The sequence below is a fragment of the Clarias gariepinus genome, chromosome 2 (genome assembly GCF_024256425.1).
Source record: "Clarias gariepinus isolate MV-2021 ecotype Netherlands chromosome 2, CGAR_prim_01v2, whole genome shotgun sequence".
NCBI lineage: Eukaryota > Metazoa > Chordata > Actinopteri > Siluriformes > Clariidae > Clarias > Clarias gariepinus.
Window position 1 is genome coordinate 13,479,374 of NC_071101.1, and position 284,802 is coordinate 13,764,175.

Below are 284,802 nucleotides of genomic sequence, written 5' to 3' on the forward strand. Positions count from 1 at the left end.
TATTTAACTGAATAGTTCATGATAAATAACTTTAGAGTGATGTAATGTGGTCTATACCACAGTGCTACTGATTTCTCAATTCTAATAGGCAAATCACAAATTTATATAAATGTTTATGCTTATTTTAGTGACAGAATGAGAAATCTTACATATTCTGCATATTTAAGGCTGAAAAGCACTGGAGATATACCTAAAACTTTAGCAAATACCATCAGCTAAGTTGTATGTAAATAAACTGATTTGATCTTTTAAAATCTACCCTTAGTTTAATTTTCTCTAATGTGCCTTAAATCAGGTGTGTGTCTTATAGCCATAACATTGCCGAGTCTCATTTTACACAACGAATCATTTCATTGGCTAATTGCAATTTTAAAAGGCGTTTCCTTTTTTAAATATCCGCATACAATACATGCACTGTCCACTTTAATAGGAACACCTGTTCAACAGCAATCGGAGCAGCGGCACGAAGCATACAGTAATATCATGTCAAGACATCATGTTCTCATCATCTATACCGCCTTATCCAAGGAAGCTTAATGCACAAGGCAGGATACACCCTGGGTGAGGTGCCAACCCAACTCAGGACGCTCATACATTACCGGCGATTTGGAAACACTAATCAGTCTACAATGTATGTCCTTGGGCCGTGGGAGGAAACCGGAGTACTCAGAGGAAACCCAGCAAGCTCAGCGAGAACATGGGAAGAGATTTGACGCACTCGACTCTGGAGTTGTGAGATGACAATGCTAACCACTAAGCCACTGGCTGCCTCACATGAACATTTCAACATGGAAAACATTGTGTGATCTTTTTCCAGTCATCAGTTATCAGGTTTCGGTGAGCATGCGCATGCTGTAGCCACAAATTCTTGGTTTTGGTTCTAAAACGTATGAATTTTCTGCTCACCATGGTTCTAAAGAGTGAGTTTTTAAGTTACTGTAGCTTTTCTGATGCCACGTTTACTGGAGTTCACAATTTCATAAAGCTGAAGCACATTTTCACGTTTTTAAACATGCACATATATATATATATATATATATATATATATATATATATATATATATATATTCCCATAATCAATCATGTTAACAGCTTGAATTACAATAATTGTAAAATGATGACATGAAATACAATACTGTGCAAAAGTCTTGACCCCCCCCTTATTTCTTCATATTAAATTTAATGAAATTATGTAGACTAAATTAAAAAACAGAAAGGTATTCTACTTTAAAAGGCTGAAAAGTGTCTAAAGAAACAGTTACAAAATTTATGGAGCAGCCTCAGCAATCTCCTTTCCCCTCTCGTCTGTTCCAACCACTCAGCATTCAGCAACACCAGTATACCAATCACCGGCCTGAACATCTGTCATCATCTGCACCAGTTTCTCACTGGTTCATGCCTTAAGTTAGATTTTTTTTCATGCTTAAATGATTCACAGGTCCCTTTTTGGCTTAACAAACAAAAACCTTTCTGCTGAAACTGGTCAGATACAGGGACTGGACTAAAACATTGAAAGGTAAAAACTTGGAGAACTATTCCTCAAGAAAAAGTAAAAAAAAAAAAAAATTTGGACTCTTTGGTAGCGAAAAATGAAGAAATAAAGGGTGGCTCAAGACTTTTGCACAGTACTGTTAATGCAAAGACTGTGCTCTTACCCAGTAAGAACTCTGAAGGGTCCCTCTGTTGGGCCATTTGGAAAGGAACATAATTTTCTAAAAAAAAAAAAAAAAAGAAAAGAAAAATGAACAGTGTTTTATTATTGCACAACCATTGATAATTATGTAAACAAGAAACAATAATGAGCAGATGGTCCCAGCAACAAAAACCTTCCCATAGTGTGACCAGTTATATTTAGGAGCTGCTGATATATCTGAACAAATATTAAATTCCATTCCATGTGTATTTTTGCAGCACTTCTAAAACAGTGGACGTCGTCCAGGGCGGTTTTACAGAAATCAGGAGCCCTAATGAGCGAGCTAGAGGGGACCCTCATCAGGAAAATCTCTCTGAGACGACACGGGGGTGGGAAAAATCATTTAGAGCAATCAGACTCAATTGAAAGCAATGATTTTTTATAAGACATCATGTAGCATAATTATTATATTGTTGAGGTGCAGAAGAGTAATGATAGACAGTATGAAGTGTGTTCATGAGTATGAGTTTGGAAATGAGTGCAGGACAGAGTTTAGTGTTTATAACTACAGCAGCAGCTCTTAGGATGAAATCCATAGCATGTCAGAGACCTGAGCATGAACTATACCAACATAGGATCTGTTTATGTTACAGCATAATATCACTGAATGTCACGTCTTATCCTTGGCAGGCTCACTGTTGCTTCAGTTGGTTGCTCTTTTTATTCCCCCTCATCCCTTCAGTTCTGTAATAGATGCGTCCTCGCTTTTAAGTCCCCATCAGGATGGACAGCAGTTTAAATGAAAGCCAACTGAACACATTTAACACATGCCTGACATCTTGTGGTGGACAGTAGAACAATTCACATCAGTGTCCAGTCTTATACTGTAGCTCCTGAGCCTCCTTTTAATTGTAAACTAATTTCCACAGTCTTCCTGAGTACAGATTTAGCTCACATTCATTCATGCACCTGAATCTGATTTAAATGCCTGACCTGATTACGGCACAATAAACACTTTACTCATTTATCATATTTATTTGTATTATGCTGATACTGTAGTTTTTGGGATAAAATGTTACTCAGCACACGCTATCCTAGTGACAGAGTTGGTGTTTACTGTATGCATGACCATAACTGATTATGAAGGATGTCAATAGCTTTTCAAGAGTATTGTCATCATCAGGTTAAATATTGTGGCGCTATTTGTGAAAGTGTTTATTTATTTTTAGGGATAAACTTATTTACATTTTTACTGGTATTTTGGATATACTGTATGGCATTTATATACAGAACATGGATGGACCACTTATTAAAATAAAAATCTAAATGTATGGCATGCACCAATTTTGAGTTTACGGGTACATACAATTTTGAGTAATAAAACTGCATAATCTGTCATATATGTATTTATGCATGCAAAAGAGAGAGTGAGAGAGAAAGAGAGAGAGAGAGAGAAAAATGAACACATTTTAGCTACTAGTTTAATTTTTGCACTCTTGTATTATAATCTGTCAGAAAGTACAGCTGTTTATACATTAGGTATTAGATCACCTCCAAAGCATTTCATTTTTATTTACACCATGATTTTTAATAGTTTTTATTATTCTATTCTATTATTATTCTATTCTATTCTATTAGTTTTTATTAGTTTATTAAGTGCTCTTCCCAATCCAATATGGCTGTCAGTGAAAAATGTGGCATGTCTTGGACAATTCTGTCTAAATTTTCTACCCTAAATGATCTAATTAAAAATATGCAAAATAAATCAATAAACCAAAATAAATAAATACTTGGCAGATGCTAATTTTATATATGTTATGCTTTTTATTTTATATATGAGACGTCTTACAAACCAAGATATTTAATCTAATGAAATTAAACAAAAAACATTAAATAGGACTAACTAATTAACTATGCATTCAGCATTAATATATTAACTATCATTTACATTTACATATCTCATACATTTCTGCATCTTCATTATGAGTGTAATTATATATCCATCATGTCCCACACTGTTGTGTTGTGCTTTATGTACTGTGTTATATTTATTGTACAGGGGCTATTTGCTCAGCATGTATTCATTGTCTTGTACCATGTTGTCTATTTGCAGTACAACTTTTCTAATTTGTGCTACATGTTGTCCTGTGATTATGTTGCACCGCACTGATGTTTTTTTTTTAATTCTATTATGTATGGCACGAGGGCTTTGCAGAATGTGATTTCATTCCATTGTGTACTTGTTTAAGTCTAGAATGGCAAAAAAAGAGAGAGAAAGAAGTCTGTCTACACTACTCTTTTATAAACTGTAAGCTAAAAATGAAATATGGGTGAAGCAACAAGAGAACAATCAACCAGAAATAAATAAATAAACAAACAAACAATCTATAGAAACAGCTGTGTTGGCATGAATAAAAAAGGAACAAATAACAATGGTGATAAGCACACATATATTTATTCATGCATATACAAACATACACACAGGCAATATGATAAATATTTTGTATATTTAGCAGCTCGAAGAAAAATTATATCATGAAAAAGTTCATTTTCTTTCTTATATTCTTGATTCATTTCATGTAAAGCGAAATACATGTCAATTATTTTTGGTTTTGATTTCTATGATTATGGCTTTTATATGTTATATTGAAAATCTCAAAATATTTCCTAAGATCTTTCAAAAAAGAAACACATGAATTTACAATACAGAACTAATTTAAAAAATATTAGTATTTATTCACTCAATATTTGGTCATGGCTCTTTTAGCATGAATTCCTCTATTAAAGTGGCATGACATGGAGGTAATCAGCCAGTGGCACTGCTGTAGCACTATTGGACCAGGTTGGTTTTATAGCAGCCCTCAGCTCATCTGTATTATGGTGTTCTGTGTTTCTTATTTTCATCTTGACAATAGCTGATAGATTCTCTATGGGGTTCAAGTCAGGTGAGTTGGGCTGGCCAGTCAAGCACATGGTCAGCAAACCAGTTAATGGAAGTTTTGGCACTGTGGCAGGTGCTATGTCCAGGGAAATCAGCATCTCCATATATCTCCTGGTGGACAGCTGTGTTGACTTGATAAAACACAGTGGACCAACACAACAGAGTACATGGCACAGCAAATCATCACCAACTGTGGATTTTGTGCCTTTCCACTTTTTCTCCAGACATATTTTATACTTCCTCCAGAAATATTTTAAGCCTTTTTTTTTTTGCCATAATTTTGATGATTGTGGTTTACAGCTCATGAAAATCAAAAATAATTTCATGCTTCCATCTGCTAACAAGTTTTAAGGAGATGCTGATTTCCTTTTCCAACAGGAATTAGCTCCTGCAAAAAGTATTAAAACTACTACTAACAGGTTTGCTGACCATGTGCTTGGTACTGTAAGTAATGAGTCGAGAAACATCTGACCGCAAAATACAGACAAGCTGAAGTCCTAAGAAAAGATGTTATCAACACAACCTGGTCTTTAATACTGCCTCAGTAGTGACACAGGCTGATCTCCTCCGTCATGCCACATTCATACAGTAGTTCACGCTTTAACACCTTTTGTTTCCATGAGCTGTAAGCCATAATCGGAAAAAAATAATAATAAATAAAGTCTTTAAATATTTCATGTTACTTTTTTACTGTTTGCTTGATTGAATATACACAACTGTACCATTTATTGTACATATAATGAATACAAATCTATAAAGCCTTAATATCTTTTTGGCTAGAATAAACTTCCATCTTGTTTTTTTTTTGACAATATCCTGAAGGTATGCAAACTTTTGCAATCAATGCCGCAGCCGCATGCACCAGCAACTATTGGGATGTTATTTGACTAAAGTAATGTTTCCTGCTCCTACTCTGCCCTAGCCTACATTTTTTGTGTTTCAAATAAATTGACTCAGTGCAAAAACAGGTTAAACATCTATATATTCACTGTTTTGCAGAAGTAAGGATTTTAATTAACGGTAAACTATTTTTAGTGCTCAAATTTATAGTTTTTTTTTTCAAGTATGAACTGAATGGGTTCATATTTAACTTACAATATGGATAAAACATTTGTGTGAAAATACAATTTTAATAAAATTACTGAAAGTTTAAATACTTTGATGCTAATTGTGTAAGCGGAGCCAGTATTGCTATACTGTATTCTGTATACTGTAGGTAAGAAGTTTAAGAAAAGAAAGGTTTAATTAATACAAATGAATATATCTCTATAATAATGATAAATATATCAATTTTTTTTAGCTTTTCACTCTCTAGAAAGGCACAATGACTAATCTGAGGTCTCCAATTGAAAATGAACATTTCCGTCAAAGCGAAGATGCGTTGTTCCCTCCACCATTCGCAGTTCCCCTTTGAACTGAGCAGTTTCACTTCCGGAGGCTTGGAGTTGCGCATGGCTGAACACCCTGTGCAATATACTTTACCAGGTATTTTAAGCCGATCGGAGAGTACTACAGTATGTCTTCAGACTGTGGGAGGAAACCGGAGTATCTGGAGAAAACCCACCAAGCACGTGTACAACATGCAGACATCAAACACACACAGGCCTGAAGTGGGACTTGAACCCAGACCCTGAAGGTGTGAGCGCACATTGCTAACCATTAAGTCACCATGCACTTGGGGTAAGGCTTAAAAAAATAAAATATTCATATTAGATGATGCTTTAAAAACAGAGATTTTTATGTGCAGTTTTGGTCATTGAAAGCAAAGCTTTTGGAAAGATTTTCCTAAATTCTGTTTTCAGTGGTGTTGTGTGACAGGGAAAACAGAGATTTTGGCTTGTTGTAACCTCATCTTGTGCGCCAATCATGTCATTGTCCGTGTGCCTTGATTTGAAGTCAGCTTTGTTTATGAGGAAAGGTGCCTGAATGTACTACAAAGCACACTGCTGCTACATAAAAAACTCAGAAGACACGCAGACCCCGTAGACATCAAAGGCGGGTTTTGGACGAGACCCGTCGAACTTCTACAAAGCGCAACCGGTACTGACGTTTCTGGCTTCTGATTGGCCCTCTGTTGATTAGGGATGCGCCTAACAGAACTCTTTCTGCGTTTTCATGTGGACAAAGATATTTGTGATGGGTCGTTCATGAACTATTCGTTCTTTTTGAACAAATCTTTAACATGACTTAGAAGAACGAGTAGTCTCGGAGAGTGATCTGTTCATTTTCTACTGGCCACCGCAAAACCTCCGTAGGTTATGTACAGGAAACAGAATTGAGTGATTCTTTCTCAATGACTCTTCTACTCCGAGCCGCTCGTTCTTTTGTCACATGACTGCTACAGACGCTATGCAGTACAATAGATTCAAAAGAACGAACGACCCAGACTAGAAGATAAGAGAGGTGAGCTATTTATCCTGTATATTATCATATGTCCTTAGCTACATTGTAATATTTTTATTACTGGAACTATAGCCAAAATTTGTGTATGTAGACGCATTGGGGGCCTTTTTTTAATTAAAAAAATTCAACATTTTATTTTATTTCTGATCAAAAGAACAAAATTGACTGAATGACTCAAAAAAAGATTCGTTCATTTTGATGAACGAGATTCAAAGAACCGAGTCACAAATGATTCAAACTTTACATTAATCATTTTTACACAAATCTAGTTGTGTGGACAGATTTATTTAAAAAAATATATATTTAAAAATACCCGGCTACATGAGGACATGGCCTTGGATACCCCATGTATTCACGAGGGTTTGTTCAAGTCGAACTAGAACTGCATTCGCCCTTAATTTTTTAGCAGTATATTTACAACAAATAGTTTGTAAAAATAAATAAAATACACTAAGTGTCTTAAAATTTATTTTAACCCATTACATTTTGTTTGTCAAGAAACATTATTAAAAAAATGGTGTGTTTTGTGTGATACAGCACTGATGTGTGTGTGTGTGTGTGTGTGTGCAGGTAATAATGATTAAAATGAATGGTCAACACTAATTATTTTGGTTTGCCAACTCAAGACACGCTCCCCAGGGGAGTTAAAGTTCACCAGAAACTTCAGGATTAAATTTATTGTAGCTGAGAGTTGCGTTACCTCACTAACCCATAACCCCAGCTCCTCAGACTGGCCGCTTCTCATTTGTGTGCGAAATTTGAGCTTTCCATCAAGCCACGCCCACTTTCCTTAGCCGAGTCAGTTTGCTTGGAGAAAAGCGCAAAAACAATAAACCTTTAATCCCGCTCGAGACGATGGAACAAGACATGTTTCAGGTAATTACCGTTAGAGCTTTGTTTACTCCAAAGTGCGTCAGTAAAGTATTTGTTTGTTAAAATATAACAATGTTGTGGAAATATTATTAAAAACTTGTACTCGGACGCGTTTTAATTGCAAAGTTCTCCTAGCAGAGTGCTATTATTAATAATATTATTGTTATTTAAATACAAATAAATTCGTTTGTCTCCAAAGCATTACGCATGCGTAAACGCGCGCGCTCGATTAACTGATGCGCGATAAAAATTTAACTAAAGAAAACTGTAACTTCTTTACAGGTGTTGAACCCGGAGAAACTCAAGTCTCTGGAGAAGTGGCTTCAAGAAACCAACACCACTATAAAGCAGATTAACGGCCAGCGCAAATATGGTGGTCCTCCTCCGGGTATGTGTGTGTGTGTGCCAGAACATAAATGCGCATTGGAATAAAACTTTTTTTTTTCTTAACACCTTTTATGTGGAACTAAAAGAGTTTTCTCTTTTTTCCCTTAACCATTAATAATTCTTTATTCATCTCTTAATTAACTAGAAAGTTCCTTCTCTGACGCACGCGCCATCAAACCTGCATGCAATTAGCTGTTATAAAACCTCGCACTCCCATTGGCTGACCAATTAACCCCAGGGGAACCATTTTCTCACATAGTTCTCACTCATTGCACTTTTTTCTACTTGATTAACACAACCGACCAATGTAATATAATAGTGAGAGCATAATATTAAGTACATTTATACGTACAATAAAGTCTGCCTATATATTTGATGTCTGATATCTAGCCATTATATATCAGCCAGAACATTATGACCACCTGCCTAATATTGATGGTATAGTTGGTCCACCTTTTCCCACGATAACACTGATGCACTGTGTCTTCTGACACTTTTCTATCACCACCAGCATTAACCTTTTTATCAATTTAATCTTCACAGGCGCTCCTATTAGATCAGACTAGGCTAGACTTCGCTTCCCGTGTGCATCAGTGAGCCTTGGCCACCCATGACGCTGACACCGGTTTACTTTTTTTTTTTCTTCCTTGGATCGATTTTGGTCAGCCAAAACACAGTATTGATGCTGATTTTGTTTCTTTTTTTATGTTGTACATGTAATACAGAAAATGTGTGGGCCAAAGAAAGCTACTTCTGAAGTTTATGCAAAATAAAAGTGACAGATCTTGCTTCCCTAAAATGTAAAAAAAATTGCTAACTTTAGCCGTTTTGGACAGATAATTTCTTTATTTGTCCCCCAAAAATGTCAAATTTTCAGCATCATGCTGTCTTGCTTTAAACAGCAAGTTGAAATGCGAATATTCAAACTTCTTTGAGTATTGATATTAAAATTGGTGTAAAGACCTGTAAAATTGTTGCTTAAATTAGTTTTTGGTAAAAGATTAAAAAGCAAAAAAAATCTGTAGTGTCTGTACCATGTCAAATTCATGTTGCAATATCTTATAAATTCATATCTTATAAATTAGTTTTATCTGAACGATGATTAAGATCATTGACAGATCTGAATTTTAAAAAAGTTGCAGACACCACATAAATGGGCATGAAATTGTATTTAGCAAATGTGTTTCTTTTTATTTGATTAAATTAGAACTGTGTATGCATATATACAAAAATAAAATGAAATGGCGATATATGATCCTAACTAAAAAAAAAATATTTTGGTGAAACACTTTTTAGCACCAGTACTATATTTTGACCAGGTATGTCCTGACCACTGTAGAAACAGAACATCCCACCAGAGCTGCAGTTTTGACCCAGCCCTCTATCCATGAAAATTTAAAGTCAAAGGCACTGAAATCATTATACTTGCCCATTTTTTTTTCTGCTTCCCACACATCAAATGGCTAGACAGCCGAGTCAGAGCACCTCCAAAACTGCAGCTCTTGTGGGGTGTTCCCAGGCTCCAGCGGTCAGGACATACCAGAAGTGATCAAAGGAAGGAAAACCAGTGACCTGGCCATTAGGTCATTACTGTTATTCAAGATTTAAGATTCAAAGAACTTTATTAATCCCAGAGGGAAATTGCTCAATGTGCAATGTGGCAAAAGGGGAACCTACTCAATATTAGGCAGGTAGTCATAATATTATGGCTGATCAGTGTATTAAATCTTGTAATCATGGCCCTGGCTTTAGGGTTAAAGGAACCCTTTTTATTAATTTTGGACCAAATGCAACCTTTCTGTGTCATTTTCATGGAAGTGTAAACAGCAATATTTTTTACTTTGCTATTATTTTTACAGAACGTAAACATCACGAGTATACAGTATCACTGCAGTTAGAAGGTATAGTTGTGGTGATAACTGTGTAGGTAATGCATTAGTGCTGACCTGGTAGTTGCATGAAAGCCGAAATCACAGTATGGACATGCGCAAATTATTTACTTTTAAAAGGTTGGAATTTATTACAGGAAATGTCCACATGGTCTTTAATTTATGTAGAGTTTGTCATTAATTCAAGGATTTCTTTATTAAAAAAAAAATTGTTGTCATTTTGAGGTGGGATAAAATATAAATATTGGCAACTATCATCCTAAAATAATTTGTGCCATTATTTGAAAAGAAGATGGTACCTTTAAGGCTGAGACTTTTCACATTTTAAGATTTTTTTACATCTACGAAGTCATTCATGTTTACATGATATTCTTGCAAGATTTCAATATATTGAGTGTTATTGAGTCATATGGCTGTTACCATAGAAACAATCTCTCTACTAGTCGTATTTTAAGAACTCAGCATTATCACGCCTCTAAACTTGGGGTTTGATTAATGACTGGAAATTTCTCTGCTAAAAGGCATCTAATCTATGATAAGGCTTGGAGCAACCTTGCGTGTTTACTTTAGTGCTATGGATATTTATCATGCTACTTAGCAAAGAGCTTGTCGTGAAAATATGGAATATGACTGTCTCGTTACAGTTTCTCTCAATTGCTTGTACACATTTGTGAAAAGAAAAAAAAGTCTCAGTGTCTCGAATGCACTAACAAATTTCCATAATCTGTTTTTCACACTGCATGAAAAGGTCTGGTGTCATGGTTACATATCATCTAGGAAATATTACATGGAAATACAGTGAATTTGGTACTGATTTATTTATTTAATTTGTACTGTTTAATGTTTGCAAGTGGGGGAAAAAAATGCTAAGATTAACATGATGATGCAGCCTTTTGGAGTGTTGCCCATGTCCACTGACCCTCTCCTGTCCACTGACCCTGTCCTGTCCACACTGACCTGGATAATTGCTTATAAAAACCATTTATCTACTTTTCCCATTTACTTGTCTTCTAATGTCTGTCTAGTTCTCTTCAACCCATTTTCTTTTCCTAATCCTCTCTTCTTTCTTATTTACCAGGATGGAAAGGGCCTACACCAGGTCTAGGCTGTGAGGTGTTTATAAGTCAGATCCCACGGGACGTCTATGAGGACAGCCTGATCCCGCTGTTCCAGAGCGTGGCTCCGCTGTACGAGTTCCGCCTCATGATGAATTTCAGCGGGCAGAACCGAGGCTTTGCCTACGCCAAGTATGGGGACGCAGCTAGCGCGGCCGCGGCAATCCAGGCTCTACACCTGTACCCGCTTCAGAGTGGCGTCAAGCTGGCTGTCAGGAGGAGCACGGAGAAAAGGCAGCTGTGCCTCAGCAGTCTGCCTCCCACTATGGAACGCAACGAGCTGCAGATGATGCTGCAGCAAATTGCTGACGGAGTGGAGGGCGTCACCATAAGAACCGCCAGGCCTAACGAGAAGGACGTCAGTGCTCTGGTGTACTACTCCTCCCACTATGCCGCCTCCATGGCCAAGAAGGTGTTGGTGCAAGGTATGCTGGGTTACAGGGGCTAGAATATGGAAAGCATCTAAGTGCACTAATTGATTCCTCTTTTCTGCCTGAGTTGTGTTTCACCTTTATGCTTTCTTACCAGTGAGTCCTCAATAAGTCAGTTTTCTTACTGATAAAGTTCTCCATTTACACATTACGTTGTGACGTTAAAGCATTATTTTATGATCAAATATTAATGTTTTAGCCTAAACAGTATTCTTCAGTTCACCTGTTCTACATGCATGGCTCATAAAGAAAGGCTCCCACATTTACACGATATCCAGTATAAAAAAAAGCAAATACGCTTCAGTTCATTAATGATTTGACATGGTTCAAGGCACCGAAGAATATAATTCGGTTCAGCACCGATATGTCGTTATATTTCAGATATGATTCACTTCAAGACCAATATGATTCAGTTCAGCACTGATATGATTCAGTTCTCTAAAGTATATGATTCAGTTCAGCACCGATATGATTTAGTTTTCTCAAATATATGATTCACTTCTCCCAAGAATATGATTCAGTTCAGCACCTGTATGATTCTGTCAGCGCCGGTAGGATTCAGTACATTGCTGGTGTGATTCAGTTCAGTGCTAAAATGGTTCAGTCAGCATCAATATGATTAAGTTCAGCACTAATAGAATTTAATTCGGCACTGACATGATTCCATTGAAATTTTACGTGGTTTAGTTTATTGGCGATATGCTTCTTTCAGCGCAGACAGGATTCAATTCAGCACTGGTATAATTCAATTAATAATACATTTAAATAAGAACTCGGTTGATGAGTAGACGAACAGCTTGTAGAAGTTCACGCTTTTTATTAATGTTAGTTCAGTGCATAATCACAGGAGCAGCAGGTCGTCTTTAAACTTGCACCGTGCATGCTTTTCTCATGTCCTCAGAGCAAATAGCAAAGAAGTGAGAAAGGGAAATAAATATTTTAAACCACACACTTAAAATGTCGAGCTAATGAACCTTTTTTTTATATATGCGGTGGTAACACAGGTTTATAATAATCTTAGTGTTCAACACCAACAATTTGCACCATATATTTAGTTACACGGAGTGCGAAAGCACCTAAATGACTGACGCCACAGCCGGTGAAATGGATAAGCTTGGCACATAATAATGTAAGGGTCCGGTCAGTGATTGTGATCAAAGATTGTTTTGCTGTGTCTAAGTGTCCCAGGTTAAAAAAAAAATACAAAACTTATAGAAAACTATGGAAGCGATTTAAAAAAATAGATAAATAAATTTAAATAAAGTGTTTCAGTTGCTATATGGAAGAAGTTTTAAGACAAACTCGTGGTCTTTGTGGTTCTTTTCATTTTGTAGAAGCGTGCTGAAAAATTTCACTCTTTTTTGTTTTGTCATTTATAGTCTACAGCTAACCTTTACCTTGGTGATGTATGAAATATGACAAATTTCATATTATGATGTATAAAGACGTTTTTGTGGTGTATAGTATGCATCACTGGATAAAGGTTTACTGACAAACTGGCTGGGAAACAATAAAAGAAAAACAACCAAAATACTATGCAACAAATATTACTTATTATTCCAACAATATAATCATATGTTTACATATACAATGTGTCAATCAAAATATTTAAAAAAATGTCATTTAAGAACATGTAAATGAAGTAAAATATGTAATGTATAGACAATAAACTTCACTTAACCTCAATTTATTATTCCTAGTGGCACCTGCTGCGTTTTTAGCTGTGATTTAAAAAAAAATAAAAAAAAATATATATACACTGAAAGAGCTCCGTTTTCAATGCAATAAGCTTGTGCTTTGCACAAAATGCAAAAACAAAAACAAAAAAAAGAGTCCCTAAAATTCATAAAATTGCTTTGCTTGGATTTCAATTAATGCTTATTTCATTACATTGACATATAGTATATACAGTACATCTAAAAAAATATGTATATATCCTGAAAACTTTCATTTCATAATTCAATTCAAAACATATAGCTCTCATATTTTAAATTTGTTACATGTTAACTGAACTATTATATAAATATACTTTTATGTTTCATGGCTTTTATTTTGATGATTATGGCTCACAGCCAACAATCCAATTATCTCAAAATATAAGAGTACTGTATTTCATTTTGAGTTTGAGTAAATTACTCTGTGTCTCTGTTAAGTTCAGTACACACATCCGCAATCACGTGGAAGACGATCATCATCGCCCTCCACGAGGAGGATGAGCCACAGAAGGTCATTACTGAAAGGGCTGGCTGTTCACAGAGTGCTTTATCAAAGTATATTCATGGAAATTGTACTAGAGTTGGACCAATTCAAGAACTGGAGAAAGGTTCACAGTAAAGTGAGCCACCACACACAGGTCTCTTCAGGAAATGGGCTACACCTGTTGCATTCCTTGCATTAAGCCACTCCTGAACCAGAGACAACATCAGATCCAACTTACCGAGAGTAAGGAGAAAAAGAACTGGACTGTTGATCAGTGGCCTTCATCTTTTCAGATAAAAGTAAATTTTGCATTCATTTGGAAATCAAGGACCCAGAATCTAAAGAAAGAGTAGAGAGGCACAGAATCCAGGTTGCTTAAAGTCCAGTGATGATTTGGGGTCCCATGTCGTCTACTGGTGTTGAACCATTGTGTTTTATGAAGTCAGTCCAAAATTTAACACTGCAGTCTACCAGGAGATTTTTACAGCACTCTCACGCTTTAGTTTGCTGACAACTTTTATGGAGAGGTCGATTTCCTTTTGCAGCAGGACTAGCCCACTGTGACAAAACTAACTAAATGGTTTGCTAACCATGCTATTTCTGTGCTTGATTGGTGAGGCAACTCACTTGACCTGAACCACTTGGAGGATCTGTAAGCCTCAGCAGTGCCACAGGGTGATTACCCTCTTACCATGCCACATTTATGCAGTAATTAGTTAAAGGAGGCCTGTATTGAGTGCATATATGAATGAAACTTTTTTTTTAACTTTTTTTTTTAGTTGATCTTAGAAAATTTCCTAACATTTTGTGATATTGGATTTCAGATTTTCGTAACCTGTGAGCTGTAATCATTAGATATTTTCAATTACTGTATTAGGCAGCCAGTGAACAGATAGTTTTGAATATGTTACAAGCAAGAAAAATGTTCAAGTGTAAGGAACGGAGCAATTTTGACAAGGACCAAATTATGATGGGTCAACGGCTGGGTCAGTGCATCTCCAAAATGAAAGGTGCTGTATGCAGTGCAAAAAAGGATGAACTTTGGGAAGATGGCGAACCTTACAGTACGTGTAAGAGAATCTGTGGCTAACATTTTGATGCTAGAGATCACAGCACACCTTCAGATGTCTAGTGGAGTCCATGCATTGATGGGTCAAGGTTATGGTGGCACTACACATTATTAGCCAGGTGGTTTTAATGTTATGGCTGATCAGTGTATCCCGAATCCACAAAAGGTGGAAAAAGCATGGTGCGTATAGTGGGATGCATATGCCGGGATTTCTTTTGTTTGCGGGTTAGTTTTTAACATGCAAGCTGCTGTGATTGAGGGCCAAAGGACAGAGCCGAGGGGTAGCATGTAGTGCTGTGAATATCTGGGTCAAAGGAAGCTGAAAGTAAATTATGGATCTAGTTCACAACATGCTAATGTATTTGAATAATAATTGGTATTGTTGTTTAATTATTTATTTACAACTGATCAAATCTTTTTCACCTATTTTAGTGGCTGTTTTGTTCTATTTTTAACTAATGAATAAAATAAAGACTTTTTCCCCCCCCCCATCCCCCTGCCCTTTCCTAGGCAACAACTCACAGACCATGTATAGTTTTTCTGATCCTTTCGCAGACAGATAATGAGCTTATACGCACGGTTATATAACTCTTCACAATCACAGTTTGATTAGTAAGAAAACAAATGGCTCATTCTCTAAGCTGGTTTGAGTTCGTGTCTGATTCAGGCATCAGTTTACAACTCAAATATACATGGGCGGATGTTGCGCGGCGCAGCGAGCGAGCGGCGTGCGAAACGCAGGAGGTTTTCACGGCTGCATCAGGCTGATGGTTTGGCTCGTCACGTTGCGCCGCGGAGAGCAGGGTGCCTGCAGCGCACGTCTCTCAAACGCCACGCTGAGCAGATCCTCCACTGACGAGCTTAATGCTAATTTATGCTAATCTGATGCAAATCAAGAAAGCTGCTGTTCCACATCATGACACAGCAGAGGTGGGAAAATAATTAAGGCCTAGCAAAGAGCAATCAAAATCCGAACATAAATCACTGAATAGTATAACAGGATGACAGGAATTATTCAGATTCATATTGACTTTAATTGGTTTTGCCTGCGATACTTTGATGTGTGGCCTTAGCCTAGTTTGTAGCAGTTACAACAAAGATTAGACAGAGATGAAACTTTTGTGGGAGGAGTTATCCCGGCTACGTCAAGCTGCAGCTAGAATAGTAAGGCTTAAAGACGCACAGATGTAAAACATCAAGCTTAATGAAGCGTGCGCCGTTAGTCAGCATCATGTGCGTGTTCATGCTATAGGCCCAAACAAATAATTGTATAATTTTAGATTAATATCCTTCTCAACAAGGTTGATTAAATCACAGCATTACTTAATGTTTATACATAGGTTGCGTTCATGTTACGAGCCACATTGTGATCAGTTCCAGGTTTTTGTTTTTTTTGTGAATGTCGTGACGGGTTACATTCATAAATACTCCTGACTTTTATCTGACATGACTAATATGGACTCGTCTGCCCTCTGAAACAGCACGCATACACACATCCATACATCTTTGCACGTACCATCTGGGTTGAAACACCTCATATTTGTGCTACTGCTTATTCATTTTAATCAACAGATGCAATTTCAGTAAAACTACGCGTAGGATTTTGCTCTGGAGGTCAGCAAGCAGTTAGTCAGCTGTATTTGTCGGGGTCCAGATTAAGAAAGAAAGCTAGACGCCTCACTTGATGAGTGATGTCAGCGAACAAGGCAAAAAGTTGCATGAATTCCATTCAAGTCACGTGACCCCATAATTATATACAGTCTCGCAAAATTGAGTACACTCCTCACATTTCAGTAACCACTTTATTTATATGTTCTCAAGGAACAATACTAGAAATTAAAATTGGATAGACTTTAGAGTAGTCAATGTGCAGCTTGTATAGCAGTACAGATTTACTGTCCTCTAACAATAACACAACATGCAGACTTTATTGTCTAAACAACTGGAAACGAAAATTAGTACACCCTAAGTAAACATGTTAAAACTAAAACTGTGTCTAAAGTGTCAATATTTTGTGTGGACACCCTTGTTATATGTCACGGCCTTAATCCTTTTGAGCATGGAATTTACTAGAGCTGCACATGTTGTTGCTGGGATCTTCTTTTTTTTACTCCTCCATAATGATATCACGGAGCTGTTGGATGTTAGACACATGGCCACTAACAAACACATGAACACGATGGATTGGACATGTGACTTTGCATGGTTAAAGATGTACAGCTGTTATCATGTAGTGTGTATTCACTTGTGCCAGCTATTTTGACAATAACTGCTGTATGTCGAGTTATTTTCAGAGAACAGATCATCTACACTGTTACACAAGCTGCACATAAAATATATACAAGTTTTATTTCCATAGTATTGTCTTGTATTTCTATGTAACAGAGTGTTTAGTCCTGTGTGGTGTTATGATTGAGAGTCTGTATCGCCTGCAGGAAGAAACTTCTCCGGTTCTCTGTGTTGGCCTTCAGGGAGCAGAAGCACGTTCCTGACCGTACCAGAGAGAACAGTCCAATGTTGGGGTGGCTATGGTCCTTCACGATCTTCCTGGCCTTGGTCCGGCACCTCTTGCTGTAGATCGGGTGCAAGTCAGAGAGCTTGGTGTGGATGATGCACTCAGCTGAACACACCACCCTTTGTAGAGCTCGTCTGTCCTGCATGGTGCTGTTCCCAAATCAGGTTGTAATGTTCTCTGTTAGGATACTCTCTATGGTGCAAGAGTAAAAGTTCCTAAGCACCCTAGAGGGCAACTAACACTGCCGGGACTTTTACCACGGTGTTGATGTGACAGAACCATAACAGGTCCTGCGTGATGTGAACACTGAGGTATCTGAAGCTGTCTACTCTCTCCGCTGGGCTCTTGTTGATGACGGGGTTCTGATAGTTCCTTTTCTGCTTTTTACTAAAGTCCACTATCAGCTCATTTGTCTTACTAATGTTCAGGAGGAGGTTGTGCCTCTGGGACCAGTTCTCCAGATTTCTAATCTTCTCCAGGTAGGCCGTCTCATTGTTGTCAGTGATCAGGCTCACCACAACGTGTCATCAGCAAACTTAATGGCGGTGGTGGAGTTGTATACGCAGTCATATATGCACAATGAAAATAGCATGGGGCTCAGAACACAACCCTGGTCTGCCGGTTAGTAAATTTGTGATCTTCTGGCGTAGAAATGGGTTGAGTCCCAGATGCTCTAGCTTGGTAGTGAGTGTGGAGGGAATTACTGTAAAGTGTTAAATGTTGAACGGCAGTCTACATAAAGCAATTTAACATAATTCCATTTCTCCTAGTGTCCAGGTGAGTGAGTGAGGTGAGAGATCTGTTGAAAGTGACATGATATGAAAAATTCCATGTTCAATTCAATACAAATAAAATAAAATTGAATTGAAACAATCTCTGCTTTATATTCAGGTAGTGCTAAAAGAAATTAGATCTGTGTCACATTACATGTGACTTACAAACAAATTGGACTTACAAATGAGCTCTCGGAACAGAACTTGTTGGTATGTTGGGGACTTTCTGTAGTGGAATTCATGAACTCTTTCCAGTTATTAGCTAACGCCAAGTTGGCAAAATTTTAAAAAATGTTAATCGGCCAACGCATTGGAATAATTCAAAAATCATAAGTGGAGCAACGAGCAGCTTCTTCAACAAGGGTAAATGAAAGATAAAAGAAAAGGCTAATTCGGATCTTACTGCAGTGTTGCTAGACTGTTGGAATTGTGAATCAGTTTTTCTGTTAAATAGCCCTTTTAATTCTACGTTTACAAGTGAGATTTTCCACATTTTTTGACCCACATTTAAAGTTACAGGAGTCTCTTTCTTGCTTTCTCAGCTTAAAACAGAACCAGGTTACCATTTTTTCTCTATCTTTCCTCAGCTTTCAAGAGGCTGTACGGCGTGTCCATCTCTGTTCAATGGATGTCTGGAGGGGCCAAATCCAGACACGAGGAGCATAGCGAAGAGAGTCCTCTCGTCCCTCCTGGTCTGAAGCCCATGGCCATGAATCCTTTAACTCCCCCACGACTCCGGCTCAGCCGAAAGCCAGAGCATCCTCCACCTCTTCCTACACCACCCTCTCCTCTTCACTTCTTCTCACGTGCAGTAGGGGGCCCAACCCCTCAGGGGAAGAACTTTATGTTACCCGTAAATGCCAGGAGTGTGGAGGAGCCATTGCACGACGCGGTGCACCAGCTGCGCTGGCTGTGTGAGCTCCATGGGTTCGGAGTGCCACTCTACAGTGTGCGCTACGACCACACAGGCCGCGACGGCTTCCTGTATTTTGCCTACAGGGTGGTGGTGCCAGGATTGGCCACACCGTTTTGCGGCATCGTCCAAGTCCTGCCCAGCACCTGCGCTAACAACATGGAGGCCGAAGTTCACCGAGCTGCTGCCAAGCAGCTCCTTAATCTCATGTGTCGGGCGAGAAATTCATGAGCTTTCAACCTTAGATGCATCCTAGTTTTGCATGAGAATGATGTTCAGCTTAATGATGTTAAAAAAAAAAAAAAATGTTTTTTGGTCTACCTCAGTTACCTTGGGTTTTGTGTTTTACCTTTTGATATGATGTTTTATAATGTTTTAATTATTTTATTCTTATTATTAATTTGTGTTTTTGCAGTTTATTTCAACTCTTTTCTTGCACCTTTGCGTGGTATTTAGATTTTTAGTTTTTTCTGACTTGAGTGATCTTTGCATGGTTGTGTTGGTTGCTTTGTGTGTTGCACTTATTAAAAAAGTTGTAAAAAATATTTTCAATATTGCTATGCAGTACATCTTGCAGGTTTTTAAATTTAGGCTTCTGCAATGGGACTTAGACCTTGCTTATCTACTTAAAGAGAGTGACGCAGCAGCGCTTTAGTTTGACCAGCTCACACTTACTATGTTGCACACAGTGTTCACACAAGCTGTACATATACACATCTATATTAGAGTTTATATCCAAATTTTAAACTTATTATTTAGATTTTCATAAATGAGGTATTGCACTTTTCTTTGAGCAAAAAATTTCCCATTTATTGTTTACGTGTGATTGCTTCTGCATTTGCGTTTCTAAATCATACCCAGGTTGAAATTTGGTGCATAAAAAATACTTTTCTAAATACCAATAATTATCTAAATATAGACAAAGGAAAAAAAAAACACCCCAAGCAATATTTATTCAAATATATTCAGACCGAGGTCTCCTCGGAAGAATCATTTGTCAGGAGAAAATGGCAAAGGCAGAGTAAAAAATAAAAATCCCACAGAGTGTGAAATTGATCTATTTGTCAGGGAGAATGATGATGCTTCAGTTGGGAGAAAACAATCAAAAAGCTGCAAAGTGAGGAGTGCAAAATTGAGGTGTTTTTTTGTTGTTGTTTTTTACAACTTTAGAAACAAATAACCGATAGGAGGTCAAAGTTAATGTCGCAGGTATTGAATAGGCTAAGGGAAAAGTTTTGGTTAATATTAGCTGATGCTATAAAACATCATAGTGTCTTTAAATACAGCCATGTTTTATAGTTAAAGTAAGAGCACACAAAATGTTATGAGAATCTACAGGATTGGGACTAAACAGCCGTGTTTCCATAAGAAAAAACATTTGTTAGTGAGACTGAAAAAAGGCTTCAGTTTGCTAGGGAACATTAGGAAGGGACATTGGAGCAATGAAAGGTCATGATGAGTTCATGCTGATACCCTATTCCAGAGGGAATTGAACTGGCCACTAGTGATGACCAGATGAAGGTGTCGAGGCTTTCCAGCCAATAGTTTCACCATTCAAGGGCTCTGTGTACTGCCATCTGGTGGACAGATTTTGTGTAGCAACTAGATCGTAACATGGCAAGCAGCACAGTTAATATGTACAGTACATGCAGCTGCAATGTTCAGGGAAATGTTTATTCACATAATCAACATCTGTGAGTTTTTGAATATTAACTAGGACGCCACGAGCTTCAGTTTAAGCGTTGAACGAGTCGGTCACGTGGTAACGGCAAAAAAAACGAACGCTTGGTCATTGGTCACGTGATTCCGGCAAAAACGCTTGGTCATTGGTCACGTGACTCCCAGGGAACCGACACGTGCCTCGAAGCGAGGATTCATTTGGACACGCCCCCTTCTTCTGCGTCATAGTAACGACACTACTGGCCACCACATTGCACTCCACTAAAGTTAAAGGTGGTCAAACAAAACAGTTTGAGAGAATTTCATTGTCTAAAACACACTGCCTGGCCAATAGTAATGGGTGTTAGAGCTGTTGGAAGACTTTCTTTTTCAGTTGTTCAGTCACCTGGTGCTTCTCCTGTATTTTTTCCTGAAGGGAGATGTGGTCTCCTGCTCTTGTAGCTCATCCACCTCAACAGCCGTCATGGAAGATGCATTCTGAGATACATTTCTCCTCACCGTGGTTGTAAAGTGGTCAAGTTATCATCATCACCAGTTTGGCCGCCAACAAGGCATTTCACTGGATCCTTTTCACACCATTTTGTGTTAGTAAACACTGGAACCAGTTTTATTTGAAAATCCCAGGAGATTAGCAGTTTTAAAGCATAAAATAAAACAACCTTGTAGCACCAAAGTCACTGAGATGATTTCTTTCCCCTCTATTTTTATGTTTGATGAGAATATTACCTGAAACTCTCAACCAAAATAAAGCAGGTGTTTCTTGTATCCAGTATAATGGGTGTCTGTATTTATTAGCATCGTGACTAACAAGCCAAGTTGGGAAACTGCACACTAAATGCTAAATTCACAGACTGATTTGTCTCAGTTTGAGTTCATGCACAAGTTATAGTCAAACCGACAGAAAGCAATAACAGAGCCAACATTAATATAATAGCACATTTATTTTTCATTTGACTCAGATGTATTTATTACAGGCAGGAAACATGGAGGACAGAAAGGCTAGAGTAACTCAGTGAAAAGTTGCGAGGGGACTGAGGGTGCATTGGTATGGGATATAAGTGTGTCTCTGTGGTCAGTGTTCAGGACTGCGGTGTCCTTTTCTTGATTTCTTCCACTAGGTCAGCCCTGGACACATCCACCTGTGGAGGACAAACATGATATTACTTTACAGTGCACTGTTTTAACCGTGTGCATTAGTCATCTCATCTCAAAATTCAGCAAATATGGAAATACGAGTGACATTTAAGTCAAACCGAGACTTTTGATTGTGCAAAATACAACAGAACAGTTATAAGACTGAACACTTTCATTTCTCGATATGATTTGCTGCTACACTAATGCACTTATTCCAGTGCTTTACTAGTGCTTTGATGCCATCAAGGTAACAATTTTCTCAGAGCCATGATCAGATTGCCTGATTCAGATCTCATACACTGGCCTCCCAGGGACTCCTTTAATGACCCAAATGTGAAAATAACTTGAAGCGAGGTCAGGACTGTACAAGGGACTCCCAGAAGAGTTTCTGTAATGTGCAAGTGGTGCTGCTGAATTACTGTGTGTACAATGTATTACACATGTCGATCTTATCTTAATTTTTATCTATGGATTTTCAAGAATCAGGCGTTTAACTCGCTTAATGTTCATAAGAACAACTGATTTGGGCTCCTTCTTTAAAACCATTTTTAACCAAGTTAATTCTCCTCTCGTACCTCCTCTCGGTTGGCCACGTTGCGCAGTTTGACGACTCCATCTTTGAGCTCCTGTTCACCCAGAATGGCGACCAGGGGGATGCCGGTCTCCTCACAGTGCTGCAGCTGAGTCAGGAGCTTGGGGTTCTTCTTGTACAGCACCTCAGCCTAAGGGTCAAAAAACAGTTCATTAAGTGTTTACATGGTCAATCCCATATGGAAAGTTTGTGTTAAAAAAATATCGTCAATATAGAACGGTTTTTGTATGAAAGTAGCAGCAGTGTACTTGTAATAAATAGACAATGTAAATACATCTTATAAACATTTAAATGCATGTACTGTAAGCAGTAAATTCTGTTAATATACAAATATATATCCAAAGGTCCATTATCCATAAGATGCAAATACAGTCAGGTTCAGCAAATGTTTAGCTTTTTAATAGCCAACTAGTCTTTCTATTCTTGTACTTAGGTTTTCTCCCATTCTTTCTTGCAAAAGGCTTCTAGTTCTGTAATATGCTTTGGTCGTCTTGTTTGCGTTTAAGATCTACCCAAAAATTTTCAAATGAAATCAGGGAACTGTGAACATCAGGCTTCTGTAGATGTTCTGTTGTAAATTTCTGACGTTGTATTTTATGATGGGGATGCAGGTAAAGTTTTCTTCTGCTGAGGTCTTGCGGAACGGTGCACCACCACTCCTGAGTCTGCTTAATCTTCCTGCAGGTTTTCTGCAGTCGATGGGGGTTCTGATTAGCATACAGGCAGTTCTCTCTGAAAATTTTTGTGGTCTTCCAGATCTCATCTTGACCTCCACAGTTCCACTAAACTGTCATCTCTTAATTACATTTCTCACTGTGGAAACTGCAAACTGACAACGCTTTGCTATCTTCTTGTAGCCTTCACCTACACTGTGGGCATCAATAACTTTAATTTTCAGAGTATTACACAGCTGCTTAGAGGAACCCATGGTTGTTGAGTGTCTGCAAGTGTTTATACAAAGTTTAAAGAGTCAAAGTATTTGTAGAACTTTGAAATTGGCATTTTCTAATGATAGCTGTTGCCATGCATCAGATCTAACAAGCTGATTAAGGTCTGAAACCTTGTAAAAAGAATCTCAGACTCTGAAACACAGAGTGCCCAAACTTTTGCACAGTGCCATAATAATGTTTTTATTTTAGTTCAATTTATGTCATAAGAAGTAACTATGCACCAAGACAGACTGTGTTAACATCCTTTCAATAATTTTTTTTTTTTATCAAGGGGTGTCTAAACTTTTGCATAAGACTTAAGGTACCTCCAAATACAGTATTTGTAAACGTTCTCAAGTTCTGAGTATAAAGGCATTTGTAAAGTGCAAGACATATATATAAGCAGTATGACAGTAGTGGACAAAAACTACAAGAGAAGACTTAAAGTTCAAGTTCCTTGAAGAACTTGGCAAAAGCATGATGGAGCCCCTCATTTAAGGGCGCAGACACCTTCCACGAATGCCATCCTTCTGCTGCATCGGTGAAACACAAGCAAGCAACAGCAGAACATCCATAACAACCAGGGAAGAAGGAGGCAAAAATAAGAGCTGCCAACTGAGTGCACCAAGAGGTAAAAAAAATACAAGCTTTGTGTGCCAGAGATGTGGTGTATATATTTACAAAGAACATGCAATGACCTCAGGACAGTATATTACCCAACACGAGACTCATGAGAGGACAAAACTGAGGAACATTGGGATAATCGAAACTAATCTTTTCAGAGCTACATGAGAAAATTGTAAAAGTGTTTATACAGTACATAATTCAAGCATTACTTTTGTAATATACGTAATTAATGTGTATGTTTGAGCTTTTAGTTTTTAGGAAAGAAATCCTACCAGGGACAGAAAAGCCATAGTTTAGGAAGTTTAATGTTTAAAAAAAAAAAAAAAAAAAAAAGACTTCGGTAAAAATTTCAAAGAATTACTCTATGATAAACAGTACACTAGGTTTCTTCTTACACTAGTCAAAGTAATATTTATAGAATGTTTTTTCCTTAAAAAAAAAATGGTATAAGCTGAGGTAAATGATGGCTGCAGGACATACACAGCTAAAACAAGTTAAAAACTTATGTTAACATGAGCTGAAGTTGAAAAAAATATCGAATACAACATTAGGTGATGATCTATTATAAAACATATACTGTTTTGGCGTGTTGTGGTGGGCCTGATCACGAACAACGATGAGACGGCCTACCTGGTGCCAGAGAAACAATCTCCTTCTGAACGTCAGTAAGACAAAGGAGCTGATAGTGGACTTCAGTACAAAGCAGGTAAGGAACTACCAGACCCCCGTCATCAACAGGAGCCCAGTGGAGAGAGTGGACAGCTTCAGATACCTCGGTGTTCACATCACGCAGGACCTGTCATGGTCCTGTCACATCAACACCGTGGTGAAAAAGGCCCGGCAGCGTCTCTACCACCTCAGACGCTTGAGAGACTTTAGACTGCCCTCCAAGGTGCTCAGGAATTTCTACTCCTGCACCATAGAGAGCATCCTGACGGGAAATATCACGACCTGGTTCGGGAACAGCACCATGCAGGTCAGACGAGCTCTACAGAGGGTGGTGCGATCAGCTGAGCGCATCATCCGCACCGAGCTCCCTGACCTGCACTCGATCTACAGCAAGCGGTGCTTGACCAAGGCCAGGAAGATCGTGAAGGACCTCAGCCACCCCAATAACGGACTGTTTACTCTGTTGCGGTCTGGGAAGCGATTCCGCTCCTTGAAGGCCAACACAGAGAGACTGAGGAGGAGCTTCTTCCCGCAGGCGATAAGGTCTCTCAACCACAACCACGAACTAACACAATCTTTCCATAATTGATCAAATCTATCAATCTTTTTACATCCATGGACACTATGGACAATTACACGCTCACCTTCCTTCATATCTACACTACATTTTGTACATTTACATCCTGGACCAGTGCACAAAGTCACTTTAATAACCTCTGCACAAAGACACTTTCTTCTATGCATATTTGCACACCCAGTACAGTATATTTCAATTTGTACAGTATATTTCTATTTTTATGCACATCATATTTCTATTTTTATTTTTAGTTCTACTTTTCCTAGCACATTTCTATTTTTATTTTTAGTTCTATTTTTTCCTAGTTTAATTAAATTTTTTTATTTAATTTCTATCGTATTCTTTTATTTATATTTATTTCTTATTTGTAAACTTTAATTCTCTTTTAGGGTCAATGGCAGTCGTATAAGCATTTCACTACATTTCGTACTGTGTATGTGACAAATAAAATTTGAACAGAGATGACTGTTTTCTCACACACTCACACACACACACACACACACACACACACACACACACACACACACACACACACACACACCTTTACTCCTGCATTCCAGAGCTCAGCTGTCAGTCTGAGTCTCTCTTCCAGGAGGTTCTTCTGTGCTGAGGCCACCAGGACTTGGGTTTCTGTAGTACGAATTTTTTCCGCAGACATCTAGAAAGAGACCGAGCGTTAAGTTAAGCCTTTTATTTGTCACATATACATTACAGCACAGTGAAATTCCATATCCCAGTGTAACTGGGGTCAGCCATGATACAGCGCCCTGCAGCAATTAAACACAAGAATGACTCTCGGAAAAAATAATTGGTTATAATTGGTGAGAAAAACAATGAGGGGGGAATGTGCCATACTAGGAACTCTCCAAATTCTGTGTGTGTGTGTGTGTACACAAATACCTCTGCTTTCTGCTCCATTATAGAGAAGATCCTCTCGATGCCGATGCTGACGCCGACACAGGGTACTTTTCTCCCCTTGGGGTCGAACATGCCCACCAGTCCGTCATAACGGCCTCCGCCTGCCACGCTGCCCACGCTCACCCCTGCCTCGTCCCCTGACGCAGCCCCGTTCTGCTCTGCGGCAGCTGGCATCGCGGGCTGGATGGTCTGAGACAGGACAGCCTCGTAGATCACGCCAGTGTAGTAGTCCAAACCACGTGCCAGGCTCAAATCAAACACCACCTGAGTATTTGTTTGGAAAGTTACAAAAAAAAAAAAAATACACTGGTTTAAACACGGTCATGTTAAAATCATAAACAAAACAGATTATCTCCCGCTCTAATAATAATAAGATTAATTCTCTTTAATTGGGGCTGACATTAATCCCATGAGCTTCGGCAGCTCAGGAGATACACATTAGAAAGCAGAAACTTTTGATTTTTAACCATGCTGTCAGGATAAATATTTTTAGAGGAAGATGTGTGTGTGTGTACTAGTAAATAGTATGCGATATTGGTAAAACATTATTCACGCAGCGCAAGAACTTATAATGTGTTAAACATCACTTTTATTTCAGTATTTAAGATCCAAGTGGAATCCTATAATGTTTGAACACTCCTGATATTAAGTTTTCCCTCACCAGCCCATCCATCGCTCTCTACTCTGACGTCAATAAGACCAAAAAATAGACAGACAGACAGAGCGATGGGGGGGTGGTCGGGTGTTCTGTGTTAATGTTTAGTAATAATCAGCAATTTCACTAACACTGGAGACAAACGCAGACTATTGTCTGCTATTTTACTTTGAATTACCTCATTGAGAACTTCCCACAAGCATATCTAAAAAAAAATTAAACATTTAATCAAGTCCGACCCCTGACCTCTGACCTCACCTTATCTGTAACTTGAAAAAGCTGCAGGTAACTGAACAACTGTTTCATGTCGTTGAGGCCGGCACACGCCTGCTTGTTCTGGGAAAGCCTGGTGTCCTGAAGAAGCCTCTCTGCCAGGTCAAGTCCACCTGCAGCGCACAAAGGGTTAAAGGTCAAAGAAGTTTGCGTGTTCTGTGCATGATGGGTTTCCTCTGGGTACTGGGTCCTACAGATTAGACTAATTGATGTTCCCAAATCGCCGTGTGTGTGTGTTTTTGTGATGGATTAGCACCCTGTTCAGGGTGTACCCCAGCTTGTACCCCAAGTCTCCTGGGATAGGCTCAAGATTCCTACTGTATACACTATGAAGCGGAATAGATGATGAGTGAGAGAAAGAGACAGGCATATAAGAGGAAAGAGAGACAGACAGACAGACAGACAGTGTGAAACACTCAATGGTAAAAATGGAAAGAGAGAGAGAGAGAGAGAGAGGGAGAGAGAGAAAAAGAGAAATTTGGAGAGTGGGAAAGTGAGAGGGGCTGAAGAAAGAGAGGGAAGAGATGGAGAAATAAAGCCAGTGATAAACATGTATAGAGAGCAAAATGGAAAGATGGAGGAGAGAAAGAACAAAGCGTAGGGGAAAAAGAGGAGGGAGGGAGAGAGACACTTAAAGAAAAAAAATGGAGAGAGACGGAGACAAAGAGAAAATGGGGGGACAGAGAGAGAGAGAGGGAGAGAATCAGGCATATTGTGGGAAAATGAGAGAGAGAGAAAGAGAGAAAGACAGGTACAGTAAATCGAGAGTTGGGGAGAGAGAAAAGGATTGGAGAGATGGAGTAAGAAAGCAAGTGAGAAACATGCATGAAAAGCAAAACTGAGAGAGGACAAAGGAAAAGAGAGAGAATTTGTACAACAGAAAAGGAGAAAGAGTGATAGACAGACAGATGCATATTGAAGGAGACAGAAAGACACTGGGAGAATGATACAGACAAAGGCAAGTAGAAAGGGAGGAAGACAGAGAGAGATGAAAAAATATTGAGAGAAGAGTAAGAAAGAAAGAATGAGTGACTGACTCACCCTGCATGCTGACGTACTCCCCGATCTGATTAGCCACTTCTTCAGGCAGGCCTTTTTCATTCACCATTTCGTTCTTCACATCTTCCCATGGCAACTACAAAGACACACACACACACACACAGACACACTTAGTGTAAATATATATACTGCATATTTATAAACATTACACAAACATCTCAAATGTGTTTGAACTAAAACAAGATGTTCCTGAAAAGCAAGAACACCACAGTTTCACGGCTTCGCTCCGCTCCATTCTCTCCAACACATAACACACGCTAATTAGTGAAGGAGGAGGAGGATCCGGTGTGTTAGTTGAGGGAACTTACAGCAAGCTGCAGATCGGGACTGGAGCAAAGCTCTGTAATCTCACCATCAGTGCAACGTCTGTATAATATTCTATCTCGTACAGAGAGGGACGACATGGATCCTATCCCAGGATCATATCCCAGGGCAAGAGGTGAGGTACACCCTGGACCAGGGTGCGAATCCATCCGAACCACACACATACACACAGTCATTCACACACTCCAAGCTATTTGGAAATGCCTAATCTACATGTATTTGGACTGTGGGAGGAAACCGGAGTACCCAGAGAAAACCCACCAAGAACGGGAAGAACATGCAAACTTCATGCACACAGAGATGGGAATCGAGTCTGGGAATCGAACCTGGAGGTGCAAGGAGACAGTGCTAACCACTACACCACCAAACCGCCCATATTGACTGACACTCCCTGCAAAACCTCACAATAATCAGCAGTGTAATGCCCTCGCACAACCCCTAAACTGCATAAAGGTCTCCTAGAGATCGTGCACCACAGAGCCGTTATGGGTCTGCAGCCACGCCCTCGCCCTCCCCCTCCCCTAACTGGAGAAAAATAATGTCTCCTCAGAATATCACAGACGAAGTGTCCCAAGCGCGGAGAAATACTGTACATTTTTGCAGGTGACCCAAAAAAAAAAAAAAAAGCAAAACATAATCGTATTCTAATATCGTCATTTGTGGATTTGATATATTCCATAATTTCTGCTTCAAATTTGTATTTCTACCTCTGTCCTGTCCTCCCCCCCCCCCCCCCCCCCATCTCCTTCCACAAAAGTCTTTCTTCCTATTGGATTTTTCAAATAAAGAAGTTTTTGAGAAACAGCACTGATAGTTGCTGATAGGATCTTAGTACATTGTTCTAGTTTATTATGTTGTTTACGAGGCCGTGCTTGCTTATTTATCTCGCCAGAGTTACCAACCATGGTGGAAAAACTATTCGAGCACGTGTGAGTAAGAATTTAAGTGAGCAAAAATAAAACCTCAGCTTCACGCCCCTTTTTTTTTTAAAGACACGAAAATAACGGCATACTGCTCCAGCTCCGACCAGTCTGTTTAGGAAATGAGATCGCATGTATGTGTGTATAAATCAGGATTGTGATTTATTTACTTATTTTTTATTAATTGCGCAGCACTACTAGAAACCACACCAACCCTGAATTTCTGAAACACACAAAAAAACTGAAAAAGTTTGAAAGACACAAAAAAACTGAAACAGACTGAAAGACACAAAAAAAAAAAAAACACACCATACCATGAGACCATTTCTTCCGCAGTGCACCACGAACTATGATTTTATCAGTGTTGTTTTTTGGGACTGTTTTGCATTTTTATCGATATGTTTAAAAATAATTCCCCTGACTGCCTAATGATGAGCTACAAATCAAATCCCAAAACAATTTGCCCTGAAAAAGCCCTGACATTGCCTGGATGATATCCTGGTGAAGTAAAATCATCTGTGCCTGCATCTACAGCGGAATCTGATCAGTGCTGCATCCAGTACAGGTTTTAACAAGATGCCGTGACATCAAGATGGTTTAGTCTCTCACCTTGTCCAGTTTGTCAACAGTCGAGCAGATGGTGCGGAATTTCTCGTCTGGAACGCCGCACACGGCGAACATCCCGTCCAGGATGCGTCGGTCGTTCACCTGTAACGCAGTGGCAACGAGATTATACTTAATGTGTTTTTAATCGAAATTCAAAATCAAAATTTCAGCATCAACAGTTTTTCACTCAATTTGACAACATGTCCGATGTTATCGCTATTAGTAGCTAACAATTAACAAATACTTATTTTTGTAAATACAAGTTCCGGTTAAGGTCACCAATTTCACACATTATTCTTTAATTATCAATAATTGATTTATACAGTAATTAAAGGTGACAAAAAGCTATTTTTTTTCTTATTTAGTTTTATTTAGGCAGTTTTAGCTGATATCACAGATTGTAAAATTAAATTAAATTAATTAAAATTTAAATTAAATATATATATAAGGATTTTAACTATAAAAATAGGCTTTTATTGGGTGCTTTAGGAACGTAACCAGCGTGAATTGCATCTCTGTCCTTAGCTTGATTTAAAATCAAGGCTGCTAAAAATACAAAATCTACTGTGCAATTGTCCTGTAAGTGCTCTCTCTTGAGTACAAGTTATTATTACTGTTGTTGTTATTACTACTCAGAGGTGGGTAGTAACGAGTTACTCCGTTACGTTTACTTGAGTAACTTTTTGAAAAAAAAAAACAACAACATACTTCTATGAGTAGTTTTATCGCACCATACTTTTTACTTTTACTTGAGTAGGTTTGTAAAGAAGAAACACTACTCTTTCTCTGCTACATTCAGCTACACTAGACTCATTACTTTTCTAACCACTTTAAATATTTCTTTCGTTTTGGCCAGATAAATGCAGCCGTTGAATCTACCGCGTGACTGTGTTACACCAACCAGACGTAGCAACAATAATCACATGACTCATGACCAATCAAACCAATAACCGCATGGAAACACACACAGAAGGGGGATGGGGGAGGGGACGTGTACACATGTTCTAATGTTATTCAAATCTGCTGAGTCATTTGCAGGGCAACTGAATATACAGTATATCTTACACAGGAAATAGTTTACACTGTTCAAACATACATATGTTACCTACAGTAGGGATGTATTTCAAAAGCTTTATATTGTGAAAAAAGTGAGATTAGGAAATTTGTGTTTCTTATTCCTTAATTTGCTCTTTTGTAAAGGTATTTATTTTATTACATTTTTCATTTATTTCATTATTTGGAAAGGTCGCGATTTGTACAATATTTTGTCTGACTGCTTGCATAATTTCCAAAAAAATGTTATCGGACATTAAGATTGAAACAGTTCTTTTTTTTACTCTTAAGTAATATTCTGGACGACTAATTTTTACTTCTACTATACTTAATACTTACTTCTACATTTTTTGGCTACTCTACCCACCTATTATTTTTATTATTATTATTATTTTATTTTTTTTATTATTGTGTGTGCTACTGAGAAACATCATACAAAACTAACAGTATCAGCTAATAAATTTCAATCAGTTAAATTCTTAACAGCAATTACTGATTCATTATTAACAGCCTCCGCCCTGGTTGTTCCATTAAAGGTGAAATAAAGCAATAAATGCGCAGGCACGTCAGCTCTTCACACAATCTATAATGGTAATTTTTCATTAGAAAGCTAAAAACTTGCCATTTCACAATCCCAATTTCAAAAGTGTAATGGGGGTAAACACTTCTGCACCAGTGTTTGCTAAAATCATAAAATCACAAAAATGTTTTCTCCAAAATCCCTAGATCCCAATCTGATCATCAGCACACATATGAGATACATTGGACAAACAAGTGTGAGACCAAGGCCCTGCGAAGCAACACCCCGAGGGACCACAAGGGGAACCCAAAACCTAGGCGGTTTTAATGTTAACGTTTTTAATATTATGTCGGATAGGTGTACATCTTATGCCCCTGACCTTGATGTGGAAGTCGCCCAGGTCCAGCTCACTTAGGATCTCATAAACGATTTTTAAACACTCTGCATCTGGGATCATGGCGTCATACTGACCAGCAATGTCAAAATCCTAAGAATGTAGGAGAGAGAGAGAGAGAGAGAGGGGGGGGGGAGGTAGAGAGAGAGAGTGAGAAAGCTTTAATAAATCTAAATAAAACAAATGTTTATTAAACCAATAGATTAGTGACTTTTAATAATGATGTCATAAAAAAATCTGCATTTAAATAAAGTCCTGCGTTGCTCTCCAGTCACTGCGCCAAAGAACAACGACGAGCAAGGCGGTGTATCGAAGGAATACACTCACACACTGGTAGAACTCTCGGTAGCGGCCCCGGGTCATGGCGGGGTTGTCTCTGCGGTACACCTTGGCGATGTGATAGCGTTTGATGTTAGTGATCTTGTTCATGGCCAAGTAGCGAGCAAAAGGAACCTGAACGAGAAAGAGTTAAGGAAAGCACAACTGCCAGGAGTGATAACAGACAAAACATAATGTTCCACTTAGACTGAACATCAGTTAAGACTAGATGCTGCGTACACAGTAAGCTTATGATGTTGAAAAGATTAACAAAATAAAGTGAACCTACAGAAAGACAGAAAAACAACCTAAAGAAAATACAACAGGTATGAAAGTTGCCTGATTTTCCTGCTTGTTATTTCTCACTAATATCAATAATCAAGCACACAGCGATCTGTGGACATTATGGGAGGGATTAAGCCCGGCACAATAGGTTGTGTAAACGTCAATTAAGTCCACTGCCCTAACAACCGGCTATGATTTTTGTTTCTATAGATAGAGTTAGATAAAACTTTTTATTTTACATCATTTGTATTTTATTTAATAGACCTTCATAAACAACTTTCTGATTTAAATCCTACAGGACAGTTTTAAGATTCCAGTACAAAAAAAAGCACACGGTGAGAGGGAACATCATTAAACTAGGATACAGTTAGGTCGTATCTGAGAGACAGCAGCTCTCCTCCTTGGTCCTTCAGATCGTAGATGAGTTTGGAGTCTTCGCCATATTTCCCCGTCAACGTTTCCTGAGCGCAAAAACAAGCACACGCTTTACTAAAACTTTATTATAACCAGCAGTGCACAAATCCTGAGTTAAAGGTGGAGACATTCCCAGGTAGAATATTAGTCAAGTAAAAGTCCTCCATATACAATAGATACCATTTTCAGAACTTATTACCTTTACTTACTACTGAGCTTTTATTAACTTACCATAACCTCTAAGTCATAGTAAAAAAGTCTCTCTCTCCTTCTTTCTCTCTCTCTCTCTCTAAACTGAGAACATGCTGTTTTCATAACTGTCTAAAACAGGGCTGCATGATTAATTAAAAAACAAAACAAAAAAAAACAATCAAAACTAACATACAGATTTACACAATCTCATTTCTAAAGATGGCGCATATATTCGGATGGATATATTTTCCTGTTTTCGGATCACTTGTAGAAAAAAAAAAAAAGAATAAATTAATTCACCAATCAGGCCAGAGATTAGCGAATGATTCAATTATACAGCCCAATCAAGCTCTCATCTCTGTGTTTTGCTGAATTCAGAGGTTTTATTTTTGATCACTTAAACTGTATTAGAAATTTTGTTCAGGATCTATAAAGTATCTATCTATTTATCTATCCATCTTCGCCCTCTTTCCTGAGCAAACTCAACATCATAAGACCAGCCAATCACATTTTGGCAACCTATTTATGATCGGCTAAGTTTCCCCAATGCACGTGTATCAAACCTTTATATTTTCTTCTGTTGTTGCACTTATCATCGCATGCATTAGTTTATATCATGGTTATATTTATCATTGTATGGTCCACACATATAATATAATAGTCAGTTAGCAGACGGTGATATTATCGCTTTACATACTACACATGACTGTGGTGATGCAACGCAATGCTTTGCAAAACTATAGTGAAGTAGAAAGTACAGATGTTTGTTGTCGGATTTAGTGGAGTTATAGTAAAATGAATCTGCTAATAAAATAACTAGAATAAAGTACAAGTGTATTTTTACACTATTGCTCAAAAATACATCCGGCATCCAAAATACAAAATTATCTCCTCTGAACAGTTGATATTGAGATGTGCCCGCTCTGTAAAGTCTTCATAACGCCTCTAATCTGAGGTGCTGTTGTTACATTAATTGGTGACTTCTGAGGTAACTGTTGACTCTAAATGAACTTCTCCTCTGCAGCAGAGGTACATTTTGCTCTTGCTTTCCTGAGGAAGGTCTTCATGAGAGACAGTTTTATCATGGTGCTTGATGGGTTTTGCAAATACACTTGACACAATACTGTTCCTGGAAGAACTGTTCTACAACTGCTGACCTTCACATCTTAAAACAACAACTGACCGTCGTTGTTACATAATTACCTAATTCCATAGCTTTGAAATCCTCGGTATTGTTGTAGAATACAGAAAATAAATCACTAAACAAAAACAAAGAAATCTGCAAATGATCCCAAACTTTTGCACGGTAGTGTGTGTGAAAACTATACTTACAAAGTTAACACACTTAGTTACCTTTCACCTCTGATTATAACATATTATCGCTAGAAATGCTGTTTAAGCAGTGTTAATGCTGAAGATCTTTCTGTCTCAGACATTACACTGTGTGTCCTGTGCGTGTCCCCAGGTGTGTACCTTAAGCTCGAAGACAGGAGTGTCGATGGTTTCAGCACCATGGCGTTTAAAGCAGCTGATGATAATGTTGAAGACCTTCTCTCTGATGGCCATCTGTTTGGGGTTGTAGTCCCTGGTCCCCTACAAAAATACGCACACACACACGCATAAGCATAAGCATTTGCGTCTGAGTGTCAGAGTATAAAACTACTGTTTAAAAAAAATATATATAAATAAATAAATAAATAAAAACATTATTGCTCCTACCTTCGGTGTCTTGAGAACAAACGTTTGTTTTCCATCGTCTCCTCCAATACGAGCCTTTAGCTCTAACAGTTTGGCAACTTCTTCATCGATCTGCGAGTGAGGGAAATGAAAAATGCAAGAAAGAAAAATTATAATTATTTAGTTTCACATACATCACAAATAATCTCACATCATCACAGTTTCATTCTTCCTACCTGAGATACCGTCATCCCAGAAAGGCAGCGCAGTGGGCGGAGCCAAGGTGAAGCCCGGCGTCCCGTCAGTCCAGCACAGAGACGCGCACACACCAAGCCGAGAGTGGCCATTTTTCCAGAAGCGCACACACACACAAGGTTCACCAGAGTTCACGAGCAGGACATCGTCCGGGCGATAAAACACAGTTTGAAACCAGTCCAGTGTTCAGGTGGGCGAGACAGCGGTGATGATGATGATGATGATGGAGTATAGAAGAAATAGGGAGGAACCGCAGCAGCAAGCAGGAAGAACAGGAGAAAAGTGGTGAGCGACCCTAGCACTAGGGGCATCACAGCATCAAGGAAGCAAAACATGAGAGCAAGGCGTCAAAAATCAAGCGCACTCTAGTCGTCTTCTGCATGCAGAATTTTGACACACTGACTGAGAGACGTGCTACACTATTGAGGTCCTGAGAGTTGTGAGAGAGCTGGACAGACTAAAGGACTAAAGGGCCGCTCGCATGAACATAATGAGTAAATAATTCTGACTTTCAGTAATACTTCAGATTAATACACAAGCCTGAATTTCATTCGAAAACTGACAAATGCAAGAAACAGAGAGGGGAAAATCGTTTCAGCTATGATTAGCAATCAGCTACTAACCAGTTGGTCAGCTAGTGACCAGAATTGTCTGTTTTTTTTTCAGCCAGTGATTGGTAATCAGCCGCAGATATAAACGATTCTGTACCGAGCGCAGAAACTTCAAAGTGGCGCAACAGAAACGCATTTTTATAGCGTTACATTATCAAAAATCAAGTGCGTTAAAAGCCTCCAATCTGCCTTTATCTCAAAACTTAGTGAGTTTAGCAAATTAGTCTCAAACCCACATGCTTAGACCAATCTCAAAACACCATGAGCACTACTTAGTCGAACATTACGTGCGTTAGAAGCCGCACGCGCCTGTGTGATCGCAGACACTCAACCTGCGCGCTCTCTGTCAGGTTGAGTTTTAAGATGTTGTAGGTGATCAAAAAGGTAAAACGATGTCGTTTCTCAATATAGCGCGCTCTGAACTATTTACACTATTAAGAAGTAGTAGTTATGGTGGATGACAGATATCCGTGCTGCTCAGTTCAATGTCAAACTCTTTTATTTGAAGTTAGTTTGTATTGTTTAAAACCTTTTTTTAAAAAAAAAGGTTTAAACTTGTAACAAAATTTGGGGGGGAAGTAAATACTGAATCGGGAGCAAATGGTACCTCGGCATACGAATGCCCCGCCTTAAGAACAAAAATTTTGCAGCATGCGAAGAAGCACTTAGGCGTACAAGCAACCAAAACAACATGAAGGCCGGCTTGCGCCTTTGTTGTTAAGTTGGGCGCACTACCGGGAACCGTTCAAACCTTGTTTGCGTCCTTGTAAATCCTAACAAAGCGAGTTCACATATTTTTTTGTGCCACTTTCAGTTTTGCTTTTAAAGCAACTGGTGCCAAGAGGAATTATAAATCAACAGTAAATGAGGTCGGACGTCTATTTTTTTTTTTTAACATGTTTTTTTTCCAAATGTTTCGATTGCTTTTATATGCAAACATATGATTATAGTGTTAGAAATTGGTAATATCTATATTTACATTGTTTCTTATGGGAAAATGGACAAAATTTCACGGATTACATTCGCATGCCGAGGTATTTACAAAATCATACTACTTATAGAATCACAGTTTTAAGGTATTGTAATAATACTGTATTGGGATGTGACTGGTGATTCCAATACCTAATGAGAATTAGGAAATGGATCACTGATACACCCGTTTGCTCCATGACCCAGTGATCATCATGTGGAACAGGGTCACTCACTTGTCAGCCCAGGGTCATGTTCAAACCCCATGGTCATGTTCAAAGCCCAGACAGGAGGGCTTGGCCCTGAGCCAGCACTGACAGCTCTATCCTTTCTTATTGCATCAGCTCCTGGCTAACACTCATTAGCAAAAAGCTAAACCCCTACATCACCTATTCCACCCCTTACTGAATGATCACACCGTTATAAAACAATACCCTCACTGTATAACTACAGTCCCGTTTATGTTGTTGAAGATAAAAGCACATGTTATTAGCAACCGGCCGTTAGCTACGTCACGCGAGTCATCATCGTATCGGCTTTGATATAAAACACTAAACAGAGTAATAAAATGGGATATGGTGCACACAGACCTGTTCCTTGGTGGCTTTTTCTGCTTTAAGTTTGCGGACCACCTCTCCTTGTACTTTAATCGCTTCCTGTATCTGCGCTTTGTCGGCCATGGTGCTTCTGCAGTAACACCGGTTCAAGTCCCTTCTGGTCTCTACGCCTGTGCATGCGCAGATACTCAGTCACTCAATCACGCACGCACGCACGCACTCCACCGTCGCGCACATTATACGTCAGCGCCAGTAAAGGATAGCATCATCATCATCATTATTATTTATATATATATATATATATATATATATATATATATATATATATATATATATATATAGTTGTAAAACAATACCCTCACAATAAAATTATTATTATTATTATTATTTGTTGGCTTATTCTGTCTATTGTTATCATTTATATAAAAGTGTTAAATTCATCAAAATATTTATTAATAAATTTACATTATTATTTTTTTATTATTTATTTTAAATATTTAGTTTTTTTTTGTTTTTTACATGTATTTATTTATTTATATAAAAAGGAATGAATATACATTATAATTAAATGTGCATATACTGTATATGGTCTGTATATTTGTTTTGTTCTGTTAACTGTGGATAGATAATTATATAATTAAAGCTTTTTACACCTGAATGTTGAATGTTATAATTTTATTCTTTCAGTATTATAATTGTAATTTGTTGTTATTATTGTTTGTTTTTTTTAATCTTTTTTTTTACTACAAGAAGAAGGAGTCATGGAATTATTTTTTAGTTTCTACTTCTGAAAAACTTTTTTCCCCTCTTTTCGGTGTTATTTGTTTTTTATTTATTTATTTTTAATTTATTTTATATTAAGTTATTGGGGTTTTTCCACCTTTTTATCTTCTTTTTGTTATCTACTCTCCTTTTATCCTCCCTAGCTATGTTGATTGGATTGCATGATATTGTTTTCAGCTAAATTAAACACTAGTACTGTATCCTATGAATGAATGTAATAACAACAACAACAACAACAATAGTAATAATAATAACAATAATAATTACAGTATTATTGTTATTATTATTACTAGTATTGTTGTTGTTGTTGTTGTTGTTACATTCATTCGTAGGATACAGTACTAGTGGTTTTACTAAATGAGTAAACTACTCTTGGGTCATTCTACAGAAAAAGTGGAATTTGGGAATTTTAAATGTATTTCTTCTTTTACACCTATAACTTCTTTAATAGCAATGACCTACAGTACTTTAAAATTTTATTATCCACAAAAAGTATAAATTTTAATTAGTTGTTGTTTTTTGCTGCTGTTTTATTGTTGTTTAGTTGTTATTGGTAATTTTTGTGGTGTTGCTGCTGCTGTCAAAAATATCAAAAATACCATAAATAACTGCTGCCATTAAGAGATTCAAGAATCAAAGAACTTTATTAATCCCAGAGGGAATTGCTCAAGAGCTTTTAGATCATTAAGGGTTATGGCTGATTTTAGTGTTAATATATATATATATATATATATATATATATATATATATATATATATATATATATATATATATATATATATTTAATAATAATCAAGGACTGAAAGGTCACAAAAAAATTAAACGCGAGAGAAAATAGTTTTTTTTATGAAGCTTCATTAATGGTAAACAGTATAAACCCTACCGAGTAGTTTTTCTTTAGGCTGACAGATGGCGGTATGGTCTCCGTTGTTATGGGGAATATGAGATCGCCGAAGAAGAGCTAGCGCGTCATGGGTTGTCAGTTAGCCTGACGCTCCCTGGACATAAACACGGTATATAAATGAGTTAAACGTGGCGAGGTGACGTTGTTTAAAGAGCAGATTCACGCGGAGAGGTGAGTGATGTCCCCTTGTACTGAACAGCTCGCGCCAGCGGTTCTGCCGGAATGACCGTTAGCACAGGAATGCCTTTGAGACGAGCTAGCTGTTAGCAGCTATTAGCGGAACCGGATTATAAAAACTGAATTTGCAGTAAATTAAACACTCCAACTACTGAAACTATAGTAACTTAATATTCAACTCGCACTATAACATTTTTAAAGTGAGATGTTTGTGTTATACAACGCGTTTGTAATTCAGCGATACATGTCGAGCATTTCTGCATTAAAGAGGTTTGTGTTAGCTAATGTTACACATTTCTGTGGCAAAGTCTCTTTACAACAGCTTTATATTTCATAGTGACTTTAAGACAATTGCTGATCTTTATTAAATCCTTGTGGTTCATTTCTTAAACTGCACCCCTTCAGGAGGGTCATGTTATTGTCCTGCTTCAATTTAGACAATATTAAAACATCTTAGCAACAACCTAGCAACCATCAGAAACACTGTAGCAACCATCATAAACCATCATGAATCACCATAGGAACCAGAAAAACCACAACACCCTACTAGCACTAGCAACCACCAGAAAAAAATTAGAAACAGCCTAGCAACACCCTAACAATCACCAGAAACATTGTAGCAACAAACAGAGACCACAGGAAACACCTTAACAGCACCCTAGCAACTACCAGGAGCACCTTAGCAACAGCCTAACAAGGTGTAGGTGACCCTCCTCTCCATCCTGGGGAAGCGTGCATTTATCATAGCACATAGGAACACTGTACCAACTACTTTTTAACCACACCAAACACACAAGCAACATTCTAGCAACCCCCAGAAAAACCTTGGCAACAGCCTAACAGCGCCCTAGCAATCATCAGAAACATCTGCAGCAACACCGTAGCAACAACAAAAACTACAGGAAACACCTTAAGGTGTAGGTAACCCTCCTTTCCGTCCTGGGGGTTGCTGGCCAGTGGTCGGTGCATTTATCGCACACTATAGGAACACCTTGTACACGCTCACATCCTACCAACAACCTTTTAACAACAGCCTAAAAACACCTTACAACACCCTAACATCTGTCATCTATAACCTATCATCATGGACACTGTAGCAACACCCTAAAAACCTACAGAAACACCATAGGAACACTGTAACAACAAACTTTTAAACATACTGAACACATTAGCAACAACATAGCAACTACCAAAAAAACCTTAGCAACAGCCTAAAAACATTTGAGCAACACCCTAGAAACCATCAGAAACACCATAATGAGTCCGTGATCAGAAACATTGTAGCAATACCCTAGCAACCATCGGAAACCACAAGAACCATACTAGCAACAGCCTTGCAATCACCTGCAACACCATAGCAACACATCAGCAACCACCAGAAACTGTAATTTGGTTTTGTTTGAGGCCTTTTTAAAGTCCCGAACCGCGAACTACAAGAGAGAATAAAGATCATGAATGATGTGATCGGATATGACTTAAACACTTGGTAAAGGTGCCTCAGGAAAAATCGACAGTAGAAATCGAGACAGTAGAACTTTAATCAGTGTTTAATAGTGAAAGTGAGAGCATTTCCATGCGCGCGCACACACACACACAGACAGTGTGATGAGACCTCACAGGGTTGAGACAAAACAGCTGTGTGTCGAAACCCACTCTTTTCTAAAACCCATTAGAAAAAAGTCCTAAATTTGGTTGAGAGCATAAAGATTGGACTTTGGAGCAATGAAAAAGGATTATGTGGTCTGATGAGTCCAGAGTGACCCTGTTCCTGAGCGATGGGCGTGTCAGGGTAATAAGGGAAGCACAGGGAAGCATTGTACCCATCATAAACTGGCCACTGTATGGTCATTGTGTTCTGTAAGCAAACCCTAAAGGTGGTTGAATTAAATCTTGTAGTTTAAACCACTTTTTTGGTGGCCAGGCAGTGTGGTAATTATCAATATGATCATTTTATTTTTTTTAATACACCAAAGTGTCTAACTAATAACAGTAGACATTTATTAGTAATCTACATATTTAAGCAGTGGAAGATTTTTTTTTTTTTAAATAAAGCTGTTGGTGAAAACATGATATTGGTGCTAAAAAGTGTCACCTAGGTGAAAAATGAATATTCAGATAGGACCAAAACACACCATTTTTCTTTCTAATACTTGATGCTTCTTATCTCCTGCTCAATGCTTCTTTTTTTGTAAATATGCATACATATTTATATTTTTATCAGATAAAAAGAAACACCTTTGCTAAATACAATTTCATGCCCTTTTATGTAGTGTCTGTAATCTTTCAATGATCTTAATTGTCATTCTGATGAACACTGGCCAGTTTAGGTTTCACATGAAAAGACAGAAACCTAAAAAAGTGTATTATTCTAAAATGCTAAATTGTTAAGATATTGCAACATAAATTTGACATGGTTACGGACACCACAGATTTTTCCTTTTTAAGCTTTTACCAAAAAATTTTTTTTTAAAGGTCATACGTTTCTAGAAGCTTTCACCAATTTCAGTATCATAAGAAATATAAATCATTTTCATTTTAAATTATCTTTCTTTGAAGCGAGGCAGTATAACGCTGAAAATGGCCCTTTATATTTTTGGGGCTCATATAAAGTGATCTCTTTAAAACGGCAACTTGAAATTTTTAGGGAGGCACGATTGGTCACTTCCATGTTGTATAAACTTCAGAAGTACTTAGCATCTTTGGCATTATATGTATAACACAAAAAATAAATAAAATCAGCACCATTACTGTGTTTTGGCCGTGTATATTTTGTGTCTATTAAAACTCCTGTTGTAAATCTATAGTTAAATGTTTGCAGTAATTTTATTTTAATGTTATTTTTGGTTGTACCTGCATTTAATATTGTCTAATGAACATGAGCTGTTCCAGTTGTACGCTGTAGAAACAGCTGCTTGAGGAAGATGAGCCCAACACAATGGGAGCTCCCGCCGGAGTTGTGCTGCAGGCCCATGGCCTTCGTGGCTCTAACTGGCCTCGACGTGGTCTACAATGCTGTCCACCGCGCCATCTGGGACGCATTTTGCGCCAACCGACGGGCCGACAGGGTGCCTATTTCATTTAAAGTGCTGCCTGGAGACCACGAGTACCCAAAGTGCAGAACCAAGGTAAGGAGCGGTCTAGCAGAATCACTTATTCTGACGTCTATATAGTGGATGCACAAGTGAATTTATATGAGCGGATGTGTTTGAACAGAGAACCTCCTACGAGTGGTACATTCCCAAAGGGATCCTGAAGACGGGCTGGATGAATAAGCACCTGAACCTCGTTCCTGCACTAGTGGTGCTCTTCTACGAGCTGGACTGGGACGACGCTCAGTGGAAGGAGAAGCAGTCGGAGTGCGCAACAAAAGTAGAGATCGTTAGGTAGCTGCGTGTGACCATGTTAGAAGTTTGGTTATACACTTAAAGGAAAAAAAAAAGAAAATAAATTTGCATGGCAATATTACAAATTTTTTTTTTTTAAATACTGTAAAAATTACAGACAGCACCTGCTGTAATGTCTCATGTGAATAATATATCCTTGTATTTTTGTGCATAGGACAAGTCTGCAGGGCAGAAACACTAAAGTTGCAGTTGTTTTAATTCAGAAGAAGACTCCACTTCCGCCTGGTATGGTTAATATCCACTACATGTTGATGTTTAGTGTATTAGAGCTATAAATCAGACACTCGTATAAATATGATTAATTTCTCAGACATCTGATCAGGTTTAATTAAAAAAATAAAGACGCTCAGCTACTAAACTTTGCTTTGCCGGGCTTGTGAGAGACTAGTTGTTTATAATGACGTTATGTCCTGTCAGGCGAGGACGTGGTGGCGTCAGAGAGAGCCGCAGCACTGTGTAACGCCTGCGATCTCTCAGCCAAGTCCCTGTTTGTCCTCCCTCACACAGATCACCTGGTGGGCTACATCATCAGGTCAGGCCAAGTACACTGTTTCTCACCGTTCTCATAGAGCATATGAAGTAGCTCTGATTATCGTACATATTCTGATTAAAGAAGATCCTGTCTGTTTAGTGTGTACATCATGGTTAATTTTGTGTCTTTGCTTCATATTTCTTGTACACATCTTGTAGGTTGGAGAATGCATTTTACGAGCACGCTCAGACCTATTACTACAACGAGATCCGCAGAGTGAAGTCCCACAAAGAGTTCCTTAACAAAACCACTCATCAGGTAATGCTAAAGGTTTCACACCTATTTATAATAGTTTTACATTTCAGTGAGGCAACCTAATAACTACTAACTACTGTAAGTAAGGCAATCTACTAACATTTTAGTGAGTAGGTTGTGAAATTATTGTAAATAGCCAATAAATAATAATGTAAAAAAAAAAGTGTGTTAAAAGTTAAATGTATTTGTGTACATTGGACTCTCCCTTCTGGTTACCCATATGTGAAGAGTAAGATGAAGTAGAAAAATTTGATCAAATTCAAATTTTGTCACATACACAAGTATACTGTACACCGTGTGAGCTTATACAATTACCCATGAGCTAAGAATTGAAAGATTTCACTACAATGAAAAAAAAACTGCACTAGAGCATGCAGTCATCAGGTCAATAATCTCGCTCACGGGATCAATAAAGTATTTTTTGCATCAAATCGACCCCGAAACTCACGTGAATTGTGAAAAACCATGAATTGTGGATGTGGTAAAAAAAAAAAAAAAACTATAAAAAGCCTATTTTTATAGTTTAACCCTAAATTTGCTCCCAAAACACTTTTATTTCAAACTTGGCTTAATACATTTTACTTTACGTTTACAAAAAATTGTAGCGATAAACCCGTATACCGTACGGTACTGTACTGCTGTGTCTCCCGCTGTGCTAAAATGTAAAATATCGATGTTACCCCTGTATGTACTGTAATTCATGTACTAAAAATAAAAAAATTTACGTTACAAAAATTTGTAAATTATAGTTTTTTATAGTTTAGCATTAAAAAGCATGAAAAAAATATACTTTTCCACGAAAAAGCCATAAAAAAATAGCAGAGGATATTTTCGGCTTCTGCGAAATTGGGTGGGCTTCTGCAAAATTATTAGTCAGGTTCTAAGAAAAAGTCCACAAACAATTAAGGCCGAGAACTCTGAATCGCAACTTCACAGGGGTCAAATTAAATTATTAAAAATCAATAATAAAAAAAACGTTTATTTTTAATTAAATTAGACACAAAAAAACTAAACACTGGTGTACAAAGATGGCACTATCAGAGCCTTAAAAATAAATCTATATGATGGTTAAGATTGTGCACTATAGTGTGAATTTTTTTCTTCTTCTTCTCCCACCCCACACAGCCCAGACAATAAACTGAACTGATGTACTCTCTCTGAAAAATGTTTATGAACACGTGTGATTTGTTAATCCTTACTATTTAGAGGTCTTATCGTGTGGGAGGTGTTTATTGGCTCAATCTTCAATAGATATTAAAAGTTTCATTGTTGAAATCTGAAATCCTCTTTAAATGTTTTGTAGGAAAGCCAGATTCAAAAATGATGTTGTTTGAGGGAGCTTTTACAGTTTTCTCTCATGTAACACCCACACTGTGATTTTAACGGTGTGGTTTTCTGCTAGTAGCGGCTAACTAATTAGTCAGGTCAATATGAAGTAAAGATTTTTAGATAGATTTAATAGATTGAAATTAAAGGATTTAAAGCTGCTTGTGTAACTTGTCTGTGAGAGTCATTATTAACATTATAAAACATCGCAAAATTAATCATACTATAATTTTCAGTTCTATTATAAAATGCCAAAATGGCAGTGGAATATTTTCACGGTTCACAATATTGTTAATTTTTTCTTATTTATTTATTTTATCTCATATTTTGTAACTTAATTAATTTGAAGGTAAAAAGGCAGTGGCGCTTAATGTTTCTTGTTCCTTTTTTGCTTTATCTGTAAAATCTGCACTGGTAATTATGGGGACAAAACCAGCATAAACATCATTTAAAGAACAGTGACTGACACACTGTGGGTCACTAGGGGGCGCTAAACTCTTAGTGTTTTTTGTGTTGGTCACTTATCATTGAGAGAGATTTGCTAATTTTTATTAAAAAATTAAATTAAAAATTTTTATTTAAAAATTCCCTAAGGAGACCAGACATTTTATTTAGACTATGCACTTGTTTTAGGCTTTAGCATCCAGTGGGCTCATGTTATCAATTTGTTTCAAAGTTAAAATAGTATTCGAAAGTGGTGCGTTTTATATGTATAGTACAATCGTTGTGCGATTTAATTGATCTTATGTTTGTCGATTCAATTCATTTTAAATGTGACCGATGCTGAATCCAAAACTTTCCCAAAATTTTGAGTTTTCGGATTCTGAATTGATTCACTTAATTATTATTATTATAAGTAGTAGTGTAGTATTTTTTTATTAATTATTTGTCTTTTAAAAAAAAAAAAAGTATTTTACAGTGTTTATATTTGTACAAGTATTCGCCATTTGCGTTTTCAAGCAGTGTGTGCAATACTGTACACAATACAAAACGGAATCTTCTGGATATGGCACAAAAAAACAGGAACTTTATACAGGGTGTCCCAAAAATATGACGACATTTGAAATATGAATGTCGGGCAGACAAAATTAAATAAGCTTCATGTTGAGAAATAAAATATTTATTTATCAAAATTCCAAACAACATATTTAAACAGATAAAGATTTTATAAATTATTTCATAACATTCACAATTATGTTTTTTTTTTTCCTAAAATGTCTAAATCTGACATGTTTGTGTTCCAGTTGCTGTTTGTGAGGCACCAGTTTAAAACTGGTTTCTTCAGCGAGCTCAAGCAGGACACACAGAATGCCCTCAAGTATGCAATTTAATTTTTCCTCCCTTTTATTTTTATTGTAAAGCTTTCTTTCCAGACACAGTACAGTTAATGCTTAGTATGTATGTTTTCATTCCTTACTCAGATACTACAGAACAGCGTACAGTCTCGTCCACGAGCTTCGAGCCCATGAGACCAACATGTTAGAGATCAAGACGTTGGCTGGGTTCATCAATTATAAGGTGGATTTTTATAAAAACTATAATTACAATGTATCGTCCATAATATTGTTTGATTTTAGCTAACAGACTCATGATCAAGTACACATTTTGTGTTGACTCTAATAAATATACACCTGTCGAACTAGCGATTTTTGGATGATGGGGCGAGCACTTCACCACTGCGCCATTAAAATTATAATAGAGGACAAGATAATATTTAATATTACATTTAATTTATTCAATATATCCTTACTATTATATAGGAAAATAATCTGTACAATACTGCACAATAATACTTTCTTGGTACATCTTGTAAAATAGTCAAATAATTTATTTCAAACACACGGACACAAGGCAGCTTTAAAAAGCCATGCAATAGCTAATGTAATTGTATTTATTTGTTTATTTATTTTGGAATGTAAAAAAACAAATGAAAGCTAACGTGATCTTGTTTAACATTTATCTTATTGTGTAGTTGTAGTTTCTAAACCTCTTAGACGATTCTGTGCGTCAGTGCTGCCCACAAGCCACACATGGTCACATTTCCTGTTTAGACTCTTGTGTCAGCAGCATTGATCTCGCCGCTCTCACTCGTCCTTGTCCCTCATCTCCCCTTAGATCTGCAGGCTGTGTTTTCAACACAACACCCCTCTGGATGCCATCGCTCAGTTCAGGAAACACATCGACTTGTGCAAAAAGAAGATCGGGAGCGCCGAGCTGGCCTTCGAACACTCCGCCTGGATGTCTAAGCAGTAGGAGACAGTGTTTGACAACCTTTTCCTGTATTTCAGAAGTGTTATTTATTTTATTCTTTTTTTTTTTCATCATTGCTGAACGTGTTATCTCTGAACAATGGTGGATATGATGTAGTGCAGTGTTCAGGTAGTGTCTACTGCAAGAATGATGTGTTTATTAGAAAATAGAATCATCAGGTAACCCAAGCCCTAGTCATAATGGTCCTAGTTATTAGGGTTACTTTTTAAAATGTATAATCCTCGATGTGCTTATGTGCTGTGTGTAATAATGTAGGTCATTTGTATATAACGGAGATGTTAAGAATGATTGCAGGTTTTTTTTTTTTTTTGTTCTATTCTAAACAAATTGGTCATAGTTTCCTGTTGTGGCTTTTTAGTTACTCACCAAGTTTTCTTCATCACCCACATACTAACCTGTCCTTCTCTCTCGCTCTCCCCCTCTCTCTCTCTCTCTCTTTTTCTCTCTGTGTCTCTGTCTGTTTAGGTTCCAGTCATTCGGTGATCTGTTCGATGAGGCGATTAAGCTGGGCCTGACGGCCATTCAGACGCAGAACCCTGGCTTCTACTACCAGCAGGCTGCGTGTTACGCCCAGGAGCGCAAACAGCAAGCCACCCAACTCTGTAGCCATGAGGTTGTGCTATTCAAACACACTCTCTATCACTCCTTCATGCTTTAAATGTCACTTATCATACTCTTGCTTTTTTTTCTAAGCCAGTTAGCTCGCTGTGACGAAGCATTTTCATCCTCTAGTGCGTTTTAGTTGAGCAAGAAGAAGACGGGCTTCAAAGCCGAGACATTTGTTAAAAAAAAAAAAAATTAATTCCCCAGAAATACAGTAGACATTTTGGATACATTTTGGATAGCACCTTACCATGTTGGAGGAAAAATATTAATATCACAATGTACTGATGTTAAATTGATGCACTAAATCTTTAAAACGGTCGCATTTCTATTCATAAAAACAACAAGTTGTGTATTATAGAAATGTCTTTACATGTAATGTGATCTTTTCCGTATCGCGCACCCGGAGTTATGCGAGGTCGAGTCAAAATATTTCCGTTCACGACTCCTATCTGACTTCGGAAAATCCTTAACAGAACACAGTCCAATACAGTGGAAAATACACACACTGACCTACACTACCAAACTATCGTACACACCAATCTGTAAATGCTTCACTGTTTATCTCTTTTGCACAATATTTATTACTTTTTGCACTAATTTCTCAATTCTTGCTGCTGTGTTAAGGAATGTTTATGTTTACCCACTACCTCAACACAATATTTTATGTTCTGTTATGTCGTGGTTGTCGCACTGTCACTTTTTTGTTGCTTGTTTGCACATTTGCACTTTATGTTGTCCTATGTAAAACCTGTAGATAGTCTTACTTAGCTAGTTAGTTTTTGTTAATTTATGTTGTAATTTATGTTGCATGTAGCACCTTGGTCCTGGAGGAACGTTGTTTCGTTTCACTGTGTACTAACTGTATATGGTTGAAATGACAATAAAGCCTATTTGAACTTAAACTTGAACTAGAAATAGCTCTGCGACAAAATGGCATCTGGGATTCTCCTTGTGATCTCCCTCCCGGTCACGGTTCTAAGTGTGGGGAGAGGGGACATATTTGGTCAAGTGGATTGGCATGCTTTACTTTGTATATTTATATCAAAGGCGTATAAGACTTGTTTTGTCTAACTTAAGAAAAAATCTGACTTATGAACGTGCTCCTGGAACGGAACTCGATCATAAGTTGGGGACTTCCTGTATTTGTCCCTTATCAAGCATGTTAATTTTTTGTTAGCTGGTTAGAAAAAAAAACTAACATAATATTAATAGTGGCTGGAAATTGAGCTCAATTTAAGAATAATATACTGCAAATAATCTAAAAGGTTAGGTCTTGTGCAGATGCTTAAAAGAGAACTGAATCCTTAGGATGAAATGCGTTAAAGGTATGAATCCAGTTTAAGATGCCGTAATATCATGGTCACATGACTGCTTGTATACTGACCAACCATGCCCAGTGTAAAGACAAATCGTTCACTCTTTGCTCATTAAGGATACTGCATGTGTGTATAATTGTAAACGATTAATGCTATTAATTGATATTCTAGTAATGTTATTGTGTGTTTCGATTCATTTTGTAGCCCAGTGTGAGTTTTCCCACACCAGACCCGTTGGAGACGAGCGCCGGCGCTTTGGATTTTTATGGACAGAGACCATGGAGACAAGGCCATCAGAGTGAGTGTCCACACCATGTTAAGGTGCACTTGCATACTTCATGAACATTTGGAGGATTAAATGCAGCATCCACATTAGAGACAGAATCTCCCAGTCTCTCCGGTTCTGAAGTCAGTTTAAAACTTTTTTTTTTTTTTTGCAGGTATTGATCCACCTGATGGAGAGAAAGAAAAACAGGGCATTCTCGCTCTCCAGCTGAAGGAGAAGGACATACTGCATTCGGTTAGTCCGTTTATTTATTTATTTTAATTTTTTAAAGTTCATTTTTATCAGCAATTTTAAACGTCATGAAGCACCTAAAGGAGACACAGTTAAGCCATTTAATTACGCTGCTGTTTTTCATGTTTGTCGATTAGTTTTCACACAGATAATGTTTTTTTTTTTTTTCAGTTTTTCCGTTGATTGTGCAATCTGTTTAACCTCACTTATGCAAGGGACACAACCACAGCCTGTGTTCTGAATGATTACATAATTTAAGTGTAAAGTGTCGTGTTTAAGAAAGAGAGAGCAAGGAATAAACCTTGCTGTGGTGAAGTTTTCCGTTTACCCTAAGCTTAACCTTCTGAACTGTTACCACGTTCACGAGCACGTTTCCAAACCCGAACAAAAAATGTTTTTTAGGTAACTTAAGCATTTCCTCAAATTTAATTGTTCTGTATATTGGTTAATCAACATTGTGTGTTGGTTTTGTCCGCAGGAGCTGATCATCGCATTGCTCAGTAATGCCGTTGCGCAATTCAAGAAGTACAAGTGTCCACGCATGAAGAGCCACCTCAGTGAGTGTGTTTCTAGCGGTGTCGCCTCCTGCACATCCGTTCAACCGCGCCAGTTAACCCTCTTCGTGTCTAATCTTCTTTTGCATCCAAAACTCAGCATTATCTCTCTTTACGCTACCAGAATTTTATCTTGGCTTTTCAAATGCTTATGTAAATAGTAATTATATATATAAAATTCACATACAGTATGATGGGTCAGAAGGTGCATTCATTTCTTTACATCACCCTCGTTATGTTAGTATTTTTGGGGGGGTTTTTGCGGACCAGGCGTTTCACTCAGTGAACTTTCACAAGAGCAGCTGCAGTGGTCTCAGAGCCACCTTTTTTTTCTTTCCGTCCTTGACGTTTTTACTCAGTCATTCGCAAGAAATTTCAACACAAGTCCCAGTTTGACATGAACTGTTGGTAAATTTCCATAGTATGAGACACTTGCTTGTTATGGGAACTTTACCATCATTTCGTCTTGTCAATTTTTTTACTTTTTTATATCATCACATTTATTATTACTCTTTTTTTAAATCTGTTTTAAAAGATAAAACATGCAAAGTTCTTCTCTTTTTTTAACTATCTCGACAATTTATTAGGATTTCGAATCTGGTTTATCTTTCACACAGGATCAGAAGCTTTACTGCTAACAGAACATTAAACAATGGCCTAGGTTTATTTTATTAAAAGTTTACTTAACAAAAAAAAAAAAATATATATATAATGTGTATATATTATAGTCTATATATCTATATATATTGACTATAATATATACATATATACTGACTGTACATGTATCGAATTCTAATATTAAGGGATATAAACAATACTTATTTATTTAACCCTGTTTTTTTTATTGTTTGTTTGTTTGTTAGTTTTTTACATGTGACAATATTTACAAATATGTTTACAGTGGTCCAGATGGGCGAGGAGTATTACAACGCCAAGGATTACACGAAAGCTTTGAAGTGAGTCACCTGTTCTAAAGGTTATGACATTTATTGTTAGCGCGGTCTGAGGCAGACGTAGGCATGTAGAGTGAATTCTGTGTGTGTGTGTGTGTTCTGTTCAGACTGCTGGACTACGTGATGTGTGACTACAGGACTGAACGCTGGTGGACTCTGCTCACGTCCATCTTGTGCACAGCGCTGAAGTGCTCGTACCTGATGGGTCATATTAAAGATTACATCACCTACTCAATGGAGCTGGTGGGCAGAGGTACAGTAACGTGCTCCTCCATCAGCGTCTCTACCTCTTCCTCATTACGTTTGGTGCATTCAGTACTTGTGTGAGTGTGTGTACGATTTGTAAGATGGTGTGTATTGTGTATATAGAGTAAACGAAGCCTTATTTGCATGTCTAGCTTCTACTCTGCGTGAAGATGAAAAGTCTAGGATTGAGAAAAACCTGATCCGAGTACTTATGGTGAGTGAATCACAGAACCTTTACAGAGGAAATTACCTATGAGTAATGTAAATAAGCTATAACTTCTTATTTCAGGTATTTACATGCTATACAGTAACGTTTTTAAAGTTAACTAGGTGAAATGATCAAAAAAGGTAAAAGTGTAACATTTTAACAAAGTTTGAATGGGGACAAAGTATTACTGAAAACTGTCTGGGTGGGCGTGGTCTAATATTCAGTATTCAGATTTAGAAATATCAGTCAAAATTATCTGCACTCCGGCCATAAAATTTCTTTTTTATTTTAAATAAACTTTCAAAAAAGACAAATACATCCTTTGTCAACATAATCTCTTGCCGTTGCTTTTTTTAATAAACTTTGTCCATCTGTCAACAAAGTTTCATAACCCCTCTGTCTACAATTCTTCATCAGAAGTGAATCTATGTCCTCGTAGGGCTGCTTTCGCAAACCCAAAGTCAGATGAAGCGCGATCAGGACTATAGGGGGGACAATATAACACCTCACAGAAAGGTTTGTTGACAGTGTGGGCGGACAAGTGATCTGACGTGCCCTCGGATATCAGTCCTCTTCGTTTAATCCAAAGTTTAGGCTTCAGCTCTCACTATATAATGAGCACTGTTGATTGTTTGTTTAACCTTTTTTCTGATAATGTTCCAATACTGACGCTTAGGAATTCCAGAAAACTGTAAGCATTAATGAATTTTCCAGCTAATGGTTGACTTTTTTTTTATTTTTTATACCGAGTTTTTCTCGGCCTGCAATTGAGTATATTTCCATTTCATACTCTGCCGTTTACTCTCAGACTCGTAGTGATGAAAATCACAAGTGTGGCGTCCATTTTTGCTCGCACTGTAGTTACAAATTAACTGATATAAAACGTGCACACCTGCACAGCAGTGCCGAGGGAGACAGTAGCCTTGACAAGACCAAGACAGCGCTGATAAGACCAAGAGACATTTTACAGAACCGGCATCCGGATCATTTTTCCTTGTACTATTCAGACAAGAATTGCCTTGTGACTGGTCAATGGTCTTCCGCCGACTTTTACCTCAGATTAGGAGAAATTTTGAAACCATTTCAATTTTGCTATTTATTTATATGTTTTTCATCACTGAGGTCACAAGACCAATACAAACATTTAACTATTTTACTCTATCATGATTAGTCCAATCACAAACATGATCTCCAGCAGAACTCGTTAGTCAATGCTTTAATCAAAGTGTTTTTATATTAAAGCAGAGGGAGTGTGTGTTATTAGAATGACATACCACACCGGGGTACTGTAAATATTGTGTTCCTCTCGATCCAGAACGAGGTTCCTGAGCCGGAGCCGGAGTGTGACCCAGTCTCTGTAAAGGCAGCTCAGGTGCTATGGGGTGATCGCGTCTCGCTGGCCAGCAATAACGAGTTCACCATCGAGGTGCAGGATTATGTGCCCTTCAGTGAGTACTGATTACACGGGTTATAGTGTGTTTGTGTGTTGGGTGTTGTGTGATTATGACCCAGTATACTGTACGATCATTGCATAGGGGTGTACGAGCAGTAAATCTTCCAATAAGCTCCGTAGTTCAGAACAAATGCTTTGTTTTAACATTTGATAAGAAAATTTTGCCTATTCTGAAATTGTATTGGAATACACACTACCGTTCAAAAGTTTGAAATGAATTACAAATTTCTTTGTTTTTGTTTATTGATTTATTTTCTCCATTCTACAACAATACTGGAGATTTTAAAACTATGAAATGACACGTATAGAATTAGGTAATTATGTAACAACAACAACAAATGTCAGTTATTTTTTTTAAGACACAAAGGTCAACCTTTCTGGAATAGTTCTTACAGGAACAGTATTTTCAAGTGCATTTGCAAAACCCATCAAGCACCGTGATGAAACTGGTTTAAGAGCTTTCCAAGAAAGCAAGACCAAAACTTTGCTCTTTCTTGCAGAGGAGAAGTTCATTTAGAGTCACCAGCTTCAGAAATCACCAATTAACAACCAGCACCTCAGATCAGAGCCATTTTACAGAGGATTTACAGAGCAGAAGTAGCAGATACATCTTAATATCAACAGTTCAAAGGAGATTATTGGATATTTTGGATGCCTTTAGCATCATTTTACAGTGTATAAAGAAATAGAAATCGGTGAAAGACCATTGAGTTAGAAAGTAATCCCAAACTTTTGAGTGGTAGTGTAAGTCACGGATTGTGAATATGACCTAGTGTACTGTATGATCACTGCATAGGGTATGAGTGTGTATAACTTTTTACTTTTTTAGTAAACAACCACTAAAACTCCAAATAAGCTCCACAGATGCTTTGTTTTAACATTTAATAAGAATATCAAGCCTATTTTAAAAATAGTTTAGGGATATACAAAAAGTCAGCCATAACATTAACACCGCTAGAAGGTGAACTGAACAACACTGATCACCAAGTAAACACCATTACACTGGGGAATTATTGGTACCCAAGGGAGGCCTTCAAATTCTCCACAGTCCTATCAAGCATCCATGGACAAACGGATTCGATCCATAGAGGCCCCACTCTGCAACCCATAGCTTCCAATACGTCCTGATATCAGGCACCACAGCACACCCCTTTATTGGCCCTGCGACGCTATACCCCCCCCCCCCGAGGGGCCAGAGCCACCCTGTTGCCATGAGGAGAAACCAAAACTGAGGTGGAATTAATCCTGACGATTTTAATGTTACAGCTGATGGGTGTACAGTATGTGCATTAATGCATTTGTAAGGAACCGGACATGGGACATTTAAGTGATGATGTGTTTTGTATGTTTCTGTCTCAGTCCAATGCAAGGCCAAGTTCCTGTCTCCCAGCTTCCACGTAGACGAACCTGTCCAGCTCCATGTGTATTTAAGAGCCGACTGTCCCCATCCTGTGCGCTTCGCCAAGCTGTGCGTCAGCCTCAGCAACCAGGTATGTACGCGCGCACACACACGTCTTTTCTCTCCCTCTCACACTCTCTCTCTTTTAGTATATAAATATATAAATGTCATCACTATTATTTTTAGGAATATAACCAGTTCTGCCTGGTGGAAGAGGCATGCAAAGGAAAGGACATCCTTGAAGCATCCTCACAGCAGAACATGTGTCTCGTTCCTGGCAAGGCCCGAAAGTACTGCTTCAAATTTGTGGCTAAGACTGAGGACGTCGGAAGGAAGATCGAGGTACACAATTAGAGTTTTGTGCCGTTAAAGTAATTAATGAAGTAATGAATCGTTTGTAAGTAAGGACTGCTTTGCTTTAGATCACACACGTGGACCTGATGCTGGGCAGTGAGAGTGGCCGCTGTGTCTATCTGAACTGGAGGGGAGGAGGCGGTGACGCTGCATCTGGCCACGAGGCGTTGCAGGCGTCCCGATCTTTTAAGAGAAGAACTCGTGTCCCGGAGCAGCAGGTTGACTGGGATGCCATTTCCATCCAGGCTAGCACAATGTAAGTTAATTATAACCGAGACAGTGATTTTTATTTAATTTTTTTTTTCCTACGTCCGGTAGTTCCTGATTTACAAGCATTTGTGATACGAACATACATTCGTAGATGTGAACAAATCACATGAGTATGTCACGTGTATCATACAAAAAATAGACACTGGAGTAATTTACAATTATATACAATGTTTTTAGTGTGTAAGTGGATGTATAAAATGTCTAAAGTCCAGTATATCATGTAGGGGTGCGGGAGAAATTAGTCGGCCTCACTGGTTTTAATAAATCAGTCCGGGAGCACAATAATAGAAAATGTCTGTCCTGTAAAGCTGTCCTCATGTTGAATAATCCTAATTTTGGAAAAATTGGTGAATAATCCTAATTTTAAACAGAGTTCACAGTACAATACAGTGGAAAATAGCACTAAGACAAAATAGCGTCCTGGATTCGCAATTACGTATTGATGTTTTTGGCAGTGTGGGGAAAAGGGTTCAGATTTAATCAAGTGAATTGATATGCTTTAAATTGTATGTTTGTATCGAATATTATATATTAAATATGAATCAAACAAATTCGACCTACAAACGTGCTCCCAGAACAGAACTTGTTTGTAAACAGATGATTACCTTTACTTAATACATGCACGTAAATTAAACTTCTTAAAGCAGCAGAGCAACATTTTGCTAGACAGGACATGGTTTCTTGAGTGAGCGAGTTAAGTGATGACTCATTGAATGAGCTGATATGTGTGTTTTTTTCCATGTAGGGTCATATCCCGAGTGCCCCGGATCTCTGTACAGCTGCATCACGATCCGCCAGCGCTGACCAACGAGATGTTCTGCATGACCATCACCATCCAATCAGAGGAAGACACCGTGGCCAAAGATGTCAGTCTCACTGCCGGCCTTAAACCAGGTATTCATATAAACACATGCGCCTTAACGTGTCCATCATGTTGTGTATAGTTATGAGATGTGGAAAATGCGTGTTTGTGTTTTAGGTCAGGATGCAAATCTTACACAGATGACCTACATTACACTAAACAGTTCGGAGGTGTGTGATGAAGCACATCCAGCCTTACTCACTGATATTTCTATTGGAGAGCTGCAGCCAGGGGAAAAGGTAAACCCAATGCACACATACAGGCAAGCGCTTCCTGCTGGTTATTTATACATCAGGTACAACAACAATGACGTGATGCACGAGTTCCGTTTCGGGAGCACGTTCGTAAGTCAGATTTGTTCCTAAGTCCGACAAAGTGAGTCTTGGATGCTTTTGACACGAATATAGAATGTAAAGCAAAGCAATCCACTTGACTTAAGCTCTGTCCCCTTACCCCACACACAAACTATAATCGCACCTAAATGGGTTTACAGGATAGTTTTTTTTTTCTTCTTTTTAAATCGGGGACTGATTCATTAAAATTTGTTAGGCCAACTCGTTTCTCCCGCACCCCCACACGCGCACACATACATTACAAGGAAATATTGTATATAATTGTAAATTTTGGTATCTGGTGTACTGCAGTGTCTATTTTTTTGTACAATACACGTAAACTACTTCTGTGATTGAATCGGAAGTAGGAAAAGTTTGTAACTGAAATGTTCGTAAGTTGGGGGCTACCTGTATTAGAGTACCTTAACATTTTACAGAAAATGAGGCATAGCTTGTGTGTGTTACTTTTTTTGGTCAACAGATCGAGAAGAAGCTGTACATTCGCTGTGTGAGCACTGGATCCAGAATCTTCCTCTTTCATGTGTCTTATGCAATGAGCACCACGGTGGAGGGTAAAGACATCACATGCAGGTGTCACAAGGTGGGGTTATGAGACCAGTCTCATCAAAGTGCACAAGTTTTTAACAATGTTTTATTAATTGCGTTTATATCTATCCTTGTTTAGGATGAAACCGTGACCATAGACACAGTCGTTCCATTTGACGTGGCTTTCAAGTTCGTCTCCACTAAGGTGAGAATTTCTACAACTAATATAGTTGCTAAATGTACAGTAGTACTGAAAAGGTACAGAAATGTACTGTCCTGTAAATGTACAGGTAATTATTTTTATTTTCTTTCATATTTAAAAAAAAGTCATATTTTTCTATTGAAAGCACCTAGCATATTTGTTGACTGGTCAGAATTATCACACTATGTGTATTTTGTGTGTCAGTTCGAGCACCTGGAGCGAGTGTACGCAGACGTGCCCTTCCTGCTGATGACCGACATTTTGAGCGCATCGCCGTGGCCTGTACATTTAGTCGGCAGCGAGCTACAGCTGGCTTCCAACATGGCCGCCGTCGACGAGCCCCAAAGCCAGGTGGAGGGAGGTGAGAAATAGTGATGGGTCATTCATGAACGATTCGTTCTTTTTGAACGATTCTTTAACGCGACTTAAAAAAACGAGTAGTCTCGGGGAGTGATTTAGTTTATTTTCTAATGGTCGCTCATGCGCAAATCATCGCAAAACCTCTATAGGTTATTTACAGGAAACAGAATTGAGCGATTCTTTCTTATTCTCAACCTTATTTTACGCACACCATGTTTGGCTCTGTGAATGGATCCATAACCCTGCAGGTAACTCATCTACTCCGAGTCGTTCGTTCTTTTGTCACGTAGACTACTCAGACTAAAAGATATAAGAGGTGAGCTACTCATTCTGTTTATTATAATATGTCCTGGGACTATAGCCAACGTTTGTGTATGTAGACGTATTGGGGGTCTTTTTATTTAAAATGCAACATTTTGTTTTATTTCTGATCAAAAGAACTAAATGAACTATGACTCAAAAAAAGATTCGTTCATTTTGATGAACGGGATTCAAAGAACCGAGTCACTAAAATTATTAAAATTTCCCATCACTAATGCACCGAATCATTTCACTTGTACAGGTCAACATATGCATGTAATTACGGGCAGATTTTAAAGTCTCGTGCATGTTGTGTATGCGCAGTGGTGCTGCAGACGAGCGAGTGTGCAAGCGAGTGCTTCAGTCTCAGATGTCCTCCGGTTCAGAACGGCACCAGCACCGTGGCAGCAGGACACTACCTCATCTCTTGGAAGAGGTGGGACATTTCAGTAACAGTAATGACAATAGTGTTAATAATAGTGCTGTCAATCAATTAAAATATGTGATCCAGCCCAGAGTGAAAACAGTTGGTCAATTGATTAGATGTACCGTTACACAGAGGTAGTTATGGTTACCTACTGATGTCAAGTGGTCTCCAGTAACTGCCTCACATTCACAGCTGTTTCGGTGTTATACATTTTATGTGTTTCAAATTGTTCCCCTCAAAACTAAGTAGAGTAGGCTTTTATCTTTTTCGCAGACGTTTTAGCCAAACTTTCAACTACAATTTGGTTTAATAATTTTTTTTATGAAACTTGCCGTTCAGCACACCTGGTGACGTTTCCTCAGTCATCTTATCCACGTTAAACCGCATTGCCATTATGGGATGCCATTAGGGTCAAAATGTACCATATGATTAACTTGCGTTTAAAAATAGTAATACGGTTAAATTTCTAAATTTATCATATGCGTTAATGCGTTACATTAAAGAGAAATTATGTTCTAAGTGTTTACACCAATTTTTTTTTAAGTATTATTATGGATAAGTGATTTATAGCAATGTATACACTTTGCAGATGTTTTCACTCGTCCCATAACCCCCCACCCCCCAAAACTCTCTCTGATGGAAAACAGCTAAAACATGACTTGACACTAAAACATATGCTTGTCTATTAGGAAATCCACATGCGCCGAGACACCGGTTGTGAAAACGAGTATGGTCCTGCCTCACGTCATCGTAGAGACCATTCCTCTGTATGTGCATGCCGGTAAGTCACATTTGAATTAATGTAAGCATTTTAATGGCGGCACGGTGGTGTAGTGGTTAGCACTGTCGCCTTGCACCTCCAGGGTCCAGGTTCGATTCCCGTCTCTGTGTGCATAGAGTTTGCATGTTCTCCCTGTGCTAGTTGGGTTTTCTCCGTGTTTTACAATTTCCAGAGACATCCAGATTAGGCTAATTGGCGTTCCCAAATTGCCCTGTGTGTGTGTGTGTGCGCCCTGCTATGGATTGGCATTCTGTCCAGGCTGTACCCCGCCTCGTGCCCTAAGTTTCCTGGGATAGGCCTCACACCCCATGCAACCCTGAACACAGGATTAAGCGGTAAAGACGATGAATGAGAGAGTGAGAAAGCATTTTGGTTCACATGGTAAAATATTAAGTATTATAATAGTATTAAATCAGTTGTGATAAAAACGCATTAAATCTGCTTAATGTTTGTCGCAAGCCTGTGACGCATAGGGATAATCTCACGGAATTTGACCAAACATGCATAGTACCTTTTCCAGAAGGCATAAATTTGCACTAGTTTTTTTTTTTTAAATACCATAGAAATATACCATAACAGTCAGAGGTTTAATAATGTAGTTACAGGATAATGCCAAATAACGCCACAAGGTGGCACTTCCTATTAGTTTGAGTAGCAAAATAACTTCTTATGATCACACATTCAGTCGGTGATCCTGCTCTGATGTCCTGACAAGGCTCATATAGATGATGTTTAATACTGTAGTTGTGCACTAGATATTTCACCGTGTTGCCTGCCTGCAAAGTGTAAACGACACATAGAGATCACTACTTAAGTGTCACACTTTCCCTCTATCCACAGCTCCTCCTAAAATATCCATTGATGTTTTTATTACATAGTATAATCACTGTAGAATAATTGGAGAAAAAAATTCACCAAAGACCTTTTTTTCCCCCTAATCTTTATTTCCTGTCTTAATCAAGGATGCTTATAATTTCACGATTGTTCACAGTGAAAATTATGTTTCATGTTGCTGTATTTCATTTTTATTAGACCTTCCCTCGTTTGGGCGCGTGCGCGAGTCTCTCCCCGTGCGGTACCACATTGAGAACCGGACCGGGCTGGTGCAGGACGTGGATCTTTCCGTGGAGCCGAGTGACGCCTTCATGTTCTCCGGACTCAAACAGGTCAGGCCAAATACACCGTATTAAAATTTATTTAGTAGTTTTTACATGAGATACGTACACAAACAAACAGACAAACAAAAACCATCTTGACATGTTCTATTACTCATCTTTACATCACCCAAAAATACAGTTTTATTATATGTATAGATAATTGTGCTTTTAACTTTGTGGCACGCATTAGTCATGCATTCGAGCAACACAGTGATGTCACGCTAACTAGCAACTTTAACGGGCAACTTTAGGCTGGTCTCACTGTGCTCTATAGCTATGTATGTTCTCAGTGTACTCATTCTCATTGTTAAGTTATGTAGCAGGCTGGGCAACATAACTGTGAACGAGGTATTAAGCCATATACTGTGTGTGTGTGTGTAGGTGCGGATGAGGATTTTGCCAGGTGCAGAGCAGGAAATGGTGTACAATTTCTACCCTCTGATGGCCGGTTATCAGACCTTGCCCATACTCAACATCAACCTGCTGCGCTTCCCCAACATCTCCACCCAGCTGCTGCGTCGCTTCCTCCCCACCCGCATCTTTATCAAGGTAAGACACAGTGAGACACTGTGATGCACAGTGAGACACCTGCCTCTCAATTCTCAACTCTGATTCTGATTCAGAAGGTGTTTTTTTTTTTTTTTCATTCATTTCACATTTTTCATTCAACTGTAATTCAAATCGCGTCTTTATATTATACGAGGTTGAGTCAAAAATTATCCGCGCCTCCGAGTGGCGCAGTGGTAAAGTGCTTGCCCTATCATCCATACGCCCCTAATGATGTGGTCGGCTGACGAAAAGATGTGGTCGGCTGACGTCACGCGGTTCGGAGGAAACACGGGATAGTCTTCTTCCCCCCCGAATGAGTGGTTCAAGTTCAAGTAGGCTTTATCACTTCAACCATATACAGTTAGTACACATTAAAACGAAACAACGTTCCTCCAGGACCAAGGTGCTACATGCAACATAAACTTACAACATAAATTAACAGAGAATCTAAACTAGCTAACTAAGAGACCTAGTTAGCTGGCTAGCAGAAACAAGACAAGACTCACCCTCCATCATCGGCCTCTCTAATTTTATTAACCCCGGTGAGACTGAACCATATTCTGTATACTCGGATAACACACATACAATAAACACGGACATTTTTCACTCACCCGCGTTCACGCACACATACCGTTTATTATATATAGTTTGTAAATATTGTTTATATTGTGGGCGGGGCGGCGGCTGTCGACAGTCATGCCTTGCGGGGGTTTGCAATGTGTTCACCCGGTTGGGGAAGGGTGTTTGGGTTATTGGCTTCGGCCATGTTCGTGTGTGGAGTGTGTGTGACCTGTTGAATGTGCTCCGGTTTATGTCAAGGCTGAATTGGATGTGGTTCTCATGTGAATGTGTTGCTCAAGCTATCGGTGCTGTGTGAATAAAGTACTCCCAGCCATTGCATTGGGCAGTAATTAAGCTCCCTCGTCTCTCCAACATCCTTTCTGGCGGTAAAACGCTACTTTGGCGTCAGAAGTGGGATGGAGAGTTACGAGTTGGAGCGCACTATCGAGGACCTAAAAAAGATCCCAGCAGGCCGCCGAGTAGCGGAGCAGTTAAGGAAGGAAAAAGAGCATCTTCCTGTGACGGGGCTAGCGCGAGCAAACCACGGCGACCAAAGCGGAGCGGCGAAATGAAGATCCCTGCACTGGATCTCAGGGCGTGTACCCCAGCAGCCGGTAAACTAGCTCCAGGGGGCGCTAAGAGGAAGCCACCTCCCACAACCATTCTTGTTCCCCCAACTATTGGATTTAACTTCCGATTGGGACGTTTGGGAAGCCGCGCTGGGATTTATGTCAACTGTGTACTGGATGGCGTGTTACTACGGGCGCTCGTGGACACCGGCTCCACTGTTTCGCTACTGCGCTGTGGATTACTGGGGCAAAGCGAGCGCATTTGCAGACTGCCTGATCCCGCTTTCAACATTTGCACTGTTACTGGGAGCTACGTAAAGGTACGAGCGTGTCGCACAGTCAGAGTCAAAATAGGCGAGCGGATGCACTCTCATGAATTCTTTGTGGGGGACATCGAGGAGGATTGCATTTTGGGGTTGGACATTTTAGAAAGATGGGGTGCGGTGCTAGACTTGAATAACAGAACTCTCCAAGGTAACTTCGGGTTAGCAAGGTTGCTAATACCCAAACCACACGTTAGTAGCACACACCCAGGGGCAGAACTTCCGGTAGCAGACCGAGCGGGAAACCTAGCGTTTTCTCCGAACCACGTGACTCCAGCCGAACTGCTCGCTCACGGACCGTTGGGGGTGGCGTAACACACTTGGAGGACAGCGCTATCCGCTCCTGTCCGCTAGCTTACAGACGCCCCTGATTGGCTGTAGAGCCGTAATTAATGTGGGAGCACTAAGTACCTCTCATCCCTCACCTCTGTGAGAGCTCAGCCAATCAGCTCTCTCTAGACCCCTGGCTGCGAGAGGTCACACTATCACCCGGGAATCAAACTCGCGATCTCCGGATGATAGGGCGAGCACTTTACCTGGCGCCACTCGGAGGCCATACATGTAAACCTTTTTAAGTTCTTAGAAAAACATCTTATGTAGTTTTAATATTGAATAACAAAAACTGCATTTCGTCATTAATTTAGCCGTAGAAGCTCGCGAGGTGTTGTAAAGAAATAACGGAAACATTCTCAATTAAAGGATTTTCAATTTTGGGATTCCAAAAGGCCAGTATTGGAACATTATCAAGAAAAGTGCCCATACTGTCAACACAACAACAGTGTGAAAACTGTTCTGTGGTCTTAAAGCATCTTCCATATAGTGCTGATCTCGCTTCTTCAGACTTTCACCGGTTTGGTCCCTTGAAAGCAGAACTATGAGGACAAAGATTCATTTCCAATGAAGACGTGGTGACAGCGCTGCATTTGAAGCTCAGACTAAAACATTTTTTAATGAGGGAATATGAAAGCTTGTTGAGGGATGGACAAGGTGTATTGAAAAGCAAGGAGATTATGTCGAATAACAAAGTATTTGTCTTTTTTTAAATGTTAAATTAAAATAAATACTACAGACTGGGGATAAATTTTGACTCGTATAGTATTTTATGGTTTGTATAGTAACAGTTTATTCAGGAAGGCAGAATATGACCTCAGCTAAATAATGAACAGTTTTGGCTAACACAGGGAATGTAAAATTTTAACTTCCTTAACGTTTATGGACGGAGTCTCCAGTGTCCTGTGCTTTGGAACAGTTGGGAAGTTTTCTCCATGTGGAAAAATCTTAAAAGTTTTATGCATTAAATCCTAAGCTGCATTTTTGAATTTTAATCTCAGTGTTTCTAAAGCGGTTTCATTCTGTAACTGATAATAGGGAGGGTTGCAATGTTAAACATAACTATAGGTGGTTTAAATTACACCATGTAATTTATTAATTAATAAGAATTTGTAACCCGTACAAGAGCGGTTCACTTCAGGACGTGCAACAATGTGATAACGATCCACTGCATTTACATACTGTATTACTAACAACTGACAGCTTGTGTAAGTTAAACATAATTTCTATCTCCTTGTTCGCAGCCTCAGGGGAGAAACGGAGATGCTTCGATTGCAGCAGCCTGAAAAATATGCTGGAGACACTTCAAATCTCAGACCAGTTTTGCTTATTTGTCGTGTCTAATGCTTAAAGCTGTGGTTTGAGTGGAGAGAACTCATACAACATCACAGTGAAAGAAAGCCTTGAAGTCAGACCCTAGAGATTAGAGCAAATACGTTTCTTTTGAAGGTGGTAAAGACGGACCTGCCACTTATATCGATCCCTCACAGCGAAATGATGCGTCATGGCAGAACGGAGACTAACATTCCCTTCCTCTGGAAATCCAACATGTGCTCAGTGTAATGGTGTACATGCAGTGGAAATCATGCTCTGGTTGCTTTAGTTTGTTTTATTTAAATTTCTGCTTTAAAAACGTGATGTTTCTGCTGCTGTTATTAATTAATCTTATAATTAAACGTTTACTAATGTCAATATGGTAATAAAATAAATGATTATTCCAGGCACTGGAGAATTTGGTTGTCCTGTAAGGTTGATTTGGAGCACAGCATTAACTGAAAAAAATGAAATAAATAATGAGATTTATCACTTCAATATTGTATGCAACCTCCATTTTCCCTGACCTCAGAGGATTCCCCTCACTGTCTGAACTGCTCATACACTACATTGCCAAAAGTATTCGCTCGCCTGCCTTCACATGCATATGAACTTAATTAATATCCAATTCTTAATCCATTGGGTTTAATTTGATGTTAGCCTCGCCCCTTGCAGCTGTAACCGCTTCAACTCTTCTAGGACGCTTTTCACAATGTTAAGAGTTGGGTTGGAACTGGTGTGGGGTTGTTTCTCACGAGTCAGGCTCAGCCCCGTATTTCCAGTGAGCTCTTAACGCTTAAGCATACCCAGACATTTTGGACAATTTCATGCCCATAATTTTGTGGGAACAGTTTGGCGATGGCCACTTCCTGTTCCAAAATGATGGCGCACTAGTGCACAAAGCAAGGTCCATAAAGACATAGATGATTGACACAATAAGTTTGGTGTGGAAGAACTTGACTGTCCTAAACTCAACCTGATACAAATTGCCATAAACACACCCCTAAACCCTGTGAAAAGCCTGCACAGAAGATTTGAAGTTGTTACAGCTGCAAAGGAGGCGGGGCCAACATCATACTAAACCCTATAGATTAAGAATTGGATGTTACTCAAGTTCATATGCATGTGAAGGCAGGCGAGCGAATACTTTTGGCAATATAGTGTACTTTTTTTGTTCGTTACAGCTTCTAATTATTTGCATCAATTTTTTGATTGTGTAAAGCTGTCATTATAATATGCCACCTCCATGTCCAAGCTATCTTGAGTTTCTCAATTTTCCCAGGTTGTTTGGAGAAGGAAGAGCTCGTTAACTGATAAGAGCTCAGACCCATCTCTCCTTTATCATGACGTCACATTTTCACTTTTAATTTTTGGGGTTAAAAACCCCATGTGACATATATATGTATTTTCTTTTTTAATTTCTTTTGTATCCATTTAGTTAAGAAATGTAATCAGAGCAAAATATGAGATGATATTAAATTGTTAAATTACGGAAAACTTTTACTAACAAAAAAAAACAAGCTTTTTTTAATTAGCTAGGTGTGTCACATGTGCTACCCAAGAAAATGATGTCATGGATGAACAAATTCAAAGATTGTCACATGACTGCACCACGATGTTACTTACTGTAGCGACTTCATGGGTTAAAGTCAAGGATAAACCTGAGTAAGGAACTTTACAGAACATTTCAAGGGTTTGTGTCGCAATGGATTCTTGAGGGTTATTAATTGATTAATTAATTACACAGTACGATCAGAATTTAGGTACTTTTAACCAATTATCATTTATATATATATATATAGCTCTGGGGAAAAAATAAATAAGAGACCACTGCAATTACCTTTAGAAAACTTCTGGAATGTCATCAATGGTTAATCTAAGCTGTTGTGCCTTTTTTTATTTTTTGATTGATCATTACTTAATGGTATTTAGCCAAAGCATTAACACAATTTGCTTACTTATTTTTTTTTTTTTTACTTGTTTTATTTGAGTTATTAAGGCTATGCAAATGTACTGCTTGATTTTGGGATATTTGTGTGTGGGGATGATTTCACTTCCTTTAAATATACACTGTATAACAATAGTTATAGTATATTTTAAGTTAAGGAGAAATATTGTCAGCAGTTCACAAAAAAGAAACAAAACTGTTCTTTTCACAAATACGTGTACCTGTAAGAGGGAAAAAAAAGCAGAAGAAACAGATTCATTATTTTGCGGTTGTCTCTTAAATTTTTGTTCCAGAGCTGTATTTACCCAAAAATATTTAGACCCTGAATAGTTTCTTTTTTCCCCAAACTGTTGACAGCACTTTGAAGCAAACAGTTGTTTATAATGTACACTGTAGCATTTCAGTTTCCTTTTACTGAACCTGTTCCAGCTTGATTAACCTGTTCTATTTCCCGTTAATCTACACAAAGGTAGGCTCTAATTTGCCAAGCGCCGTGACCCCTTCGGTTTAGGTCTATTTTCAGTTCTAGCACCGTCTAGATAATCAGTCAGTCATATTTGTGGTTAAATGCAAGGCACGCCTTAGTTGGCGTAATGGTGGCGATCTCCACTCACTGGCCACTTCATTAGGTACTCTAACTGCTCATTAACATACATATCTAATCAAATGATCACATGGAAGCAATGTAGACAAGGTCAAGATGACCTAAAGTTCAGAATGTGAAAGAAAGGTGATGTAAGTGCCCCTGAACGTGGCATGGTTGTTGTTGTTCCGGGTATTTTTGAAACTGCTGATCTACTGGGATTTTTTCCCACACAACCATCCCTGAAGCAGAGCACATGACCAGGAATGTCATTTCAGCTCTTTAATCTATTAATTATTACCCCAACAACAGATATGTAGCTCCTTTTTGGTTTATGCATTGTGTCTCGGTTTATGTCTGTATTCTCTAGTCTATCACATCCTGGGGAATAATTAAACGAAATTCGCTTCTGGGACACTCCGTCTAAGTGGGTCAAGTTCCTAAACTCCCTGGTTAAATTTAAAACCCTAAAATGTAAAATGTATCATGATAAAAGTATATATACTTTATATATATATATATATATATATATATATATATATATATATATATATATATATATATATATATATGTATAAATATTATGTGTGTGTGTGTGTAAAAAAAAATGGAGAGTATGTTGAATAAAGAATTTCCTTCATCTTGATCTAATTACACATTGCTCCCATAACCATTTTTAGCCGTCTGTCCCAGGGGTGCCAATAATTCTTTGCTCCAGCCGTAATACGAGGACCTAATAAGCAGGACCCTGTGTAAATTCATACTGTGTATCAATTCATAGTTAAATACAAGATAAACTATGTAAAAATTAAACTACATACTAAAAAAACAAGGAGGCTGTGGAGAGTTTAGTTCATGCAGTTAAAAAACATTTTAGGGTTAAAGAACACACCCAATTATTTCCTGATAAGAGAATTACAGTATTTGCCAAGTCTGTTTATCTCAGTCACACCATGAGGGGGAAAAGCAGCTTCTACAGTATGCACTTAGTCTTTGAGCTTCATTGTCAGTTTCTTACTATTAAATATTCAGGTATCTTTAATGTAGATAATCGTACTACTTATGTACTACCGTAAACCTTGTAGTAGAATATACATTGTCTTTGTGGCGGTTTTATTATTATTATTATTATTATTAATAATAAACAATATTATTCATCAGGGACAATCTTATCACAATGATCTATAAATTTTTACTTTCTACTACATATCCCCATCATCTTTTTTTTTGATTGTGTGTAGTTGCTTTGAGGCAACGCCCATTCTATATAAATAAAATGTAATTAATTATTATTATTTAACTCTTATTAAACTGTCTACTAAAACTTTTTTTTTTCTGAAGAACTACACAGACTTATTCTTCCCCTTTCCTTGTATGACGGTAACCGAAAACAACATGGATTTCCGATTAGGAATTTCAAAAAGAAATCTATGACATCATAAATTAGAAGATTATGAGAGGAATGTCATGAAAAGCATTGTATATATAAAATTAAGGCTGTTATACAGTAACTCCACCCTGACTAGAGAGCAACATATGCAACAGAACTTTATATACAGTACTTTCGGTTCTTTAGACCCTAATATATATATATATATATATATATATTCATAAGATGTGTAAGGTTTCTGTATGGTAAAGAAATTAGTTCTATTTTAGTAGATTTAGAAAAAAAATATATTTTTATTTTTTGTGAAACTTCCATCTGAAAAACATCAAATTTTTAATTATGTACCCGCCATGTGTGGACATGATCAGCAAAAATACACTTGGATACTAAAGGGCCCAAAGGGTGCCAAGAAAGTCTTTTTAAACTGTTGATAAAAGGCAGGGCGGACCCATGCTTTCATGCTTTCATGTTGTTTACACCATCTTTTTTTGTCCAATGTTTGTGTGCCCATGTGAACTACAGCGTTTTTAGCTGAGGTGTGGTCTTCTGCTGCTGTAGCCCATCTAATTCAAGGTTCAACGTGTTGTGTGTTCAGAGATGCTTTTCAGTATATGTTGGTTGTAACAAGATGTTATTTGAGTTAATGTTGCCTTTCTATCACCTCGAACCAGTCTGACTATTCTCCTCTGACCTCTGGCATCAATCGACAAGGCATTTTCTTTGGATATTTTCCCTTTTTCAGAACATTCTTTGTGAACCCTAGGGATGGTTGTGTGCAAAAATCCCTGTAGACCAACAGTTTTGGAAATACAGAAAGCCCAGTCTGTTCCCCACTATTACTGAATTCTCAAAACTATACTGCACAACCTTCAGTATACTGTAAAATAATATGCAAGACAAACACTTTTTTGTTTTTATGTATGTATTTATACATTTATTTATTTAGCTTTGTTAAACTTCATGCAAAAATGGAGGTATAAAGTCCATGATGGTCATTTTGGTTTGTCACTGTGCTAACGGTTCATTGCACTCATTCTCTGGGAAGGTTTCCAAATGTTACTTGAGATTGATCTCATGCTCTACTATCCAGGTTTAACTATTCAATAAAAAGGTACATAATAACCAGTCATTAAAATACATAACAAATGTTTCACTTTATATATATATATATATATAGTAGAATATATATTATATATTTTATATATATATATATATATATATATATATATATATATATATATATATAAATCTAATCTATCATGCGGGTGTAAAAGAATCATTAATTTTATACGTCTAAAATTTGTAGGGTTAGTAAGTGATGGATAAATGAATAATAGGAATATAAATATAAAGTTAAGGATTTGAATGAAATGGCATAACATTTGAATTTGGTGTTTAATTTGGAAGAGAAAAATATTAAAATTTGCTTTTGGGTAAAAAAAAAATAATATTCAGTAGCTATATATTGTATATATTATACATGCATTTTTTAAATTATGTTTTTTGTGTATTGTTTATAGTGTAGACGGCACTGTGACTGTGGTTGGCACTGTCGCCTTGCACCTCCAGGGCCCGGGTTCGATTCCCGTATCGGGGTCTGTGCGCATGAAGTTTCCCTGTGCATTGTGGGTTTCCTCTGGGTGTTCCGGTTTCTTCCCACATCCAAAGACATGCAGGTTATGCTAATTGGTGTTTCCAATTTAGTGTGTAAATGAGTATTTCGTGTGTGCCCTGCGATGGATTGGCACCCTGTCCAACGTGTACCACGCCATGTGCTCTAAGTCTCTTCTAAAAAAGGCTCCAGGCCTCCCCAAGGCTCTGTATGCAGGACAATGTTATCCATCCTATCCTATCAGAGTTAGACATGATCTATTTATATATTTTAGGCACAGAAATTATACACCCTCCAAGTGTCACATTCGGCTAAAAATAAATGAGTAAATAAATGAGATAACAAAATATGCAAAGAAAATTGCCAACACAATCTATTACAACTCACTATTCTTAGTTTTCTATCTCAGCAGCTTCATAACTGTGTAAGGATGTGATGATTACCTTCTTACCAAGTAATGATCAACAAAATAAATAAATAAAAATAATTAATTAAAATAAATAAATCTGAAACTCCATTATTCCACAATTGTATCTCTCATTCGGTCTGCTCTGTTTCTTTAGTCTCGCGCGGTTCTTGCCCTGAGCTGTGAAACCATGTAAGGGGGTAAAAGTCAGAATAAAGAACCTGAGGAGTGAGATGACAGCGCTCTTAGCCATATTCTTGTAAAACAATCACATTTACACCTGTGGCAGATTCCATCTAGGGTGTATAGTATAACCAGTACGCAGATTAATTATTATATATTTTTTTGAAAACTACTTATAAAACATTCCACCAGTTGGAAAGCATGAGGTCACTGGTGCAGGAGCCCAGGGCATACGTTCTTACAAATGAATTGGGAAATAAAGTAAGAATGAAACTAGGACTAGGACTAGGACTTGAAATGTCTTGATGAACCAAGACAATACCAGGCAACAGGCCATAATCTGATTCAACTGAATGTTTTTGTGTGTGTGTGTGTGTGTGTGTGTGTGTGTGTGTGTGTGCGTGCATATTTGTAATCACATACAGACAAGAAAAAACAAGTTTACAGTTTAATAGAAGAAAAAAACTATACATGTACATGTAAATATACAGCCTAGTGTTTAGGTTTGAATCATCTCTCACTTCTTCATATTTTGATTACAAAGAGCCGGACTTAATCTTTTATAGTACAATCGAAGAATAGTCCTCAAGGCCTCCTGAACGCCTTCTCCAGCTCTCATTTTTAGCAAGTTTTTAACCTTCATGCATTAGAATCCTATAACTCAAAGAGAAACAGGTGCAGATGATGACAGATGTTCAGGCCGGTGATTAGTCTAGAAGTGATGCGGAATTCTGTGTGGATGAAACAGACGAGAGGGGAAATGAGGCTGCTGCATAAACAACCAATCTTTGAATTGTATCTTCAGACACTTTACATCCACACTTATTCCCATTACATCAATTTAATCTACATAATTTAATTTAATATAATGAAATTAGGGGTGGCTCAAGACATTTATGCATTACTATAAATTGATGCTTGTATAGACTTCATGTACAAATGCATGAATAAAGAAGCCATTATTAATTCCAGGGAAGCTAGCTTTGTTATGAATAATTCATTATTGGTGAATGAATCGAAAACATTTCGTTAGAAGCCAATTTGATAATGCACAGCTCCTTGAGTATGTAAAGAACTAAACCGCCTACGACTGTACTTTTGCTCAGGAAGATGTCTAAGCCTATCCTTTCACTGAAAATTGAGAGAAAGTCCGGGCAACTTCAGACAAGCCCTAGACGTTTCTTTTTGCAGTCTTTATCATTCTTTATCAATATCAACAAGCTGGTATCGCTTATCACTACAGCAAGTACAATCCAAAATTTATGATACTAAATTAGTGGCATGAATTTCCCAAGGTGTATTAAAGATTCCTTGAAGATTCTGGTGCAAGTCGACATGACTGCATCACGTAAATGCCGTAAACATCCCGGTCTACCACACCCTTCATTCAGACCTTGTGACCGAGACAGCCACAAGATTGAAGTACACTAAACTCATTTCCATGTTTATGGAAGCAGAGACGAGTTGTGCTTTGTGACGCTGTGATGCTTGAAGAAGAACTTTCTCTGCACTGTTACACCAGCGTCACTGTCCCGAAACTGTTTTTACTAGGCTAGCTGTGTTTATGGGGATTATTATGGAGTTATTTATGCTGCTGATGCTAGATTGCGACCATACCGCATTCTGAATTCTTTAGACTGGCTATTGTTTTTCAAAGTTCTCGTCTATCCAGTTTAGCTGAGCCATTGCTTGATTTCTGTTCCTGCGTGACACAAGTCGAACCTGTTGAGATTTTTGCTCATTTCTTTGCTAATTGCTAATGTTGTGCAACCACCTGTAATTTTCTAGGTGTCGTGAGTTCTGAGATGCTTTTGAAAGAATGGTTTTAAATGAACTCTGCTGAATTTATTAGTCACTTACTGAAGTTGAGTGACTGTGTTTGACAAACAGCCAGATGCTGTAGAATTTCATAACACCTTGAAAAAAACATGTTATACAATAAATCTGACTTTGGCTCAGTGTACTCGTAAAAAATGTAATTACAGATTTCTAGCTGCATTAACATTAAAATTGCATTAAAATATTTCATAATCATATTTTGAATAGTATTTTCTAGTGCATCACAATATATTTCTAAAACATAGCCACATGTTGATCCAGCACCAGGAATTATCAGTCACTTTTATGTCGGATAGTCTAAAAAGTTTAGTTAATAGTTAGCATTTATGATATCCATAAACCAGATGAGACTCTGTATAATTTTAACTCTAGGTAAGTTAAGGAGAAGGTTCATGAGAATTCAGCAAGCTGGAGTTTAATGTATTGGGGAAGGAGGTATGTGAGCACATATGATTAATATAATATAACTATGATCTGTCCAATTACATTAATAAGTGTGGCATTTTTTTTTAGCACTTTTAATATTGTTCATTGCCCTTTAATAGTTTTTTAAAGGCAATGTTGTTAGTAAGATTAATAAATATTGGAAATAAAATACATTTGTTACAGCTTCATAAAAAATGGAATAAAAATGTATAATAATAGTAGTAATGGGCTAAATAACATTTTCTGAATAGTTAACAAATTTGTTTCTTATGAAACCAGATTTTTTTTTTCTTCTCCTGTAGTAAGCCCCCAGTACTTTACAGGCTGTCACGTTAATTTTATAGGCTCTATGTCCTGAGTGCAGAATGAAGCTAGCCAACTATTAGCTTTCAAACAGAAATGGGAGAAATGCATGATTCTGATTTATGTGTCATATATATTGTGACATTTTTGTTAAATAAATAATGTCACATGAAAAAAGTTACATCATGTTGTTTTGGCTGAGGTGTATTTGACTAATACTAAAACCTGATAACTTTTACCCATGGCAGTACATTAATGCACAGTGGAATTCTTTCTTCACATAGCCGTTATAAACTAAGGGTGGTGTCAAAGCGCAGAGACAGTCCTGATACAGCTGACAGTGTTGAGGGCTTTGCCCTAGAGCCTAAATTAACTGCCGGGTGGAGCTGGGGCTTGAACTGCCACCCTACTGATCAATCACTCAGAACCCTAACACACTGAGCTCCCTTTGCTCCAAGCCTGTTTATTCCTGTTTTCTACCTTACCAACAGGTATAGGCAATACAATAACCTATACAAACTTTAAGATGCATTTGCATACTTCAAGGACGTGTTTATATTTATATAGCGCTTTAACAATTGTCATTGTCGCAAAAGCAGATTTTAAGAAAATTTGAGAAATAAGTATAAAATGTCAAAATGTGATTAGATTGTCCCTGATGTGCAAACCGAGGGCAATGGAGGCGAGGAAAAAAATCCCACTTGACAATCGAAAGAAACCTTGAGAGGAACTAGACTCAACAGGAAACCCATCCACATCTGGGTGTTAGATAGCAGGGATTGATCTGCAGTTGTACTGTGTGTTAAGAGGCTGGAGGTTCAATATAACAGTTGACAGGTGAGGTGTTGTTGGAGACTTAGGTACAAAAATGTTTGTAGGAGTTTCAGTCCTGAACTATAAAGTGACTGCAAACACAAACCATCAGTGAACAGCTGTTTTTGAGTCCAACACCATCCTCATGGTCAAGCGGAACCATCCACAATCATGACACACGGGGCCTCCACGTGACGGGCTTTCCAGCCGGAGGCGCGGGACCAGGATGAGTCAGACAAGTCCAGAGGACAGAGGGGGGTCGGAATCACTAGTAGCTCTGGAATGCCATGAGTAGCTCGACAGGGAAAGATAGAAAGAGAGAGAGAACAGGAAACTTGAATAGGAAAAGGAGGTAGGAAATAAGAGACAAACTGTATTGCTACACTTTTTCTTAGTAATGTGGTGATTAAAATCATCATTTCTGATGATGTTTACACCATCCTGTTGTTGATTACTACAGTATACTGTTAAGTACTGGAATAAAGTCCAATACTGTATACTGTAGTAATCAACAACAGGATGGTGTGACGTGACCTGATGGGAAAAATATACTATATTCTTACTTAATTTATTTTTCTTTATTCATTGACACTTACAATGCATTATGGAACATCTGCAAATCAAGTTAACGGTATCACTTATGTACATTAAACTAGACAATAAACAATTACAGAGATGAAACACCATAATAGATTGTTTAGTTTGTTGTTTGGATGGAGAAATTTATCCATTGTTTTTAATTAATGGAGGAAAAATGCCTCTAGAGTTTACTACATTTGTGAATTAAGCAGCCACAGGTCTGGACACCACTCCTGTAATGATACTGGTAAACACTGGTGGTGTGCCAATATACCAGGGTTTACGGTAACCAACCAACACTCCTGTCTTACATTGGGTTAAACTGTAAACACTGTGGAAGTCGACATGGACACTTTTATATGAATTATTGCAAGTAACACGTTGTTAAATATAGATATATATATATATTTTTTAAATGCATGAATATATATATTTTTTCTTATAAGTGACTGTTTCAGCAATCCACTAAGAGTGAATTCGACCCGGTGTAAGATGAGAGGTGTGTGTGCTAGTACTCGGTGTTTTACGGTAAACATCAAGGGGTTGGCTTGAAAGCTGCCGCTGCACTGGTTCACTTGTCCAGTTAAAATGTAGCCACTACGGAAGTTCACGTGCGCACTTTATTTTTAATGACAGTAAGTAGCGTGATACATTGTTTCCACTAAAATTCAAATCCTTTTCATGTAAATACAATGTTGCCTCACCGACCGTTTGATTTCTCTAAAGTCTTATGTTTATAATGTGTAAAAAAAAAAAAAAAAAACTGTGTATAATAAATGCTGTTGATCACTTGTTTTTTTTTTAATATACATATAAAATTGCTTTGTCAGAATGAAGAGACAGAATGGTAGATTTATTATTATTATGATGATAATTATCATTATTATAAAAGCATTATCCTTGAGTCAGATGTTGTTGTTAATAATGATACATACATATCCTTAGGTGTGTATGTGTGTGTAGTAAGTTGGACGTTACCACAGCCCTGCTCACCTCCAGCTACTCACACACTCATGGCGTCTGTGGACTATGATGAAGTCACGGCGTTCCTCGGGGAATGGGGCCCGTTTCAGCTCAGCATCTTCTTCCTGCTCAGCCTCAGCATTGTGCCGAACGGATTCTCCGGCATGGTCATGGTCTTCCTCGCCGACACGCCTGAGTTCCACTGCAGGTCGACGCACCTGAACGCGAGCGCCGGGAACGCGAGCGGGGCGGAGACGGAGATGGGTGCGCGCGACTCCACCACCGACGGCTGCACCGTGCCGCGCCTGAACGTCAGCGGCGGCGGGGAGCCGTGTGAGAGCGGCTGGGAGTACAGCACCGAGCGGTACCGCGACACCATAGTCACCGAGGTACATCTCATTAGTATCAGAAATACTCAGGAAAAATGAGACCACTGCAGCATGATTGGTAATTACTTATAATTACTTAAAATATTTTTTTTCTTACAAGTGCATGTATTAGTGAGATGAACAGTTTTTTTTTGTGTGTGTGTGAACTGCTGACAATATTTCTCCTAAATTTAAAATATAAATATTGTTACATAGTGTATATTTAAAGGAAAATACATTATCACAACACATCAAAATAACCCAAGATTGTGCAGTATTTGCAGAGCTTTAATAACTATAAAATAATTTAATATTTTATTAAATTATAATAAAATAATTTGTAAACAATGCTTTGACTAAATAATATTAAGAAATCAGTGTTTGGCGGAATAATAACCCAGGTTTGTGATTATATCTTTTATGAATTTTGGCATGCTCTCCACCAGGTTTTACCACATTGCTGTTGAGTAACTTTATACCTACTCTTTTTTTGCAAAAAAACACAACAGCTTTGCTTTGCTTGATGGTCTGTGACCATTTATCTTCCTCCTGATGATATTCTAGAAGTAAACTGCAGTGGTCCCTTTTTTTCCCCCTAGCTGTATATTATATTATATACAGTATACAGTATACTGTAATACTGAGTAGGTCCCCCTTTTGCCACCATACCAATGGTGCACTGTGTGTTCTGACACCTTTCTATCGCCACCATCTCAGTGGACTTGCTCTAACCCAGTCCTCTAGCCATCTCAATTTGGCCCTTGTCAAAGTCAATCGAATCCTTATCCTTTTATGCTTACCTATTTTTCTGCTTCCAGCACATCAACTTAAGGGAAAAAGGTTCACATGCTGCCTAACATATTCCACCCACTTCCAGCCACCATTGTAACAAGATATTGAAAATGTACTGTAAGAAGTGCCAAATTGTAATGTCTAGACAACTGGGTCAGAGAAGCAACTCATGGGACATACCAAAAGTGATTACAAGGAAGAAAATCCAGTGAACTGTCAGCAGGGCCATGGGTGGCCAAGGTTCACTGATGGACACGAGGAGTGAAGGCTGGCGCGTGTAGTCTGATCAAGTAGAAAAGCTAGTGTAGAGTACATCGAATTAAGGAAAAAAGGTTCATGCTGGTTCCAATGGAAAGGTGTCAGGTCATTAGTGTTTTGGTGGAAATGGGGGGTTGGACCTACACATTAGGCAGGTGGTCATAATGTTATGCTTGACCATTGTGTCTGTATAATATATATATATATATATATATATATATATATATATATATAATGTGTATTATGGTAAATTATTTTTACTACTACTACCAATAATAATAATAATAATAATAGTATCAATTTGTTTTCGTAATATTTCCTGAAGTAATAAAGGTGACATCACAGCAGGTATTCTTCCTGTAATTGGTGGGTCGCCCCACCCCCAATCCAATTTCAAAATTTTCCATAATGTACAAAAGTGTGTGTGTGTGTGGGTTGCAAGCGTCTGGGGTTCTTAGAAATGTATCGTCCCCTAGAGCAGTGGCTGCTGGCATGATGTCATTGTTAGATAGATAGATAGATAGATAGATAGATAGATAGATAGATAGTTAGTTATGGTCAGTCATTAATCATAAAATATAGTATAATAGAATAAATTAAATCAACCATACAAATAATTAAATTAGTCAAAAAAATTATATTTGTATAAATGTAAAATGTATTGAAGATGACACCTCAAAATCCCCTGTGATTTATTAATGTTAGTTTTTGTGAGTAAAGTACTCAGAAAAAAAGAGTAGTTTAAAAAGCCATTATATATATATATATATATATATATATATATATATATATATATATATATACACCTTATATAAATAAATATATATATATAAGGTATTATATAAACATATTTGATTTTTTTTACAAATATAAAAAAGCAATTTTTTATATAAAAAAAATATACATATATATTAAAGAAATTATATATATAATTGCTTTTTTATATTTTGTAATAAAAAATTATATGTTTCCTGGTTACATTTTATTGCTGTACAAAATGTCTGCAAAGCCCTGCGATAAATATAATTGCACTTTTAGGGCAAGACGTAATAAACCTGCTGATGGTGCACATTACCAAAAAGTTTGATTGTGTTGTCATCCAACCACAACACCGAAATTCATTGGTAGTTCTGTCATGGCCAGAATGAACTTTTTTTTTTTGCACAATTGTGATACATTGACTTTTCTGCGGAATTAGACTGGACGGGCTGACCTTTAGTCCCAGCGGCCATGGCTGAGCTTCGTGTGCCCCTGATCCTGTCACCATTTTGCTTTTGTTTAGCTGGTGATCAACGTTATTCACTTCACCTGTCAATGGTTATGATGTTATGCCTGATTCATCTGTTATTTTGGTGTAAAATTTTAATTAATTTGTATAGTGCTTATGTTATTCAGTTTTTCTTATTATATAAGAATAATATATATAATATATATGTTTTTTATATATATTTGGTACCAATAGTTCTGTCCACAGCAGCACCTAGGCAGGTGTCTCTGGGTGTCTTTGGGCAGCTTATTTTTGCATATGTCCACCGATAGTGCTTTCCCCTCCGAGTGTGTTACGCGGGTTGCAGTTGGCTCGCTTCAACTGTCTTAGAGGAAGCAGATGCCAGCTTTCACCCTGCCTGGATGATAAATAGGAGAGGCAAAAAAAGCAAAACTAAAATATGGTTTTGAAGTTTGTGACGGTCTGGTTATAATTATTTTTAATTTAAACTACTACATGTTAGATCATGAACTTACTGTAGAACATCACACCCACCGATACCCAGAATCACATCAGTTGTAACACAAAAAAAAAAAACATCAGTCGGTTTGAAAGATGCTTTCTCCCAAGGCGAATTGTTCAAGAGCGAGCATGCTGAAGGATTAAATGGTTAACAGTTGAGTTTTTGGCCGTACGCCTGCTCCATAATCATTCCTGTCACTGTTACGCAAACCCTTGACTGATCCTCCTGTCGTAGCTACGATATAATTATTAACAAGGCAAATCTTCAACAACTGGTATAAACCTATAATTGTGAGCGAGAAGTCAATGCATGTTCGACATGAATTCAAGTAGACTCACTGTGAGGGAGAAATTCTGTCGAGTTGCTGCACTCGTCTGCTACTGTTGTAGTTGTAGTGTTTTTACTATTCAAATCTAAAATGTCGTGTAGTCCAGTGACTTTGTAAGGATCGTTTCACAATCAGCTCATGAAATCCTGTCGCAGGAAACCACAAGCCTAGAATTAGGTGTTTCACTTTTCTTTTTTTTTTTTTTAAGGATTACTTGATGTACATGTTAAAAACTACAGATACTCATAACAATCCTCTCTGACTTGTTCTTTACATTAGAAAACCGGGAGCACCAGACAGAACCCCATCACAGCAAACATAATACACTAATATGTCTTTCAATGCATTACGTTATAAAGGGATGCGATCATATACCATCCCTTAAACATGGCTGACTTGTGAGCCCAAAAGTAGATATCTCCCTTTCCTGTTCAGTTGATGATGTGTGTACCAGGATGTGTCTAGGTTTAATGCAAATACCTTATTATGCCTTTTGATATTTTAAGGGACTTGAGCATCTGCAGATATTTGCTTAGGGGAAAACATGGACTTAGTATGTGGCACTCATTAATTGACAAAGAAATATACACTGATCAGCCATAACATTAACTTATTGATTATTATTAATTACAGTATATACAGTACAGTATATTAGGGACAGGATCATGGACACCCAAGGCCCATTTATGTCCGTTGGGGACTGAAGGCCGGAGCATCCAGTCTGATCCCACAGGAAAGCCTTTGCTAAAAAAAATCACTGATAAAAGTCACGTGGCCCAACAGACAAATAGCCCAAGGCCACTGTCCTAGCCTCCAATCTTCACAGATTCCAGTCCAATCGAGCACCAGTGGGATGCACCGGACAAACGAGGCTGATCGACGGATGTTTCACTCTGCCATCCCCAGCATCCAAAGGATCAACATCCTGGTGCCAGACACCACAGCACACCCTTTCTGACGTCTAGTCGAGTCAGGCTTTGAGGGGCTGTGAACCTGCACAACACTGAGTGTAATGTTTTGTGTTGTAATGTTCTGACTGGTTTCAGTTCCCTTGAATAGGACTAAAGGCTCTTTGTTGGTTTAAACACTAAGATGTGTTCATCAGCAATAGAATAGGTTCCCTGGTGGAACAAGTGGATGGCTTTAACCACAGTGACCCAAGTTTAATTTCCTGGTTAAAGGACCTAACCCCAGCTTACCCAGGAAGGGTTTGCACAGACCAGTGCATTCCTAGTTTTCATAAATATCACTTGTAGTATAAGCCAGGATGTATTCGAGGGGCTTATTCTAGGTAAAAATTGTTGTTTTGAGGTCATTTTTTGCAACGTTTATTTGGAGGTCAGTTGTTCAACGCTATCCCAATGTCATCTAGTCAATGTTGGTCCGATGTCAATTTTTTCCATAGTATAGTAATACACAAGGGATCTCTGTAGGTTCTGATTATCAGAAAGGCTATAATCCAGTCGCCCACAGATTTGTCCTGACTCCAGCCATAATGATGGTGTTAAAGGAGGAGCTGTAGATGACGAACAGCATTCTCAAATTTTTCTCATGTGTTTTTTTGTTATCCAGGTGTGTGAGTGCACTGTGTATCGCCAGTCGCTTTGTTTTCTCGGTATGCAAATTGTATAGGGGCCACTGTGGCTGGAAGGGAGGAACAAATGTGGTTTATGAAGCACTTCATGCTTGCAGAGGTCAGAGCCAACGGGCGTTAGTGACGTAATCTTATGGCCAGGGACAATAGTGGCCTTCTGGAAGCATGTGGAAATCACAGACAGGAAGATATTTATTGTATTTGTTTAAAATAAAATTGAGCCATGAACAGTATTGGGACCTTAACCGCCCTGAAGGATCTAAGCATCTAGGATGATGGAGGTGTTGCAGTCCAGCAGGTGTTTCACTGCAGGGAGGTTGTGTGCTTTCAGCTCATGAGCTAGTAAAGCAGATGGTCCCCTACTTCAGATATTCTCACTTTTGTAGTCTCTGATGAAGGGCAAACCATTCCCCATGCTCAAATCTTCAGGTCAAAAAGCACCGTCTGATTTCATTTAGAGCTGGGACAGATCACAGTAAAATGAAACAACATAGCCTCAGGACAATGGTGCTACATCAAACAACAAGATGATACTTAACAGTATCAAATTTTATATTTATAAACCAAATTACACGACAAGACAGGTCTTCATCAATTACATATACGCAAGACAGTACAATAACTTGTATATGGGGCGTTCAAGTCAAACTGGGACATTTCTTATGAACGAAGCGGTAACATCGATTGACATTTACACTACAAAAGACTTCATGCAAACAAACATAATAAAGAAGGTTGTACCTCTGTGAATGATGATCCCGGTTCGGAGGTGGCTCAGAGCCAACTGTAGTCGTTCCAGTAAACGTTCAACTTGCACAATTATTGACCGATATTGCCTGCACATTACAGGAACTGGGCTGAGAATTATTGCCACATCTCCTAATCTACAGTCCTGACTTCAGTCTGTGAAAAACGTGATTTCCACATGTTTTACCATTAAAGGAGTTCCTGGGAGGCCAGCACATTAGATGTGAAGCAAGTAGTTCGATTATTATTATTATTATTATTATTATTATTATTATTATTGCTATTGCTCTGGGGTACTAAGATTAAGTGCATTAGTGTATTTGAGGATAATATAGAGAAATAAAAGAAGTTTTACTCTCATAACTGTGTTTTTCTATTCTGCACAATTAAAAGTCCCTGGACCCTTCCAGTAGGTCTCGAGCACTTCCGTTTGGAGCGTGGTGTCCATAGGGTCTGTGACATTACCGATGCACATGATGATGTAGTTAGTCATGGATGATGTGGTTTTGGTTGCAGCCTCCCGGATCATGTGTCAGTCAGCGAGCGCTGCTTCAGAACCGGTTTCGTTTGTCATGTGATCTGAGAAGCCGAGGTGGGGGGCGGGGCTCCTCGCTGTTCATTTTGGGAATGTTTGTGTAAACAGAATTCGCCCCTCTCTTAGCAAAAGCCACATGTTGATGTAATTTGGACACTGATGAGACCTGGACAGTGGAAATTTCCGGCAACAATAAACCGTGTGTGCTTGCAGCCCCGAACAGGCCATAAAGCGTCTCCTTAGCGTAGTAACAGGCTTCTGAGAAATAAGTCTAACTGCTATAATTAGAAATGTTAAATAATTGCTCATGATCTGTTTTCTTTCCTAAATATTACTTTTTATTTTAAGTCTCTATTTTATTGTCAATCTAGTTATGATCAGGTTACCAGTCATCATTTAATGAACATCATATCACATCACATATACAGTATGTGAACAAGATTTGTCTTAAAATCTGATGCTGATGAGTGCCTGAGAGTGTGTGTCTGTGTTTTTCCTCGCAGTGGAACCTGGTTTGTGGAGACGCCTGGAAGGTTCCCTTCACTCTGTCCATCTTCTTCGTGGGAGTCCTGAGCGGCTCGTTCATATCCGGGGAATTGTCTGACAGGTACAGAGAGAAAGAGAGAACGCTTTTTAAAAAAAATAAATAAATAAAGGTTGCAATTATAACATTCAGTGAGATCTCAGCCGATGATCTCAGCACATAATGACTTAATCTTTTAATGACAGATCAGTGTTTTGTACAGCCAAACTGTAAGTGTAACAGGGGTAACATTCCATAAGAAAAAAACATTGCCATGCTTATGCTGGCGTTTACCATCAGACGTAATAATGTACCAGTCAGATGAAAAATATCTCCATCTTAAACATGAGTTATTTATAAGGCTTTTTTTTATATATATATTATTAAAATGATATAAAAAAAAATAGAAATCTAAAAACATTTCACCAGTCACTCTGTAACGTTCACAGAAATCGTCTAAAAATCTCTCGATTTGTTGACTAAATATTTAAAAATAGCTCTTTATCCTATTTTCGATCCTATGAAAAAGAAGGATTGGCTGCGGCAGTTTTCATGAAGTGACCCAAATATAGTACATCAGTCATTACAGTTAGATTATTAGCTTGTCAGTAGCAAAAAGCAAACATGGAGGTGGCCATGTTTGTTCTCCAATTTGTACTTCAAATGCACTAAAGTCAAAAAATAACATGATTCTGTGGTCCCGTTTCTGAGTGTAGTTGAATTCAGTATAGACCTTTTGCAGACATGTAACTACCGTGACGTGACTTACAACAGTAGGCAACGAAAGTACATTTACCAATATTAGGCTACTATGTATTATTATTTTATTTTTTTTTTTATAATAAAGTTGCTAAAAAAAAATAAAAATAATAATAATAAGATTATATTATAGGACATTGCCTCCCGGATAACCTGATACTAGGAACTTTGCAATAAATAGGTTCTGTTCTGCTGATTATTTTCATATGCAGTATGTTTTGGACTTTGTAATTTATTAACAAGAAAATCAAATGTGTGAAATTGGACGAAGAAGGTGATAAAACAAGATTCTGCAAATTTATATCCTTATCATCATCACAGGTGGGCAAAGTAGAGAAATCCTGCACTTAATCAAAAGTAGAAATTCTCTAGGGCAAATATAAATAAAGTAGAAGTAGAAGTCCTCCATTTACTTGTGTACTTGAGTAAAAGGTCAGAAGTATTACCTTCAAGTATCAAAAGTATTTAGCTTGTGTTAGTTCACAGTAGCCTTTTTCATAATAAATCTCTCTCTCTCTCTCTCTCTCTCTCTTCCCTATTGTGGATGTGCTGTTTTCATGGCTGTCTGCAACCTGCTCCACTTCTGATTTCAAGCATCTGTTGCAATATTAGGGGCGTCTTAAAGGAAAGGCAAGCCACGCAATTACGCATAATAGTGAGCAGAAATTCCCGCATTGGATGCTACACACCACTGTGGTTGGGTAATGCATCAGAAGTTAAGTAGAAGTAGGGATATGTGCTGTACTTTTGAGCGGTGTAAAAGTAAAAAGTGTCCTCTCGAGTAAAGTCCAGAATTGTACACGGTGTACAGAAGTGTGCAAAAGTCTTAGGCACCATATTATATGCTGTACCAATTTTGTTATATATGTTTATCATGTTTGCATAATTATGTACAAAATCATTCAGTATTTCAATATATAACTTCAACATTTTTGAATAAATAATATTACAGGAGTTACCAGAAGAACTCATATTCTCCAGCAAGCTCAGTAAAACCTAACAGCTGTTTACTTATAAAACGGCACAAATCTGTGTCTAAAACTCCTGATTTTAAGCAACGAGTTTTTACTCCAAATATGTTTATGACTGTTTATTTTCTTACTTTTTACTATTTTATTATAAGTCTCTTTTATGCAGAAATGTTTTTAAAAGCATCTTTTGCGTATGCCATATTTTTGTATGTGCTTAAGACTTTTGCACAGAACTATAAGAAAACAGCTGTTAGGTTTTACTGAGTGTGCTGGAGAATATTCCAAAAGTTCTTTTAGTAACTTTGTCACACTCACTCCTTTATATTTTAATGCAATTCCCAGGAGCGTACATTAGGTTTTTTTGTTTCCATCTGAAAACTGGCCTGTCTTTGTACTATATATATTTTTTCTTTACAGCTTGTATTCTCCTTTAATGCTATTTATTTAGTAATTTTTAAGTTATATATGGAAATACTGAATGATTTTGTACATAATTATGCAAACATAATAAACATGTGACAAAATTGGTCAGATGGTGCCTCAGACTTTTGCACAGTTCTGTACGCAAGTACAGTAATGAAGTACCTTTGGTTATTATAAAGTGGTTACCTCAGACAGTGTACAATTATGTGATTTGGTGGTGTTTGTTAGTGATAGCCTTAGCTCATTCAATGTTTCTCTTGCAAATGAGATGATGCTAAGGAACAGGCTGTGCTTTACGCATCATGAAATGATGTACAGGTCGTGTTACCTGCTAGAGACGTTTTCCGCTGTCTGATTAATAACGTATGAACTGTTTCAGGGTTGAAGCCCAAATAGCGTTACAGTACATGGAAAGTGTATGGTGTACAATCCCTTGTTTCACACAGCAAGTAGCGCCGTTTATCAGAGGGTGAGAGACGGATTTAGGATCGAGTTGGATGCTAGTTAGCATTGTAGCTTGCGTTAGGGGTGAAACACATAATGGATGGCTTAGAGGCAAATCAAAGACAAAAGCAATATTTGCACATATTACATACTGACTCATCTCCCAGATATGAATTATGATATGAACCTCCAATCTTGTTATTATAGGTCTATCTGTACGATATAGACAGGGTGTTCTTTACCGCTTGCTGCTATGTACAGTACATGTCATCCATCTTCATCTAAACATTCTTTTTGCTTTCACTCTTCTCATTGTTTTTCATCTTTCTCTACATGCACATTGTATCATTGCATGGTGTATAGCGATGTGTCCCAGCACCAGAAAACAATCTTTCAACGCAGCCTCCATTCTTTGCGGATGATGGATAAAAGGAAAAAACAGGAAATAAAAACCTTTTAAAAAATTATGTACGATCCCGTCAAATTCTGGACATTTTTTTTCTTTTTTATCTTTTTTTTTTTTTTTAATCTTTTTGCTGATTCAAGCACCGGACTAATATTATTACAACCTCCGCAATTATTACAAATGACTAGGGGTTCCCAGGTAATACTAATCCCATGCGAATGGGGCTAAATTAAAGTTTAAGATGACAAAACATTATCAGATGTGTTTTCTTGAACACTGACTGAATTCGACAACTGCTTTTAGTCCTGGATTATAATTAACTTTTGATACATACAAGTTATTCAGTACAAGGAAATGTGTTGAACTGAATGGTTATGGTAATTACACATGCAGTAGATAAAGTTATTCATTGTTTAAAGTCATTTGCTTTGCTGTTGCTACTATAAACCATTACTTAACCCCTTTAACCAATCAGTATCCAGAATTCAACAGCATCGTGGTACAACACAGTTTATCTACTGTAGCTGTAAAAAAACAGCAAACTTTTTCAGACTTTGAAATAGACTCGATTAGTCTATTAAGACCGTGGTTCCTAACCTGCCCACTTAAAGGGGCGCCAAAGATGCCGGGGGATGTGCGTGAGCCGTTGTCTGATCTGAAGTTGTGAGGTTATGGAAATTAGATCCGCATGTTCGACGAGATCATAATCACATGTTTACAGTGGAATTTAAATAATAAAGAATATAGAAACAGGCTGCACGGTGGTGTAGTGGTTAGCACTGTCGCCTTGCACCTTCAGGGTTCCGGTTCGATTCCCGGCCAGACTCGATTCCCGTCTCTGTGTGCATGGAGTTGCAAGTTCTCCCTGTGCTTGGTGGGTTTCCTCAGGGTACTCCGGTTTCCTCCCACAGTCCAAAGATATGCAGGTTAGGCTAATTGTTGTTCCCAAATTGCCCGTAGTTTGTGTGCGTGTGTGTGTGTGTGTGTGTGTGTGTGTGTGTGCCCTGCGATGGATTGGCACCCTGTCCAGGGAGCACCCCGCTTCGTGCCCTAAGCCTCCTGGGATCCTGAAGTAACTACAAACAAAAAATGCTTACAGTTTTCTGGGATTCTCAGGGGCCAGTATTGGAACATTATCAGAAAAAAAAGGTTGGCAATCAACAGTGCTCGTTACAGTAAGATGTTTATTAAAGAGATGAAGCCAAAACTCTGGATTAAACGCAGATTAAGAAGATTCACTTATGATAAAGAAGTGAAGACAGAGGTGCATTGATGGCTCGCATCATTTTTTTTTATTTTATATTGGGATGAGGTGCTACTGTGCCAAGGCAGGTTTATAAGCAGATTTGTGTCTCTGTCTTCCTGCAGGTTTGGACGTAAGACGGTCCTGTTCGCCACCATGGGCACTCAGCTGGTGTGCAGTCTGATCCAGGTGGTCTCAGTCAACTGGGAGATGTTCCTTGTTTTCTTCTGTCTAACTGGCTTCGGGCAGAACTCCAACTACATGGCGGCCTTTGTGTTAGGCAGGTGGAGAGACGATCGTGTTATCCTTTACTTTGTTTAATCCTTAACGTCCCCTAAGACCCAGATCAGTTGCATGTTGCATGGAAGTAGTGCTGTGTTTTAGCACACGGTGTGACCTGTAATCTGGAAACATGAAGAAAATGTTTCACGTTTCATAATCAGAATGATTTTTTTGTGTTCGTGCTATTTATCATTTAGCCACAACATCATTCCTCAACTTCAAATATAGAAGCAAACTTGATTTTGAGTAAGGCCCGACAATGTACAGTCCAGAAGCTGAGGAGCATAAAGAAATTGTTTAAATAAAAATAAAATGAACATGGTTTTCAACAGATAACTTGAAGCTGTGGGCGGCACTGTTGCCTTGCACCTCCAGGGTCCGGGTTCGATTCCCGGCCAGGCTCGATTCCCGTCTCTGTGTGCCTCGAGTTTGCATGTTCTCCCCGTGCTTGGTGGGTTTCCTCCGGGTACTCCAAAGATATGCATATTAGGCTAATTGGCGTTCCCAAATTGCCCCTCATGTGTGTATGTGTGTGTGCCCTGCACCCTGTCCAGGGTGTATCCTGCCTCATGGCCTAAGCCTACTGGGATGGGCTTCAGGCCCCCGCGACCCTGAAAAAAAGGTGCACGTATTACATGGCTTTAGCACCAAATGTTCGTCTATCAGGTTTTTGCATAAAGCTCATCCTGTGCAGGGTTGCAGGGGGCATGGGGTCTATCCCAGGTAACTTTGGTGCAAAAGACAGGGTGCACACTGGGTTGGGTCCCAATCCACTGCACAAGCGTATACGTTCTCACACACGTTCTCATGACAACACCAGTCAACCTACAGGGAAACCGGAGTACCTGGAGAAAACCCACCAACCGCAGGGAGAGCATGTAAACTTGCGGCATTTGGCAGACGCCCTTATTCGGAGGGACTTTTTTTTTTTCTCATTATCCATACAAGCAGTTAATGGTTAAGGGCCTTTCTCGAGGTCCAGTCAATAGTCCAATACCTTGACCGCTGAGCCTAAGCCACTGAGTCTGACCCCAAACTTCATGCACATAGAACCAGAGACGAGAAGGTTTGAGGGAACGGCGCTAACCTCTAAGCCTCTGGCCCATGGCTTCCCTTATAATGAACTGCGTTTTTTTTTGTTTTTTTTATCTTTAAAAATTATTATTAGGTTTATTATTTACATTTATTTACACTAGTGGCTACTGCACAGCTGCACATTCGTGGACATTAGTTAAATTATCACAAGTCTTTTTAAATAAGTCACTTTCAAGCGTATTTGCACACCCCCTGGGCGTTCTGCTTCGCTGATGCACAAAGTCACTTTCAATATGTGGTTATGTGAATCATTACACTTTTAGGCACACCCCCTGGACATTTCATCTCATTCCCACACGAAAACTTCTACAAATTCTATATTTCTATATTGTACAGCTGTTTTTCTTATTTTTCTATATTTTTTCATATATTTTATTATATTGTATATTTTGTACTGTAAAGTTATTTTATTTTATATTTTATTTTATATTTATTTTTTTTTCTTAGTTAAATTTACCTTCTATTTTTTTCATATTTATTTCCTATTGATAGTCTTTTATTTAAAAATTTATTATTTCTAAAATTAGATTTTTTTTTTTTGAGTGGATGTGAGGTGTTGCGCTTGAATTCTACACACTTTCTACACATTACTTTACAACAGAATGATTGTTTTTTCTTAAAAAAAATAATTAAAGTAAAAAATAAAACAAAAAAAAGTAGGAAGGTAGAATCCATAAAACTCTTGCTTTCCTTTAAAAAAAAAAAAAAAAAAAGCTGAGTTTTGAACTTGGACAGTAGTGCTGTAGGAGTGAATCTGCTCCGATAGCGAGTTGGAAAACTTCAAGGTCAAATGTAGCTAATCTTGTCCTTGCTGTGTTTTTTTTTTTTTTTTGTTCTTTCTGTTTCTCTTTGTTTACAACTTGTTAAGACTTTTGAATCCTAATTCTTGTCTGCTTCTCGCTCTTTCAGGGTCAGAGCTGCTGGGGAAGAACTTGCGTCTGGTGTACTCTGTGATGGGAGTGTGTGTGTTTTACGCAATTGGTTATGCTCTCGTTCCTTTATTTGCCTATTTTTTGAGGAGTTGGAGGATCCTGCTCTTGTCCCTCTCACTGCCTTTGCTGCTCTACATCCCCCTCTGGTGGTAAGACAACAGCAGTGCCACAACACGACTAGGATATCTTTAGATTAAGATTAAGTTCAGTTTTTATTCGTCACATATATATTACAGCACAGTGACATTCTCAGTAGAGTGGGATCAGAGCGTAGGGTCAGACTTTATACAGCGCCCTTAAAGCAGACAGGGTTAAGGGCCTCGCTCAAGGGCCAAACAGCGGCAACCTGGAACAACTGGGCATCGAACCGTCGACCTTCCGATCAGTAACTTGGAGCCGGAACGTTGACCCAATTAGTATCTTTAGTGCTTTTAACTCTTAAACACTTACACTTAAACAAACCTAATTAATCAAGTGATTAATTACTTGTCTATCACTTTTAGACACCATGTTGTCACCATGTAATCAGTTAATTACTGCTTTATTATTGCTGTCCTGAGCTTTACAGTTCCTCGAAGCGCTGTTTCTAACTTCTACGTTTACATTTGGGCATTTGGCAGACACTCTTATCCAGAGCGACTTACATTTTTATCTCATTACACATCTGAGCAGTTGAGGGTTAAGGGCCTTGCTCAAGGGCCCAACAGTGGCAACTTGGTGGTTGTGGGGTTTGAACCTGGGATCTTCCGAACCGTAGTCCAATGCCTTAACCACTGAGCTACCCCTGACCCCCTTCTATCGACCAAGTCTTATCTTCTTCTCTTCTCTTTTTGTTTCCTCGCCGTAAGGTTTATTCCAGAGTCTCCACGCTGGCTGCTGTCTAAAGGCCGTGTCCAGGAGGCAGAGGACATCCTCAGAGCAGCGGCCAGGAAAAATGGCATCACCGCACCCGAGGTTATATTCAAGGATTCACAACTGATTAAATCTGAGGTAAAGCCAGGATCGTGTGTTCGCTGAAACATTACAGTATGACTTGTGTTTGTGCCGATGCTAACACATTATCTGTGTGTGTGTGTGCGCGCGTGTGTGCATTTGTGTGTGTAAAGTCAGGAAGTCCTGGCGCCTCTTACACGTACATGGATCTGATCAGGACTCAGAAGATAAGGAGTTTAACGATGCTGAACAGTGTTGTCTGGTAAAATCATGATTTATTATAAAACCATATATTATAGTATAATTAAAACATGTGAGTTAATAATCTTGTGACATTTAAAAAATAATTTTAATTATCAAAATCTATAATTCTAATAATCTAATTATCTTTTTATTGGATGTATTTGTTAGTTTAAGTTATTTTTTTAAGTTATTATTTTTTTTTGCATGATTGTTGTTTTTCACAGGTGCGTTGTTCTTAGAGGAAGTTGTTCACCCCACGTGTGCATTAGCCGACTAGACATTTGATAGACTTGACTTGAGTTATCAGACTATTCCTACTACACCTGCAGCTGCTCGTAATGAATGCTGTATCTTATCCTCAGGTTCACCACCACCATCAGCTACTTTGGCCTGTGTCTGAGCACCCCTAACATGAACGGAGACCCGTACCTGAACTGTCTGTTCTCGGCTCTGACCGAGGTGGCTGCGTACGTGCTGACGTGGCTCCTGATCAAGGTGGTGCCGAGGCGGGCGCTCATTACTGGTCCACTGCTGGGCGGCGGCATCGTCCTGCTGCTTATCCCGGCCGTCCCTCCAGGTGAAAACCTTTGATCAGCCTAGCTGGCTAAACAGAGGTAGTCTGGGTTGATCACCGAAGGCAGAGTGCAAAAAAATATATATATATACTGTAGATAAACAGAAAGAAAGGTTTCTATAGAAAAAAACACTTTTATTTAAAAAAAAAAAAATAATAATAATTTTTAAATAGATCTAAAGAAAAGATGCTTTTCTTAATCTCTTTGTAGAACTAGAACTAAAGGAATTATTTGTCTGTATTTCTACTTTTTTTTTTTTTACTAAGTCCTGATAGCTTCTGGTAGGCCAGCGTTTGAGCCGGTCCAATGACGGCTGAGAAAACTTTCCACCTTGATGGTGTCCAAGCACTAGTGAAACACTGGGAGAAGTGGATTAGTGTAGTAAGGGGTTATATAGAGACGTTTAGGGGAGTTTTAAACTCTTAGAACTGTGTTCTGTTCTGTATTCTAGACAATCAAAAGTCCTGGTTTGACTTGAACGCTCCTCATAGTAGGGCCTGTTCTAAAGGCATTTTTCTACTAAACAATTTCCAATGAATTTCCATTTCTACAGAACTGTTTTAAAAAGTTCTATATGATTTTTATATAGATATATGTTGGAATAATTGGGCCATCTTGGAACGACACATACTGAGTCTGACTTTGTAAGGCGCGATTGGGCTCCCAGCCCGCACCTTTAATGATAGGATAGAGTCATATTAAAATTCCTTAGAGTACTATGAAAATTCTGTGGAACATTTTTTCAGGCCATTCTCAACCCTCATAAGTCTTGACAGCAGACAGGAAAAAGTTGACACACTTTTGTATTATATGTGAGAAAAAATATATCACATTATAGTCTTTTTTTAATAAATTCATAAAAATTGAGGCATTGACTAGAACTGAATCAGTATGTAGATGATTGTATTGTAATGAAGATTTTGTGATCTGCTTGAGATTCTGGTTACTGATGACATTCCAAGATTATAATATTGTTCTTTGATGTTTATTTACACAGTTCTGTTAAAATTTACACTGATTTGTATGTTATTAGTTCATGCCATTGGTCATGATTCTTTTTGTATCCAAGTCATCATTATCTTGCCACCTTAATTTTGTCATCATGCCACCTCAACTGCTGCAAGAACTACGACAAGTGTTATTATTAAGGCAATAAAATACTTTTATTGAGAATGCTATAAATAAAATTATTTTAAATAAGAAGAAAAAAAACGAATTGTTTTGCACCAGGCTGATGTAATCTTGCTGATTATTTTCCCATAACATTTCCAAATGTAATAACGAATAACAAATGTGATCATAAGAAGATCCTTCCTATCTGTTGTAGAAACCTTTCCTTGGGAGAATGTTTCATCATCATACATCTAATTGAAGGTTGTGCATCACTAATGGAGGTGAAATCTGTCTGTGTTTACACTCTAGATTACGGCACCATGACGGTGGTCCTGGCCATGGTGGGGAAGCTCGGGGTCACGGCAGCTTTCTCCGTCCTCTACATCTCGACGGCTGAGCAGTTCCCCACGGTTGTGCGTGGGATGGGGATGGGAGTCTGCAGCATGTTCTCCAAGATTGGCAGCACCATCTCTCCGTTTTTCCCTTACTTCAGTGAGTAGCTCATGTATACGAGCAGGGGAGTCCCCCACACACATTACAGTACATTACTGTAGTTTTAAATCAGGAACATTTTAACTAAATGCTGCTTTTCAACAGACGTAAACGAACCTTCTGTTGATTTGCTTGCTTTTCTAGAAGTACACGCAATGTGGTGCTTACCTCTCCATTTAGTTCTGTAGCATTATTATTATTATTATTATTATTATTATTACATGATAAAAAATTTGAGCGTTAATAGAGCTCTACAGGAGCATTATAGCTAACCCATGCTTAGGAGAAAGACACTTAAACAGCGGAGTTATATAATTATGCTGAAATGGACCCATGTGAAATTGGTGTCTAATTACTGTACTACTTTAAAATTGTAATTTGATTACATTACTGATTATTACATGTAAAAAGTAATCACATACACAGCGCCTGTGCGCACAAATTGAAACACTTACATGTCGGGAATTATTATTATTATTATTATTATTATTTTTTTAAAGGTAATGTGCAGGTTAATTTTTTTCCCTTTTATTTTGTGTTAATTATTTTTATGTATTTATTTTTTTGGGCTGTGGAATGAATAATCTGAGTTTCCATTATTTCTTACTGGAAAATTTGATTTGGTTTACGAGTGTTTTAAAATACGAGCCCGCTTGTGGAACAAGTTATGCTCGTAATCCAAGGTTCTGCGTAAAGCCAAGGGCTGGCTGGCGATAACTAATGTTAATGGCTCTCTGACTTTCTTCGTGTTAAAATCCTCAACTTTTTTCCCCTTCTCCCTCCTTTAACCTTCTTCTTCCCCGTTTTTTTCTATATTAAATTACCCCTTTAGACCTCTGCATACCTTGTTAGACCTCACCTTGTGTCAGTGGTGCCGCCCATGCAAAAAGAGTGTACCCTTTTTTTTTTAATGCATTTTGATTCATTTTTGAACACTACATTTGTAAGGCTAATAACGTAATCTTATTGACATTGGTAACTGTAATTAAATTACATGCATTTAAAATTTAACACGTTACATTACTGTGTTATCAGGAAACGTAATTAGTTATACCCAACTCTGGTAGCTAATACATGGCAACCCGGGTTAATGACACAGCTATGAGAGTAAAAACTAGCTAGCATTTCAGACGTGAAGCAGACAATCTGATTATGGTTCTGGTGTCCTGAGAACTTTCTACCTTGAAGGTATCCAAGCAGTACTGAAACCCTGACCTACCAGAATCTCATTTGATCGCTCAAAGATGCGTAAAAATTGCCTGGAGCGAGGACAAGACTGTACGGGGGATGTGCCTTTAACTCGCAGCTGAGTTCCTGTAATGTGCAAGTGGTGTAGACAATTTGCATGTCGGTTTTCAAGGATCAGACAATCCACTCACCGAGTGTACTTGGGAAAGGGTGCAGTGGGCTCCGAACCACCTTGAACATTTATGGGGTTCTGTAAAACATTTGCACTATTCACCACTAAAAGTGAATGTCAATTGTTTTTTACGTGTCCATTCACGAGAAATTTTATCACAAGTCCTGGTTTAACTTGGCCGTGACCTCTTCTCTTTGTGCATTCAACTGTACAGTATATGGGACACATATGGTATGCCTAATGTAGCACTCAAACCGAGCTCCTAGACTCCTACACAGGATGACTGTATGCAGTATGTTTTTATTATACTGATATTTATTTCAGGGACGCTTTCAAGAATTCACTAGGTTGTAGCATATAAAGTAGCGTAAGTCAACAGCGATCACATCTTACAAAAAACCTGTCTAGCCAATCAAATGTGGCTTTGAAGAAACCCATGCTTGGACATGTACTCTAAAACTACTTTCTATTTACAACCATGTTTACAACTTAACAGGACCAGACAGCTTATTCTCTTTACAAGCTCTAGGTTTTTAAACAAGACTTCCTGGTTTCACATAGATTGAATTATAATCAGAGTATAAAACCCTCAGACTATCAGATTAAGTCTAGTACTAGAGAGAGAGCACTTTTCAGGTATTCCATCGACGAGATGTTTCAGATTTGAGCCGATTAAAAACCATGACTGGGCGTCACTTCTTACTATCGCTCGTCCTTGGTGGCGCTCTGAGCGGAGTCTTCACCTGTGGTACGTTTAAAATTACACCCCAGTGTAGGTCAGACCTATAAGGTTTTTTTGTCTCCTTGGTGTTTAAATACACAGAAGTCTAAAATTTCAGCTAACCTGACACACAGCACTTAGTGGTTATGTGAGATGGTTTTTCTTAAACAGAAGGAAGCACATTTCACATTCAGCGCACTCACTGTGAGGTCCGGGGATCATGAGGTAATGCATTAGGAGTGTGTATCGTTTACATCTCCATCGGATGTAATGTATCTGCGTGTTGACATGTGATCAAAACGCCCTGGCTGCTTAGAGCGTTCAGAAAAATAGCATTCATCATTAAGGAAGAAATCGCAGGTCATATTAAAAGTGATGTCCATCGCAGACTAAAGATTTATTCATGTTAACATTAACTTTTATTACATTAACGTCCTTAGAATGTATGCACTTTGAGCTTGTTTGGGGTTATTTAGCATGAATTACCGCATTAATGCACCCGGGCAGTGAGGAGACAAGGTTGCTTTGATAGCAGCCTTCAGCTCATCTCTATTGCTGGGTGAGGTGTTTTTCATCTTCGCATAGATCGTCTAGGTGGTTCAGGTCAGGTGAGTTGCCTGGCCAGTCAAACACAGTAATATCATGGTCAGTAAACCAGTTAGTGGTAGTTTTGGCTCTGTGGGCAGGTACTAAGACATGCTGGAAAAGGAAATTGGCAACTCCATAAAGCTGGTCAGCCAACAGGAGCACTAAGTGCTCTAACATCTCCTTGATAAAACACAATGGACCAACAGCAGCAGAGGATACGGCTCATCAACTGTTAAAAAAAACTTTACACTGGACTTTAAGCAACCTGGACTCTGTGCCTCTCTACTTTTCCCCAGATTCTGGGACCTTGATTTTTTAAGGGCATTGATTTTTTTTTTTTTTTGTCCTTACTTCAGGTTAAAAGCTTCTGGCGTTGTCCTGAAGAAGACTGTACACTTCCTGAAGTCTATGCGTGGTGGCTCTTGATGCACTGACTCCATCCTCATTCCACTCCCTTCTTGAATCAAACTTCTTGAATCATCTTTTCTTGATGATCCTTTCCTACCATACTTTTTCCTTCCAGTCAATTTCCATTCATATTTTTTTATACAGCATCGTCTATGGCTCTACCCTCCGTGTATAGGGTGTCGATGATCATCCATCGGACTACTCTCAAGTCAAATCAAAGCAATCTTTCCCAGGATGTGGTTGCGTTTACTGAACTACACTGAGAGCTACAGACCACTTACTGTATAGTATATGATCAATAATTTTTTCTCAAACCAGACGAGTGTTTTGAGATACTGGATTTGCATGATCTGTACGGTGTAATGTGTAACGAATTTAGAATATACTGTATGTGAAGCTCACATTTTAAATTAAATTGAAGGAAAGAAAAATCTTTTTTTTTAATAGTTTTTACAATATTATATTTTTTTATGCACTATATAAAATTGCTCATTCAAAATGTTTACAAGAAAATTGAGAATTTCTTTTTTGGGGCAACATCACCACTGCCATCATCATCATCATCATCATCATCATCAGGATCTTCTGCTTAAGGCATAGAAAGCTAAAATGATCTGGCTAAAAATGCTGACTTCGTTTCATTTTTTGCAGGTTTCTACAGTCAGGTTCTACCCTACATTCTGATGGGAGTGCTGACTCTGATCGCCGGGCTGCTAAGTATTCTCATGCCAGAGACGAAAGGCATTCCCCTCCCTGAGGCTCTCTCACAAGTACAGAGTCTAAACTGGTAGGTCTCCATTCAGCAAAGTCAGTCTTGGGTCTACAGTAGCTTCTTCAGCTGTAATTATTACCTGTAGAAGAAGAGAGGTCTGTTGTGTACAGTTCCAGACCCACCTCCATATCAAACCTCTAATTAACCTCCAGTTTAAACTTCACACAAGACCATAATAATGTAGCTGATTCCCACTGCATTTGTATATTTTGTAACCATTAGCATTTTGAGCTTAAAGAATCCAATCGCTTACATTCTATTCATTGATTCTGGTTTGTTTTCATGTACGGTATATAAGTATGATTAGATGACAGGCTTTCCATGAGTGGTGATAATACTGTAGATGGTACTGTAACAGTACTGGGGATAAAAGAAAACATTGTGGCTCATATCATTTGGCCTGGATCCTGGATGAACCTTGCCTGGATGAACCTTGCACCTTGCACTCTGACCACAGATCTGTCGCACAGTGTATATCATTGGAGTATGTCATTGTTTGCAGAGTGCAAACATGTCTCGGCATTTAAAAGAGCAGTCTTTTTCCTATTTCAGGTAACTGAAACCATTGATGACAATAATGTTACAAAGCAAAGTATTATGCCCAGTGTTGTGTGGGTCCCGCGTTTCCCACCAGAATGACACTGGCATTATCAGGACATGACTCAACAAGACCTCACTGTGGCGCCTGGCACCAGGATATTGGCAGCAGATCCTTTGCGTGCTGTGGGTTGTAGGGTGGAGTCACTGTGGATCGGACTTGTTTGCCCGGCACATTACGTGTGCTCGGGTTGGATCGGGATCTGGGGAGTTTGTAGGACTGGGTTGGAAATCTCTGGTTCTTGGTTGGGGTTATTTAGCATGAATTACTGCATCGATGCGTCGTGGCCGGGGGCACTGCTAAAGCATTATTGAAGACAAGGTTGCTTTGATAGCTGCCTTCAGTTCATCTGTATTGCAGGTGCTTGGGTTGGTTTGGGACTCTGGGGAGTTTGGAGACTGGGTTGGCAGTCTTGGGTTCTTTGCCTGCTGAGCCCCCTGCACAGGGTGCTGCGATGCACTGGGTGTTCTGCTCCTTTTCTATCATGACCACCATTGACTTTTTTTAGCGATTTGTGCTGCATTTGCTTTTCTGTGAGATCAGACCAGAATGGCTGGCTTTGGGTTCATAAGGGGGTTATAAAATGTGCATTGAAACACTACGTGTTTACTTTGTTATATCCCTGTTTAAAATCAATAAAAATGTAGTTGAAAAGAATGGCTGGCCTTTGCCCCCACTAGCAGAAATGAGCCCTGGTTGCCCATGATCTTGTCCTTAGTTTGCTGGTATATAATTGATAATCAACATTAATGTGCTGATGTTATGGCTGACTGGTGAAAATACAGTACATGCATTCAGGTTCATACTGTATCTTATTAACCATGCTCTACAATGCAGATGAACACCTGTGTACTATGATCAATTCACAGATTATGTGTTGTGCTGGCAATGAAATTTTTGTTTATGAGGTAAAATGCGAATAAAAATTATGACCGTTTTCCTGTAAGGTTTTGTATGGTTAAAGGTTCCATAGTTGACTAGTTCTTTAACAAGTTAACGAAGGTCTCAGAGCTTCCCCAGCGTGTGTCGGGTATCTCAAAATAATTTTGTGAGCTGTGTATATATAGCCCCATCCAAGCAGAGCAGAGCTGAAAATCAAACCAGGGAAGGGGCTCTTCTTATGTGAGGTCACATTAGGGGGGAAACTCTTAGTGGCTCGTTTAAGCCCCAGCCAATACAAAAATGGAAAAAATCATGAAAAGAAGGACTTTTTTTTTCTTTTGCTTGTACGTGTGCTTGCACTGGAAATGTGAGTGCCTAAAAATAAGTAAACAGTGATATTTAATTATTATTGTGCCCTATCAATTAATGCACAATGTACATGTACTGTCATACAATTTTTATATACTGTTTAAAATATAAAATATGAATGAATGACCGGTTGCTGTAATGAAGCAGTGTTTTCTTTCCCTTTTAATCACAGCTATAATCACAGATAATACCATTATTCCATGGTAAGCAGCTTTATCCCTAACACTGGAGACTCCTTTTATAAATATTCAATAAACGTCTCAATGCAGAAAGCTTCAACATGTCATTAATATCCTGTTAAATTTTTCGGCTTATGCAGAGTGTCTGTAATTCAGTCCCAGTGACTGAGCTGTTACTATAGAAACGATGATGAGTGATGTACACCAATCCGTTCTCTTCCAGGTGCTGTGGCTGGTGTAGGAATCGTCGGCATGGCGATAAAACACAGGAGATTCTGGCAACAAAGATGTGATCGGAGAATCCCGGTGTAGCAACGTGCAATTTCTGATACTTGACCTTTATACAAATGGCATTTTATTTAGTACTTAATAGGTTTACACTACCATTGATCATCTGTTGATTGCAGTTTTTATTGCAGCAGTTTTAGTCATTTATTCACAGATTTGCACATTTTAATATACGCTGTCTGGCCAAAAAACATTTCACAGACACTAAGATCATGTTCGACTTTCCTTAGTTTTGATCATGCCATGTGATGTGATGTAATTTATTGATAAAAATGATTCCTTCAATGAGTCATGGAATATGCCTGTGCTATCAGGGTAGAAAAAAAGCAGATGCGATAACCTGGTCATTTACAGTAGTACATTCAGGTCGTCAGCTGACTCTATTTTACTGCCACGTTTCTGAGTCTAGACCTGACCGACTGAAGCAACCCTAGAACATAACACTACCTCCAGAGGCTTGAAATACTTTATGTATCACGGGTGCATCACTTCACATGCTTCGTTTCTTATCCTGACACACCCATCACTCTGGCATAGGGTCAAATCATTATGCTCCTTAGCAAACTAAGTTTGTTTTACTTGTTTGATACAGGCCAGTAACTAGACCCTCCTGAAGTAGAGACATTTTTGTTCTTCCCTGGCCAGACAGTGTATATTCATTTATAATTATGCAAATGTTTTTCAAGGAGAATAATTAAAATATTTTTCTATGTGTGAGTATTTTTATTGTGCTGGTGTCATGTGGAAAAACTGATTACCTACAGTAAATGGACACATTGATAAAATGTAGTCAATACTCCAAATGAAGTCATTTTGTTTTCAGATCTACACCCAAGTGTCATGAACTCTAGGATTCAGATTGTGTTGACAGAAATGTATCTGGAGGACTTCTGACCATGTGAACCTGCTGTGTCTCCAGTTTAATATTTTTTGTAATAAATATCAGAAGACTTTAGAATGATGATGATGTATATTTTGTTGCAATTTCTTTTTAAGTGTTTACCACTTAAAGAAACATTTTGATGAAAAGTAAATTTACAGTTTCCTACTTGTTTTGATGTCTGAGTTTTTTTTTCCCCTTTAGTTTTGCCCTCAAGCTACATGAGTAATTATAGGCGAGGGTGGCACGTATAAATCTGGCTAGCAGAGCTAAGGCCTCCCTGGCCTCTCAAAGATGAAATTACATCAGTGTAAAGGTTTGTGGCTTCAACATTAGAAAATCTAATGTCTTGTCGGTTATTAACTGGTACGTAGATGGATTGGTCAATCTAAACTGCCACGTTTGGACATCGTCCTCTGGCAGTGTGGAATGGACCTTACATGCAAGACTCCTGACGCTCATCTTTAGCCTGACTAGGATAAAGTGGATAGTAAAGAATAAAGTGCAAATAATGAGAAGTATTTCTTTAGATTAATGCCATTGTTTTTACATCCATATCTATTAATCTATGGATATCTGTGGCTGTAATGCAACTTACTAGATGCCAACCACTATAAAACAACAAGACAATAGATATATAGACAGACAGACTATATGGACAAAAGTATTTGGCTGAACCTGCAATAATCCCCCTTTTGCAGCTATAACAGCTTCCACTCCTCTTGTAAGGCTGTCCACAAGATTTTGGAGTGTTTCTGTGGAAATTCGCGCCCTTTGATTCTGTAGAGCATTTATGAGGTCAGGCACTGATGTTGGACGAGAAGGCCTGGCTCGCAGTCTCCATTCCAGTCGATCCCAAGGGTGCTCGATGGGGTCGAGGTCAGGGCTCTGTGTTAGGGCCAGTCAAGTTCTTCTACAACAAACCTATCAAACCATGTCTTTACAGTTCTTGCTTTGAGCACTGGGGCACAGTCATGTTGGAACAGAAAATGGTCTTCCCCAAATTTTTGCCACAAAGTTGGAAGCATAACATTGTCCAAGATGTCTTGGTATGCTGAAGGATTAAGAATGCCCTTTATTGGGGATTAGGGCGCCTGATTGAAACACATGAATTTAATAATTAACAGGTTTGACCAAATACGTTTGGATAGATAAATATATATAGAGAGAGCAAAGAATAAAGGCTGCATTTCACCTGCCGCAAAACAACCAAAAGAAGATAAATTGATAGATATTTGTTGATGATTTTAAGCATTTTATTGTTTTTGCACCACTGTAAATGAGCACACCGTGAGTTGTAGTAACATGGCGCCGCAGACAGGGGGCGCGTGGAGCCGAACAGCTGGCACAGCGCACGCGCTTAGGTGATTAAAGTGACTCACCAAGAGGGAGGCAGAAGCACGCACCGGCGCGCGCGTCGTCGGAACACCGACAATGACAACAGGAACAGAAAAAAAATATATATATACGTATATTTAAATAAATATATATAAAAATGCATAAGAATCTCTCTGGCTCGCCTGTGCTGCAGTGATTTGACGGGGCGTGACGGTGATTAACGCCGCGCTATGCTGACGGTGTCCGTGCAGATGATGCTGCTGCTGAAGGTGAGAAAACGGATGAGATCAAGCGGAACGCTATCTGCAATCACGACGCGTCGTTCCGCCCGTTTCTGCGCCGGGATTCGGTAAACACCGCGGAATTACAAGACATGTCTCAGCGCGCGCAGGCCAGATACGATGAACTAAGCGTTATTTCTGCCGCTCTTTGTTCGGTAACGGCGTGAAGAAGAAGAAAAAAAAGATACAAGCATTGTTGTTTTAATAAAATAGTAATAAATATATATATTTATATATAAGCCAAAAACAGTCGCGAGCCATGTGTGTTTGGTGATCAGCGCGCGCGCGGACAGAATGGAGCCGTTCCTGCAGCTCGCGCCGCACTCGCTGGCCATCGTGCTGTCGCGGCGCGCGCCCGCGGACTCGCGCGGAGGGGTGACGGAGAGCGCCGAGCCGCCGCGCCACCACACCGGCTACGAGGTGTTCGCCGAGTTCAAGGCGCTCAACACCGAGCACTTCTGGAACAAGATGGTCGCCGACGCCATCGCCGAGACATTCTTCCTCGGGTGGCTGGACGAGCACGTGCTGCTCATCCAGGGCAAAGAGGAGCACCTGGAGGCGCTGCGCGAGGCCTGGACCCGGAGATCACTGAAAGCGCCGCGCGGCTTCGACATCAAATACCTCGGTAATCAATCAGCACCGGCATGCGCGAGTGTATGCATGCACAGATGCAAACATGCATTGCTGTTGTCTTGTTATTATTATTTTTTTAAAACTGATGCTTCGTTGTGTGTGTGTGTGTGTGTGTGTGAGAGAGAGAGAGAGAGAGATGAGGATGAGGCCTCCTTATTCAAGCTGTTATTTTGTCAACCATTTTGTTTTATTGTGTGGCATCCAATTAACAAGTATCTTATTAAATAAATTTCCGAGCTGTTAATTGTTTGTGGCCAGGGGGCGTGGCCCTAAAGCGTGCTGTTGTTGGGGGGCGTGGCCCGCAGTTAGCTGTGCAATAAGGGGGCGTGGTCACTGCAAATAAACAAAATATCACTCACTTACTCACTCAGTCACTCATTGTCCATACTGAGACTTAGGGCATGAAGTGGGGTACACCCTGGACAGGTTGCCAATCCATCACAGGGCACACATACACGCGCATTCACACACTACGGCCAATTTGGGAACGCCAGTTAGCCTAATCTGCATGTTTTTGGACTGGTGGAGGAAACCGGAGTACCCAGAGGAAACCCACCAAGCACACAGACCCTGAGGAGGGAATCAAACCCAGACCCTGGAGGTGCAAGTGGCAACCACTAAAGCCCCGGTGCCAGGCCAAATCTGTGTTATTAAAAATCAACCTTAAGGATGTCTCCAGCTTGTATTTGACCTTAAACAATCAAATTGCGTAAACGTGTAATCATTGTAATGGCTGATTGTTCAAACCACATTTCTCGCCTGCCATGAGAAAAGCCCTGGTTCAATTCCCACCCAGTGGCCAAAACCCAGCCATTGGAGGCAGTGCCTGTCCTAAGGGCAGATTTAATGAAAGACTTGTGTCAAGAAGGTCATCTGGCATTAAAAATAAAATGAATAGATGTGCCATAAAACAGTACCCTATTTTATCAAGCAGAGACATTAAGTAGCATCAGATGATTTCATTTCTTTAAAATTTCATTCAATTACATTTTTGAGAGATCAGTTAATTGGCAATACATTTTTGCTGTTTTGGCAATGCCACAGGTCCTGCAAAAAAAGTGTAACTTTTATATGTCTGCAATGTATTTTCCTTCTTTACTTTTACAATCACAAATAGCATTTTTTTGTCTTACTTTATATACATAATGGTCAGAAGAATTTAATAAACTTAATCCATATTTAATAAGCATTTTAATTGCACTGTAGTAAGAGATTTTGTTTAAACAACTAGAGCTCTGAGGTGTATTCATAAGTAGGAGGTTGAATTTGAAGGCTGCACTGAATCTGCTAAGGCTTTTTTTGTGTTATCTGGTTTCCTTCATCCTCCAGAACACGTTCCTGTTTGGTAGAATGACTAATTAAACCCATTGCCACTATGTTTGAAGGAGGGTGTGAAATGTAATGGACCTGATGTCCCATCCAGCGCATGTCCTTGTTCGTTGCTTAATCCAGGAAGACGAACATTGATAAATGATTAAGCTCTCTTTGCAGTATTGGGGCTAGAGGAAGATGTGTTTTTTCTATTGATGAAGGCATGGTTGTCATAACAACAAAGAAATTGTCATTTATTTATAAGGATGGAGAAAATACTTGATAATTTAAAACTTCATCCAGAGACTAATCTGATACAGCAACACGGTGCACTATGCTAAACATACAGTAATTACACATTTATAATTGTGAAATTAACATTTTTGCATAGCTCCTGCTGATCTGTCAGGTCTGTACGTAAATCCAGAGTCTGTTCTGTCATTTTTAAGGCCAGTTTGAATGCAGTGGCTTCACAACGTTTTAACCTCATCAGGGTACCACTGTTTCCGAACAATGCCTGTATAGAGTTTTATAAACGCTTGTCTTTGTATCAGGCGTCCTACAACTCCAAGCAACACAAACATTAAATCAGTCACTGACCAGCGTCCTGGCAGCTTTTGTTCTTTCCATAATGCTTTTAGGTCGAGCCAGTATAGATCCAGATGTTTATCTTTTTTTTTTTTTTACACTAATTCTTAGAGACTGAGAGGTGCGAAATCCGACTGATGCGGCCGATGTTGCAATTGATTCTTTGACGCAGCTAAAATTACTTTTTTACGTCACATTAATACTGATATAACCCAAATCCTCAAATTTTACCTTAAAATACAAAAAAAAAAAAAAAAGCGGTATTGAGAGCTGGGGAAATGATTATCTGTAGTGGTGATGTTTCTGTTCCTCAGGCGAGGGCGACTCCAGACATTCTCCGTGTAATGTGTGACTCACTGAGCCATGCCTCACTTATCTCATGTGTTTAGTCAATAGGTGAGTTTGTACGGACCCTAATGTTTCACTAATAATCAAAATAATGGTCCAACCGGAATAAAAATGCTTCATGCAAACACCACAACTGATTGGCTGGCCATTTCATAGGTAGATGGGCATGTAACCAATCATAGATGAGATCGTATACTTGTAACCAATCGCAACGCATAAGGCAGGATTTATTGGAAAAGATGGGAACTCTAACCTAACCTCGAATTTGGAGAAAAATTACTTCTTCTTCTGCTATATTTTCCATAGATTAAACAATTGTCAAAAAAGCTGGAATACAATTTAAATTAAATGTTTAAAAGCATGGAAGCACTAGAGATGACGGAAAAATCTATTTGGTGATCTGGCTCAGAAATCAATTTCATTTATTTATTTATTTACAATATTTTTCAATTTATATTTGTGTGCGTTTGAGGAAGTAAAATGTTGCGGTTTCTCTATAATCTCTATAAATTTACACATTGGTCCAAGTCCAAACAGCATACTATGTGGCAGGAACGAATGTTTTGCCAATTTTGTATAGAATCATATATATATAAAAAAATAAATAATAACGAATCAGGATATTTATAAAGTTGTTATAGAATCACAATACGCATCGAAACGGCACATACAGTAGGTGTCGTGATCTCGTATCAGTAGTCCACAGCATGTGGAATGAGCATAAGTGTGCGCGGACAATGACGACTTTACTGTACTAGTCGGTGCGGCGCTAGACGCTGTTTAAAATGCCCGAGTGAGTAGAGCAACCTGAACATTCCTTCGCGGGAACTACTCGGATGATTCAGAAGGCTTTTCAATCTAATCAATAATTTCTTTATATAGCAACTATTTACAACTACAAGTTGACCAATGTGCTTTACAGAACAAAAAAAAAAGATAAAAAATTAAGGAAAAGGAAAAATATGACGTCACCACAACTTGTTAAAATAAACATGTACTTTAAAGAATTAGATATGGATAGTCAATAAAACAGAAAACATTGAACAATATAAATAATACTGATGTAAATAGGATAAAAACAGAATATTAAGAAATAAAAACAGAACTTTAAGAGCATGTTATTATAACTAAAAGAAACATATTATCTAATTACTATAAATTCGAAACCAGGTGTATGAATGAATAAATGCTTTCAGGGGAAGATGTGGAATAAAATTGTGAAGAACTAATATGATTTTATATATAATGTTGATAAGTTCGTAAGTTTCTCCAAGATGCCTACTGTGAAGGACAATGTCAGTGTACTATACACCAGTCAAAAGTTTGGACACGCCTCCTAATTCCATCCTTTCTACACTATTGTGTAAAGCGACGCTAAAGGCATTTACAGTATGCAATAATCTCCTCTGAACCGTTAATATTGAAATGTGTCTGCTGCTTGTGCTCTGACTCTCTTCAGACTTTGCTTCAGAGTTTCACCTCCTCGGCCTCCCGCTGAGGAAGGGGCCCTGACTGGCTCAGCACTTCATAACACAGTGGGGCATATAACCAATCATAGATAAGATTGAATTCTTGTAACCAATCACAACGCATAAGACAGGATTTATCAGAAAAGATGGGAAATCTAACCTAATCTAAAAATACGACCGATCCGTAGTCTTCTGCTAAACTTACAGCAGATTAAACATTTGTCAAAAAAAGTCCTAATAAAATTGTAGATTCCGCTGAGGTGCTGGTTGTTAATCGGTGATTTCTGAGGGAACTGAACTTCTCCTCTGCAGCAGAGGTAGGGCTTGGTCCTGCTTTCTTGGGAAGGTCTTCATGAGACAGTTTCATCCTGGTGCTTGATGGGTTCTTACAAGAACTACATATTCCACAAAGGCTGACTTTCATGTCTTTAAATAACAATAGACTGTTGTTGTTGTTGTTGTTGTTTAATGACCTTATGCCATGTGTATTATTTTATAGTTTTGAAAATGATTTTTTTTTTTTTTACTAAAATGTAGAAAATGGCTAAAAAAGGTATATGGGGGGGGGTATGGGGGGTATGGGGGGGGGAGGTTAGTAAGTAAGTAAGTGGTCGCATTGTAAAGGCAGCAAAGTATTACAAAGAAGAAGAAGGAAAGTCAGTTTATGACAAGGAGGATTACCACGCATGAGTGAAAGCAAGCTTTTTTCTTTCTTTTTTTTTTAATTGGTAAAAAAGGAAAAACTCTAACAACAAAAGTGTTACAAGCTCTAAAGTATTTTTACTTGAGTGAGGATTAGGCTGGAAATAAATGGGCCATTATTCTGGCCGGCATGCCTCTGCAACACGAGCTGCCATGAACGTGACTTTGCATGCTTTTGTGTGTGTGTGTGTGTGTGTGTGTGTGTGTGTGTGATTGAAAGAGAGAGCACAGTGCTAGTTGTACCCTGAGGTGTGTGTGTGGGATCCTCTTCTGCATATTTGCAGCAGTGCTGTATTTCAGTTTGTGTGTGTGTGTGTGTGTGTGTGTGTGTGTGTGTGTATGTGTGTGTGTGTCTAGGTCAAAGCAGAAGAAATGAGAAAACGAGAGAAATGCTTCCCTCGTTCTCAGAACATAAATCTTCCTCCAGTTACACATCACACGTTTTTTTTTTGTTCCTGCTGATCTTACACGAACGGCACAAAAAAAGAAAAAAAGATAAAACCCTTCTTTCAAAACCATCAATTACAAGACGTTCAGCCTGTTCGTTGAATCGACTCAAACTCGACACCTACACTTAAGGACATGTCCCTTCCTGACTTCTCAGCACTACCTCCTGCTCTCGCTCCGTCCCTCGTCTCCAGGAGAGGAATCTGGGACATGATGTAACCGTCAACGCCTCATCGTTTGCGCTCGTTTATTGCGCGGCGAAGGAAACCAGGTGGCGCGGCTCGCGCCTTCATGATCTTTGTTAAGCTCAGACGCCTTCGTTAGTTACTGGTAAATCAGATCTAATAAGAAAAAGCTTCACAAACAGCTTTTCCTTTCCTGTTCTTGATGTCTGAGCTTAACACTCCAGTGTTGTTTAGAATCCCCATACTGAGGCACGGTGTAAATTTAAAAGGGCGACCTGCTTTTTAAGTAGGTTAAGCTTATTAGTTGTGTTCGCGTCCCTTGTTGTGTCACATAACTTAGACAAAAGCAATGAATAACATCTCGTTTTCAGCTTGCTCTGTACTTCTGCGTAACCGTGCTGTCTCGTCTCTACCGCAGTCACTCGCACGCACAGAGAATATAAATATAAATCACAGGAATAAATGCTGAGGAGCACGTTTCAGGTGTGCCACATCAGCCCCCACAGCGCCACTGTTTATAGTCCAGACCCACATACAGATAAACCGAACACTCTCAGGACGTGTCCACACAGAACTGGGAATTATTGGGGAACTGAGATCTCGGCTTGTTGTAACGTCACCTTGTGTCCGATGATGTCATTGTCCGTGTACCAGTTATTATGATTAAGTCAAAAAATCTCAGTTTTTAAAATACTCGGCTATGTTTTGACATGGAACTTGGATCGATTTGATCATCGTCAAAGATTAACACAGACACAATGCATTGTTCTCAAAATTAAAGTGTTAAAGGGAAATAAAAGTCACATAGCAAGTACAGTGCTGTATAAAAACATTATAAACATAAATAAATAAAGAAACATTCAAATAATTGATTGCAAGGCTGATCTTTGACAAGCAATAATGAATATTAATGAGTATGCAAATGCAAGTGTCATGTGATAAGGTGTCAAAAAACAAACAAACAAGATTTGTCTTGGCAGATTCCATAGAAAGCTTGCATTTAAAAAATAGTGAGTTGGTTCTATGTCAAGATGGTTGATTTTTTTACAGAAAATTATAATGAGGTCTCAGGTCACGTGATCCCAATGCTACGGAAGGGAAGTTGCAGGGGTCAGGGGTAGCTCAGTGGTTAAGGCATTGGACTACGGTTCGGTCGATCCCAGGTTCAAACCCCACAACCACCGAGTTGCCACTGTTGGGCCCTTGAGCAAGGCCCTTAACCCTCAACTGCTCAGATGTATAATGAGATAAAAATGTAAGTCGCTCTGGATAAGAGCGTCTGCCTAAATGTAATATAAGTTGGGCCTAATTTGCATACTAAAAGTACAGGCTGTTGTATAGTCTGAATCAATCTTTGAGAATTTAAATGATTAAAAATACATTAATTTGTGAAACCTGTCTGATTAGCATTAATTACTAATGATTGATTGTTGTTTGTTAACGTGTTGAACAATCGTTTAAGAAAAACACGTGAAAGTTACAACTTAAAAAAAAGCTGCTGCAAAGACTGAAGGATGTACATTAATGTATTAATATTCCCCTCATAATGTCCTGCTCTAAATAGCTCAAAGTATAATGTTTCTGTTGGGAACCAGTGAAGTGTAGCGAGCCGGCGAAACATCTGCAGCATGTAAGGCTGAGCAAATCCTTCTCGGATCCTGGAGCTGTAAATGTTTTCCCTTTACTTGCTTCTGCATATCGTCTTTGTTTTATTTGCGCTGCATAAATCTTTCATTGTGAACGTTTTTTCCAATATTACACTGTGACACCCCAGTGTAGCCCTGAGGTTATCTGAGTTAATGTTGCGTGATCGATCCTTCATGACCTGTCGGTGATTCATGGTGAATTCGCCTCTGATCTCATCTTCTTAAGACAGACAGCTCATTCCTGGGAACTGTGGCTCAGCTCACAGCACCGCAGCCTGTATTATCCTGAAGCACTCCCTCTAGTGGTGCAGACATGAAGTTACTCAATCAGTACCTCATGTGATGAGCAAATGCATAATGTCATGATGTGTATATCATGAGAAGAGAGGTGTATGTTTTTTTTATGTTGAAGTGTGTATACATTTGTTTGGGCCCCCTTCGGTGTGTGTATCAGTGTATATATAATGAGATATTCGAAGGCGGCACAATGGATTAGTGTTTGGCACAAGGTTCTGGTCTGATTCCTGTCTCAGGTTTGTGTGTGTGTGTGTGGAGGTTGCATGTTCTCCCCGTGCTTGGTGGGTTTCCTCCGGGGACTCCGGTTTTCTCCCACAATTTGAAGACATGCAAATTAGACCAATTATTATTATGGATTATTATTATATAATATATATATATTTTTTAAATTATTATTATTATATAATTTAGCCCAAAATCGCCTGGGATACATGAACATGAACCCTGTACACAGGTGGTATAGACTACAGTTAGTGAGTGAGATATAGGACGAATCCATCCTCACAAATAATAATAATAATAATAATAATAATAATAATAATATACCAAATAAATAAATATAAGTGACTTTTTTAGCCTTAGGCTATCTGCTTGGCTAATGTTTTTGTTTCTTTGTTTTTTTTTCTTTATTAGAATATTTAATCACTAATGCAATATCTATCTATCTATCTATCTATCTATCTATCTATCTATCTATCTATCTATCTACTTCCTTCCTTATTTTGCTAATATTTGCATAAATGTCTTCTTTAGACGTATACTTCCCTGTACAAGTGCATGCATAAATAGTATTTTCATGTAATTGGTTTATTTTATTTCATTGTATCCTTTCTTTCCCTCTCAGTACTTGTGTGTGTTTTAGTCTGCGATGCTGCAGAACTGCAATTTTTCTCAGGATTTATAAGGATTTATTTTTTTCTTATCTTAGTTATAAATCGGTTCAATATTTAATTCATTATTTAAACTATTTTTACACTAATTAGTTACACACATTTCAATTAGCTTGTATTCATTTTCTGTGTGACTGAGCATTTTGAAAAACAAAACAAAACTATGTATTACTGTAAGTAAGCCATTAACTAAATTATTATAATTACTGTACTGTATAATGTAAGTGCAGAAATGTTTCCTGTTGCTTTTAATGAAATTGTGTGTAATGGTGTCATTTTTCTATTTCTTGATCATAATTTCCTGTAACAAACAGTCATGGCATCAAACTTTAGCCTGGAGCTTTAAACTTTTTACCCTGCTGCATTTGCAAGTCTTATGTTTGGGTATTTGGTGTTCATGTCTTTTTTTTTTCCTCCACTAGAGGGCAGAGTCGCACAGGATAGAAGAGTTTCTTTTTTTTTTTGTCTATTCAGATCATGTCCAGGAGCTCCAGCACTTTTTCTTCACATGATAGAGATCTAATGGTTTTTTTTTGCCTTACATTAAGTGCATGTTTTTTCTTATAGATGTCCAGATGTTGTGTGATTTATATATCCGGTATGTTTCATTCTTAGTGTTTTGTTTTCGCTGTTACGCTTTTCCGGAATATAACATAAACACGATCGAAATAATACACACAGTCAGATTGCTTGGTCGTTAAATCACGATCAACATAAACAACCAGTCAATTTAAGAATGAAATTCTATTCCGTCTTTTCATTTACACTAAAGGTCTTGACCTGAGCAAAGCTCGTATATTTTAAATGACGGTTACATTTCCGATTTAATGCATCAGGGTCATAAAAACAACACTAGCAAACCTGCAGCTAAGCGTACAACTCTCACAGACGATTGTGTAATTAACCGAGATGATCTCATGCTCACAATCAGTTGGGCAGCGCTACAGGAATGTTAATTCGGCATCTGTTTCATGTTGAGTATGCTTGTCGAGTGCTGATGTTGAGTTAATAACGCTAAAAAGAGCTCCCCCAGGGAAGGGATCCGTACTGATAGGGGATAACTGTCACCGGGCATGTGGAGGCCAAATCGATTTCATTAAGATGTCGGATGTGTTATGGAGGTTTTTGAAATTGGAACCTGATAAGAGCGTAAAAAGGCTTTCACACAGTCTTCCAGCTAAAAAACCCGAGAGGTTAGAGTTATCTCCTTAAGGTGGGATGTCGGCGTGCCTTTCATGATTTTATAAATGGGTTTACTTGTCCCTCCTCTCCATCATTTTATACAAGCAGTTTTGTGCTTAAATGTAACTGGGAAATTTAAAACTCCAGGTTGGGCAATGTGTGCATGGGGGAAAAACCTTAAATACACTACATTGCCAAAAGTATTCGCTCGCCTGCCTTCACACGCATATTAACTTGAGTAACATCCAATTCTTAAACCATAGGGTTTAATACGTATGATGTTGGCCCCGCCCCCTTTGCACCTATAACGACTTCAACTCCTCTGCGTAAGCTTTCCACAAGGTGTGTTTATGGGAATTTTTTGACCGTTCTTCCAGAAGTGCACTTGTGAGGTCAGACACTTGATGTTGGACGAGAAGGCCTGGCTCCTCCCGGTCTCCGCTCTAACTCATCCCAAAGGTGTTTTATCAGGTTGAGGTCAGGACAGTCAAGTTCTTTTACACCAAACTCGCTCATCCATGTCTTTATGGCCCTTGCTTTGTTCACTGGTCATGTTGTAACCGGTGAGGGATTTTTCAGGAGTTGGGCTCGGTCTCTTACTTCCAGTGAAAGGAACTCTTAATGCTTCAGCTTACCAAGACATTTTGGACAATTTCATGCTCCCAACTTTGTGGGAGCAGTTTGGGGACGGCCCCTTCCTGTTCAAACATGACCAACATCATATTAAACCCTATGGATTAAGAATTGGATGCTACTCAAGTTCATATGCATGTACTTGCAGGAGAGTCAGTCAAGCATCGAGCAGGCGGGTGACTGTCAAGCACGGGCTTGATTTACAGTGCCTGGCCCCAAAAAGTCACCATTGCAGAAAGGTCAAATTATCGGGCTGCATCAAGCAAAGAAAACAACTAAGGAGATTTGAAATTACTGCAACTGAGATCAAAACCTTATAACACATTATTAAAACCTGGAGAGGTAGTGCTAAAACATCAACTTTGTGGAAGAAATGTGGTTGGAAAAGAAATGACGAATAGAGATGACAAACACTGGGTGAAGTTGCATTGTAAAAAAAAGAATCAAAAGTAAAAAACAGGGTTAAGTTCCATAGTAAAAGTAAGAGCGTTTTCATACACACACAATGTGATGAGAACTCACAGGATCGGGACTTAACAATTGTGTAGCCAGTTGTTTCAGTGTAATCAGGAAAAAAAGCGTGAATTTGCCCCAATTAGATTTTGGAGCAATGGATAAAGATCATGTGGTGTGATGAGTCCAGACTGACCCTATTCCAAAGTGATGGGCGTGTCATGCACCATGCATAGGGCCACTGTACACGCCTCAGAAGGCAGTGTTATGATCTGGGGTTGCTTTAGTTGCTCATGTCTAGACTCGGCAACGTTACGTGGCAATAAAATGAAGTCAGCTGACGACCTGAGTGTACTGAATGACCAGGATGTCACATTTATGGAGTTTTTTTCTTCCCTGATGGGACAAGGCTTGTTCTAGGGTTTAAATTGTCAAAGAGTGGTTCTGGGAACATTTTAAACCGCTGCTGTACAGAAGCGTTAAAAGATCTGGCATTAACCAGGCGTAATTTCTCTAGTAATTTCTCACAGATTGTAGGCGATGTGAGATATATTTGTTTTTAGCTTTTAAAAATCTATTTTCTGCTACATTTTACCAGTTGAGCAACTAACTATGTCAAAACTATTTTAGTTTCAGTCATTTCGGAAATAACCACCGAATCCCACTGTGGAAATTATGGCTTTAACTAAAAATACCTCATCCAAAAACTTTTAACGCACCATGAGCCAAGCTAAATAGTATTTATTTCACATAGGAGACTTTCAGTTTTTTTTTTTAAAGTAGGATCCGCTGAGTATTCCTCTCAGCACTAGTGAATAATCTCTCATCTGCGTAGTGCCATAAATAGCCTCTAACAGTGAATATGACCCAGTTCTCAGCGGGGGTTAAGACGTAATCTCCCTGATGCTGAGTCACCCTTCATTCAGACTATATGTATACATAAATACACACGTGTATTGTATATATATACACACAGAGATTCAGGTAAATGGATCTGCTCAATCACAGGAGTGTGGCTGTTAGGATTAGTGTCGTCTGTTATTTGAGAGTTGAATGTCACGATGAAACAAAAAGAAAAGACAAAGAGAGACCGCTCAGGCCAGATGATATAGCTGTGTCAGTGGACTTACACTCGTGTGATGATGAAGCAGTCACTTTAACGCTCAAACCATGTCTGGGTTTTCACTTATCGTTCCGGATCTGTGTGTAGTGAGCTAAAGAATAAACTCACAAAAACAGGACGTACAACGACTTCTCATAGTAAGTGTGAGCGCCAAGGCGTACTAGGAGACACTAAGCAGAGTTGACCTTTGTGTTGAACTTGTGTTTTCCCTTTTTACGAGGACTATGCTTGGTAGCTCTCGTAACAGTATTGCAGGTAGCCCTCGACTTACGAACTTACGAATTTCTGAAGATACGAACAGACCACGGTTCTACTTCACAGAAGTAGCTATTGTACAAAAAAATAGACTGCAGTGCACCAGATACCAATATTTACAATTATATGCAATATTTTCCAGTGTGTAAGTAAATGTATAAAATAAAAAAAAAAGTCGGGTATATTCAGTGTGTGTGGGGGTGCAGGAGAAATTCAATTCAATTCAATTTTATTTGTATAGCGCTTTTAGCAATTGTCATTGCCGCAAAGCACCTTTACACAATCAAAAGAATTATTTAAGTTTGTATGAAATGTGAATTTGTATGAATCAAAATGGTCAGTTTGTCCCTGGTGAGCAAGCCGAGGGCGACAGTGGCAAGGAAAAACTCCCTGAGATGGTAATAGGAAGAAACCTTGAGAGGAACCGGACTCAACAGGGAACCCATCCTCATTTGGGTGCAACAGAAAGCAGTAAATGATCTGCATTTATACAGTGTGTAGGGTGGGAGGCAGTTCAGCTATAATAGCTGATGTTAATTGATGTTAATATGGAGTCCAGGTAGTTATTGAAGACCCAGGTAGACTTGTAAGAAGTTCCAGTCCTGAACTATCGAACTGTCAAGTCCCCAGAGAAACAGTTGCCAACACCAGTCAAGGCCAGAACCATTTTCTAGGTAGAGAGAATCATCCCCAGACACCAGACGCATCCCAGAGAGACACACGGGGCATCCATGTGACGAGATCTTCAGCCAGAAGCGGGGCACCAGGATGGGTCAGACAGGTCCGGAGGGCAGAGGTAGTCTGGATTACTGGCAGCTCGGGAACGACATGTGAAGCTCGACAGAGAGTGAGAAAGAGTGAAAGGGGGAGACAGGAGGAGAGAGGAAAGAGAAAGAGGGGGGGAAAGAGAAGAAGAGGAGAGATGGCAGTTAGGTATGGTCACAGTCACACAATGTATAATGTGAATGAGTCGGCCTTGCTGGTTTCAATCAATCAATCCAAAAGCATGATGATAGAAAATGGCTGATTAGTCACGATAGTAAATAATTCTACTTTTGGAAAATACTTAACACAGTTCACAGTCCGAACCAGTGGAGAATAGCTCTAAGACAAAATGGCATCTGGGATTCTCTTCTTGATTTAAAGGATTTTACATTTGTATTATGTTTTTTGACCACATGATGGCAGTGTGGGGAAAGAGGACAGAGATTCAAGTTGATTGGTCTGCTTTACATTGTGTATTCGTGTCAAAGTCGCATAAATCTCACTGTCGGACTTAAGAACAAATTCGACTTACAAACGTGCTTGTGGAATGGAACTTGTTCGTAAGTCAGGGACTACCTATATATGGTATTTTAGGGTTGATGGTTGACCACAGAAATCATGAATCATACCAATTGGTCGGATTAACTTGGATGTTATTGTTCAAACAGCGTGATGTGTGGCTGGGCATAAAAGTAGAAAAAAAATCCTGATAGTGTTATGTTAATGGTCACTATCAATGATCTATCCTTTGCCATCCTTTCAGAGGCAAAAATGAAAGACATAAAGTCCTTCAGGAATTCTGGAGAACTATTTCTGAAGACTACTTTAAAAATACATGAAAGTCTGCAAAATATAAAGATATAAGAGGCGGCTCAAGACTTCTGCAGAGTATTGTACCTCTGAGGCCTAACAGCACGTTCTAATGGATCAAGGAGACTCCAGTTAACGGAACATCAGCATGTGGGTGAAGGAGTGAAGTAGAGTATAAGAACTCTGAGAAAACTGTGAGTCTGTGCTGCATGTTGATTTTTTTGAAGACTGTTGGTGCACCATGCTTACATAAAGTGTCAGATTTAATAAAAATAATTGTATACCATTTCCAATCGAAGCCATAGCAACGACTGGAAAAACTTTATGGATGGTACATGAACTGCGCCAAGTTTACTAATTGACGTCATGGTATGAGGATGCACTGTATATCAGCGGTTGGGTTTGTCTAATATCAGCGTAATCCAAAAGACGTTGCCTGTGATGTTGTCTATAAGTCAACGGACAGCTGAAACTCTAGATGCAGATTTGTTGGCTTTAAACCAGTCTTACTGGGTTAACACAAATATTTTTAGAGGACATTTTTATTTAAACTCACAAGAGCAATCAGAGCCAAGGACAAATTACGTTGATCTGTTTACATTACTGATTTCAGATTACCATGTCAGCTGGTCAGATCTGAGAAATGCACAAAGGAACGCGCTCTTAGATAACACAGCATAAGCATAGCATAAAGATTGACTTCCTTGTTCTCTTGGCGATACGTGCAAGTGTACCCAAAAAATGTCAAGCTCAAATTTTATCAGCTGTGCCGGTGAAGATCAGAGGATAAGATTGGTGCATGCCACCGATCGCACTGATGACGTTGTTCAGGATGTCGTATCTGATTCGATCTGTTCCAGAGGACTCGTACCATGTTTGAGATCACCTTTTTCAGGAGACTTGGGTATGGTTCTTGAGCTTGGAATGATTGTGTTCTCATTGATCAAAATGAACCAGACTTTGGGGTCAAGTGCTTTCGGAAATGATCCCGGGGCCCTGATGTGAAAACGCCTTGAATCACCCCTAGGTGTGTAGTGCATGTGGTGCCCTGAATGTGTGTGTAGTGCCCTGAAATGGCAGAATATACAGGGTGTAGTTCCACCTCAGGCCCAGTGTTCCAGATTTGGACTTTCTGGTCATAGTTACTGATGAGGAAAGACTAATTAAATACTTTTTATCAGACCCTTTTCCGTAAATTCTCCCATATTTCTCAAAATCCCCTATTGGGTTCTTAACTGGAAGTGCATTTTTTTTGTGCGCCATTTAACAAACACCAGCCAGTCCATTTAACTCCATTTACCCTTCAACATTTAATCAATTTTAAGCTTGACTTCGTTTAAAAGTTGTACAAACTCCATGGTAAACCATTAAAACAGACTTCTTCCACGTTTGCGATGTCAATAAGTTCCTGCTTTTTCAATGGGAATTTAATAAACCATGTGAATGTCAACATGAGTCACTAGTGACTAAGAAAGCAAGTGCCATCAAAAGGTTATACCAAAACATTTCCTCGGCCTTCAATAAAATCTTATGAGTGTGTAAAATCTGGTGTTTTTTGATTGATGTGTATTAAGTACACCCATGCTTAAAAGCAACAAAGGAAATACAGCCCATACAGGAATCGCTCCAAGTTTACAAACCGAGGTCACGGTACGTACACTGTATACGTTAGTGGTCGGGCTTGATGAGTATTTTGGTTATTTAAAAGCATCTGTTGGAATTGAAACCAGCTGAGAGCTTCAACATTGCTGCCTGGAGCACACTGTGTAGCAACGGCTTTAAAACAGCATCCGCGCTGTCTCAACACGTTTACCATCGAGCATTTCATCACAGCTGTTAAAAAAAGGAAATCTATACGTGTGACCTATTTTTATTCCCGACCTACACGTAGTTCAATCCAGTTGTTCTGCCATTCGCTGGCACGAGATGTATGGAATACAACGAGGAATGGTGCAGTGTTAAAAAGTTATGAGTCCTCAAGAGTTCAGCAATGGCTCATGGGGATTCGTCAGCATTGGTTCACTAGCTGAAAATCTTAATCACTGAGCCGCTGCTGCCTGAGTCTCCGTGCTCTCTGATTAGACTGGGATAAACCAAGAGCAGGGGCATATCACTTTCTGGCTCAGAGACACTAAAGCAAACCTACAGCTAATGAAGGGGCAATAAATAGGTTTTAAAAGCCGAGAAATAGTACTGTCTCATAAATTAGCTGTCAGCATTTCTGTTTGAGACAGTGTGAAGAATGTCAGTAATGACAATAACGGAATGTCAGTTTTATACCAAGTGAGTTTTAGGATTATATCTGGATGGAGATCATTCACATAAGAAAGGAAAATCGGATAGCTTTTTATGTGTTAATATGCTAATCTGCTCATTAAAGTCAAATCCCAGCTTTTCAGTATTGTCCATCATTTTTTTTTTTTTTAATGAATAAAATACGTGCTGCATAAGTTCCTGGAAAAAATTTGGCTTGTCAAAGAACACTGGGAGTAGGATAGGGGGATGACTCACATCATCACCTGTATAAAGGACCGTGGGGGTCCTGGAGCCTATTCCAGGAGACGGGGGACACCCAGGATAAGGACAATTACAAACTCATTCACAAACTACAGGCAAACGGCAATTAATCAAATATACATGTCTTTGGAAAGAAACCAGAGTACCCAGAGGTAACCTACAAAGTTTGGGGAGAACATGCAAACACACCCGAGGCAGGAAACAAACCCAGAACCTGGAGGTGCAAGACAGCAGGGCTAACCATTAGGCCACTGTGCTGGGAGAAAAAATGACATCTCAGTGTTTTTAGGCTGAATTTTTTGGCCGTGGAGCTGGGTGGAGATGCAGAAGGAGAGTGAGGGACGGCCCTGTGTAGAGATGCAGAAGGAGAGTGGTTGTGGAGCTGGCCGGAGCTTCAGAGTGAGATTGAGAGGGGGCGGCGCTGAGCGGAGATGCAGAGGGAGAGTGGGTGCGAGGTTGGCGTGGAGACACAAAGGAAAATGGGGCGCGGCTGGGCGGAGAAGCAGAGGGAGAGTGAGGGACGGCCCTGGGTGGAGACGCAGAGGGAGAGTTGGGTGCGGCTGAGCGGAGACAAAAAAGTAGAATAGAGGCGGGGTGGAGTGTGGAAGACAGAGGATGTAACCATGGCATAATGGAAGGAACGTGTAATGTAACACAACAGCAAACTGTATATAAATAAAATAATTATATAGTGATGTACCTCAAAAAGTTGATATTCAGCTCCTTCCTAACTTGGAGTTGGTGTTGCAAAATAAATGCAACATGAACATGAACCTTAAGACAGATTGATCGGGATTTAATCTGATCAAAAATAGACCAATTGAACTACACGTTCCTAAAATCATATACAATCCAGATACGAGATTGTCCATGTTTAGTCAGATTAAAACTAGATCCATATGTGTCAAAAGGTCAAAGTGCTGCATTTATTTTGCAAGATCAACTCCCATTTATGGAAGGGCAGAATAGCACTTTTTTGAGGTATATTGAGATATTTCGAAAGGCGATATGCATGAGACAATACCAATTATATTGACATCATCGTTGCCTCATGTGCAAAATGTTGACGAATTTGTCAAGAAATTGCAAAACATGATTACAGCCTTTATACGGAGCGCTCCATGTTTACTAACTGAGGTTATGTTGTGTATGTGGTAGTGGTTGAAGTCATCGAGGAGTACTGCTGGCTCGGAGCGTCTGCTGTCCGGAGCTTTAAATCAGTTATCATTTCGCTGGGGAGGTTTTTAAATTATAGCACATGGAGAGTCGTGCTCGGCGAGTGGAAAAATCCATGTTCGACCTACTTTCATTATCGATCGCGATTGATTCGCGTGTCCAGTCTATCAGTTGCGTGTATACAGGGGGTTTTGCGACAACACTGGAAAATCTCCATTTTACAGCATATGAAGCATAAAACACAAGGAAAATTCAATACATCTGACAAGGCTCTACCAGGAATCTGTCTGGATTTATTTACAGTACGAACAAATTAATTCATGAGGTTTTAATGAAATCAGTGAGTCTCTGGGGGAATCGAACCTAGCATAACATTCTCATGCCAGCGTTCTTGGCTTAATGTATATTCTGGCAGGCTTTGAGCCTTACTCAGTGACAAGGTTGCTTTTAGAGGGTCGGCTTCTACAAATGCAGTTACCATACCCTCGTGGAATAAAAAAATGGCATTTAAGGCAAAAAAAAAATATATGGTCTGAAACTTGAAGCTTGGACTAACACTCAGAAATTGACATAGTGGCTTCAACGCCAAAGACCAGCAACACCTTGGGTTACTGTGTGTGGTCTCAGCTCGCTGGTCCAAAAATGGGTTTGAAATGTATGTTTTTTTTAAATCTAAAGACAAAATTAAACCCGCTTGGGCCGCATTATACAATTAGCCTGAGTTTAAGGTTAATTTTTCGTCTCTGTGAATCCGGACCCTCGGGTCCCAGCAGAACGCGGTATAAGCCTAAGAGCTTTTCAGCTTTACTGCTTACTTGTATCAGTGTACTGTGTTATCAGATGGAATCACACACACACACACACACACACAGGGGCTTACTGTTACTGCATTTTGTGCTTTTGTCCTTCATAAAACCGCCGCTATGAAATTCTAATACTGTTAAAATACTACATAAAGCGCTGACGGAAACTTTTCAGACCTTTTGAAGTTTTCCCACATTTTGTGAAGGTTCACACTCCTTATTCAACATGCTGTATTGCGTAATGACAAAAGTAAAACCAGGTGTTTGGAGTTTTATGTTCGTTTATTAAAAAAAAATAAAAATAAACGAAGACTAAAATATCCTATTTTAGATCTATAACTTAGGATCAATACAATTCAAATGCGTCACGAACACAACCATACACACAGTATGACCTAAAATGGAAAGAAAGGATAGAACAGAAAAATAAAAAGAATATAGTACAATAAAAGGAAAATTTTGTTTTCTAAAAGAATGCAATTAAACTAAAGATAGACTTTTCAATTAAAAAAACAAATAAAACATACAACAAATTATTATTATTATTTCAAAAAAATAAAATAATTGAAATATGTATAAATAATATATATCGTTTAGGACTTGGTTAAAGCACATTTGGCAGCAATGAGAGCCTGAGTTCTCTTGGCACACGTTCCTTTTTGGACGTTTCTTCCATTCTTCTTTGGCAGAATCGTTCAAGCTCAGCCAGGTTTTCAGGTCTCTCCAGAGACGCTCTATTGGGTTCAGGTCCAGACTCTTGCTGGGCCTCTCCAGGACTTTCACAGAGCTGTTCTGAAGCCATTCCTCCTTGTTTTATGGCGGTATGCTCTGGGTGTTTTTTTCTTGTTAAAGTGGAAATTGAAATGTAAAACCAGAACTAGGGAACTAGGGAACTAGGGAACGGAACTAGGGAAACCTCGAACTAGTGCTTGACAAAAACGAGTACTAATCCAAAAACTAGCACTAGGCAAAAACTAGCACTCGCTTAGCTACTAGTGAGAACTAGTGGCAGGCTAATCTAGAGCTAGCTTTGAGCAATCCAAGAAACAGCACTAGGCCAACTGTGAATTAGTGCTAATGAAGCCATGGATGAATAATGACTTGGGAAATCTGGCCACACAATTAGCGATTGATCCTCTTTAGTTGTCTAGGCTTAAGTGTACACTCAGTAATGTCGATCACGCTAATATCGACGATGATCTAATGAGCGGTGATATGAAACCTCTGCCGTGTGTGGACTCTTCACGTAGCGAGTTGTTCCTGGCACTCCCTACCCCGTCCGCCCACGCATCAGCAATCAGTATCCGAGCCCGCTGAGCCAGTCTATTGTACATCATTAAAGCTGTGATTGTGTTAAGTCGCGCTGCCAGTTTCCTACCGGCGATTCCACTCTTTCACATGTGCAGCAAACGAGTCGAAACACGGACTACTGCCTTCGTCTTACCTCTGCTAGGAAATCAGACTCAAAATATCAGTCTTGTCAGGTTCCCAAGAAAGATCTGTGTCCCTCTTCATGTGATATTTCCCAGACAGCGAGTTCACGAATCCTTGAGCGTTCGCACATATGTATAGCACATTTCGATGAAGTCAGGAAAAGAGTCCGGAATGTGTTGTTTTAAATTGGTACTGACCGAGCTTTGTTTTCTTTTAAAGTCACACCGTTCAGTCACAGTAATGTGTTTCCAAATTACACACAGCTGAGCGGAGAGAGTGCCCACTTCCAGTCTGTCTGCACCTGACTTACAGCAGAGCGGGGACTCTTAAATCTACCCACAATGGGAGCACAGCCTCGCAGGCCGGGAATAAATTATTCACATAGTATATTGCTCAAATCGTGACATGTTTCCTTGCCGGGAAGTGTGCCAGTACCCGCATATGGCTCAGCGATGAGGGGAGGACACGGCGAAAACAGCAGAGATATCGAGCCGTGTCCGTAACCCTAGCTGAGGAAGCTTTATTTCTGCATCGTTAAATGCTGTGTGGGCTGATGGGACGGATTTTAATGCACCAGGCAGGCTGTAATTTTATGTTTCCGAGGTCTTTTCCGCCTCTATAAACGCTTGATGTTCTGATTAAGGCCCTGCTTGGTAATAATATTACCCGCAATACTGTCAGCACCGAGTTCATTCCGAAATCGTTATCAACAAATAATAATAGCCCTCGAAAAGACTCAAGACACTCTTCCCACCGGCTAGGCACTGAATTCCCAGTACATTGTGATGTTTTTTTGCGGTTCAGTCCAAGACCACAAGCCAGAATATCACAGCGACTGCAGGAGGCAAGCTCGACAAAGACCCGAGCCGCCGTTCCTTAGGCGTGAGTAATAGAGATACAGCTTTCTAGTCGTTCCTCTGTGTCTTTGAGGAACACAGGGGTGTCCTGCCTAATTGCTCGGGTTTCGGGCCTCCCCGTATGATGGATTGCGTTTGAAATGTTTGCGCGGAGCTTTTTAATGAAGCGTCGGAGAGCACGGCTCCATCTTGAGCTGCGAGTGAAACTTATCTCTCCGGCACACACGACCTACTTACATAAATTCAGCGAGAAGAGTTCGGAGAGAGTTCAGCATCATGCCAGCCATTGATCTCCTGATGTCACTGCTTTTTTTTTTTTTTTCTTTTCTCTTTAAACATTTTTTAGTGAAATACGTCTGTGCTGTTTTAGATGTGATGAAATAGACAAGACACACAGCCAGGCAGATATTCATGCGTAGATGGAAAAGTTTGTGTCTGACAGAGGTGCCTTTGTGACTATGGCCTCGTTTTAACCTCGCGTTGGGTTTGATGTTATTCTTGGATCACCGTGAGCCATGAATCCGATGTAAATTTTCGTAGGAGTGAACGTTTGTTGGAAATATTGTTCCGTTTATAGGATGATCCATCGGATACGTTAGTCAAGCTGTTTGCATCGTTTGTCAGGCACCTACTTCGCACCTCATCCATTTTAAGGTGAGACACTACAGTCAGGGCCAGTTGAATGATGCATGTTAACTACTGATATTCATACAAATCTTACCGTGTGTTAAATATAAAATATGCAAGTAAAATATATATTTAACAAAAAAACTCATCTTCGGATGATGGAGCTGTGAAGACTCTCAGGAGAACGTTTGTATTTATCGTTCTATAAGATACATAAATGAGTGATAGGCGGCATGGTGGCTCCGTGGTTAGCACTGTCGCCTTGCACCTCCAGAGTCCAGGTTCCATTCCTCACCCTGCATGCATGTTCTCCCCGTGCTTGGTGGGTTTCCTCCGGGTTCTCCGGTTTCCTCCCACAGTCCAAAGACATGCAGTTTAGGCTAATTGGCGTTCTCAAATTGCCTGTAGTGTTTAAATGAGCTTCAGTATGTGCCCTGTGATGGATTGGCACGCCGTTCAGAGTGTACCCTAAGTCTCCTGGGATAGATAGGCCCCAGGCGCTCCGTGACCCTGTAAAAAAGCGCTGTAGACGATGAGTGAGTGAGTGAGTGATGTTAATATCATGACATGCAACTTGACATATTCCAGGAAAGAAGCTTCACTTGACGAGCTGACACTTAAAGCCGCTATGCAAGGCGCTAAGTTTTATTTCATTCCTGCAGTGCAAGGCGAGACGTCTTAAAATTTTCTACAAAAATCATTGATTTGATCAGTTTTTTGCCTATAGCGTTACCTGGTGTCTTTTATCAGGCTGTTCAGTTAAATGTGACATGGTAGAACCGTGCGTGGTTTTTAAGAGGTAACAGAAAAGCAATAGCGGTTGTCATTTCCCCAATAAAGACCACATTAAGGGAAATGGCACCAAGCCAGATGCAGAGCGTTCAGTCGATTCCTGCATTCCATTAACCAAGGAGGATTTGAACTTACTGCCTCGGGAACGAAAAACAATGGTGTTGTAATGTCTAAGAGGTGGGTCTACACCTTGACTTAATGTATCGAATGGCTTGTATGAAAATTAGATTAAAGTCGGTGTGTTTTTTCTTTTTTTCTTTTCGAAAAGCAGTGATGGTAAATTCCATGCATGTTTTTGTTTAAGCTGATTGATTTCAGAAATTTTGGAAAGACAAAGAATGGACTTGTACCGAGAACTGTACTGAAACAATCAGGTTAGTTTTATTGCTAATTATTAATCATCTTTATTTACCATAAATCTCTCCCTACTGTATATATTTCTGCCTAAACTAACTGCTCCATTTGCAAAGTACAACAAATGGCAATTATTTCCCTTCCTAATGACTAATTACATTATGATTGCATTAAACCAAATACATTGCCTGCATTCCGTTTCTGTTTAACCCGTGACTCTCAAAAAACGATTAACAGTTAAACCCCCCGAGTTCACACGGATATGAGACAAGTCGTGCATGTGTTTAGGCTTTGGACTAAGGGTATAGAGTTGTGGTTTGGCCGAGGCTTATGTTGAGATGTGGATTTGTTTGCTTAGCAACCATAACTGTGTCCTGTTTGCAGAAAGTGGGTTACAGCAGAAAGCGACTGGATATCTGACCTCATTGGCAAGAACATATTATTAACCACTGAGGGCATGTGGTGGCTTCTTTTCTATCGTTTCTAGAGCATATGACATGTTGTGCCTTCGATATTTTACAAGTTAAGGGTGTAAATAACTTTAAACATCTTAAATGATCTATATAAATGTTCCATACATTGGAGGACCAGAAACTAGTCTCTGTCTGTATGTCTGTATGTCTGTCCAGCCAGATATTGTCACAGCATCACGCAAAACTGGCCAGACAGAATTTAACATAACTTTGCTAGTCCTACTGTATTTGCCTTAAATTCAATTAAAATGCCAGGTAGAAGTGAAGTGCCAGGAAAATCCTCAATACACACACACAACATTGCTCATCATCATGGCTTTCCTTTAAAAAAAATTGCGTACACTATAAAAACTGAGACTTGATTCATAAATCAAATCAAAATGTTGAAGTTATGAGCAGATATGTACCAGGATCAAATAACAAACCTGGAACCTGCTTGTTGATCCAGTAAGATCCGTAATCAGGAAACGTACAATCTTTAAGATAAGGGGCGTTTCCATATAGGACCCACACTTGCATATTTCATCCCCTCCCAAACAGCAGGTGGCAGTATGCGCCTACATGATTTGTTAGCCACTATTAAACACAAGAGGATTCGATCGGTCCCCGAGTATGATCATTGTCGAGTCCACCTTCTCCGAGTTCCAGCCGACTCTGGCACGGTTGCCAAGTCTGGAACGATTATGTTCTCACTGATCAAAATGAACCAGACTTTCTGGTAAAGTCTTCTCGGAAATGACCCTGGGTCCCTAATACGAAAAATACCCTTAGGTTGCTTTCACATTTTAGCTTGTTTGCGCTTGTCTGAATCACTTGATGAGTTTGTAAACTCATAGACTATTGACCTTGGTTTGGTTTCTTTTTACACAAAGAAAAATCCAAGCGTACCAATAAACATCACGTCAAACCACGTGAGAGAATGTTCTCTGCAGCGGGAGCCTGTGTTGTGGATAACTGCCTGGTTCTGTGACATAAAAGATATAATTTAATGATGGAGTTTAACCTGCATGGGTTTGTCATCACCCTGGTGAATTTTTATTAAATTGCCTACATTTACCACGTTTGGCAGATAATACAGTTTGATAATAAAGTGCGGCTACAGCTGGAAAACAACGTGTCGACATGCTGGAGCTGCCATAGGCGCGTATCAAGACAGTACAGGAGTTGGCTTGCATTAATCCTAATGAACAGTGACATGCTCATCAGCTGAAGATATTTCTGAAGATCCATCAGCTATGCACTGATTTGATCGGGTATGCTTTTTCACCAAGATGACTGCTGCACCGGAGTTCGCCAGATGTTTCAGATTGAAACCACCTTATTTGGAGGTCTCAGTGCGGCTGTTTTGGTCTGCAGCCGAGCGCGAATACTGTGTTCGTACAAGATGAAACAAACTGCACTAAAAGGGAAAATTATTTAGAGTTTGATTTAAACATACTAAAGCCTGTAGGTGTCAAAGTACCCTTAAAGATTTCTTAGTTTTATCCCTCTGGGCAATCCTGTGACAAAAAAATCTAAAAGTTTCCAAATACAACCCGATTAGAAAGCATTCCACTTTTTATAAATCCTCTGACTGTAGTAGAATGTTTGTCTACAAATGTATAGTTAGATAAGCTCAAAGGGCTAGACTCCAAGAGGAACCAGATCTATGGCTCTACTGTATATTTGGGATGCGGTTTCCTTTCATACTTCACTGGGGCATTTTAGTTGTGGAGCGGCATGACTTGACTTTTGGACTGGTATAAATATTCATGAGGAATGCACTACCTGATGGAAGGATTGCTGCTTTCGGACGCGGCTTCCATCAAAAATTGACTAGGCATGTATTTTAAGTGGAGTGGAGTGGTGTGGTGAGTCGCTCTTGGGATTCTTCTGAAATGTGCTGTGGTGCACCTGGTGGAACTGCAAGCACTAGCTAGAGTGACAGCGATTCGTGCCTGTGACCATCACACAGTCAGGGTCTGTTCAAGTCCCTCCTGGTGCTAGTTGGGGTTCCATTTAGCACAATAAATGGTTCTTGGGTAATGAGTATCCATTTGGAGGAAGGTCTTATATAGAACCCAACCATGAAGTGATTCCCTTTTGAAAAACTTTTCAATTAGAGATCGTTTAGGGAGTCACGAAAACCTAAAATTGTATGTTAAATGATGGTTACTGAAACAGATTAGAGCCGTCATGAGCTCTGAACATTTTGCATAGTCAGTAGTTATATGTTGTACTGTAGAAAGGGGAAAAATTTATTCACTAATGAATCGCAATTATAAGTGACAAAACTAATGTTATAATGAACAAGCGACATCACTCATCAAACCTTTTTTATAGGTGTAAAATTGTAACGAAAATCATGGAAAATGTTACATTGAATCATGATACTTATAGAATCGCAATTTTAATCGTTAATTAAACAAAGAGGAATTATTCTTGAAGACTCTTTTCTTCTTCTAAACAAGTTATTCAAATCAGTGCTACTTGTACAAAACACAATTCGTAATCCAAATCTTTAACACATGACCCCTTGGTACTTGTTCACATTCAGACCTCATGCTAATGTAAGCGTTTTGAGTTGTCCCTCTTTCAGATTTGACATGCTAATTTTATACTCACACAGAATATGAGGTCATCTACCGGTTTGTTTAGTAACATAAAGTGTGATTCTGGTCTTCTAGAGGTTTTAGTGAGTTTCTCAGGGAGTTCTGAAGGTTCTGGAAGGTTCAGTAGGTCGTATGGCTTGATGCTTTTTGTTGGCATGCGCAGCTCCGTTGCATTATTGAGTTGTGGGGGATGTAGGAGGGGAGTGTGGTCTTAAGTACAGCATGCTGTGGTGAGAGAGAGGTTGGACTGGGTGCTTGCGGTGATAGAGAGATGGAGAGAGATGGAAAATGGGGGGAAGGGTTGATAATTCAAAACACGTTTTCTTACAGCCCGGAGGAGGTCTGGGGTCTGCATAGGATGTGTGTTATGAGTTTCTCTGATTGAGGGGAAAGAAACAGTCTGCAAATGTGTAGTTCAATCCAAGAGAGTGACCAGACCCTGTCTAAACATGAAGGGATTATGATATATGGGGCATTTGAGTGCTGGAATGATGAAGTCTTCCAAAAGTAGAAGATGCATCGGGCTAGATGAAAAATGGCCCTCATGTCACACACACTTCCCCTGCCAAAGATAATTCTAGCTCATTGGTTCTACATGCACTAGTGGTACTATCAGTTGCTAACTGGGTGTTAGAGGAGTCCAAACAGATCTTTCTGACAGCCAGCTTTCAAGAGGTGGTGACGTTTTAACTAGTCTAACAAGTGAAACGATTGCGCTCTTGTGTCAAACGTCCCATCTCCACTACTCTGGCACCCCTTGTTGTCAATTTGCACTCGCATTTATTTTAGCACTTTGGGCCTGAGATAAATCACACAGAAACATGAAGCATAACATTGAGAGGTGTTTCAAAAGAAACAGAGAACAACTATTCATGACAAGCCAGGAATGAAAAAAACATACTTCTGGGGGGATGGAGCACAGTGGTGGATCAAACAGTTAAGGCTCTGGGTTACTGATCGGAAGGACTGGGGTTCAAGTCCTGGCATTGATCTCTTGAGCAAGGCCCTTAACCTACCCTCTTCAGGAACAACTCTATCCTGGCTGACTACAGCTTTCTAACTGGAATATGTGAAAAACTTTCTGGTGGTTGCATCTCCTAAAAAGACTGCAGGGATGTTAAACCGATCGCAGTCATCATTTCAGGCAAACCTTTATTGATCCAAGAGGATGAACAGTCTAATGCTGTTGCCATATCTATACGGTAAGGACTCTAAAGAACAGAATGATCACTCAGACTCAGTAAGTAGTTAATTGCAATGTTTCCACATCCATTTTCTTTCATGATTAGTCCATTCATGTGGAAAAACAGGAAGTCAGTTCAACTTAAGAGTCCCTCTAGGTGAAGACTCGGTACAGGGTTGACGTGCCAAGGAAGCTTAAAGTGAGTGACATTGAGCTGTTGCAGAATTTTTCTTTTCAGAGATTGTACGTGGATCGATTACAAGGCACTGTAACGCAACACCTAGCGTCTGGGAAGCTTCAGATCCCAATCTTCCCCGAACTCGGACGTAGGACCAATTCTTCGTCAGGACTAATTCGCATGACTAATATGCAGCAGCTACATTTTCCATTCTTGCCATCATTAGTTTTTGTAATAACAGACGGTTATTACCAGTCCGTCATTACGAAATTCTTTAAATTCTGTAGGCACACCTTGGTAATGTCCATCTGTCCCAAAACCCTTCTGTCCCATGCTCTGTTGCCTTTCTGAAGCAGTTCTGGAAATGGTTCTTACAAAGTTCCTGGAATTAAATATTTGGTTCTGCTAAATTGTGACTACAAAATGGACCCAAAGTTTGAGAGGATGGATGGAAGAGGTGGAAGAGAGACTGATGACCTTTGACACATGGCTTACTGGAAAAACATTGGCTCATTGCTGCTCAGCCAAGTGGTCAGAATAAGCGAGCAGACCACATGATTAATGGCAGGCTGAGAGAGGGAAAGAGAGAGGGAAAGTTTCTGGTCCAGTAGAGTTACTTAATAACCGCGGATTTCTACGGCAGTCCGTTTCAGAAAAACCTCACACAGACATCTTATGAAAAATGCATCCATAAAACAGTAATCCGTCACAAGATGCTGGCGTTTTCAATCGTCCACGTGAACATCGTTCTTCTCAATCGTCAGTGTCTAACTTGTGAAATCCTTCGATTTGTTTCAATTTGTGTCTCCTTTGGAAAAGGGGGTATATTCACACTTAGGAGACGTAACAGTTAACCAAAGGTTAAGTGTAGCCAAATAAACATTGTGCCACTGTGTTCTGTCATGTTCCAGGGTAAATAATTCAGCATGGGTTTGGAGATGTGTGTCGCAGGAGAGGGGAGAGTTGTGTTTTCCCCTTCCCCCCTTTTTCCTCTCTCTCGCGCTCTCTCTCGTGCTCTCTCTCTCTCTCTCTGTCGCTCTAAGCCGATAGGCTGCTGTCAGAGAGTGATTGGCTGTGAGGGCTCGAGCAGCTGCACGAATGCTCTCCACTCCGGAGAGACAGGCAAGGAGGGAGGGAGGGAGGGAGAAAGAGGAAAGCTGAAGAGAGAGAAAGCGAGCAAGCGCTGCTGTGTTCTAGCGTTCTCCCTACGCTCTGCACCCCGTACCGCTGTTCCCGCTTCCATTTCACGCTCGGATCTCTTTAATTGCATTCCAGAGGGACTCTGCGTGCGGCAGCTGGCTTTCGGACATAAGGGATCCGCCGGGAAGTGTGGACGAGCGCTTAAAGTGGAGATAGGGAATCGAGGGAAAAGAACAAAAGGGGAAATCTAGCAGTGGATGGCAAGCGGAGCTTGATGAGTCCTCTTTGCCTTTTATTGTGTCAGAGATGGTGTATTTTCCTCACGCTCGCCACCCTTTTTCTGAAACAGTCAAGCTGTCAGTGGCCGCGTATTAACATGCCGCATGTGTAAATAAAGCTCTTTGCTCTCATAGGCCGGGCATCAAGCCAGCAGTCGGACCCTGGAGGAGAAACGCTTTAAGAAGCATCGCCTGACTAGATCAACAAGTCTGACACGAGACAGCTCCTTTAAAAGGCATCTAATCTCTCACACACACACACACACAGAAAAAAAAAGCCGTGTGTATGTTGGAGTTGGTGGGAATAAGTGCGGTACTGAAACAGATGAGATCGCGAAGACGAGAGAGCGTACGTGGGTGTGCGTGCTGCTTTGGAATTGTTTTCGCCCGGCTGTGCTTTCAGCCCCGTCCATGCTTAGAGAAGCACACGTGCATGTAGCAGTGTTTATATTTCTGTCATCGGTGCTTTGGATCATGGGGCAGCTCTCTCGGCGTCTTCTGGTGTAGGCTTTCCTGTAGGAATGCGACGGACCAGCTCACTGTAAAGTCTGACTGAAGAGATTCAGTGCTCCGTCTCAGATTGCAAGGAGATATCATGCTGACTCTTTGCTGTGTTGTATTTTGTTACGAAATAATTTGGATCGGCTAGAATGGCTGAAGGAAGATTAATGCTGAACTGACGGCAGCTGCCGGCCCCCTCAGTAGCACGTTTTTTTTTTTTTTAACTCTAATTTGTTTTTAGTGCAATCCTTTGTGTCGGCTATGCTTTGCTAGTGAAGCATAGCCTTCCTGAATTAAGCTATTGTTTGAGCTGAGAGTTCTCTCACGTTGCAGACATTCAGCTCCTCTTGCACCCCCTGCAACTCCTAAATCGAGCAAGTCCACCCCCTCCATCCATCTCTTCCTCCCCAGTCCTGCCATCTGTCCCCGAAGATCCTCCTACACACCTCCTCTGCTTTGGTCCTTATGGTGGTGTGTATAAATGTGTGCGTATCCCTCCACGCATGTGAAGCTGTAGCTCCAAGCCTGGAGGAGAAATCTGCGATCAGCTGGATATCGCTGGAATTGACGCTTAAACAGAAGACAAGGACAGTTTGCTTCTTAAGAATTGTTCAGACCTGAGCATGCTTACATGAACCTTCCTGTGTGTGGCACACAAGGGAAAGGAGCGAGAACTGAAGCACCACTTTTGTTGATACTAGCCATGTGGGGAGTGTAAGTGTGCGGTTCGGGAGCCAGGAGGTGGGGGTGCGCTGCCATGAAGAAGACACGCAGCACCACCCTACGCAGGGCCTGGCCCAGTTCGGATTTCTCCGACCGGGCCTCGGAGCGCGCCCGTTCCCGCAGCGAGAAGGACTACCGACTCTACGAGCACTACCCGAAGCCCTTCATTACCCACTCAATCTCTCATTCGCCCCGGATATACTTGCCTACAGGTGGGTCTGGTTATGATGCCATGCTTCCTTTATCAGGTTAAACAGCGTCTTACACGCAAGCCTCACAAGTTACTGAATATGATGCTCAGCCAAGATGTATACATTACACCGATCTACTGTATTGTTGAGCTTTTCCACTTAACAATACAAGTGTTCCTCTCTTCTTAGTCCTGGACCAACCATGCATCAGTTTTCCACACTGAAAATGCTGATTTGGCATTAGGAGATTTAGTTGCTAGTGGTGTTCTGATAAACGCATACCGTTCAAGGCCACATGAGATACAGGTCACCTAATTTTAGCTGCCTCCTGTCCTTCCCTCGGTTGCAGCATCAGTCGGTGAGGCATTGTAAATGACGGAGGACGTTTAAATGTTTGCTGAACAACATGACCCAACGGAAACGTCGTTTGTTCAGATGCATGGTATAATGGTCAGAGTGCAGTCTACACTAGATATACATGGCCAAAACACAGTGTTGGTGCTGATTTGATTTTTTTTATGTCGTACATATAATACAGAAAATGTTTGTGCCAAAGAAGCTACTTCTGGAGTTTATGCAATAACTTGTTTCCCCTTAAAACGGCGTGTTTTTTGAGAGGTGATTTTGTATGGGCCGCTTTTCAGCGTCTCGCTTTAAACAGTAATAATTTAAAATGCAAATGATTCACATTTCTTTAAGTATTGATACTAAAATTGGTGTAAACCTATATAAAGCATATGACCTGTTTTGCTTAAATTAAGGCATTCTGTGCAAAATTAAGGATTTTTCCCCCTCAGAAAAAAATCTGTAGTGTCCGTAACCATGTCAAATTCATGTTGCAATATCTAAACAATTTAGCATTTTAGAATAATACACTTTTTCAGGTTTATGTCTTTTCATGTGAAATCTAATTGGAAATCTTAAGTTTCATCTGAATGACAATTAAGATAATAAAAAGACTTGATTCCAAAAAGTTACGGACACTACATAAAAGGGCATAAAATTATTTATATGATGAAAACAATAAATGGAGATGCATACAGTATTTACAAAACTTATTAAGCATGAACTGTGAAATAAGAAGCATTATGTATTATAAAAAATTGTGTTATATGATCCTATCTAAAAAAAATGCACTTTTTTACCTAGGTGAGACACCTTTTAGCACCAATATCATGTTTCGGCTGTCACTATGAAAGCCAGCAGGATTTTTTATATTTGTCAAAGCATTGTGTTGACATTAATTTGGCAACGTGGGTATTGGGTTATGTTTGAAAAGGAGATTTACTTTGATGAAATGACGTCGGAACAACATTGACTGCATAATGATAGGATAACAGTGAACAAATATTTCTAACGTAGCAAGAATAGCTTTAAAGCAGTATCAAATAGAATTTCAAACAATATTAATATTAAACTGATTACCTGAGCGTGGCTCAAACTCCAGTCGCCATCGTGTGAGCAGTGCATGCTTACCACTGAAGTGCTAAGTAACACACACTGTTGGTGCTAGTAAACGCAGTAGTATTTTATCAAAATATTAAATTGGTTGGCAGCCAGGAGGGTAGAAATCCCGCTTGATGTCTGAGATGTGTTCTGTGAAATTGGACATGAGGCAGTTCGGACCATATTATAGTAGATTCATTTGGGTACTAAGGTGCAGCTCACAGTAGAAATTCCAAATAAAAAAAACTAACTAGAAAGGAAACATTAAAAAGAAAAAAAAGAGATGTGTGATGAGATACACTTGCTGCAAAATCTCATTACGATCTTCTAAACTCTGTTAAAGGCTTAAGGGTCTGTGGTGATTCCTACTGGGATGGTGCAACAGGTTCTCAGGAGCTTGTCTGTTGAGCCTCAGTAAAGAGACATTTATAACTCATTGATACAGTGCCGTGGATGAAGAGCATGTTTTCTAAATAACTGTGACAGCTGCATTGTGAACCGTTTAGTTTAAGTTCTCTGGAAGAACCTGATCCTGACCAGAAAAGTTTTGCAGACCCAAATACCTGCTAGCCTTACTTTAACCCCCAGAGACACAAGGCAGAACTCACACTATGCACAAGCCGAATGAATGCTCTTAAAAAGTAATCAGAATAAAATAAAATAAAAAAAAGCAGGTTCCTGCAGGTGAAGAACCTACTATTAGTGCTAGTGCTGTTAATCGGTTAAAAATTTTTATCTAGTTAATTACAGTCATAGTCTGTGATTAATCACAATGAATCGCAATTTTAAAATACTCAGATTTACTTGAATTATAAATATGCATTTTTGGAATAAAGAAATGCATGATAAACTGGTTAAACGAAACAGATTACGAGGGTTTAAAAAATCTCAAACATTAATATTAAACAAATGTTAAATTAAAATTTTTCTAATGGGACCAGCACCGCATGAAGTGGCTGGGTAGTATGGGGAGGGGGGGGGGGGGGGGCACCCACAGACAGCGGAGCTCGAACCCGGATCCTCAGATCCAAAATAGTTTTAGCCACCTGAGCCACCTCTCCCACAGCTTACGTAGTAAGTTACGAAGTAAATTCCCCATAAAGGTAGCTCGAGCACACAACTTCTGGTTTTATCCACTTTTTTATAATAAAACTTGCCGTTTATTCACATGTTGTTGTTTCCTTAGTCATCTTATTATCCGCGCTAAACCTGCCTTTATTACACACCACTGGGAAACTGCTCTCATATACTGACAGCCCTAATTAGTTCATCCACTTTTTTCCTAAAAAGACTTGAGAGAATGATGAGGTGTTAATATTTTATCTCCGCTAGATCTGCATGATCAGTGAAGCTGACAGTCTTCTGCTTGGGTTTGGCTTAAAGCTAAAACTTGGTGCCAGAAGCATCGTGTGGTGTCTTCTCTGTCTAATGTACCATGGTCTGGAAATTCATTTGTTTCTCCTGATTTGTATCAGCAGAAAGTGAAGGATACTGTGATCAGTATTCAGCACCCGACGAGAGTATATGTGCAGCTACAGTACAATATATGCGGGGCAGCATGAGAACAGCTAGAGATCAGTTTACTTAAGCATGGACAAGGAGAGCCGAAGGGTTTTCAGCTTCAGAGAGCACATTCAGCGTGGGGAAAAAATGCTGAATGGATGCACAGCCAGAGCTGCCAATCGGTTCACATTGCTTCAATGAGGCTTCATGTTTCCTAGCAACGTTGAGGGTGAGAGGTTAAATGATGTGGCCATTATGGAAAATGAGTATGATTTGGATTAGAAAGGCCTGGCATGAGAGTAAATGACTGAGGAAACAGAATCGGGTCTGTTCCTGTTGAGCTGTTGTTGCGAGATTCTTCAGTGAAACACTTTCTGCTTCACAGATGTATTTGGATTTCTAGATCATAGCACCATATAATTGCTTTAAAAGCAGTAAATTTTCATCTTTACTGAAGCGAGTGGGGCTTAAGGCCAGTTTTGTTCTAAGCCGAGCTCGAGAATAAAATCCTGATGTTTTCATATAACTTCTGAATGAGGTGAAATAATAATGGTGAACCCAAAGGAAAACAGAGTCGTTGTTCTTACATGGCTATTCAAATAAAACCATGCAAACAGCAAATTCTTGCTAATGGCATGACTTCAGTATAATAAATCCGTCAGAATTTGCTCACATGTTTCTGCGGTGATGTTGCCGGTCGAGTAAGCATACGGATTGCGACTTTTGCTTTGCTCCATGCCAAGAGGTTCCTGGCTCCAGTCGTATTAAGCACTGACCACACAATCAGCCGTATTGTTGCAAGATCAACAGTGCAAGCTCTGGGGTAGCACACAAGCTGTGACTAAGCTGAGCTCCATCCTGTTCCTTGCTTCATCACTGCAATTATTTCACTCTTTCTTTGTTTTTCTCATCTTATTTAAAAATATATATTTTCTCTATGGACTCCTCGTGCAGCCAAGGACCGTACTGTTATCTTGTGAATTCTTGAATAACAGAATCTCCAAACCCATTTGTAAAGATCTACCCCCTACCCTTCAACAGAGCGTCTTCAAGTGATAGATTGTTTCCGAACATCTTGATTAGTTGCACCAGGTGATCTTCAGAGCCATGGATATTTAGCGATTTCACCTTCTAACTAGCGCGGTTATAGCTGATAAAATAGGAAGGCAGGCAAGCGAGTCGTGCTTCAGATTGTCTCAGAAATATCATTGATATTAGGCATAGCGTGAAGCTTGACTTTCTTGTACTCTTCGTTTTTATTGGGAACTTGAAGACAAACTAGGTGCGAACTACAATAGCAGCTGTTATTGTCTCAAAGAAGCTTTACACAATCAAAAGAACTGAATAATTTTATTTAATATTATGTGGATTAAAATACAAATGCATAATTTTTCACCACAATCGTCTTGCTTTTCAGTACACTTTGTCTATCTGTCAACAACCTTCCAAACATTAAAAAAAGTTTTAGGCTGAGCTGCGAGTCACGAAGACACTGTCAGAGAGTCGAACAGGTGAAAGTTAGATGGAGCGAGATCAGGACTATAGAAGGGATGCTATAATGCCTCAAAACCACGTTTTTGCATGGGGGTTGACAGCGTGGGCAGAAGTGTGTGGGTGTGCATTGTACTGCAAGATCACGACACCCTTGGATAGCACTTTCTTTTAAGCTCTTCAAAAAGCATCTCACTGTAACTAGCACTGTTAATTGTTGACCCTTTTTCCTGATAATGTTTTAATACTTGCCCTTAAGAATCCTATAAAATTTAGACATTGATGAATTTTCCAGCTGATGGTTGACTTTGAATGTTTTCTCGGCCCACTATTGAGGATGTTTACGTTCCACACTCGGCCGTTTACTCCCAGGCTTGTAGTGATCAATCTGTGTCTCGTCACCAGTGATGATTCCTTTTATGAAACGTTCACTTATTGTCCAAATTTCGTTTGCACGTACCCAAACACTTTTGTTTACACTCTTCTTCACTCTTTTTTAAGTTGTGTCTACTTTTATACAAATCACAGTTTCAACTGAACTGAACTGATATAACACGTTCACACCTGCACGGCCGTGACCAGGGAGAAGGCAGCTTTGAACAGAAAGTGCTAAAAAGAATGCAGCCAACCGGAAAAAAAAAAACAAAAAACAGGAGTGCAGACAATTTTTGACTCACTCTCGTACATAACAATATTACTAATGTGAAAGCTGGCCAGTGGGAGAGTTAATCATACCCAGGCACAGTATGAATCAGTCCTGCCTAGTGTGAAATCCTTTGGATTGCTTCTACCAGAGTTGTACTCTGATGCTATGCATTCTTTCAACACACTCTGTCTTATAGTATAAATTGTGCAAGAGTAATTATTTATAACCCCACTATCCGGTGTTACCAAAAAAGGGTGGGTTCCCTTTTGAGTATGGCTCCGGTCCAGGTGTCATCTTGGAGAGTTTTTCCTTTCCACTGTTGCCCCTGGCTTGCTAATTGGGGTTCTAAAGCTAGATCACGGTTTCTCTGAAGCTTTTTTTTTGTGACCGTGTCTGTTGTTCAAGCTCAGTACAAATCGAACTAAATTGAATTGAAATTTCTTCTTTTTTTTCCAGAGCTGTAGATCTTTTCAAGATCTCCAGCTTGAAATTAAACCCCGCAGGACGGCAAGTCCGCGCGATCAGGGTTAAGTTTAGATCTTTCAAAAATAGTCTGGGTTTTAACAGCATTATTTAAAGTGACGATAATCTGCAGCGATCTTCGTGCTAGGATGTTTTTGGCAAAGCAGGCCTCGGCCAGTTAGGAAGTGCTGGATTCCAGATTATTGCGAAGAGTATTTGGTTTTCCATCCTGGTTGATATCTTGCAGCCTGATGAAATACAGCTTTAGAATCTCGGTGTAATTATTTTGACTAACTTCTTTTGGCTCCGATTACCCGGACTGTTGTGGTGTACGTTTCAGCGCTCACAATCCCGAGTCTCTGTTGTGCTACTCTGGTGAACAAAGAGCGTTCCAGTCTGAATGTATAAAAGGTTTTCGTGGAGTTTTCATTTCCTGGTTATTGAGTTTTTCAGCTTGTGCTATCTCACCTGCTTATCACCTCAAATTATACAAACGGGGGCTTTTTGGAGGAGATCCCAGATCCATTAGGAAGATTGACTATGTCTGTGTGAGCAAGAGAACGAGGGGGAATGTATAAGTGGAGAACGCATCATTAATTCATGGCTGTAAGGAGGATGTCTGTGGTTGTGGTTGTGTAGGCGAGCGGAGAAAGGTTTGTGAAAAAGTCCAGGGAACGTCGAAGGACGTCTGGAACCATCAAGACCTTTTCAGGAGAATTTCATCCTTCCTCGTCTTTCGGTCTGAAAACTTTGACTGTCTTTTATAAGTTACACATGGCCCTATAAGGTGATCCCAAGCAAATCGCGTGCACATGAACAAATCCAGCCTCACAATGACTCAGAAGATCCAAGCTGAAAATCTAGAACAAAAAAAAATAAAAACTCGTGTTTTAGACATAAATAAATTTGTTTATTTGAAGATGTATATAGACTTTTTTTTTTATTTAGTGTATCATGTATATGGACTAAAAATAGCCCCACCCGTTCCATTGACACACATTAAAATGTGTTTTATGAATTACAGGGCAATCCTGTATCCTGCATTACTATCTCCAGGCCTGTCTGGGCCTGAAGTCTTGTAGCCTTTGGCTGTTCCCATGCCGGATTTAAATAAACATGCTTAATCTGTGCATGCATCCATGCAAATAATCATATATGACTAAAGGCGTCAGGTGAGCATAAGAATGTGGTCATTCATGTGCTCAAAAAATAATAATCATAAAAGCTTTGCATATCCCAGATCCATCAAAACGTTTGTAAATTACAGGGCATGACTATACACGAGACTGACAGCGTGTGTGTCGCTTTTTACCCTATTAATGTCTGCTCCATGTCAAACAAGCTTAAGACCGCATCTGACAGTCATAACAATGTTGTGAATGGAGAACGCTTCGTTTCTCTGGTTTCAGTCATCAGAGTTCGGTCTGCTGATGACAGCGCGTTAGCTTAGCCCGCAGTAAAAATCATCAGTGCTGAATCGAACCCCTATAGAATTACACTGGAAGGAATCCGACCTACCGGTGGTGCTGCTGCGTAGCGGGATCGGAGTCGACAGTCGAGTACCATCTTGTGACTGAATCCTCAAAGAAAAGATAAAATGCCTGGGATAGAGAGGGTCGCTTAACTGTCCGATTGATTGGCCATGTCTAAATCTTTGCCTCATCAGTCATAGGGTCAGGGGTGGCTCAGTGGTTAGGGCATTGGACTACGGTTCAGAAGGTCCCAGGGTCGAATACCAAGTTACCACTGTGGGGTCCTTGAGTAAGGCCCTTAACCATCAACTGCTCAGATGTGTAATAAGATGTTCGTCGCTCTGAATAAGGGTGTCTGCCAAATGTCTAAATGTAATTATAAAGTTACATTTTGTGTCATATGATGCATGATTTTCCTGCATATTAAGGAGCTCAGGGTCAGCCAGGATACAGCACCCCTGGGTTAAGGGTTTGCTCAAGGGCTCAACAGAGGCAGCTTGGTAAAGCTGGGGGTATGGTAACCCGTTTAAGCCACCACTGCCCCCATTATATCATCATTAGTGGTGTTTCAATGTCCATTTCTATTTTGGATACCATAAGACATTTCTTTTGGATCACTTTCCTTCTCCTTTCTTTTTTTTTTCTTCCTCTCACCATGTACAAACAGAACCTTCACAAAGAATTTTTAGACCATTTGTATGAAAACCGTACCTGCTCAAAACATTAGCTAGGTCATAGTAATGGCACAGCAATACCAGACACGTCATACTCATACCAAACAGATGTGTAGTTGTGATAACCTGGTTTATACGGATAAAACAGTCCTCTCCAAACACATTAAATATTATAATCACTGTAAATCAGGCAAGGTTGCATGTGTGGTTTTTTTTTTTTTTTTTATGAGCAAAAAAAATTTTTTTTTTTTTTTTTTTTTTTATTAAACCATGTTTAACTGTAGACTGACCTTCCAAACAAACTAAGACATAAATTCATAATTCATGATGTGATCACCATCTGTGACGAAATGTCTGGGGGGAAAGCTTCTGGAAACGCATGCCTTGTGTTTATTCACAGTTAAAATGTCTGTGGTTATTATACTTTATTATAGACACCTCAGTCCAGTCTTTCATGAAGACATCTCATGTCTTCAAATCTGAAAGAAAGTTGTCTTATTTTGCTCAGAATAAAAATAAAAAAAGGATAAACACTAAGGGGCTGCGATGGTATGAAGGCTCAGCGAGACAGTCTCACATCTCCTGTGTCCTAGGTTTGGTCCTTAACTCTGATTACTAGCCTTTAGGGGAATGGGGAAGGTCATGTAGTACACTACACTAGGTGTAAGTATATCGCCTTTACAGGTGCACTTGAATAAATATCCTTTTCATTTCATTTGATGAAATGCATTCGATAAGAGGAAGAAATGTACAGTATGTAGGATTGTCAATTTACAATGATGTCCTCAACATTTAGCATTTACACTGAGATATATTTGATATCCTTAATATTAATCGATAAATGTATATGTATTTAATATCCTCAGTATTTCACTATGTAAGATTTTAGCGATAGGTACTACCTGGTAGTCTAGTCTCATACTTACAAATTGTGCTTTGACAATGGCAGAGCTGGACAGGGTTAGAATAAAAAGGTTGGACTGAGCTGAGCATTGAGCCAGGAGAGAGTCTGTTGCTACATAAGGTCACAATAGGAAGAAAATCTGTTTGCTTGTTTAAGCCCTGGCTAATGAAAGAATGGAAAACTGACAAACAGCAATGTTTTTTTTTTCCTCACGTACTTTGTGTTCATGCAGACTGGAGACCATCTAAATGTCTGAAAATGATCATAGAGTGAATATTGCATGATATCTCACCTTCAATTCAGATGTATCGCTTACTATGCCTGCTGATGATGTCACTAACTCTACTGTAGTAACTGTTTCAGACTACAAAGTATAATTTTATGGCCAACACATTCATGCAAATGAAAATCGTCATATTTTTTTCTTTCCCAAGACGGATTGTTCAGGGTCTTTCCAGAATCTATAGCATTTTATTCCCGGATTCTGATCCCTTTTTTTCATCTTCTTCTTCTTTTTTTCTAATAGCTAATTATTTATTAAGTGCTACAGTATGTATCCGATGTGCATATAGAAACCGTAGGCACTCTTGGAATACCAGAACTAACTGTTGTAAAGCAAAAACCCAAACCTCGCACTCCTCTTCCTTGCCAATACCTTGAGTTTGGGAATTTTTAATTCAATAAAATCGTATTTATAAAGCGCATCTAACATTGGCCATTTGAAATCGCTGTGCTTCCAGACAACCTCTATTGGCCCCTTGAGTAAACACCCTTAACCCCATCTGTATGCTCTGTATATCGCATGTCTCGGTTGTAAATCTTTTTAGATAAAAGCTTCTGCCAAACGAATAAATGTAAACACACCCTTCACGATAGTAAACCACCAGAATGCGTCTCCCTGCCATGACCCATCTTCACGTCCTCCAGCCGACAGCGAGTCATAATAAAAATGTATTGTATTGCCGTCAAGGTTTTATGACCCTCCTTCAATCTGCCATACTTCTCCTGGTCTTCCAGAATCTCTCTATAAACACTGATGCATTCGGTGACAGCTTCATGGCCTGTCTTAGCCGTACATGTTCTGGCGTTCATGCCGTCTCCGAGATGAAACTCTCAGGCATGGTTTTAATCCCATGACTGTTTCTTTGTTTAAGTGCAACCTGGCTCATGAATAGCATATCTTCTGGGAAAAGAATAGTACCATAAAGAAAATAACTTTTAATGCAAATAAAAATTGTTGTATTTCTTTTTCCCCCAGACGGATAGTTCAGGGTCTTTCCAGCATCAGCATTTCTATGCCTGGGTTCGGATTCTTTTTTTTTTCTTTTTTCTTTTCCCCACTAATAGCTGAGTATTCATTAAGTGCTATGTATACAGTGTGGAGAGCTCTCCATAATACGACATGGTGTTATGGCATATTGTGAATGTGGTTAATAAGTTTATATGCATATGTGGCATGATTAATGGGCGGGTTATTTTTTTATTTTCTTACCAGTGTTGTGTGAGGGCCTGCAGTTCATCATCTTACTTCTATTATAAAATGTTTCATTACAGGTTGCGGTCCTGTAGCGACGGGAAACTTCTGTGAACCGGTAAAGCTCGAGATTTACATAATGACTCATTTGCAAACCTCTTAATCGTTTTCGGGATTTGAATATTTGTTGTAGTTGGCTTTGAACTTTCTGCAGGATGAAAAAAATTGTATGCAGATTTTGTAGGGAAGCCTGAAAGGCTCAGTAGAGCCTCTTTGTGCGATACAGGATAATTACGTTTTGGCTCGGCTCCCATTATGCTTTTGGAGGAATATCAAAGTGTAGCGACTGCACATGCATGAAATATTCTCATGCTTTAATTAAATTAGATTTCTCTCTGTATTTTTTTTTTTTTTTTTTTTGCTGTTCTGTCTCAGGCTTGGTACAAACAGGGGAGGTGCTTCAACATCTTTATGTTCATTTTGCTTTAAAGATTTTAAGCATTTATAACTTATTGCCAGAATCTGAGAGAATTTCGAGGTTGTAGAAGTACAGTAGATGATGCCACCATACTTTGTGTACTCATTGGCTACTTTCAGAGAAACATGCACTGTAAAAATAAAAACCTATAATCCATCTTTCTATGCACCAATAAGCATTAACACAGATATTTTATTCTTTAAAATTATATATAGTTACTTGCTAACTCTTACTCAGGCAGATAATTGGATGTTTAATTTATTTAGATTGTAAGTTGGATACCACAAATGAGACATTATTTTTTAAATATTCAAGAAAGATTACTTTAAACTGAGCTTGTTCAGAAAAATCGTGAATTGCACAAGAAGTGTAATTTTGATAAAAAATATGTAAAAAATTGTGTAACTGGTAAAATGAATGGATTTAACTTTCAGTAAAAACAGAAAAAGAGAAAGTATATTTATATACCGGTCAGTCAAAACATTATAACACCTCTCAGTAATATTGTGTAAGACGCCTTGTGCCACCAGTTCAGACCAGACACATCGAGGCTTGAACTCCTCTGGACCTCTGAAGAAGTGTGTGTGTGTGGTATCTGGCACCAAGCCATCAGCAGCTTATCCTTTAAGTCCTGTAAGCTGTGAGGTGGGGGCTTTATGGATCTGACTTGTTTTTTCCAGCACATCATCCCTTGATTGGGTTTGAGGTCTAAAGGATTTGGAGGCCAAGTCAACACCTTGAACTCGCTTTTATGTTCATCAAACCATTCTTGCACCATTTTTGCATTCTCGAACCATTTATGCACCATTTTGGCAGGGCGCATTATCCTGCTAAATACCATAAGGGAATTAGGGAATACTGTTTCCATGAACGAGTGAACTTGGTCAGCAACAGTTTTAGGTAGGTGATGCATGAAAGGCAAGACCCAAGGTTTCCCAGCAGAACATTGCCCAAAGTATCACCCTACCTCCGCCAGCCTGCATTCCTCCCATAGTGCGTCCTGGTGACATCTCTTCCCCAGGTGAGCAACGTACACGCACCCAGGCATCCACATGATGTAAATGAAAACGTGATTTATTAATTAGACGATGTCATCCAGTTCTGATTCTCATGTGTCCATTGTAGATGATTTTGGTAGGGACACGGGTCAGCATGGGCACTCTGATTGGTCTGTAGCTACGCCTCAACGTACGCAACAAACCACCATGCACCATGTGTGTTTTGACACATTTCTATCTGAGCCAGCATTAAACTTTTAAGCAATTTGTTCCACAGGAGCTCTTTTGTGGAATCGGGCCAGATGGGTCAGTCTTCACTTTCCAATGCTTGAGTGAGCCTAAGGCCCCCATGACTCACAGATGCCTTTGGTTGGAGCACTTTGAATAAGTTCTATACACTGCATACTGGAAACGCTACACAAGACCTGCCGTTAAAAAAAAAAGCTCTGACCAAGTTATCTAGCTGTCACGATTCTGTGCTTGTCAGAGTTACTCAGATCCTTGCGGTTGCCCATTTTCTGCTTCCAACACATCAACTTCACTAGTTTACTAAGTGCCTAATAAATCTTTGCAGAGACAATCAAACGTTTCATCCACGTGTTAAATTTCTATTATATTTATTATATAGAGACCTGATCGTAACATTGTGATGGATGACTCGTGGAAATTTTATTAAAGCTTCATATTTGGCACTGCTTATTGTCTTGTGACTTATGTCATGGTGCATCTGACTAAAATGCATTGATGTACATTGCTGATCTGGCTGCAGGTGTGTTTGCTGACCGAGATTAGGGTTTTTCATTCTACGGTGTGTAAAAAAAAAAAAAAAAAAAACGTGATAGTAAGCTGGAAGTATTTCTGGTTGCTTTTGTGAAAGGACAATGAGAACAAAATGGTTTTGTTGGAAAAACGTTCCAAAAACATTCCAGGTTAATCCTCCAGCCGCGTTGTTTTGTCTCAAAGTGCTTCCATGGAGGGTCAGAAGCCCTTGCTTGCATGTTAATACCTTTTCACATTAGCCGATATTAAAATATACATCAATGTTAGCGCTTTTTAAACAAACGACCCTGCATAATTTTCAGAGATTGCCGTGCTTTGGTGCCTCTTGTACTTTAATTCCTTCCTTTTGTGTTGCATGATAAATAGCGTGAGCTGTGTTTAGAATGGATACAGATACTCTCCTTGTGAATCGCAGCCTTATGTACCCTGACATCACACACATACACACTGCTTCGTGTCGTCTCTGTTTAACACTGCAGCTCTCGGGCATTCTGAGCAGGGCAGGCTGGGACCGAGACGAACTCGTTAACCTATGGCTGCCCCTTGGTTTATTGATGTAGCCTTATTCAGTGTGTAGAAACGTACACACAGGCTTGGTATGACTACAAAGCAGAAACGTCAACATGAGTCTCGTGTAACTTTTTTTGTAATCATCATGACTGTTTTAGGACACAGAATAACTCTGTACCGATGAGTTATTTGGGCTATTTTTATCCCTTTAACACTTTTAAACACACTCGATAGGTGACACGGCTGGGGTATACCTAGGCTTAGCTTCATTTTCCATGGAAAACTCCTGTTAGCTTCGGTACATACCATGCAGAAAATGATCAAAATGAAGATACGAGTGTGTTGCACAAGGGTTAATAAGGGTTTTAGTGTATGCAACTTTAATATTTCACAATTCAATATCATATTACTGAAGCACTTAATATTGTTTTGAAAGAATATACAGAATTAGCAATGTCACAAGTATTTACCCCCTTCCTGTGTGTGTTTTGTTTTCCCGCATATTTGCACTTTAATGATTCAGATCATCAAACAAATTTTAATATTACACAAAGATAACCCGCGTAAATACAAAAACGCAGTTTTTATACGATGCTTTCATTTATTAAGGGAAGAAAGCTGTTTATACCTATCTGGCCCTATGTGAAAAAGTAATTGCCCCTAAACCTAACAACGGATTGTGCCTTCTTTGGCAGCAACGACCGGAATCAAGCATTTGCGATAACTGTTAATGAGTCTTTCTCATCGCTGTGAGGAATTGCAGAATTGTTTTAATTTAGCCACCCTGGAGGATTTTTAAGCATAAACGCCCTGTTTAAGGATCTCGATCAGATTTAAGTCAGGACTTTTTTTTGTTTGTTTGCTTTTTGTGTTTTGAGCTTTTCAGAGGTGGACTTGCTGGTGTGTTTCAGATTGTTATAATAAGTGTGCTTGAGCTTAAGGTCAGGAACTGATGGCAGGACATTCTTCTTCAGGATTTTCTGGTGGAGCAAGAATTCATGGTTGCATCAGTTATGGCAGGTCATTCAGGTCCTGACCATCACACTACAACCACCATGTTTGACTGTTCGTATGATGTTGTTTTTATGAGTACAGTTAAAGAAGAATCGTTATTGATACAAAAGAAGGGGAGAACAAAAGAAAAGTAATCTTTTTTGTGAATCTCTCTCTCTCTCTGTTCCTCTGTTAATCACATTTGATAGTCTTTGAGTGTTCCTCTGAAAAAAAAAAGCGCTAATTAAATGTGATGCAAATATTTTAATACTATAAATATCTTTGAATAACATATTACTTTCCTCACTCACTCCTCGCTGCAGGCTGTAAATGCATTTGAATGTCGATTTATTTGATTAGATTGTTGAACTGTTGAGCACTATTATGACCGTTCCAGTTATTATTCATTCTTTTGCATGTGATTGATGCCTGACGCAGCTGTGAAGGTGTGTTAATTTCAACTGGATTGTGTGAATATTATTTTTCTGCACTCAGAGAGAAAAGTGGTGAAGCATCGTTTCAGTGCGCTCCGACTGCAATATACCTGCGTATGTGAGAGAGCAGAGCTCGGTGATTTATCTCACGTCTTCCATTGACAACTGTAATGAAAGCGTGAGAAATTTAAAGTGTGGCGACTGTGTGAAGATGAGTGATTGTGTCTCAATGCGTGAAAGCTGTTAGCTTATCAAAGAATTAGCGTTGTCGGAGAATTAGCAATATTTCAGAATAAAAAAGTAATCTCACAGAATTAACTGTGTAAGGGAATAAAATATTAACATGTTAAAAATGTTTTACTAAATTGGCATATAAAGGAATTAGCAATACCACAGAATTCCTAAATTAGCAATATCAAAGAATTAGCAGTGTTGCAAAGTTAGCAATGTCATAGTTAGCATATTAAGGAATTAGCATTGTCACAAAATTAGCAATACCAATTAGCAATACCAATCAGCAATACTAATTAGCAATACCAATTAGCATTACTATTAGTAATTAGCATTTGCAGAATTAAAAATGAGCAATGTTACAGAATAACACAAAATTAACAATTATTAATAATGCAGGACTATAAAGGTCACAGAATTAACAATTAGCGATGGCACTGAATTACCAGTGTTGCAGAATTAACATATCAAGGCATTAGCTTTTTAGCATTAACTAGCAATTATCAGTAAGAATTAACAATTGGCAATGTTACAAAAATAAAAATTAGCTTTGTCACATAATTATGAATACCATAGATAAATAAATGTAGCAATAGTGTGGAATTAGCAATGTGGCAAAATTGACATATCAAGGAATTAACAATGCCACAGGATTAATAATTAGGAATGTTGCAGAATTAGCTATTAGTGAGGTCAAGCAATTAGCTATGTCACATAATAAGCAATGTCATAAGTACACTGTTTAGTGTGATTAATTTCTTTGCTAAATGGGAAGACTTTCCTGTAACGTGTAATAGGTGGTAGTGGAAAAGCAGTACGAATAGTTTGCCTGAATAATTCTCGTATTTCACACTTAAATAAAAACAACTTTCATTGACAGACTAAAAGTATTTCAGTTCTATGAGAAATCCATGCTACATTGTTGACCTAGCTCAGAGGAGTGTACATGGTGATAATTTCCACCTAGGCGACAAAATCATGCAAAAACTAAACACTATTAATATTGCTCAATATCTGTATAGCCTTAGAAATATGTAAGAACTTTGGGCGCTGACTCAGTAAAACAGAAATTTGGTTTTATGTCTTTATTCATGAGAAATTTCACCAAGTCCCGGTTAGACTTGAATGCCCTTGGTATATTATTTTCATAATTATAATCTTGTAGAACAATTGTAAAAGTAGTATTTAGCATGCTTGTATTATTATTATTATTATTATTAGCATTATTATTAAGTGCATTAGTGTAGCAGGGGATTATATAGAGAAATATAGGATGTTTTTACTCTCATACCTGTGTTCTGTTATTCTGCACAATCAAAAGTCCCGGTTAGACTTGAACACCCCTCATATTAACCTTGCAGTATTAATGAGGATGAGTTTGCAAGAAAATGCTTGTTTTTCTTTCATCGAAGCATTTAAGCTAATTTAAATGTTAAAGTGTGCGTGCTGGTGTTGGTAAAAGTGTCTGACGGTGTGTTCAAGGTTACGCGTTTTAGTGTTGTTTGGAGAATACCTGGCATTGCTCTCTACACTTTGCAATTTCTTATCTCACGCCCTTTTCACTTGTTCCGTCTCATGACATATATATCATGTTACAGGTAGTAAGGAAACTCCAATACATTCTGTTTTGGTGTTTTTCCTTTTTTTATGCTATTACTTAAAAAAAAAAGTAGTGCTTGAGATCATGTTACTGCTTGGTAATATTTGTTTGCGTCTGGGGATCCATAGCGTGTCTGCACAGTGAGCTGATTTGAATGATAAAGCAGAACCAGATGAAAGTGCGTTAAGCCGAAACCTCACTCTGGGATTCAATGCAAGTAATGTGGTTACTTTAGAATAGTTTGTTCTTTTGGTTCATAGTGCATCATGAAATTTAATGGGAAATGTTTAAGAGTTGTTATTAGAATGGAGCTGCTATGACCTGAAGTGTGTTTTTCTCTGAAGTGCTGTCTACCTTGCTTTAAAAACTCGAGCGGCCAAAAGAGAAATGCCAAGAGCCAAAATATGCTGCAGCTAGACTAAACGCGGATAAACTACACACGCTGTCCAATAAAAGGACACAAAACTGGAAGGTTTATGATAATTGTGGCTGCATTGGTTATTATTATTAAACATAAGCTCTGTTCATTAAGTGTGTAACATGGGGTGTCTTGAAAGGCTCCATCCAAAAGAGAAATGAAAAAGCTGAGACACTTTCACAGTCTTACCATGGAAATTATTTCAGTATAATCTGAGTTTGTCAGGGATCTCCTTAAAAACTATCTGAAAAACTATGCACTCCGGCCACTTTATTAGGTACATATTGCTAGTACTGGAGTTGGACGGCCTTTTGCCTTCAGAACTGCTTTAATTCTAAGTGGCATAGATTCAACCAGGTGCTGGAAGCATTCTTTAGAGATTTTGGTCCATATGGACATATAGCTTCACACAGTTGCTTGACCAGTTATCCATGCCTTAGTGCATTGGGTCACTCTGATTTGATTGGTGGATTAGATATTTGATTGTACTGTATCATAGCCAACTTTTAACCTGTAGTCCAGGGTTTATACATTTCCTTCAGGCTTAAAACCCGCGTCCACTAGAGGGCAGGTATTCCACTGAAGATGCACTGTAATAATAAATTAAATATACTTTGGCCACTTTCTTTGATTTTGCTCAACAGGCAAGCTCGATTTGATGACGGGTATAAGACTTTTGTTGTTTCTTGTTTCAGCGTTGTGTTTATTCAGCCTGGTACTGATGGCCTTCACATGGCTGCACATTTGTCTTTCAGCTCCTGTTGTTACATTAATATAGCATAGAATTACTGTTACAGCACATCCTGGCATGCTCTTTTACCCGAGCGATTTGCCAACACTAACCAGTTTTTTTAATTAAAGAGTGACGCACTATCATTTTTATCCATTCGTGGTTGCATTTAATGTTGCTGAATTCGCGCTAAACAGGTTTTTCTTCTTTCACTTGGATTATATGTGCTAAAAAACATTCGCTTTTTCTTTTTCTCTCTTTTAAACATGAGACAAAAAATCCAGTCTACTGAGAACCATGAAAGCACTTGGTTTAAAATGTAAAGAAAGATAAATAATCACATCCTTCAAGAACACAGAACCATTTTAACTATGGCACATTTTTCTTTTTACTTTTAAATGTCTGTTTGTCATTAGACATGAACAATGTAGACCGTCTTCTGTAAAAGTCCCTGTGAATGAGGCGTTACTTTAGAAACGATAGTGGATTAGAGTGCATGTATGTAGTGCATAAATGTGTGATTCGAATTACAGTTAGATGTTGTCCTTGTATAGAAAACGAACCGGCACTTAATCTCCGATCAGATTTATGAACCCAGCAGTGCTCTGGTGTAATTAGTAATCAGAATGAAATATATGCCATGGTCTGATTTAGAAGATAACTAGGGAGCTGGTAACTAGGCAATCTGGCATGAACTAGGGAGAGCTTTGTACCGCATTAATTATAATACAGAGATGGACTTGTGATATTGCTGTATACTGTAATAATTGCACACTTGGTTAGCATTTGATGACTATTTCCTGCATCTCAAATCAGATAAAGTTGATAATAGTCGGTCGAACACAAGTGATCGCATCTTTCCCATAACTTTTTAATCAGTTTGTTCTCTCTCTCTCTCTCTCTCTCTCTCTTTGTTTCTTAAAGAAGGCAGAACTCAGGGCTAATCCCTAACCCTTCCTGTACCGTGCCCCCAGCTCTGAGGTTTGTTAAAGCTCAGCACTCGGATGAACTCCAGAGGGAGGTTGTGATCACGCAGGCGTGTGCTGGCCTACAGCCGCTCCCTCCGGCTGGTGATTTGTTGAAGCAGCACCTGCTCTGTGTTTTCACACATCAGGAGGTAACGACCTGAAGTGCAGAGAGCGCAGGAAGAGCGCATGCTCACTCACGGTCGAGGGAATACGCTCAGCGTGCCGAGGATTTCCCCGCTGTAACGCTCTGTCATCCATGATGGATGTGGGGGCCCACCGCTCGGTCCTTATAGTGCCATTTAAACAGTTTGAATTTGGAAAATTGATGGTTAACCTTTCTCGTCTGGCTTTAAGAAAGCGTGCTAAGCTCTCTCAAGAGATGCTTTAGCTTTATTATATTTCTTTGCGTTGTGTACAGATGGTCCTGCCTCTTGTTTAAAATTATGACTCATTTACAGTAAGCTGCATTTTTGTAGCTGAAAAAAAAAAAGAAAAAGAAAACGGATGCGAGATTTACTATTTTAGATTACACAGTCCAGGAATCGTAAATCACGACAGGCATTTCATATATCAACTTTATTAGCATGTTTCTGTTTAACGTCAGCAAACTCTAATCAGCCTATTTGTGTTTGAAGTTAATTACAGTAATGAGCACGGCGACTGTAGTATTGTCATTAAGAAACTGTCCTGTCTTGTAATTTAAGCTTCCTGGTTGTTGGACCTACTCCTTTCTTTGGGGGGGGCAGTCAGGCGTGGGAACATGAAGTCATAGGAAGACTGTGTGTGTGTGTGTGTGTGGTGAGGCAACATATTCTCAGAGGACATCTGAATGAGTCAGAAGACCTTTTGAATCACTTAGCCTCCCTTTAGAAGATTTGCCCTTCCCCCACTCGCATACATCACCCCCCTCTCCCTCACTCCTCCATCTCCTTCACCTTTCACACGCTATTGTCACCTTAACGGCTTTACTACAATCTCTTTTAAATCGGTGTTGCTGACTTTCTTGCAAGACTCCACCTTAAAACCACCTTGGTTGGCGGTATAATAAAAAAACGCAGTGATTTTTGAACATACATTAACAACATCCTGTTCTCCAGTAGACATGGGGAAAATAATCGATTCAGTTACGTGTGGAAGTGGAGTAGTGGTTAGCACTGTGGCCTCACAGCTCTAGGGTCAAGGGTTCGAGTCCTGCCTCGGGGTCAGTGTGCATAGGGTTTACATGTTCTCCCTGTGCTTGGGTTTTTCTTCGGTAACAGTCCAAAGACATGCAGATTAGGTTAATTGGTGTTCCTAAATTGGTCGTAGTGTGTGCATATGTGCCCTATGATGGATTGGCACCACCTTGTGCCATTGGGATGGACCCAGGCTCCCTGCGACGCTGTACAGGATAAGCGGTATAGAAGATGAATTAGGAAATCCTGTGTGGTAGAAGAATCACAATACAAATCCAATCGACACTTGGGTATGGTGATAATATATCAGGTCGTCCCTGGTGATTACTATCACTACTCCTCATACAGCTCTTTATTGGCTAGTTATATGATTTGAGAGCTAAATTGGGCCTGGTATATACTGTATAACCTGGCCGAGTATTAACCTTTAATCACTGATCACTATCACCATGGGAACAGCCAGTTGCTTGATATGATTGTAGTCCACCTGTTGCCTTGTCTGCTTCTCAGTTTTAAGCTCTCATCTTGGTGATGATATTAGATATTATAAGTAAGTGCTTCAAATCTATACTCGTTTAGTTAGATTTCTTGTTCTGTGAACAGTTAGTTTGTGGGGCCTTTAAAACAACTCATTTCTATGAAGAAATATAATATTTTCTTGTCTGTTAAAACTCCCTCACATTTTATTCTGATGTGTTCTCGGAAAATCTTCATATTTTGTAATATAAATCATTCACGGTGGGAATCACTAGGTGGACCCGCGCTACTATATAATCCTGATACCTAGGTGCCGATTTGATTAGTATTGCCATTATATAAGTATCACTTAGACTATAATTAAAAAAAAAATATCTGGGTTTCTATCACCCAGGATGCTGTGCTGCCTACCAGTGTGTGAATAGTTTAGAGTGCGCCACCTGTAGGATTGAGGAATTGCAACATTTTGCCACCTCAGATGCAAACATATTTACACGATTATACGCTATTGGTAATTCGGGACTGTCATTAGACTAATCGGAATGTCTTTGGACATATGCCATTAAGCATAGGGAGAACATGAAAACTCCGTGCACACAGACCCAGGGTGGAGCTCCACCCTCAGTACTGCCTATGCAGAAATAATGTGTTTACATGGTTAATATTTACACACTACAGAAGGTTTACACCATACCTTTCATTCTCATTAGAAATTCTTTCCGATTGATCAGATTGACCCGAATGTGGTGTTCATATGATGCATTTTGATTCTGATTTCACTATTATTCAGATTGTTAGTGGAATATCATGGTCCATGAAAACAGAAACCATGTCTTTATAGTAGATTTCCTCCAGGGTACTTTAGTTTTCCTACACAGTCCAAACATATGGTTTGGGGCACTGGGGCACTGGGGCGCAGTCATGTTGGAATAGAGAAGGGCCTTACCCAAAACTGTTGGCACAAAGTTGGAAGCGTAGCTTTGTCCAAGATGTTTTGGTATGCTGAAGCATTAAGATTGCCCTTCACTGGGGATAACGGACCTGATTGAAACATCTAAATTCAATAATTACCAGGTTTGGTTAAATACTTTTGTGTAGTGTATTTTACAGAATTTTACTCAGACAAAAAAAAAAAAAACTCTTACTTTTTTATTATGGAAAAAGCATGGATTAAAACTGCTTCCTGCTTGCTCCTAAATCCATTTTTGACAATTTGAAGTGCACTCTGGGTAATAATATAGTGCATCATTCAGAGAATATTAAGTCAAGTAGGGTTTTATTGTCATTTCAACCATAATCAGTTAAGTACACAGTTAAGCGAAACAACGGTTCTCCAAGATACAACATAAATTAAAAAATTAAAAAGCTAGTTAAAAACACTAACTAGCTAACTAAAAAACCTAATTAGCCGGCTAGCTCAGACAAGACAGATTAACATTTTTATATTTATATAAAATATATTTATATAAAAATGTATATTACATTTATACATTTTATTTTTCATATAATTTATCAACCTGGAATTGTGATTTTATAAATAAATCATCCTGGAAAAAAGCAAGAGAGATTAGCAAAAACAGGAAGTAAATAAAGCAGACTGAGATGTGAACCAAGAAGAAGACAGGCTCATTGGAAACGTTGCCATAACAACCTTGCGGTGAAGCCCCGCCCACTAGCTTAGGTGTCAGTGGGCAATTCTGCAGGAGTGAGTGATCAAGCAGGGGGAGGAGGAGGAGGAGGGGATGAGTTCAGTCACAATGTGATTGGTCACACCTCCTCTGCCTTTGTGTGGAGTGAAGCATGCTGGGTAAAGAGCCCTGGCTAACATAATGTTCACTCGAGGTTGAGAAGGAGCAGGAAGACCGTGTGTGGATTAGGAGCTGAAGCTACCGAGGAAACAGCAAGGTAGAGAAACCTCTTTGTTTTCTTGCTCTAGCACACCACGACTCTGTGTTGTAGTGCTCCAGGGCACGTCCGGGAGGAGGAATCAGGAGCCGTGTCGTCAGAATCACAAAAAGCAAAGGGGGTGGGGTTGAGTTGGGGATGCGTGGACAAAGGAGCCTGGCTGAACAGGATTGTTTACTGCCGTGTGAGCGTCTCCTCTCCCACTGAATGGCGGAGGCTTCAGGAGCGAATTCAGGCACGGCTGAAGCACAGCTGCGAGTGCTCAACAGGAAAACCTGTCTGTCGAGGTCTTCCCTCTTTCTCTTCTTTCTCACACTGCATTTTGTTCAGTTCAGGCTTTCAGTGGCAAGCTTTTCCCATTTTTAAGTTGTGTGTATGTGGAGGGTTCCTTCATTGAAAGGTTAAAGGTGTCTCAGGAGAGCTTGTTGACGAAGAATTCACAGTATTCACGGATAAGTGATCATTAAAAAGCCATCTGTAAATATTTGAATGCCCTCTGCAGCTGTTCCTCTGTCCCCTTCACCCACCCAGGGGGAGGGAGCAAGACAGAATGAAAATGTCTGCCAGTCCCTCTCTGTCTCTGTCTCTGTCTGAGACTTCATGTAATTCACTCTATACTTTCTAAGGTGGCTTTACTTACCTTGGCTCTTATTGCATCAGGATTGGGTGGTGTGTGTGTGTGTGTGCGTGCATGCGCACGCGCATGTTTGATCCCTGAATGGTCTGGAAAGCCAGACAGGATCTAGGGTCTCTGTTTGAGGTGCTGTCTCATGCAAAGCTTAGAGATTTGATCAAAAACATAAGAAACAAACAAGCCTGAACTGTATCATTAGTCTCTGATATGATGTAATACATGAAAAGGCCAGAAGTAGTCGCGTCTCATAAGTCTACTTTTGTTAAAAATCAGAAGAGTGAATGATTTTATCACCAGTGTAGAGATTTAAATTTTAAGCTATTATATATATATATATATATATATATATATATATATATTGTGTGTCAGGATTAAATGTGATGCATCATGCTGTAGTAATTCTTATTATCGATATTATTACAGTTTTCCAATAAGTATTTAAAGAATGAAACACTTTTTTTAAAATATCAATTTATAGTTATCTTTAACAAGTTGGTCCCTGTTATCACTTTCGTTGTACGATCAATAAAAATTTCTAGTCATTCCATCACCAGCCTCTCTTTATATTTCTTTCTCTTGAGTTTAAGACAAAAATTTACTTTCTAAGCAATAACACATGAGAGGGAGTGCTGTCGTGATAAATATCAGCACGGCTGTGATGCAGTCGTAGGCACAAAGGCACGTAGGGCCCTTGATCAGTTTTTGGAGGCCGATTTGAGTGGTTTAAGATTAAGCCTGTTAGAAACTAACCCGTCAATAAAAGAACACGGACACTACAAAGGCGATTCGGGAACGACTTAAAAGCAGTTATTAAGGAGAGTATGTGTTGTTCAAGAAGACATAACATTATCAGATGTGTTTCCATGCTGAAAGTGTTGGATAAAAGTGTTTTGAATGTGGGCTTTGGCAAGCAGCTGCCATGTGAGTTATTCCACGAGTGGTGATAATAGACAGTAACAGCACTGAAACGTTTAACTTTATGTATCACTCCACATACAGGTGCTGTTATCGTCTGTAATCACCACTTGTGTTATGCCTCTCGTCCAATCAGAGCACCCGACCTGTTGTATAAGCCAAAATACTGTATTGGGGGAAAGTTATGATGTGCTGGTGCTGGAGACCCTGTTATCAATTACACCTTGTTCTAGATTATCTTCTGGCCAATCAGGAGACAGCATTCTAAAACATTTGCAATGAAGTAAAGCATTGCAAAAAGTACTATAAAGTCAACATTACAATACCACAGTTACATTTTGTTGGTTAGGATTTTTGCTACTTGTTCTTCTTCGTCTGCTCTGTGCTAAATCCATGAATGGATTGTATCACGAAGAAATCTAGATCTCTAAATCGCTCTACCAAATGAACAGCAGGAAAAGTGTCAGGTTTAAACTTGTCTTGAATCCAGGCAACCTGCCGATCATACCGAGGTATCGATGTTCCTTAGCTGGTCTTATCTTTCTCCCTCTGTGTGTCTATTGTAATGCAAGTGGCTGATCATATCCTGTTGACGGTGCCACCAGAGACCTGACTGAGCCTCGACAGCTGTGTGTACTTTTCCACTGACAAGAAGCAGATCCAGTTCTCTGAGGCAGAAACTTATCTGTCAGAAAGCTTTCTCTATATTTTCCCACTGAAAATAAGAAAAGAGAATCACTGATGTCGGCGGGGTGGTTTGCGGAGGCATCATTTTCTCCCTGTAACACCAAACTGAGTGATTTAAAGTAGTACACGAGCGGGATTATGTTGTGGTGCTGAACCAGTGGTCTGGGTAATAAACGAGCATGTTCCTGAGAATCGCATCAGGAACTCATCAGGGGATGAATAAATAGTGCAGCAAAGTAAAAACATGGATCTTATCTGAAATTCACGTTCTCTGAAATTTTTAGGCATTTTATTAGTAATTATATTATGATCTGTCTTTTTAGCTGCACGGCATAGTAGGGGGATGTGTTAAAATGTACGGTACTGAAACTTGTGCATCTCGGATGCACATTGATGCGTTGGTCGACGGGGCATGGCTCCCAGCTGCACATGTTCCCAGTAGTGAAAAGGAAGTTGTGTTGTGCAGTTGTTGTTGGAAATGGGTCTCTCGACAGAGGATAAAGTATTCATGGTATTATTTCCGCTCATACGGAAGTGGACGTGAATGTGGGCCAAATTTAAAAAAGGTTGCAGAGCACATTCCTAACCATACCAGTACTATTCAGCTTGCTAGGACTGTATTCCCAGATGGCGTGTTAAGTCACAGACTGAAACGATCGAGGTTAGCGATTAGCAACAGGTTAGCAAGTGCCGAACTGGTGTCACGTCGAGGAACTTTACAGCGCTGTACAATTCGTACATACTTTATGCTTTTTTTTTTTTTGTGCTAATGAGATGCACGCTTATTCGTGTGTTTATGGTTCTATCCAAAAGCAGACCACACCTCTGTATTGTTAACGTTTTTTGCCCTTTATGCATTTCATGTGACTTCCAGGTCAAATCCCGAGGCAGGAATTGCACCCATGCCTAATTCCATCTGATTGAGTTAGCTCAACTCTTAACCACATTATCTGGGTGTGCTAGTCCCACTTTGAGAGGACTAATTCCGTACAATTTCAGTCAGACTAACATGTTTACATTCACACTGATTTTCTCTTAAAGGCCACCTATTTACTTTTTAGTCATTCAGATGGGTCTCTAGTAGCGATTTGATTTGTATTGTGATTCTATAACTGAAAATTTTAAAAATATCCTGTTTTAAATAAACTTAGCAAATAATTTGCATATAGGATGTTGTGCTGCCTACCAATGTTAGAATAGTTTAGAGCTGTAGGATTATAGAGGAACTGCAAGATTTTACAGCCTCAAATGCAAGTATTTTATGCATTTTATATTTTTGTCACCAGTGCTAATATAAAAAAAAAACATTTGAGGAAAAATGTTGCCTGCTTTTTATTCTTTTTTTTTTCCATATTGGCTGAGGCTTAAACAAGCCAATAAAATTTTCCCCCTAACATGACCTCATATAAGTAAAACCCTCCCCTGCATTGTTTTCTGGTGGGGGCGTGGCTCGGCATCGGCTCATTTACACAGACACCGACACTGTGTGTTTGGAGGAGGAGTGAAACAGAGGGAGCCTGCATTCCAATAAATGCATTATGAGTTATTTTCACTTGAGCATTACCACCCACTTTAGGAAACCATTAAGACCTGTGTTAACTTGTTGAAGACGCGGTAATTTATGAGACCTTAAAATACCTTCCGTAATTACTTTTCTGGTACTAAAATACTGAATAACTTGCTCTGCAATGTAACAGCAACAGCTGTGTGTTTCTCTTAGAGACTCCATGCTTACACGGACGGTTCTTAAGAGTTGCTGCTGTTTGATGTTTGATGTCTGTTTCCTGTTCTGTGACCGTGTGTCTAAAAGCCGATAAAGCTCCCAGTTCCAGGCTGCTGATCTAAAGTCCTTCAGTTGAGGAAATGAGAAGGAACACAATGCTGTGAGTGTGTAGACGGAAAGGTTTGTCTCTTACATCAGAGAGCGGTGGGACAGCATATCCATCGCCATCCCAAAGTTTATTCTTTTCAGCAATTACAATAAATAACTTGTCCCCACTTGTTATAAACGATATCCTCCTGTTGCACTGATGATGATGGATGATGCGCAGGTTAAGCAAAACGCCTTTCATTTTCCAAATCCTACTTTAGTGACATTTCTAATACAAGGGGGCACAACTTTAAACATGTTGTTTCAGCCAGAAATAAATGCGACCTTTCATTTCGATGAAGGATTATTTTTCTGAATATCCAGAAACCCAGCACCAAGTAGTGTTGCCAGATTTTTTTTTATCCCTTTTACCCGAGCAGCTTTTTTTAATAGATTTTTTTTCACTCCAAGCCAACATTCAATTAAACCATTCAAGCTTTCAGATTATTTACTTGTATTTAATTCACTGCTGTGTTACTATTTAATGCCAAATACATGATTTCTCTTAGCTCTGCCTGAGGGGAATTACTGAAATACTGGCACATTTATACACCAAAGGTCTACACCTTAAGCAAAAAATAACCTCAATGTTTCATGTAGGGTATAAAACACTTGGGGTGTAATGGTATAGAAAAATAATCATTGACATGGTGTGATCTGGTCTGAAGCAAAAAGTTACTCTCACACTATAGCCGATGAAGACGTTTCATTCAATTAAATTAAACAATACCACATGATCTATATTTTAAAAAGCCTGTTAAGATTTACATCCAGTACAACAAAAGACAGCGTGCCAAGTTACCGAGATACCAGACAACACAACGTCCACCGCCCTGGAGATATTCGCGTGACACTTTCTAACAATTGCACTGTGTTACAAAACAACATTGGTCTTCTCCAGCACATTTTATAGACTTTTTAACTGGAGTGTTAAGGTCCGGACTCTGTAGTGTCCAGTTTATGTGTAAAAATGATTTCGCATGGTCCAACGACACTCTTTTACAATTCCAGTCCTGGAATATGCTTGTGCCATCAGGGAAGAAAGGCCGCATAGATTTGATAAAATGGTCATTCAGTACAACTGAGCAACTGTAGATCATAACACTGCCTCCAGAGGCTTGTACCGTGGGCACAATGCACGAGGTGTGCATCACTTTATGAGATTTCCTTCTTACACTGACGCACCCTTCACTCTGGACTCATCAGACCACATGACCTTTTTCCATTGCTCTGAAGTCTAATCTTTATGCTTCCTAACAATCTGAAGACGTTAGTTTGTCCTGATTCTTACTAACAAATGGTTTTCTCATGGTAACACGGGTATTTCGTCTCAATCTAGTGAGTTGTCATCATATTGTGGAAATTCTGTTTACCATTAAACATAGCTGTGATTTCTACTATTTTTTCTTTGATACAACTCCATCGATCTCTGTTCACAGTCATTCATGATTTTATTATTTTTTTCTGGACCACATTTGCTCTGTGTAAAAAGAAATTCAGAACCCAATTCCAGTCATTTTCAGCAATCTCCCTAGTTGTTCTCTTTCCTTGATTCAAGCCTGCTGAATTATTAATCACTGCTGTCATTATTCCATGAGTATTTGCTTTGCTAAACCCAAATAATGCCCAGTTTTTAGCCATGCAGTCTCAGGTCAACTTTAGGGATGATCCAGAGGCTCTTTAAGGTTGTTTAAGGTTTCTGCCACCAACAGTTTGCAAAGTCATTCCAGGATCTCCTTGTGTTCTTTGCTAATTTGGGCATTTCAGGTTAATCAGCTTAGCTTTCCACTTATACAATGCTCTACAAAGGCATTTCTGTCACTTTACCTGTGTGAAATAATTAAGTATTTAAATAATACAGATGTATCGTAATTAAATAATCACGATCAGCCATCTCGGTAGACCTTTTCAAGCAGCGTTTCGTTATCAGAGTAGACCTGGCACCTACACAAGAGCATTGTTGGTCTAGTGTTAAATGTACCACGTGTCGGAAATGCTGCACATTCCATTACATTCTAAACGACAAGGGGATGGTGTTGGATTGCAAGCTGTGCAAATTTACCTGACTCACCAAAAGCAGCACTCTGCTCTGAGCTCACAGTCTCACCAGTTCACTTTGGTTTCTCACTGTACAGGTGTTTAACTGACAAAAACATAGTCCTGCTTTTGCAGTCTAGAATCGTTTCCTATTTCTAACCAATTATAAATAAAGATGAATTCTTGTAACCAATCGTAGGGCACATTTTTTTAAATGTGATCCAAAAACAAGCACTGTACACTACTGATCCAGTCTCAGCTGATTTTTTTTCATTATTTTCAATGCACTATAGGTTTAGCACAAATTAAGTGCCATAGGGATCTACTCCGTTTTTACACAGATCTTGTCCTGCCTTGTCACAAATTTTGCTCTTCTGTGCTTTTCTCTACCTTTTAGCTTAAAGGCACAACGACGGCGCCTCTGTTCCTTTCATACGGAATGCAAAGGCGTAACAATGGCACCATATATTCCCTCCCTGAACAGGCTGTGTGAAATAGACTAAAGTTTAAATGTAACCGAATTGATGGGTGGTTGCACAACTAATCATGGCAATGATTCTGTTCTTCTGCCAATTATGATTTCATAATGCACATTCTCTGAAATAATTGCTTGATAAACAGAATCTGTATGCGATGCACAATTGGCGAGTGCGGCAGCATGTGCCGCCATGACTCATTCACCCCATGTTCATTTTGCTCATTTAGTCATTGTTTAATAATTAGCAATGTATTATTCAGTACATAATATAAGATGTCTGTTTAACCGGACTGGACATGTTGTTCCTTTTCACTGGCACTTGTTTTGTTCACTCGATGGTTTCCAAAGTTATTTCTTCTATCATTTCTTCTACAGACTTATTGAACACACATGCAGGATGGGTCAGGTTTGATTCCCGGTCAGGGAACGGACTTCAGCCACCGAGGCCTCTTTTTCACCAAAGTGCGATCCCAGTGTTGGTTTAGAGCCGGTTCAATAGTGAACCTCCTAAGAACTGTCCTTGTTTTTTCCATGGGCTAGAGAGTCACGTTATTGCGTCCCTTACGTATACTGTGTACGTCTCTACATTCCCATTGAATATTTAGTCCCTTGTCTAAAGATAGTGGTCACAAAATTATACTTGGTTGTGATAATCATGCCCACAGCCCCAGGCGTATATATGGTTCTTTGTCCTGGCGCAGCAAAGTGTTGGTGTCATCATGGAACCAGTTATTCTGTCTGAGGGTTGGTGCTTTGGCTGTCTTAAAACTAAAAACTGGTTTGAATTGGGTACCGTTTCCGAATCCGCCCTGGTGGAAAGGGGAATGAGGGGATCGTACCAACCAGTTGAACCTAATCATTCCCAAGCCTTTATAAATTAGAAAGGGGGATTTAGTAAACAGTGTGCCATTACAATAACACCAAAATTGTCATCTGCCGTGGTGCACCGAGAAAATAGGGAGCAGTGAAATGAGGAACAACAGCAAACACTTGCCGCACTTGATGTCATGTGTTGCAGTGTCAATGGTCACAGGTGACAGTGAATAAAGGGGAAAAGGGCTGTTCTGTTTTATGCCCTGGTTTATGTAATGCTTCAAAAAACAAATCAAGATCACAGTTTAGCATGTTTATTTATGCAGTCCTAGATGCTCACCATTTCCTTTTATATTACCACAAAACACAAAAGAGGATGTTTTATTAATTCGTCTGCGTATTACACAGTATATTCCTCATGTGATCAATGCCTCTTCATGCAAACATTCCTGACAAACCCACTAACCTTTTTCCTTTCGTCCTACAGGTGATGTGTCTCCAATCAGCATGTCTCCTATCAGTCAGTCCCAGTTTATCCCGCTGGGGGACATCCTGTGCCTGGCCATCTCGGCCATGAACTCCGCACGCAAGACCGTCACACAGGAGACACTCATCGAGCATCTCGCCACATTCTTCCCAGGTTCTACTATTCATTACATTAAGTTCAATGATATCTCAGTTTTTCTTGCTTAATTGCATGAAATAAATGGCTGTATGATGCAAAAGTTAGAGAACTGTCTACCTACAGGGAGGCTGGTGCTCCAGATTGCTAATTAGAGGGTTTGAGCTTATCCACATCCAGGTTGCCACAGCTGGGCCCTTGGACAAGGCCCTCAACCCTATGCCCATATGTAATATCTAGCCACTGGAGATGCAGGGCATTGTCTGTGCCAGTCCCAAGCCTAAAGAAATAGGTGCCAGGTACTCACGGATTAAATGATCTGATATGGTGACCCTGAGAAAAAGGAAAAGCCCAAGAGACAAAAACATAAAAGGAACCCATTCTGCGAAAAAAACAAAACTTCAGTCATTTTTAGACTTTCTTGAGCATGTGTATGTTTAAATATATAATATATATCTCAAATATATGGTAAAGGATTCCTTTCTCAAAAGACCACGTGTAAAGTTTTATTTCAGTCGGTATGATCATGGAAGCTTATTTTTCTTTAGCCGTAAACCAGCGATTAGATGAGAAATGGTCACTGGATGTGATACAAGACTATTTAAAACAAAAGAGTGTATCTGATTTACTCCCATTTTGTTCCACAACACTGCTAGTCCCTGACAGCTGAAAAATTACAGCCCCGAAATCCTGCAAACCATGTGAGGTGCATTACTCAAATTTATAGAGCACGAGCACAAGCATTGAACACAGTGTGTGAGAGGTAAAATAAATGGGATGAAATGTGTGCTAAGTGACTACTATACCTTAGATTATAACAACAATGTAGGTTACATTTTTACATACGTTTAGTGTGGTACCATGTTTACATATGCCTTCTTAAGCATTAGTCTGGACGCGTCAATACTAAAGAAGTTGAAGTCAGGCTGGGCGGTTTAAATGTCTGTAAATAAACATATCCAGTGCCCTATGATAAGTGGCATTGGAATATTATTTGAGCTTTAGGATAGTGGTGGCTCAGTGGGTATAAGCTCTGGGGTACTGATTAGAAGGTTGTTTTACTGAAGCACCACCACTACCAAGATGCCACTGTTGGATCATTAGGCAAACTCCCGATGCACCCTTACCCCTTTTCCACCAAAGATGCTAGTTCATGTTTGGTGCTACTGCCCGTTCAAACCTAAATGCAAACCTACTAAGAACTGGCTTGCGGCAAGCGAAAAAACATGGCTTTGCGAGCAATTTTTCTGGGTTTGTGCATTTAAGTTGCCTATGGAGTCAATTTTCAAAAGATGGCACTCACATACTTTTAGTTCGTTGTGATGATCCTACCCACACCAGTAGGATTGGTGCTTTTATTCTTTGTGTCAAGTATATTTCCAGGCCATGGAATTATCTTTCAAGAGTATTGGAATGGTATATATGTCTTGAGCCTGTTGGAAGGCAACAAAGAAAAAAAGGCACACAATTCAAATATAAGTTTCATCGAATGCTTTTCAAACTGATGTACTTTCACAGTGATTACATCAACATAACACCCTTTGCAGTATTATTCGGATTTAAAAAAGAACCACATTTTCTTGGTGTCTCCCCTCTTCAGCATCTGTACCTTTAATGCTATAATTGCCTCATGCATATTTCTCTAGTCGAAAATGTTGCATCATGCCAGACTGGCGTTAAGGACTCAATGATGTAACAGAGGGTAAGGGCAAGGACGCTATGTGCGTGAAGTGACGCTCTGAAAGGAACGAACCAGACAGCGAGGGCAGACCTGGCAGTGTTGTGTCTGCATGGTGTGTCAAAATCCTCTCATTTGTTTGAACACTAGATGAGATGGTGATAATAATGAGTGGAGTAATTATGGCTTAGGAATTACACAGATTAGTGGCATATTCAAGGAAACGCCAACATCTTAGTAAGGTGTTGGACCACCATAAGACACCACACCAGCTTGAAAGCAACTTGGCATTGACTGGATGAATATCATTCTTCCAAATGATTTTCCCCCCATTGGTGTTTTGATTTGATGGTGTTGAGCAAAATATAACATGTTACTTCGAAATATTTCGTCTATACTGACATCTTGTGTTGGTTATCACCAAAAGATTAAGATGATCAGTCCTCCAAAGGAACATAAAAAAACAAAACAGAGCCCTTTTAATTTCTCTCTCTTATTTATATTCGTCATGGACAAATATCACAGGCCTTGTTGGTACACTTTTAGAGGTATAATTTCTAATGTGACAAGTTTGTTCCTTGTGACTAATTTGCTATTGTATTATGGATTTTATAATTATAATGATAACCCATATTAATTAATGTCTGTGTTGTTATTGTTAGAAGTAGCTCTTTTAACCTGATTGTTGTGTTTCCTGCAGGAGTTCCAACTCCAACCCTCGAGGTCCTGAGGCATACCCTTAATATGCTGGTACGAGAGCGCAAGATTTATCCAACCCCAGAGGGCTACTTTATTGTTACCCCACAGACATACTTCATCACACCCTCACTCATTCACACCAATAGCAAGTGGTATCATCTGGACGAGAGGATACCTGGGAGTATGCAGCCGTGCTCCTCTCCTCCCTCTGGCACCATGACCCCCTCAGCTTCAGGCTGTGTCAGGGAACGATCACACCATAAAAACCATACTGACCCCTACAGTGATGGCTATCGGGAGGAGATGCCTAATGCGCACAACTCCACGCTGCAGAGAAGGTCCAAGGAACATAAGGAACCCCCACACCCAGTATCTCCTCCACCTCAACAGTCCATAGAGAAGAACAAAAGTGCACTCAGCTTCGCCTTCAAGACGGAAGGTAGCAACAGCAGGCAGAGGGATGGGAGCAGTAGCGGTGGGGGCAGCGAGAAGCAATCAAAGAAATTTGGCCTGAAACTCTTCCGGCTAAGCTTCAAGAAAGACAAGTCGAAGCATCTTGCTACATTCTCTGCCCAGTTTCCTCCTGAAGAGTGGCCTCTGAGGGATGAGGAGACACCTAGCACTGTCCCACGAGATGTGGAGATGGAGATTATCCGACGGATCAACCCAGACCTGACAGTTGAGAATCTGGCCCGGCATACAGCCGTGATGAAACGACTAGAGGAGGAGAAGGCTCAGAGAAGCAAAGCTAACTCGTCGGCTCAACAGAGCACTCGGAGCAAACGCAGCCGTAGTCACCGGAAGGTCCAACAGGGCAAATCCTCACGATCCCACAGCAAAACACGCGCTTCTAGAGGAGAGCGGTCTGAAGGCTCAAATCTGGATATATCCTATGACCGGGATTACAGATTTTACAGCTCCTCTCTGGTGCGCTCTCCAAGAGAGACCATGATGTCCATGGAGAGAAACAGGGGAAAGTACCTGGTGCATAGCAACCCAAACATCGTGGAGTCACACTTCACTACAGCACCAGAATGGGATGTGTCAGGAGAGCTAGCCAAGAGAAGGACAGAGATGCCCTTTCCAGAACCCTCAAGGGCGCAATCACATTCCAAAGTCCATCGCAGCCATAGCCACACGCAGGAAAGGAAATCACGGAACGAAAGATCAGATAAGGCTAAAGAGAGGTCACGATCCATGGACAATTCGAAGGGCCCTCTAGGAGGACCATTCTTAGGCACCATTGACGACTTTGAGTGCAGCCCAGATGATCGGAATAGGTACTACACTGATGATGGGACTTTGAGGGCATCTGCCCAGAAGAGTCACTACTCTCGTACTATGCACTCTGCTGCTAGGTTGAACTCTGACATGTGTGTGCCTGATGTTGGGAGGGGTGCCCCAGAGGATGCCATGCACTGTAGAACGCTGGAGAAGAGTAAAAGCAAAGACTGTTTAACAGCCTTTACTGACCTTAAGGCTTGCACCCTAAAAACACCTGTGGATGACTATTTCCAGCATACTGCAGCGAATGAGGTGTCGTACTCTGCTCCTTCTTCTCTGGTAAAGTCCAACCATGATTTTACAGATAGTGTTTGGAAAGGAATTCCTACTGAACATACAGCCCAGATTCTGACCTCACCTCACCCTGTAGAGTATAATGATGAGTCCACAATGGGCCCGAACAGTATAACATTATCTGTGCCTAACCAGATGCCAGAGCCTTTGAATAATGGACGCTTGATGCACCAACACAACCCTGACTCAGGTGACTTGGACAAAATAGCAGAGGTTTACAGCCAAGATACTTTGTTTAAACCTGTGGACTATGTGGAAAGCAGTTTCTCCAGGCCAGGTACAATGCACAAATCTCCACATACAAAGTCCATGGAGGTCCTGGAGAACCAGGAACATTTTGAGGCTCCTCTCCCGTTGTCTGTACCATCATCCTCTGGTCAAGAGCAGGCCTCGTGCATGGAAACCACCTTTGACTACTACAACGTATCAGATGATGAGTCTGAGGACACCAGCCATAAAAACAAAGTGGAGGAAAAAGTGTTGGAAGGCGGTGGGACGATGAAGTGGCTTCTGGACCGGGAGAAGGAACGAGACCTCCAGCGCAAGTTTGAAAAGAACCTAACCTTTCTTAGTCCCAAAGAGGGCGAGAGCAGCAACAGCCAGAAGTCTGCCCACTCCACACGTCTGGACAGCATGGACTCCAGCAGTGTGACTGTGGACAGTGGATTTAATTCCCCACGGTAAGCCACTCAGGTCCAGTATTGGGTTTCCTACTCTTGTTTTGGATGCCAGAGTAGTTCTCCTGCTTGAACTGGAGCAGTATGCTATTCTGTGAATAGACAAGTGTACTATAGCACAATTTCTTTTTTTTTTGTTTACTCACTCTGACAAGTAGGATTTTTTTTAACATGACCTATGTTTTATAAAATATTAGAATTACTCCAGAATGTTCACATCTTTAGCTGGTTTATCAGTGGTAACAACCTCTGTGAATGAGATTTATACTACTGTGAAATGAATTGTATTCACTAATATAGCAGTGGCACACGTACTGGAAGGCCACGTACGCCACTATCAATAGGCACATGAAACTATTTTGAGCAGATGCTTCAGACTGAAGAAAAACATAACATGCAAGAATATACCGTATGGTATCCATGTAATCAAAATATCAATCTGGTTATGTACAACAGCAGCTCCTACTAGTATTTTTCCACTGGACAGCACGGTATGGTAAATTACAGCATGCTACACCACGGCATAGCTGAATGCTCAATTCTGATTGGTCAGAAGGAGTTTCATAATATAAGAGTCTTCAGGGTCGGAACTTTACCATGACAAAAAGTTGTTTAAAATCGTACCATACTGTCCATTGGGAAGTCGCTATTTTTTGCTTTTGATAGACCTGAAGTGTGTAAATGACATCTTAAATTATGCTCGGATGGCGGAACGGTGGTGTAGTGGTTAGCACTGTCACCTTGCACCTCCAGGGTACGGGTTCGATTCTCAGCCAGGCTCGATTCCCGTCTCTGTGTGCATGGAGTTTGCATGTTCTCCTGTGCTTGGTGGGTTTCTTCCGGGTACTCCGGTTTCCTCCATCAGTCCAAAGATATGCAAGTTAGGCTAATTGGTGTTCCCAAATTGTCCATAGTGTGTGAATGGGTGTGTGAGTGTGTGTATGTGTGTGTGCCCTGCGATGGATTGGCACCCTGTCCAGGGTGTACCCTGCCTCATGGCCTAAGCCTCCTGGGATAGGCTCCAGGTCCCCACGACCCTGAATACAGGGTAAAGCGGTATAGAAGATGAGATGAGATTATGCTCGCTATGCTCAATGAGAATGACCGACCATGCTGTTAGTCTAAAAGTCTGGAGTTTATCACTACTCATTCTAGCTCTATAGTCACAAGCATTTTATTAATTAGGACATTAGATATTGCTTAAAAAGCACAGTGATGTATCGTGCAGTCATAATTACAGAAAAGCAGCTCTTAGACTTTCATTGGTTGCCAAACATCCTGTCCTTCAGCATGCTAATTAGTGAACTTTTTAAATCAGAAAGCATTTGCTCACAAAAAATAATGAAATATAAACCTACCTAATTGTTTAGGTCACAAATGTAATCTAATTTTATTCAATTATTAAATGTTAATAGCCACATGACCTGTATATATATATTTTTTTTAGTGGTTATACCTCTACCAATTTTGTTGTGGAAGTGTTTACACCTAAATAATTGTTTGCATTTAATTTTCTGTTTTTTTTTTTTTTCAATGTTGTTTCTTTCTTTTTTTAGTATGCAAAAGTGTTCTTCAAGTGTACATTGATTGCTATTCATATTTCTTTGATTGTGGCTTGGTTGGACTGTGCGCTCTTTCAGAAGTAGAACACAAATATTCACAGGTTACGAATAAAAAATGAGCTTTTTGGCGAAAGACAGAAATATTACTGTAAGGAAGAATTTATAATCTCGAGTGCTGCACAGATTCAACTTACGTAAAGCTTGATAATTAAGTTATAAGTTAAGTGTTCCTACTCTAAACACATACAAAACCCAAAACCCTTTATCCTTAAGTTTATAGATTCAAGTACAGTATTAACCTGGATGTCTCGAGCGCACAGTGCAACTCTGCTTTTCTGCCATGTTTGTGTCCTTGCCCTCCAGTCCCGACAGTACATCCTTTTCATTTGTGGCACTGCTTCCTCGATGTCTGAACGCTGTCAAGCTTACAGTCTGTGCATTCTTCCAACATTCCCACATAACAGTCCAATAAATGTCTTTAGACTTGAGCCAAAAACTAGTTGGGATGTAAAATTTGAATAATGTGTTCCATGCAGTAGGCTAATTCTGCTGATTTCTCCTCATCTGCTTGCATTTTTTTAATTTAGCAATCGACATATCTCCATCCTGTAAAATCCAGCAGCAAATAGAAACAAGAGGGTATTATCATCGCACCATTGCTTGAGTATGGGAAGTCGCTGTACACTCTCAGAACAAGAAACACAGTCATGCAACGAGTAAACAGACACTCAGGCTTATGATAAAATGTGACAAAACTTGTCAAATAGTTTGCTCGAAAATATTTAACTATTAGTATGTTAGTAATACTTTTTTTTTTTTTACTTCATTTTAAAAGGCGTTTTAAAAGCAACCAATTTTTTTCCGATTGGTGGACGACAGCCTTCCGAAGACGCAGGTCAAAGTTGAGCCTTGTCTTTAAATTGGGCTTTAACTCTGTTAACAGTAGATAGGCAATTTTATCATAAAACTATAAACTTCTGATTAGTTCATGCATGTTTTATTAGTGAATTACACCTGTGTGTGGTCCCTAGAATGATATTCGTATCTTTTTTTTTTAATCTGAAAGAAAGATAATTGAGCTGTAATCATCTTTTAAGTGGCATTTTAAAGCTTTTTGTGCTCGCCACTTAGTGCTACTCTACAGTACCAGTGAAAAGTTTGGACACACCTTTTAATTCAATGTTTTTTCTTTTGTGATTTATTTTGTACATTTATTATAATTATAGAATTAAGTAACAACAACAATCACAGTAGTCAGTCGATGTTATAAGACATGGAGGTCAGACTTTCTGAGATAGTTTCTTGCAAGAACAGTATTGTGTCAAGTGCATTTTTAAAACCCATCAAGCACCATGATGAAACTGGCTCTCATGAAGACCTTCCCAGGAAAGCAAGATCAAAACTTACCTCTGCTGTAGAGGAGAAAGTTATTTAGAGTTACCAGCCTTAGAAATCACCAATTAACCAACAGCACCTCAGATTAGAGGCGTTATGAAGGATTTACAGAGCAGAAGTAGCATATCCTTGCTAAATCTCAATATCAACTGTTCAGAGGAGACTTATGAATATTTTGGACGCCTCAAGCATTGTTTAACAGTGTAGAAAGCAAAAGAAAATCAGGAAAGCCCATGGAGTTAGATGGTGTGTCCAAACTTTTGACTGATAATGTATTGTTTTAAGGTCTTCAGGTAAGACATACAATAGGACCATAAAATCCTATACACTCTTGTAGTCGAGGATAATTATTATTTTTTATTAAAGTCAACACTATGGTTGATCGGCGACTGATAGTCCCTTCTGTCCTCTAAATTCTGCAAGTTCACTACGGTACCATGAGATTTGTTTAGGTGTATGGTGCATCTCATATCCTACTGGCTGTTGTGTAAGTCAGTCAAGCAACACAGCGACACCTTCTGTTTTAAAAGAAAATACATCAGCACACAGAATCAAAGTGATCAAAGCCAATGCCACCCTATATGCGCTTCCTAGGTTAAAAATATATACTAATGGTACAAAAGGGTGTAAACCTGAGCGTACTAGATCAGCGATAAGGAACAGTACAGCTGGAGTGTACAGATACTAGTGACAGGCTGTGTAGCTCCAAAAACATCCCCTAAGTCAAGCATTTCACACATTCATAGAAGCAAAAACATGTGCCATGTTTGTTTTTAATCCCCCCCTCTTAATTATGTGAATCTTTTTTTTTTTATTATTAAACAAAGCTCTGTTTTTCATGTTGTATTCCGTTTGTTGTGTTTATTCCCTCAGTCCTGTGCGTACGTGTGGTGTGTGTATGTGTTGCATTCATTCTTACTTAATTTTGTGAATTAATCTGTAGTGTAATGAACAAAAGAACAAGAAAGAAATGGAAATTCAAGTTATTTATATAAACGTTTTTGATTTGCCCTATGTAGATTGTAAGCGTTATGACCCAATACCTAAAACAAGCATTAGAATAAGTGACCGGGTTTAAAAAAAAAACAAAACAGGCAGCTACATCATTTTTTTCCCCCGGCAAACAGACAGCAATCTGTGGAAAAAGTGAGCCTCCTTGGCATCCCGTGCTCACACTGTATACAGACCCTGCAGTTAAAACCACTAAAGCATCAAACCTCAGTCATCAAACTTTCCAACCGTTTTATAGTGATGTGATTGGAGGTTCCTCGGTTACAAGAGCCCGGTTACTGAACAGCCGATCAGAACCCGATGTTCCTTTAATTATTTATTTACTTCTTATGTATTTTTTTAAATAATTGGATGTGTTCAAAGCATACCAATCGGTTCCAGGTGGAGCGGGGCTAGATTAAAGACACAAATTCTCACCCTCAACTCGTTCTTGGATCTCCTTTGGTGTGGTTCTAGGGAAGAATATTTTCAATTCTTGTGGCAAATCAGCTGGGACTGTCTAAAACCAGTATGGTTGGCATTTTTTGGTTCCAGGAGAAGGCGTAAATTCTCTATCTTTGTAATGAATTCTGACAGAAAAAAACATGAGCATTCAGGGAATGGATTGACTGTATCTGGTGGCACCGTGGCTTATTGGTTGTCGCCTTACACCTCCAAAATCCGGGTTCAATTTCCGCCTCAGGGTCTGCATGCATTGAGTTTCATGGTCTCCCCGTGCTGGGTGGGTTTCCCTGGGTACTCTGGTTTCCTCTCACAGTCCAAAGACATGCAGATTAGGCCGATTGGGGTTGCCAAATTTGCCCATATTGCCTGGAGGTCTTACCACTGTCGGGAAAATAAATGAGTGGGAAATGAATACAACGGTCACTAATGGCCTCCAATAATAACCACTGGACTCCACGGTCTAATTGGACTACAGAGTCTCCAAGATGGATGAAATTACACTATCTGAAGTCTTGTATACTCCTGGTCATTTTATGCATCTTCATTTTATCCATCCATATTTCGAGTGTGATGTACCTCTGTTTAGCTGGATTGAAATATGCACAAATGTGCAAATCAGCAGATTTCACAACCACCACTCGGTGTTGTTTCTTGATTCATTTCTTTCAGTAGTTTTGAAATGGTTTGGAAAAGAGATCGTTTAGGGTTTGGGCTTTAAACATACAGCTGCATTCACTCTAATCCATCTTACCAAATTGCTCCTCGGACCTCCTGATGTGGCTGGTTCGAAATTAAATCTGTTTCGAATTTCATTACATGAGCATCTTTGAAATCTTAAAACGGAAGAAACCAGGTGTAAACAGGCTCAGAGACCTAGTTTGGACAGATGTTAAACAAATAATAGAAATGTCTCGGTTTCTGCTGGAAAATTGTTCGTTCCCAGCAAACCTCGCTTTGTTCTCATGGCCAAGCTGAGCTGCGGAGCGTAGCAGTGTTTTGGCATCATCTTCTAAACATCTACCGACGGAGTTGGCACGTTAGTCAGAGTTTATGTAGAGTAATTGTGAACAGCGTGGAATTGAAACGGCACCAGGAACACGTTTGTGGCTTTTGTAAGCTGATTCGCACATCGTGTAACAGGATTCGCAGTAAGATTTCGTAAAAGTAAATTCATCTTCACTCAAATTAAGGTTAAAAAGGAATGAATCAGAAACAACCCTAAATTCTACTTGATGCTATTTTTAAACAAAAGTATTTCAGTATATTGTTTAAAATCAACGTCTTGACTTTCATTCTAAATACAAGATGCTTATAATCACCAGGTGTTAAGGGCGAAAACAAAGATTAAAAATGGCTTACTTTTCCCTTAAAGTGTAACCAGGGTCAAATGTGCTTTCCTGTCTCGCTTCATTTCTGTGCGTCTTTCCTTTTCCCTCTTGCTTTCCTGCTGATCACCATCATCACCCTGTTACTATTTAACCCGTCATCTTTTCTTCATCATAACACCTTGTACTTTATCTCCTTTTTCTTCTCCTTCTTCTTCTTCTACTCTGTCTTCTTTATCTTTCCCTATCTGGGCCACAGCACTCGCGAGAGCCTTGCTTCCAACACATCAAGCAACGTGGACAATAACCGGCGGCAGAACATGGCTCTGAGTCCCAGACACATGGGCGGCAAGAGACCCCCGCCTCCGTACCATGTTCCTGCTTTCCGGCCCATTCCCGAGCCACCCGCCACCCGTCCGGAGAAACAAGCCTCAATTACCAGCGTCTAGACGAGGCACTGGAGCATGGGGGAAAGGACGAGTCATGAGACGGATTAAAACACACACATTAAAACAACATTATTTTTAGGTATTGGTTGAAGAAAAACCCACTTCATAATGACTAACGCTGTTTGTTGTATAAAACTTCTATCATGATTTTGATTTTCTATTTGTCGATCTAGGGAACTACGGGTCTCCGTATTCTTTGCAGATTTGCCTCGTTCTGTACCGTGTTCAGTATTGGTTCTCTACTCTCAGGTCAATCATAGTTCCACACCTTGTTCCACGGAGATGGACTTGTTTCTCACACATGCACCTGCTCTAGAGACCCGTTTTCTCAGCGTCCTTTCATGATTCGGATCCAGAATTCAGAAACCGTGCTTATCTGTTGGTTTTACCAAAAAAACAAACAAAAAAAAACTCAGTTTATAGATGAATTGCCACCGTACAAATTTTTGCAGACATGCACATCATCAGGCATGTGTTGTAAAAAAAAATTTTTTTTTTGGATACAACAGGTGCTATTATTTTCTTGGCTAAAATAAAAAAAAAAAAAAGCAAAGAACTGCATACCCAGGACAGGATGAAAACATGATGGATGCTCCCCACCAGCCGCTTATCTTTTCAACTTTCTCTTTTAAGCCGGTGCTCTGAACTACTGAACAGAAAAAAAAGAAAGAAAAAAAAAACCAACACACACACTGCTACCTCCACACTTTGGTACGATGACTAATAGTGACACGAATGGCGTTTCTTCCATTTGGTCAAGCCCACGATTAGCAGCTTGCAAACTGTGACTGAGCTGTGGGCGCTTTCTGAGCTGAGGCAGATGGTGAAGGTGCTAACGTTACCCATGATAAAGTGCTAAAAATTTATCAACTTCTTGACTACGGACTATTTTAAAGAACACACGACTTCTTAATCTTCAGGATTTTATTTAAATAGCTCTATTTTTTTTTACCTTACATTTCTGTTTAATTTGGCACACACTTTTATCCAGCTTATTTAATTTTACTTTCATCCCAAATGATCAGCCGAGACGTGTTTGGTGTCTAACGTTTGCTTCTTAGGTATTGCACTGGAGGCTTAAATAGCTAACAATGTCAAGTTCTTCAGTATCTCTTTGTGGTTTATGACAAAAAGGACAACACAGGGTTTAAAGCAGCCATTCTGTTTCTTAGCACTTAGTCATAGCGATCATCCCTACATTCCCAGGGTGCTATGGTACCCAGATTTCCATCGGACATTATGGTAGATGGACAAAGTGTCCTATGTTCCCCTGCTGTTTAGCGTATAATGAGAACCTGTAAAAGCCATGTATTTTCCTTGATAAAATTATTTTCAAAAACCTCTCAAACATCAAATCATAACTAATATTTTTGTTGTGTTTAAAAAGTTGCAATAAAATAAACTAGATCATATTAAGGAAATATTTCATCTTAAACGGGACACATTCGTCACATGGGAACAGGGAACAGACTCGATATGGTAAAATTGTAAAATAGAAGTAGATCAAGTGGATGGTATTGTATCTGTGCTCAAATGAGGAAAAAAACATGTTCAGTCCAATAACTCAATTTTTGCATTTAAGGACATGTCCTTTGTCCACCCTCAGATTGTATTGGGGCTATAATTACGTGCTTTATGTACAAAAATGCAGGTAATATCAGCCTAGATCTGTCATTGATATGATTGCTCTATGACATAATCATATTAACTGTTAGGCTAATTACTATATGCTTAGCAGCTAGCTCTGTCGCCTTGCACCTCCAGATCCTGCGTCCTGAGTTCTTCCCCCAGTCCAAATACATGCAGATGAGGCTAACTGGCATTTCCAAATTGCCCGTAGTGTGTGAATGTGCGTGTAAATGTCGACCAAATGGAAATAAATACAATGGTCACCATTGGCCTCCATGCCCCTTGTTGGACTACAGAAGTTCCTAAATCGTTAGATGGATGGATGGATGGATGGATAATTACGATATATGATGGTCTGGGTACACCAGCTATGGCTTTAAAAAAAATGCTCGGCCAGTTCCCACCCTCTGGTAAGGTCTCACCTGTCAGCCGACAGCAGCTGCCAACCAGGAAGAGTCGAATCTATTACGACATTCTTCCTCTGGGCCATGTGAAACCAACCAGATGCATCTCTTCAAACCGCTGCTCATGCAACACATTCTGAGAAATGCACTATTCACCCGTTTCACATGCATGAGCTCACAGGTACCCAGGACAAGCTAGTGTCACGGTTATTCATTCATTCTTTCATTCCAAGAGTATGCTACATTATCCCCCCCAGACTCATGCACAGTATTGTACATACACACATTTATGTTGCCTTATACCTTATTTTATTGTTTAGAATCGGATCTTTGGTCTTTTAAGCCATTCATGCTTCATCTTTCCTTACTTGCTGAGCCTCAAACCTCCAGTGCAAAATGGGAGAAAGACACCAAACATGTTTTTACTGACTACAGTTAAGGGCAGTTTTATCCAGTTTTATAAAATGTATGTATTATTTTCTTTCTTATATGAAATATTGATTTACACCAAACCTGATTAACTTTCGCACATCTATACAGATTTGTGAACACCGCTATACTAAGCCTTTTAAAGATCCATTTGAAGGAGTGTACGTTTAATTTAAGACATCTCTCCTCTCTATTCACCATGTGTGTCAGAGAGACGAGTCCAGCGCTCTGCATTCTGCTTCCTCACACCCACACACACCTACACACACATTCACACAGACACTGAAACGTGACTTTTCTGAGAGAACGGTGAAGAGGATGGCGATTTAAAAAAAACAATGTTTGCACTAAAATGCCTGATGTGTAACGGCTGTAAACAAGACCGACGAACAGACGATCCATCCACGACGGATGCTGTGTTTATACTGAACATATTTCATACGAAATGCGGATAGTCCATAAGATGTCTTCCCTTATCATGATGGGTTTCTTAGCGTTCTCCAAGACATCGTTCCTCATTGTGACGTTACGTCGAGCTGTAAGAGATGTTTATCTGTCATACTCGGTATAATAACTTCAAAGAGGGATTTTTTTTTTGTAAAGCTTGTAATATTGAAAAGTCCCTACTTGTGTAGTCGTGGTGTTAAATGTTTAGCGTATATGATTTCCCCGGCCCTCGGGGTATCGTGTAACTTTTTAAGACAATAAAATAAGAAACAATGACTAACTTGGTGTGACTTGTGCTTTAAACAAGAGGGTACAACCAGCTGGCATTAACATTATAAATCAACATTTGGGAGATGTTTGGAGTCCAGGGTGTACCCTGCCTTGTGCCCTATGCTTCCTGGAATAGGCTCCAGCCCCCCTTGACCCTGTATACAGGATAAAGCGGTATAGACGATGCCGACAGTGGCGCCGAAGGTTTTCACACTATTTGTAGGTCACTAAAAACATATATTAGCATATTTGTGTTATTATGCATGTTTTTGTATAAAAGGTCATAGGTTCTATTGAAGTGCATGTATATACTAGAAGCTAATGGATTATCAGGTTTTTCTCGCAGGGTCTTTTCCAGGTCAGGTGCACATACAGGGATGTTCAACATACTAACTCAAAAATGCATATAAATATTATATGATTTAAGAAAGGGCTGTTTCAGGATTCCTAGCTATTTGTCTCGAAAATACTCCAACTTCAGACTGACCAAAAATACACCTTTTTTGAAAATTAGAACTATTTTTGTGTCACTTCTAGACATGCTTTAAGTATATTCCAACCAGAAAATAAGGAAACCACATACTGTATAGTCATAATAATGTGGTGCAGATATTTTCTCAAAAAACTACGGGTTTCTTGCATATCTGTCTATAATCATATTAAGCCATGCTTTCTTTTTTATCATACCTCCCCCAGGACTAAAGGGAAGCTCCAGTGACTCTCAGTAGTTTGCACTAACATGCACTTGTCATTCGCAGCTGTCAGGATTCAGAGGAAGTGTGTATAAAGGTCACAGCAGGAGTTACTGCAGTTCTGCGCACCGCCGCCAGGGGGCGAAGGAGAACACTCCATAATAAAGCTTTAAAATGTTTCTGCTTAGACGCCTGCTTTTATTTCTGTGTGTGTAAATGATGACTTATTCAAAGCTCGTTCAAAACATTAATATTTATAGTTTACACTGCTAATTGTTTAAAATGTTGTCTATTTTTTCACCAGTACAGGGAGCATGCTATAACTTTGTGAGATGCTGTATTTTCCTCTGATCGTTGTATTGATCTGTGTATAGGATCAACGCCTTCAACTAACCCATGCCTTAAGAGCAGAAAAAGTGGTGATATTGGATATAATAATAATAATAATAATAATAATAATAATATGATGGTCAGAATTACCAATACACTAAATTACTTATCTTAGAAAAGCACATCACTTATATACTATATGCTTTAACAGGTCTTAATTGTTTTTTGATGTCCTGTGCTTTTTCAGGAAAAAAAACTTATTATTATTATTACTATCATTATTATTATTATTATTAAGTTCTAACAAAAAAAACCTTTTTTATTCTTACTGTGTACTTTATATTTTGTATTATTTTCTCAATTAAATACTGCCTTTAAAATAACTGTTAAAAAAATACATAATAAAATTATGATTAGTAACAACTACAACAACAATAATAATAATAATAATAATAATAATAATAATAGGACATATAGGGGTCAGGCTTAACAATGCATTGAATTACTTAACTTTTAATTTATAAATATTAAATATTTATACATAATTTTAATTTTTTGATTTCCTGTATTTTTCTTCATTCAAAAAATATGATGATGATTATTAATTGACCTGTTTTCTTTTTTTGTTGTTGTTGCATTATTTACTCGATTACTAGTGCCTAAGTACTGTACTAAATACTAAGTACTGCCTTTACTCACTCACTCATCATCTATACTGTTTAATCCTGTATTCAGTGTCCGGGGAGGACAGTGAATACAGGGCAGGGCACACACACACACACACTATGGGCAATTTGTGAATGCCAGATAGCAGGTCTTTTGAAGGAAAACAGGAGTACACAGAGGAAACCCACCGCACAGGGAGAACATGCAAACTGCATGAACACAGAGACAGAAATGGGACCCGGACTATGGAGGTGCGAGGCAATAGTGATAACCATTAAACCACTGTTCCTCCACCATCCTGTGCCTTTACATTAATTAAAGATATATTATTAATAATATTCTTGTTAAAATATATATTATATAAAAGATATATATTACAAAATATTATTATTATTATTATTATTATTGTTGTTATTATTATAAAATAACAATTAAATAAATTTAAATTAAAAAAATTATTATTATTATTATTATTATTATTGGGCAATGTTTACAGAGGTCACAGCAATCAGGGTCAGAGTGGGCAAACGCCAGGGTTACCCAAAGTCAAACAGCGGACCAATCAGTGCCTCAGAACGAGCATTCGTTACATTCCGCGCTCTGATTGGACGGGTCAGCGCTACCCGACTGGTTCGGAGTCTCTGATTGGCTGATGAAGCCGGTTTCGGTATACAAACACACCCTTTTCCCCAGAGCGGGACAGTACACGCTCTCTGCTCACCGAGTCGGCTCTTTTACACACAGGTCAGTGTTTCTCCACGCTCATGTCCGGCAGCTTTATCACTGTTGTGTGTGTGTGTGTGTGTGTGTGAGTAAGAGACACGGCAGTACACCGTGGGTGTGAAATGTAATTCGGGAGGGATGTGTTTTATATGTCTGGAGCAGCGCGAGGGATAGAGCGCGTGCGCCCGGAACTTTTTTAGAACCTGCGACGTGTCCACATAGCGCACGCGCTCATAACTTAGACTTCTGCAGATTGTGTGTGTGGGTTGTACTGAACACTCCGAACTTTTATTAAGGTTGCATATTACTACTAATAAAAAAAAAAATAGCGCAAAGTTTGCATTTAAATCTGTTAACACTATTGCATTTTTCTGTGCATTTAAAGCCCTTCCACACGTGCACACCTCTGCAGTAAACTGTATTGTTGCATTGCTTTCATACAGAGTTTAGAAGGTTGAACATCAGGACGTGGACGCGGCCGCAGGCGCGCGCCCCCTCATCGTCACTCTGGTCACCTTTCTGATCTCTCTCTGATCTATTGTCATCTCTTATGCTCACTAATCTGAACATCTTTCCACGTGCATTGCTTAACCAAATCTTACTAATATGCACTTTTCCCTGTTACTTACCGTTTGTAATTTTTTAATGCTTTCCATCTTTCACTTGGAAATGGTGAATAACTTGTGCACTTATGCACCTTCACTAAGTAACAATGCAGAAGATGTACTGTACTGGTAAGGGTACCAGTTAAATAAAGTAATGGTGCGGTTTAGTGCCTTTGCTTTATGTGATCATTAATATTTGTTGTTGTTAGTATTTCGGCTGCTCCCTCACCGAAGGGTCAGCTTGGCACTGGTTATAACCCGGGTGCCCGTTTTGATGCAACCTCCTTCTATTTTATCCGGGCTTGGGACCGGCACTGTATCCAGTGGCTTGGGTTTGGATAGTGGGTGGGAACGAAGCAAGGCCTTCTGCCTGGCAGGTGAGAAACCTAACACTGAGTCACCAATGGCCGATCGTTAATGTTTGATATGATATGAAGTTGTAGGACGTAGAGGACGCTGGTCAGTGAGGTTTCTAATGTTTCTGTAAACACCCTCAGTGTGATGGCATACCTGTTACCTGCCTTTGCTTGCATGGAATGAGGTGAAAGGTTTCCTGGTGTGTGTGTGGATGTGTGTGTGTGTGAAAGGTGAACATGAATAGGCTCTATTCTTCTGTCACTTTCATCAATACTCAGTAAAGTTCCTTTTATATAGTGACAAAGATGTGGGTTAGCAATTCTATTATTTTTCACTTAAATTCTAGTGAAGTGTGACTGTATGAAGAAAAATTACAAAGTAAAATGTTTTCTTGCATCCTTTTACTGTACCTCAAGCATTTATTCTTTAATTCTTAAAGGACCACCTTAAACATTAGTCTTTTTTCTTTTTGGGGGGAAACTTAGAACCTTTTATGTGGGGTTTCCCTTTTTGCAAAGTTATACTAGGTTCTAAAGTTCTATTTAGGATGCTAGAACCTTTCATCATCTGCAGAGCTCTTGAGGAAACTTATCAGCAAAATGCCGAACAAGACACTGACAAAATGGTATTAATTAAAGAGTTGCTTTTGTTTTTAGATATACTTGTAGAGTTTTTTTCTTTTTATCGTGTCTAATGTTCCATGCAGAAATCTATTGTGAAAGATTTCCCAATAGTAAGAGAGAACCATAAATCATCTAAGGAATTAATTAGAATTTTTTTCCCCCTCCTATGTGAACACGTTGCATGTGAAAACTTTTTTTTTTCAGATACATCACTTACATTAGACTCTTCGAGTTGTTAAACACTGCATAGCTGCATGTAAGAAATGCTGTATATTTAGACATGTCTAACTATCGTGCTTGCAGGAGTAAGAAATGTCCCTCAGTGGCCACCATCCAGAATCCCCCTCTATCTACTGGGAATTGTTTAGGGCGTGGCTACCCGTACCCTTAAACCACAATCGCTTATACGTTTTCTGGATTTGTTTACAGAGCTCCAGTCTGTAGTTAATCTGTACTTTGAGAGAGTCAGACGTTTCTGGCTGTAATCTGGATGGTAATCAGCGCAGCATAATAGACTAGATTAGATTACTTTCTCGGGGTAGAAAGCAACATCAGGACTCGTCGATAAATCTCTACACCTGAATCATAGACCCATGTGATCGCTGCCGCTGACAAACAGCACATAAGCACGTGAAACTTTTGAAAGCTAGTTGTAACTTTTCCTGACACATGTTTTTCAGTCCTTGATTGGCTATTTTGTAAGAAAATGCACATCGTCCAGTATGTTATCACTCAGTTAATCATTGACGAGTCCATCACCTGTAGGTTAAGAGTAAAACGGGTATGAAAAGTCATCAGCAATGAGGTGGAGGTAATGCAGCCCTGAGATACGTCACTGTTTTTCTATTGATCTATAAAAGCTAGGGAGTTTTAATGATTAATTAATGGTTAATTAATAATTGGCAATTAAGCATTTGACTGATTAAAAGTGTATAGGCTGATAGTTTGTTGTGCACAATATTTCTCTTGAGCACACATATCTTAAACTCTTATTTGGCTTTTTATTCTTTCTAGAATGCTAGAACTATATATATATAATATAATATAATATATATATATATTATATATATATATATATATATAATAATTATTATTTTTTTTTTAGCTTGTCCCACTAGCCTGTGGTGTAACCTTGGACACCACAAAAGCGAGCACTCACAGTTTAGGCAATATTTCTATGTTGGGTAAACTCTTTGGACTTCATTAATTTGTCTTGAAAGAAATAATGAGATTTAAGATTCTAATTTACAGATAAGATTCTGAAGCCTTTGGCTATAAAACCGTACAATGTGCACAAAAAAGAATGAAAAACTAGAGGCGGGTTTAACTTTAAGTATTCAAATTCAAATTTTATTTGTCACATACACAGTCATACACAGTCATACACAGTCATACACAGTCATACACAGTCATACACAGTCATACACAGTCATACACAGTACGAAATGTAGTGAAATGCTTATACGACTGCCAGTGACCCTAAAAGAGAATTAAAGTTTACAATAAGAAATAAATATGGATAAAAGAAATACGATAGAAAAATTAAATTAAATTAAACTAGGAAAAATAGAACTAAAAATAGAAATATGATGTACATAAAAATAGAAATGTACTGTACAAATTGAAATATACTGTACTGAGAAATATACTGTACAAATTGAAATATACTGTACTGGGTGTGCAAATATGCATAGAACAAAGTTATCTATTTCCAGTGGGAAGGTCATCACTCTATCATTAAACTAAACATATATTTTTAACGAGGGACCAGGTTTCTGCACAATAATTTTACATGTAGTGCAGGAGATGAAAAAGTCCTGTATATTTCCGGCACTGTTGTGTATTATAACGGTGACTCCTAAAGCTTGAAGGTGGAATTGATTACAACTGATGATGTATAAAAGGGTAATTCAAATGAAAATCTTTAAAAATGTTTTGCATAAACTCATCGAACATAGAATAAGACCAAAAGATAAAGACGAAATATTGTATCATGCTAAAAGACAGTGGAACCGGGGTGTAACGGTTGTTACAAGTCTGTCACTAGTTGCCTGTGTTATAGAGTGAATATTTTACCTATTAAGGTCACTCGGGACATAAAGTTCCCATGTTGTTCCCATGTGCTCCGTCTGTAATCACAAAATGAATGTTAATCTTCGGTGAAGAAAATAGTTGGCGCCAAGTGAAAAAATATGCACAGAATCAATGGCAATAAAGTGTTTTTAATTAATCACTTTCATTAATACATCATGTAACGGGAACATGGTGAAGGAAAGGGAAAGTCTGGGTGGCCAAATTTGAACCTGACTAAGTAGTAATATGTTTTATATACACATCACTTATAATTTGGGACGTGTGCCACAAAGTAAATGATATTACAAAAAGAAATAGGTCAGGAAAAATTGAATGTTATACTCGGTTGGCTAGAAAACCCACAAAGTATACCATTTTAACTAAATTCCCCAAATGTGTCAGTTTAAAATATAGTTGCAACAATGTCGCAACAACAAATATGTTTGAAAATGATTTTGATAAAATGACGTTGAGATATCATAAAATGAATGACCTGGAAAGTGCATCCTCAAACCTATATAAAAATTTAGTAAGTTCTACATTTTGGTGAAGTCATGAACTGTCCGCTACTAGTCAATCCATCGCAGACAGATTACTAACAAACCAGAGTGCCCAGAGGAAACCCACCAAGCACGGGGAGAACATGCAAACTTCATGCACACAGACCCTGAAGCAGAAATCGAACCCAGGTCCTGGAGGTGCAAGCCCAACAGTGCTAACCTTTAAGCCACAGTGCCACTAGCATTCGTTCAATGTTATCCCGTCGTCATGTAGTCAACGTTGTGCTGATGTAATTCTGACTCTCCAAAACATCCTAATACCAATACACCATACATTTTCATAACCAGGAAGAAAAGTCATGATGAAGATGCATCATTTAATAAAAACCGAGGTAGGTTTTGCAAACCGCACATCAAGTGTTCCTGATGGATTTGATCATGAACACAGCCAAGAATTGCCTAATTTAAGAGAAAGGGACAACTTAATTGACAGGACAGATGAACAACCGCATGACTTTTTTCCCATGGCACACGATGAGAGTGAGAAATTTTCCCACAACTAAGGGATGACTGCTGCAAACCAAACCTTTTTTTTAATTAATTCTACATACAGTCATGTGACCAAGTCTTTATCTATAAAAAGTGATTGTATAACAGGGTTCAAGTCCTGACAGCAAGTTGGATTGCAATCTTAAAGATTATGAAATTATTGCAAAGATTATGCAAATACTATTTAGTGTGACATGTCGAAGCATATCACAGCTCAGTGTGTGTGTATATATGTATGTGTGTTTAACCTCCATTGGCTACTCTACATTTCTGAACCAGCAGCCGAAATGTTTATCCACGTCATCGTGTTTTCCGTTTGGTGCGGGTTTAAAATAGCAGAGCGTTGGAGGGGGTAAGTGCCTGGCAGTTCTGCTTGGCTGGCCTTCATCGGGTGACCGCTTCAGGGCTCTATCATTGGTCTAACATCTCAGGCAGACCAAGTTTAGACAGCGCGGGCTTGCTCGTGTTACCTTTACTCTGGAAAGCCTGGAGCAGCATGTGATTGTGTGCATGTGCTGGGCGTCTTCAGGGTTCTGCCTCTGACCTCTGAGTGAGCGTGATTAAAAGAGGAAGTCGACCTTGTGGTGATGCTTCTGTAGCGCAATCAGAGAGAGGTAATCAATGACATGACAAACTTCGCTTCTGTGTTTGATGCAATGGCATGACGAGTCAATACAGCGGTCGAGGAATGGGGTGCTGCTATGGAGCAGTCAAGCAGTCTGTTGTTTTGTAGGCAAGGCTTGTCCTCTAACAGAATCGTTAATTGTAGTACTTTGCAGCCTGTTATCCATGGCGCCTCCATACACTGGCTGACACGGCGCATTCCGTCCAATAAGACGAGAGGAAGGGGCAGGTCCGAGTTTGACCTTCGGATTTGCATTGGCTACGGCGGTAAAACAAACTCGGCTGACCGATGTCAGTTAGTGCTACCTGTCGCTCCGCTCTGCCTGTTCGGGATTCCACAACCTCAGTTCTCTCAGAGCTCAAGGTGACATGCTTTTGTTTCGTTTTCTATTGTGATATCTTATTCAATGTTGTGAGAAAAACCTGTAAACCTCTCTAACGGAGACCAGGACACGGCCTGACACGGGTCTACGCCAAACTCTGTGACGATGTGTGTATGATCTATACGTTTTAATCTAATAAGAGAAATGCTTGCTCGATTTTAAAAGGATCAGCATAGTATTTATTTATTTATTTATTTATTTATTTTTATTTGGCGTGCTTTCTTACACGCGTGAAAGATCTTAGCCCGGTCACGTATCCAAGTGATAATAATAAAACTAGGTGAATGGTGAAAGGGGCAGTGTGTCCTGACTGGGTCATGTTGAGCATGCTGTGTTGTGTCAACACGCGCGCACACACACACACTCTTTTTAGAAACATGCCTACCCAGTGTGCTTTGTGTAACACAACAGCCAGTATGACTCATCTCAGTCGTTGTGGACATTTTACATTGTCTGGTTTTAACCCAGATTTCTGTTTCATTTTTGCTGGTGTTGACTCGAATGGAAAGACGAGCGTTATCTGGATTGGATTGTCCAACGAGCCGAGACGCACAAATCGATTGACTTCTGGGGCTGTTGGCCAAGACCCTGTACTAGTATAAATAGTTTTATCTGTTTACTTTACTGAGGAGATAATGAAGTGTTTAAACAAACTAAGCTCAAGTTGTAGCCTGTGAGGTGAATTTATTAACTTTATCTATAGTTTTGTTCTATGTTTCGTCATGAAAAAAAAAAAAAGCTACTGTAGTGTGAGTAGAAAGGCAAGAGTTTATTGGAAAGAGTGTCCCAGTACAAAGTTTCTATGTTCCCTCATGTTGTGAGTAATGGGGAGTGTTGCATATCTTGAATATACGACGGATGTTCAAGTCAAACCGGGACTTGTAATAAAATTTCTTGTGAGTGAAGGCATGACATTTACAGGAGGCTTCAAGCACAGTACAGTGATGAGACGCTTTATTTGGTTTTAAAGGTGTCCTTGAATGACCTGAGGTAGCTTGAAGCCCACTGCAGTCATTTCTGTGAACGATTAGTGTATACCCCTGATCTCTAAATATCACAGTTAACTTTGTCGCCAACTTGCGGAAGAGGCGCATCTGCATCGATTCACCAGAACCACTTGCACATTTACAGGAATTGTAGGAGTTCCTGGGAGGCCAGCGTTTCAGACGCCAAGGAGACAGTTCCATCATAGCTGTGGTGTACTGAGAAAACAATTCTATCTTGAAGGTGTTCAAGCACTAGTGAAACACTGGGATAAGTGCATTATTGTAGCAGGGGATTATATAGAAGATTTTTTACTGTGTTCTGTTATTCTGCACAATTAAAAGTCTTTGTTTGACATGAACACCACTCGTACAATCAATATCCTGGTTCACACTCGGTGTGAGAACTCAAGCACTCAAGGTTTCTGGGTCAAAGGTAAGCAGTAAAGACAAGCCACGTTTAAGACAGACCACACTTGGTAGCAGATTGCGATAGGCTTACAAAACATCTGATAACTCAATCAGCAATGTGACCCTTGCTCAGTGAACCAGGAGCACCTGTGAAGGTCGTGCCTTGTCAAGACATGGAGAGTCTGCTATTTGGAACATGAATACTTACGTAGTCCACCTTGGATTTGCATGCAAAGAGGAAATTCCATCCACTGTTAAATTGTAAGAAAGTGAGAGCTGAGGATTGTGGGAATGTGAGTCATGTTTCTGACAAATAAAACTGACCATCTGTAAAAGGACAATAGCTTTGTTGGTACAGCTTTGACTGCACAGTAATTTGATCATGTAAACAGCTTAAATATCGTGGTTTCTTATTTTGGTTTACACACTTTTTTTATATGTAATGCTTTATAACAAAACATAAAAAACCAGCAGGTGATTATTGGTATTGATAACTGGTGTTGTGCAAGGAGAAATGAGTTTTTATTGAATACTCTTTCTATAATGAGGTTTACTAGTAAATGAAGCAAGTTCTAAGAAATAAAAACCTGATTCATTTTCCTGTAATGTAGCTCAGCGTGACTGTGCATCACCCAACACTGACATACGCTAAAGAGAGGGGAAAAAAAGTGTTGATTTAATTACGTATTGTGTGATTCTGTTGTGTAGAAATTTGTGTTACATTTATTAATTATGTTTGCATTTTTTGGTGTAATAATTTTACCGTTCCTATAGAGCACTCCAGGTGGTGCTCACTAAACTATTTACACACTGGCAGTCAGCACAACATACTTATTTGCTAATTATTTGTAAGGTTCATTTTGCATAATAGGGTGCGTGCATGCGTGTGACGCAGTACTGTAAAGTAGGCACCATATTATGCTGTACCAATCTTCATCTTGTTTGCATAATTATATACAAAAACATTCAGTATTTTCATACATAATTTAAATAAATAACATTACCGGAGAATATATAAGAAAGAAATGTAGTACAGTACAAAGTTACAAACTCATATTCTTCAGCAAGCTCAGTAAAACCTGACAACTATTTTACTTATCGTACTAATGCAAAATCTTGGGCACATACAAAAATATGGCATAAGCAAAATATATATTTTTTAAACATTTCTGCACAAGAGAAACTTAAAATCAGGAGTTTTATACACAGATTTGTGCAGTTTTATAAGAAAAACAGCTGTTAGGTTTAACTGAGCTGCTGGAGAATATGAGTTCTTCTGGTAACTTTGTCACACTCCCTCCTTTCTATTTTTATGCAAATCCCAGGAGCGTACATTAGGTTTTTGTTTCCATTTGAAAACTGGTCTGTCTTGTACTATATTTTGTCTCTTTACAGTCATGCACAGATTCTCCTGTAATGTTATTCATTCATTAATTTTTTTAAGTTATATATGAAAACACTGAATGATTTTGTACATAATTATGCAAACATGATAAACATGTATTGCAAAATTGGTACATAATGTGTGTGAGATAAAAAAAAAAATTTTTATATATATATATATATATATATATATATATATATATATATATATATATATATATATATAAATATAAATTGGGGTATGTTGGCAGAGTGCTTTAGTGGTTAGCACCTTCACCTTGCACGCCAGGGTCTGGGTTCGATTCCCACTTGCATGGAGTTTGCATGTTCTTCCAATGATTACTTGGTTTCCTCCGGGAAATTATACCAACAGTCCAAAGACATGGGCATTAGGCTAATTGGCGTTCCCAGGTTGCCCGTCGTGTGTGAGTTAGTGTGTGCCTCGTGCCCTCTTCTGCTGGGATAGGCTCCAGGCTCCCCTCGACCCTGTATACAATAAAGCGGTATAGACAATGAGTGAGTGAGTGAGAATTGGGATAATTATAAAATTGCAATACAAATCAAATCAGCATCTAGGTATCGTAATAAAATTGTATCAGATGCTCCCTGGTGATTTACATCAGTGAATAATAATAGATAATAGAATTTATCTAATAATTCATAATAGAATTTCTTCTCTCATTTTTCGTAATTAGTAGATGATTTTGGTTGATCAAAAAAAAAAAGAAAATCCCTCCAATATTTTGCAACATTTTCTTGGAATTTGTGCATGCAACTGATCATAAATATATAATTTATATAGAGTAAACTATACAATTTTCCTAACTGAATATACTGTATATCTTGTGTAAATGCTCCTGCGAATAATGTACGGTTAAATTACTTTGTATCCTACTCTATAAATAAGACGCCCTGACGCCCTCCACCAGCGGAGAAACACCCACTCCTTTCAGAAATTGTAGCTTTCCTTCTGCTTGTGAAATAAATTGTCGTAATTAACAACTTGCTTTTGTAATTTTTCTCCTGTCACAGGCCTAATGGGTGAACCTTGTTTTACTCCACAGATCCATTAACCGAGAAACATGCAGGCCCAGGAGCTGTTGAAGCAGCTGCGTGTGCCTGAGCTGGCAGAGATGAGGGATTACCTCCGCAGCTTGTCCACCGGTACGCTCGTGGGCATGGGAGCCTTCGCTGCACTCACCACCTACTGGTACACAACTCGACCAAAAGCGCTCAAACCACTGTGTGACCTGCGCATGCAGTCCGTTGAGGTGCCGGTGAGTCTGGGTTGTGGCTCGGTATCCAGGTAGCATCTTGTTTGATTTATTCATTTTAATCGATTTTGTGCTGTTTAGGGAGGAGAGTTCGCCCGGCGCTCAGTGTTAGTGGACGCCGACAAGCTCCTGTCTTTTTACTACGATGATGCTACAACCATGTACGAGGTCTTCACCAGAGGCCTACGGGTATCGAGTAAGTGGAAGTAAATTATTTGTGATTGTTTGTTTTATGTGATGGGACTTTTTTTTTTTTATAGTAACAATCAGGAACCGCTAGCTTTAATTGCGATTTTGTTTACTTTTGCTACTGGATGTCTGCTTTAAAAGTGACTATGGAGAAGCGATAATGTCCAGGTGGGGCGTTTTACTAAGAAACTAGACGATACTAGACGATTTGCTAATCAGCAAGTCTTTCAAGAGTTGAATCTAGCTTTGTTAACCACGAAAAAAAAAAAAAACAGGAAAAACTTGTGTTTCAGACTGGGAAATCTACTCATTTGCAACTCATTTCCAGGTTTGTGGTGTAGACACCACACCTTACAAACACACATGATGGAGCTTTTAATTGCGAATATACTGTATACTAGACGCAACCGCGACTTTGTTCACGTGTAATTTAATTGCACACTCATAAGTGCGTTTTAAAGGATGTACAACAGGGTCTATTGATTTTTGGAATAAAGTAACATTTTTACGTGTTACTGTGAAGTGCACGGAATGAGGGTGTGAGATTGCGTTTATTAAGTAGATTTCAATTGCACACTCATAAGCGTATTAAGTAATAAGAAAATGTACAATACCATATGTTGAATTATGAAAGAAACTTATGATTTTTCCAAGGTCGAATTATTTTATTTTGTTTTGTTTATGGGTGTTTTCCATTTAAATTTCAAACTAGCATATTTTTCCGTAACCCGATCGCAATGGAATAAAGCCTATATATTACCTCAAGCTTGGCCAAATACACAACCAATTAAAATTTAAGTAGTTTTTACTGTGCAAAAACCAAAATTTTATGTGTTCCATATACAGACATGGAAGATATATATATATATATATATATTTGTTTTGTTTTTATGTATAGATAATGTACATATAATTTGTTAAGCAATGAATACACACCACATCATTAAATTGTGAATGCCTAGATTCCAGATGTTTAACTATAGTCTTCTTTTTCCCTTTCTGTTAGATAACGGACCTTGTTTAGGCTCCAGAAAGCCAAAGCAGCCGTATGAGTGGCTGTCCTATTCAGAGGTACGACTGCTGGAGACGTCTCCATTTGTTACTGTTTAAACGGCTACTGCTTCTTGCACACAGTCTTCCTCTTTACACCAGAGATTCAGTCATTCAGATTAGTTTGATATTTCAAGTAAAGCTCCAACTGTTTCGAGAATCAGAAATATTCTTATTTTAATTCATTAATTATTTCTTTTACATATTTTGATAAAATGCATTACAGAACTTTTAACTAGGCTAAACAGGTCACTTGTTGTACGACATTACCATATATTATATTACTGGCATTTATCGGTGCCATCACACCCAATCTATTTTAAGTTTTAAGCACAAGATTTCTTTTATTTCTATTATTATATATACAGTGGAGGCCATAAGTCTGAGACCATATTGAAAACCTATGATTGTTTATTCCAGTTCAAATGGAATAGAATAAAAATGTTTCAAAATAGAATTGTGAAATATTTAAAAAGAAAAAAAGCTAATTTTCAATATTCAGGATTCTGTACTATTTGCTTGTGATATTGACCAAATTAGCTGCTGTGGACAAAAGATTTTCCACGTGTCCTTGAGTCATAAAAGAGGACTGATGATGACTGATATAAAAAGTGCACTCTTTAGTCATTTTTAGACATTCTGATGGGTCTGTACAAACATTTCATGGAAAAAACACATTTCCTGTTTTTTTTTTTTCCTTTTAAAATTTTTGGATTGTCCCCATATAGTCCTGAGGGGGTCTTCAAGTCAAACCAAGCTTTCTTCTTAATGAAGGTGTAAAAACGATGGACATTTACAGGAGACTTCAAGCACAGAACCCTTAGACGTTTGAATGTTTTTCTCCCAATATCTGAGAGTTATTGCCACATCCCCCATAAAGTCCTGATCTAGCCCCAAGCTATTTCCACATGTTTGGACCAGTAAAGGAATTCCTGGGAGGCCAGCATTTCAGACATGAAGCAGAAAGTCTGATCACTGCACCTTTCAAGGAGATAACTTTCTACCTAGACGGTATGCATTAGTGTAGCAGGGGATTATATAGAGAAATAAAACAAGTTCTGTTACTCTGTACAATCAACTGTCCTGGTTTGGCTTGAACTCACCTCATTGGATTAATTCCTAAATTTTTGTCACTGCATTTTGTCAATGCCTCGTGGCAGCTCTATTTTTAAATCTGATCTAATATTGTTTCAAATAGATACGAGGTCATTATGCGGTGGTCTAGTGTAGTGGAACAAGTTTACAGTTGTTTGCGTTCCCTAAAGTAAAGACTGCATTTCTCAAAATCTGTTGTATGACAGTCATTGTGTTTATATCTCGCCCTGTCGAATATTGGAACATGATACTTGTTATAATTATCCACATAATAGTGTGTGTGTGTGTGTGTGTGTGGTTATTCTGTATCAGTCCCACTTGCTGGAATCTGATATGAGCTGCTATGTCATTCTGGGGAGTGGATTGTTATTTTTGACTTTATCGTCCTCTCAGGTTGCGGAGAGAGCCGAGAACCTGGGCTCAGCGCTGCTACACAAAGGTCACTCCAAAGTCAAAGACCAGTACATCGGCATCTTCGCCCAGAACAGACCCGAGGTGAGAGACATTGAGATCTGAGCATCTGCCCAGACTTCGGGCTCATTATGTAATTACATCAAAGTATGAAGTCAATTTTCAGTGGATTATTATTATTATTATATATTTTTTTTTGGAGCAGGTAAAGATTGTATAAATTAGTTTTATGCTCCATATTTGTCATTGCCACATAAGTGTCACGTTTCTTTAGTTTTATTTTCAGTTTTAGAGGCGAGTGAGAGATGCTTCACAGATACATTATGACACTTTGAATCACTTTGAAATATACTGAACATCATTAATATTGAGATTTTGAAAACGATAGACTTACTGTATGTTAGAAGTAATTAAAATAAAAATAGCATTGTACAAGCTAAAACAATTATATAAATAATTTTTAGATATTTTTACTAATGTCTTCCAGATAAAGCATAAACGGTGAAAGATTATTATAAACTGATTGACAGTTTATTAGGAATATTTATAGTTTTCTAATGTGGATATGTTCAGTGTCATCACAAAATGGAATTATTATTAATAATAATAATGCTGTGTGTTTTTCCGCAGTGGACCATCTCAGAGCTGGCTTGCTACACATACTCACTGGTGTCAGTGCCTCTGTACGACACACTGGGGACCGAAGCCATCGACTACATCATCGAAAAAAGTGTGTCCTGTTCTCGTTATTATTTTTCCTACAGCATTCACATTGTAGCCTGTACTGTTTATTTACAGTGCTGCTGTGATAAACTATTTGCCTTCTTCCTGATTTGTTTGTGTGAATATTTTTCACACTTAACTGATTGAGATCATCAAACAGATTTTAATGTTACACAAAGATAACCTGAGTAAATACAACGTGCTGTTTCTTTTTAATGATCATTTCATTTATTAAGGGGGGGGCGGGTCACTGTCTCTACAGCACCTAACTGAGCTATGTGAAAAAGTAATTGCCCCCTTGTGAAATCATGAATAAACTGTGATTAATCACATTTTTCGGAAAACTGAGCTAAATTTCACTTCTCATCCAGGCCTGATTACTGCCAGACCTGTTGAATCAAGAAATCACTTAAATGGTTAAATTCTAAACCAGTTTTCCAAAGTGAAGCATGCTATAAGATCTTAAAAAGCAGCATGACCTAAAGCAATTTAAGAACAGATGTGAAACAAAGTAGATACCGTGTATCGGTCTGTAATGGGTTACCAAGCCTTTTTTATGTTTTATTGTTGGGACGCCAGCAAACCACTGAGAGAGCTGTTATCAAAAAATTTCCAAAATCTTGAAACCCTCCCACAACGCTGACTCATCCAGAAGCTCATGGAAGAACCCAGAACAACATCTAAAGAACTGCAGGCGTCACAACCAGTTATTAGGTTTAGGGGGCAATTACTTTTTCACGTATAAATCAGATGGCCACGTCACTGCCGACGTTTCTTTTTGATATAGAATTTGTAAGTTTGTCTAACCATAAGACTTTTAAAGGAATGCTTGTTATGTGTGTTTTAGCCGGCATCACCACAGTGGTGTGTGACTTACCGGCAAAGGCTCGTCTTCTGCTTGACTGCGTGGCTGCCAGACAGCACTCGCTGAAAACCATGATCCTGATGGAGGACTTTGACTCGGAGTTGGTGGCCCAGGCACAGAAATGCGGCGTGGAGTTAATCAGCCTGAAAGATGCAGAGGTGAGTGTAGTTTAAGTACATTATTGAGTATAGAGTTGAGGTGTTTCTTGAAGGTTTTGGAGGAACCTGCAGAATGAATGAAGCTGGATAATCTGTTTAATGTGGCATTTATTTAATGCCACAAAGCAGAATCATGACTTAATGCCTGTGCTATGTAGCATGAACATCTCACAAGCTTTGTTTTAAGTCTAGTGCATATAAGAGCTCAAAAGTCCAAGAGCCAATCTCAATGAAAAGTTTGTGATTGGCTCTTGGAAGGAAGCCTTCAAGATCCTCAAGCTGGTGGCTGAAAAATGGTGCAAATTATACCTAATGCTTTCCAAATCTCCAAAGCTCTGGGTCCGTTTATCACTTACGCTGACAACATTGTCGTTGCACGTGCAGCGGTTTTACAGCGAAAAGAACTTATGCATTGCAGTAGGAACTGAATATGAACATTTTAATTCTGGAGTATGTCACAACTAGTCCTGTGTGTGTGTTCCGCAACTCTAAGGGGAATTGCTTGAGTGTGTAGCTACTGAGAATGCACTGCACTCTTTTACTTATGCACAGAGTTGCATACCTGCCTCTATAATACAGTAGAGCCGCGGTGTCATGTCTGGCATCACAGCTTCTTTTTGCGCTTCGCTTCGTTTTTGTTTCCTTCCTTCTCTACTAATGCTACTTCCTGTATCGTTATCTAAATGCCTGTACGTCTTGTTCCTCCAGGCGCTTGGGAAAGCCCATCGGCAGCAGCCTGCAGTGAGTCTTATCATCTGCTCTTATTTGTTTTTGATTACCATCGTTTCCTTTTTTTATATGCGTGAATGGTTTGATGGGTAATTATTGACTTTTTTCCTCCTCTTTATAGCCTCCTAAGGCTGATGACATTGCTATTATTTGCTTCACTAGTGGAACGACAGGTATGTCCTACACATGCACAGAGATCAGTGTTTGCTTTCCAGGGGAGGTGTGTGTTTTATAGATTTGATAACTTTTGTGTGTGTGTTTATGTTTTGGATTGTTTTACTTTGTTCTTAATCTCTCTCTCACTCTCAGGAAACCCCAAAGGGGCGATGCTCACCCATAGAAACATTTTGTCCAACGTTTCTGCATTTACCAAGATAACAGAGGTAAAGTCAAAGATATATAATGTGCCAAACTCTCAGTTGATTAATGTAATTGAACAGTTGATTCATTTTCTATAACAGCAGCTCCGACAGTAGTGCTGGCCATAATTTAAATCATAGGTTAAAGGAATAATGTATTCAGAGTGCAGGGGCTGTAAGTGACGAGCTGAATAATGATGAATTAATAATAATGATAATTAGGGCTGTAGCTATCGAATATTTTAATAAAAAAACAAAAACATAATGCATTACTCGTTACTTGAGGAATCGTTTCAGCCCTAATAATAATAATTTTTAATAAAGTTTGCCCATCGTTTATGTGGTTCTTTCCATCATTCTTGCCACAATGGTGAAATTGCACTGTTGTGGATATCAATGTATACCATCGCGTTACAGTTTCCCTTTCCTCAGACCTCAACCTGTTCCTGTGCATGAAGTGAGCTTCAGTTCAGTTTGATCGTGATGGACTAGAAAATCTCAATTGAACACCTTTGGGATGAATTGGAACACGAACTGCACCCCAGACCTCCTCAGGCAACATCCAGTGCCTGACCTTGTGCACAAAAGGCATTCTCTGCCCAAATGAGTTGAGGTTATTATAACAGTAACCGGAGATTAAATTTGAAATAATAATCATGGATGGATGTGATATGGCGACCCTAAAGGACACATAACAATGTTTTATAAAATATAACAACATTTCTCCAAAACACAAAAACAGTCCGGGGTGTATCCTGCTTCATGGCCAAAGTCTCCCAGGTCGTTGTAACCCTTTATACGGGATAAGTGGTATAGAAGATCGATAAGAAAAACAAGGTGTTTTGTGCTTCACAGACATCAAAGTGTGATGATCAGGAGTCCACAAACTTTTGGCCATATAGTGTGATGTTTTACTTTTCTTCTTCTTCCCATTATAAGATCATAGTCCTTTGTGTTTTAAACTACCACTGCCAAAATAGTACAAAAAAAGAGCTCTATTTAAAATATTTGTGCGGTATTGGTTTTATGACTCATTATCATGTCTTAGTGTCAACGTTCACTTTTTGTCCAAGCTTTTAGCTTTAACCTATTTTTTTTTTCTTTTCTTTCAGACCAGCTGTCCTTTAAGCCCCAGTGACTCTCACATCTCGTACTTACCTCTTGCGCACATGTTTGAGCGAGTGGTGCAGGTATGGACCCCATGTATACTGTAGTACTGTAGTAATAATAATAATAATATATTTGCATAACCTGTAAAGATTTAAGCGTTTGTCTGGGTTTTCCTTGTGCCTCTTAGGGGGTGATGCTGATCCACGGGGGTCGCATCGGCTTTTTCAAAGGAGATATCCGCTGTCTCATGGATGACCTCATCACCCTGAAGCCCACCGTGTTTCCCGTAGTGCCTCGTCTGCTCAACCGAATGATCGATAAGGTTAGCTTGTACATGGGTCTCTTAAACGAGTTCATGGTGAAATTTGTAAATTGAATTGGTCAGAATGTCTTACAAGACACACTATATTGCCAAAAGTATTCGCTGGGAGGAGCCAGGCCTTCTCGTCCAACATCAGAGTCTGAACTCACAAATGCTCTTCTGGAAAAACGGTCAAAAATTCCCATAAACAAACTCCTGCATCTTGTGGAAAGCCTGCACAGAAGAGTTGAAGCTGTTACAGCTGCAAAGGGGGCGGGGCTAACATCCTATTAAACTTTATGGATTAAGAATTGGATGTTACTCAGGTTTATATGCATGTGAAGACAGGCGAGTGAACACTTTTGACAATACAGTGTCTGTGATTATAGAAATTAACTTTTTTTCCATAGACGTTCAATGAGATTAGTCTCCCTTCAGAGTGTGCACTAATGATCACGTTGTGTGTTTTAGATCTACGGCCAGGCCAACACCCCTCTGAAGAAGTGGATCTTGGAATTCGCCTTCAGGAGGAAAGAGGCTGAGATGATGAGTGGTGTTATGAGGAGAAACAGTCTGTGGGATAAAATCATCTTTAAGAAAGTTCAGGTCAGCATTCCTTTACTTCAGCTTCATTTGAGGAAATCTGTAGTGTGTGTGTCCTGGAAATATTACATACATCATCCAGTGTGGTTTAATGCGCATAACATGTCGGAGGACTGGTGATTCTTAAAGCTCTTCTTTCTGCCGCCCCCTGCAGGCCAGCGTTGGAGGCAAAGTGCGCATGATGCTGACTGGTGCCGCTCCTGTGTCCGCTCCTGTACTGACGTTCCTGCGTGCAGCTCTGGGATGCCAGGTCTGGGGGGCAAAAAACACCACCACACTATTACTTAGTCTAAATCATTGCATAATCTCACCTGTTATTGTAGAGCTGCTGCTGAATGATGTCCTGTGGTCATCCCATTTTCAGTCTGTTTTTTGCCACACTTGGTACAAGTATGGTATACAGGTGTTGTCTATCTGGTGTCGCTGCTGCAAACATCTGGATTTCTTTAAAGCTGTTTTGTGACAGTTGTTTAGAGCACTACAAGGAATTAAACTGAATTTGAACTCCGACGTTAGATATCCGCTGTGCATAATACTTTTTTAATATACTTTTAATCCCCCGTTTCTATGTTGTTTTTTTTTTTGTTTGTTTTTTTCCAGTTTTATGAAGGCTACGGCCAGACCGAGTGCACAGCTGGCTGCGCGGTCACGTTATCAGGAGACTGGACAGCAGGTAACACATGCTCTAAGTTTCGTATTTGTTTTTCTTCTGTGTCTGGTTCACGCTAAATGTTTGATTGACGCTAGGTCACGTCGGACCTCCTCTGCCATGTAACCTTGTGAAGCTGGTGGATGTTGCTGATATGAATTATCTGGCGGTGAATGGGGAAGGAGAGGTGTGTGAACTGTGTGTTATCACTCAAGCATGGCATACATACTGTGTTTTTTTTTTTTTTTTTGTTTGTTTGTTTGTTTTTTGTTTTTTTTTGTTCTCATAATTGAGTGTTGTCTGGGTTCTAGGTGTGTGTGAAAGGGCCCAATGTGTTTAAGGGATATCTAAAAGACCCAGAGAAGACCGAGGAGGCCATCGACAAGGACGGCTGGCTCCACACAGGAGACATTGGCAGGTGGCAGCCGGTGGGTTTCACTCTTCTTATAGGTTCCGTAGGTTTACTGTTTCTTTATCAAGTTAACTCAGGCCTCTGAGATTTCCCCAAAGTGTGTGTGTGTTCATGCTTCAGCTGAAATGCCTCTTAGATTTATTTTTTTATGGCTTATTCCCCGTTTCACTTCCTTCTCCAGATAGAGGTCCTTTACATCTGTACTTTGATTGAATAGGTTTATTAGAGGATTCTTATTTTTTTAAAACTTTTTTTACTTACTTACATTTCTGCATGACGTGTTATCTACTCACATTGGTATGTAGTATTTGAAGTAGGACCTTAAGAGAGCCATCTGCTGGCTATTGTGCGTAATTGCGCGATCAGAAGTTGAGCTGTTTGCAAACAGCCATGAACACGTTCACAATCAGGAATGAGAGAGAGAGAGGTTACTAAAAGCTTAATGTGAGTCAATACTGTACAAGCCCTGTACTTTTGATACTTAAGGAATTTGAACATAAGTCCTTTTTACTCATGTGGCTTAGTGGAGAGCACTGTCGTCTTGCACCTTCAGGTTCTGGGTTCGATTCTCGTCTCTCGAACTTGCATGTTCTAACTGTGCTTGGTAGGTTTCCTCCGGGTTCTCCGGTTTCCTCCCACAGTCCAGATTAGACTAATTAGATGGCCCTTTTAAGAAGGAAATGGCAACCCACTGCAGTAGCCTTGCCAAGAAAACCCCATGGACAGCATCTAGGAAGTCCTGGAGTGTGCTATCGACTGAACTACTAAATAAGAAAAATCTTTTACATGTGAATGGAGAATGTCTACTTCTACTTGAGTAATATTTGTCTCGGGGAATCTCTACTTTTACTCAAGTACAGGATTTGTGTACTTTGCCCACCCGTGGTGTGAAAGTGTTTGCCCCCTTACTGTTTTTTTTTTTTTTTTTGCATTTTTATCACACTTTAATGTTTCAAACAAATGTAAATATTAGTCAAAGATAACACAAGTAAACATATCATGCTTTTTAAAAATTATTATTAAGGGAAAACAAAATCCAAAACTACGTAGCCCTGTGTGAAAAAGTTTTTACCTGTTAATACCTGAAATACCTGTTCGCAATTAAGAAATCACTTAAATAGCATCTGCTTAAACAAGTGAAGTAGACCAAAAGATCCTCAAAACAAAGAAATACAGTTGTTGACTCATCTGAATGTCTAAAATTGACTAAAAATCAATTCTTCTATTTCATACAAACAGTATAAACCAGTGCTAGTGAACGTTTCATAAACCTTTTAAAAAACGAAAGGGTTTTTGTTTATTTCCTAAAATGGCAACTCCACAATTGCTGGATTCGTTTCTGTGCTCCATTCACCACTAAAATGGACGAGCCACATTGTTTAATCAAACAGTACGTAGTCCATAGAACACCTCATAAAACGTTTATTTTCCTCTGTAACTAAAAAATGATTGTTTATGAGACAAAAGGGTAACTTGCATATTTTCAATCGCCGTGCATCTCGTTATCCTTTGACAGAATGGCACTCTGAAGATAGTGGACCGTAAGAAGCACATCTTTAAGCTGGCACAGGGAGAGTACATAGCCCCGGAGAAGATCGAGAACATTTACATCCGGAGTGAAGCCGTGGCTCAGGCTTTTGTTCATGGAGACAGCCTGCAGGTAAGGCAGGATGTTTTTCTGTTCTGTTGGCGTGTCTGTAATCACTGTGGTTGTCTGTGTTTTTTTTAAAGCTGCATCTCAATTGGAGTAAAACAAAAGGTGCAAATCCTAAAGTGCATCAAAAAAGAAAAAAAAAAAGTGTTTTTTAATGGAACCTTTTTCTCAGGCCTGCCTGGTGGCCATCATTGTGCCTGACCCGGATTACCTGCCTGGCTGGGCTAAGAAGAAGGGATTTCACGGCTCCTATGAGGAACTCTGCAGGAGCACGGTAATGACTTGTGACGAGCTGAATGGATTTTATAGGTTACTACTTTCAGAGAGAAATAAGGAAACAATATGTTCCCTCAGTAGGTATTTGCATATTGTTGTGCATGTGATATATTTTGACACACAAGAAAATCGGTTTACTCCAGACGTGCCTATGATGGAGATCAGATATTGAGCTCTCATGATGCATGAATGTAGTATAACATAAAAAGAAATCCATATCTTGTATACTAAAATTTAGGCTGTTATTTCAAAAGATATTGTGGCACATGAGAAAGTTGCTACCTACGCTGCTTATATCACTTTTGCAAACTTACATAAAGGTTTTTTGGTGCCCTGCCTCAGAGTGCTCGCCCTATCGTCCAGAGATTGCAAGTTCGGTTCCCAGGTGATGCTGTGACCTCTCGCAGCCGGTCTGGAGAGAGCTGATTGGCCTAGCTCTCTTAGAGGGGAGGGTACTTGGTGCTCCCACATCAATTACGGCGCTACAGCCAATCAGGGGCGTTTTTTTTAAATTCGTGCAAGCAGAAGGAGTAAATCGCTCTGTCCTCACGAGTGCGTTACTTCGCCCCCGACAATGCGTGAGCGAGCGGTTCGAAAAGATGCAGTCATGTGGTTCAGAGGAAACGCGTGATGACTGACGCCCTCCCAACTGAGTGGTAGTAGTAGCTTCATGTGGAGCCCCCTAGTGACGGGGAGGAATTGGACACGACTAAATTAGGGAGAAAATCGGGGGGATATTAAAATCAGTTTTTTGGGGACCATGTCCCATCAGCTTTGTAGATTCTCAGCTTTTACATCAGAAACAAGAGACGTAAGAATTCCTTCACAAAGTCCTTTGACTGTTATCAAGCCCTATTATAATTGGATTTCTGATAAACGAGGTTCTCTGTAATCATACACTACTGAAATATTATCCGGAGATTGTGTTAAAAAATGATGAGGGACTTGTGATGGCTAAATCTACTGTCAGTATAGTATTTAAATTGATTTAGACTTTTGGGAATGAACTTGTTGGTAATTCCACTACCGCTAGAGTAGTTTGTATTCTTGAATACTTAATAATAATAAAGATGTTTAAATATTTTACTTGCAGGAAGTGAAAAATGCCATATTGGAGGGCATTGTTAAACTGGGCAAGGAAAGTGGACTGAAGTCTTTCGAACAGGTAAGTTCCAAACTTTGGTTTTGTTGAATTTTACACGTCTCCTAACCTGCTCTTTCTGGTAATATCAATTCGGGTGTTAATCTGCTCCTGTGTGTTGTAGGTGAAGGATATCGTTTTGCACACAGAGATGTTCTCGATCCAGAACGGCCTCCTGACCCCAACACTTAAAGCCAAGCGCGCCGAGCTCCGGAACCATTTCAGACAGCAGATCGATCAGCTTTACTCCAAGATCCACATGTGAAAACGGATAAATCCAGAACAGATTTGGATGAAGGAATGCTGACATAACACTTACCGTCCTGTTAATAGTTTCACTCATTGTAAGCTACATAGTGACATTTTGAGTGAAGTTCTGGAAGATCTTCCAAACCGAACTGTGCCTTATCCAAGTAAAATGTCTTTATATGTATATAAATATCTATATATATGCATAGGAATGAAGAGAACACATCATCGTAGGTTTTATCCTTCAGGACTTTAAAGCTCAGGTCTGACATCTCAGATGCCCTCTGTATGCTGCAATAGGTCCAGAGCCGATTCACCCAGGGGATCTGCAGTGACCTTGGGTTTTTTTGTTTTTTTTTGTTGTTGTTTTTAAGTTAAAAAGGCTTTACCTTTTTCAAAGTAGTTGCCAAAGAGGCTGCTTGAGTGCTACACTGTGCCAGTACAAATGCTTCTACCTCCCGCTCTATAGAGGCTCAGACTGATTTCTGTATAGCTAAGACAGATAAGTATAAATAAGCTTTTGAGCTTTGGCGCTATAGTATATAGAACAGACTTACCTGATTTAAGTAGCAATCTGCCTTTTTTTTTTTGTCATATGAGAAACACACTCACGATTCAAGACATCATCTTGTAGCTATTCGTTAAATAGAGCCAAGTTCCGTACATTAAACCAGCGAAGACGTGCAACTAATTCTGCACACTATAATTTTAAATGGTTGAGCTGATATACAGTAGGCTGTAGCCGCACATGCACCGAGTTAGAAAGAAAAAGCACTCTGCGTAGTTCAGTCTGACAGTGACTCTTGACTTGTACGCCCATTTTATTGCGCTGTTGTGTAATTTGAAAAAACACATTTCACACTTCTTTTTTCTTTTTTTTTAAAATATGCATTTGCAGCATAGACAGTATAAGATGATCACCGATAGAATGTGCGATAAGTTGCCCAGTGCAGCTGAGAATATAATTAAAAATCTGTTTCATTTTTTTCCAAGGCAAGTTTAGGGCCGGTTGTTTGAATTTGGTCATTAAATATAAATATATATTATTCTATAATCTGTAATCAGTCATTCTATAATATAGGGTACATTTCACATATGTTAAAAAAAAATTTTTTTTTACATTTTTGTTTTTTTAAGGTTAACGTTGGTTTCACTACTCAGTTTGTCAGCTGTTACTAACAGAACTTCATCCTGCAACTCGAAAATTTGATCTGACCCTATGCCAAGTGACCAACATCAAATGATGTCATGTTCTACTGTGGCATGCACTTTGATCACTTGATGCTGTGTTTCTCTCTGCTTCTCCAAATATAATAATCCCTTTCTTGCAGGATCAGCATCTTGACTAGCTCAGTGAAGAATGACATCATTTGATGCAGGTCACTTGGCACCAAACTGGGACAAATCATTTTTGAGTTGTTAGTAACTTCCAGTAGTTGGCATAACTTTGGTGGACATTACTAGATTAATATATTTAAATTATTTGAATGAAAATCATTTCATTTTATTTGGTTTACTCTTTAAAATTCGTATAAGAGTTGAAGTCTAATCATTTTGAAACTAAACTAGAGATTGGGGTGGGGGGGTCGATTCTGTTGCATCTGGCGATTTTTGTATCGTCACACTGACTGACTTTTGAATCTGTTGTTTCATGATTTTTCTTTTGAACCTTTGCTATTCTTACAGAATATAATTCTACATGCGGTGTGCTCTACACTATTCACACATTGGCAGGCAGCACAGCATCTCATGTGGTACAATGGAATTATTTGCTCGGTTTGTTTAGGATTGTAACAAAATCTAAAGTGATTATCGAGATACTAACAGAATTCGCAATACAGATCAAATCGCCACCTAGGTATTGTGATCGTTTCGTATTGTATCGGCCGGTCACTGGTGATTCCCATGTTTATAAGAAACCCTCAGTTTTATAGGATGCAGATAATGCCTGTGTGATATCCTATGGATAAAATAGGATAAAATATGATATTTTTGAAGAAAACATGTACTTCTCAACTACAGACATGGAATGGTCCCTGAACTATAGAATGACTCTTAAACTGTGCCACTATATAATCTGATATATTGTGTGTATACCAGGACTTTCTGTACAAGACATGGTTAATGAATATCGAGCCTCATTTCAAGACAAATTCACATTTCAGTTTGACTCGAATTCATGAACTTGTTCTACAGAAGAGAGCTTTGATACAATTCAACAGCTGCCCTTAGATTTTAATGAGGAGTAATGTTTAATTAAAACCAATTCTTGTTCTTTGAAATAAAATGATTAACAATAGATTGTATGTAGACAGAAATATGGTTTGAAATCCTTTAATGCACACTGAATGAGGAGGGCTTCAGACTGTAGGTGAGGATGAGTTCTGCACTCGACTGTATAGTGTCACGTTCTGTTAATCAGACTAGCCACTAAGGTGATAAATGTAATATATATAAACATATGCTCTATATATGGATATATATATCCATACAGTAGCCATGTGATCATATAACATTTATATTATACTGTGTAGTGATTTGATGTTCTTTGTGGCTTGATTTCAAAAAGGATCTTTAGCATGCATTCCCTAGACCATAGCGAAACATCCTGATATGTTGCCATTTCAAGACCGTAGGTCAATATGGACTATTTATAGGGTTTTATTTGTTTTAATAATAATAAAAATATCTTGATATTGATTTGTTTGTTTTATATGTGCCTGATATGAAAGTAAAAAACACATTGTGTAAAAATGTATTTTTATGTTTTGCTCCCTAGCAGTTTTAGACTTGTTTTGCTTGGTTTCATTGATTTACTGGAGTGCTAAAGATATTTTATCTGTGAATCTCACATTTAAACTCCTCACTTGAATATGAAGGGATTTTGTTTAAAAGCCTGATCTCGTTGATTGAGCACATTGATGTCCGTTGTGTTAATGCATGTTTTTTTTTTTGTGTGTGTATGTGTGTGTGAAAATGCATTTTACAATATTTACAAGCACAACTATTCAAACACAAGAATATTGCTTGGTCATGTATATTAATGCAAGCCATTGATGACGTGTGTATGTGATGTTTGTTGTGTAAAAGATGAACAGCTACAAAGCAAAATTAAACACGGCTAATTAAAGAACAAAAATGTTTGGTTTGGATCAATTAATAATTAAACGGCAACATGACAAGCATTTACGTTTTTGGACACATCAGGTAGAGATAAAGTTATCATTACTTTTATACCGTGTAAATTGTACCACTATCGGGATGATGTAAAAATATACAACTCCCCAAATTAGATTATTATTATTATATATTTTAGTCATAGAAACACCTGAAAACAACTAGAAAAACATATGATCATATGTATCTGTGCTATTTCTTTGCCTGTGTGACCAATTTTTAAATGTTTTGTAGTCATGTTTGTAAAAATGGAAACATTCAGTTCATCATATTGCCTTGGTTGTGCAAGAATACGTCACTTGGGGGTTCTCCTACGATCATCACACACAAGCCGCTGGATGGTTTTTACATTTTTGGGGTTGATTGTTGAAGGTCTTCCTGATCTCTTGTCAGCCTCCGGTGATGTTCTTACTCTTGAAGCGCGCGTGCCACTCAGTGCGCTACGTTACAGCATCTCCATGAACTTGCCGAATCATGTCAAACGTCTCTGTGGCAGATTCGCCCAGTTTTACACAGAATTTCACATTTTCTCTTTCTTCTAATTTGCTGTTCATGATGAAATATCAGATGTGGTAACGCACATAGTCAGAATAACATCAGTTGCACAGCGACTTGAGAATAGTTCTCCAGGCTTTCTGAAGGACTTTTTTTTGTCTCTCCTATTCAGTCCAGTCCCTGTACCTGACCAGTTTCACAGGACACACATTGACATTTGGGATGAAACAGTGAGAAACAGGTGCAGATGAGGACCGATGATTATTATACTGCTGATGCTGAATGCTGAGTGTTTGGAACAGATGAGAGGGGAAATGAGATCGCTGCTGAGGTTATTACTGATAGGATATTCAGATGAACACAAGTGCAGGCTGAGTCGACTTTAATACCAGGTAAAGCAAGGAAAACAATACCCAAGAATCCATCAATCCAAAAAAAAAAAAAAAAAAGCCACTGTTATGAGATCTAGGAAACTAATTAACAGACATATACAGTAGCATACTGTATGCTGTCGGCCAAAACATGGTATTGGTGCTTAATTGTCTCACCTAGGTGAAAATGTAAATTTTTAAAAAATAGGATCATATAACAACTTTTTTCATAATACTTAAGCATTTTTATCTCCTGATCCATGCTTAGTGTTTTGTAAATATGCATATACCTTCATGTTTTTATCAGGTAAAAAGAAAAATATTTGCTAAATACAGTTTCATGCCCTTTAATGTAGTGTCTGTAACCTTTTTGAATTTACTTCTTTTAACAATCTTAACTGTCATTCTGATGAAACTCGGCCAGTTAAGATTTTACATTAAAAGACATGAACCTGAAAAATGTATTATCATAAAATGCTAAATTGTTAAAATATTGTAACATGGTTATGGACAGTACAGATTTGTTCTACCAAAAAACTCATGTAAAGCTCTGAGGAATTTTTTTTAATTTTCGGGCAGATTACAAAAAGCATTTTTTTTTTCTTATCTGAATAAACTATAATTTTCTATGTTTTATGGCCACATAACATAAGGTGTGTTTGAGCATTTAAATAAAACCACTGTTTTTAATTTGGGGGAATAAATCTTCAAAATTTTTTATGAAATGCTAGAATTTAGACAACAATTTTTACAGGTCATAAGGTTCTAGAAGCTTACACCAACTGTAGTATCAATGCTAATAAAGAATATTCATTTAATAATTGCCATTTTAAATTATCACAGTTTGAAGCGAGACAGTATAACGCTGAAAATGGGCATTTTTGGGGCTCATATAAAGTGATCTCTCCAAAACAGCTGAGGTTATCAATTTGAAATTTTTAGGGAAGCAAGATTGGTCACTTCCATGTTGCATAAACTTCAGAAGTAGGTTTTTTGGCCACACATTTTTTGTATTATATTTATCACATAAAAATAACAAATAAAATCAGCACCAATACTATTATTTTGCCTGTGTCTATTTTTATTCCTTTTATACTGCAGCAGTGATCAAGGGTTAATACATTTTCGTTTAGCCAAAGTATTATGCAAAATGCATTTTTTAGTCATTGTTAGACAGAACTCCTGTATGTGTGTGTGTGTGTGTGTGTGTGTGTGTGTGTGTGTGTGTGCGTACAAAAATATGAAAGGGAAAAAAAACATTCCCTGCCTTTTTTCATCTTTGTAATTGGCTTCAATAAGTCATGCTTGTGAGTGCACATTGCTCAGAAAATACTGCTGTAAGATCAGTACACAGAGCTGAATAAATCAGATGTTTGATCTAATCAGTATTAGTAATGGATCCTAATTATCCCTGCTTAGTTCATTACTTTTGACCCCAAACAATAATTTACAAAATTTATTTCTGTTCTTCTAAGCCACTTATCCTCTATTAAGCAGCTGCTTACTATTATGTGATTTACTAATTTATCTTAAAAAAAAAAAAAGTATATTTACTGTAATGAGAAAAGTTGTAATATCTTAAGTAAATCTGTAATGTATGCAGCTGTACACATGGTGGCGACATTGAGTTGGATATTAAAAGCCCAGGATGGCATCATAAAGGCACATGTTGTGAGAACACTCTATTATTATTATTATTATTATTATTATGCATGGTTTACCTCAGACACATTGAAATTCAATTTTGAAATATTGTACAGTTTTTTTATTTAAAAGAAATTGGATTATTAAATATTAAATGCTTTGTTGCAAAATGCATAGCCTATATGACTCTGTATTACAGGACAATAAATAATGAATACTAGTTACACACAGCTCAGAAATGGGTTGTGTACTTTATATTAACAGTATTATTAAGATTCGCCACCTGTGAGCATGGTTGAAATTTTAATAAGAAAATTTAACAGAAGTTTGTCACAGAAGAGCTGATGAAACTTGAGACAGGAGGGTAAGATGAGCAAATTGTGACAAACAGTGATTTATGCTTTAAAGTTGAACCACAGTGAGTGGTAAATTTCCAATCCTTACCAATGTCCTAATATATAAAGAAAAAATGAAAGTCAACACATCTGAGCAAAATGTCTTTAGAAATCTCACCTTTCTGGAAACTTTTTCAACAAGAAAAGTTATTTAATTGATTATCCCCTAGTTCTGGCCCACCTCTACCACATTGATCTGGCCCACATACTGCATGGAATGATGGCCTATGAGCATTCCTCTCCCAGTTCCCAAATGCCAAAGTCATGTCTGAAGAATTATTGTATATCTACATATTGCAGTCTACAACAATAATAAAAAAGTAATTAGAATTATGAGATCATTACTTGCGCAACTGAAATTTTTATTATTATTATGATAAGTCGTAGTAGTGCTTGCAAAACATCACCATTTTTATCTCACAGGCTTATTATTCTTTTTTTTCTTTTTTTCCTTCTTCTTTACAAATTGTGGCAGCGTAACTAGTTCTGTACAATTTGTCGCAGACACATGAAAGACATGTCAAATCAAGAGGCTTATTTGGTAATAGGGTGCTATGACTTTTCTAAGGGGTGTAATTTACCGCTGTGCATTTCCGCAGGGGGCAATTTGCCACCCCAAAAAATCCCATAGACTTAACATTGAGACCAACTTTGACAGATTCTAGCGCGGAGCAAAAATATGGTAGAATTATGAAATTTACAACATTTGAAGAGGCTTGCAAGCTGTGTCAGAATATACCCCACATTTGACATATAATGGTAAAGGTACTTTCCACTGAAACTTGTAAAGGAGGTGTCAAATCATCTGGGTTATTCAGGATTAGGATGCTATGACTTTTTACAGGGTGGGGGTAAATAGTACCTTCACCCATTTAAAAATAAGTGCTCACAGTTGCATTCCCTGCTATGGTAACTTCCATAGGAACTTAACCTAACTGTGGATCTCATTGTCAAAAGACCCAGAGGCCCGAGTTTTGCCACAGCAAGCACCACTCACATTTTCTTCAAAATTATTATTTTTATTATTATTATTATTATTATTATTATTATTATTATTACTATTTAGCAGTCCTGCAAGTGGGCTAACACAGTCGATCATCATTGCCAGGAGTGGCCCAAATCAAGGTGCTATATGGGAGTGAGATGATCCCCAGACTGGAGCATGTGCCACAACTCCCTGCAGAAATAACTGTGTGTGTGTGTGTGTGTCCATCAGTGTGTTATAGTTGAGTGACATGCCCTTGTGTGAATGCTGTCAATGCCATGTTATGCCAAGAAATTGACAAGACGTCATTTCTACCCCACTGCAGTTTTAAAGGGACGGTTCAGCTTTTTTCGAGACTCTTTTAAATCAGAATTGAGGTGCATATATGTACATTACCATATGTCTTAGTCATTATAAATGTCCCTGCTCTGCAAACCGAGTGTAAAGCTTGTCACCCGAGACATAATCAGGGCCAAATTCCACAACCCTCGTTCCATGCAAAAATGGATTCTAAAGTTCAGCTGAGACTTACAGTGCAGTGGAACCTTGGATTACGAGCATAATTCGTTCCAGAAGCGGGCTCGTATTCCAAAACACTCATAAACAAAATTACATTTTCCCATAAGAAATAATGGAAACTATTTGTTCTACATACAGCCCAAAAAAATGAATACATAAAAATAATTAATGCAAAATATAAAGCGGATATAAAACAAATTAACCTGCACTTTACGTTTAAAAAAAGTAAAAATAAATCCTGACAGATAAGTGTTACCTTTTATGCGTGCAGGCGCTGTGTATGTGTGTGTGTGTAATGTGCACACACACACACACACACACACACACACACACACACACATTAACGGAGAGACTATTGTATCAGGAAAATTAGCAAGAAACATTGCTAGTCACACTTGCGTGAGTGCATACTAACGGAATCACTGCTGTAAAGTAAAAATAAAAAATTAACCTGCACTTTACCTTTGAAAAGAATCACGACAGAGCAGTGTGTTTCTGTGTAAGGCAGAGAGTGCACATCTGTACGTGTGTGGGAAGCCGCGGGGAGGAGGGGGTGGAGGGTTGTAAAGGCGAGAGTGTGTGTGTGTGTGTGTGCGTAAGATGACACCACACACACACACACTCTTACCTTTACACCCCCTCCTCCTTTTAGCTTCCCACATACATAAAGTGAAACACGACAGACTGATACAGAGAGGGAGAGAAAAATTGGATCTTTGCCCTCTAATGAAACTTGCCTTATACGCGCGCACAGACGTGTAATGAAAACATTGCTTTTGCCTTATACACACACGTGGTCACAGTGTTATAGTAAATAGTGCACGCGTGCACGGATGTTGATTATTCCAGTAAGGGACGAGCACTAAGACACAGCAGGGGAGACGATTACCTACAATTCCGCAGCGCAATAGAGAGAAAAAACATTGTCTCAGTTGTGATCACGTGACGCTCTGTGTCAAAGCAAGAAGAGCATGCATGGTACATGATACTCACTGCTTGTAAACCAAGACAATGCTTGTTTTCCAAGTCAAAATTTATTAAAAATCTTTGCTCGTCTTGCGGACCACTCGTAAACCGCATTACTTGTAATCCGAGGTTCCACTGTATATGAAGCTTCTGCAGTCTTAAAATCTGCTTTTCTATCATTTGCTTGCTTTAAATATATCTATGTTATGACATTGCGAGGAGACATTGCTAGGGTAGTTACAATAGTGTTTAATAGGAGAATAGTTTTCATCAATGTCCAGCCTGATTACATAACAGTCAGATTTTGATCTTAAAAAAAAACTAAAGAGGAAATTTGTTTTCCTCACTCATCATTTTATAGCAACGTTAATGTCATATCAATGAAAAATCCAGTGTACAATCAGTGCAGGTGGCATATTGCTGCACTCAAAGTTTTCAGAATGCAATGCACTTATATGACATAATTGTTACAGTAGAGACTCAGCTAATGCACAATCTAAAATATGGCAAAAGTTACAGCTTTGGAAGCATCTGTTTTATCAGATTGACCGAGAAAGGATGCAGGAGTGCTGGACAGACTGAAGGATTAAAGTTTTGCTATGTGGCTCTCTTTAGGTTGTACCATTATCAGCAGGAAGTCTGTGGCATTATGGGTAATGTAGGAAAGCATTCAATTAAGTACAACATGTAGATGCAAAAGTTTCAGTTTAAAAAAATCAACTTAATTATAATTACAAATGAAATCTTTGACGCTGGTAAAGATTACATGTAAAGGATAAAGATGCATGTTAATGATAAAGGACAAAATGATACAGTGTTTTACTGAAAATCATATTCCCTCATAGATTTGCATCAGGAAAGTTTGAATAAATTAATATAGTTTGTTACATAACAGTGCATTCGTCTTTTAGGCTACAGTTACTGCCTACAACATAGTTTCAAGCTTTCTCTCAAAAAACTTATATTACCTCTGCTAGCATCCCATTTCTAGCTTTATGACATGATTAGCCATGGTTAAAATCTGATATATCTTCATCTGCAGCAAACCTGGGCTTATTGTCTATGTCTATCAAAAAGCACCAGAACAGCAAATGCTATACGCTCTCAGCCTTAAATTAACTTTAGTCTAATGGGCCACCGATGGACTCAAAGTTCATTAGACTCAGGTAAATAACCAGTGGCCCAGCCGCGAGGTGCTCTGTTGAAGTTGGGCCGTTTGATTATCCTGTCCACTGTGGATCCTGGCAAATTCTGTGGCTCCGCTGCTTCAAAGCTGATGGTGGAAATAACTCTCTTACTGTGAATAGGGCCCCCAAATGGCATCGCAACTCTGAGAGGGAAAAAAAACGGGTATGGATGTTTATTTTGTCACTCATTTTCAGTTTTATGTGTTTTACAAGAACTTTCTGTTCATCAGACATGTTGGCAGCAGGGTAGATACTAAAATGTACCGGACGACCAGGGTATCCCAGGACCATGGGTGGCATCTTTGCTATACACTGATCAGCCATAACAATAAAACCCTAAACATTAACCCCAATATTCTACAGGTTCCTCTAGTGCCAGTTCAGCTCATGACTTCACAAGACTTCTGGGGTGTGCTGTGTTGTCTGGTATCCAGGATGTTGGCAGCAGATACTTAGGGTGCCCTGGGTTTTCTGGGTGGGGCATCCATGCATCAGACTTGATTGTCCAGTGCATCCCATGTCAGTTTAATCGGATTAAGATCTAGAAAATTCAGATGGCAGCTTAACAACATTGATTTGCTAAGCCCCTTACAATCATGCTGTGGTCACACTGGGTGTTCTGATGCCTTTCTATCATAGGTAGCATTGACATTAATTTGTGCTACATTGGCTTTTCTGTGGGATTGGACCAGATGGGCTGGTCAAAGGCCCTCACTGGCATAAATGGGCCTTGGGTGCCCATGATCTGTCACTAGTTTACTGGTATATATAATATAAGAAAACACAACAGCGATCTATTCTTGCCATCCCCTACTTTCACCACCTACCACAATATCCCTGGAATTAAGACACCTGGTGTGCTAATGCAGAGGCTCTGAAAGGCTCGAAAGCAAGACCTGCATAGGTCTTCATGAGTCTTCTGTTTTTAAAATGACCTTGGTGTCTATTTCCACTCTGAGAGACTTTGATTCCAGAAAGACATCACCGAAAAGCCAATGATGGATGGTCCAGCGTTAACTCCACAGATATCTGGCGATCACAATCTGATAGCATTGGTATCTGGTGGGTCTATTTAGGGAGGATAATCACCACGGACGGGGTATCACTGAGCCGAAACCCCTAACTGACCCCTGTCGTCGCTTCTCTTCGTGCGATCTACATTTGGCTTTTGTAGAGGATAAACCTTGGACACTTACTGTGAAAACTCTAATGATGAAGCTGTTATTTTAAGAACGTCTTCTTAATGACTCTTCAGCCCTACATGGAGGGTGACAAATGGGCCTTGCCTCTTGCCTATGAGCTTTGTCATTCAGCTTGCAGTTGTCAGCTGATCTTAACTTCTAATTTTGGCTTTTTCATAGTTTCCGGAAGACAATCCTTAAGTGGATCCGCCTATCCTTGTAAACACATTTTAAATTCACTAGTGTAAATATAACCTAGTATGTCGTTTGTTGGGTTTCCCTTTTAGTAGATGTATGTATGTTTCAGTCTGTTGGGGATTTGGTCACATACCTGTTGAAGCATCTGTAGTTTGCGGGTGGAAGTTTCTCTGGTGGAGGAAGCTGGTGGTATAGGGAGGAGAGTAGCTCCTCGTTGCCTCTCAGCGCCTCACTCCATGGTGAGCAATAGGATTTGGGGATTACTGTAATATTGAACTTTTCACGAGGAAGCTCTTTCAAAGGGCCAGTGTATCCTATAAGTGGTGTCACCAAAGAAGGAAAGATTTCAGTTGAAAATTACTTCAGTTGAAAATATTCCAATCTCTTTCTTTCTGGTAGTGCAGAGTATAACCATAGTATGACGTATTCCAGCTATGGATGGACACAGGACTAAGTTTTAACACCTGGTAATTGTACCTCTGTGGGCATGAACAATATTACCCAAGAAAATGTTCAGGAGCACCTATTATGCCTAACACCAGTTTTGACAATTGTAAAAAGTATGATTTTGCAGCACTGCTGTTTAAAGTGATGTAGAAATACAGTACCAAGACTAATGCTGTGCTGCCCAGAGCTTTCCTTTGATTACTAAGCAATGGGTTCGGCTGAGCAACATGTAGCAAACTTCTAGCCACCAAGCAGTCCCTGGTAAGCAGTTTTTACCCCAGCAACATCTTATGAATATGATCTCATGTTCACAGATCCATTAGAAGATTAAATGAGCTTTTCATGCATGGCGTACTGGCTTAGCTCAAACATGACGTGTTACTCCCCCAGGAACCTCAAATAGTTTACCACACAGAAAGAAGAGACGGAGGCTTATTTAAGGGTCATAAAGGGAACACTAATTAGCTTATAATTATCTTATAATGTGAGCTCATATAGAAGGAATGCAAGCATATGCGTTCACTTGACGGTAAAGTAATTATAGTACTCTAGCTAATGTGTCTGTACACCATGTTTTACTCAAAATAGCATTTGCACAGGATTTGACATAGATATAATAAATGTTATCCTTAGAACTTGCTAACTTCAATAGTTTTTTCAAAATCTATAAATTCATAAAAGTGGCACAGCTTAGTGATTAGCACTGTTGCGTTGCACCTCCAGGGTCTGGGTTCGATTCTCTCCTTGGGTCTATGTGCATGGAGTTTGCATTTTTGGCTCGTGCTTGGGTTTCTTCCCACAGTCCAAAAACATGTACATAAGAGTAAGTGACTGTCCGAAATGAATGAGAACATGAGTGTGTGTATGTGTGTGTGTGCCCTGTGATGGATTGGCACACAGTCCAGATGGTATCCTGCCACCTGCCCCTGTACACAGGATTAAGCGGTATAGACTATAAGTAAGAGTGAGTATAAGAATGGGGCTGAGAGTTAAAATATACTCTTAGCCCCATTCTTTAGCTGTAGGTGGTTATCCTTTGTGGGCGAAATATTTCCTTAATACTGATCCACTGCTCTACCTGGGGCAATGACGCTTGGGCTGCCTTTCTTGGAGACAGATTCCATCAGAGTGGTAACCAGATTATGTTTACCGGCTACGGGGTATGTCGGGTTCTCCTTCCCTCCATGGGCCTGTGATGGTGTCTGGAACTGGCTCTGGGTCTGCTTCTGATTCAGGCCATCCTAAGGAAAAACACCTATTATTAGATTATTTTCTGAAAAAGGTTATTTTTACTGAAAATCCTTTGGCGCGTTTGCCAAATTCAATCTGGAGGATTCAGTTTAATTTCAAAGTGCCTATACAGTATATATATTTTTTTTAGCAATTTTGCGTTTTATCCAAGTCCAGAGTCAGCTCACGTGCAAAGGTTGGCTCATGGTTATATTAATGTACTTAAGCCTTGCATTCATTTAATACCATTCATGCTTCTCTGTAACTCGGCCTGGGGAACTACATTGTAAAATATGAACTGGATGTGGCTACTATTTCACAGGCATATAGCATTTAAAATAGTCTTTATTTAAGGTATCATTTATCTATGTTTGGTGGAATAAGGTCTGATGCACGAAATGTAAACTTTTTCCTGCCTATCTACTAAAACTCACCGCACTGACACTCATCTGTTCACTCATCTACAGTCATCATCGTTACATCATTCATCTCAGATTACATAACCTGATTCCAGCAGGCTTGGTAGCACGCAGAAAAACAACAGACATCTTTCCAAAAGTAAAGAAGTAGTACAGACTGCTCCAACCTTCTCACTTTCATCAAAAACACTTCAAGAAAACTTTAATCTCACATCTCACATTGCAAGATCAACTTGAAACCCAGCCAAGCATGATTTATGAAACCTGGTAAAAACTTGAGATATGCGAAAGCTGCCAGCAAGTACTTATACTGCTAGAACTGCCTTGATCAAACTGGCAGACTCTTCAAAACTCTTCAAAATCTATCACAGAAACTGCCCCGACCTGCACCGAGCTTTGCTGGGTCAAAAAAAACAACAAACCCGAAGCATGCTGTCTTCTTCCGAATGACCAGCAGGATCACCTTTAAACCAAGACACTCAGACACTCCACTGAGACAAACTTGTTGATTTGTTAATAATAATCTGGATCTGTCTTGCGCGACATTGTGGGTCACTGGATTCTCCTAACCACTTACTCACTCGCGGAAAACATGCAAACTCCATGCATACAGACCTAACGCGGGACTCAAACCCTCGACCTTCCACGTGTGAGGCCTCATTGCAAACTACTACAGCAATGAGCAATCTGTTACGATTATCTTCATCTTAAACAAACATCTAACTCCAGTTTACAATTACTAAGTGGTTAGGTACTTTTGGTTTCCTTCCACAGTAAAAAAAACATGTGTTGTATGCTGACTGGCATTTTTAAATTACCCATATTAAATTAAATACAATTTTATTTGAATAGCATTGACATTGTCGCAAAGCAGCTTTACACAATCAAAAAAATTATTTAAGTTTGTATGAAATGTGAATGTGTATGGATCTAAATGATAAGATAGTCCCTGATGAGCAAGCTGAGGACGACGGAGACAGTGGCAAGGAAAAAATCCCTGAGATGGTAATAGAAGGAAACGTTGAGAGGAACCGGATTCAACAGGGAACCCATCCTCATTTGTGTGAAAAACAGAACCCATAGCACATGATTCAGTGTGTGAGTGTGTGCATGTTCACCATGGATTGGCACCACATCAAGGGTGTATGCCACCTTGAGTCCTAAATTTTCTGGGAGCCAAGCCGCCCACAACCACACATGATTGATGCATGGAAAATAGTGTTTTAGGGTCGTTCCTTTATTATAATTTCTTTGGTAAGCTCTGTTGTTCAGTGGAAAAGACCTACACAACTGAGTCACTCATCACAGCTTATATTCCTTTACGGACTTTGCGTTGATGGTATATGGTTATTGCATCTTTGCGCAGTACAACGTATAATTCTAAATTGTACTTACAGTGCAACCTCGGATTGCCAGTAACACAGTTTATGAGTGTTCCGCAAGACAAGCAAAGATTTTAAATAAATTTTGACTTGAAAAACAAGCAAGTCTTGGTTTACGAGTACTGAGTATTATGTATCATGCATGCGCTTCTTGTTTTGATGCCGAGCGTCATGTGATCACAACTGATTTGTGAACAGTTTTTTCTCTCTCTTGCACTGTGGAAGTGGGTAATCGTCTCCCCTGCTGGGTCTTATTGCGCGTCTCTCACTGGTATAATCAACATTCGTAATTTGCTACCGTACCGATTCACACACTCTCTCTCTTGCCTTTAGTGTGTGTGTGTTTGTGAACCGGCACGGTGTCAAATTACGCGCATGCACACACATACAGCACCTACATGCATAAACGGAAACACTTATTTGTCAGGATTTTATTTTTTTAAGGTAAAGTGCAGGTTAATTTGTTTTATTTTCACTTTATATTTTGTATTTATTATTTTTTTCTATTTATTTTTTTGGGCTGTGGAATTAATAATTTGAGTTTCTATAATTTTTTATTCAATTTCTTTCTTAAATTTGGTTTACGGGTGTTTTGGATAACGAGCCTGCGTCCGGAACAAATTATGCTCGTAATCCAGGGTTTCACTGTATTAGTATTTAGGAGATACTGGAATAAACGAACACTAAATCCGCTGCAATCCTATGCATAAGAACCAGGTGTGTGTCTGTGAACAAACAGAGTGTTTGATTTCAAAGACTTTTTTTACCAAGAACTCAGTGTAGCTAAGTTTCGGACTTACATATATGATGGCAGGCGCTTCTGCTGCGTTCTCCACCGTGTATTTTTCGACTCTTTTTTGCCTCTCTTGGAACATCCTGGAACCTCTGTTAGATGGCAGGTTAAGCTCCTCGATCATTACATCCTTTGGTACGCTGACCTTTTTCCCTAGTCTCAGGCCCTCTGAAAGGCAGACAAAATTTTACGTTGACACGTAAATATTCTACCAGCATTTTGTGTGTGAGCAGTTTGTTATGCACTAAAACCGCTTAAATTATCTTATTTAAGTGAGGCAACACTATTCATGATTACTCTTTTGCACAGACACTGCGATATAAATAGACTGAAGGATGAAGAAACTGCCAGGGGAAAAAATGACTTCACAATGACGTTTGAAATTTTTGCAGCTTCTCAAGAACTTGCATCAGGGGTGGCGCGTGGATACGGTTCCCACTTCGGAGTCAGATTTAGCTGAGCTTAAGGCGCTGTGCCATGCCAAAAACAGAAAGCACAAAGCTGAGGTCACTGGAAAAATAACGCAAAACAAAACAGACAAATGTGTGTGGAGTGTTTCCTTGGCGGTGCCACTCGCGTATCCGTTTACGGGGTTTCTTGGCACTGGGAGTCGTCTGCTCACGTGACCTTGGAGCATGTGTTTGATCTCGTCTGCCACTGTCAATCAACACTACGAACACTATGAGTCGTGCAAACATTTAATTTCCTGTCGCAGAGGGAAAATAAATCAGTGTCATTTCAGTCACTATGTGTGTTTTTTTTTTTTTTGTGTCTCACCTCCTCGAGCTTCTCTGCTCAGTGCCCATGCTTGTTGCTGCCATTGTTTGCTCAAGTTGTTGTTTGCAGTCTGCATCCTCTCCCCTCTGTACACATCCAAAAACACGTTGGATCAGACTGAAATTCTCTTGCATTTTTGATTTTAGAAGATACAGCATACAAGTTCTCTCATCATTTGAACAACATCTTGATGTCTTCAAAATGTGTTTTGGTCTTGGTGATGATTTCACAGATAGACAATAAGACTTACTAGTACTGTACATAACCGCACCACGCTCATTATATGCCATTCAGTAATATTGTAATATTTTCATTAAATCAGGTTAAACTCATTATTATTTTTTGTTTTTTGGCTTAAAATTAATGAACAGAAGATGCTTGATAATGTCACCCTTAAATCACCCTTATACTGTCAAACATCTGCAGACGAGGAACCCTAAACACACACACACACACACACACACACACACACACACACACACACACAATAGCCAGGTCAATATGAGATAGTAGCCTCAGCTTACCTGTGTATGAGTGTAGAGTTTAGGGGAAGGCTGGGCACTGAGACGTTGCTCGAGGTCTGTCTGGATCTTATGCTCCAGAGGGTTTGTATAGACACAGACAGGCCAATTTCTGCACTTACATCAACACGGTAATTTTAGCCAAGCCACCGAGAGGCTATATGGGGTGAGGGTTTTCATCCTGACCCACCCTTGTATCCACCATAATAAAAACCTGATCCCTGCTTTTACGCATGTGTGTGCCTATGTGTGTGTGTTTTCGGGAGGGTGTACATACTCATTAGGCTGTCGAAAACTCAATAGGACTGTGGCCTGTCAAGACTGATACAGTCACGGCTTGACCTGAATTTGACAGAGACCTCCCATGTCAGTTAAGGCTTCCCACCTGTCTCATGAGACTTTCTCATCTATCCAACTGTGTGTGCAAGACAAAGTATACAGAGCCATAACCTCTTTAATGGGATTTATCCACAGTAGAAACTGTAGGATTTCAGAAGATCCTCCAGAAAAGTGTGTTCTTCAGGGATTCTGACACAAGGGTTACAGCTATCAGGGTCTACATTCTCAGGTTCTACAGTAGCTCTCTAATTTTTTATTTTAAATAAACTGGGAAACATCTATACCACTTTATCCTGTGTGGGATCACCAGTTAGCCCAATTTATATGTCTATAGACTGAGGAAACTGAACTGGAGTACTTAGAGGAAACCCAACAAACACGAGGAGAGCTTGCAAACTCCATGCACACAGACCCTTGGCATGAATTAAACCCTGGAAGTGCAATACATGACAGTGCTAACTACTACCCCACAGTGTCGCCCAAACTAGGAATATATATTACAGAAATATGGAAAAGGTTATAAAAATCGACTTAAGTAAAAGTAAAAAGTAGCTCATTAAAAATGTACTCAATTCACCTCACAGGTTTTCAGTTGGGTTCAGGTCTAGGGACCGAGAAGCTACAGTATGAGATGAGCTTGGTTTTGTGTCTGCAGAAAATAAAGTAAATGAAGATAAAATGAAGATAAAACAGGTTATAACTTCAACAACGCACATTTGCACTGATAGCTCCTTGGCTCCTCATTGAACTCTACCTTCATCTCTCAGACTCTTTACTGAAGAAGCACTTGAGCTGAGAAACATGTGTGTTTGAGAGCTGACCTGCACCAGGCTGTTCCTGGCAGATCCCCACGCATGTCAGCACCGGTTGACATCTAAACAAAGATTTAGCTTTGACACTCAACAGTACCGCTAAGTGGGCCAGCTTTAAAAAAAACGAGTACCGTTCTACAGTACCTGAAAGATTCTCAACAGCACTGTTGTGTTCGAAGGAGCCTAAGTGAACTGAGACGATCATTAAGGTCAGTTTATAACCTAGAGGAGTGTTAATTGAGTATCATGGTTTTCTTCATTATGTAGTGCTAAATTAAAATGAAGATAAATGGGTTAGTTGGAGGGAATGGAAAAATGTTCATAGCATAGGATCTAATGAAACATCTTATTTCTTCTCAAGGGCTTGAGATTGTTTTAATCAAATGTTTCTTTATCTTGTGCCTAAAAAGAAAAAAAATACAAGAAAGAGGGAACAGGGCTTCACAGATTTAAGTGTAAGTACTTAGAGTATCTAATCTAAAAATGTATGTGCATTTGTGTGATCTTACTGAACTGGCTGTGAATTTCTATAATGTGTTTTGTCAGTATGTACGGTCTGCTGTGTGAGAGTCTGCACGACTTCATCAAGGAGTCGTACGGGGACGATGTGTGGAAGCTGGTGAGGGAACGGGCAGATGTCCGACTTCATTCCTTCGTCACGCACCAGGTAAAAGCCTGCATCTTTAAAATCCTTCAACGTATACTCTTTAATGTGTTTCAGAAATGCTAAGCACATATCGTAGAACAACAGATCTTGAAGTACAATGCCAACAGTGGTGGTTTTTCCAAAGCAAGGTCTCGGTTTCATGTTTGAGAAAGTGTTTAGGATTGAATGATCACCTGTGGAAATGTCTGTAGAACCATGCTGTGATGGAGACCTTTAATTACCGGCCAAGAACCCATGTAGTGCTGAGGCTTTGTAAAATACATACATTTCCAGAGAACCCAGTATAACTAGCACACGGATGAAAGAAATGGATTGAAACTTGCTATTCTTTGTTTGCGCTACGTCTGGACTCTGGACTTGCTATTTTAATGCAGGTCCGTGATTAAGAGTGACTTTACACCGCATGCATTCAACTGCCTTCAGATTAAATACAAAAACAACCAATGAGGCACGTTTTTATATGATTTGTTTTGAGACAATTGTGTAGGGCAATTTTTCCCTTTTCAAATTAATTTTTTTATGTCTATTTGATCACTCTTGGCCACTGACTTCCTCATAATTACATTCAAAAACAAACAAAGAAACAAAAAAACAACAACAGTGCTTTGTACTGTAATAGTCATAGGTAAAGCTGTAACATCAAGACTACTGACATGGGAAAGTCCAGAATGAAGAATATAAAATAGAGCCAATTGTTAATCTATATATCGATATCTATATCTACAAACAGTTATATTATATATGAAATGTTGTTATATATTAATATATTATTATGGTATGTGAGTGGCGTTCAAGTCAAACCAGGACTGATTGTTTTTATATTCTGACTTTTTATTTCTCTATATAATCCCCTGCTACATTAATGCACTTATCCCAGTGTTTTACTAGTGCTTGGATACCATAAAAGTAGCTCATGCTAATTCATGCTCCATGCTATGGCCATGATCAGGCATTCTGCTTCATGTCTGAAACCCTGGCCTCCCAGGAACTCCTTTAATGGCCCAAACATCTAAAATTGGCTTGAAGTGATGTCAGGACTGTACAGGGGCTGTGGCAATCACTCCCAGCTGAGTTCATGGAACGTGCACGCGGTGTTGATGAATGAATGTGTGTAAGTTCTCATAGACAGTTGTGTTTCATCTGCAAGGATTTTCAAGGATCAGGTGCTCCGCTTGCTAAATGTTCCTGGAAACACCCCTTGAGTGGGCTCAGAGCCAATCATCATTCACAGACATACAGCTTTCTTTTAAAAATGTTTGTTCGATTCAAGTGTTTTACTGCAACTAAGAGTCTCCTATAAATGTCAATCATTTTTGCACCTTCATTCAAGTCCCAGTTTGACTTGAACACCCCCTGTAAGGGGATCGAAAAACATCAGGATGTGATGCTTTAAGACAATAATCAACCTTGGAGTGGTAAGAACAACACATGCCAGGCAGCATCACACCACCACTTTGTTGTAAAAGCATACTTTTAAGTGTTTTATTAATTTCTTGATACTGTATACAGTATGTTTGTTTCTCTGAACTAAGATGATAAATAAGGCCAGTTAACAAAACAAAATGTTACAATTAAAAGAGGTAACCTGTATTATAAAATAAGTGTGTGTGTGTGTGTGTGTGTGTGTGTGTGTGTGTAGGTCTACAGTGAAAGTGTAATCCCACGCATAGCCAAAGCAGCGAGTGGTGTCACAGGCACTCCCTATAATGAGCTGATGAACTCCTGGGGCGTTTACTTCCTGGGCTTTGTCGGGAAGTATGGTTATGACCGCATTCTCAAGGTAAGTATTGGTCATTAATTGTCATAAATTAATTCAATAATGCACGTAATATACTGCATAATGTACTGTATGTTATGTTTATCTATGTTTCTAACACTTGAAATACATACAAATATCTTTGTGTTTGTGTGCATGCATGCATGTTTTGTGCGCCAGGTGTTGGGTCGTCATGTGCGTGACTTTGTTAATGGTCTGGATAACCTGCATGAGTATTTGCGCTTCAGTTACCCGAAAGTACAGCCACCCACCTTCTTCTGCCAGGAGGAGTCTGCTACCGGAGTGACACTGCATTACAGGTGGGAGAGAGATATGTTCACTAGGACCTCTGGGGGAAACATCTGCAGAAAGCAGGACTGACTCTGAGTATGGTTACTGCATTGAGATCTTCATCATTATTATTATTATTATTATTATTATTATTATTTTATACTTACCTTGTTGAAAGAAATGAGAGCTTGGCATGCGTCAGCTTCTTAATATAAGTGAACACAGTTTAATAAATGCATTATAATAAAATGTCAGGCATAATTATGATGATGTAACCTAGACACAACTGGCACTTTTTAAGAGCGTTTATAAGTTCTGTAATGCATTGGTTCTCAAAGTATGATCGGGAAAGCCTCATTCATTTTGTTACAGTGATAAAAATCACAATCCAGCATCATCAAATCTACAGTACTGAACAAAAAGTCACTCATTTCCAGTCCAGTTTCAGACCATTTTCAGAGGAATGTTTTTTTTTTTGCTAAGCCACACAATTCACTTCAACTTTATTTGTATAGCGCTTTTAACAATTGTTATTGTCGCAAAGCAGCTTTACATAGTCAAAAGAATTATAAAAGTTTGTATGAAATGTGAATGTGTATGAATCAGAATAATAAGATTAAAGTGACCTATGATTCATTCAAGTGTAAAAAAGCATCTAACTTGAAGCAGTGGGAAAGCATGAACCAGACGGTGATTGGTTTACTGGTGATGCTGAATGCTGAGTGGTTGGAAGAGATGAGGGGCGAAATGAAGTTGTTGCTGAGGTTATTACATAAACAATCATGTTTTTTTTCCCTATATATTCCCTGTATATTCCTATAGGGACTAAAATCAGATTTGGAAGTTGTAGCTGTAAGGGTTTGTGTGTGTTGTGTTCATTCATTACAAAAATTGGGAAAAAAAACATATACCAAAATATATAGATGTTAATGGGATACCAATGAGTACTATACAGTATTGAGTCCCAACAACTATACTTCAGTGGTTAAGGAATTGGACTACAGTACGGTTCGGAAGGTCCTGGGTTCAAACCCCATGACCAAGTTGTCACTGTGGGGCCCTTGAGCAAGGCCCTTAATCCTCAACTGCTCAGGTGTATAAAGAGACAAAAATAAAAGTTGCTTTGGATAAGGGTGTCTGCCTGCATGTAGGAGTTGCATAATGCCTCCTGCCTGTCAATCACAGAGACACTATTGTGGGCATCTCTGAACTTATGTATGGAAAAGAGGGTGGACAGTGTTTTTCTTCTAAATATTTTACACAGCATAAGCAGCGTTATGCATAATATATGCATGCCTGGGTTAAAGTGCCTCAGATGTATTATATTACATATTATATTATACTGTATATAATAGAGAGACGGCGATGATCAAAAAACGACCAAATTGGAGATTTTATAAGAGAGAGAGAGAGAGAGGTCTGTTAAATCACAAAAAAAAACCAAACATCAATACAATAGTGAACGTAAAGATGTGTGTCTGCAGGAGCAAGCGCAAAGGCTACCTGCACTATGCTATGGGCCAGCTGAGGCAGATGGGGAAGCAGTTCTACGACACAGACATCCATGTCGAGGTTCTTTCCGAGCAGTTGGTTGGAGATTACTCTCACGTCACTATGAGGTAGGAGATCATCCTCCATGTTCACCTCATCATTAAGCAGCATGGTGGCGCTCCAGCATTCCTCTTTACCTTACCGTCATTCTGGGGATGGGTTTGCTGAAACACTTGATGGATGGCTTGTTAGGTGGTTAATAAGGGATTCTTCTCTTCATGTGTTGACTCAGGGAACCTGGGGTCCTTGTGTGAATGTAACCTTTTGTTTTCAGATTAAACTTTGATAACTCTGCTTATCGCTACATCCAGAAAGAGGATGAAGAGGAGCAGGAGATTCTACCGATCACTAGTGACTTTTTCTTTGAAGTGTTTCCCTTCAACATTGTGTTCAGACAGGTATGGCTTCTCTTCTCTTTTTTCTCTTCTCCTTTCCTTTCCTCTTCCCTTCTCATCTATTCTCTTCTCCTGTTCTTTCCTTTCCCCTTCTCTTCTCTTCTTTTAAATTTTTTTCTTCTATTCTCTATTCTTTTTCTTCTCTTCACTTGTTTTTCCCCTTTCCTTTCCTCTTTTCTTCTCTACTCTTTTCTTCTTTTTCTTCTCTTCTCTTCTTTCATCTCCAATTCTATTCACTTCTTTTCTCTCCTTTCCTCTTCTGATTTTGTTTTTCTTCTCTTATATTCTCTTCTCTCTTATCTCAACTCATACTTTTTTCTTCTCGTCTTAGCTAAAAATTATATATATATATTAATTATATCCTTTCAATGCATTTTTCTTCTCTTTTTGCTTTCCTTTTACTTTTCTTCTCACTTCTTCTCATTTCATCTCCCTCTCTTCCCCTCTCTTGTCCTCTAGTATTATTCTATAACATAACATTTATTGTCCCCTACAGGACATGGTAGTGCACAACATTGGCTCTGGTTTGGCCACAGTCTTTCCTGATCTGGATGGGAAGAAGATTAACGATGCTTTCCTCCTGGCACGCCCCCTGGTGGAGTTCACCTGGAACATGGTGTGTAAATTCTTCCCTAGCCATCTAAAGAATACTTTCATTCTCTTTTGTCAGGCTTATCCTCCTTTAACCTGTAACAGAAAGATGTACAGGTGCCATGTTGACTAAATACAGTAGTGTGAGAAATTTAAAGGGGATAAGACAGATGTCCTGTTTTTCTTTACAGATCATTTCCCATCCTAACAACCTGTTTGAAATCATGTCTAAGGAGCCTGTGAAGAGGGAACGAAACCTTCATAATAGAGTCCAGAGTAAGGAAGGTCCTATTTTAACCTTTCGCATGTTTCACTAAAGTCTTATAGTGGAACTTAATACAAAGAGCAGCACGAGTGGTGAATCCGTCATATCGTCTGTTTATCACAGACTCTGATTATGAGAATGCTAATCGCTCCGCTGACGTGGATGTGGAGCTCATGGCTTTCCAGTCCATCATTGGAGATGACTACAAAGGTCAGTTAAAACCCCACCCACTCACGAATTGATTGCAGATTGCATAATATAACAAAGTTTTTTTTAGTAGTCCACCAGAAAGTTCATAATGTCAGTGCATTCTACGGTAGATCATATACTGTATAAGACAAAAAAAAAAAGCATGAGGAAGACACTCTGACATGGCAATGTATAAAGGATGTAGTGTGTGTATGTTTTGTTTTGTTAGATGGAAACAGTGCCAATGCCATGGAGAGCTGGGGTGATGGAAGCCGCTGCCTTAAACTGAAAGGCCAGATGAGATACATGCCTGAGTGGGAGTCCATCATCTTCCTGGGGACACCTGTGTAACACACACACACACACACACACACACACATATAAATGTACATATACTATATATATATATATATATATATATATATATATATATATATATGGGAACGATGGCATAGTGGTTAGCACTTTGGGCTTTTGTACTTCATCCGGGTTCTCTGGTTTCCTCCCACAGTCCAAAGACATGCATATGGCATTCATAATTAACGTTCCCAAAAATGCTGTAGTGTTTGTGTTTTTGTCCTGTGATGGATCGGCGCCCCTCTTCAGGGTGTACTCCACCTAGGATAGACTCCAGGACCCCCGCAAACCTGTACATGATAAGAGCTGAAGAAGATTGGTGAATGGATGACAGAATAAATAATGTGAAGTGCAACATTGTAGTTTTAAAACATAATTTAGGCAATTTTTTAAATTATAATTCAGATATAGTGACATTCATTAGGTCACAATTCACAATGAAACTGAAGAGAAATGTAGTTAATTAGTCACCTTAGTCCTATAATTTTATAATATAATTTTGTTATAATGAATATATGAATATAACTTTTTACCACTAAGCTGTTAGAGGAAGTAATGCATACAGCAGATTTTATCCGTGCACATGTTTGTGTCTGTGCCCTTTGTAGAATGGAGAGCCTGAGTGCTATGTTCAAGACCGGGCTCTACATTAATGACCTCAGCATGCATGACTCCAGCAGAGACCTGGTGCTGGCAGGAACCCAGCAATCTGAAGAGCTGAAACGAGCTCTCATACAGGTACCTGAAACTGTGTGTAAGTACTTACACTTATAACCAGAGAAGCAACCATGCGTATTTAACATTTAAGCTATTTTTTTGTATTTATCTAAAATTATAGAAACATTTTAACATGATACTGTATATATAAATAAAACGATGAATAAAGCTTATTGTAGTTCTCCAGACTTTTTTAACTCGCATTTTTGGCAAGATTTTGGCTCTTATTTTAGTCCAGCCAGTTTCAGCAGATTTTATTGATGTCACAGTTACCTATGATTAATTCAAGCTTAAAAACCATCAACTTAACGCATGAACCAGTAAGAAGCAGGTGCAGATGATCAGGCTGGTGATTAGTTATACTGGTGATGCTGATGCTGAGTGGTTGGAACAGACGAGAGGGGAAATGAGGCTGCTGCTGAGGTTGTTACATAAACAACCAATTTCCAAATTTATATAGTCAAGTTTGTTCCATTATTTTCTCCCTGTACAGGAGCAGAAAAAATCGAGCAAGCTGGAGGAGAGCATGAAGATGTTGGATTACGAGATGAAGAAAACAGATGACCTGCTGTACAGGATGATTCCCAAACCTGTGGCTAAGAGACTGCGTAAGGGAGAGCCTGCAGTAAACACGTGTGAGGTCAGAAAAAACTCGTTTACCGGCCTGGTACTGTCTCATTAATCAGGTCAGGAACAGTGATGGTAATTTATATGAGGCACATTGTTTGTTTACAAATACAGGACAGAATAAACAGAGTATAGTCACAGAAGAACTGGGGCATTTACATATACTGTATGTAAATTAATTTCTACAGAGACGTTATTTTGTATTTTACAACATGTGGTCAAAGTTGATCTGGTCATGCTTGAACAGGTATTGGTTTCTTAGTTCCAGTGAAGTGTACAAAGACTTCCAACATTGTGGGTTGCGACCACAGATTGGGAAAGTCCAAATGTTTGTGATCATCAGGTGTCCGTGTATACACACACTACAGCCATTAGGTACTGTGATTAAGTACGGCTTGCTAGTACTGGATTGGACCCCATTTCAAATTTAGAACTTTTTCACGAGATTTTGGTTTATATTGACATGATAACATCACACAGTTGATGCAGATTTGTTCAAAAAGTTTGAGATGATTTGAGCTTTGTGACATGGTGCATTATGCTAATGAAAACAACCATCAGAAGATGGGTACACTGTGGTCATAAAGGGTTGGAAAGAACAAAACAATGAACAATGCTCAGGTACTAAGAAGCCCAAAGTGTGCTAAGAAACCTTCCCACACCCCATTACACCACCACTACCATTCTGAGCAGGATGGATCCATGCTTTCAAGTTATTTACATCAAATTCAGACCTGATCTGAATTTAGGACTAGACAGAGTCAAACTTGTTTCCAATCTCACAGTATTTTGACTAATTTTGTTTATTCAGAGATGCTCGTCGGCATACCTCAGATGTAGCAACTGCCTGCTGATATAGGTATATAGTCCTAACTACTGTATATCTTATAAATTACTGGAGGTAGAATTCTCAATAAAGAATTCAAGAAGTCAAAGAATTCTATTTGTAAATTAACTTTTTTGTTCATTAACATCTTTAACATTTTTACAAAAGTGTTTATTAACTAAAATCCCTTTTTCATCATTAAAGTTTCATTACATCACAGTCCTAATTAATCTGTGTTGGGTGTGAATGTGCATGTGTGTCCCAGGTGTTCCCAGATGTGACAATCCTTTTCAGTGACGTGGTGGGCTTCACGCGCATCTGCAGCCACATCACTCCCATGCAAGTGGTGTCCATGCTCAACACTATGTACACACTGTTCGACACACTCAGCGAAAAACACAGAGTCTTTAAGGTGAGTATTTAAGGTGGTAGGCTTATTTTAGTTTATTAGCGATATCCAAAACCTGGCTGTATGTTTGTGTGTTCCAGGTTGAAACAATTGGAGATGCCTATATGGTCGTAGCAGGAGCTCCAGAGAAGACTAAGTACCACGCCCATAACATCTGTGACATGGCATTGGACATGGTGCGCTCCATTGACCACCTTAAAGACCCATCTAATGGAAACAACATTCAGATCCGAGTGGGTGTGTGGTCTCCTGATCTTTCTGTGATTCTATGATGTTGTGTTGAAACATATTCACAAAGAATTAGAGCCAGCATCAAACAGCATTACAATGTGATTTTTATTATAGCAAAGTGTATTTAGTTACTTTGACAGTGATTCATTCAAACAGCACCAGTGTCGATAAACAGTGTTCTATCTTTAGGTTTCAGGAATGATGAAATACTAAATTCATTAGCTAGCCCTTATGACATAAAGAAGTTCCTATATGATGCGAGTGGCTAAAATTATAGAACAACACTGCTTTTTGGAGTCTGGAGAGTTTTATGGTGCAGGTGATTGAATGGCATTTCAACCTCAGCACCATCAAGTTTCCCCTTTAAACCTCAACTGCTCATATGTATAATGAGATAAAAATGTAACATGCTCCGGGTAATGCTGTTAATGAACAAAATTTGGTCAGGTGTGTGGCACCACCAGATTGTGCTGGGATTTGTGTGTCAACTTAACAATATAGTTAAATTCAATCAGTTCTATTTATTTATTAGTTCTAATAATGGTCGTTGGCATAAAGCAGCGTTGAAGAAAAAAAAGCGTAATGAGTTTGAAAATTATGCATAAATCATAATTATCAGATGGGCCAAGATGGAAAGGAAAAACTCCCTGAGAGGACAATAGGAAAGAACCTTGAGAGGAACCAAACTCAACGGGAGAACCCATCCTCATTTTGATAAGGGTGATGTCAGATAGCAGGGATTGATCTGCAGATACAGTATACGGTGTGTTCGGAGGCTGGATGCTGGTTATAATATAAAGCAAAAATTATAAGTAAGGCAGAATAAAAGCTCAGATAGTCATACTGTAATGACCAGACCTTGAACTGGATAGGCTGCTATGTCAACTTTGGCCAACAGAGGGAGCAATGTGCAGTGTGACAGCAACTTTTTCTAATCATTCTCACCTGTCCACTTACTCAGTGAGCAGTATTAAGGTGGTCTTACATGTCAAGAGAAAACTTGTGACTGTAATTCTCAGAGTTAGCATTGTAATTGTGCCTATTGTTTGTGTCAGATTGGCCTTGCCATGATAAGCTTCCGTAGTTTAATGGGGTCAGTTTCACAGAGTGCTCTCTCCATTGTGCCCCCTGTGCTTTAGACAGGCTCAGACAGGAAAGCAATACTTGATATAAATCAAAATGAACTGTGATCGCAACCCTTGTAGTCCCTATATATTACTGAAGGCAACATCAGTCATCAATCACCTCAACAGATAATGTTAATTCAAAATAGAACAAGAGAGTGTTTTAATCTTTAGATTTTAGACACTGAATTGTAACCAACACCACGTAATGCAGCTGATCACTGAACTCCAGCACATGGACTCTTCTTTCAGGCATCCACTCTGGAATGGTTGTCGCTGGCGTCGTAGGTCACAAAATGCCTCGTTATGGTCTTCATGGAGATACGGTCCACACGGCGTCTGCCATGGAAAGCAATGGAAAGGTGCACAGAGACATATAGAGAAATAAAAGAGCTAATAGAGATTACATTTCTTTATATGTTTTAAGATTGTATAGTCATATTCCAAGGAAACAGGGTTACGAATAAACAAGCTATGGATATACACAAGGTATACATTAATGATGCCTTTTAGGAAATGTCTGAAATGGAACACTAAACTTTTTAATTAAATTCAGTAATCTTCGGACATCTTTGTTGCAGCAAGCAAACGTTATTTGATTAGTTTGTTGGATTATTGTGTGTGTGTGTGTGTGTGTGTGTGTGTGTGTGTTATAGGAGATGCACATCCAGCTCAGCAGTGCCACTTATGAGCACCTGAAGGGCAGTCACTTTATCTTTGAGAGACGTGGAACAATAACAATTAAGGTGAACAAGTTCAGCAAACTAACAATTCCCCAGGAAACAAGATTAAATTTACTTATATAAAAGAACTGAAGCAAAAACATAGATATACACAACCAGTCTAATTTCAAATTCAAATTTTTGCAACTGTACACAGTATGATATGCAGTGAAACGCTTAAACAAATGTTCATGGCCTTAAAAGTGAAAGATGAGAATCAATAAGAAGATAAAAAGATACAGTCGGTATATTTTCCTCCAATAACAGAGGAGAAAATTTTCACGAATAATGTAAGATATAAAATCTACAAATATACAGATTTACAGTTACCAAAAGAAGAGAGCGAATATATATGTGTATAAAATGTAAGAATGATATGCAATGTGCAATACAAAAGCGTACAAAAAGGAAAAGAGATGGTGTGTAGGTACGATTACAGCAGTATAACTGAAAGTATGAGTATGAAATGAGGTGATATAAAATGCAAAGTTAGTCCTCATTTATGTGTAGATAAGAGCCAGCAATGTGCAACTTTTGTGTCATGTGCAAATGTGCAAATGAGCAATGTGGTGAGTAACCAGGCATGCAGGAAACAAAGCAAGTCCTATGTCCTATGTGATCTTCTGGTTTAGACCCCAAATCACAAATATAATAGAAAGAAAACAGTCCATTTCTAAGGTGGCTGAGGTCCTTCACGATCTTCCAGGCATTGGTCCAGAACAACTTGCTGTAGATTAAGTGCAGGTTAGGGAGCACAGTGTGGATGGTGCACTCAGCTGATTGCACCACCCTCACACTCTAGAACCTGTCTGTCCTGCACACTGCTGTTCCCAAACCAGGTTGAGTTGTTTCTTGTCAGGATGCTCTCTCACCATGGTGTTGATGTGACAGGACCATAACCATGCATAATGTAAACTCAAAGGTACTGGAAGCTGTCCACTTTCTCAGCTTGGGGTTCCAGACAAAGGCCTGGTTGTTCCTCTCCTCCTTTGTGTCAAAGTCAACCATCAACTCCTTTGCCTTGCTGACGTTCAAGATGTGGTTGTTCTTCTGGCACTAGTGCTCCAGATTTAAAATTTCCTCCAAATAAGACTTCTTGTTGTTGTCAGAGATCAGGCCCACCACCATGGTGCCATCAGCAAACTTGATGATGGTTGTGGAGATGGTAGTGGCTCAAGTGATTGTGGAGGGGGTTTCTGTGCTGAGTGTGAGGGAGGCTGAGACATTTCTGTCCAACCACACTGCCTGTGGTCCATCAGTCTGGAAATTGGAGCTCTACTGGCACAAAGCTGGAGTCCAAAGTCCCCCAGCTTAGTGGTGAGTGTGGAGGGAATTATAGTATTAAAGGCTAAAATGTAGTCAACAAACAGAATTAACATAATTGCCCTTCCCAGTGTCCATGTGGTGTGAAATGGCATCATTGGCTTGCATGTTATGCAAACTGTAATGAGCCTGTGTGTCAGATAGTAAAGAGAAGATGAAGTCTCTGTCCAGTCAAAAGTTTGGACACACCTTTCATGGTCCATTTCCCTGAACCTTAACGTGCACAATCTTTCCTTCCCTTTCTTTCCATCCTCCCTTCTTTAACCCTTTCCTTCCCCATTTCTCCTAAATAAATTACCTTGCCTCGTGTTCGTGCTTCCTGGTGCTGCTTGTGCACTTAGGACCGAACCCGTTACAATTATCTCATTTAACATGTTATTTCATAATTTTAAAAAGAATATCCAATATTGTTCCAGACTGCAAAAAAACAAATAACAAAAACAAACAAACAAAAAAAACCAACAACATTACATTAGAAGGTGTTTTTTTAGAAGTCACTTTTGACTGGTATGGTAAATGTAAAATGTAAAAAATACATTAAGGGCAAGATGTTTCAATACAATGCCATACAAACTGTAGCAGTACTGTACCGTAAGTACAGTAAGTCCGCAGGCATCTGTAGCACATGGCATTTTACATTACCCAAAAACATTTTTTTATTTACAAGCATTCAGAATCTCACTTCTCCGGTAGGGTAATGTGGAGATCGAAACGTATTGGCTGAAGGGGAAGAGGGATAAAGACGGGAACGCGCAGGCCGCCTGCCCTCAGTTTGAGACTCAAAGCATCAGCAAGACTGCCCTCCCTGCTGTTGAACCTCCTGTTGAAGAAGAGGAATCGGTATAGCTATATACATACAGTATATAATACAAATTGTAATTACATCTTTTCAGTCCAAGATGATTAAAAGATTATTATTAGAAAATAAATATGAATGAAAAGAAATACAATAGAAAATACATTTTGCTATAATAAGAATGATATATCTATAGAAGACAGAATATAAGAAAGCTATAATAAAACTTAGCTGTAAAAATATGGAAAAGAAAACATTCTGTATAATATAGAAAAATTATTAAATTTAGTGTAAATAAAAATAACTGGGGGGGGGGGGTGCAAATATGCATGAAAGTGTCTTATTTAAAGTGACTTGTGCGCAATGAGCCAAGAAATGAAATATAAATATGTACTGTAAATGTGCATCTGGCAACACTTCATTGTGATTCACTGTGATCTCTTCTGATTCAACTTTATCATTTCTTCTGGTCTGTGATGTGTATTGACTCTTTCTACAGGTGTTCCCATCAGCTACAGGTGAGGATGAAGATGACATGAAGTCGATCTGCTCTCACCGTATTAAAATGGAAACATCTGGCAACTCTCTGGAGGAGTCCATGGAAGATGGCCAGATAGAGGAATTGTCTGTTAGCAAGGTTGGACTCGGTTCTTGGCTTCACAAACACCAAAAATAATCTAACTTAAACCTACCATTTAAACCTGGAAAAGTTATCTGGCAAAAAATATGTTACGAACGTGTATTCTTGTATCAGGAAGTAAGAAATGAATAAGTATTCCATTTAAATTAGTATTAATTAAGACCCGCACATAACTTTAACAGCTTCTGGCTACCAGAAGAAACACATTTGAAGTTTCTAAGGAATTAGTAAACTACCTAAATTTTCACTGTAGACTGTCATCTGTCTCTTTTTCTTTTTCTATCTACCCATCTATCTCTCTCAGTCTCATTATAAATGTGCCATGCAGGATGCCGGTCTCCAGGAGCCTCACATCGAGATGGACTCTCCAGACTTTGATGGCAGGGACTCCCTCATGCAGTCTCCAGAAGGTTCCTATGACTCTCGCTGCTCGGAGAAAAGCACCATGTGTTCCATATCCTGAAAGAGAAGCAACTAGAGAGACCTTTTACTGTCTGCGTTATTATCAGTTTAGTTTAGTGTGTAAAAAAGATTTAATGGAGTGGCTTTCTGCTGAAGCACTGTATTCTGGAGGTAGTAATTTATTATTAATTATTACTAAAATTGCACATTTTCCTTGTTATCACACTTGTGACTCAAAAACTTTAATTGGCTTGATGTGAAATGTTGTTTTTTGTTTATGTGCACGCATGGCCAAGCAAGGGTTAGAATGGGAATGAAAGGTGATTTAAGTGGTCTAAGCATTTCCAAACCTGTTGATCTACCGGGATCAGCACAACCATCTCTAGAGTTTATAAAGAACAGACTGAAAGATATAAAATATTCATTGAAAGGCAGGTGAAAATACCTTGATGATGTAAATGGACAGACGGGTTCAAGCTGATACAAAGGAAACTGTAACTGACATAATATGACAACCGATGTATGCAGAAGAGCATCTGAGAATGTACAGCTCTGAAGCAGATGGGCTACAGCAGCAGAAGACCACACCAGGTTTCACTTCTGTCAGCTAAGAACAGGAAATTGAGGCTGCAATTTACATGAACTAAATTAAACAATAGAAAATTGAAAAAATGTTGCCTGAGTCTCGATTTATGCTGTGACATACAAAAGTTAGGGCCAGAATTAGGCATAAACAACATTAAGACATGGATGCATCCTGCCTTGTATCAACAGCTCAGGCTGGTTGTGTAATATTTCTTGTATTAATAATTGTATACCTAATGAAATGGCCGGGGAATGTGTTAGATTAATAGGATTTCCTATAAACTACAATTTCTTTTTTTTATTTTACAAGTGTACATCAGAATTTACTTTTCTGTTAATAAATTAAAATTAAATTTATTATTAAATATTAAATATTAAATATTATTAAATTTATTAATAAATTAAAATCAGAACTACTATTATTTATGTCGATATATTTAAATCTAGAAAAATCAAGAGTATACCGTCCAGTACATGATGATACATAACAGAAAACGTAAATGAGAGAGCAAAAGGAACACTGGTTGTGAAAAAAACACTTTTATTAACTAAATTGAATTCTTAATTATAAAATCTTTTTGACATACCAAACATCTGTATGTTGTTGTTTACGTTCTACCATGTTATTTTATTAATTCAACATTAACCTGAAATACATATACTTTGGCAGTCTACAACTGTGTCCATTCTTGAAACTGTATTACGCTTGCTAGCTAACGTTAATATATATTACAGTTGACATACAATAACATTGGTACAGAATGTCTGTGCTTGATTATTACAAGTGAATTTACATGATCTACTGTATTTACAACTAAGGCAGAACTTGTACAATGATTAAACATCTGTAGAATTTCGTAGAGAAGTAACTGCTTCAACAACACTTATTGAATATTACAAGATAATGCTCAATTTGAATAACTTGCCTTGAAGGTACACGATAAGTTCCAAAGCCATTAAGGTTGTTAAAGGTTCAAGTGAGCGAAAACATAAATGACACATTATTGTCTTGAAGCAGGTGGAGTGGTCCAGTGAGAAGTAGGATTGATGAATTAAAAGGTGGTGTAACCCATTTCAGACGGCATTTCCGAGAGTCACGCTGGAAGAAGTATGTCTGAAGGTGGCGTCCTCTCTTTCCACAGTGTTGCTCGTGCCTTTAGAGTGGTCCTTAGGCGTGGGCTGCAGCGTGCAGTGGAAACAGAAGGTGTAGAAAAAGGCCACCAGAAGCAGCAAGCAGACCATGCAGAAGATGATAATAATGATGATAATGTTAATGGACATGTGATCGCCGCTGGAGGGAGGGTTGGGGAGCTCGGTAAGGAATATGGTTGAACTACTGGAGACATTTGCCATCGTAGTTACTACTGTAGGATGAAAAACGAAATATTATACTGAGGTTTGGAGATTAACGCTCTGAATTAAACACTTAACAATATTGTGCATCCATGTAAGTGCCTTTCTTTTTGTATTTGTGTACGCGCATGCGAGTTTGCACTAATCACATTTGTGATTAAAGTGTTGCTGATATCACAGTCCCAGTTTCAAAATAAAGGGCTGCTGGTGTGACAGTCACATTTTAGTCGCAATTTTTGTTGTCACGTCTCATTCAGTTCAAAGGGTTGATGATGTCAGAGAAACATTTTGATGAAAAGTTATTTTTTGGTCTGATGGTTGCTAATACCACAATTGCATTATAATTAAAGAGTTGCCGCTGTTGCAATTGCAATAAAATAAAAATAATTGAGGTAAACGTTACATTTTCATCAAAAGCTTGCTACTGTCGATCTATCAATTTGTTTAGAGGATAAAATGCAACAAATCAATAAATTCATAAGCATAACGGTCTCTGCGCATTCGGCTATTTTAACAAACTTCCTTATATAGTCAATTAAAACAAACCTGAATTACTCAGTATTTTTTATATAGAAAAACCAGAGGTACTTACTTAGTGTTTTCCCCGTCACACATACACACCATGTGATCTGCAGTTGCTGTCCTGGTGTGTCAGTGAAGATGGCTGGTGGTTTGTGTAAAGAGCGTGTGTGTGTGTGTGTGTGTGTGTGTGTGAGGAGGAGAAGACAGGAGAGGAGGGCACCCTGTTAAAGATGAAGGAGCTGTCCTCCCTGGAAACGTTGTGTTGCCATAGTAATATATGACCAGAGGCTGATAACTTGAAGTGTTTGAAACTAATGGTGTAAATATGACATGTAAAATTGGGTGCGTGTGTGTTGAGCATTAGAGACTACTCTTTATGAGAATCCAGTTATTTCTTGGTCTGTTATGAAATGCTATTTGCATCAGATGAACTGTATTCTTCTGTGACACCACAATTATGTAAAATTGGAAAGCACCAATAAATAACGCTTAATTTCCTCCTTCCTTCTTGCCTGTATTTGTTTTGTTGCACAAAATATGACCAAATACAAAATACCACCAAATTAAAGCTCCTGTCACCAAGATTCAACAGATTCAACCTGAACAGGTATGTCTTTTTCAGTCTATATGGTATACACATTATAGAGCATTAGGACTTTGTATGAGGTCACGCCTTAAAACATGTCCACTGTACTGCAACTCTGTAGTGCTCCCTGGTGTTACAGACCATCACTGCAGTAACCTACGCTACGTTCAATTTTTTGAAAAAGGCTTGCATTCATATGGACCTAATTAACACACATCTGTTACTGATTCAATTATTCATATTGTATTTTTTCCTCATCCAGCTTTTAAATTTAGTGTCACTCTTACAGTTGTCATGTTGAGACCTAAGCTTCCAGGAACAACCTCCACATGCACAAAATCTCATTTACATATTGTTTCCTTACCTATGCAATTGAACTTTGGAGCATGACTTTTTTCTTTTAAAAGCAAGTTTGCTTTGGATAAGAGTGTCTAGCAAATGGCTAAATGTAAATGTAAATTTAAATGTAAATGTAACTACAGTACATCACTGAGCTCTGTGACCAAATTTCCTAATAGTCATAGCAACAATTCAGACAATTATAACTGTATAATATATAGAGAGATTTATGCATTTTTGGACGCCTTCAGCCATCCTTTACAATGTAGAAAGAAATAAAAATCAGGAACGACTATGGAGTTAAAAAAAGTGACCCCAAACTTTTGAACGGTAGTGTATATATATATTCACACCATTGATCATAGTATTCTTCTTCACAGATTAGAAAATGTAGTAGGAATTAAGGGTACAGCCCTCTCCTGGCTCAGATCCTATCTGACCCATCGTTATCAGTATGTAGATTTAAATGGTGATTATTCTGCATGTTCTCTAGTGGAGTTTGGCGTTCTGCAGGGTTCAGTTTTAGGTCCACTGCTTTTTTCCCTTTACAGGCTTCCTCTGGGCAACATAATCCGTAAGCATGGTATTAGTTTTCATTGTTATGCTGACGATACACAGTTATATGTCTCAGCAAAACCTGATGAGAAAAAACAGCTTGCTAAAGTTGAGCAATGCATAAAAGATATAAGAGACTGGATGCTAATTAACTTCCTTCTGCTTTATCCTGATAAGACAGAAGTTATAGTCATAAGACTATAACTCCTTTGATTAAAGTAGGCATGGTGCAGTACAGAATACAGCCACTATATAACTATAGTCATAAGACTATAACTATACAGCAAGAAGCAAGATTTTAGATCACACTTTAACTTTTAGATGTCCTTTCTGTTCCATGTGAAATTTCGCATTGATTTTAAAATACTACTTTTGACATATAAAGCATTAACGTGCCGCAGCATCTAAGTGAACTGCTAGTGTCTTACAATTCACCATGCCTACTTCAATCAAAGGATGCAGGCTGCTTATCAGTACCGCGTATTATGAAAACTACAGCAGGGAGCAGAGCTTTTTCTTAAAAAGCCCCAAATAGCCTTTCAAATAGTGTTCGGGACTCAGACACAGTCTCAGCATTTAAGTCTAGGCTAAAAACCTATTTAATAAATCAAACATTTTTATAAATAGATTTGTCTTGGGTAAAGGAGCAGATCTGGGGGACTCATGGATGTAGAGTATTACGGTGAACTGGTATGTTTAGATGCTGTCTTTCCCACTCTCATTGATCACTCAGGTTTGTTGACGATGTTTGCTTTACATCTCAGTTTCCTCCCATGCCTGTGTTTTCTTTTGACCCTCCCTTTTAGTTATGCTGTTATAGTTAGTCCTGCCGGAGTCTCTGCTTGCACTCTACAGTAAATATACATTCACATTATACATTATATGACTGTGACCAGACCTAACTGTTATCTCTCCTCTTCTGCTCTCCCCTCTCCTGTCCTCTCTTCCCCGCTCTCTCTTCCCCTCCCTCTGTCGAGCTACAGTACACATGTCGTTCCTGAGCTGCCAGTGATCCAGACTCCCTCTGCCCTCCGGACCTGTCTGACCCATCCTGGTGCCCCGCTTCTGGTTGGAGATCTCGTCACATGGATGCCCTGTGTGTCTCTTTGGGATGCGTCTGGTGTCTGGGGACGGTTTACTTTACCATGAAGACGGTTCTGGCCTCGCTTGATGTTGACAACTGTTTCTCTGAGGACTTGACTTGGCTGCAGTCGCTCGATAGTCGACTGGAATTTCCTACAACTCTACCTGAGCCTCCAATAACTACCTGGACTTCATATTAACATCAATTACCATCAACTGTTATAACTGAACTGGCTGCCACCTAACACACAGTATGAATGCAGATCAATTTATGCTTTCTGTTTTATCCAAATAAGTATGGGTTCCCTGTTGAGTCTGGTTCCTCTCAAGGTTTCTTCCTATTACCATCTCAGGGAGTTTTTCCTTGCCACTGTCGCCCTCGGCTTGCTCACCAGGGACTATCTGACCATTTTGATTTATACACATTCACATTCCATACAAACTTAAATAATTCTTTTGATTGTGTAAAGCTGCTTTGTGACAATGACAATTGTTAAAAGCACTATACAAATAAAATTATTATGCACTTTTCATTCAAGATTTCTTTTAATCACCTTCAGCTTTGGGTACAGCACACAATGTGGTGTCCATTTTCTGTGTGAAAATGATTCCTCATGCTCCCAGAAGCACTCTTTCACAATTTGAGTCATAAAATATGCCCATGCCATCAGGGATGAAAAACTAAATGGTAAAACCTGGTCATTCAGTACATTCACAGCGTCAGCTAACTAGACCTGAGCACCACATGGGTATATATAATTTCAGGCTTGACTGCACATATACATACAGTATATTATAATACCACAGAAATATACATTTGTTTATATAATTGTTAAAAAAAATCAATATAAATTTTAATTATTAATTCCAATCCTCATAAACCATACATCAACACAATGGTAATTAATTATTTAGAATTTTTTAAAATTTATTTATTTATTTATCAAATCATTAAATCATAACACTGCGCTCTGGAGGCTTGTACTATGGCCACTATGGGAGAACGGCACTTTGCTTCATGTGCTTCCCTTCTTACCCATAATTCTATCTTTATGCTTCCCAGCAAATTCAAGTTAGAGATTTCTCATCTCATGGGGTGTGTATAAAAATACTTTTACTTTCACTATCACTGTTGATTTGTTTCTTACCATGCATTTTCACCAAGTGTTTACAGTAGGTGATCTCCATTCACTAATTTTTTTACACCACATTTCTTCCACAAATTTGATGGTTCAGCATTATCCTTCCAGGCTTTGATAATGTGTTAAAGAATTCTTAATCCAGCTCCAGTAACTCCAAATCAAGTCATTTTCTTTGCTTGATGCAGTCGGGTAAATTGAACCTTTTTTGGGCAAGGTAGAATATACTGTACAGTATATAAATATACATCTTCTGTGTTTTATATTGCTCCAGTTTGCCCTCACAGTCCAAAGACATGCAGATTATACTAATTAGTATTCCCAAATTGCCCGTAGTGTGTGAAAGAGTATGTGAATGTATGCATGTATGTATGTATATGTATGTACATAACCCACACGTAAGTACCACAAGAATTTAATTCCAAAAGAGAAGGCAAAGAAAATGACTGTCTGTGTCTTAAAGTTACTTTTATTCAACCAGCAAGTTTTTCCTTGATTAGAAATGACACAGGCGTCTCCTAAAAGATACTAAGATGATGTAAAACATTGTAAAAAAAATATCACTCATCTTTTATTTACATTTGAACAAAAAAGTGCCATGTACAAAATTACTCATACCCTTCTTAATAATCAATACAAAAGCCTTTATTGGCCATTACAGCACAATCAAACGCTTCCTATAATTGCTTATATAATTGCAGGCAAGCTTTTTGCATGTCTTTATTGGTATTTTTGCCCATTCGTCTTTAGCGATGAGCTCCGACTCTTTCAGGTTGGAGGGTCTCCTTGCCATCACCCTAATCTTCATCTCTCTCCACAGATTCTCAATTGAATTTAAGTCAGGACTCCGTCTGTGCCCCTGCAAAAAGTTACAAGTTGTTTTTGTCTGCTAAACATTTCTTCACCACTTTTTCTGTGTGTTTTGTTGTCGACCGTCGTCCACTCGTGCTTTCTCTGCAGACTGCCTAATGTTGTTGTTGAGAATTTTGATGTGTTGCTTCTATTCTGATTTAGATTTTTCATGATGCTGTTTATTGTGATTAGGTTCCCTGGTCCACCGGCTGAAAAACACCCCCAAAACCTTAGGTTCCCACCCCCATGTTTGACAGTGGGGATGGTGTTCCTAAGGCTGTAGGCTTTTCCTTTATTTTTTTTTACGGCAAAGAAAGCAAATAAAACAATTCAATTTTTATTTTATTTGACCATCAAACAGAAGACCAGAAGTCTTTGTCCAGCTGAGCATTTGCAAAGGCCAAGCGAGCATTTGTGTGCCTTATCTGGAGAAGTGGTGTCCTCCTTAGTCTGCGTCCGTGGAACCCAGCAGTGTGCAGTGTCCGTTGGACAGTCTACCGTCCAGATTCAAGAGGATGGCCTTGGTGGTGATCCTTGGATTCTTTTTTTTACCTCTCTCTCTATCCTCCTGGCCAGCACAGGTGTCATTTTTGGTTTTTGACCACATCCTCTAAGAGTTTTCACCGTGCTTGTCTTGTTTTTTTTTTTTTATAATACTTTGCACTATAGCCACTGGAACTTCAAAACTGGACTTGGACTTATAGGTCCTTTCCTGACTTGTAAGCTGCCACAATGCGCAGCTGCAGGTTCTCAGTCAGCTCCTTTCTCTTATTCATGACTGTCCACAAACCAACAGCAGAGAGCTTCTGTTTTTCACCTGTTGAGCTGTTCCCAGTAAATCATAATTAGGATGCTTTAGAACAGCTTGGACTATTTGGAATGGTAAGAACAAAATGAAGAAAGACTGTTACAGTCAAAGAAAAAAAAAAAACTTGCGGGTTGAGTAAAAGTAACTTTAAATCAGAATTTGCCAGGAAATAAATATATGCAGTCAATATATATATCATAATACCACAGAAATTTATATTTGTTTATATCATTGTTTTAGTAGTTAAATATACGTATATTTTTATTATTATTTCAAATCCCCATAAACCATACATCAACACAATTGTAATTAATTATTTTGAATTTTATTTATTTTTTTATCAAATCATTTAATTCATTAAATTATGTCACATAACCCTTAAGTACCACAAGAATTTAATTCCAAAAGAGAAGGCATATAGAGTCCACGGAGGAAAATGATTAGATCTTGGCTTCATCAATAATTCCATTTGCACAGTATTTATCTCCGTCTCTTTCACCAGGTGCTTGTGACGGTTGCCGTGCTGTCATTGTTCTGCACCACTTGTCTCTGTTGCCTCCTGGCCTGCCTTTGAACTAATGAACGTTAAAAACAGATAGAGAGGCAAGATGTAAATCTAGTACGACACAAGTGATAATTTATTCTAGCATGTAAAAGCATGGTCTTTTATACTCACCCTCTCCTCTCTTCAGCATGACCTTCATGGTGATACCAAACATGAGGATGACAAATATGGCTCCTACTGCACAGATCAGCAGAACGGTGGTGATTCCATTGTGATCAGAGGAGCCTTAGGAGAAAATTTCACAAATGTCCAGACAAAAATCAGACGGCAAGTAATTGATTGACTGGCTACATAACAGAAAGTAAAAGTGAGCGGGCTTGAACACATTTCACCGCTTGCTCATGTAACAAGAATCATCAGTTCAGTCTAATAGTCTTCATTTTCCACTACTTCACATTTAAAACAATCTAGCGTCTCCTGTTTTTTTTAGATTAACATGCTTTTGCATTAAGACATTAAAAAACATTCCGTTATAATCTGATCTCAATTACAAATTGTACTTCAACAAAACAACTCTGGTGTGCGCATGATGGGGGACATGACGGAGGACCTGTCTTAGACTCTTCACACCACTTGGCTGGCCAAGAAGACCCAACTTTACTATCCTCTACGTGACAGTTTCTTCTGTGAGACAGTCAGATTGCTCAACACCCAGATGCCTGTCAACACTTCTGCTAGTCAAACACCTAACCTGGTACCACATGGCAGTGTACCATTATTGCTTCTATGCTACGCTCAAGTTTCTCTCTTTCTCACTGCGCAATAGCATTCCATCACATCATTATTCTGTTGTCCTGTGCACATGGTCCTGTTTATTTATCCATCAGCATATATTGTTCTGTGTGTCAAATGTCCTACTTGTACCTCACAATGTTGTGAAATTCATACAAACAGTCTTGTGTAGTGTTATGTCCTAGAGAAACAACAGTGCAGACACGCTATATAGTGGGATTATAAAACCTACTGACTTAACTTGATCAGGGTGGTCATGTCCTACAACATTAAATGTTATTATACACCATTTAGTTTTGACCGAGTAATCTGATTGGATGAAAGGGATTCTATGAGTGCTGATATAGAGCATAACATCACTGGGATGTATCACTCCATGTCACAAGTGTTCTAACAATTACACTAACTCAGGCACTCACCAGCATGGGTGAAAGAAGGAAGAATAAGTGGAAATAGAAAATAAAATTTCTCAGGATTGTTTACCACATCAATGGTTTATTTTCTTCATTTCTTTGGTGACAAACTACCTTCACCCCTATTAATCACACTAACTTTTCTCACTAATTGTTGTCTCCAGGTCAAAGCCAAGTCCAACAGTCATTAAAATAATAAGTTATTAAAATAACTGGTTAACAAAATTAGAATATGTTGATAATACAGTAAATAGTGTTTGTAGAAGTGTTGTGTGAAAGCAACATAACACCTGACTGAGGTTGTCCTGTTGTACTGAATATCAGCATGGCTGTGATATCTTTGCTATTCTGGCTGTGCCCTTGTACTAACTGTACAGTATGACCGCATCACAGCAGTGCTGATATTCAGTACAATAGCATCCTCTTAAATGTGATACTGCTTTTAACTGAGAAATCACATGTATATTAGACAAATAAAACACATTGGCTCTTGCTGTTGTGTGAAAATAATCAACCCAAAGGTGTTAAATTTTTTTTAAATAATTTCTCGTGATGTCATTATATGAAATTATTATTATTATTAGTAGTAGTAGTAGTAGTAGTAGTAGTAATATATTAGTTTAAGGACTTTAATTTATTCATGATATAAAATTATAAATATGAAATTTTATAAATAAGTGTTTCTAGAGAAAAGCTTATATATACTTACAATTGGTTGTTTGATTCATGGAAGCACTGAAGTTTCCACATTGACTCAGAACAATGCAGGTGAATTTCACTTGGCCCGTGATGTTCTGACTTAAAGTATTCTGGTTGCTGTTGTTTATTTTATTCTGGTCCTTCCACCACTCAAAGCCATGGGATAGGTTCAGGGGCAGGTTAGTACAACAGGTCATGTTCACAACAGTAGGACAGCTCCTGCCTAAGACGTTCTTCAGTTGTACACTGACATTATCTGTATTAATAATAGGTCAAATGTCAAATGTATACAATATAGTTTTTCAAAATTTTTTGAATTTAATCTAAAAAGTGAAAACTCGTATTCAAGATTCACTATATGTGAAGAGAAATATTCCAACCCTTTTTTGTTTTAACATTGATGACTATGGCTTACAGCTCATGGAAATCAGAAATCCAACATCTTGAGATATTAGAAAATTTTGAGTAAATTCTTATTCATTATTCATGCATAAATACCATGCATCACTTGCTCTAGTTTTGTTTGCATGGGGAAGACTGCTGAATTGACAGTTGTCCAGAAGATGATTAACGAGGGTACGCAACAGATGGACATCACTGAAAGAGCTGGCTGTTCACAGAGTGAGGGATCGAAGAATATTTATGTAAAGTTGACTGGAAGGGAAAATGCGGTAGAAAAAAGTGCAGAAGCAACATGGTTGACCACAGGCTAGCAAGCAAACCCGATTGAAGACTTTGGGAGACCTTTATTAGGAGTGAAGTGAGGCTGGAGTCAATGAATCAAGAGCCAATTCTTCAGGAAATGAGCTACAACCTACATCACACAATATTAATGAACAAGAGACAACATTAAAAGTGACTTTTCTGGGGAAAGGAAAAAAGTCTCTTCCCTGGAAGGGATCACATATCCATCTTATGACCAGCTTCATGGAGATGATGTTTTTTTCTTTTTGCAGCGTGACATAGAAAAACTACCAGTAACACAAACCTACCACTAATTGCTTTGCTGATGATATTATTGTGCTTTTATTAAAGCAACCTGCCTCAGCAGTGCCACAGGCGGATCGCTCCATGCCACGCCACATTGATGCAGCAATCCATGCTAAATGAGACTGGACCTAGTACTGAGTGCGTAAATAATTATAATAATTTCTTCTAATATTTTGAGATATTGGATTTGAGATTTTTCACATTTTTCAAGATTATATACTGCCACCTCCTGATGAACTCATCTCTAACTAGACAAAGTTACTTTAGTCTCTGGCTAGTTGTTTCGCCTTCTATACTGTCTGCTTAAAAAGATCAGCCTCAGCATTTATACTGAAATCTCCAACAACATCATGCTCATCACTAGTGATGGGAAGTTTGAATCATTTTACTGACTCGGTTCTTTGAATCTCGTTCTTCCAAATGAACGAATCTTTTTTTGAGTCATTTAGTTCATTTTGTTCTTTTGATCAGAAATAAAATAAAATGTTACATTTTTAATAAATAGACCCCCAACACGTCTACATAAACATATTTTCTCTATAGTTACATTAATGAAAATATTACAATGCAGCCAGGGACATATTATAATAAGCAGAATGAGTAGCTCACCTCTTATATCGTCTAGTCGGAGTCATTCGTTGTTTTAAATCTATTGCACTGCATAGTGTCTATGGCAGTAACGTGACAAAAGAACAAACGACTCAGAGTAGAAGAGTCATTGAGAAAGAATCGCTCAGTTCTGTTTCCTGTACATTACCCATTAATACAAGTGGTTTTGCGATGATTTGCACATGCACGCCCAGTAGAAAATGAACAAATCACTCTCCGAGACTACTCATAGATCAGTAACTAGTTGAGCTGAAATCATTGATTGGTGGTATCACAAGTCCAGTCTTTGTTATCTTCATTATTTTTAAATACAGTGGAACATTGGATTGCGAGCACAATTCGTTCCGGAAGTGTGCTTGTCTTGTGAAACCGGGTTACTACGAATCCGAGGTTCCACTGTATCTCATTAATATGCAGTTGAATGGTGCTGGAAATTGATAAGAAAAAGTATTGCTTGCTAACATTAACACCTGACTGCTTGTTTTATTAAAAACTGTAATAACTGTGCTAGCAGTAATAATGTCCTCATATGACCTCACTATGGCCTGCTTACAGGAATAACTGAAATATAGCACCAAGTAAAAATAAAATGTAGGACCAGCACCAGAATCGCTAAGCACCAATCATATTGTAAACATATATTTACCATGTTCAAGCATGGAGGTTTTCTTTAACACCATAATCTATCATTAGAATCATGTCATTGTAATTGCACGCTATAAATAAATAATAATAAAAAAAGCTTTAATACTGACATGGATTATATTGTGTCAAGTTCTTTGGACAAGTTTGGAACCCATCAGCTTCAACAGGAAGCAACAGGATACAGTGATGAGACAAACACAAATCAATCATCTGTTAATGATTTACAGTAAAAGAACCAACTCCAGTGATTCAGTTATGAATAGTATATAAAGACAGACAATCAATTGATTAATTTACCTGTACTGGATGAAATAAAAAAAGGCAGTAAATGGTCTAGAGAGAGAGAGAGAGAGAGAGAGATGAACTAAAGGGTTTAACAAAGTACAGTGCTATGAAAAAGTATTTGTCCCTGTACAATAATAACTAGACATTATTAGGCATAAGTAGGTGGTTTAAGTTAAAGTGGAGACTCACAAATTAATTTAGAGATGATGAGACAAGTCAGACCTGTTACACCCATCTTTTTGCCAGGATCATCAGTGGAAGCTAAATCACACTCACATTATGTTAGATTGTAAGCTTTCAAGTACATCATATACCATACAACAAAAACAAAAACAACGACAATACTAAAATTATTATCCAAAAACATGATCCTCATTAAAATTATCCAGATGTGCTCTTGAGATAAGTAATGTACTGTAAGTTTAAATGTATAATTAAAATATGTGCAGACATATATTGTACAATATTCACTCATTATACACTTCCTCTTTAATTAAACAGCCTGTAATGTTTGTGTGAGCTGTATTATTAAAATAATCAAATATTGCCATGTAATAAAAGGCTGGCATTTAAACCTTTTTCTAACCCGAGTATTAGCAAGCAAAAGGCAAACATAAAAAAATAAATCTAAATCATTTCAAAATCCTACCTTTAGTGGTGGCATGTGCGTTTGCGTCTGTGTGTTTGCATGTGTATGTGTGTGTGAATGCGTGTGTGTATGTGTAAAACACTGATGTAGGTAGTACCGTGGAAAGTAAAGGAGGTGAGACATGATCTTTATGAGCGAAATGAATTTGTCCTGAAAGTCTGCGTTCCTGTTCTCTATGCAAATAACAGCAAAGATACGATATGTAAAGTCAGTCCTGCATCAGCACAGCATTTATAGCTATGCTGTTTTGCATATCAGGGTTGAATGAAATTCTTTAAGAGAAACATATCCAGGAAATACAGGACGTTCTGAAGACCGACTATATTAATACACGGATATACATTTGGGCATTTGGCAGACGCTCTTATCCAGAGCGACTTACATTTTTCTTTTTATTTCATTACACATCTGAGCAGTTGAGGGTTAAGTGCCTTGCTTAAGGGCCCAACAGTGGCAACTTGGTGGTTGTGGGGTTTGAACCTGGGGTCTTCCGAATGGTAGTCCAATGCCTTAACCACTGAGCTACCCCTGGCCCCGGATATAGACATCCACTTTATGTATCGAAATAAACCGTACTGTATAAGTGATGTGAAAGAGAACAGCTGGAACTGAATACATCAGATGTGATTCATTAGGTAAAGGCCTGAATGTTTAAACTATATTCTATTATTTTAATATGAGCAAGGTGACCCACTCTCCTTTACTCCTTAATTCTCTACCGTATATCCATCCATCCATCCATCCATCCATCTAGGAACCTCTGTTGTCTAGGGACCGTGGAGGCAAGTGGTGGCCAGTGTATTTATTCCCATTTTTAACAACATGGTAGGATCTTCTGTTAACATTCACATGCCCATCCACACACTATAAACAGTTTGGGAACGCCAATCAGCTCTATAAAGTATTTTTCTTTAAAAAGGCAGACAACTGGGACACAGCAACACCAAAACTGAAGCTCTTATCCCAGGCTGGAATGGTCAGGACATACAAAAAAAAAAAAAAAAAAAAGGAAAAGCGGTGAACTGGCAACAAGGTCATGTGTGGCCAAGGCTCACAGGTGGAGTGAAGTCTGATCCAATAGAAGCGCTACTGTAGATCAAACTGCTAAACAGGCTAATACTGGTTTTCATAGAAAGGTGACAGAACACACACTGCATCACTGTTTTGGTGGCAAAAGAAGTGAGTGGTCATAATGTTATGGCTGATCAGTGTATAATTATAGATTGTATTTTGTTTCCTAGTCACCTGCCACATATAAAATAGACAAATATATATCAATCTTTAAATCCCCACTTTATGCTTCTGTTAACAGAATTCTATGTTCTATGTGATAAAGGCACAGTGGCTCAGTGGGACCACTCTCTCTGCTCCAGGCTGCCTGTGACCCTGTACAGGATAAGCATGAATAAATGAACGAATGTTTAGGTGAGCTGTTGACTTTAAAGCCACTAAAGGAAAATCAACAAAATATTTATAGTGTATTATTAGCTAAACCTTACTTAGACGAAACTGAAGCACATTTTACTGCATAATTTTAACCATGGAATTATGGGTGCTTGTTTACTTTTTGCATGTTTGTTTGTGTGCAATAAGGAAATCCATATTATTCTCTGCCATATATGACTTTCTCTTGTTGTCCAGCAGATGGCGCTGCATTTCACAAAAAAACAAACAAACAAACAAAAAAACCCAAGCTGTTGCTAATTAGACTTTACTGAAGTACCTGCTGCCAAGACAGGTGTGGAAACTTTCTGACTTCCAGTTTACAATCCAGCTAAACAATTTGGATGAAGTTTGCTGTATTATTTTGAGCCAGCTGTTTTAAACAGAGACAATATGGTGGCAGTCAGGGCTTTAACCCGAAACACGTCTGCCTGGATTAAGAAAAAAATCAAAGTGCATTTTGCTAAAATGCTTCATAAAGAGCGCAAGGTGAGTTCCGGGTATAGCTCCATCCATGTCACTTTTAATAAGTCGTGTGTGAAATAACAGCAACACTCTAAATCACTTGAGACAAATATTAATGAGTCTCCTATTAATATTTTCAATGCAATTTTTAACAAAATGTGGCAAAATAAACATTTTCCATTACCATGCATATTTCATTAAATAAATACAAATACTTCTCGAATATCAACCTGCTCACTCGGAGTGCGCATGCGCAGTTTATCCCTCGTTATAAAGCTGTTAGAACTGCGCATGCGTACTTTATCCACCTAGTTAAAAATGTTCAAATTCATTTCAATTCAATTTGTATAGCGCTTTTAACAATTGTCATTGACGCAAAGTAGATTTACATAATCAAAAGAATTATTAAAGTGTGTAAGGCAAAAAAATCTTACAAAGTCTGTAAGACTTGTAAGAGCAAATATGCTCTTATCGACAGTACAGACCTTCGCGTAACACAATTAAAAGCAGTTTTATAAATTTCAATGAGTAATACAGCTATTAGGTTACAGTATGTTTAAAAATATTTTTACAAATCAAAAACAAAATGCTTTTCTGAAATACGTAGATTTGTATTTAAAATACTTTAGCTGTTATGTGATTTAGTTCTTCCTTTGGTTGATCAGTCCATTTTCCGTAGTCACAGCAGGTCCTGAGAAGACTAGTTGTGGAACACAAACTCAATCACACTTGATGCATTAATGGTGATCCAGCGCTCATGTAGTTTATGCCAAATTCTGCCCCTATCATCCAGAAATCAAAGCTCATCAGACCAGGCAATGTTTTTTTTTTTTTTTCAATTTTTCATTGTACGATTTTAGTCAGCCTGTGTGAATTGTAGTATCTGTTTCCTGTAGTAGCTTTTATTTGTCACATATACATTACTGCACAGTGAAATTCTTTTTTCTTTGCATATCCCAGCTTCTTGTTAGTCGGCTGGGGTCAGAACGCAGGGTCGGCCTTTATACAGCGCCCCGGGTGTAGAAATGGTTAAGGGCCTTCCTCAGGGGCCCGACAGCGGCAACCTGGCAAAGCTGGCAAAGGCTCTCAGTATTTAAGATCCTTGATTTTTCAATTTAATTTTATTTGTACAGCGCTTTTAACAATTGTCATTGTTGCAAAATCAAAAGAATTATTTAAGTTTGTATGGAATGTGAATGTTTATGAATCAAAATGGTCAGATAGTCCCTGGTGAGCAAGCCGAGGGCAACAGTGGCAAGGAAAAACTCCCTGAGATGGCAATAGGAAGAAACCTTGGGAGGAACCGGACTCAACAGGGAACCCATCCTCATTTGGGTGAAACAGAGAGCAGAAATTGATCTGCATTCATTTTGTGTGTTAGGTTGGCAGGCAGTTCAGCTATAACAGTTGATTTTAATTGATGTTAACATGGAGTCCAGGTAGTAAACCATCCCCAGACACCGGGCGCATCCCAAAGAGATACACGGGGCATCCATGTGACAAGATCTCCAACCAGAAGCAAGGCACCAGGTCAGGTCCAGAGGGCAGAGGGAGTCTGGATCACTGGCAGCACAGGAACGACATGTGTAGCTTGACATGTTTTAGCAACATAACTAAAAGGGAGGGTCAAAAGAAAACACAGGCATAAGGGGGAACTGAGATGTAAAGCAAACAATCACCTTACCGTCAACAAACTTCAGTGATCAATGAAAGTGGGAAAGACAGCATCTAAACATACTAGGTTACCGTAATACTCTACATCCATGAGTCCCCCAGATCTGTTTAACACACTAAGCCCCCACTGCAAAATCACTGTACATCTCAAAGTTGTGTATGAAGATCTCAGCAGATTCTAAAATATTCAGACAAGCCTGCTTGACACCAGCAACCGTTCCATGTTAAAATCAAATGTGTTGGCGGCAGTTGAACATATGTATCTTATAAAGTGGCCGGTGAGTGTATTTGTGACAGTTTATTTTCACAGATCCACCTAGTGGCAAAACACAAAACCCAAATGGACATAAAAAGACAGAATAGACGTGCACAGACCTCATATAGGATCGTAGGATCAGACCTGCGAGTTGATCCTTAATCCCTGATCCATTTTTGACAACTTGGAAACTCCATTGCAAAATACCAGAACCTCACTCATCTAACATGATTCACAGGAAGTTGCTTCATCCATTTATCCGAAAGATGACTATTTAATGACAAGAAAGTTATGTTCATTTTTTTTTTACAATTTAATTATTCTTATTTTTAACATTCATACCCAAGTGTTCCAGGGATTACATTCCTTATGACCCTGACCAGGATAAAGAATAATTTTAGGAATACAATATTAAACCAATATCAGGTGATCCTAAGCAAAAAAAACCTAGCTATGTGTTCTCGGTTTACATTGTCGTGCTATAGCTAACACAAATTAACTCCCTAACTAGTTCCTATTTGTCTCCTAACAAAAAACATTCTTTATACTCCCTAGCCTTTTTAGATTAGCGTCACTGATAAGTGTTTTTCTTGAGGCTACACAGTGGCTTAGTCCAAAACCTTGTTCTCTTCTCATTGGAGGTGGAAATCGTCTTAGTGAAGGTGCTCTTTCTTTCACTATTATAAAGAACCACAAGTTCTACTACATAATTTTTTTCATCATTTATTTAATTATTTCTTTTACAATTGAATTTTACTAATGGAGCGTTCCAATCATTCTGAAGTACCCTGTGAAGTATACTTCACAGGATGTTCAGCCTTGTTAAGTGTAATTCCAAACCGCACAGAGCGAAACTGCTCAGTTCAAAGAGAACTGCGAATGGTGTAGGGAACAACTGAACAAAAGGTCTGCACTTTACTGGAAAAGGTAATGAAAAATGTCTCAGTCTTTGTGCCTCTCTGGAGTGTGAGAAATGGAGCTATATCTATAAATATACTTCATTTTTAGCAAGAACGACATCATATTAATAGGACACTATAATAAATTTTTATTTAATAAAGAAATCTCTAGTATTATATAGGGTAGTGATCTGTGAAAAAATATACATACATCTTTAATCATTTAATATTATTATTATTATTATTATTATTCTTAATCAAAAATTTATTTACAAGTCATGCACATTTCAATAGTATGTGTTTTATAATGATATCAGAAATATTTAATATTTAATGTCCGTAGTGTGAAATTTCCCCAGAAGCAGCGACAGGCATCCAAGGTGCTTATGTTACCATGGTAACGCACGGAGGAAGTGACGTCTGCGCTGTTGACTTCACAGGGTGCTTCGAATTGTAAAGTTCTGTCGAGGGAAGTTCAGAGCAGGGAGTAGGGAGCCCGTGAAGTACACTTAAAGCTGTGTTAATACCTTTAACTTTTAATAGAGAGTTTTATAGTTTAGTGAGACTTGCATGATGCCGGACAGTAATTTGAATTTATATTTCTTTGTTTTTTTGGCTGGGCAGTGTATATTAACTTTATTATTAAAATGTATACCATCACGTGTTGTATTTTTTAACCTGATTTATTAATGTTCCTGTAGCAGAAACTCATCCGAAGAGACTAACGTTAAATTAACGTCTAATTAACGTTCCACAGATTTTGACAAGTGATTTCGAGTAACTGATTTTGACAAGTGTGTAATCGTTGATATGGCGATGTTTTGTACGAGTCAACACTTATGTAGGATTTATGGAAGAAGTCTGGCACTTAGAAAAAGCCAGAAGTTTGGCTGTAACTAGTAAAATTACAAGCTGCCTTTTATTATTGTCGAGAGAATGAAATAGAGAGGCTGGTTTATAGACACTAAACGATGAGTTATAACAAAGTACTTTTTTTTTCACACTCATTCTTTATACAGTGGAACTATGGATTGCAAGTAGTGATGGGTCGTTCATAAATGATTTGATCTGCTTGAACGAGTCTTTAATGTGACTTCAAATGGCGCTGCTCATTATGTTTATTATAATATGCCCTTACATGCATTGTAATATTTTAATTAATGAAACTATAGGCAAAATTTGTATTTGTAGACAGGGTCTGTAGGGGGTCTGTTTATTAAAAATGTAACGTTTTACTTTATTTCTAAACAAAAGAATAACATGAACTAAATGACACACAAAAATATTAGTTTATTTTGATAAATGAGATTCAAAGAACCAAGTCACAAAAATGATCCAAACTTCCCACCACGTGTGTTTTTGTGTGTGTGTGTGTGAAAGTCTTCATACACAGAAGCACACCTTGGACAGGGTGCCAATCCTTCATACGGCACACACAGAGTTTGGAAATGCCAATTAGCCTAATCTGAATGTCTTTCGGTTGTTGGAGGGAACCAGAATGCTCAGAGGAAACCCGCCAAGCACGAGGAGAACATGAACCCGAAGGAGGCCCCTTTAACCCAGAAGGTGTGAGGCCCCAGTGCTAACCACTACACCACTGTGCCACCCACTACCTTTCTTCTCAGATGTTAAATGTAACTAAAAATAGTTACACTGTTATATAATAAACTAAATTAATTCACCTTGGCTAGTGGCTGGGAATATAAAAGCTTTGCATTGGTACAAGTAACTCTGCAACATGTACACCCATATCCTTCCTCAACGTAGATAATTTCTTGTAACAGCTTGCTGCTTTATTTTTTGCAATCACAGCAGTTAAACTAGCTATACAGTATCTACAATGGGTGTAAAAATATGAATAAGAACTTTGTGAGATCTTGTAGCACAATCTTTCCCACAATATATTAACCATCTATGGGACATCCTTGCTGATGAATCAGAAGGTTACGTGTGTGTGGGGTGTGTGCATGTGTGAGTGGTGATGCCGATGTGCCTTGAGGGCCCGACTTTGGCTTGTGGTTACATGTTTAGGTTCCTTTATATTTCAGCTCATAACACGGAGTTGCTCAACAAGGTCGAGAACGAGTTTTGTTTTAGTCAGAGCAGCCACTTCCCCTTGCGGTGTGTTGCTATGGCAAGACTTCCCTTCGGAACAGGAAGTGACAAGCCGTGCGAAGTAACGGGGCGTGAAGTAAGAGTGTAGGGTGTGCTCGCTTTCTGGTGAGGTGTCCTCGCTCTCTGTTGGATTGAGCCATGGCTAACAAACTGAAAACTCTGGCAGTGCCAGCCAGCAATCTGGTAAGTAGAAACCTGGGTTAATTTTTTAAAATCTTTTTTTCTCCCCCTTCTTTGTCAATAAATTGCAGGATTTTTTGAATCTCTGAGAAAAGTTAAACTGGAAGCAGTTTTGGGGCGTCTCTACAGCTTCACCAGCATGACAGTGATGATCGATTTACAGTTGAGGCTTGCTGTCACAGATTTGTCAAGCTCCAGGCAGTGGTCGATACACTTATTTCTGTTTACTGGCAATAAAACCCCTCAACATGGAGTGAAAATAAATGGTTAGAGCAGAAACTTAACACATTTGGTTAATTTGGTTGCATTTTAAGGATGTGAAAAAGAAGACTGAATGTCTGGGTTCAATAACAACAACAAAAAGACATAACTGTATAATGGTAATGTTTAGGACATGGTATTTGTTTGTGCGTAGATATGAGGAGATCTGAATTTCATCACTTGGTCATGCTTTATGTTGAGTACAAAGGTTTGTGCACCCATATCTATTTCTACCCATAACCGATCTCTAATATGTTGTATGCACCCGCATCTTTGCCTCTCATATTTACTTAAAAGGCTAGAATTATCGTTCTAACCTTCACTCTCCAAGTCTTCTAACATTATCTGTTCTCATCATCCCTGATTGCTTGGTGTATTTTTATTTTTTCTTATCGTGTCTGCACTACCCTGTCTCCTTTAAAGTTGTAGATAGATTTGTAGGTAGACTTTTACTCCGATGCTCTGGATTTTACTCGGTTTTAAAGAGCAGGACACGCCCACATGCAGTCTGTAATTCTGTCTTTTGTTGTAGATAAAATGTAAAACAGACAGTCACGCTTCTTCTCCTGAAACATGGTGTGTGCGAACATTTGCACTAGACTGTAACTTTTGCTGCAAATCCATGAGGCCAGAATCGGCTACTTCTTAAACATTGAGCAAGACCGCTTAAAAAACAAAGCAATGCTGCTGCATTGTACCATCTTGACGGCTCTAGTTAGTGTTGTGGTAGGCGATATGATCATTATGTGATATGTGGTTTTTTGCTGCACTGGCACATTTAAAGTAATAAAACAAAACTGGTTTCATAACAGTACGGCTGCTGATATAGTTGTTTGTGTTCGAGTCTGACAAGATGGGACACGAATCAGAGCAAAGGAAAAGTGAATAGTTTTTTTTTTTCTTCTGTTTCTTCAACATTTTTACAATGATGACTGTGAGCAAATGTAATGCATAAGGTTACGGCATGCACAAACGTGCGAGGAGGTTATCCTGACAGATTTGTTATGCTCATAAGTCACCTTGTTGGGCAAAACATACAGATATGTGGGGCATGATGGGACATGCTAAGGTGGAGGAAAAGAAACATTGGGTCGGTGTGATCAGTGATACGAAGTGGAGTTAGTGTTACCACTTGAGCAGCAGATAGACATCACAGACAATCGCTTATTTATCAAAGAATGCCACATCATATATATATATAATTAGTTAATTATTTAATTTAGAGATAAAATAAGTTCCTGTTCTGTTTAGCAGCTAAAAGCAGTCATTCCAGCTTTTCTTTCTTTTTCAAAATGTAATACATTTCGTAAAAAAAAAATTCAGTGTGTCATGTTAACAAGCCTGAAAATGTTCATGCAGAGGAAAACTTACAGCTATACTTCTGACTGTTGCAAAGCTTGATTACTACAAGCTCTGTGCCACAAAATCCTCGTATAAACAAGGTGTTCTTGAAGAATGCATTAGAATAAGTGCTTTAATATAAACGTGGTTTGCTTTACAATAGAAAATACAGTACTGTCAGGGCTGATGCTTTTGGAAATGAATCAACCAATCAGATTCGAGAATTCAACAGCGACATGATGCAATATCTTGCATACATCAACTGATGAAGCATGACTGAGGGGGAAAATGTACAGTATAACTTTAACTGCAGATGTGTGCAAAAGTTTGTATACCCCAAAGACAAATTTATTTGTATCTCTAAATAATCATGTTTTAGGCTTCACATATGATGCTACGTGATTCTCTAAAGTAAGTAGATTCAAATCGGCCAAATGTTGTATGTTATTGTGTAAGGGGTGTACTAAAAGAGGCCATAACCTTTTTTTTTTATTTTTTTTTTTTTTATCTGAATACACAAGCGATATTGAACCCAACTCTCCAATAGTCTTTGAATATGTTGCAGTTGATGGTCCCCCACTGCGTGGTTTGTCTTCAAAGCTGGTTTTTTACATTTCTACTTCCATATGTGCACGTTGCTTTTGTCAATGATGTCATTTAGGTAAACATTCTGTAGCCCAGTGGGAGAACATCAACTGCGACAATGGGGATATTCAATAATGTTACAAATACATCACTTCTGATGGAGACTATATTGAGTAGTTTTTTTTTGCATTACTTTCAGTTTAATTTTTTTAAAACCTTTTTTTTCCATTGTATTAATAATGGTTAAAAGCATAATTTGCATCTCTCTCATTTTCATAATGTGATGTCGTGTACCTCCAATAGCTTGTCTGCTCAATTTTTGCTTTTATAACTGAATTTTTTTTTCAAATAATTTTTTTTTCATTTGATATGTTTCATTTTGTTTTGGGTAATTATCACCCATTCACCTTGCATTAACTTAAACCAAATGATTGATGAGCTCTGTTGATCAAAAGGCTGTTCTCTAGTTTTTTATTTTATTTTATTTTTTTAATACGGTGTTTGCATTATTGCAGAATACAACCCAGTTCCCCCACCTTAAAAAAAACATGGGTGTGCAAACTTTTGCACTCAAAGTCTTTAATAAGAGCTTTTCATGAAAAATAAGTTGACAACGCAGGCACCAATGTGTCATTGAGAATCTTGCGTTTGGGATGCGTGAGAGTGAGGTCAGACGCGTCAGTCATGAAAAGCGAGCTGATGAAACACCCGTTTCCTGTGTAACAGCTGCCACTCTCCACCATGTGCAAAAATCAAACTGTTCTACTGTTTGGAAGACAATATCCTGTTGTCATCACAAAGCTTTACTTTTTTTTCTGTTAGTTTATCTCCCTGTTTGACGTTTTGTCTTGTATGTGTGTTTGGGTTTTGCAGACGCAGGCAGTTTCGGATGGAGGTAAGTGCAAATTGAATTCTGATGTCGCACCTCTGTTTTAGTTCTCTTTTATGATTGACATGTTTAATGTCTTGTAGAACAGACACGTTTACAGGATTTGTCTTGGTTTTAGCTTGTGTGGATGTACTATGCATGCCAATATAAATTAGACTGCATGAATATTAATATAACAATAATGGAGTTGTAAGAGTTTGGTAAAGAGGAACTGCAGCAGACAGATGGAACTGAGGAAGCATCCTGCCAAATCCAGAGTGTAGGAGGAGGAAAATGACATCATAATAATGATGATTAATGGACTTGCGTGCATATTTAAGCCTGGGCCACACACATCCTAAACGATGCCGCTGTAACGATATAACAACTGATTTCGCAGATTGTCTCCATGGATCATCCATCACTGGTCCAATCCCCCCCCCCACACACACACACACACACTGCAATAATAAAAAAATGTTTTTTACGATTAGAACCCCAAAATGACTTTTGGTATTGTACCAAATCTTAAAACCAGGGAGTGTGGAGAATCTGTCAAGAACAGATTTCTCGTTAACGGCAACGTGATTTCCAAACATTAAACTCTTCAACTTTGCCACGCCCACTATGTTTTAAAACGTATTGTGATTTATGTTGAAATATGTTAAACTATTCCATTTCCAATTTGGTATTCAAATTTAGGCTACCAGCAAATAAGTGCTTATAGCAAATAAGACATTAGTGATTAAATAATTGCACAGATCTATATGCAACATCACAATTGGCTCTAAACATCTGAAATGCGAATATTTACTTTTGTTGTTGATCCAAACAGTTTACTATTTCATCCCATTAATGTAACAATTGAACTAATATATAGTAGAAGAAATAAGAGATAAATCTCCATCCAGCTTCTTCACCTTTACAGGCAGTACGTTTGTCTGTCTTGGAATACAAGCGTCCAGATTTTCCTTTAAAATATTGTTTGAGATTTGATTTTCTTCCTAATTTAGCAAATGTCCACCCTTGTCTCTGTTAGGGCACTCGCCTATCAAGGCAACAACAGCACATCAGTCGGAGCAAAGTCTCTTGAGATTTGAATTTGCGATCACTGTACGATAGAGTTGCTCCCCCCATTTTTTATGCAATCTGTCAATGTTTTTTGTATAACACTGAGTTCTGCCGTGTTAGCTTTTAAAAAGCATTAAAAATTGGGTGTGTCTATAGCATGACTGACAGGAGAGGTGTAATCACAACCCAGGGGTTATGTTAAAGCACTTCTTTTTGTATACCATTATATACAACTATTTAATTAAATTTCCAGAGTTTTTCATTATTCCTAATTTTCCAAACAATAAAGTCTGACTAATGCAAATTTTACGCTTTTTATTAATTCTGTACATTTGTGTGAAAATAAAAGGTTTATTCATTTATTTGTTTATTTATTACGCATTTCCTTCTCATCTCTTTAAAGAGTTGAACATGTCGAGGTTGCCGGGCACTGGCAGCAGCCTGAGCCTCAATAGCCCTGCTGGAAGAGAGCATCCTAGCGGAGTAGACGGTCCGGCCAGCAGGGTGGTCAGTTGGGCCGTGTGCTTCGAGCGCCTGATGGAGGATCCGGTCGCAGTGCGCTACTTTACCGTAAGAACTGAATTCTTATTCTTAAATCTTTGATGGAGAATTTGTATTAGCTTTTTCAGAGATAACATGAAAAAAAAACCCTACATTGCACAACTTTTTTTATTTTCTGAGAATGATTTGCATTATAGTGTCCTTTTTTTCCTTAGGTCGGCATATTTGCATGACTCAAAAAAGGATAGTGGGTAATGCTTCATTTTGGTTAGCGCACAACTACAGTACCTTGTGAAACAGCTCTTTAGAAACACCATCACTCGTAATGTGTCATTACAGATGGAAATCATCTATGTTAGTTTGGTTTTATAATAACGATATAATTATCTGGATAATATCCTAATAATCTGGTTATATACAGTAGCAATACGTACTGTACAGTGAATCTGCTTTTTGTCCTTACAAAGCAAAAGGATTTTAAAGTTTTACGGTGTGAATTGCCTGTGCACTCATCCTGCATAGCTAACTTTTACTTACTTCTACACGAAGATAGAAGGGTGACTATCATATTCAGTACCTTTTATATGGGTTAAATGAATACATGTGCGCCGATTTTACAAAATTCTGACCAGCTTCCTATTAAACTTAAAATAAGAAAATCTCTTGTGTGTAAGTGCAGTTACTGTATGTTCATATAGTGCTGCAAGTTAACTTTGCGAAGTATAAACTGAATTTCAAAGCAATGAGAATCAGAACCCAAAGTTCTAACTTCTGTTTTTAAAACAACTAACATATGACGCTAAAAAAAAAACAACTGTTGCCGTTTCAGAAGGGTCAAATTATTGGGCTGCATCAAGTGAAGAAAACAACTATGGAGATTTTTAACCTATTGGAGATGGGTTAATAATCCTTCAACACATTTTCAAAACCTGGAAAGGATAGTGGTGAACTTCAATACAATCTTGAAATGTGGTTGAAAGAATTATGAATGGTAATCTCTTAAACAAGTTAAAAACAGTAAAAACCAGAGCTATGTTTAATAGTAAAAGTAAGAACACACAGTGTAATGAGAACTCGCAGGATTGGGATTAAACAGCTGTGTGGCCTTATTCCTGAGCAATTGGTGCATCAGGGTAGGAAGAAAACCACATGAAGTGATTCACCCAAAATGCATAGTGTCCACTGTACAAGCTTCTGGAGGCAGTGTTATGATCTGGGCTTGTTTCCTTTCTTCAGGTCTAGACTCAGCAACGTTATGAGGCAATAAAACAAAGTCAGCTGACGACCTTAAATGGCCAGGTTATTACATCTATTGAGGTTTTTTTTTTTTCTGGGCGCATAAGAAATCATTTTCACACATGAACCGGCCACCACAAGTGTGTGCTGTAATCAAAGCTAAAGGTGATTGAAATCTTATTGTGTGAGACTTTTTGGCCGGTCATATTGTAGTTTTGCAGTGTATTCTACCTTCATGTCAGAAGAGCAATAGAGAATCCCTGTTTATACAAATGATAATGGTTCGAAATTCTTTTCTGACATGAAACACGTTCTCAGGCTTTTCTCAAATCGGAGGTGAGCGCTGAGAACATCCTCTTCTGGCAAGCCTGTGAAAAGTTTCAGCGGATTCCAGCTACCAAACTGGATGAGGTAGGAATGTTTTCACACTAAGATGAGTCACTTATTACTGATCGGATTTCCTACATTATGTTTTTCTTGGTCTGTCTATAAAGAGCTAATTTTCTTTTTGATTTGCAAACACTTTGAACACACTGAGCACAGCAGCAAGTGTTTTAAGTCTGATCTTTCATTGACTAGAGCAGACAATAAGTTAGATATTTATAGCCCTTTTTTAGGTTTCTTTAATTCTGAAACTCAGGTGAAGGCTTTACTTATGACGCATGGTTTAATTGTCAGTCGGGTACATTTGCTTTTTTCTTCCACCTGAGTGGACATTTGATTGGGTCGGGGGTGTGTTGGATTTTGAGCAAGACGGTAGGTGTTGAGGAGACCGAGTGATTTTTATTATCATTTTTTCCTCAGTCCAGTGGACATTTGAATAGATATACATTTTTTTTGTCTCATTTCATATTTTGAGCTGTATTCGATTTCCGCTCAGGCAGTGTGCTTGATTCAGAGTCTAGGTGTGTTGAATTTGCGGTTGAGTGCATTAATTTTTCTTTTCTTAGTCGGGGCATTTGATTTGATGTGGGTTAGGCTTGTGCATTTAACTTGGAGTCAAATCTGGGGTTTTTGATCTGTCTTTGATATGGGGTTAGGTGCATTTTTATTTTTTTTTTTCATTTTTTATGTGTTAATTTTTAATTAATTTTTTTAATTCTCTTTTTTTTGGCTTGATTTATATTTGTGGGTATTTCGAGAGTCAGCTGGTGTGTTGGATTCAGAGGCATGTGTGTGTTGAATTTCCAGTCAAGTGAATTATTATGATTTTTTTTCCCTTAGTAGTGGAGCATTTGACTTGAGGTGGGTTAGGCTTTATTCCAAGTTAGGGTGTGTTTGTTTAAGCCAGGTGTGTTTACAGTTAGAGTCGGGTGTGTCTCAGACGGAGTTGGATGTGTTTGATTCATAGTTTTTAGTTCGGACTCAGATATGTTTTAAGCTTGATTCTGCTCTGTACATGTTTCATTGCATGCATTATTTTATTCCATTCCCCATCCAACTATTTAGTGTGTTGTCCATAAGGAGGCAAAAGTGATTTAAAAAAAACCTCCTCAAGGGACAAAGCGTAGGAAATATAAATAAGCCCAAACTACTTTGCTTCACTTTGACATGTCTTGCAGGAAAGAGGAGAGAACGAAGAAAGTGTGGTCCTGTGGTCAGTGACTTCTTCTTTGCTTTACACACATTCACAATAGGCTGGTTGGAGGTTTTCGTTAAGAACTTTTTAGCCAAGTGCAGATAAGCTTTGGTGTTTCCATTCTCACGTAAGAGCCAAACTGCACTTAATGCCACAGTCTTAGTGGAATATCAAACTAAATGTAAATTTCAGTAGTTGTCAGATTTTTTTTTAAATTTTATTTAATGTTTAAATAATTAAGACTTGTCTATGGTTTCTCTCTCAATTGGTTTTTAAGTAGACCTCAGCACTAGGATTTGTTCAGACCCCGATGTTATGAGTTCTGAATTATTAAAACAGTCAGGAAGTTTATGAATGACAGTTTCCTGGTGAACATAAATAGCAACATTACACAGATGAGAAAGCACCCAAAATTAAGCTTTACCTCAAATGGTAACCACACCATAAAAAAAAAAAAAAAACAAAACACCTCGACACACACAGAGGAAGAGCTAGGGGTGTTTCAGTATTAATATTGATGTGATTCCAGATGTGATACTGATATGTCTGGGGTGTGTGAAAGAAGCATTAAACCTGTCTATACCTACTTAGACAAAAACAGTGTAGAAAACAAAACTACCATGAGCCTCTGGACAAAAAAAAACACACTGCAATGGTGATGTAATCAAGTTTAATGTCCGTTAATCAGTCCTCTACTGTCCTTATTTGTTTAGTTAAAATAGCTTAACTAGAGTCGAGGGGGGAGGGGTGTCATTGTTTGCTCCAGGGTCGGGGGGGGGGGGGGGGGTTAATTGTTTGTTTGATCTAGAGTCGAGAAAAGGTGTGATTAATTGATCTAGAGTCAAGGTGTGTGTGATTGTTTGATCTAGAGTCGAGAAAAGGTGTGATTGTTTGATCCAGAGTTGAGGGGTGTGTGATTGTTTGATCCAGAGTTGAGGGTGGAGGTGATTGTTTGATCCAGGGTTGGGGGGAGAGGTGATTGTTTGATCCAGGGTTGGGGGGAGGTGTGATTGTTTGATTCAGAGTTGAGGGGTGTGTGATTGTTTGATCCAGAGTTGAGGGGGGAGGTGATTGTTTGATCCAGGGTTGAGGGGGGAGGTGATTGTTTGATCCAGGGTTGAGGGGGGAGGTGATTGTTTGATCCAGGGTTGAGGGGGGAGGTGATTGTTTGATCCAGGGTTGAGGGGGGAGGTGATTGTTTAAACCAGGGTTGGGGGGAGAGGTGATTGTTTGATCCAGGGTTGGGGGGAGGTGTGATTGTTTGATCTAGAGTTGAGGGTGGGGTGATTGTTTGATCCAGAGTTGAGGGTGGGGTGATTGTTTGAGTTGGGGATATGTGTTTGTTTCTTATAGAGTTAGAGGTGTGTGGTTGATCGAGGGTGGTTGGTTGGGGTGTGTGTGATCGTGGGGCGTGTTTTAATTACGGAGGGGAGATTGGTGATGGTGGGGAGTGGGTGTGCTTATGTTGTAGAGTTTGGGGGTGGGGGTAAGGGGGGTGGTTGGCTTTTGACGTCTGGCTGCATTTGTGGAGTATGGGGGGAGGGGGGGTATCTGTCGGCTGGCCTGTTGGAATCAGTGGTGGGGAGTGGGAAGATTTGATCCAGAGTCCGGGGGGTTACTGTCAGTTATTCTGTAGCTTGTTTACTTTTACTTTTGTGCTTTTTGTGCTTTTGTTGCATACAGAGACATTTGACTTAACCAAGTTACCATACTGTATGTAAGCAGTTTTGAAAGACTTTAATATCAATGTCCTGGCAGACTGCTTTTATAACCCCAGCTTTAAAACTTACAGTAGCTGAATTGATATTTTACATTTGGTTTCCCATACGGTTTTACATCCAGTCATATAAATATAACGTTAATGTGAACATCTGCTTGTTTTGTCTTGTTCTCTTGGCGTTCAGTTAAAGAAGGAAGCTCGCTCTATTTACGATGTCTATCTATCTGAGAGTTCCTTACACGCTGTGAACATCGATGACACGGCGCGCATTAATGAGAGCGACCTGGAGAAACCCACACCAGGAATGTTTAGTAAAGCCCAGCAACAGGTACACAACAAACACACACTTTCATATCACTGTTTTATATAAGACTATGTATCATGAAGTTCACTGGATGCCTAACTTTGCTTTTTTTTTTTTTTTTTTGTGTGTGCCCCCCCTTTCCTGGTCAGATCTATAAGCTGATGAAGTTTGATAGTTATGCACGGTTCGTGCGCTCTCCACTCTATCAGAGCTGCATGCTAGCCAGTGTGGAGGGACGACCTCTCCCTGACGTCGAGCCTCAAAACAAGTGCACCTCTCCAACCGATGGCAGGAAGGTAACCCTGGTTTTAAATTCGTCTATTTGCTTATGCTGTTATCTTGTATTGTAATCCGCAAGCAGCATCAAAACGATTTATTTTGGGAAACGTGTCCCAATTTCAACTGGTTTATAATGTTCCCATTTAATTTATTTTTAAAAATCTCATTATACATCTGAACAGATGATAGTTAAAGGCCTTAACCTTAACCAATAGTTTAACACCTTAACCAGTGAGCCACGCATAAGTGGGGGTTGGGACTAAATCTGTCAAGAAGCAGGATTGACCGTTTTGATCTCTTCATTACTTCAGGAGATTTTCTGCATCATAAGACGGTACAACTTTTTCTGTACAACTACAAAAAAACAAACGCGTCTAGCTATAATTTCACACGTATATTACTGTGTTCATACTTAAATATTATAAAAATATTTTTTTTAATAATAGTAGACTGTACTATCAGATTGTAATACCATCATTATATTTAAGATTTGAGAGTTTTCACAAAAACCTTTCAGTATAATTAAATGTACAGCAGTCAAAATAACTTTGGAACTTTGTAGCACTTACTGTATGTACATATTGTTACACAAACCCTTACGTAGACTGTCTAGACATGTGGGTTGTCATATCATGTGCAAAAAAACCAACTAACATTATGATCTTAACTTAGGAAATATGCAAATATCAGATTTTGAGAGTCATCCTGAGAGTGAGATTATACGAAAATGCAGGGCGGTCTGCAGGACCACACCCACAACAGGCAGCAGTAGCGGTTGCTATACAACCACAAGAGACAAATCTAAAGCTACATCAGGTCGCTAGTGTGAACAACGTCCTTAACAACTTTGATTGATAGCCAATGGGTTTGTTTTGTTTAATATTCATTTTCGTTCTATATTATGATATAATATTAAGCATGGTACATACATACTTTGTAATAGTCTCAAGCTGATAATTCTACTTGTTTTCAGATTTAGTTTATATTGATTCCCATAGAGCGCCATTTTTTAAAATGTTTATACCTTTTTAACAGAAATAAAGATATTTGCAGCCTGGTGGGAAAAGTGGTTTTGTTCTTTATACAGTATAGCTAGAGTTCCCGTTCATGACTACTATACAGGGTGTAAATTTTTATGTGACTCATAAGTTTAAATATTAGGCTGTAAAATATTCATAATTAGGGGTGTGGCTGATTTAAGTGACCGCTGCATTGCATGTCTTTTTTTTTTATTTTTATTTTTATTTTTTTTATATATATATATATATATATATATATATATTTCATATTAGTTTTTTAATGGAAAGATATCTATTTAGAAGAATTTTGCAGTATAACCACAAGAAATTAGTGGTTGGGTTCATTCAAATGCAAAGTAACATTAGCCATATAAATTAACGTTAGCCATTTTAGCAGTTTAGCTAAGCTAAAGCGAAGCTAGCGAGCTTGTGGTAACGGATAAGTAGGCATGTTCCAACCAATAATCAGTCTCCGTTCATTCTGCCCGAATGCCTATTTATGGATTAATTAGGGGTTTAAGCGAAGTCAGCTGTTGCCAAGGTGGCTATGGCCAGAGCTTCAAAACTCTCTCCAGAAAACATTTGAGTGACATCATGAAAGATTTTTCCTGTTTATTTAATATTATTTTTTTTAAATACAATCTATGAGGTTTATTTAAAAAGGTATAATGTGAAATTATTATTAAATCTCATAATATTCTTGTACGCCACAGTGGATTACCGGCTTTTTATATTTGATTTGGCATAATAATTGACATATTTTCATGCTGATTGACCATCCTGCTGTAGCCCTCCTCAACTTATTCAGGTCTGAGACTGGTGCAAGGAATGTACTTGTACACACCCCAGTGGCTGGGTAGATTTCCTGACTGGTAATCAAACTCGAGCGAGAAATCTGTCTGCTAAAAAATAATGTAAATGCCCTTCTAAGGGAATGCAGATGTTTGCACTCAACTGTGTGTACAATTTGGTGTGACCTGATGTGGCTTCTTTGTGTGTTTACATGTGTTTGTGTGTGCGTGCGTGCATGTGTACTGTATGTGAACAGAGCACAAACATAAAAACCCCATCGTCTGACACCAAAGCCAACAAAAGGAAGAAGATTGAGAAGAGAGGGTCATGGGGAGGTAATACAGGACTTAGTTGGTGTACAGTAACTGTGTATGCCTATCTTGTAGAAATCAACTATGACAATGCCATATGCTGATTGTGTATGTGTTTGTGTGTGCGTGTGTTAGCAGACGTGTCTTACCGGCAGATCACAGTGGCAAGGCAGGAGTCTCAGATCTCTGTGAAATCCAGCAGCAGTGTGGAGTTGGGATCACTGTCCAACAGATCAGAGGTGTGTGTACATCTGCTAAAGCATAACTGAGGAATATTATAAATGTAAATTATGTAAATGAAATAATGTATATTTTTCATCTAATATATACATGTACAAAACGTATTTTGTACATTGCAAAAAAATAACCTGTTATACGTCATAGAAAATACAAGGGGTGTTCAAGTCAAACTGGGATTTTTAACTGAGCAGAAACAACAGAACAGAGTAAAAATGTCTTTATTTCTCTATACAATCAGCTGCTACACTAACGCACCTATCTCAGCGTTTTACTAATGCTTGGACACCATCAAGGTAGAAATTTCATGTCTGGTCCATTAAAAAAGCCCCTGGGAGGCAATAACTCCCAGCTGAGTTTCTGTAATGTGCAAGTGGTGTTGGTAAATGATCGTGCATACAGTTCCAACAGACCGATGCGTCTCGTCCTCAAGTTTATTGGTCAGTTTTCAAGAATCAGGTGTTTCACAGAAACAATTGTCCTGGTTTGACTTGAACGTCTGTTGTATTTTAAATATAATGGCACACTTTACCTGATATTTTTCATTTTATTATTATAATTATGTACAATTTTATTGACATTTTTTTCTTTTTGAAATCAAACATATTTAAATTAGCAGTTGTCTGGCAAATAGAGAAAAATAATTTGAATGTAAACAGACCTTTATATTTGAGGACTATTACAGTAGCTATTCAAAATGAAATGTGTTTATATACACCGTGTGTATATACTGTATAAATACTGTGTGTTTGTATATAAAATTTATTATTTTTTTCCCCTTTTTTATCTTTTATTTATTTTCTGTTAATACTAGTCTTAGACTTTTGATCAAGACTCTACCAGATAGACTTGTAAAATATTTAAAATTTTGTTCATTTAAAATCAGTGCACTTGCAGAAATGGATTTTTTTTTTAGCAAGCACATATACAGTACCCTGAGTTGTCTGTTGGCTGATCTTACTTATTTTCAGTGTATTTCTAGACTTTAAGCTTAAAATTATTTCAACTGTGTAGTCTAGAAATAAGGTTCATGGTCTTATATTTGTTATAATAATGTCGATACACTGATATGTGAGATACATTTCCACTGCTTAGGAGACCTTTACTTGGAAATTTATGATATATATATTTTTTTTTACAATCAAACTGTTCATACCTTTTATTTATTTATTTATTTATTTATTTATTTATTCATTTGAAAACAAACCTGTATTTTTGTATGGTGTTAGGATGGCTGCCCGAGTCCTGTCGGTTCAGAGCCAAACTCGACTGCTCGAGCAGATAAATACTGCTGTGTTTTTTTGCCCGATGGCACTGCTAGCCTGGCGCCGGCTCGGGCCGGTCTGACCCTTCGTGACATGCTGAGCGGCCTGTGTGAGAAAAGAGGCTTCCCCATGAAAGACATTGTGATCTACCTCCAGGGCAAGGATAAGGTCACACACGCATTGCTCTGATTTTTTAAATCTAGTGTCCATTTAAAATACATGTACTTGCAGTACTTTTTATTATTATAATTTTTTTTGTTGTTTTTTTTTGGATGACATAATGTGATTTATTTATGTAACATGATGGTTTATGTTACCACAGCTTCGTAATATTGGTGTAAAGTGATGGCTGATATTATCTCGGCATTTGCAGCAGATGTATAGTATAATGTGTTCCTGTTGTTTTGTGCAGAATGTGTTTCAGAAGCAACAACCTCTCTCTTTGGACCAGGACAGTTCTGTCCTGCAGGATCAGCAGGTCACTCTGGAGCTCAGAATAACATTTACGTGAGTCCATCTGTCACACAAGGTTTATGGAAAGCTCATATGAAACAGAATTTAATTGTATGCATGCTGCATTATAACAAACATGCATTAGATTAGTGGTTCTCTGCTTCAGTCGTGGAGAATGTCTTAAACAGCAGAAATTAGACTTTTTTTTATTCCCTAAATAACATCATGTTGTACACTGCAAAAAGTGACCTCTTAACAAGTGTGAATATCTTGAGTCTAGTCATATTTATGTAAATTGTATGTACTGTAAATTTATGTATATTCAATTTATGTAGATTTCCTAATATAAGATTACAAAAAAACAAATATAAGGTTATGTCACATCAGGCCCCGGCAGTGTCTTTTCCACCTTAGATGCCTGAAAGACTTTAGACTGCCTTCCAAGGTGATAAGGAACTTTTATTCCTGCACCATACGTAGATAGCATCCTGATGGGAAACATCACAACCTGATTTGGGAACAGCACCATGCAGGCTGCACCAGAGGGTGGTGCGATCAGCTGAGTGCATCATCCGCACTGAGCTCCCTGATCTGCACTCAATTTATAGCAAGAGGTGCTGGACCAAGGCCAGGAAGATAGTGAAGGACCTCAGCTACCTAAGCAAATGACTGTTCTCTCTGTCGTAGTCAGGAAAGCACTTCCGCTTCCTGAAGGCCAAGACAGAGAGAATGAGGAGGAGGAGCTTCTTCACGAAGCCTGCTCAGGCCCTCAACCAGAACAACACACAGGACTAAACAAATTTAATATATACAGTATATATATAATGTTTTTTTTCATTCACACAACAAAACCTTCACCATGCATTTCTACTTGCACATCAGAGTCAGGATGTAGCACATTACTCACTAGGTTGCACGTTCACATCGTTCACACGTTGCACAATTCTTGTTACGTTACACATTTCTTGTTCTCGTGTACACACTGCTCTTTTACATATAAATGAGGACTGACAGTTCTTTGGAACATGGACAACCACGACGCAGGCTAACACACACATCAGTACCATTACATGTCATACTTCGTGTTTCAGTCGTACTGTTGCGGTCATACTCATGCAACATATTTTTACACTTTTACATTCTCACACTTTTATGACTCAGAGTTTACCATTTCTTTCAGTACAGCCTGTAAATCTTGCATAATGCATCCCCTACTATTTTAATTCTAGTTTATCTTGGTAACTTTGGTTGGTAACTTTGCCCAAATAATTTTTTTTTTTTTACACATTTTTATAAATTTGTAAAATTACTTTCGAAAAATTCTATTTAAATTTCTATATTTAATTTTAATCTAGTTGTACTCTCTAGAGCAGTTTATTTCATTGTAAAGAAATTTGAGGTTGTAGGAAGTCGTATAAGCATTTCGCTGCATGTGACCAAAAAAAGCCTATTTCTAGAGAAGTTCTACAATTTTTTTTTTTTTTAACTTAAATTATTTGCTTTATTGGCAGACAATTTTGTTATTTTTTATTTTTTATTTTCTTTCTTTCTCTGCCAAGAGAACGAGAAATTTGTTTTCTTTGTAAAACTTGTCTAGTAAGAGGCTTAATAATAATATATTTGATTTGTTGTAATCTTATATTAAGAATCTCGAAATATAACTAGACTAAAGATATTTTCACTTATTGCAGTGTATGTTTTTTTTCATATAAAGAAGATTTATTGCCTTGGATCATTTGAACAAGTTATTTCCCGTTATGACTTACATTATGGCAGCTATAAACTTTATTTACCAAGAAACCACAAAGCTCAGTCCTTGAAGTCTTCCACAGGATGGAATACAATTTTCCCTTTCCAGCTGACCCTGCAGACTGTACCATTAAATGCTAAACATGTCTTTACAAAAAACCTCACCATATTCCTAAATAATTATACACATTTTTTTTTAAAACCTGTTTTGCAAGTCATGTGTAAGTCCCTGTGCAAGTTCTAGAAATGCTGATGCGTTTAAATGAATCGATTTAATATAATCCCTGCAGTAAAAGCTGCTGTTATGGAAAATTAATCAACTCATTTTACCCAATCAGATTTAGGAATTTGTAATATAATGAGAAATACTAAACAGCTTTAACAATATTCAAGGCATTTTTACATGATTGCTTTTTTTGTGTGTATGTGCATGTATAGGTTGGAGATAGCATTCACAGGAAAGACGATTGGTATCCTGGCTAAATCGAGTAAGACTCTGGCAGACGCCGTCTTATCCGTCCTACAGAAGCACCAGCTCCGACCACAGGATGCCGTTATCACTGTGGTGAGTATTATATTGTATGCAGCTTTTTCAAATTCATCCATACTGGACGATTACCTGCTTACAATGTTGCGCTTGCTGTGGCAGTTAGAAGTTACATTACATAATAATTTCCTGTGATGTCCAATAACGAAGTTTTGTGTGTGCTTTTTTTTTTTTTTTTTTTGAGCCAGAGTGGATCGAAAGAACCGTTAAACATGGACGCCACAGTGTTACGTCTGGCCAACAAGACTCTCTGTTTGGATCGAGTCAAAAGTGAGTCAGCAATTGAAGTTTTAAAAATTCAGATGCCTTTACTTTTCACCTCTAATGAAATCATGTGATTAGCTTGTGTTCATGTGTGTGTGGATGTTTCAGCTCAGAGATCCCCCTTATGGCCAAAAACCACTTTACATCCTGTTAGGCTTTTCATATTCATTCTTACAGACCAACTACTGAATGCTAGCTCAGAATACATACTTGAGCCAGTTTTCTTTATTCTCATATTAGAAAATCCTAAAATTACTGGATATTACTGTTTTTAAATTTACTGAGTGCTCAATGTGGTTAAGTGTGGTGGTTTAAAGTCTTTTTTGACTGAGTTTGACTTGTAGTTTGTTTTGCCCTTGGATCAGGTGGGGGTGAGGTGAAGGCAAATCCAGCTGTAGCCCGAACGAGTGCCAAGCCCAAAAATGAGATGGATGGTAAGTGCCATTTATTAAATTTAGAATAATCATACATTGTCATAATCTAAGTTGCTTATTGACCCCTTTGGGGGACATTGTTGTGTAATAGTAATCAATGTTTATTTGAAAGTCATTTATAATTAAAATACAATTAGTTTGCAGTTTATTAGGTGTACCTTCCTTTGTTGATGCCACCCTTTGCGATGGAATGATTGAACCGAAATTAATCAACAAATTTGTGGCCTTAATATGTGATGGGCAGTCGAATATTTCCTTTATATGCCTGATATGCAATTATACACAAAACAGAAGTCGAATAGATCACGCTAAATCTGCGTGAAGAGTGAAGCACATCATTATTCTGGCAGTTCATTTTCTCAGACCAAGCCAATGCTTTTTGCAAAGTTTGCACACTAAGAAATGTAACACCCTTGACACTGGTGGTTTTTAAAATGGAGGAAGTACAGATATCTGTTCCCAGACAAGGCCAGCACAACTGTGCTGTAACACTGAGCTCTCTGTAACTCTGCATTTAACTGACAGGTGCTGATGTGTTTAAGCTTAAAATGTCAGTCAGGTTTATTAAAGTTTTAATGATTGGCATTGGCGATAAAAAGCCCACACATGAAGCGCTCAGTAACGCGCTCTGTAACCCCTAGAGGCTCCATGTTGTCCAGTTAGTATCAATATCTAATAAAAGACAATATATTCAAGGAGCCTATTGTGACTTTGTGAAAATAGAGTTCTGGTATTTGTCTGACATCTTTTGAATGAACGCATTTTGAACAGTTGCACGAACAGAATAAATGACCAGTGTGAAGTTGTAGTTCAATATTTGGTGTTTAGATTCACTAAAATGCTAAGCTAACCACCAAGAGTGATGAGTAATATTGACACATTGGTAAGCATTTATTTATTTTTTGCTACATCTTTTTTTATGCATTTTCCAACCAATCACTTGAGTTTACATTAAAACAAGTTGTGAGCAAGAATAGAAATCTAGAGAAATATGGCTTAATCAACACTGTCCAAACTGTGTAGACAAAATATGACAAATCTCATGATTAGAAGCCATTTAATCATGGTCAATATTCTTTAGCTAAGATCTAAAAGTGTTGGATAATGGTGCACTAAATCAGATCAGATATTCTTGTTTGTTGAGGTTGTCAGACTCTATTAAATAATTAACATCGGACGTAGCTACTGTCGTAGGTGATTCAAGCTAACCTGGGAGTTAAGCATCACCACCAAAAAACCTCTCAATTCATACATATTATGAGTTATTACAAACAGTTCTTGATTAACGTCTCTCAGGTCTGGTGGAGATGCTGACCCGAGTGCAGTGCAGTCGAGCCGATGACCAGCGTGGCTTATTAACCAAAGAACAACTGGAGCTGCCCTCGTTCTTACAGATTCCTGCGCGGGAGGGTGCAGAAAAGAGTGAAAGCGAAAACCTTGAAAAGGTACAGAGGAGCTGCTCGAGCAAGCACACGAAACCTGCTGAGAAAGCATCGGATAAAGAGAAGCCCTGTGTCAATGGGAACCATAAAGACTCTAATGGACAGAAGAATAAAACAGAACAGCGTGGCTGCGCGGACTCCGTAAAGGAGGCATCACATTGAGGGCGTGTGAGTGTGTGTGTACTGTATGTATGTATGTTTGTATGCGTGCATTGTATGTGTGGACCAGGCTTCATGTTAAGCGAATCCCCACATGCGTTATCTTGTAAGGACTATAAACAGCGATGCAGTGTTAACTTTAAAAATATATCTCATAAAAGCAAAGAGAACTAGGTGCTGAGGCTTTTGTGTCGGTTTCCGTATTGTGTATTTATTTTTCGTCCTTTTGTGTTTTTAGCATTATGATCAAGCATGCTCATAGTATATTTATTTCGTGTCATTTGATGCACTTGCACATGATTTATATGAACTTTTTTTTTAATTCACCTTATTTTTTTTCACTTGAATTAATTGTACTAAAACAAAGGAATGAACTTTTTGTTAGAGTGCTTTTGTACTGTATGTCTGTCTGTTCTCCGCACTGTTACCTTTGCTCTAGAGTTATAATACAGTTGGATACTGGAAAATGTCTAATGTCCATGTCTAATTAGTAACTTACACTCACTTCCTGATATGCTGCGATATTAAAAAGTGGAAGTACCCATGAAAAATGTCACTTAAATGAAGGTAATAAAGCCACCCACATTAAAATACTCATGTACGGTATACCGTTAAAACTGCTCATGTCGGTTTCAGTTCTTCTGATATCTTATTGTTTATCAGAGTTAAACTGGCATGGTTTTGTGCATGGGCTAATGTCATCAGGGATTTGATGCTTCTTATTTTAGCAGGAATGAGGAACAGGTCACTTCTCTAAACTAATTGGCTGTGTTTTTATTATCACCTATTAATAACTTTTTTTATTTTGGAGCTCTCTAATTAGGAACAAAAGGCAATAAAGGCAAGTTTAGTGTGATTCAATGTTTAGATGTAAATTGTAGCTTAATATTAATTTCCAGGCCTACTCACTTGACACTTTAATAGGAACACTGGTATCCCTGTTTATTATCTGAGCAGCCAAAAATACAGCATATAAAATAAAGGCAGTCCAAGTAAGGTAAAACACTCCCTTCACAAAAATGTCCTGTAGCTCTAAAAAGTCTAATGGTGAATCCTTAGTGCTCCTTAAGGGATTAATGTTCACATGAAACATCAAAATGAGAACCTGTCATCTCCGTGACTGACAATGCCAGCCTTAATGGTATTTAAGAAACTGCTGATCTTGTGCTATTTTCATACACAACAGTCAAAATGGTGTAGGGGGGGAAAAGACCCCTCTGAGTAGCAGTCGTGCAGGTGGTAATGTATTGCTAATGATGCAGGTCAGAGGAGAATATCCAGACCGGTATGAGCTGGGGTCGGATAAATCTCCAAACTTTTAGGTTTGGCTGGCTGCTCATGCTTGAGGTAAAAGATTTCAAGAGGATTTGAGTTACTGTAGTCTGCCTTGAGCCTGTGCCCTATTCTGTTTGATAAGCACGTTATTTACTGGAACAGTTTTTTTGGGGTGCAGATGTGTTCCTTTTAAACTGTCTGTTGAATGAATGCACTTTAATCACAGACAAATATATATATATATATATAAAACAAAAAAATATATAAAAACACTAAGAGAAATATTACATATATTATGTCTGAATGAATATATATATAAAAAGAAAAATCAATAATGAATGACTGGGTCATTGAGATTAAATGATTGTGTGTGTTGGTTGATAGATGGATGGATAGATAGATAAAATTATTTTGGTGGAAGGAAAATTACTTTCTTTTTTCTACCCCTTATACACCCCCCCCCCCTCCCCCCTCCTCACACACGCATTCACACTAACATTCACCGTCAACATCCCTGTCTGTCTCAACTGGTGGGTGTGTGCACTTGTCATGCATGTCTGTGAAATTATGAATGGACAGAGAGCGTGGTGTGGTGTAAGAGAGGCGCTGAGAAAGGGAGGGATGGAGAGAGGAAAGGCGTATCACTAGAGACACAGAATTATCATCATCTGGCAGCACATCCTCTCCGTCAAAGGTGGAGAAGAACACGGTAAGAATCATCTGTTTGCCTTTTTATCATAGTACGTATTTATTTGAATTATTTACTGGGAGCATTTGTGCGACATAGAATGATAGAATGATTAAATGTCTTAAAAGTGCAGTCTGTGTGGTCGGTGTTTTTTTTCCCCCCTTCTGGTGTGTCCCTCCCTTATTAATGTGTGCCTGCAAGATAACCTGTGTGTGAGAGAGAGAGAGTCATATGTGTTGATTTGAGCATTTGTATGCAGCGCTGCTTTCGAGACCAATGAAGGGCAAGCAGATAGGCTGTGTGTGTGCGTGTGTGTGTGTGTGTGTGTGTGTGAACATGGGTGGGTGGGTATAGAACAAGACACGTATGACTCTGGGTGCTCGAGTGGTGTTGATGTCCTTCAGATTTCAATGTAACACAGTGCAGGTCCATTCATTCTCAGCAGGCAGGTAACACCTCAACCGTATTCGCAGTAGAATTTCTATTAGGTTTCAAAGCGGTTTTTCAATATGTGTGTTCTTTATGCATGAAAATGCATGGGTGGAATGAAAAATAATCAGTAGACTAGGAGCCTGAGGGGCTGCAAATTACCAACACCCCCTGTACTGATGGATAGACTGTAGGCTTTGGTACTATACATGCACTTAAATAACCCCACAATTATAAGCATTTAATTACTTAAATATTTAAGTTCATTATTATTTCAATATCGTACCAATAAGAATGTTGTAAAGTATAAGGCATTTGGAATGTCCTGAGAAATCGGGTATTTGTTCTGACTGTATTGACTTTTATGGCAATATACCATAAAATAAGAGAATTGTCAGATTGTATATGCACACCTGTATAAATCCTGTGTAAGGATCGCCGTCTGAACATGTCGAGGATGATATCATGATGTCAAAACTGCTTGAGTGTGTAACTCCTATGATACATTTGACAAATCTTTTAAGACCTTGCAAAGTGCCACATATCTAATACCACATGTTTAACATGATCTATATACACTACCTTATGATGTCTCCTCCTTTTTTGATGTACACAAGGATAAAGGAATATCAAAGATCTAAGACGGTGATTGGGGAAAAAATAGACACAACACCAAATACAGTAGAGTAGGAATATGGCTGACTAGCTTGGGGCTGGAGAAGGTTGCTAGGGGTGTGGTAGGAGTAGCGACGAGTAAAACTAGGGCACCAAATACAGGGCTGTGTCTGAGCTCAGTCACTAGGATTTTAATGTTCTCATCCCTAGTTTCATGGTTCTGGGATCAACGGTGAGTTTTTTTTTTTTTTAAGGAGAAAAAATACAACCAAAGGTCAAACAACACTGGTGAGGTTATAGTATAACTTTATATTATAGAAAACCCATTAGACCAAACATAAAATGATAACGAGTAACTCAGACAGTACTTACAGTACTAGTATAGTAGTCTGAAGGGTGTGTAAGCCTGTTGATTGCCTTCAGGGTGTACCCCGCCTTGTGTCCCAGGCTAGGCCCGAGGCCACACACGACCCTACACGGAATAGGAGCTACTGATGATAAATGAATGAGTCATTGAGATTAAATGATTGTATAATGATGTTGAGGTTCATAATTATTTTGACATTATCTACAAGGGTGAATGTGTTACTGAGATTACTTTCTCTTGTAGAAACTTGTCCTCGGGCGAACGCTACGACTTGTGTGAAAGTAATAATTGGAGTCACTCTCTTGTGTTTCCATGGTGACTGGTGACCTGGTCTCTATTATTACCCTTTGTCCCCTCTGGTAGATCAATGCTCATACTCATAATCATAATCATGCATACATTGACACCTACAGTATGTTGCTTATTTGTACAGTTTACTCCTTAAGTAGCAGTCGGCCTATTTACTGTACACACAGTATATATACAGTATTCCGTTATTCATTTTCATCTGTCATGTCTAAATGGATAAAAGGGACTCAAAAGAGCAGGTGACCTCTTGTGGTGATGGATTGCATGTCCTGACATTGTGACATTAATGCGTTCTTATTGCATTAAATTTTTGTTAATGTGTTTTTGCTTTCTCACACTGGCAGGCTGCGAGCAAGTGATAAAGATAAAGTGTGTATCTTCTCCTGCCAGCACACTCCTGCACAGTCCAGGGTCCTACTGCACCCTGCAACCACTTATCCATTATGGAGCAGAAGGTAGGAAAAGTGATTTGGATTCGAACCATATATAGTACTGTATGTAAAAAAAATATCTGCCTATCCAAGGCCTATTATTTTCGGCTGATTAAAGGCAAACAAATGAGTCAACAGCGTTTATGATCCAACAGTACCATATGAACATTGGAGTGCTGTGATGTGTGACTTATAGTGAATTATAGAAAGTGTGGTTAATATGACCTCAAGGTTCATTTGTCACACAATAGGCTTGGTTACATTTGAGGCATAGTTCTCAAAATAATGTAGAAAGCAGAACCTACAGTAACATTTTCCATGATAATACAGAGTGTGTGAAAATTAACTAGGCACTATTTAAAATATATAATGGCTATAGAACTTGTAGCATCACTGGTGCACCACCCCATTTTGCTCTTACTGTGCGTGCCTGGTTAGACCAGCATTTTCCAAGATGTTGTCCGGGACGACAGAGACCTCATGAATGGCAGATCATCAGTCCATGTGTTTTTTTTTTCCCATCCAAAGAAGAAGGTGTACAGGACAAAGCCTTGTACATTGGAGGCACAGATTTAGTAAGTTCTCAGCAATATCCAAAATGACTTTCCTCAAAAGACTATACGTTCCATCCCTGAGTGTTTGAGAAAACTGGTGATGCCATCAGTGCAAACCAATTTTTAATGTGTAGTTACCCTGTAAGTCATAGTGTCATCAATTAAATGACAATGACAATTAAGAAAAAAAAAAAGATTCAATTAATAATTAAAATTGTATTGTACAAATTCTATGATTTAAATGCATATTTCAGGTTATTTCAAGTCTGTCTTAAATTATAATTGAGGTGCATATACTGTACATTCAGTGGTCACTTGATAAGGTATAACTGCTAGTTAATCACATAGCAGCAACTCAGCACATGTAGACATGTAGACATGGGCAAGCTGATCTGCTGAAGATTAAACCAAGCATCAGAATTAATCAGACCTAGCCATATGGCTATTTCTATGGCAATAATAAAATGCAGTTAAATTTGTCCCTAATACACCATAACTTGGCAAGATACCATGATTTAGCACAGTGGGATTTCAGAAGCTTCATATGAGTCTCAGCGGAGCTTCGAAATGCGTTTTTGCACTTTTGAATGAGGGTTATGAAATTTGTAGTATTATTTCCATTGTATTTGTGTTCCAGAGGTGCAGACGGTGTGCAGAGCAGGAACTACCTGATCACCCAGATCTATTGTAATGTACTTACTGTATATGCACCTTAATTTTGTTATCAGACAGACGTGAAAAAAACCTGAACTGTCTCTTTAAGGGGTCTAAGGCTGAAACATGAGCCGGTTTCTCTTCCTGTTGACATTTGAGGATACATACCATATTATCAATGCATTACATGGCAGATGCTTATCCAGAATACATTAAAGAAGTGCTTTGAAGTCTTTATCAAAAACTACTTACTCATAGGTCATGGATAAAGAGAATCATCTTTCTACAGTAAAAACTTAAAGGTTATCAAACCGTTTTGCAGCCTGGAAGGAGGGAAAACGTTTCACAGATATTATTTAAAGACTTACATGTTGGATTAAACACATTCAATTAAACTAGGCTAATAACTATAAGAATCAATGTAGTAAATTGGGTGTTTTCTTATCTCAACCGAATAAAACTAGAATTTTATAGTGAACTCAAAAGGTGCAGGGAGATAATAAAGTTAAATAATCAGATGTATTTAAGGGAGGTTTTATATTTTACCTTGCGAAACAGTAACAGTACCTTTTTCTTCGGTGTGTCTGTGCATGTCAATCCCCTTGTAGGAGTCCTCCTGTAGGTTAATGTATTGTCTCAACAATCAGACAAACAAGGTCAGAAACTGATTTGATGCAATCAACTGGAACTCCTGTAATGTCTGAAATAGCTTGGAACAAGAAGATCTCTGGGAGTTCTGGCAATAACTCCCAGCCGAGTTCCTATAATGTGCAGGTGGTGTTGGTGAATGATTGTGTGTACACTTCCCACGGATAGATGCGTCTTTTCCACAAGTTGGGAACAAGTTATACATTGATTTTCAAAAATAAGGTGGTCCACTTGCTGAATGTTGATGGAAATGACTGCAGTGGGCTACAAGCCACCTCAACCGGGATTGTCATTCACAGACGTCTAGCCTTATTTAACATGTTTTTATCCTTGCTTGAAGTCTTTTGAAATATCCATAAATGTTCCCCCTTCATCCACAAGATATTTCATCACAACTCCTGTTTCGACTTGAACGCCCTTCGTATAATTTAACATGACCATCATGCACCATGGAGGAAAAGGGATGAAGTTTGTAAAAGATAACAGACAGAGCTAGCATCTTAAACCTGTAGCAGGTATTGAAGATTCCATAGAAGATAAAAAAAAATTCTCAGCATGATATTGTTCATCCTCAACTGGAAAAGAGTGAGTTTTATTCATTTATTTACATAGTATCATTTTTAAGGAAGAGGAGGAGGTGTAAAATTAGCAAAAGCACCTCTACAGACAGCTTTATTATACAGATATACATAGCTTTGTTATATATAATTTAATAAATAAAAACATGAACGATTTTGTAAATAGTAAACCTTTTATTGCCTTAGACGACATCACCTCAGAAGCACATGATGAAGAGCAGGTCCAAGTCTACAGAAGAAATCCCACAAGCCAAGAAGGTGAGTAGTTTCTATTCTAGCAATCAATCAATTCAGATTTTATTTTTTGACTGGAACATGACTAACCGTCCACTCACTGATAAATTAAACATATAGTAACTGTAGATAACTTTGATTCAAATTTATAAACAGATAATTTAACAAAGGTTTGTGCATACTTTTGTACTTTGTGCATGCATGTTCTGGTCACTCAGCATATTGTGCCTTTTTATCGCATAGCCAGGTCAGCAACTTGTGCTTTCTATACAGAAAATTTTGTAAATTATTCACTAAAATGACATGCAGTATGCGAGAAATACAGTATCTGAAAAGGAAAAATGAACTCGCCTCAGTAAAATGTGCCAAATATCGAATACACAAAACTCTCAGTGTAAGTAAAGCACAGTTCTTGATGATGTACTACAGCACCGCTACATTTTTGTATTTTGATTGATCAGAAGATGATTACTTATAGATACATACACTATATGGACAAAAGTACTGTATTTGGCCAAATCTGTTAATTATTGAATTCAGGTGTTTTAATCAGGCCCCTTATCCCCATTTAAGTGCAATATTATGCTTCAGCATACCAAGACACCCAGCGCACAAAGCAAGGACTGTAAAGACATGATTTGATGAGTTCAGTGTGGATTAACTTGACTGGCCCTAACATAGAGCCCTGACCTCAACCCCATCAAGCACCTCTGGGATGAACTGTAACGGAGACTGCGAGCCAGGGCTTTTTGTCCAACATCAGTGTCTGACCTCATAAATACTCTACAGAATGAATGGTCATGAATTCCCACAGAAACACTCCACAATCTTTTGGACAGCCTTAAAAGAAGAGTGGAAGCTGTTGTAACCGCAAAAGCGAGACCAACTATACCGTATATTAAAGTAGATGTATTTGGATACAATGCCACTGCAGGTTTGGCCAAATACTTTTGCCTATATACTATAGATAGATAGACAGATAGACAGATTACAGCAGCACAGATATAATTAAAAATCAATATACAACAGTCATGTACTAGTGTTGCTGTGCTGTAAGGCTTGTTGGACAATAATCAACATTGCAGTGGTAACATTAACTCCACTTCATCACACCAACCTTCGGGTTGTTTTTGTACAACTGTGTGTTTTGTTCATTACTTGAAGCAGCAACAAGTTGAACCCGAAGACAATTATTCGTTCAGATATAATTTATTTTTTATAATATCCCACTGGGTTAAGTGCTACGAGGTTCATTTCAGGTTCAGATGATAAGCAGGCTTATGTTTCATGTGCAGTATGCAAACTAAAATTCAATATTTATTGATATCTCATATCACATATTTCTCTTATTATGTTTAAATTCCAGGCCTTCCATATTCCTCAGAAGTCCCTTCCTGGTGGATCAGATTTAGAAAAAGTGAAGGTGAGGTGAACAGTTCAATTAAGGACAAGTCAGCAACACAGCAAGTCTAAAAACCCCAAATGCTCTTCCGCGTATTAGTTGTTATTTTTTTACAGACTAGGCATTACGTCAGTAACGTGTAGTCAGGCCATTGGCTTCATATAAAAGTTAATCATTCAAGAGGCAACTGTGTTAACTCTGGTACAACTGTTGTGCATTACAGCATTAATATCACCGTAAGTGGTCTAGTCAACCAAGTTTAACTTCTTAAATAAACCAGTTAAGTTACAGATATGTTTTTACCTTTTTTGGATTTACTGCACATATTAAAATGTTTCTAATTAATTCTAGTCAGCTTGTTATGCCAGTGAAAAGATAAAAAAATGAAAAGTGTACTGGTTGTACTGAAAAATATATACATTATATAAAAAAAACAAGCTACTTGCCAAAAAATAGTACTGTGATCAATACGGCAAAATGACCAACAAAACGTGCCATCCCTGTTCCAAGCAAAACCAGAAAAAAGCTACAACACCTCCACTTTCTACCTTTCTAAATAAAACATTAGGTCTGCTTCAAAAAAGAAATCGCACAGAGCTATAAAGTGCACATTTATGTGGTATTTACAAAGCGGCACTGGCTACATGACATTTACTCTATACACACAGAGATGCTAACACACAGTGGGGCCAAAAGGTCTAGAGAAATTGCTTCCTTTTTTTTTTTTAAATTATCATTTTCTGATTTATTACAACAAAATTCATTACAGATAACTCACTTAAGAAAAAAATGTAGAATGTTTAAGATATTTACATGAATATTTACGAGATCATTTTTGTTATGCCCCAGTTTTGCTGTAATGACAGTAAACACTTGAGCTGTCAGGAAGTCAAAGTTTAAACAAAACCTTGTGATCCACTGTGACTTTTGATTGTGCAAAACAACAGTTATAAGCATAAAAACTCCCTTTATTGCTCTATATAATTCCCTGCTCCTCTAATGCACTAATCCCAGTGTTTTACTAGTGTTTGGATGCCATCAAGATGATATAAGTTTTCTATACACCAGAGCCATGATCACACTACCTGCTTCACATCTGGAACGCTGACCTCCCAGGATTCCTTTAATGGCCCAAACATGTGGGAATGGGTTAGAGCGAGGTCAGGACTGTATGGATGAGGTGGAGATAGCTCTCAGCCGAGTTCCTGTAATGTGCAAGCGGTGTTGGTGAATGATTGTGTTTTCCAACAGACAGTTGCTTCTTATCCACAAGTTGGCGACAAATGAGTCATTGACTTTTTAAGGATAAGTCATACCACTCGAGAAATGTTGACAGGAATGACTGCAGTGAACTTCTAGCCCCTTTGACCGGGATTGTCATTTGTAGACATACTGTCTTCTTTACAACGGTTTTACCGTTCACGTGTTTTACTGTAGCTGAGTGTCATCACTGTACTGTGCCAGAAGTCCTCTGTGAATGTCAATCGGTTTTTTGCTTTTATTTATGAGAAAATTTCATCAAAGATCCCGGTTTGACTTGAACACCTCTCGTACTAAACACACAATTCAATAGAAGAGATAAAACATGAGGAAAAGCAAAACCTTCGTGCAAAGGAGGTAAAATCCTCAATATCTCACGTTTCACTTTTGTTTCAATAGAGAAGCATCTTGAATTAAATACTTATCATATTAAACATTTTAATATACGTTTAAAAATGTTTATTTTTGATTTTTAATTACTTTTGAATCCCACTGTATGTGAGGTATAGGTAAGATAATAAGCTGTACACAGTCTGCAGATGTAGGATACAAATAAAGTGTGTAAAGTTGGGCTGGTATTTAGGTTAAAAAAAATCTATCATTACACAATTCTCCATGTCTGTATTCACATGTAAAGGCCAGCATATAGCAAAAAACAAACAAACAAACAACAAAAAAAAAATTTTATTATAGTCGAGTCCCAGGTACTTAGTGCATATAAAGATGGTAGAATGTTTTTGACCACTAATGCATATGATGGTACAGTCTGTTTATGTTCTTTTAGTCATTTTAGGTAAAAATATGTCTTAATGTATTATCTTCATGTCTCACAACATGACTGTAGGAAATTATTTGTTATTATTATGGTCTAACATTAGAATGCATTAACTTTAGAGGATTTAAGCCCTTTGAAAATTTTACGCGGAGGGCATATATGGGGAAAAATAAGGTATTCTGGATTATTTTGTACAGTATGTCCCTCTCATTTTAGGAGGGTCAGGAAGAATCTGAAACCCCGACATCAGCCTCAGAAGAGTTGAAGTAATATACAGGATACAAGAGCCTGGGATAATGCAAACGCACACACACACACGCGCACACACAAAATGTACACATCTACTGTATATTGCAGCAACATTTTAAACACAATTCTCCATTTCTGTGCTAATGCAAACTTTGTCGTCTTACCATATCGACTGAATTTGTTGCAGTATTGTACTTGTCAGCTATTTAATGCTTATATGTTTTTGACTCCAAAATGATTGGTGTCCTTCATGGCTGTAAGTTCAGCATGTTTAGAGTTAAACAAAGCTTTTTTTACCCTCATTGTGTTCCTGATTGTGCTGAATGGTATATTTAACTGTTTGTATATTTTCTGTTTCTTACTTGTCTTGTGCAGCTCAACCGTTCCCTGTAAATAGAATTATAAATCGGTACAGTATAAAGGCAAATGTGTGCAAAATGAAAAAAACAGGCAATGGTCAAGGACAAGGTCAATAAACTAAAGACAAGGCATGTTAGATGTGTCTCTTTGTATGTGTGTTTGTGCATGAATGATAGAAGGATCGACTGACATCTCTTCAAGATTGTATTCCCACTTTGCATCCTGTCAATAATCCCATGATGGGCTCCAGGTCCATCACCATCCTGACCATGCACATTTTAAATGCGAGTGCCAATAATTCTGGAGTTGACTGACATTAAATCCTTTGCCATTAAAACCTGTGTGTAGGCATGTTTACTGTAGTTATTGTGTTATGGATTTGTTAAAATATTGAGATTGCGTATTGCATGTACTGTATGCGGTTGAGCAGATGGTGTTTTTTTTTTTTAAAGATGCTTTTTTGGCTTGTGTTCAAAATAAACCTTGTTAAATGCTATGTGATGTGATTGTGTATGTATTTTATATAGAGCTAGGACTGTTAAATATTATAAAGATCGCTTACATCTAAAGCACTTATTGTTAATGAAAATCAGACGTTTAATACACCGTGTTTAACAGAAGCATGGGTAAACTAAATGAGTATGAAGTATTAAATGATGCTAGTCCCCCAGGATACAGTTATATACATCAGTGCTCGTCTAACTGGCAGAGGAGGAGGTGTAAGAGTTATTTATAATGATTATTTAGATGTCGCATAAAACCTGGACACACATTCAATGTGTTAGAAGTTATTTAAACTAATGTACATATGTACTGTAGCGCACACACAAAAAAAAATCTACCAGGCAATATGTATGATTATTATTTACTGAATGTAAACCCTCAGCGTTTGGGGAATTTGCAGATTTCATCTCAAACCTGGTCACCTGATAAAACAAAAAGGCCACCAAGTGTGATCATGTAATCAGATATTTTACAGTACATCTAGCTACATGATGGTTTATCTTACAAGTACCTTAGTCTCATCAGAAATAGCTTCATGTGACAGCACTGTACTTGTGTAAGGACATCACATAACTCCCAATTACACTGTGTCTACTTAACATAGAGTCTTTGAAATGGAAGAACTTTTGCAGAAGAGTAACATGCATAATGAGTTCTCATATGAGGATCGTACAGTGATACAGACTTAAGTGAAGTTGGGAGAAATGTGATGTCCTCACACAAGTACTGTGCAGTCACATGAAGCTATTTCTGACAAGACAGAAGTACTTTTGAGATGGACGAACAGACAGCTAGAAGTAAAATGACTGATTACACAATCACTCTGGATGGCCTTTCTGTTTTATCAGTTTCAGCAGTAAAAAAAAAAAGTAAAAACCTTGATGTGTCTTTCATTTGAGGCTCATGTAGATAATATTACTGTACTGGGATAGCAAGTCAAGTCAAGTAGGCTTTTATTGTCATTTTAATCATATACAATTTAGCACACAGTAAAACAACAGAATGTTCCTTCAGAACCAGGGTGCCACATACAACATAAAAATAACAACATAAATTAGCAAAACTAACTAGCTAACTAAAACACCTTAAAGTTCATGTTCAAGTAGGCTGTACTGTCACTTCAACCATATACAGTTAGTACACAGTGAAACGAAACAACGTTCCTCCAGGACCAAGGTGCTACATACAACATAAACTTACAACATAAATTAACAGAGAAGCTAAACTAGCTAACCAAGAGGCCTAGTTAGCTGGCTAGCGGAGACATGACAGAAAGACCTAACATAAATTACAACATAAATTAACAAAAACTAACTAACTAAGGAAGACTATCTACAGGTTTTACAGACAACAGACAACATAAAGTGCACGTGCAAATGTGCAAACGAGCAACAACAAAGTGACAGTGCGACAACGACATATCAGAACATAAAATATGGTGTTGAGGTAGTAAACACAGCAGCAAGAATTGAGGAATTAGTGCAAAAAGTAATGAATATTGTGCGAAAGAGATAAACAGTGAAGCATTTACAGATTTGTGTGTACGATAGTTTGGTGGTGTAGGTCAGTGTGTCTGCGCTTGTGTTGATTAGTCAGTCCAGACTCAATGTTTTGATGTAGTTGAGTTAAGCTGAGTGATAATGTTTGTGTGTGTGTATGTGTGTGTGTGTGTTTATCAGTCCAGTCCCTTTTTGTTAAGAAAACGGATGGCTTGTGGAAAAAAGCTGTTTCACAGTCTGGATGTGTGTGCCCGAATGCTTCGGTACCTTTTTTCACATGGCAGGAGTGTGAAGTGTGTGTGAGAGGGGTGTGTCCGATCAGCCACAATGCTGGTGGCTTTGCGGATGCAGCGTGTGGTGTAGATGTCTTCAATAGAGGGGAGAGAGACCCCGATGATTTTCTCCGCTGTCCTTACTATCCGCTGTAGGGTTTTGCGGTCCGATATGGCACAATTCCCAAACCAGACAGTGATGCAGCCGCTCAGGATGCTCTCGATAGTCCCTCTATAGAAGGTGGTCAGGATCGGTGGTGGAAGCTAGGCCTTTCTCAGTCTTCTCAGAAAGAATTAGCTTCTCAGAACCTAATTAGCTCACTAGCTGAGACAACACAAGTTAACACAACAGCAAAACTTTTCAAGTTCTATGCAAAAAAAAAAAAAGCGCAGTGCGATACACTGTGGTAATGAAGAAATAAGTTAAGGTAGTGTAAGTAGCTTGTCTGTCAGATGATAAATGAGAAACAGTTACCATTGCTTGTTAAAGTAGCAGTGAAGATAGAAAAGAGTTTTTGTGCAAATAATAGGTAATACATCTGTTATCTCAGAAAAAAAGGCTAAAATAAGCAATATAAGGTCACTACAGAATCCAAAGCTTTTGCTTACTTCTAAGTTGGATTATTGCAAGTCTAGATGTTTTGTCTAGATGTTCCAGTGGATGCATAAACAAGCTCCAGGGTCCTCAGTAGAACCAGAAGTTATGACCACATCAGCCCATATTGTATGCACACTACACTCCAATTAAACACTGCAATTAAATTTCACATTAAAAACTACAGTTGATTTATAAACCACTGAGAGGTCTCGCACTGCTGGTCTTTTATTATCCAACCACCTACTTTGATCAAAGGGTGCAGGCTATTTGTTGATATGTCGAATAGTGAGGACACAGCACTAAGAAAGGGGTAGAGCTTTCATGTTACAAGGCCCCAGACTTATTAAGTATGGACTGAAAACATATTTGTTTAATGAATCATTCAAACTCCATGCACACAGACCCAGGGTGGGGATTGAACCCAGTACCTTAAGGTGCAAGGCGACAGTGCTAATCACTAAGCCACCATGCTGCCTTTATGATGGCTTAGTACTACAACTTCCCAAAAGCTTTTTTGCACTCAGGCCTCCATACTGTAATTGAACAGCGGATACCTATAACAAAAAAAACTTTGTATAAATATTATTATGAATTTCTAATGCACTTTTTGATTTCCCCCCCATTTTTTTTATGACACAGTTGAAAATACTGAAAGGCATCTTTGACACACTATCCAGTCTCATCATCCAAGTATGGGCTCCATTTTATTTTTATTTTTTAAAAACCTTTCTCACTATTTAATTTACACCAACAAATAATTTAAAACCATAATGACTTCAAGTCATCGACATCTGACTTTAGACTACTTCAGTCACACTTAAATGTAAAGTTGTGATATTGCTTTCCCAATAAGACCTTCCAAATATTCGACTACATAGGCATAATGAAAGTAGGAAAAACGTGGCTCAAGTTAAAATGTGCCTAACAAATTCCAAATGTAATGTTTATTCTAAGGTAATGTTTCTTCTCTGAGGTTCCTGAAGTTTTATTTAAGTTGCAGCCTGAAAAATGCTCTTAAGTTTTTATTTTGAAGGCACCATCTCTTTTACTCAGGTTGACATAACTAAGCTTATTAGACTGCTTCTAAAACCTCTTTCTATTCAACACATTGAATAAAATACAAACTGTGAATAGAAATTAGATTTTCAAGAAGCTCTGTAAATGTTTCTTGAGGCGCAGTTTCAGTGGATAGAGTCCCAGAGCACTCTTGCTTTGCCTTGTAGCTTTATAAAAAGGCTGGAATGCTATATATAAAAAAAATCCTCCAATAAACTTAATATTATCACTAAACACAGTAAGTGTCTAAACTTTGAATCACATATTTTCAAGTATTCATCATTCACAGCATGCATTTATACTTACTGCCAATTTGTCCTCAGTCCTTCAGCACAGGCAGTGACTAGAAAAGCTCTCTTTAGAACATTATATTGGGCCCAAATGCACTTTAAACAAGCATTAGCTCCATTTAATTTGATTTCATTTAACTATGTTTCATGTGCGATTTAAAAAAAAAAAAAAACCTGTTGGAAAAGGTTTCAGACCAAACAAAATGTAAGGTCTTACTTTTTCTCGTCCTTTGTAGTAGAATGAATCTTCCGCTATGGGACAAATTTCTCAGTTCTTGTAGAAAAGTTCTAAAGAACTTCCTTTGTGTGTAGTATTATTTACACATATTATTTATTTATAAAGCAAAATAAGGCCCAAAAACAAAACAAAAAAACAACAACATACTACACAAATATCTATTTGTTGAATCCCCTATCTAATTGTTTGGGGCATCCGGAAAAATGCCTGTATAGAGAAGAAAAGGAAAGCACCACTGTTCCATCAGTCCTGTGTCATGCCAACAGTAAAGCATTCTCAGGCCATTTAGTAAGTAAGTAAATACCCCCTCCTGCTTCCACAGGATTTTTAGGAGGGTAAGTTGCAGCCAGGTCCTAGAAATAATTATCCCTTGATTAGTTGATCATCCGCAGGTGTGTAGACCTTTATAAAAGCACAAGTTTTGGCAGTTTGCTGGTCTGGAGTATTCAGGTGTGTTAGCACAATGGTCTGGAGATGGTAATAAAACCATTTCCAAACAATTTGGAGTTCATTATTTTTCCAGTAAGAAAAATTATTTACAACTGAAAAGCATTTAAGACAGTTGTCAGTCATCTTAGCATATTCACTCCAAGGTCAGACCGTGCAATGCTTCGAGAAATGAAAAGAAAAAAAAAACACACACAAGAGCTACATTTCAGAGACTACAGACACCCTGGGAATGTTAAATGTTAAAGTCTCTGGCAGCACAATTAGAAGAAGACTGAATGAGTCTGAATTGTTTGGAAGTGTTTCCAGGAGAAAGCTTCTTCTGTCTTAAAAGAATTTGGAAGCATATGAGGTTTGCATTTGTAGCATCTGGAGCAATGTCCTACAGACAGATGATGGAGTTGTTTGGCCTTAATTTCCAGTGCCATGTTTGGCAAAAACCACACAGCATTTCAGCAGAAACACCTCCACCAGTAAATCTACATTGGAATGGCTGAAAAATTAAAGAATCAAAGTTTTGGAATGGCCTAATCAAATTCCAGAACTCAACACAACTGAAGTGCTGTGGTGGGACCTTAATAGAGGTGTGTATACTGTAAGTAAATATCCCCCCCCCGAAAAAAAAAAGAACCAACTCAATGAAGTGAAGTAATGTTGTAAAGAAGAATGGGACAAAATTACTTAAATTATTGCTGCTAATTCATGGGGGTACTTAATATTGCCCAAATGTTTTTTTTTTTTTTGCTTCATTTTTGTTAAATAAAGAATGCCTAATATTATATATTGTTGTTCGTCTCATGTTGTATTTACCTAATACTAAGACTCACTATGATCAGATACAAGAACATTGCTGGGTGCAAGTTTATGATCTAAGATTAGGTCAATTTAACACTCTCCCACGATTTCTTTTTTTTTATTTCGCCAGTTTATTAAAATGTGTTGCATTGTTGCACCCTCAGCTATTTGCACTTTTTATAAGTCAC

The 284,802-nt window shown here is 38.6% G+C and overlaps 10 protein-coding genes and 2 long non-coding RNA genes across 23 annotated transcripts; 8 read left to right on the forward strand and 4 right to left on the reverse strand.

Moving 5' to 3' along the window:
• Positions 1-7,731: 7,731 nt before the first annotated feature.
• On the forward strand, positions 7,732-19,686 carry dnd1 (DND microRNA-mediated repression inhibitor 1). Its single transcript, XM_053486061.1, has 4 exons — positions 7,732-7,853; positions 8,133-8,238; positions 11,205-11,666; positions 18,816-19,686. Exons 1-4 carry the CDS (start codon positions 7,833-7,835, stop codon positions 19,370-19,372), a joined length of 1,146 nt encoding a protein of 381 aa, XP_053342036.1. The 5' UTR covers positions 7,732-7,832; the 3' UTR covers positions 19,373-19,686.
• A 2,057-nt stretch (positions 19,687-21,743) lies between these two features.
• Positions 21,744-37,534, reverse strand: hars (histidyl-tRNA synthetase). 2 transcript variants are annotated; one of them, XM_053491200.1, is made up of 14 exons: positions 37,383-37,522; positions 35,194-35,513; positions 35,000-35,089; positions 34,754-34,873; positions 33,040-33,135; positions 32,399-32,524; positions 32,057-32,164; positions 30,108-30,206; positions 28,237-28,330; positions 27,181-27,308; positions 26,250-26,531; positions 25,891-26,007; positions 22,531-22,677; positions 21,744-21,960 (listed from the first exon to the last, which is right to left on the reverse strand). In XM_053491200.1, the coding sequence occupies exons 2-14, from the start codon at positions 35,302-35,304 to the stop codon at positions 21,901-21,903; spliced, it is 1,578 nt and encodes a 525-aa protein (XP_053347175.1). In that variant the 5' UTR covers positions 35,305-35,513; positions 37,383-37,522; the 3' UTR covers positions 21,744-21,900. The 2 variants fall into 2 exon arrangements, with proteins under 2 accessions (XP_053347175.1, XP_053347176.1); XM_053491201.1 differs by lacking the exon at positions 35,194-35,513 and having other exon boundaries at positions 37,383-37,534.
• A 1,549-nt stretch (positions 37,535-39,083) lies between these two features.
• On the forward strand, positions 39,084-63,988 carry trappc11 (trafficking protein particle complex subunit 11). The gene is made up of 30 exons (XM_053484497.1): positions 39,084-39,207; positions 42,103-42,338; positions 42,427-42,596; positions 42,772-42,842; positions 43,035-43,149; positions 43,308-43,407; positions 45,975-46,048; positions 46,152-46,248; positions 46,846-46,979; positions 47,467-47,614; positions 49,128-49,221; positions 49,364-49,443; positions 49,919-49,997; positions 50,896-50,950; positions 51,055-51,200; positions 51,346-51,407; positions 52,717-52,849; positions 54,214-54,344; positions 54,440-54,595; positions 54,676-54,863; positions 55,623-55,771; positions 55,857-55,978; positions 56,553-56,672; positions 56,757-56,822; positions 57,024-57,180; positions 57,804-57,915; positions 58,596-58,687; positions 59,720-59,853; positions 60,226-60,393; positions 63,421-63,988. The coding sequence occupies exons 2-30, from the start codon at positions 42,135-42,137 to the stop codon at positions 63,460-63,462; spliced, it is 3,399 nt and encodes a 1,132-aa protein (XP_053340472.1). The 5' UTR covers positions 39,084-39,207; positions 42,103-42,134; the 3' UTR covers positions 63,463-63,988.
• A 6,108-nt stretch (positions 63,989-70,096) lies between these two features.
• LOC128509725 (uncharacterized) lies at positions 70,097-74,670 on the reverse strand. 2 transcript variants are annotated; one of them, XR_008356071.1, is made up of 3 exons: positions 74,566-74,670; positions 73,100-73,327; positions 70,097-70,343 (listed from the first exon to the last, which is right to left on the reverse strand). It is a non-coding gene; the product is annotated as an uncharacterized LOC128509725 (long non-coding RNA). The 2 variants fall into 2 exon arrangements; XR_008356070.1 differs by having other exon boundaries at positions 73,100-73,270; positions 74,566-74,647.
• LOC128509718 (organic cation/carnitine transporter 2-like) lies at positions 74,586-98,534 on the forward strand. The gene is made up of 10 exons (XM_053481555.1): positions 74,586-74,924; positions 81,391-81,494; positions 85,782-85,936; positions 87,943-88,114; positions 88,814-88,955; positions 89,072-89,160; positions 89,504-89,718; positions 91,139-91,321; positions 95,050-95,185; positions 97,422-98,534. Exons 1-10 carry the CDS (start codon positions 74,586-74,588, stop codon positions 97,489-97,491), a joined length of 1,605 nt encoding a protein of 534 aa, XP_053337530.1. The 3' UTR covers positions 97,492-98,534.
• A 1,233-nt stretch (positions 98,535-99,767) lies between these two features.
• stox2b (storkhead box 2b) lies at positions 99,768-170,567 on the forward strand. Of its 4 annotated transcripts, none has more exons than XM_053490017.1 (4): positions 99,768-100,610; positions 159,231-159,383; positions 161,744-164,000; positions 169,994-170,567. In XM_053490017.1, the coding sequence occupies exons 1-4, from the start codon at positions 100,280-100,282 to the stop codon at positions 170,181-170,183; spliced, it is 2,931 nt and encodes a 976-aa protein (XP_053345992.1). In that variant the 5' UTR covers positions 99,768-100,279; the 3' UTR covers positions 170,184-170,567. The 4 variants fall into 4 exon arrangements, with proteins under 4 accessions (XP_053345992.1, XP_053346000.1, XP_053346009.1 ...); XM_053490025.1 differs by lacking the exon at positions 99,768-100,610 and adding an exon at positions 127,931-129,561; XM_053490034.1 differs by lacking the exon at positions 99,768-100,610 and adding an exon at positions 151,192-151,309.
• A 10,361-nt stretch (positions 170,568-180,928) lies between these two features.
• Positions 180,929-199,504, forward strand: acsl1b (acyl-CoA synthetase long chain family member 1b). The gene is made up of 21 exons (XM_053481473.1): positions 180,929-181,094; positions 185,329-185,541; positions 185,620-185,734; positions 186,734-186,798; positions 188,266-188,367; positions 188,914-189,013; positions 189,854-190,029; positions 190,738-190,770; positions 190,880-190,931; positions 191,068-191,141; positions 192,230-192,307; positions 192,415-192,549; positions 193,000-193,134; positions 193,286-193,381; positions 193,732-193,804; positions 193,879-193,967; positions 194,092-194,208; positions 195,709-195,852; positions 196,019-196,120; positions 197,216-197,287; positions 197,388-199,504. Exons 2-21 carry the CDS (start codon positions 185,347-185,349, stop codon positions 197,526-197,528), a joined length of 2,094 nt encoding a protein of 697 aa, XP_053337448.1. The 5' UTR covers positions 180,929-181,094; positions 185,329-185,346; the 3' UTR covers positions 197,529-199,504.
• Positions 199,505-206,293: 6,789 nt separating this feature from the next.
• Positions 206,294-214,304, reverse strand: myoz3a (myozenin 3a). Of its 2 annotated transcripts, none has more exons than XM_053486377.1 (6): positions 214,203-214,304; positions 213,679-213,764; positions 212,909-213,069; positions 210,228-210,318; positions 208,764-208,944; positions 206,294-207,394 (listed from the first exon to the last, which is right to left on the reverse strand). In XM_053486377.1, the coding sequence occupies exons 2-6, from the start codon at positions 213,752-213,754 to the stop codon at positions 207,211-207,213; spliced, it is 693 nt and encodes a 230-aa protein (XP_053342352.1). In that variant the 5' UTR covers positions 213,755-213,764; positions 214,203-214,304; the 3' UTR covers positions 206,294-207,210. The 2 variants fall into 2 exon arrangements, with proteins under 2 accessions (XP_053342352.1, XP_053342346.1); XM_053486371.1 differs by having other exon boundaries at positions 210,156-210,318.
• A 1,593-nt stretch (positions 214,305-215,897) lies between these two features.
• LOC128539948 (soluble guanylate cyclase 88E-like) lies at positions 215,898-229,290 on the forward strand. The gene is made up of 18 exons (XM_053510695.1): positions 215,898-216,017; positions 217,657-217,797; positions 217,954-218,093; positions 219,549-219,683; positions 219,890-220,013; positions 220,507-220,626; positions 220,793-220,877; positions 220,990-221,076; positions 221,285-221,402; positions 222,021-222,150; positions 222,623-222,769; positions 223,848-223,994; positions 224,072-224,228; positions 225,599-225,708; positions 226,003-226,092; positions 228,085-228,231; positions 228,687-228,824; positions 229,156-229,290. Exons 1-18 carry the CDS (start codon positions 215,898-215,900, stop codon positions 229,288-229,290), a joined length of 2,271 nt encoding a protein of 756 aa, XP_053366670.1.
• Positions 229,291-237,423: 8,133 nt separating this feature from the next.
• Positions 237,424-242,810, reverse strand: LOC128516112 (uncharacterized). Of its 2 annotated transcripts, none has more exons than XM_053490424.1 (7): positions 242,736-242,810; positions 242,179-242,250; positions 242,002-242,037; positions 241,815-241,862; positions 239,471-239,716; positions 237,728-237,841; positions 237,424-237,626 (listed from the first exon to the last, which is right to left on the reverse strand). In XM_053490424.1, the coding sequence occupies exons 2-7, from the start codon at positions 242,222-242,224 to the stop codon at positions 237,547-237,549; spliced, it is 570 nt and encodes a 189-aa protein (XP_053346399.1). In that variant the 5' UTR covers positions 242,225-242,250; positions 242,736-242,810; the 3' UTR covers positions 237,424-237,546. The 2 variants fall into 2 exon arrangements, with proteins under 2 accessions (XP_053346399.1, XP_053346390.1); XM_053490415.1 differs by lacking the exon at positions 242,736-242,810 and adding an exon at positions 242,639-242,723.
• A 1,633-nt stretch (positions 242,811-244,443) lies between these two features.
• rgs14a (regulator of G protein signaling 14a) lies at positions 244,444-268,680 on the forward strand. 5 transcript variants are annotated; one of them, XM_053481933.1, is made up of 14 exons: positions 244,445-244,570; positions 252,731-252,752; positions 254,200-254,366; positions 255,852-255,944; positions 259,017-259,160; positions 259,286-259,432; positions 261,483-261,561; positions 261,676-261,776; positions 263,004-263,207; positions 263,452-263,546; positions 265,680-265,806; positions 265,977-266,058; positions 266,418-266,486; positions 267,783-268,680. In XM_053481933.1, exons 1-14 carry the CDS (start codon positions 244,475-244,477, stop codon positions 268,088-268,090), a joined length of 1,734 nt encoding a protein of 577 aa, XP_053337908.1. In that variant the 5' UTR covers positions 244,445-244,474; the 3' UTR covers positions 268,091-268,680. The 5 variants fall into 5 exon arrangements, with proteins under 5 accessions (XP_053337931.1, XP_053337908.1, XP_053337924.1 ...); XM_053481923.1 differs by having other exon boundaries at positions 244,447-244,570; positions 261,673-261,776; XM_053481941.1 differs by lacking the exon at positions 244,445-244,570 and adding an exon at positions 249,547-249,673 and having other exon boundaries at positions 261,673-261,776.
• A 1,197-nt stretch (positions 268,681-269,877) lies between these two features.
• On the forward strand, positions 269,878-279,379 carry LOC128511896 (uncharacterized). Its single transcript, XR_008356221.1, has 5 exons — positions 269,878-270,071; positions 272,115-272,225; positions 274,822-274,893; positions 276,236-276,292; positions 278,523-279,379. It is a non-coding gene; the product is annotated as an uncharacterized LOC128511896 (long non-coding RNA).
• The last annotated feature ends 5,423 nt before the right edge of the window (positions 279,380-284,802 follow it).

What these genes read in the sequence shown, in the direction of transcription:
- dnd1 (XM_053486061.1), top strand. Translation starts at nt 7,833, where the DNA reads ATGGAACAAGACATGTTTCAG. An exon ending in TGGAACAAGACATGTTTCAG is followed by an intron (nt 7,854 to 8,132) that starts GTAATTACCGTT and finishes ACTTCTTTACAG; the next exon opens with GTGTTGAACCCGGAGAAACT. An exon ending in CAAGAAGGTGTTGGTGCAAG is followed by an intron (nt 11,667 to 18,815) that starts GTATGCTGGGTT and finishes ATCTTTCCTCAG; the next exon opens with CTTTCAAGAGGCTGTACGGC.
- hars (XM_053491200.1), bottom strand. Translation starts at nt 35,304, where the DNA reads ATGGCCACTCTCGGCTTGGTGTGTGCGCGTCTCTGTGCTGGACTGACG. An exon ending in CTGTTGACAAACTGGACAAG is followed by an intron (nt 28,331 to 30,107) that starts GTGAGAGACTAA and finishes GTGTCTTTGTAG; the next exon opens with TTGCCATGGGAAGATGTGAA. An exon ending in ACGTGGCCAACCGAGAGGAG is followed by an intron (nt 21,961 to 22,530) that starts GTACGAGAGGAG and finishes TGTCCTCCACAG; the next exon opens with GTGGATGTGTCCAGGGCTGA.
- trappc11 (XM_053484497.1), top strand. Translation starts at nt 42,135, where the DNA reads ATGAGCCCAACACAATGGGAGCTCCCGCCGGAGTTGTGCTGCAGGCCC. An exon ending in GACACACAGAATGCCCTCAA is followed by an intron (nt 46,049 to 46,151) that starts GTATGCAATTTA and finishes TTCCTTACTCAG; the next exon opens with ATACTACAGAACAGCGTACA. An exon ending in ACCTGATCCGAGTACTTATG is followed by an intron (nt 51,408 to 52,716) that starts GTGAGTGAATCA and finishes CTCTCGATCCAG; the next exon opens with AACGAGGTTCCTGAGCCGGA.
- LOC128509718 (XM_053481555.1), top strand. Translation starts at nt 74,586, where the DNA reads ATGGCGTCTGTGGACTATGATGAAGTCACGGCGTTCCTCGGGGAATGG. An exon ending in CTCTACATCCCCCTCTGGTG is followed by an intron (nt 88,115 to 88,813) that starts GTAAGACAACAG and finishes CCTCGCCGTAAG; the next exon opens with GTTTATTCCAGAGTCTCCAC. An exon ending in TATCCCGGCCGTCCCTCCAG is followed by an intron (nt 89,719 to 91,138) that starts GTGAAAACCTTT and finishes TTTACACTCTAG; the next exon opens with ATTACGGCACCATGACGGTG.
- stox2b (XM_053490017.1), top strand. Translation starts at nt 100,280, where the DNA reads ATGGAGCCGTTCCTGCAGCTCGCGCCGCACTCGCTGGCCATCGTGCTG. An exon ending in CTTCGACATCAAATACCTCG is followed by an intron (nt 100,611 to 159,230) that starts GTAATCAATCAG and finishes TTCGTCCTACAG; the next exon opens with GTGATGTGTCTCCAATCAGC. An exon ending in AGTGGATTTAATTCCCCACG is followed by an intron (nt 164,001 to 169,993) that starts GTAAGCCACTCA and finishes TCTGGGCCACAG; the next exon opens with CACTCGCGAGAGCCTTGCTT.
- acsl1b (XM_053481473.1), top strand. Translation starts at nt 185,347, where the DNA reads ATGCAGGCCCAGGAGCTGTTGAAGCAGCTGCGTGTGCCTGAGCTGGCA. An exon ending in TCGCCCAGAACAGACCCGAG is followed by an intron (nt 188,368 to 188,913) that starts GTGAGAGACATT and finishes GTTTTTCCGCAG; the next exon opens with TGGACCATCTCAGAGCTGGC. An exon ending in TCAGCCTGAAAGATGCAGAG is followed by an intron (nt 190,030 to 190,737) that starts GTGAGTGTAGTT and finishes TTGTTCCTCCAG; the next exon opens with GCGCTTGGGAAAGCCCATCG.
- myoz3a (XM_053486371.1), bottom strand. Translation starts at nt 213,754, where the DNA reads ATGCAGACTGCAAACAACAACTTGAGCAAACAATGGCAGCAACAAGCA. An exon ending in GAGCAGAGAAGCTCGAGGAG is followed by an intron (nt 213,070 to 213,678) that starts GTGAGACACAAA and finishes TCTGCCTTTCAG; the next exon opens with AGGGCCTGAGACTAGGGAAA. An exon ending in AAGCGCCTGCCATCATATAT is followed by an intron (nt 210,319 to 212,908) that starts GTAAGTCCGAAA and finishes GTTTTTCCTTAG; the next exon opens with GATGGCCTGAATCAGAAGCA.
- LOC128539948 (XM_053510695.1), top strand. Translation starts at nt 215,898, where the DNA reads ATGTACGGTCTGCTGTGTGAGAGTCTGCACGACTTCATCAAGGAGTCG. An exon ending in ATCTTCCTGGGGACACCTGT is followed by an intron (nt 221,403 to 222,020) that starts GTAACACACACA and finishes TGCCCTTTGTAG; the next exon opens with AATGGAGAGCCTGAGTGCTA. An exon ending in CCATGGAAAGCAATGGAAAG is followed by an intron (nt 225,709 to 226,002) that starts GTGCACAGAGAC and finishes TGTGTGTTATAG; the next exon opens with GAGATGCACATCCAGCTCAG.
- LOC128516112 (XM_053490424.1), bottom strand. Translation starts at nt 242,224, where the DNA reads ATGGGTGTAACAGGTCTGACTTGTCTCATCATCTCTAAATTAATTT. An exon ending in CATCATCTCTAAATTAATTT is followed by an intron (nt 242,038 to 242,178) that starts GTGAGTCTCCAC and finishes CTCTCTCTCTAG; the next exon opens with ACCATTTACTGCCTTTTTTT. An exon ending in CTTGACACAATATAATCCAT is followed by an intron (nt 239,717 to 241,814) that starts GTCAGTATTAAA and finishes TTATTAATACAG; the next exon opens with ATAATGTCAGTGTACAACTG.
- rgs14a (XM_053481923.1), top strand. Translation starts at nt 244,475, where the DNA reads ATGGTGGCAGTCAGGGCTTTAACCCGAAACACGTCTGCCTGGATTAAG. An exon ending in AGGATGCCGTTATCACTGTG is followed by an intron (nt 265,807 to 265,976) that starts GTGAGTATTATA and finishes TTTTTGAGCCAG; the next exon opens with AGTGGATCGAAAGAACCGTT. An exon ending in CTGTTTGGATCGAGTCAAAA is followed by an intron (nt 266,059 to 266,417) that starts GTGAGTCAGCAA and finishes CCCTTGGATCAG; the next exon opens with GTGGGGGTGAGGTGAAGGCA.